General features: G+C 50.3%; 12 protein-coding genes, 1 long non-coding RNA gene and 3 other non-coding genes across 49 annotated transcripts; 8 read left to right on the forward strand and 8 right to left on the reverse strand.

Moving 5' to 3' along the window:
• The first annotated feature begins 2,774 nt into the window (after positions 1–2,774).
• Positions 2,775–61,691, forward strand: SYT7 (synaptotagmin 7). 4 transcript variants are annotated; one of them, XM_074371926.1, is made up of 8 exons: positions 2,775–2,911; positions 26,511–26,614; positions 48,894–49,029; positions 53,219–53,489; positions 56,695–56,864; positions 57,243–57,357; positions 57,859–58,058; positions 60,271–61,691. In XM_074371926.1, exons 2-8 carry the CDS (start codon positions 26,526–26,528, stop codon positions 60,373–60,375), a joined length of 1,086 nt encoding a protein of 361 aa, XP_074228027.1. In that variant the 5' UTR covers positions 2,775–2,911; positions 26,511–26,525; the 3' UTR covers positions 60,376–61,691. The 4 variants fall into 4 exon arrangements, with proteins under 4 accessions (XP_074228027.1, XP_074228025.1, XP_074228026.1 ...); XM_074371924.1 differs by lacking the exons at positions 2,775–2,911; positions 26,511–26,614 and adding exons at positions 35,986–39,813; positions 43,945–44,067; XM_074371925.1 differs by lacking the exons at positions 2,775–2,911; positions 26,511–26,614 and adding an exon at positions 35,986–39,813.
• A 6,022-nt stretch (positions 61,692–67,713) lies between these two features.
• Positions 67,714–69,948, reverse strand: LRRC10B (leucine rich repeat containing 10B). Its single transcript, XM_074371927.1, has one exon. It carries the CDS (start codon positions 69,732–69,734, stop codon positions 68,856–68,858), a length of 879 nt encoding a protein of 292 aa, XP_074228028.1. The 5' UTR covers positions 69,735–69,948; the 3' UTR covers positions 67,714–68,855.
• Positions 69,949–76,550: 6,602 nt separating this feature from the next.
• On the reverse strand, positions 76,551–92,266 carry SAXO4 (stabilizer of axonemal microtubules 4). 6 transcript variants are annotated; one of them, XM_074371930.1, is made up of 16 exons: positions 91,982–92,249; positions 91,294–91,429; positions 90,530–90,821; positions 90,249–90,402; positions 89,185–89,313; positions 88,478–88,541; positions 87,936–88,048; positions 87,403–87,462; positions 87,199–87,285; positions 86,770–86,883; positions 86,590–86,684; positions 84,248–84,412; positions 83,643–83,734; positions 79,884–80,193; positions 79,404–79,502; positions 76,552–77,090 (listed from the first exon to the last, which is right to left on the reverse strand). In XM_074371930.1, the coding sequence occupies exons 2-13, from the start codon at positions 91,400–91,402 to the stop codon at positions 83,656–83,658; spliced, it is 1,461 nt and encodes a 486-aa protein (XP_074228031.1). In that variant the 5' UTR covers positions 91,403–91,429; positions 91,982–92,249; the 3' UTR covers positions 76,552–77,090; positions 79,404–79,502; positions 79,884–80,193; positions 83,643–83,655. The 6 variants fall into 6 exon arrangements, with proteins under 6 accessions (XP_074228029.1, XP_074228032.1, XP_074228031.1 ...); XM_074371928.1 differs by having other exon boundaries at positions 76,551–77,090; positions 79,404–80,193; XM_074371931.1 differs by having other exon boundaries at positions 76,551–77,090; positions 79,404–80,193; positions 91,913–92,047.
• LOC141578828 (uncharacterized) lies at positions 81,631–100,505 on the forward strand. Its single transcript, XR_012509572.1, has 3 exons — positions 81,631–81,687; positions 98,815–98,966; positions 100,367–100,505. It is a non-coding gene; the product is annotated as an uncharacterized LOC141578828 (long non-coding RNA).
• TRNAA-UGC (transfer RNA alanine (anticodon UGC)) lies at positions 99,956–100,030 on the forward strand. The gene has a single exon. It is a non-coding gene; the product is annotated as a tRNA-Ala (tRNA).
• A 9,828-nt stretch (positions 100,506–110,333) lies between the features above and the next one.
• Positions 110,334–121,999, reverse strand: SDHAF2 (succinate dehydrogenase complex assembly factor 2). Its single transcript, XM_010956399.3, has 4 exons — positions 121,841–121,999; positions 117,687–117,910; positions 117,497–117,606; positions 110,334–110,641 (listed from the first exon to the last, which is right to left on the reverse strand). Exons 1-4 carry the CDS (start codon positions 121,874–121,876, stop codon positions 110,511–110,513), a joined length of 501 nt encoding a protein of 166 aa, XP_010954701.1. The 5' UTR covers positions 121,877–121,999; the 3' UTR covers positions 110,334–110,510.
• CPSF7 (cleavage and polyadenylation specific factor 7) lies at positions 121,958–144,017 on the forward strand. 3 transcript variants are annotated; one of them, XM_074371940.1, is made up of 10 exons: positions 121,958–122,103; positions 122,727–122,835; positions 128,528–128,746; positions 129,612–129,715; positions 130,098–130,270; positions 133,131–133,545; positions 134,046–134,164; positions 136,502–136,670; positions 137,304–137,471; positions 142,052–144,017. In XM_074371940.1, exons 1-9 carry the CDS (start codon positions 121,988–121,990, stop codon positions 137,464–137,466), a joined length of 1,587 nt encoding a protein of 528 aa, XP_074228041.1. In that variant the 5' UTR covers positions 121,958–121,987; the 3' UTR covers positions 137,467–137,471; positions 142,052–144,017. The 3 variants fall into 3 exon arrangements, with proteins under 3 accessions (XP_074228041.1, XP_074228042.1, XP_074228043.1); XM_074371941.1 differs by having other exon boundaries at positions 130,098–130,243; XM_074371942.1 differs by having other exon boundaries at positions 122,051–122,176.
• TMEM216 (transmembrane protein 216) lies at positions 123,772–151,182 on the reverse strand. 2 transcript variants are annotated; one of them, XM_045517709.2, is made up of 5 exons: positions 150,833–151,182; positions 150,170–150,271; positions 149,500–149,592; positions 147,809–148,010; positions 123,772–125,911 (listed from the first exon to the last, which is right to left on the reverse strand). In XM_045517709.2, the coding sequence occupies exons 1-5, from the start codon at positions 150,843–150,845 to the stop codon at positions 125,893–125,895; spliced, it is 429 nt and encodes a 142-aa protein (XP_045373665.1). In that variant the 5' UTR covers positions 150,846–151,182; the 3' UTR covers positions 123,772–125,892. The 2 variants fall into 2 exon arrangements, with proteins under 2 accessions (XP_045373665.1, XP_010954697.1); XM_010956395.3 differs by lacking the exon at positions 123,772–125,911 and adding an exon at positions 146,963–147,545 and having other exon boundaries at positions 150,833–150,986.
• A 5,533-nt stretch (positions 151,183–156,715) lies between these two features.
• TMEM138 (transmembrane protein 138) lies at positions 156,716–170,194 on the reverse strand. Of its 5 annotated transcripts, none has more exons than XM_010956391.3 (6): positions 169,605–169,743; positions 167,772–168,038; positions 166,523–166,694; positions 165,329–165,404; positions 164,950–165,058; positions 156,716–157,580 (listed from the first exon to the last, which is right to left on the reverse strand). In XM_010956391.3, the coding sequence occupies exons 2-6, from the start codon at positions 167,897–167,899 to the stop codon at positions 157,577–157,579; spliced, it is 489 nt and encodes a 162-aa protein (XP_010954693.1). In that variant the 5' UTR covers positions 167,900–168,038; positions 169,605–169,743; the 3' UTR covers positions 156,716–157,576. The 5 variants fall into 5 exon arrangements, with proteins under 5 accessions (XP_010954693.1, XP_045373660.1, XP_045373659.1 ...); XM_045517704.2 differs by lacking the exons at positions 156,716–157,580; positions 169,605–169,743 and adding exons at positions 162,264–163,811; positions 170,058–170,194; XM_045517703.2 differs by lacking the exons at positions 156,716–157,580; positions 169,605–169,743 and adding exons at positions 162,264–163,811; positions 169,868–170,001.
• Positions 170,181–179,506, forward strand: CYB561A3 (cytochrome b561 family member A3). 4 transcript variants are annotated; one of them, XM_010956392.3, is made up of 8 exons: positions 170,188–170,324; positions 170,473–170,653; positions 172,601–172,708; positions 173,692–173,890; positions 176,158–176,366; positions 177,014–177,168; positions 177,878–178,034; positions 178,671–179,506. In XM_010956392.3, the coding sequence occupies exons 4-8, from the start codon at positions 173,707–173,709 to the stop codon at positions 178,692–178,694; spliced, it is 729 nt and encodes a 242-aa protein (XP_010954694.1). In that variant the 5' UTR covers positions 170,188–170,324; positions 170,473–170,653; positions 172,601–172,708; positions 173,692–173,706; the 3' UTR covers positions 178,695–179,506. The 4 variants fall into 4 exon arrangements, with proteins under 4 accessions (XP_045373658.1, XP_010954695.1, XP_010954694.1 ...); XM_045517701.2 differs by having other exon boundaries at positions 172,644–172,708; XM_045517702.2 differs by lacking the exon at positions 170,473–170,653 and having other exon boundaries at positions 170,181–170,324; positions 172,644–172,708.
• Positions 179,507–181,360: 1,854 nt separating this feature from the next.
• On the reverse strand, positions 181,361–193,405 carry TKFC (triokinase and FMN cyclase). 11 transcript variants are annotated; one of them, XM_074371935.1, is made up of 18 exons: positions 193,264–193,405; positions 191,798–191,913; positions 189,183–189,372; positions 188,105–188,215; positions 187,849–188,030; positions 186,537–186,615; positions 186,144–186,233; positions 185,483–185,517; positions 185,324–185,408; positions 185,143–185,232; positions 184,473–184,589; positions 184,016–184,135; positions 183,705–183,842; positions 182,840–182,946; positions 182,631–182,734; positions 182,461–182,494; positions 182,266–182,355; positions 181,361–181,906 (listed from the first exon to the last, which is right to left on the reverse strand). In XM_074371935.1, the coding sequence occupies exons 2-18, from the start codon at positions 191,798–191,800 to the stop codon at positions 181,745–181,747; spliced, it is 1,737 nt and encodes a 578-aa protein (XP_074228036.1). In that variant the 5' UTR covers positions 191,801–191,913; positions 193,264–193,405; the 3' UTR covers positions 181,361–181,744. The 11 variants fall into 11 exon arrangements, with proteins under 11 accessions (XP_074228036.1, XP_045373649.2, XP_045373650.2 ...); XM_045517693.2 differs by having other exon boundaries at positions 186,562–186,697; XM_045517694.2 differs by having other exon boundaries at positions 186,562–186,697; positions 193,126–193,359.
• Positions 193,406–193,472: 67 nt separating this feature from the next.
• DDB1 (damage specific DNA binding protein 1) lies at positions 193,473–221,238 on the forward strand. Its single transcript, XM_010956383.3, has 27 exons — positions 193,473–193,677; positions 194,835–194,983; positions 196,058–196,174; positions 196,511–196,732; positions 198,516–198,630; positions 199,567–199,664; positions 200,487–200,645; positions 201,249–201,332; positions 202,064–202,180; positions 202,779–202,881; positions 205,493–205,568; positions 205,663–205,771; positions 207,728–207,906; positions 208,004–208,167; positions 208,246–208,353; positions 208,496–208,703; positions 209,477–209,572; positions 209,678–209,789; positions 210,893–211,016; positions 211,337–211,501; positions 212,193–212,287; positions 217,361–217,531; positions 217,844–217,953; positions 218,258–218,427; positions 218,625–218,727; positions 219,766–219,889; positions 220,486–221,238. Exons 1-27 carry the CDS (start codon positions 193,617–193,619, stop codon positions 220,567–220,569), a joined length of 3,423 nt encoding a protein of 1,140 aa, XP_010954685.1. The 5' UTR covers positions 193,473–193,616; the 3' UTR covers positions 220,570–221,238.
• Positions 221,239–224,398: 3,160 nt separating this feature from the next.
• On the forward strand, positions 224,399–252,336 carry VWCE (von Willebrand factor C and EGF domains). Of its 6 annotated transcripts, XM_074371945.1 has the most exons (20): positions 224,983–225,233; positions 227,714–227,808; positions 227,930–228,019; positions 228,357–228,485; positions 230,739–230,855; positions 233,474–233,590; positions 234,461–234,589; positions 235,192–235,634; positions 235,717–235,810; positions 236,983–237,065; positions 238,637–238,724; positions 240,381–240,466; positions 241,691–241,808; positions 242,425–242,510; positions 243,834–243,930; positions 244,712–244,794; positions 245,895–245,985; positions 246,068–246,150; positions 246,503–246,593; positions 251,337–252,336. In XM_074371945.1, the coding sequence occupies exons 1-20, from the start codon at positions 225,124–225,126 to the stop codon at positions 251,930–251,932; spliced, it is 2,826 nt and encodes a 941-aa protein (XP_074228046.1). In that variant the 5' UTR covers positions 224,983–225,123; the 3' UTR covers positions 251,933–252,336. The 6 variants fall into 6 exon arrangements, 5 of the variants coding, with proteins under 5 accessions (XP_074228047.1, XP_074228045.1, XP_074228044.1 ...); XM_074371947.1 differs by lacking the exon at positions 228,357–228,485 and having other exon boundaries at positions 224,982–225,233; XM_074371946.1 differs by lacking the exons at positions 227,714–227,808; positions 227,930–228,019; positions 228,357–228,485 and having other exon boundaries at positions 224,403–225,233; positions 251,337–251,539; positions 251,661–251,929.
• On the reverse strand, positions 239,355–239,427 carry TRNAA-GGC (transfer RNA alanine (anticodon GGC)). The gene has a single exon. It is a non-coding gene; the product is annotated as a tRNA-Ala (tRNA).
• Positions 252,337–258,073: 5,737 nt separating the features above from the next.
• LOC105070098 (pepsin A-like) lies at positions 258,074–269,337 on the reverse strand. The gene is made up of 9 exons (XM_010956382.3): positions 269,183–269,337; positions 268,565–268,730; positions 266,827–266,944; positions 266,188–266,306; positions 265,253–265,452; positions 260,895–261,011; positions 259,651–259,795; positions 259,461–259,559; positions 258,074–258,390 (listed from the first exon to the last, which is right to left on the reverse strand). The coding sequence occupies exons 1-9, from the start codon at positions 269,236–269,238 to the stop codon at positions 258,238–258,240; spliced, it is 1,173 nt and encodes a 390-aa protein (XP_010954684.1). The 5' UTR covers positions 269,239–269,337; the 3' UTR covers positions 258,074–258,237.
• On the forward strand, positions 269,035–269,106 carry TRNAA-GGC (transfer RNA alanine (anticodon GGC)). Its single transcript has one exon. It is a non-coding gene; the product is annotated as a tRNA-Ala (tRNA).
• Positions 269,338–276,499: the final 7,162 nt, after the last annotated feature.

Genomic DNA, 276,499 nt, shown 5'->3' on the forward strand with positions numbered 1-276,499 from the left:
CTGAGGTCCAGAGGTATCAAGGAGTCTGCCCAAGGTCACACAGCTATGAATGGCAGAGCCACATAAATCCATACTCTTTCCTCTTTCCGATGACTCTACCTCCCCTGGACAGAGTGACTGAGGCCTAGGGAAAGGGTGTCTTTAACACTTTTCCTATGTCAATGATGCAGGTAGGAAATAAAAGGCTACCCAAGATTCCCAATGCCCCAGAGCCTCAGATTCTACAACTATATCTCACGAGGTTTATCATGTATATCTGAGGGACTGTGCAGCTCTGGCATTCTGGAATAGTGGTTGTCTAATGCCTGCTGGCAGTGAATGAGATTGGGATTTTTATTTTTGTAAGGGAAAGGCTGTAAGCTCTCAGATGGGAGCAATACTGGGACTTCTCATGAACCTCACAGTGGTTAGTAAAGCTGGGAGTCAGGACCCTGGGTTCTATTCCTGGTTCTCTCACCAGCTCCCTGGGCTGTTAGCTCTGGGCCTTAACTTCCCATCTAGAGGCCTGGTCTTCACCATCTGTCACCTGAGGGGTGGCCTGGGTCATCTCTCAGAGGTCCTCTCCCCACAAACTCTGATAAACTCCATGATTTTAGATGCTTATAAAAATCTGTTGTGTTGCAGTGATGAATTCTGCTGTCTCCCTTCTGGATTCTCAGGTCGATGGGTGGGGAGATTCCTGAACCCGGAGCCTTTCTGTGTGGTGCCCATTGATGACAGGGGTGTGGGCAAGGGGATGGAAGGGGTAGGGGTGAGATGGGGTGCTCTTCACTAGAGCAGTGAGAGAGGCAGCTGGAGGTGGGAGAGGAACAAGCCCAGCCTGGAGACCTTGGAGTTCCAGGCCTTCTGGTGTTTGCCAAAAAGGGGTGTGTAGATAGCACCTGAATTCTTGTCTGCCTGTGGGTGAGGTTGGCTGCAGGGTGCATGAAACATAATGGTCCTTGACCAGAGGATGAGGAGCTGAGATTTCTGGCCACTGAGGAATTATGGGATAGAACCCACAGATGCCTTTTTTCCTTCCATTTTTTAATTAGAACATTCAATCCAAGGAAATCTGTTCACCGGAACAGTCTTCATGGAGGTTTGCTCGGGGGAATTTCCTTGTCTGTTTCTCAACCAGAAAAGCTGTGGGTGGAGGTGAATGTGTGTGTGTGTGTGTGTGTGTGTGTGTGTGTGTGTGATGGGCTCCATGTGAGTTCAAGGGGATGGGGTGTGTGTGTGTGTGTATGTGTGTGTGTGTGTGTGTGTGTGAATGTGTTGGGGGAGACTTGAGAGGGAGGCTTGTCCCTGTGGGTGCTGGCTGCCTGCTGCCCTATGGGAAGGGGGAGGTGTGGCTGGATATGCGCTGTGCAGTATAAAGTCGGTTTCTTGGGGTGAGAGTAGGAATCTTTGACTCTGGGAAAGCCTGGTTCACCTGTGAACTGCATCCTTAGTGGAGGGGAGGGGAAGGTGCTGCGGCAGGCCCTAGGCTTTTGCCTTCCTACTTATCCCCTTCAGTTCAGGGTAGGGGCAGGCCCTGTATTGTGTGACACTTGTGTCTGTATCTTGCTGTGTGGGAGGTGTATTTGTGTGTGTGTGTGTTGGAGGGGGGCGTGCTTGGAGGAAGTAGTGTAGTGGATCAGGTGTATAGGTGTGTGCAGGGATGTCTCTGTACCTGAAACCACCAATTGTTCAGTTCCAGGCCTTTAAAAGCCCCAGGAGGAGGGCCCCCTTCTCTTTCCTGCCCGAGAATCAAACAGTCCCAATTCTGTAGAAAAAGGAGAATGAGGGTTCACTGGATTTGGACTGTGCTGCGCTGACAGAGGAGCAGAGAGGGCCAAGTGAGCTCCAGGGCTGGAAGGGGAAGGAGGCTTTTCCTTCTTACCCAGTGAAGTGCTGGGTCAAGGAAAAGGAGGCAGGGTGCATTGGAGCGGTTCGAGAGAAGTAGTAACAGAGGCTGAAAGCTGTTTTCGTCTATTGTGCCGTAGGGCTAAGTGGAGAGGGTCATTAGGCCTAGTCCCACACCGAGGGAGGATATCCTAGACTTTTTGACTCCAACCATGTGCAAGCTCAGGCTGGCCAGAGTAGCGGACCCAGGCTCTGCGCTGGCGAAATCCAATCCTGGTTTTTATACACACCAGCTCTCCTTCCCTGGACTGCCGGGCTGTCGAGTCCCGAGCTGACGCCCTCTAACCGTCACCGAGCGGAAAACCCGAAGTGGATTTCCACGCCTTTTGGAACGGAGTCAAAGGGCACCTCGGAGGAGGTGGCCGGCTCCGCCGCCCTGCCAGGTTCGAAGCAGTTGCCATCAGGGGCGCACCGGCCGGGTGGGTCGCGCAGTGCGGCAGGACCCGCAGGCTCGAAGAGCTCAGCTGGAGGGCTCCGTGCCCTCCCCGCGGGGGCTGCGGGAGGGCGGGGCACGGGGCGGCGGCGGTGCCCTCGGGGCGGCTCCGGGCGGCGGCGGGAGCGGGCTGCAGTGCAGCGCGCGGCCGGCAGCGGGCAGCAGCGGGTGGCCGTGGCGGCGGCGGTGGCAGCTGCGCTCGGCAGCGGGCGGGCGGCGCCGGCGGTGCCCCGGGCGCGCTCACACACGCGCTCACACACACACATACACACGGCCTCGTACACACTCACACACGCTCCGGCGCGCACACGCGGCGCGCAGGCCGGAGGGAGGAGGCTCGGCGCGGCTCGGCGGCGGCGGCAGCGTGCTCGGAGGGCGGGCGGGAGGGCTGGCGGGCGGCCCCCGCTCCCCGGCTCCGCGGCTCGGTGCAGCCCGCGCGGCCCCCGCCCTCGGACCCGCCCCCGGGGGTCGCCCGGCCCCATGCCCTGCAGCGGCGGCGGAGCAACGCGCGGCCGCGGGAGGCTCTGAAGAGCCCGGAGCGAGCCGGCGACGAGGGGACCATGTACCGGGACCCGGAGGCTGCCAGCCCAGGTAAGCGCGGCCCCGCACGGGCTGGGGCGCCCCGCACCGGCGGGCAGCACGGCGGCAGCGCCGGGCGCCGTCTCGGAACCCCAGCCTGGGGCTGCTGTCCACCAGAGCCGCACGGACTCCCCCATTCAGGGTCATCCCAGACCGGGGGCGCGGGCTGGAGCTGCAGCAGCTGGGACCCCGGCCCCCCGCAGTCCGGGCACTGCCAAGCTTGATGCCGGGCGCCGGCTTCGCAGTGTCCCCACAAGGACCTCCCCCTCCACCCCCTAGCAGCCCAAGGACAACGTGTTTGGCGGAGCGAGGAGCCGCTGCCCCCGCAGTGCCCTCAGAGGCACCCCTGGGTCCCCAGCACCAGTGTCCCCGAGGTGCCAGTGCTACGGGACCCCAGGGCAGGGATCTCAGGGAGCTTTTGGCCAAGGTTGTGTGCACCAGGAAGCAGAGTGACATCGGCGGTGCCGACTGTGAATTGAGAGGGTGCCAGGGGGCAAGTGGGAATCTGGTGCAGCAGCAGGGGAGGGGGGCTTCTGGGGTGGGGGTGGACCGCAGGAGCGTTGAGGAGGGAGGCAGGGGTACCTGAAGAGAAAGAAAGCAGAGACTGGCGAGAATAGGGGTGCCCGGGGAATGTTCTCCAGGGCTTGAGGAGGGGGAAAGCAAAGAACCCCAAACTCACTCCAGTCCTGTTGGGGGAGGGAGAGGGAGGGGCCGTGCTCCTTTGCATTTCTCCCAAGCCCAAGCCAGGGAGTGGCCTGGGAGCCCACGTTTGCTTGGTATCCTGGAAGCCAAGCTGAGGATTCTTTCCACCTTCCTTGGGAAATTGCTCTGCCATTTCCTCCTTGGCTCCTGACGCCTCCTCACACAGTGCCCACCTGTAGACAGGTCCCCTGAAGCTCCCGCCCAGGCTCAGTCTCAGTGCCCACCTGGGGTGCCCCACCCCAGCCCCAGCACCCCTAGTCTGCCGCTTCTGGGTTTCTTTTTGATGCTAAAAGCGTGACACCCCAGCCTGAGGACCTGCTCTCAGATGAAGAGCCTCCAGGTTTACTGCTGCTGATCTCTGGGGGTTGGGGGTCCCCAGGGGAGGGACAACTCTCAGGCCCTCCACAAACGGAGCCTAGAACCTCTAGGCTTTCGAAGGCAGTCCAGTCCGGCTTTGCCCACTCTTGGCCCGGCCCTTCATCTGCTCTTTCCCTCTGAGGGCAGCCTCACCCTGTTCCTGCCTCCTCTCTCACCCCCTTCAAGTCACTGCAGTCCGAGCCCTCCCGAGGAGGGACCTCCTGGGTGCCAGGCACTGCACTCACTTAGCGTTTACGTATGTGGGTGGAAGAGACTCAGTCTCCTTCTCTGGAACCTCATGCCCATCTATGAATGCCCTCTAGGTGATGGCTGAAGGGACACTGCCTTTGGAGACCCCTCCCTTCATCTCTTTGGACCCAGGTCACCTACACTGGCATCTTCCCCCAAGAGGCTGCCAGCTTCTAGCTCTTGGACCAAGGACAGAAGCATTCTCTTGCTTGGATCACCCTCTCAGAAGCCAATAGCTTAGTTCAGAGACCAGCCCCCCGGGTCCAAAGATGGAAGAGGGGATGCAGTGAGGACACTCCCCTCCCCCTGCCCTGCCAGGCTGGCAGCCTCTCCTTTCTTGTTAGGCCATTTGCCTGGGGCCCCTCTCCCTCCCTCCTCTTTCTTCCCACTCTTGGGCACCATGACATCACTGCTCCTCCAAGAACCTCTGCCCTCTCCACAGAGGCCAACTTGATATGCTCGGTATCTTCTGGGCAAAGGGCTTGGAACCCAGTGCTGCCCCTGGCAAGCTGGCAGACCCCAGACTGTTCCCTCTCCCCTTCTTCGAATGGGCCTCCCTGTCTGGGCTGGAGACCTGTCTTGCCCACTCCAGCTGCAGGAACCATCACTCCTGTGGCAGGGGCAGCTCTGACTGGGAAACAGGCTGGCCTGAGGTTTACTTCTCTCTGATGTGGGCACTGGGCTAGACAGGATCAGAAATAGGCTGGAGGGAGCAGAATCTACCTTTGATCCTAGTCCCCTGGGGGTCTATGAGGGGCCAGAGACCTCAGTCTGGTTTCTGTGTCCCTTGACATCCCTGCCCACCTCTGACAGCTCCAGGCCAGACTGTCTCCCCTACCCAGTTCACCCCAGGCTCCCCAGACTCTGCTCTCCCAGACAGGGTATGTGTCCCACAAGCCTGGCACCAGGGTGTTAGTAAGATATGCAAATAACTCCTGTGTGATTCAGGACCGTCCCTCTGATCCCCCAAAGGCCAGTACCTTTTACATCCTCATCACCTCATTTCACTGCCAGGAACACCTGTGGCCCAATCCTCAAAAAAAAAATTGTAATCTCCTGTCCTCTCCTGCTCCCTCATGTCCCAGGCTGGTTCCAGAAGGTCCCTGTGGTACCCCCTCCTTCATACCATGCACTCTGCAAATCCCCAAAGGGCTCAGCCTACTGCTAAGACCCTTACCCTGACAGGGGACAGGCACAGTTCCCTCCCAACATGGGCCCCTGGCCCCCAGGCAATTCTCTCCCAGATCTATCCTGGCTGGAGCAAGGGACTGTGGGAAAAAGCTGGAGCCCAGTGAAGAATGATCAGCCCCCTCCCACACACCCCCTTCGCTTCTGCTCCAAACTCTGCCCAGCCTTCCTGGCCATGCCTGCAACCTCCCCTCTGCCTCCTCCCATGGACATGCGCCCTCTCCCTGGCATCAGCCTTCATCCCCTGTTCATCCCAAAGCTCACCTGGCCAGGCCTCCCTGTGTCCCTCCAATCGTCTGTCCCCTGGCAGGGCAGGGCCTCAGCAGGCCCACAGGGGTCAGCGTTGCAGTGGGCAGGCAGGACGGCAGCAGGGAGAGAGGGAGGGAGAGGTGACCTTGCGGTGAGCGAGTGAGCAAGGCCAAAGAGGGAAAGTCTGGGCCGGTGCAGCAGCGCTGGGAGAGAGTTCAGGTCCTGAGGGCTGCCTGCCCTGCCCCCAGCCCTCTGTGAATTTGTCCTTGGGGGTAGCAGTGCTTGAGGTCTTCTCTGTCTGTCCCACCTGTTAGTGGGCTCTGCCTCCTACAGCAACTCTGCTGGGCAGGTCATTCCTAGGGAGTGTGGGGAACACTCTGCATGGGACAGGGACTTTGGCACAGTGGGTCTCCTCTCTCAAGGCAGAAGGATCCACAAGATTGTCCAGGCCAACCCTCCACCCACAGCACAACTTAGGGGCAGAGGCTGTTGGGTGATGTGTGGGGCAGGAGTCAGGGGCCTTCCTGAAAGGGCAGATCAGGGGTATGCTGTGAGAGCCATCAAGGTTAGGGACAGGGGCTGGGTGGGGGACAGTCTAAGGAGGCCTGTCTGACGGTTTCACTGGCAAACTCTCCCCAACCCCATCTACCAGCCCCACCCCCAAGCCCCTACCTGCCCCATCTGACTGGCCCAGACCTCCCTGGCCTGCATCCCGAGCTTGGGTCAAAGTCTGGGACTGAAGATCAAGTGACCTCCCAACGGGCCATGGCTGGGAGGTGGACTTGAGGTGGAACAGGCTTGAAATGCTGGGCTTGACATATGGCTTATGTGGGGCTTGGGTCCAGGTAGCCAATGCCCCTAGGCTGTAGTGGTTCCAGGGAGACAGGAACCCCCCCCCCAACCTTGGCCCTGAGTCGTGCTGTTTGGGGGTCTTGTGGGGATAACTTGACTGACGGCCTGGGGGATGGTAGAGAGGGAGAGAGCCTCAGAGCCCCTCCTGGTTGGGGAAGTGGGGCTAGAGCAGGCTGGACTGGGTTGGGAAGGCACAGGCCAGCAGGTGACAGGTGAGGGACAGCTGGAAGGCAGGGAACAGGTGAGTGTCAGGTGAAAAAAGACAGGCCTGTGGCAGCTGGGCCCTGCCCCTAGCGGACTGCAGGCTCAGGCCCAAGGGGCACTGAAGGCAGCATAGAGTGACAGTGAAGGACTGTGTCTTTCTCACCCTCTCCCCGCTGCTGATGCAAGAGGTCCTGAGGGACAGGCAGAGGAGGAGTGGGTGGTCCCCTGTTCCCACTCCTCCTCTCCCCACACCCTCCCCCTATTCTCTCAGGGACTTTGAATCCTTATTGAATCTGATGAACTGTTTTCAATAACTGTTTCACCCAGGGGAGTGAGGCCGGGAACAGCAGGGAGAAGAGTGGTGAGGGGGGCCTCAAAGAGGGGATGAGAGACCCACTCCTGAGCAGAGAACTCGGCTGAAAGAGGAATTGGCTTCACAGGCCCCACAGGGGCACTGAGGCATCTCGGGTGGGCCCGGGCAGCCCTGCATGGAGTCAGCGCCCTGTTCCCTGGGCAGTGCCCAGCAGGTGGCACATGCCTCTGGTGAGGTCAGCTCTCTCTGTTGGGATGGTCACTGGTCTGGCCAGGTGCCGGAGGAGGCCTGTGCCAGGCCCAGCCCGGGTGCCTGCTTGCCTTGCCAGGGAACCCCAGCCAGTGGTACCAGATGGACTGTGCCAGTTCCATGGACATGGAAGTCCCTGACCTTCCAGGCAGCAGGGGCAGCCTTGCTGGGCCCCATCCAGCTTGTGTCTAGAGGACAGGGCTTCAGTCTCACCCTGCAGAATTCCCCAAGGATTGGAACGGAGTTGGCAGGCAGCACGGGACCTGTAGAAGGGGCTGGACAGCGCCCAGAGCCTGCGCCTGGAACTCTGGATCCAGTTGGTTGGAGAGTGGGCTGGCCTATCGGACTTGCTCTTGGGGAGTGGGGGGTCTGCAGCTTCCACTTGGAGGAGCTCCTTGGAAGAGGTGTGTCACCTGCGGGGGCCGGGCAGGGAGCCGACCTGTCTGGTGAGCTGGGATGTTTGGAGGAAATGGAAAAATCCAAGTGATTGAGTGTGGGGCCACCGCACAGGTGGAAAGGGAGGGCGGGGCCGGTGGGGAGAAGCTCTGTGCTGTGTGTACCTCCTTGCGTGTGCGGGTGGCAGCTGGACAGCCGTAATAGCTGCGCTCATCTGAGTGCCGTGCCCGCTGTAAACAGCAGCTAATGAGTATATTTGTAGCGAGGTGTGTTGAGGTGCACTGGGAGCTGTGATGGAAAGCACTGGGGGAGGGCACCTCCTCTAGCCCTGTACCCAGCCAGGCGGGGCCTGTACCCTCCAGGGGCCCTGCCTGCCCCCTGCCACACCCTCCCACCTGCCAGCTTGGCCACCTCTGAAGCTTCCATCAGCTGGGAGCAGGGCCTCACCTGGCCAGGCAACTTGCTTGGCCATGGACGTTGTGGCAGGGGAGGGAGGGAGTTGGAGCTTTGGTGTGTACAGATACAGACACATCCATTACAGCCTGTGGGTCTCTCAGCATGTATGTGGGGGGGGGGTGTTTGTGTGCATGGATCTAACTGGGCATGCATATGTGTTTGTGGCTATGTCTAATTCTGTGTGTGTGTATGCACCCCTCCCCCAGAGCCGTAAGAGGAAGACTGCCCCCCACCCACCACTGTCTTGGTAATGGCCCTGCACCTTGGATGCCATGCCTTCCTGGAAAGCAGGAAGCTGTGGTTCTCCAGCTGACTGGGGGTGGAAAGGGGGTGACCTGTTCTGCCCATCAGAGGAGACAGGAGGGAGAGGTCTGAGCCCAGCCCATAGTTTCTGGTTGCATCAGAGAAAAGGGAGAACTTTGGGCAAACAGAACCCCACCAGCCCTGTGGTTCTGGAGCCCTCAGGAGCCCCCAGAATGAGAGAGGAGGAGTGCCGAGAAGTCAGTCCTAGCAGGTAGGGGTCTCACAGTGCTGGCTGGGGTAGCGTGCACCCTGCCTCCAGCCAGGGTCAGGTAGCGTGGACTGTGGGAGGCCATGAAGGGCGACTGTGTGAGGCCCTCCATGAGGGGAGCGGAGGAGAGAGCTGTGTGGCTAATGTGTCCAATTAAATTACTTCAAATCCTGCCGCGGCAGCTGCTCCCGGCGGGGCCCTGGGTACAAATTGGATCCGTCTCATTACCACGGGGTGGTGTCAGCGGGGCCAGAGAGCGGTGGCCAGTTCAGCCAGCACACGGCCGGCCCTCTCCTGCTCTGCCCAACCTGGGCTCACCCTGAAAGCCTCGAGCATTTGCTCACTCCAGCACTCCTCAGGTTCCTCAGGCCCACGGGGTCCAGATATTAGGGCTCCCAGGGTACCTTCTCGCCATTGCAATCCTCATCCCTGGTAGCCCAAGGGCCCCTCTGAGCCCTCTCTTTCTCCAGGAAAGTGGGAATCCCATGCTTTATAGCGGTCCAGCATAAGGAAGCCCCTCTTAGGTCACCTAACATACCCTGTTTCCTCCCCTGGTAATAACAATAGCATAATAATAGCACACTCTTCCTTGTGGGGCACTCACTATGTGCTAAGCACTTTACGTATGTGCAGCAGGGGATGGCTTGCTTAAGCTACGTCTCTAGGATCAAACAGCTTCTGGCACAGACACTTGTGGCTGTGTCCCTGGAGCAAGTTACTCTACCACTCTAGCCTCAGTTTCCCTCTCTGTTAAATGGGTATGGTGATGGTTCTTACCTTCCATGGGGTTGGAGGATGAAGTTGGAGATAAGGCAGAAAACATCTTTAGCGGAAAGCACAGCACATAGTAAACACTCAGACAACGGCAGCTGTTATCAGCATTACCCTGCACCGAGTGATTGATGTGTGGGATGAGGGTTCCGGAAGCTCTGAGGAGGACATGCCTGCCTCCGCCCTGGTGGAGGACAAGTTGGGGAGGGCTTCACTGAGGCAGTGTCAGTCAGTTACCATCAGAACAGCAAAGATTTGTTGAGCATTTAGTTGGTGCCAGGTGAGGTTCTAAGCCCACGACGTACGTTTGCTCATCTATCCTCAGGCCATCCTGGGAAGGGGGCACTTGCAATTAGAAGTTGATTTGGGATTCCAGCCACACTGCCAGACCCAAGATCATGAGCTCTGGGTCTAGGGTTCTGGATCCTGAAGGAAGAATAAGAGCTTGCCACGTGAGTAGGCAGGGATGAGGCGTTCTGTGCAGTGGGGACAGGACATGCAATGGCCCCGAGGTGTGACCAGCCAGTTGAGGTAGCAGTATCTGCACGTGTGCAGCTAGAAGGGAGGCCTTCAAGGGGCAGTAGCAGGAGTTAAGGTTTGGGGAAGTCGGGTTGGGCCAGATTATGAAGGTTCTGGCACTCTGAAATAGGAAAGCTGGACTTCTTTTTTTTTTTTAATTAAGGCAGTGGAGGGCCTTATGGCTTTCGAGCATATCTCTATGGAGAACTTTAACTCTGCGACAATGTGGAGGGTGGGGAGCCTGGAGGCAGGCAGGTATATGGAGCTGGCTCTGTCCAGCCATTGTCCAGCCCCTCCTGTCTCACCTACACAGAGCTGTGTCCAAAGGACCCATACCAGGAGGTCTACAGCATCCAGCCAGACTGGGGCCCTGCCTTGGGAAAGCTTGTGGTGGGTAACGGGCAGTCAAGAGGACAGGCTGGTGCAGGTAGGCATGGATGGACACCCCCAGGGGGCTTATCTCGGGGGCCAGGGTATGAGAGAAAGCCTCTCAGGGAGAGATTTAGAGCCAAAGTGTGCAGACCCAGGGCCCAGTGGTCACAGTTCAGGTTTCTGAGGATCAGCTCTACACCACACCCTACCCTGCACCCTGGGCATCAGGGCCCAGCCCTGGAGGAGCCACACAACTCAAGCGCCAGCTGCCAGGCCTGAGCTCCAGAGCCCCACCAGAGCCAACCTGTCTCCACAGCAACTAGGCTGGCCGCCCCGCCTCTCCATGCCCACAGCCCCTGGCACGGGGGCCCATTCACAGCAAGGCCTGGATATGTCTTCCCACGTCCCTAGGGGGTCATCCAAGAGCAAATGCCCTCACACCCAGGAGCTGGCAGCACCTGAGCACGTTGGCATTTGGATCCATGTGCCAAGTGATGTGGATGTGTGCCCTGCAGCAGGAAGCAGGAAGGTGAGGAGGGTCTATGTTTTCTACTCACCTCAGCTGGGGATTTGTTCCCCTGGGGAAGAGGGTCAGGCCAGCCAGGATGAACTGTGGGCCCAGGGGTCATGGTGAGGAAGGCAGCCCAGAAAAGGAGGGGTTAGGAGGATTTGCCCGTCAGGGAAACAGCAAAGGAGAATCTCTTAGCAGTGCCCTGTGGGCCCAGAGACCATCTGCTTGTTCACATACATCTTTCGTTTAATCTTCACAGCCGTCCCGCAAGGGAGGTATCATTACCATTGTCAAACAGATGGGGAAACTGAGGCTCAAAGAGGTGGAGTGTCTCACCAGGTCACTCAGTAGAGTAGGGATGAGATTTCAAGTCAGCCTCACTCCAAAGCCTCGGTCTTAACCACTGGGTGACACTGCCCGGTGCTCCCTTATCCCACTGGGATCTGAGCCAGTCTGTCTCTCGGCCCATCGCTGGGAAGGGAGGGCTGGGAATCGGTACTGGCTGTAGAGCTAGACTCAAAGCATGTCCCCATTGCCTCCTTTAGTGCTTGGGTGTCCCTTAAAGCCTTTGTTCTCAGGTCCCCGGAGTGGGGTGGAGCCTTCTTCCCACCCTGTTTCCTTTCCCTCTCCCCAGGCACGGTGGAAGGATCCGCTCAATCAAGGGGAGGCACCCCTTACTCCCTGCTTGGCACCTGCCAGCCCTAGAGAAGCCTGATGAATTGGCTGTGTGTGCCCCCCCCAACCCCATTCCTCCCTCTCCAGCCCCCGCCTGGTTAGGGAGGTGCGAAGGGAGCGATTTCACAGCCTGTCAGCTGAGGCCTAAAAATACCCAGAACTCTGAGATGCTTGGGCAGGGGGAGGAGAGCAGGGACCAGGGATGGGGTTGGCAGGGTGCAATGGTAACTCGGCCAGAGAAGCCCTCATGGCACCACAGTCCTGCTAGGGAGTGATGGACCGACCCTCTGTCCTCTGGTCCCCCATCTGACCCCATATCACGCAGTGACAGAGGGGAGCTGGCATCTCTAGGGTCTTAAGAGCTGAGCTCTGGAACTCAGACCTAAGGGAGGGCTTAGTCTCAGATGGGAACCATGGACCCCAGGCCCCCAGAACCTCCAGTTGCTGCCTCTTTCTCCCTCTCCACCCCCGGGTTGGCTGGCATCTTTGGGCTGTGGGAGCCAGGCTGGGCCTGTGCCTGCTTCCTTCCTGAGGAAGGTGCCTGCTTCTGTTAGGGGAGAGGCGTGGGGAAGGCAGCGTGGATGGGGGTGCTGGCAGGTGTGCGATGTGACGTGTGAGCCACCCAGGCACTGGAGGGGGCCAGAGGAGAAGGGGTGTGGCGGCCCTCGTCACTGCCACTGTGGTCACATGCTCAAGCATGGCACACAAGGCAGCCAGTGCCCAGAAAGGGGGCTGTGTGTGCGCGTACATGTGGGCCTGCTGGAGTTGGCTTGTTCTTGTAGCAATGGATGGCTGAGTGTGGCTATCCCATACAGAAATTTGGTGGCCACACAGGAGCGAGTGTGGAAGCATAAGCTGATGCATGTCACGTCATGCAGACACATGTCAATGTGTGTGCTTCCCATGTGGAAACACGACGGCATGTGTGCCTGTGTAGAGGGCCGTAAGCAGACCTCCTGCGGGCACCAAGCAGGGGCTGAGAGAGTCATTCGGGAAATAAGGCAGAATGGCAGCCAGAGCCTGGGCTCTGGATCAAAAGTACTGGGGTTCAAATCCCAGATCTGCCATGTATTCATTAGCTGTGTGACCTTGGGCAAGTTCCTTAACCTTTTTTTGCCTCATTTCCCTGTCTGTAAAATGGAGGCAATGATAGCACTGACTTCAGAGGGCTTGCCAGGATGGTTGGATGAGTTAATGTCTGTACACTGCCTAGAACCATGCCTGCCACAGGGTTAGCACCATCTGTACAAGCTCTTATTATCTGGTCCTACCCTTTGATGACAGAGGTGGGAGCATCAAAGCCAGAGAGGGCAAATGACCTGCCCAAAGTCACACAGCAAGTTAGTGGCAGAGCCAGGACTAGAACCCAACTCCAGTACCTTAAGACAGGGCTTGTTCAAGTTGAGGACATCCTCTGGGCCACAAGAAGCCCCCACAACACGGGACTGTAACTCCATTGGCATCTGGAGGCTGGATTCTGCCAGGGCTGGGCTGAGGTCTTGGGAACTCGGGGATCTGAGCTCTTCAGATGATGCGGGGGTGGAAGGGTCCTCAGAGCAGTGGCCAGCTGCCTGAGTTAGAACCATGCCACTGGTTAGCCTGTGGACTTGGCCAATTACTCAACCCTCCTGAGTCTCAGCTTCTTCCCTATAATGGAATAACAGTAATACATGCTTTATAGGGTTATCGTGGGGATTAAATGAGATCTGCACATAATGTCTTAAGTGGCTGGAACACTGTACCTAGTAAGTGCTCAATAACGTTAGCTGCAATTATAACCCAGGCAGAACCCTCCCACCCAGTGCTCCATAAATGGTGACTTCCTTTGCTTCCCTTCCAGCCCCTGGCAACCCTCACTCCCTTCTGCCTGCCACCCCACAATCCACGGGGCTTAGACTGATCAGGGACTGACTTGCTGCCAACCAAAACCTGTCTTTGTCTCCTGTTCTTGGCTTAGCTCGGGAGGAAACAGGACCCACCACTGTGGCTTAACCCCTGAGCCCTCTTCATCTGGCCTTGTCACTCACTTGCTATATGACCTTGGACAAGCACTGTTTTCTCTCTGGGCCTTTATCTTCCCTCTGTAAAGTGGAGGGGCTGGACCCCACAGTCCCAGAGTTCCTTGGTCCTATTGCTTTGTGACCCGGGAGGGTCCTGGCTTAGCCCACAGGAGGGGGTGGCAGATTGGCAGGAAGGAAAGTCGGCTGGCTGCCCTGGGTGAGTGGATCATCTGGGTCCAGAGCCGGCTGGTGGCCTACCATCATGCCCGCCCGCACCTGTGGCTGCGTAGGAGGGCGTGCAGGCCTGACTGGCTGGGCACTGACATTGGGGGAGGCTCAAGGACAATGACGTAGGGAGAGCCCTTCTTGGGGCCCAGGGAGCTGCCACTCCAGCTGTCCTCCCCCGCTCTCCTCCCTTTCTCCCAGGGGCTTTCCTTCAGCAATTCCTCCTCTCTCCTGCCCCTTCCTGGAGTCTCCCAGTATCTCCCTGCCTCTACCTCTTCCACTCCTGTAATCTTGACCATTTTCCAGGGTTCTTTCTTGCTTCCACTTCCTCTGCATAGGGGAGATCTCTCCCCCCACATTCTGTCTCCCTGCTTCCTGAGATGCCTCCTTTTTCTTTCCTATGACGTGTCCCCATTTTCTCTGGATCTTCCTGGCTCCCCCTGCTGCTCCTGAGCCTAGGTCTCTCACTTACTCTGCATAGCACATCTAGGCTCCTTCTAGCTTCTTGTCCCCTGACTTTCTCCCACTTCTGAGCCCCTTCCTCCCCAGCATCCCCACCTCCCTTCTTCCCATTCCTTGGAGCTTCTTACTCCTCCACCAGTCCCCCTGCTCTCAAAAGTTTCCTGGCCTCCTTTAGATGATGGGGCCGAGCCACAAGCAGTTCCTGTGGCTGGTGCTGCTACCCAGTACCTCAACAATCCCCCACCCCTGTGAGTTGAGAAAAGGGGTCAGCCCAGGGCCCAGGGACTGGCAGCCTTGCTTTCTAATTAGCAGGAAGTAATTGCCTGGAAAAGAAATTTTCATTTAGAATGAGACTCCGAGGCTCCAAGTTAGAGCTGAGCCAACTGATGGCCCCAGGAGGAGGGTAGCAGCTTAGGTCAGGACCTCACAAAGTCCCTCAGGAGATGAAGGCCCTTAAGGCCCCCTTTTTGGCTTGCCTGCAGGACCCCAGCTTTGAAGAAATGGGGAGAGAGCACTGGGCTGGGAGTCCCACAATCTTCATCTGAGTTCTGGCTCCACTACTCACTGTGTGACTTGGGGCAAAACTTGTTCCTTTAAGCCTTAGTTTTCTCTCCTGTAAAATCAAAAGAGGGTCTCAGTATCATAAGAGTTGATTTGGACAGTGGCTGTGAAACACTCTGCAGGCTATAAAGTGCTGTGGGAATGTGAAGTGTTACTGCCTTCCTCCATGTGGCTCTCAGCTGAGACATGAGGATGCGGGGGTGGGGTGGTCTTGGAAACATCTAGGGCAGTGAGGCTTCATGAAGAACATCGAAGTATGGTGAGGTAGATCCAGCTGAGCTGCAAGATTAAGGGCAGGTAGATGTGGATTCCATGACAGTCTCAATACTTGTCAGCTGCACTACTCTGAGTGGTCACCTCACCTCTCTCAACCCCACTTTCCTCAACTGTAGGATGCTGGTCTTGCTGCTTCCCTGGAGGAGGGGGTTTGTTAACGCTAAATGAGATAATGTTTGCAGTGCTTTTAGCACAGTGCTTGGCCTATAGTAAGTGCTCAATAAATGATATTAGCTCTATCTACTGTGATTAAAGGTTATTATCTTTACTATTACTACCTGCTTGAATCCAGGGAAGCTGATTTGGGGTGTTCTCTTCAGGTAGTTTTATTTGTTTTGCTGTTTGTTTTTGGAAGAAAGAGGATTTCTACACCCAGTGGGGCTAGTAGCAAGTAGTCCCTAGAAATACCAAGCAGATCTGCTTCTCAGAGAGCCCTCACCTGGGGGGGTGGGGGCAGGAGTGGGCTGCAGTTGTGGCCTTCTTCCCCAGTGCCCACTTTTTCCTAGGGAAGAGCTGTGAGCAGGGTTCTTATTTGGGTGGGTGCGAGGTAGGGAGCCTCTGCCCTGGTGGAGGCTTATTACAGGCCGTTGTGTTCATCTGGTAGGACTGGCCCGCCAGCTGGAGAAAAGGTTGTGTTTGTTTAAACAGGTCTACCACACCCACCTTGGAGAAGGAAACAGGAAGTTTCACCTGGCAGGGTCCAGCGACATGGGTTGAGTCCTCACTGTGAACAGGGCAGCATGGCACCCCAAGGTGGCTGGAAAACAGTCGGATAGCCTAGAGCGTTTGGGTGTTGGGTAGCGCTGCAAGCTCAGAGCGCCAGATTGCCCCGGGAGGGGTGAGAGGGCGGCGGGGGCCCGACCGTCTGCTGCTCCTTCCCCACAGGCCCAGCGCCACCCCTGGGGACCTTCTGTGTTCCTGCTCTGCACACGGTACCCGCGCCAGCCGCCAGGAGGCAGTGCGGCAGGCTCCCCTTGAGGGAATGGGATGCGGCAATTACATTAGCGGGGAGACTCTTTTTGTCTGGAGTAGGACTGCTGACTGGGGTCCTTAGCATCAGCAGACCTCATCCGGGAAAGGGGGCTCTTGAGGTCGGCTGCTTCTTGCTGTGTCTTCAGGTCGGGGTTGATCAGGGAGTAATTAGTAGGGAAGGTGGGACCGCTGTGCAGCAGTCCTGGAAAGGATTCTGGTCTCCTGAATTCCGCTTACCAGGGGAAATGCACGGGGTGGCCCGGGGCGGGTGCCTCCCTGCAACTGACTTCCATTTCAGCACCAGGGACAGAGGCAGCGTGCAGCTAGATGTTTCAGCACCGCGGACAGAGTTCGGAGCCGTGCACTCTGTGGATTCATCCAAGTATTTGTGGTGCAAATAATACCCCCAGAATATGGAAGAACGGAATCTCCGACAGGGAGTCTCAGACACCTTATATTCTATCGAGGAGACTTAGGAGCAGAGAGTTGAGTTAGTTGCCTAAGGTCACACAGCCACAATGGCAGTGAGTGGCAGAACTGGGTTCAGATTCCCAGTGGTTTCTCTCCACACTCCTCTCCCACACTTGGATTCCCACTAATTCTATCCCTCCTTCCTGAACATCCCTGGGAGCCACTTCACGTTATGTTGCACACTTGAGAGCCCTTGAGCTCGTGAAGATTAAGTGTACCCCCTCCTCTACCAAAAGCTCAGGTCAAGAATCTGAATCCCAGGATAGAAGATTCCTAACCCCTATGGCTTCCATGACTCCAAGCCTCAGGTGGGAGGATGTCAGGGAAGGACAGGTCCCCTGTTCTGTAAGGAAGCCTATGACTTGGAGGGGTAGAGTTGAGTCATCAGCATGAGAAGCTCTTAAGTGCTCTGAGATCCTCGAATAAAATATAGCACACCATTCCAACCCCAGCTTCTTTGCAGCCGTGTATTATTAATAACAATAAGATGCTGATTTAGGCCAAGGCACAACCATGCATTATTCATAGAAGTAACTAGTGGTCAAAGCCTGCACTTAATCACCACATGTCCCTGGTCCTGCCCCTGCTCCACACTCCTGGTGGAGAGGCCCTCCATATGAGCTTCTCCATTCCTGGACTCCTGCTTTTCTGATGGGCATGATTGTTTTCATGGCTACCCAGGCATCTTATCAGCTTTGGGATCAGGGTGGGTCGCAGGTTCTAGACTAACTTCTGGCTGGACACCCTTCAGTCTGGGCTCCCTGCGCAGAGCTGGCACTTGGCCCTGTCCATCCAGAATGGCTTTGACCCTGATGACTTCCAGACTCAACAGATATCTGGGGTCTACATATGGCCTGTCGCCACCATCCTCCCACCCACCTTGAAGCTGAAGACTGAAGACAGATGCACCAGGCTTCACTAAGCCAGGAATTGTGGAAGGTTGGGGGGAGTTGTGGGGAGGGGAGGGGGTCACCAGGCAGAAAATACTTCCGTCACCTCCATTAAATATGACAATGGTTGTAAAACCCTCGGTAAACTCTGGAGCATTTTGTAAACTGTTCTACATTGAATAAATGTGAGCCATTATTACCAAGGCCACACTCTGCTGGAAGAGAGAGCAGAGGTAGAGAAGGCGTGGGTGAGGCCCTCACAGCTCACCAGGCCCTGCTCCCTGATGAGGAGTCATAGTGCTTGTGGATTCTGACATGGCCCCGTCCAATTTCTTGCTGGAACGACTCCTGGCCCATCCGGATAATCCTTCATTCGCTGTTTACTCACTTGGCATCTCCTCTGAATTCTAAACCGTCTGCATCCAGCCGGCCTCTGCGGCCCCTGCCAGCACACTCTCCCTAGCTCACTCACACGTTATCTGTTTTTATTACAGTCAAGGTTGAGGAGGCTTTCTCGTGCTAAGCCCCTATTTCCAGCTACTTGTAACTTTCCAAAACAATTCCCCTCAGGCCTCGTCTTTCCCAAGGCTTGTTCCTGCCCCAGGTGAGGCCGGAGGGGTTGTGGGTGTCTCCACTACTTTCTGAGGGACACTAGAGAGACTGTCCCGAGGGAATGGGGGCAGGGCCAAAGCCCAGCTCTCCTGGGAAATGAGTGCCAGGCTCACTTTCCTCTCCTTTTTCTCTTTTCCTTCTACCCGCCCATCTCATTTTCTTTTTCCTCTTGCAAGGAACAAGCTGCCCCCGTTCCCAAGGTGGGTGGCCTGGAGTGGGGAGTTTTAAAGAGAAGAGAGGGCAGAAAATTCAGCATGACAGGAGGCCTGGAGCTTTGCCTGACTGTCTGGGGTTCAGAGTTTAGCTCCTTGGTTTTCTGTTGCTTTCTACCACACTTACCTTTTTCTGGCTTTCTTGTGTATGTTGGGTCGAGGAGAGGTGCGATAGGCACCCCAAATACCCCCCTTCCCAGGCCCAAATAGCCCTGGGGCTGGTGGGCTCTGCACTGGCTCTCCCACCTTCCCCCATTTCCATCTTGTCTGCATATACGTGGAGGGGTACTTCCTATGGAAACCTGTGACTCCAGCTTTCTCTGTTTTCCACCTCGAATGTCATCCTGCAGCCACCAAAGGAGGATGGGGGGAGGACCTGGGGCATGATACACTGTCGTACAGAATCAGGTGGGAGGAGGCAGGATCAGGATGGGAATGTGATGGCAGATGTAGCCCCAACCACCCCCAGCATCACTGTTTTATCTCTGGAAGAGTGGTTCCACCCTAGTCAGCACCAGAGACAGGGCCCTAGGCAAATTCTCAAGTACCCCACCCTCCTTTTCTTCCTGCTCCTACCCTTTCGGGGCCCAACTCCCAAGCTGTTTCGAGACCCTCAGGTAGACCGAGCATCTGTCTAATGAGGATGTTTTACTGAGGCCAAGGGCTGGACCAGTGGAGGGAGGAAGGAGACACTGCAAAGGTGTATGTGTCAGAAGGATCTCTGAAGTGCTTGGGGAAATCTGTGGGGAAGTAGAAGCCCTTCCCTGGCTGCTGCTTATTTTGTGTTCATGCCATTTCTTCCTTCCCTTCCCTTTATCCTCTGAGAGACTTGTTTTAAGGCTCAGCTCCCATGGGGCACAGGATTGAGGTCTTCCAGATTCCAAGTCCAATCCTGGCTTTGTTTCTCTTCTGCTGTGTGCTCTTGGGCAAGTATTTAACCCTTCTGAGCCTCAGTTTCCTTCTCTGTGAAATGAAGATAAGAGGATTTACCTTCAGAGTTGTGCTGAATACTGTGAACAGGATTCAGTGCAGAGTGTACATTAGTTACTATGACTGAAGGTACTTGGTGAGGAGAGCAAGGTCCTGGGATCTGAGGATGCCTGAAAGAGGAGGGCAATCTAGGTTAGGACGATGTGGGGGTGATGAGACAACGTTGGAAGGGCTAGATGTGGAGAGTGCACTTGTCAGCACCTAAGAGTGTAAAAACAAGTGAATTCTAAAGAAAAGAGCCTATGTGACCAGATTTCCAGCATGTCCAGTGGCTTCTCTGTGTTGTGTCCTGGACTATAGGCTGTGGGAGACCCCGAGCAATGAGGAGAACCCCATTGGTTCTGTTTGGAGGACAGGCCTACTCCCCCCAAAAGGAGGCTGGACGGAAGGCAGAGTTAATTCATGTTAAGAGACTGCTGTGAGCACATCATCAGGGAGGGCTTCCTGGATGAGGGGGCTCACCTAGGGCCTTGAATAATTTCACGCATTTGTTTAGCACTTATTTTTCCAGCCTCTCCTATGTTCCAAACCTTGGGCTACAGAAATGAGTGATCTGGAGTCTCAGCCCTCCAAGTGTTCCCAGTGGGAGAAAGACATAGAAGAATGCTAATTATTAATCCACATTGATGAATTGCCATTGTTACAGGGGAGGCAGAAAGGCATGTGGGAGGGAATGAAGACCATCTCTGTCTGGGGATCTTGAGAATAGAAGGAAGAGACTAGCAGGAAGGGCATTCCAGGCAGAGGGAACAGCTTCTCTGAAGCCTCAAGTGTGAAAAAATGTTGGCCTTCTTGAAGGAAGGAGGATGGTGGGGTGTGGCTGGATCGAGCAGGGTAGCATGTTACAGAATGCGGTCACGTTCTTCAGCTCAGAGAGAAGCAGCTGTAGCAGGGTCAAGGACAAGTTCAAGTTGCCTTAATTCTCCATTCCTGTTTCTTCCTCTGCAAAATGAGGGTAATAATCATATAAGGTTGTGGAGATCATGTGAGATGGTGCATATAAACTTCCTGGCACATTGTCTGCCACAAAAGACATGTGTTCAATTAATTAGCTATTATTTGATCCTGACAGTACCCCAGCAGGGAAGAGCAGGGGTTATCATCATCATCTGAAGGTAAAACACTGAGGCCAGAATGGTACTTGCCCTGGGTCACTGGCCAGGAGCAGACATGGGACTCGAACCCAGGTCATTTGCCTCAAAGTCTACTGTCCGTCCCACTGCTCTGCCCCAGAGAACAAGCAGTGTGCATGGAGAGAGAATTCCAGGCCAGAGGAAGTGTGTGAACACTTAGCCCTCAAGGACAGCAGAGGGGGCTACGCATCTGCTCATGACTGTGACCATGGGTGTATGTGCACATTTGTGTGTGAGTGTGAATGTGGGTATCCATGCAAGGGGTGAGTCAGCATGGCTTGTGTGTGTGCATGTGTATGTGTTTATATATGGGGTGGGGCATAGATGTCACTGCCGAGGGTGAGTCTCCTTGGCTTTATGTGTATGTGAGCCATGGGTGGCCATGTCTATGGCCTATGTGTGTGTGTGCCTGCTCCCCCTCTGGCTCCCCTCCCGTTCCTCTCTGGGCAGCTGGTGAGCTTGCCCTCAGAAGTCCATTCCCTCTCCAGCAGCTCCCCAGGGCCTCCCAGCAGCCAGCGGCCCTGTTTGATTCTGTTCATCTATAAATCATGGCTTGCTGAGGAGATGAGAAGAAGTTGGGAGTGGGGGCAGAGCCCTGGCAAGGGACCGGGTCAGGTCTGCAGTTCATACCAAAAGCCCAGCCAGGCTTCCAGCTGTCGTCCCCACCCACCACATGCACCCTCTCCTCCCTCCTCTATGTCTCAGCCCTCTTCATTCCTTGCCAGGGGTGTTCACTGATGCTTACTCTTGGTTAAGCCCTGGGCCTGGTCCTGGGGCAGGGATCCGGGGTGCACAGAATCGAGTAAGATGTGACCCCTACCCTGCCTCTGCTGTCCTGTGGGGAAAACTAAATGTGTATTCAGTATTTCATTCAACACTCATTGAGAGCCAGTTCCGTGCCCCAGATATCTCTAATGCAGGGCTCAACATGGTAATGCTAGGATAATAGCCAACATTTATTGCCTACATTTTCTGTGCCTGACAGTGCCTTTAAACCTCACAATAGTCCTATGAGGCCTGTACTATACTAGCCCCTGTTTACAGATGGGGAAACCAAGGCACACAGAGATTAGGTCACACAGCTTGGAAGACTAAGAGTCAGGACTTGAACCCAGACACTATGGCTTCAGAGCCCTGGTACTTAATCATTGCACCCTAAAAGAAGGGTGCAGGCACAGTGCGATGGGAGCTTAGAGGCAAGAGAAAATAATTCCCACTGGGGAGATTATGGAAGGCTTCCTGGAAAAGGTGCTTTCTTCTGGGTCTAGAAAAATGAGGACTTGTAGGCAAAGATGAGGATGGGAGAAGACCAGAAGGGATCCATGTGTGTGTGTGTAAAAGAGAGAGGCTCTCAGACTGTCACTGCAGCCTCTTCCATCTCTTCTCTCCCATCTTGTTTGGGTGACATAACATATGCAAGCATTGGGCTTTCAACATATATTTGAGTACCTCCCATGGGTCAGCCTGTCACAGAGGGTACTAGAATGATCAAAACAGATATAGCCCCTACCTTCATAGTCTAGTACACAGTAGGTGCTTAATAAATGGTAGTCTCTATTATTATCACTATTCCTAGAGGCCTGGGATTCCTCCTCACTCATTCTTTCAACATGCATTTATTGAGCATCTACTATATGCCTGGCTCTGTCCTTGGTGCTGAGAAGACAGTGGTGAACATGAGAGCAAGTCCTGCCCTCGCGGAGCTGACATTCCAGAGGGGATAACTGTGTGTGGTCATCTTGTCCACCTTCAGAGGTGGGCCAGCTCCTCAAGCACACAGCCTTTATTTACCCTGAGAGCTCCTGGTGGGGTGGAATGGTCAGGAGCATGGGCTCTGCCCACAGGACTCCACCTGATCATCATTAATCCTGGCTCTGGTCAGCTGACATGCCTGCCATAGGTCTGGGCAGAGGGACAGGGACATGCCGGAGCTCACCCCTCATTCCCAGGACACCCCTGGGATCCAACCCCAGAGGCCCTTCTTGCTCCTGGCTCACCCTGCCTCCCAGGTCTCCCAATGTCATCTGTCTGCCCTTGTCTGTGTCTCACCCCTGGGACCCCGATGTCTCCTCTGCCCAAGGATAGGTCGAGGAACTCAGCTCTGTCAAAAGGCTGACTGGGGCTGCAATATTTTCTTTCCCCAAATGTTAATATGCTGATGCTAAGGGGACTTGAAACCATGTATGTCATCGGAGGAAGGGTTAGAAAGGCTGGGGCAGCTTTGCCTGGAGAAGACTGGAAGGGGACATGAGAGCTGTCGGCAAGGATTTAGAGGACTGTCATGTGGCAGAGGGAGCCGGCTTATTCCGTGCAGCTCTGGAGGGCAAGCTTAGGACCACAGGGGGAAGTTCTAGGGAAACAGATTCAGCTCAGCTCAAGGCCCAGCAGCCCTACCTATCAATGCCCGTCTGTGGAGGGTCTGCCTCCTGCAGAAGCAGCTTCTTGTCACTGACAGGGCTGCCCAGGGTGGTTGTGCATGGATGGGGCCTCACTCCAGGACTTCCGAGGTCCCTTGCAGCCCAAGACACAGTGACTCTGTGTTCTGGGAATGGTTTCACTCTGGTTGACAGGCGATAACACGCTTGTACCCCTTGATGGCAGTATCGTGTGCTGGCCGAGGACATCATGTCACTTTTCTTCGCAGCATCAATGCAATTTGCAATGGCAAGCATTTGTTTCACCCCAGATCCAAGGGCTCCCCAAGGGATGCTGGGAGTGCCCAGGGAATCTTTAGGGGAGGTGTCAGCTGCATGGAAGATGACAGCCAGCATCCTCATCCTGCAGGGGATCCTAGGGTCACTGATCTGGGGGGTGGGGGTTCAACTTTCCTTAATAACACATCCCTTTCCTCAAATGGAACTTTCTGCAGAAGCCTGTGATGTGAAGCAGGGAAATGCTGCTGCTTGGCTGAACAGGGCTTGAGGGCACACAGCCTCATCTACTCAGCATCCTTATCTGTAGCCCTTGAGAAATTCCTTGGAAGCCCTAGGAGTTCCAAAGAACACACTTTGAAAACAACTGACCACCCCCCTCTGTGGTGGGTGTGATGTCAAAGCAAAGAGTGTAGACTCTGAGTCAGACTACCTGGATTTGAACTCTGGCTCCACCGACTAGCTAAATGGCCTTGGACAAGTTACTTGACCCCTCCGTGCCTCAATTTCCCCATCTGTAAAAGAAGGGCCAATCTTACTGCTTACTTCAGTTTTGTTGTGAAGACTCATCACTGGGGTCAGGTCTTGCACACATGAAGGCACTGACATCTAAGAGGTGGAGCACCTTGCTCACAGCTGCACAGCCGGCTAGAGGCCAGAATAGGGCCTCAGCCTCGTTCTCCTAGACTCCAAGCCCAGGGCTCATTCTGCATGCCCACAGAATGATGATTGCTTAAGATGGGCATTCCCTGGGTCTCTGGGGACCATTCAGAAGGACCACTGGCTTCTGAGATTGGCAGGCTCTGTCCTTAGGGGCTCTCCAGCCTACAGCGGGGGTTGAGGAGCAGTTTTGGATAAGGACCTTGTTTGACAAAGAGAGGAGGGAGCTCTGGGGAAGTGACCCCTTGGAGAACTGCCCCATGGCCAAGAGATGTGAGGAGCGTGCATGTAGAGAGGGCACCAGGACAGAGGAACCCACCTGGAACGTGACCTACCACAGCTCCCAGATCATGACCTTGCTGACACCGGCTCTGATCCTGCTCCTCCCCTGATCAAAAACCTTCCATGGCTCCCACGGCCTATAGAATACAGGAAGCCTCTCAGCCTGATAGACAAGGCACTTTCCCATCAGGACCTACTTTCATTCCCAACCTGGTGTCCACCACTGCACTCCCTGCAACCTAGTCCAGCTCCTCAAACAACATGCCCAACCTTCCTCCCTTTCGCATGCCTTTGCTCTTTCTGTTCCCTCTGCCCAGATTGTCCGACCCTCCCTTCACATCCATCCCCCAGACCACATGATACTACCTCCTCAGGGAAGCCTTCCCAGATAGCTCCCTCAGCAATCACTTCTTCATCTGTGCTCTCTGTACACCTAAGAGAAAACTAACACCAACAACCCTAATAATAATAATACGTATCTATTGAGTACTAACAGCCCCACGAGGTGGGTGCCATTATTATCTTCAATTTATAAAGGAGAAAATGGAGACACTGAGTGGTTAAGACACTTGTTCAAGACCACACAACTATTAAGAGGCAGAGGCTGTACTCACACTTGGGTCTTTTCTCAGGTATTTTGGAGTCTCGAGCCTCAGGCTGGGTTGTTCTGCCATTCCCTGGTTTTAGGGCAACTGATGTGCTAAGAAATAATTAGCTGAATTCTTGCCTGTCCCTTGTGCCTCATGGTAGGTTCTTAATGGATGGTGGTTGAAGGAAGTTCAGCCTAAGAATGGAATTTACTTTATTTAAAAGTGAGTTCAACAAAGAAGGGTCTGCTCTCCCAGGCTCCATAGCACCCTGCCCCCCAATGCTTCCAGTGTGGAAAGAGCTGGAAAAAGTGTGGCCCCATTCCTGGAAGGCACCTTCATACTTCTTTACCAGCCTGAGTCTAGGGGCCCTGGTGCTGTGCCCTGTGGTATTATGTCCCCACCCCACCCCCATTTGGCCTGAGAACTTTGATAAACGTGGCCCCTCCAGCCTTGCAGAGTTCTGCCCGAGGGAGGGAAGGGCAGGATGATTTCCTTGGTGTCTGTAGGTTGTCCAGGTCAGAGCTCCTGCGTGCTGTGGGTCCTGAGGCTGACAGTGAACTGGGTGCAGTGGCTTCTGGGTACCAAGGCTGTGGACTTGGGACAGGAGGAAGCTTAGTTGGCCTGGCAGGTGGACAGGGAAGGGCAGGGCGAGGGTGGCCTTTTCCCATAGCTTGGAGGCTCCTAAAGTTGGGGAGGGAGAGATGGGGCCCAAGCAGAATTCTAGGGTGAGCAGGTAGCAGACTGGCTGCCCAGAGCACTAGAGTGGTGGTGGGAGGAAGCCCGAGGGCCCTGAGAGCTGGGGACAACCACTGGGCCCTCCTCCATGAGCCCCACAGGAAAGCGAGAGAGACCGGGCGCCAGAAGCTAAATCCGCAGGAACCAAGACCAGACAGATATCGTCAACTCTTAATTATCACCATCGCTGAAACCGAAAAGCCCACGCAGGCTCCTCTGTAAATAAACAGCATCTCCCTGACTTGAAGACGCATCCCAGCGCACACATATTTACAGTGCACGTGTGATCTATGCTGGGCTCTGTCAACTCCTCCCCCACATGTTCATTTCTGGTCAAGTTGTGCCTTCCTTACGTTTGGTTTGGGCTCATGTTTACAGCCACCTGTGAGGAGGGAGGGAGGAAGTTTAATCCACATTTACCAGGGGAGAAAACTGAGTGGTTAGGTGACGTGTCCAAAGCCACAGAGCTGGCAAGCTGCAGGATTTGCACAGAAACCTGGACTTTTGCTTCCAGGGCAGGTCCATCAAGGTTCCCACTTCTGAAGTAGAGGACCCCAAACTCTTAGAATGGAAGCTTTGGGGCAGCCCTTGTGAACACTTAGGACATTGCCAATAATGAAGGTGGCTGGAGCCAATGGGATGGGAGGCCTGGAGGTGAGCTCGGGCTAGGACATGAGAGGACAGGGTGTGCAGAGGCCAGCTGGGTGGATGGGCTTCCAGCCTGAGAAAAGGTGAGCTAAAGGACATGAGGACTGGTCAGAGGATTCCAGAGATTCCCTCTTTGACTACATATGTGGCTCTCGAGTCTTGGCCAACACATAAGAGGGTGTGTTAGTGCCCATGGGGCAGATGTCCTCAGAGGGACTGTGGGAATTAACAATAACCCTTTGGGCAAATTCGGGTGAGCTGTGGCTCAGAGCAGGGGGCGGGGGTAGGAAGCAGGAGATGGAAGCCACGCAGAAGCAGTAGTTCTTCTAGAGGGATTTGAAAGCCGGGTGAGGCCTGGCTAGGCCAGGGGCATACTTGGCCTCTCCCTAGGAGGGTGTGAAGTTTGGGGGATGGTGCAGACCTCATGTAGTGAGGGACTGGGAGAGACCTTAACCTATAGGAGACTCCCCTTTTACAGATGAGGAAAAGTGAGATGCAGACAGAGGAAGAGACTTTCCAAGGTCAGCCAGCAAGGCAGAGCTGGAAGTACAACTTGGGGCCCAGAACTCCCAATGTGGGTACGGTGGTTGTTCTGGGGGGACTCTGGGCTGAAAGACGGTGGCTGGCCCTGGCCAGTAAGGGTCTGACCTGTGCGTGTCCTCCTCAGGGGCACCCACCCGAGATGTCCTGCTGGTCTCTGCCATCATCACCGTCAGCCTTAGCGTCACTGTCGTCCTCTGCGGCCTCTGCCACTGGTGTCAGCGCAAACTGGTGAGGCTCCTAAGGGCCCCGGTGGCGGGACCTGGCCCTACACCCCGCCCCGCCTCAATTACAAGCTCATGAACGCTCTCAAGGGTGCTCGCAGACGACCCACCTGCCCACATAGTCAGGCACACTTCCGTAGAAATTCACACGGCACACACGCTCGCAGGCATGCTCGCACTGCGTTTGCTGGGTGTTGGCCGCGTATGTCAGTGTGTACACCCAGAGCCACAACCTAGGGACACACTGGTGGACCAACAGGGGTCTTAGACATTTTCATGGTCGTAATTACACGCACATATGTCCCACTTCCCGCAGAAAGAACCGCAGGCACACACGTGCAGGCTGAGAATAGAGGCCTCCTCCCACTGAGCGCTGCGCGCCCCTTCCTCTCCAACCGAACCCCCCTATAGCTGGGCGTTGCCGAGCCGTGTCTCCTGGCCAATGAGGAGACTCCTCCTGCCCCGCCCCACCCCCAGCCCTCGCACATCCATCCTGGTTCTCGGGGTTTGTACAAGCACAAACGGCTTCTTTTCATTTTTAACGAGGGCTGGGAAATTAACGAGCAGGATTAGGCCATTAATAAGTAACGAGACCGTCAGGAGGGACATTCATCACCGGAGGGCGCCAGGAGGGGGAGCAGGCTGAGCCGCCCTCCCCATCTGCCCGCAGCTCCCGGAGACCTCCACTCACCCCACGTCCTGCTGCCCCAGCTTAGAAGGGCGGTGGGGACTGCAGGGGGCACCCCTGAAGATGGGCTCAGAGGTGTCCCAGGTGTGGGTCCTCCTTTCTAGGGCTTGAGTGAGGAAGAGTCCCTGGCAGGCACCTTCCATGCCCCAGATTGAGAATGGTGGGAGTGAGAACAGGGTGCCGCATCTGGGAGCCCCATTCTCTCCCCGACCAGCCACAGAGGGGCCTGGGGGCAGGGGTGGGGACGGGAGCTGTGGCCATGGGTACTGTGTAGGTGGGAGTTTCATGCCTCAATCCTGTGGAAGAGAAGGGGCAGGTGCCCCTGGGGAAGACCCAAGAGGCCCATAACCTGCGTGCTTCCTTCAGGAAAGGCAAACCTGGGAATTGGAAGTGAGACTCTCCATTCTGGGATTTCAACCTCAGACAGCTCCTTTCCCTGGGGAGGAGCCCGCCCCGCCCCACGTGTTAGTGTGTGTGAGGGTGTGTGTGACTCGAGCCCACTCCTTGTATGCAGGTGCCAGGCTGACTGCCCTGCATTGTTCCTGGATTTCCTGTCTCTGTGTCTGTCTCAGAATTCCAAGGGAGGTGGAGGAGGGGGCTTGGCCACATGCCTGTGTGTGGAAGTGTCCTCAGAGGCCTGGGAGTGGCTGAATGCGCACTGCAGCCCTGTGCATCTCGTTGCAGGGCCCATTAGGCTGTCTGTCTGTCTGTATTTGAAGGCAGGGAAAGGCTGTATGAATAGGTGCTGCTGGTGACCTTGAGTGGGGGTCTTCTGTGCTAAGTATGTCGACCTCAAGGGCTTGGGCACAGCGTGTGTGTGTCTGTTCACCTCTGCATGATAGGATGTGGGTCATCTCATCAGATGCCTGCGTTAGCTGACACTTACGCTCCCCTGTCCTGGCTCCCCTGGTAAGTGCTGCAGTGCATGTATGCGTGTCTGTGTCTGTGTGTGTATCTGTGTGTTTGTTGAGAGCCCCACCCCCACTCACCTGGGGACAGGAATTCAGAGATGACAGCTTTTGTAGCAGTTGGGGGGCTGTCAGTGAAAGAGGTGCCTTGGGAAGCTGGGAGATGCAGAACCTTCCCTGGCCCAGCCCCTCCTCCCAGCTCCCAGCCAGGAACTTCCCCAGGGGTCCAGACCACAACATGTCCCTCTCTGGACTTGCTCCCCTGAGCTGCTGATAGAACGCTACTGTGCCCAGGACCTCAATCCTGCCACCTCCTTCTGCCCCCTAGTCTCAGAAGCCAGAGAGCTTTCTATCTGGGCTTTCTCCATGCTCCATGGAAGGGGCTTTGAAGTGCCCCCCTGCACAGTTGCTGGGCTCTCCTTGCCTGCCTGTCCCCTCAGCAGCAGTGACGTGATACCTGACAGCCCAGATCCCATTTCTAAACATTAATAACTTCCTTAATCTCCAGCTGGCTTTTTCTGGATCAGCCTGCCAACCCCCTCCCTGATAAGCAGGCTGGGGGTTTTGGGCTCCCTTGGAGCTGCCTAATGTCCCCTGGACGCCACCTGGGATTTCTAATGTTGCCCCATTAACTTCCCCCTGCCCCCCAAAGCAAGTCCTGCCCAGTTCCTGCCCCCTGTATGCCCCAACTCCTCTGCAAAGGGATCTTTGTGGCTGAAGGGGAAGCTTCTCTGAGCCGTGGAAGGAAGAGCGGCAAGCAGAAGCTTCTAGAATGCCCTGGGTGAACCAGATGCCTGGCCTTGGGGAAGGGGCAGCTGATCAGCCTTAGAAGAGGGTGCTGACCAGGGCAAGTTCCCTGAAGACTAGGAAGAAAAGGGAGAGCGGGTGAGAGGTGGGCTTGGTGGGGGGGCTCTCAGCAGGGTGCTCACTGCCCTGAACTGCTGGAGAAGAGTGGAAGCGGGGCTTCTGCCTGAGGGTCCTGCCCAAGAAGGACATGTAGAGGGGCTACAGGCCCCTGAACTTCCCAGTTGGAACTGGGAATTGATTGGGATTTGAACTTCTGCATAACAGTGAGAGGGACAAGAGGTGAGCTGAGAGAGGGCAGCTTCTGTGGACCTAGAGGATCCAGCAGCTGTTTTTAACTCTTCAAGTTCTGGCTCAGAGGCAACAGCCTGAGGCTCAGACCCCAGGGTGGGTGGGGGTGATGGTTTCTGAGAACCTCCGAGTACCAGGTTTAGAAGCTGTACAGTCCCTGCCACCATGGGGGTCGGCGTTCCCAGGGGTGGGAGCTGAAGCAAGTAAGGAGAGAAGTAAGAACATCTGTGGTGAGCACCTCGAAGGGGGAAGGACCGGGGCTCATCCAGTGACACTGCACCATTTCTGAAAGGAGGAAAGGGAGGCCAGAGAGGGCGAGGGACTTGACCAGGGTGACATGGGGAATATGGGGCACTGCTGACACAGGATCCTCGCACCCCTGAGACATAGGGGTCCTGGAGGTGCAATGAGAGCCCTACCCCACCCCCTTCCTAGGAGCCACACTGTTGTTCTCCCTAAACAGGCAGCTCCCGTGCCCGGGAAGGGGCCGTAGCTGCCAGAAGCATCAGGGAACGTGGCTGTACGGCTTTTATTTTGCTTTAGGGAGGATGGAATAATTGACTGTTGTGACTGTGGTCTTGGCGCACATGACGGGATGTTGGGGAAATGTGTACCCTCGTGTGTGTTTGTGTCCGTCCCCACTCGGCTGGGCAGGGGCAGGCCAGTACCCAGTGGGAGACAGCTCCAGCCCCGGCACAGCCCCCAGCCCCGCACCACCTGCATCAGCCCTGGCCTGGCCCAGGCCCGTGGCCCATGGGTGTGCATGAGGACGCTTGGTGACAGCCAGGAATGTTAATGGTGCCAAGCTCTGCATGAGCTAAATTTAGAAACCCAAACCGAGAAGGTGAATGGTGCTCACCTTCCCGGCAGCAGGCCCAGTCACTGCTGCAGCCATGGTCCTTCCTCTAGCCAGGGGACCTGGTGTGCCCACCCTGTCCTGCCCTGCCCCTCCTCCACTTTTGCCATTGTGAGGGACTCTAGGGGGACGGTCCAGGCTGCCTCTGGCCTCAGAGTCAGTGGGCAGCCTTGCTTTTCCAGGCTTTTCTTCTGACAAAGGAGATGCTCAGTCCCCACTCTGCCTCACAGGCCCAGGTGAGGAGGACCCCAGGGAGCTCCCAGACAGTGATGGACACATCCCTGGCAGGACTGGGCACAGGCCCTCCCCCAGCCCTGGCCGCTCACGTCACTGGCCACTGCCAACCTTGCCCTGCAGGATGCCACCCCCACCATCTGGGGGCGGTGACGTGGCCAGTATGACGTGGCCAGGCGCCTGAGAGCCGTCTGTCCATGGCAGAGGGAGATATGTTTCTGGGAGCCGAGCCAGAGCCCCAGGAGACAGGCGAACGGGAGGAGCCTCATCCCTGGGGGTCAGGGATGGCGTGCAGATCAAGGGGGCGGGGCAAGTCCTAGAGCCCGATGGGGCCCCCGAGTTGCCAACCAGGGAGCAGGGATCAGTGGGGCTAGCACCTCACACTGGTGATGCCCTCACACATTGGCTCCAGGCCTTGTTGCTGAGGCTGGGCTCCAGACTACTCCCCTTCCTGGGGAGCCCCATTCTGGGGACGCAGGGAGGGTCCAGCCCCATCTCCCAGGAGTGACCCTGGTGTTACCTCTGCAGGGCAAACGCTACAAGAACTCCTTGGAGACGGTGGGCACGCCAGACTCAGGGCGTGGACGCAGTGAGAAGAAGGCCATCAAGTAGGTGCCAGGCTTCGAGTCTGGGTTGGGACACCCAGGCAGCCAAGTGGGAGGAGCCCCTCGCCCCTCCCTAGATCTGGCCACACTCACATGCAGTTTCCCCCTCAGACCCTGGCACTCGCTCTCTCCCCACCCCACCCCCATACTCGCTCGCCCAGCCCCTCAGGGTGGCTCCAGGGCTCTGCATTTTCTCTCTGTGCCTCCCAGACCCTCACAATGTCCCAGGGCCCCATTTTCTGGCTGCTCTCACTCCCAGCACTGTCTGCCTCCTCCCTCAACCCTGGTTGCTGGCTCCTCCATCTGACCCTCATATCACACACTGTCCCTGACCCCTGCGTGACTCTCCTGCACCACTGACCTCATCCCCCAGCCCCCAGGGCTGGGGAGCCTCTCCCGTGGGGGCGGGGTGGGGGGCTCAGACTGTTCTCTCAGAGCCCACCAATGTTCTGAGGGTAACCTGGAAGGGGGACAGACAAAAACCCTGGGGCTCCCAGCAGAAGCCAGTGCTGGGCCTCTCAGGGGAAGCATAGCACTGAGGAGAGACTCTTCCCTCTCACTTCTTGCTCACGTCTTGCTGCCTCTGTCTCGTCCTGTTTCCGCATTTGGCTCTGAGAAACCTCTTCAAGTAGGCAGGTCTGCCTTGCACTGCAGACCACTGCTGAGAGTCACTGGGAGACACCAGGAGAAGCTCCCCTGCCCTACCTGGTTGGGGGCTCTGGGCAGGGGGTGTTTTCTCTAGAGGATTGTGCCCTCTGGCCAATGGCGCTTGGACCCTTCCTTTCTGCCTGGCCCAGGCCTTTACTAGGAGGCTGTCAGGCCAAGGTACCGCTGGGCGCCCCTCCATCACAGCCTGCTGGGGCTGAACCTGCCAGCCAAGGGCTCTGCCTGGAAGCCAGACATCCCCCAGTCTTCCCACTCTGCCTCCTTCACCTCAAGGCCCCAACTGAGCCTCCCCACGCCCGCCCTCCTGCCCTCCCCCTTGTCCGTCTTGCTCCCTTCCCCTCTTCCTCCTTCCCTTCTTCCTCTCCTCTGCTCCTGAGGGCTCCCTCCTCGGCCCCCCTCCTCTTTTTTCATCTCTTGCTCTGACCCTGTTTGGGGCCTTCACAGAAGCTGCGGGTGTGTGTTGGCGGGGGCGGGTAAGTGCAGGGGTGGGCCAGGCCCAGGTTGGGGGTGGGTAGGAGGCTCAGGCGGAGGCTGTGGGGAGCCTTTGAAGGTGGATTTGGTTGCACACTCTCCAGTCTTCAAAAGCAAGAGCTGGCAGGTCTCAGGGGCTGTTGCAAAGCCCGGGCCCCAGGCTTTCTGGAGGGAGGAGGGACCACGTCAGGGGAGGCTGGGCCCACCCAGCACTTGTGCCGCCTCCAGGCCAGGCCTCTTAATGAGTTTGCACGACTGTCTGGGCTGGGGGCCTGTCTCTGCCAGGTGACCATAACCTTCCTGGATAGGGTATGATGTCCTAGATAGACCTAGAAAGCGCCCATGAGAGAAGATGGGATTCCCAACAAGGAGCAGGGCATGGGCAGCGGGCTCTGCGGGCTGGTGCAGTGCCTTGAGGGCTCTCTAAGACAAAGTGAGGGCAACAGTGGGTCATCCCTCGCCTCTCTGTGGCCCTGCAGTCCCTGCCCTCTCCTACCCTGCTGAGCTGTCAGACCCTCTGTCCCAGGGAAAGGAAGCCACTATTCATGTCTACATGCCCCCAGGCTCCTAGGCCTTTGCCTCTTGCCAGGGCCCAAAGCCAGTGGAGTGGTGGGAAGCAGGGTTTACCTGCTCCCCATGGGCTTAGGACCTCCTCCAAAAGGACTGTGTTATCAAGGATTCTGGGAAGTTTCATTCTTCAATAGTGTTTCCCAAACTGTGTTCCTCAGAGCACCTGTGCCCCCTAAATGATTAGTAGTTATCCCATGAATCCAGGGTACTATGACCAACTGGATCTGGGAATCACTGCACACTCCACCTCCCCCTTGGAGACACTGATATTGACACATTAAAGACACTGAGAAGTCCTGCAGTAAAGGAATCAGTGTTTTGCAAACTTATTTAATTAAAGATCCTCTTTTCTATTACCATCAAGCACAACCTGAGGGATGCTGGGGTGCTGTGGGGCACAGCACAGGAGGCTAGCCCGGCAGTGATGGCCTGGGTAGATCTTTCTCTCTAGGACCTAGGGTTGGATGGCCCTCAATTTTGGAGATCTGGAAGGGGCAGGGGAAGAGAGGCCTTCCAACTGCTTCATCTCTCTGTTACATTAAGGGAGGGGGACCACAGGACGTCTCCAGTGGGAATAGAGTCTTCTGTGGAGGGAGCCTCACCAGGAAGGGCCCCCGTCCTTCTCCCCCCTCCCAGGTCCCAGTGTCCTGTCCTGCCTCTCCCACCACCCACCCCCACTGCCCTTGTGAACTGGCTTTGGCCTTGGACCCTATGCACAGAGTCCCCTGTGAGACATTTCCAAGGTTCACTCTGGACTGACAGAGACTCTGTCCACACCAGGGAAGCCCAAGGGAGCCATGCCACCTTCAAGCCAGGGCCACCATCTCCTCCTGGCCTGTGAGGATGGCTCAGCTTCTCTCCCGCTTTCTCTCCTTTGTTCCCGAGTCCAAGATCAAAGTCAAACTCTGGGGATTGGAGGGGGTTGAGAAGCAGGCCCCCCAAGACCATGTTTCCTCCATCCTTAGGGGGTATGACCTCAACGAGGTCCTCACCTTGGCCTCGAGCAGTGGCACAGCTGCAGCACATGGCAGGCCCACCCCCAACACTCCTCTCGAGCCCTTTCCCATAGACGCATTCCTGAGGGCTCAGTGATGGCTCTTTTCTGGAATGTTCCTTTGGCCTGGGAGCTGCCCTCCTCTCTCCTCTCCCTTTGCCCCCAGGTCTGCTGCCTTCCCCCAGCTGAGGTCCCCACATTCTTTTTGCTTCTAGGGTATTTGCATTTTCGGTAAGACACATCAGCAGGAGGGGGTGGGGAGACCAGGGCCTTTCCAGACCCAGCAGTTCCACTTTGGAAAGGGACAGGAGCAGGCCTGGTACATGCCAAGGGCCCAAGGCTGAGAAGGCCAGGTCCCCTCCACCCTGGAAGAGCCCTTGGTGACCCAGCCTTTCTTGAGGTGGGGAGAGAGCGAAGGAGGCTCAGGGGGGCCTTAGGCTGGGGGGAGAAGGAGAAAGACGGGCAGGGAGCTGGGCCTGTACCAGGAGCAGCTCCATAAAGTAGATGGAAGCGAAGAGAACCTCGGGTCTTCCAGAACTGGGGTCTCTACCCTAGCATGGCGGCGCTGATGGCTCGGCAGTTTCAGCCAACATTCTGGTTTGACAAGCATGGAGACTGAGGCCAGGAGAGGTGGGGCCCACCCAGTCGGCAGCAGGGTCTGATCTACCTTTCAGCAATTTCCAGCCAGAAACCCGTCCCCTGCCTCCTCCCACTTCCCCCCACAACCATCGCCATCCCACCCCAGGCCCTGTCCCCAGCGCCCTCTTCCTCTCCGCTCCTTTCTCACCATCTTTCTCTCTCCCACCAGCTTCCTGGGTGTGAGGCTCCAGCCTGCCAGCCTGCAGCTCGCCTCCTTTCCACGCGGCTTCTCCCACCCTGGAGCGTGTGCGGTGTGCGCGTGCGCGTGTGCGTGTGCCGGGCACCTCTCTTCCTCCCGCAGGAGCCGACCTGGCCCGCCCCACCCTCAGTGCCCCGGGCCCGTCCCCTCTGCACGCACAGGACTTGCAGTTCTTGTTTCTTCTTGTATCTCCTGTTTTCTCCCCTCTCTCTCTGCCCCTCCAGTGATCTAGACAGAGACTTTTGGAATAACAATGAGAGCACAGTGCAGCAGAAATGGAGCTCCTACCCTCCCAAGGAGTTTATTCTAAACATTTCACCCTACGCCCCTTATGGCGACCCACGACTGTCCCTCAAGTGAGTGACTTTACCTGGTTTGATCATATGTAATGAGTCTCCGCGCACGCCCTCCTTACCCCTCCCGGCCCCTCACTTCTCCTGCTCTTCCCCCCACCTCCCCACCCGTGCACCCCATGGGCAGGCTGACCATGGAGACGAGCAACCCCTCCTGCCCCCCCCGCCTGCCTGCCCCTCTCCTGTCCCCTCCCCCAGGGCCAGCCACCAGGAGAGCCCCCTCCGCAGCCACACCCGGCCCCCTAACTGGTACCCGCGGCCCCCAACCCCCTCTGTGCAGTCAGGATGGGGTTGCACGTTTTTTGGTCCCTCCCTCTCGGTGTGGCTTGCTTTTTCCTCCTTGCTGTGTGCTGCTGCCCTGGCTGCTCTGGTGGTGGTCGGTCGTGGCGGTGGTGGCGGTGATGGTGGTGGTGGTGATGAACTCTGACTAACACAGCTTTCTCTCTCTCCCTGCCTTGGGGCCTCCTGGCCTGGACAGCCCGCTCTTCCTCCGTCGTTAACCCTTCGTTGTCCTGTGGGATAGAGTTGGAGGTGGCTGCCCTCCCCCCACCCCCGCCGCCCCTGCCCCAGGCGGTGGGGAGGGGCCCCCCTCCGTTGTCGTGGTGCGTTGTTCTCCGCCCCAGCCCGGGTCCCCTCTCTCCTTTATGCAGGCTCCGCTGGTGGCCCATTTGCAGTGCTGATGTCTCTCTCTCTCTCTCTGTCTGTCTCTTGTCCGTCTGTCTCTCTCCTCTTCTCTCACTGTCTCTTTCTTCCTTTTATCTGTCATTGTTTTTCCTCCTCTTACCCCCCCCACCATGTGTGGCCTGCCATCTCTCCCCCGCTGCCACCCGCGGTGCCCCTCTGGCCTGGCTGCCTCGTGGTGCCTCCAGTGGCACCCTCCTGGCGGGCGCCAAAGTGGCCGCCGCAGCGGGGCTGGCAGTGGAGCGGGAAGGCCGGCTAGGCGAGAAGCCGGCGCCGGTGCCGCCACCTGGAGAGGACGCCTTGAGAAGCGGCGGGGCTGCCCCCAGCGAGCCGGGCAGCGGTGGCAAGGCGGGGAGAGGCCGCTGGCGGACGGTGCAGAGCCACCTGGCCGCCGGGAAGCTCAACTTGTCCAAGTGAGTGATGGCCCCCACGGCCGCTGGAGCCGTGCGCTCAGGCCTGCCCCTGCCAGTGTGGACAGCAGGACCCCTGGCATGCCCGCTGCTGCCCCCAGAGGTGCCTTCCTCGGCCCCTGGCTCATCCCATCCCTTCACGAGACGCCCATCCTCCTTGCCATCGGGCACGACTAACTCAGCCATGCACTGTCATCTCAGCCTCCGGCTGCTGCTCCCATGAGTTTCTTTCTTTGCCACTAGCCAGGTCATTCCATTTTCTGCCCCCAGGGCAGCTTCATTTCAGTCTTTGGATCATCCCATCCTCTTTGATTGGCTGCCCCACCTCCACCTCCATAGGGCAGCACGCCGTGGTTATTAGCCATTGGACCATCCATCCTCGGGGAGCTGGCCAAGCCTGTTTTATGCCGCTCATCTGCCACCGGGCCTTCCTTCTTGCAACCAGCAATTGGCTCTAGACCCAGAGGTTGAGCCATTTCATTTTTGACCATCGGGTGACTCCATTGGCTTGTCCCAGTCTTGCTCACAACATGACACCATCTGTTCCACAGGCCCACCACAAGCAGCTGGGATGTTTCCATTGGCTCATCCTCATCTCAGCCATCCCCATTGGCTGTCCCAGTCTTGGTCAGTGAGCTGTCCCACTATCAGCTGTTGGGATCGTGTATACTTGGAGGTTGGGTTGTTGAGCCGCAGCTAACTTCTCTTTTCTGACGAGGGTGGTCTGGACATCAGACAGAAGAGCCGTTTCCTTTTTAATAACTGTCTGAGCTTGCCAAATGGTCGGTCCCTCCCTCGGAGCAACAGGCACAGGATTGGCCCCTCTTTTAAGCAGATAGTGTGTCCCCCCCATCCCCCCATGGGGCCGCCTTGTTCTCATCTTAGCTCTTAGAACATTCTATTTTCCTACAGCTGAGCCTTCCAGGCTCTAAATCCTTTGAACTATGACCGTTCTCACTCATTGGGGTATAGGTTCCATTTTCAGCTTTTAGAACTGCCTCGTTCCCAGCTAATGGAGCAGCCTTTCAACTTAGAAGGCCAACAGCCCTGACCCCTTCTTAACAGTTGGGCTGGTTCTCTTCAGAAAGCCTGTGGTTTGTGCAATTGGGACCACTGAGAGCCACTGTGCTGAGACCTCATTTGCTTGTTGGCTTGAGGGAGCACAAGCCAGTTTCTCCCCTGACATCGAGCCTGGTGGGGTGGGCCCAGAGGGAAGCCCCACACCCACTCCGAGAGCCAGTCCCAGTGCCCCGCCCTCTCCAGGTGGCTCTAGCCACAGACTCCAGCCTGGCTGAGGCCTCCAAGACATCCACTGGCTCCAGGCCTGGAGGAACCAATTTTAGTTTCCTGTGACTAGAAGGTTGTAAATTGGACTAATTTTGGATATGATAGAAAACCAAAATGAGGTCAGCAAGGAGGAGGAGGAGGCCGCCCAAGTGCCATCCTCCCCAGTCCTCGGCCGGCCCCCAGGGAGCTGTGGGCCTACCTGGCCTGCCAGGCCTGGGCCTGCCCCGGTGGTTGCCCTGGTTCCAGGCCTGAACCAGGCAAGGCGACTGCGCCTTCCAAGACCCCAGCTAAAGCTATGTCTTGCCTTTCTCTCTTTCTCTCTTTCTCTCTTTCTTTCTTTCTTTCTTTCTTCCTTTCTTCCTTTCTTTCTTCCTTTCTTTCTTCCTTTCTTTCTTTTTCTTTCCTTCTTTCTTTCCTTTCTTTCTTTCCTTCTTTCTTTCTTTCCTTCTTTCTCTCATTTTCTCTTTACTATCCTCTGACTCTCTCTCCCTCTTTTGCTCTCACTTTTCTCTCTCTCTCCCTCTCAGCCCACAGAGGCAGCCTAACTGTTGTCCTTTTGGTTCCCAGGGTAGGCTCAGGGGGTGAGCCAGACTGAGGTCTGGTTACAGTGGTGGAAGCGGCTCCAGGGGCCCTGGGGCTGCCCTTGGGCAGCTCGGGGGTGCTGGCTGCCCAGCAGCCCTAGACCAGGAGGTGGCAAACTATCTCTATAAAGGGCCAACAGGAAATATTCAGACTTTGCCAGTTACAGGCTCTTTTATGATGACTCGGCCCCACCCTTGTCGCCCCAGAGCCGCCATAGATGGGTGTGAATTAATGACAATGGCTATATTCCAGTAAAACTTTATTTACAAAAAAAGATTACGGGCCAGATTTGCCAAGCCCTGCCCTAGACCACTGGATTGGGAGATGTAAAAAAGGGATAGAGGAAGAGGAGGTTGGAACCTCTGAGGCTCTGGCCCTGCCTGTGCTGAAATCTCTAGCCAGGAGACAAAGCACTCAGGTTGCCCAGGGAGGCCAGGGGTCTCTGACTCCTTCTGCCTCCACCTCCTGAGACATTTGCAGCTGCCACTGGCAAGGGAGTATTGACCAATAGCACATTTCCTGGGCCTGACCTCCTTAGGTCCCCATGGTAACCCCATGATGGAGGCAGCTCAGGAATTTTTACCCCATTTCACAGATGGAGAAATCGAGAGGTAGACTCCTTCTTCCAAAGCCCTACAGTTAGGGAGCGCTAGAGACAGGGTTTGAACCCTGGGTCTCTCTAACCCCCATGCCACCTCTGAACAGCCATGTCCTGTTTCCTGTCTGTCCTTGCCCAGTTCCCAGCAAGTTTCAAAGATGCTGTTGGCCCCTGAGGCAGGTGCCCTTTTGCACATGCGTAGAGGACAGGATGGTCACCCTGTTGTCTGTCAGAACTGTGGCCAAGGGGCAAGTCGGGTGCTTTCCTGCATCCCCTCCTCTGACTGGAAGTCATTCCCAAGATACCAACACAGGACATGAAACCTCAGAAACAAGGAGCCCGCCCCAAAGGAGGCAGAGATCTGTGCCCAAGCCTGAACCCTGAGGCAGTGCTGGCCATAGGCCAGAGGTCTGGGAGCCTGAGGACACGCCCCGGCCTCTGAGGACAGAGTATAAGAATTGTTGGCTTTCCCTGATTCACCATGCATTACTAGGCCAGCTCTGCGCTGGCCTGGATTTCCTCACGTCTCCAAAGGCCAATAGTACTTAGAACACAGAGGCAGACTTTCCTGGGGTCCCCCAGTGAGACGGCGGGAGGGGGTGGCACAGCTCCCTCCACCCGCTCCCATTCCAACTCGACAGGCAGCCACAGGGCCCTGGGACCCGCCTTCACCACGCAGCCTCTGCCGCTCCCGTGGCCACTCAGACCCGCAGGGAGGTCGGCTCAGACAGGAGGTATCCGGGCTCTAGCTGAGTCAGGGCCAGGGGGTGGGCTGGGCAGGGCTGAGCCGAGGGCCTCAGGGTGGGCGTGGGGCTCCGTGGCCTCCTGGGTGAGGTGGTGGCGGCGACAGCGGCAGCGACAACCCCGATGGAGGCCCAGCGAGGTCCAGCAGAGCACGCCCTGCACTGGGGCCTCCTAGTCTTGGCCCTTGTCCTCTGTCTCCTCCACTGTGATCCCTTCACCTGCTTCTCCTTTCTCTCCTCTCCTCCACCCGCCCCAAGTTTCGAGGACTCCACCCTGTCCACGGCCACTACCCTTGAGTCTATCCCCAGCTCCACGGGAGAGCCGAAATGCCAGCGACCCCGCACCCTGATGCGGCAGCAGAGCCTGCAGCAGCCGCTGAGCCAGCACCAGCGGGGCCGGCAGCCCAGCCAGCCCACCACCAGCCAGAGCCTGGGCCAGCTGCAGGCCCACATGGCCTCAGCGCCGGGCCCCAACCCCCGGGCCTATGGCCGGGGCCAGGCTCGGCAGGGCTCCTCGGCTGGCTCCAAGTACCGGCCGGCTGGCGGCCGCAGCCGCTCCAACCCGGGCAGCTGGGACCACGTGGTGGGGCAGATTCGAAACCGTGGCTTGGACATGAAATCCTTCCTGTAAGTCCCCCCCTTGAGCGGCCCGGCCCCCACCTCCCCGACCCAGCCTCTTTCCTCCCCATCTCCTTGGGAGTGGCTGGCCCTGAACGACTCTTGGCCCTCCATCTCCAAGGCAGGGTGCCAGGCAGACTCAGCCGTCCCCTCCCCAGCCTCTTGTGGCTTGTGGCTTGTGCCTGAAACATCCCCCACCCCCGAAGGATTTTATCTGAGCCATTCCTCTAAGGACCCTTGCCCATATTGCTAAAAGTCAGTGGAGATACTAAAGGATGCTGCTGAGGTCCTGGACCTGCCTCTCCCCTTCCTGGACAGTCCAGGCTGCTCCCAGCCTCCCTCTGCTCCCTGTGCTCCTGTGACCTCTCTCCTGCCTTCCTCCCAAACCTGGTCTCCTTCACAACATCGCCCAGGCCTTGCCTCCTCCCCTTCACTGTACTTCTTCCCTGTAACCCGACTCTGTTCACCTTCCTACCCTGCACTTCCTCCCTCCCTCCCACTTCCCCTGTCTCTGCCCTGGGCGCTGTCCTCTGCCTCCGACCTTCTATAACCACCTGCCCTCCAGCTCCCACCATGACCTATTCCCTGAGGACAAAGCTTGGATGTTCCCCCAAAGCTTTAGATAATGTTCCCAAATCAAGGCCTTCTTTCCTGTGTACAGGTCAGAGAAATAACACAGCATCTTGTCTAGCCTTAGCCATTCCCCTCTGCTGTGTGCAGCTTGGCCCCGCCCCCCATCACACACACACCGTGTGCCCTGACCTGCCTTCCCCCATAGGATCCCACCCAGGGTGCCCTCTCCCTTGTGTCCCTCTGGGCAGCTACATTCACCCTCAGAGCCCAGAGCAGGCCTGGGCTTCAGTCCCTGACATCACCTGCTGCCTCTGACCTAACATGACCTTCCTTCCAGGCTCTGGGGATTATTCCCATCACCCAGGTCTTTCCTGGGAGCACTTTTCATGGAGCAGGAGACCACCACACTAAGCCTGGGAGAGGAGAAAGGGAGGAGGAAGGGGAAGGCCAAGGTCAAGTCCCAGCTTATTGGCAAGATGTAGGGATTCTGAAGGCAAGCAAGTCCCTCAGAGCATCCTGCCCCTCTGGCTGAGACCCTAACCCGAGAGCGTGGTCAGGAGTGCTGCCCCTGGGAGAGGCACCTCAACGGAGGAGTCCCCACCACGCCAGCTTCCCATACCCGTGCACATGGCCTGTGGCCCTGGCCAGGCAGGACATGCTGCCTGTGACTCTACTTGGCAAAACTGGGCAGCGCATCTGCTGGGCTTTCCCCCACCCAAGGACCCTCGGGAATCCAGCTGGATGCCTGCATGAGACAAGGCAGCAGTCTTGTTCTGGGATGGATGCCGTGGCACTGGCGTGGAGTAGGAGAGTGGAGGAACTTAGTTCTGCTGTGGCTTGAACAGAACTGAGAACTAGCTGGAACCCTGCATCCTTCTGCTCCTCCTGATTTCAGGCTGCTCTTTGCACAGCCATCCCCCTGCCTCCCATTCTAGCAGCCATCACACAGGGGCAGGGGCCATGCCCAGGCTCTGGGAAGAAAGGAGCCAGCTGCAGGAATGCCCCTGGGTACCAACTCTTCCCTGCTCACTGTCTCTCTAGCTGGCCAGAATTTAATGCATCACTCGTGTGCCAGCATCTTTGTTCACACTTCTGCCCGCTGCTGCTTTCGGGCCCCTCACCTGCTGGCCACCTCCAGAGCGCACCCCAACCCCCCAACCCCTCCACTTGTAGTCCCTCACAGCAGGGGTCGGCAAACTTTTTCTGTGAAGGGCCAGATTATAAATAATTTAGGCTTTGAGAGACACATGTGGTCTCGATCACATTTTTTCAAAACAACCCTTTAAAAATGTACAAACCATTCTTAGCTTGTGGGCTGTACAAAAACAGGCCACCAGCTGTGGTTTGCCAGCCCCTGACCCCTGCCTTACAGTTTAGCTGGCATGCTTCTGACGCCCTTCTGTTGCCTCAGACGTTGGTGGCCCAGGTAGGGAGTTGGGGAGAGAGGGCTAGCCAGGCCCCTCAAGATCCCACCCCCTCTGGCAGGGACAAGGCATTCCTCCTCCTTCATGGATGTAACTCCCCCAACAACACCAGCTTCTCCCCCAAATCTCCATCCCTGGCCCTTCGTTCTCACCCCTGTGGCCTGTGATGCCGGGAAGAATGACAAATTGGGAACTTATGCAGAGGAGCCGTTTTGTTTTTAAGAAGAGCCAAAGGAGTATCTGAAAAATGCATTAACCAGGGAAAAACATGTTGTTTTCCTTGGGTTTGCCTTCCCCCAGCACAACCAGCTCCCGAGCAGCCAAATGGAATTTTACCAACTACGAAACAGTACCGGTGGGCAGGGAACAAAGAAAATGAGGATTTGTCCTGAGGGAAGGGGGGAGTTGTTTCCCAGAAGTTAGATGCCAGTGCAAGTGTCAGCCTGGACCAAGAAGCAAAGACGGAGAAGGCGGGGGAGAGGGGAGGGTATAGCTCAGTGGTATAATGCATGCTTAGCATACATGAAGTGCTAGGTTCAAGTCCCAGTACCTCCGTTAGAAAATAAATAAATAGATAGATAAATATACCTAATTACTTCCTCCCTCCTTAAAAAAAAAAATAAGACAGCATCTACCTAGCTTTAAATAAATAGATAAATAAACCTAATTACTTCCTCCCTAAAAAAAAGAGAAGGCAGCATCCATCTAGCGTCATCCCCTCCTCGGACCCCACAGCCATCTCCTGTTTTCTAGGACCCCTGGGCCCCCGCCCCTCCCCTTGGATGTCATTTCTTACTGGAGGAGTTCCCTTTTGGACAACCTCTCTGGGAAAGCGCCATGGCCAGTGGTTCCTCTCTAAACCTTGCCCTCCTGGTTGGTGGTTGAAGTGGTAGACTTCCTGACCCAGGATCTCCCACCCTCCAGAACATTCCATCAGGCTTATTATCTTTCCCTTGGCCCTTCTTGAGACACGCCCTCATGCCTGCCCCATCCGAAAATCCCTCTCACCTTGTTCTGATGAAAGCCCAATGCTGGAAGAGCTCAGTAAAGCAGCCAGAAAATGCCCACGAACTCAGATGGTTTTGAGGGGCAGAGGGCCACTCCTCGCCCCTAGAAAGCGCTGGCAGCCCCACAGTTGCCCCGCTGTTCTCTGTGACAGCCTCACACTAAGGATGTTACACCTTGACCTCTGGCTCCAAGCTGCTGCCCACATGCCGACTCCTTGTCTGCCTGGACTGTGCCTCCAGCCTCCTCCAGACTGTCCTCGCTGCAGACACAGACTCCCTCTGGTCCTGCCACCACTTCTCCAGGCCTTGCCAGCTTCCTGCGCTTTCTCTCTCTCCACCTTTGCCTTTGGATGCCTTCTGGACTGCTTCTCCAAGGAAAGACCCCTGAATTGGACCCAAAAGCTATGGTGGTTATTCTCTGAGCTCCAGGACGGGGAACGCAGGAGAAGACCTTCGATGGCCAGCAGGCCATATGCCGGAAGAGACTTGCCTTCTCCTCCAGCGGGCTGTGTGTCCAGGGACCTGGGGGAGGGAGCTCCTGAGACCCCTTCTGGCATCAAAGACATCTGCTGACCTTGACCCAGGGATGTCTTTATGAGGGGCTTAACCGGGTGCAGTGCCCGTTGGATTTCCAAACTTTCTAAGAATGTCCCACCTGCAGTCCCAAAGCAAGATGGCAGCAGAGCCCTCCCTCTTCTCTCAGGGACCCAGAAGGTCTGGGCGAGTAGCCTCTGGCCTTGGTTCAGCCATGGAAATGGACCATGTCCCAGGGCCTGGGCTCCTCTCCCCGCAGTCTTCCCCGCTTGTTTCCGCGGGTGTCCCAGTCACACGCCATCTCGCAAGCCTCTGCCCAGCCCCTTCCCCGTTTCTCTCCCGAGACTCCTGCTTTGGCCCCAGGCAAGCTGGGTCTCAGGCCGCGGACACCTGCCCTCCATTCCCTCCCTCCCTGCCTCCACCCTACTCTGCTCTACGACTGTTGACAGTGCTGAAGTTTGGTTTCTCTTCTACAGGGCCAGTTTCTTACGCTTTTTTCTTCTCTCTCTTTGTCTCTGTCTCTGTCTCTCCTTCCCCTCCCTGCCCTGGCCCGTGGGGCCTCCTCCTCTCACCCCGGCTGGTGGGCTGCCCATCCTGGGCAGGGAAGGCCGGATGGTGGTGCTATCCTTGGTCTTAGGGCTTTCGGAACAGGATGACTTTGCCAATATCCCTGACCTGCAAAACCCAGGAACCCAGCAGAACCAGAACGCTCAGGGGGACAAGAGGTACGAGCACAGGCGAGGGCCTGCAGCGGCAGTGGCAGCGGCGGCAGAGGAGGAGGAGGCGCGGAGAGGCCGCCAGCCTCACACGGCCGGCTGCTGGACAAGGCAGCAGTGGCGCCTTCAGCAGATGCTGGAGCAGGAGGACAGCCCCCTCCCCAGCCAGTGCCCTCACACACGCCACCCTGGTGGTGTCCCTTGGGTCTGAGGCCAGTGTGGCTATCCTGGGACCATTCTGGATCAAGCCTGCTCCCCGGGCATGCCTGCCCTCGCCCGGAGCAAGCCAGCCTTTCTGCCCCATCTTCCTGCTTGGCTCCCCTCTGCTGCCCCGTCATCTTTCATTTCTGCCCCACCCCGACCCAGAAATCCCAGTTTCTCCGGTGGTTGGTGGGTGGGGGGGATGTTAGGGAAGGGGCGCCAGCCTGTTCTCCCTCATCCCCGCCACCTCAACCTCCCTGTTGCCTGGAGTCCTGCTGGGGTGATGGTCACACACCCCCTGCAGAGATGTGACCAGACTGCTTGGCTGATGGAAGAGGAGCCCCTGGTGGGGAGGGTCTGGGGAATGGGAGAGGCCTGGTGACCAGAAAGAACCAGAAAAGCAGCCCTTGAGCCCGAGGTACGAAGAGGAGGGAATAGGATGGAGGGGTGAGAGCAGCCAGCAGGTGCCGGCCAGGCCCCCGTCACTGGGAGCCCTGCTGCTGGCCCTCGGGAGTAGCCTGTGTGGCCATAGCATAGACCGAACAGAGGGCTGGACAATAAACCATCCATAGCGCCGGCCATCAGGAACTCAGGGAAGCATCTTCTGATGCCCCTGTCTCAGGGAGGGAGGGGATGGGGAGAGGCTGGAGGTCCCAGGGTTCAGGTGGCATCACTAAGGTGGGGTGGTCCTGTACCTGTTCTGGCTGTCTCCTCTATCCTGGCCACACACCTGTAATCAGGGCAGGATGGCTCATCGCCTTGGTCAGGTCTACTTTTCATCAGACCGAACGCCTACAGGAGAGCATGTGGCCTGGCAGCCAGGCCGCCTTCTAGCTCTGGTTTTGTCAGAGCCTCCTTCTGCAATCTTGGGGAGGTCACAGCCCTTCTCTGGCCGTCTCCTTCCCAGTCTGTCAAATGAAGGATTGGACAGGGTGACCCCTTCCAGCTCAGACATGCAAAGCCTCTAATGAGGGAGTAGGCCCTCAGGCTGGGGCACTTGTCAGAGCCTGTCAGCTGGCCAGGGACCCTGACATTCACTCCTTAAGAGGCTCCAGGGTGCAGGAAGAGACTGTCCCAGGCTGCTGCCGGGGGCCTGTGCGTTAGGGAAGGACAGGCCGAAAATTAGCTAGTTTGTCTGTCCCTTCGGTGGCTTCTGGAAACCAACTCTCTTGTTTTCTTCCCACCCCGGGTCCACAGTTGCATGTCTGGTGGGCCAAGCCTGAAGTCCTCAGAGAGTGGGAGGGGAGAGTGGGACCAGCTCTGGCACTCAGTGGCACAGATGGTGTCACACCCTGAGCCCAAGTCCTGGGCTGCGGGAGGAATGGAGTCTGCCACCTCCAAACCACTGGCGCCACAGGAGTCCTGCCTTCTCAGGCTGGGGGCTCAGAGATGGGCTGCAGGCAGGCCAGAGGGCAGTGGGGAGACGACGAGGGACCAGGGGCCAGAGGCTGCAGGAGTGGGGCAGGAGCCCTCCGAAAGCCTGAGAACTCAAGCCCCTGGCCGGAAAAGGTGTGAAGCGTGAGGGAGCAGATGCAGGCTGGAAACGAGATTTCACATCACCCATGTGTTAATTAACTGGCTCCATTTTCACCCACAGCCTATTTTTACCTCCTTGCCACTTAGGTCTCACTCCATATTTTAACACATTCATCCGTTCTGATCATTACATCAATTGCCCCCTGCCTTCCTGGGAAAGGTGGGTGTGGAGGTGGAGGCCCTGCGCCTGCGCCCCCAGCCAGCCTGACTTTCCAAGAGGACACATGCCGTTCCCACCTGGTCACGCCCACCCCATCCTGGAAGCTCATTTCTCACGGCTCCTGTGGTGTTTTCCGCTACAAGGGTGCTTCCTGCCCAGCACTCTCCCCATCCCCAGTCTTGGCATTGGCACCACCCACCAGGCACCGGGCACCTTAGGGCTCCACCCCTCTGGGCTCCTGGCCCCTTGGACCTTGGAATGGTGGGCTTGGGTTGGCTGTCCCGTCCTCCTCAGCTTCTGCCTCCAGACCCAGAGTCTGCCCTTTGGCCCCAGTGCCCCCTTCTCCACCCAGCCTACCCCTTGGCCAGATGTCTCCAGGGTAACAGGTTGGTGGCCCTTGGCTGTTGTTGGGAAGGACATTCAGTCCCCAAGATCTGTTAGCAGCAGGCTTCTAGGAGGCAGGAGGGTCCTGGGAGGAGAAGTGTCCACTCCAGTTCCCAAGCAAGGTGGGAGTGCATCCAGCAAGTGACTGCCCCCAACTCCCAGGGTTCTCCATGGCCCTGAAACTCCTCCATCCAGGATTCCCCAGCCCCTGGGCCTCAGCACTGGGGCCCTAAGAACTTCAGAATGCTCCTGGGCTTGGGAGGGAGGGAAGGAGGCCAAGGCCACCCCTGGCTCCCACGCCCTGCTGTGCCCGTCACCTCCCCCATTCTGCCCTGTGCCCATGCGCACCTCATGCTGCCAGCCATCCCTTTCACCATCGCTCCTTGGGATCCAAATGGTTTCCACCATGGCCCCACCCCCACCGGAGTGGGGTGCGGGGCAGGGCGGGACCTGGCCACCCCCATCACTCTCCCTGCTCCGAAGCCACCATGTTTCTTCCGCCCCAGTGTGTGTCCCCCGCCTCCTCCTCTCTGCCTCTCCTCACGGCCGCCTCGCTCCTCCTTGTCCCCTCGTCCACCCTGCAGCCTCTTCACTCGTCTCCGACTAACCTTTCTTGGCCTCTCTCTCTCTCCTTCCCCTTCTCCTTCCTCCCATCTGCTCCTCACAGGGATGTCCCCGGGCCAGTGACGGGCCCCTCCGCCTCTCCCTCTGCCTCTGTGCTCTTGTCTCTCTGTCTCTCTCTGTCCTGTGACCTCCGATAGCTTCAGTGGCGCTGACCATCTTTTCCCAGGCTGCTTTGCAGCTGTGCTGATGCTGTGGTGTGGCCAAAATAACTCCGACTTTCTCATACCTTCAGCAGTCAATCTCGGCTCTCTCCTCCTCTCCCACTCTATTTTTAACCTGACTTTACCTCTCCAGCTATTTCAGTCTCCTCTTCCTCCCCGTGCCTGTCTGCGTGAGCATGTGTCCGCGTGTGCGTATGTGTGTGTGCGCGCGTGCTCTGCTGGGGCTGCGCCTCTGGGAGGGTGCCCCGCGTGTCCTGCGTGGGGTGGGGCATTTCCGTGTTGTCCAGGTCCTCACAGCAGGTGCACCGTGCGTCTGATGTCTGTCTCTGAAAGCACTCCCTGCTTCTGTTTCAATGTACCCCAGTTCACACATACACCTTGGCATGCCTGGGCCTCCCGGAATGTGTTTCCTCTCAGGATCTAAGTGTGCACATCGCTGTATGTGTGTCATCGTGCTGCTCTGGTTGACCTGGCCTGTTGCCCCTGCCATTCTCTTCCCTGTGGCCCCGGGTATCTGTCGGGCTTGTGTGCTCTTTGTGTGTGTGTGTGTGTGTGTGTGTGTGTGTGTGCGTGTGTGTGCACACCCTGCTGTTGGGTCCTGGTGTCTCCCCTCCAGGGCCTGGCATGTTCCATGCATGTCTGTCTGCCTGTCGTAGCCAACTGTGTGCTGGCGGCTGGTCCGTCCTGAGGGCCGTGGCGTGTGTCCAGCCTGTGTGTCCCCGAGTCTGTGGCTCTAGTACTCTCGAAGCTCTTCTGTCGTCACCTGTCCTGAGCCCCATGCTCCCCATCTCCCGTTCTCCCTCGCTGCCTGCCCCCACCTCCCCTTCTCATGGGATGTTCCAGCCTGGTCCCTGGTCCCTGGGCAGGTTTTATGTACCAGCTTCCTGCACCCCAGCTAGACGGAGACTGGGCTTAGCACCCAGCCACAAGGCCAGAGAGCCCAGCTTCCCAGGGACAGCATGGAGTCGGGGTGCAGACAGGGTCTGGAGTGAATGGTGATCTGGGGCTCCTTGGTGGCACCCCGTCTTTCTCTAACCCTGGTTGAGAGCCTTATCAAATGTGCAGTCCTCAGAGTGGGAGATTGGTGGGGATTGGGGAGCAAGGGGATGTAGATTTGCCCTACCCAACAGGTGGCTATGTAAATCTAAATTAGTATAAATCAAACAAAAGTAAAAATCCAGTTCTCAGCCATCCTGGCCACACCTCAAATGCTCAATAGCCACGTGAACATAGAAAATTCTACTGGACAGGGCTGTGTGGATACTGGTCCTGACCTCCCCTGGTCAGTCTCCTGTCTGAAGGGCACCTGTGTTCCCGCTGAGCCTGAACAAACAGGTGGGGCCTCCGGGAGACTGGCACTCCTGGTGTGTTTGCCGAGGGTAATGACGCAGAGAGGCGACTGGGACACGCCATCTCGGGAGCCTCCCTCCCAGGCTGGGACAAGCAAGGATGGAGGGGGCCTCTGGGGAGGGAAGCGTGCTCAGAGACCACCATGGAAGCAGTGCCTGGAGGGTAGGGGATTTTCTGGTGAACAGAAGGTGTGGGTACACCAATTGAAAAAGCCCCTGCAGGGGAAGTCAAGCTGGATCACGCTGGGGCCGAGGCGAGGGGGATGGGCCCTGCTCCCGTGGACAAAAGGATAGGCCCTGCTGGCCCACTGGAGGTGGCAGCTGCGTGGGTCTCAGAAGGTCCTGCCACCATCCAGGTCCGTGGTGCCCAGCCCAGCCCACCTCTGGGCCCACGCTCATTTGGACTCCTTCTACCCCTAGGTTGCCTGCAGGTGGGAAGGTGGTGAACACAGCCCCGGTGCCGGGCCAGACGCCCCACGATGAGTCTGACCGCCGGACCGAACCACGATCCTCTGTCTCAGACCTCGTCAACTCCCTCACCAGCGAGATGCTCATGGTGAGAAGGGTGGAGGCCCGGGGCGGGGGTGGGGTGGGTGTGGAAATGGGTGACCACGTGAGAGTCCTGCAGAGAAACGATCGTGGTGACCGAGTGAGCCCGGCCTGGGTTCTTTTCCAGCTCTCTCACCTCGATGGCCTCTCTGTGCTTCAGTTTCCCCATCTGTCAAGCAAGATTAAGATTCCCATCCTCCTCCAGTCTCTTTCTGGGTGAGGCAGGGGACTAAGAAATCCTGCTATGTGACATATTTTACGATCCTAGAAGGAAAGGCTAATGGACCGAGGACTTGGGGCAGAAGGTGACCCCTCTCATGGAGTGGCTTCCCACTGCGTGGAGGTCTGGGGTGGCACTCCCAACAGAGCAGGTCTCAAATGCTCATCCCAGGGACATCCCCCAGCTCCCTTGGCTGGGGGCCAGCTGAGGCCCAAAAAGAACAGGAGAGCAGAACCCCTCTGGTCCTAGTCCCTGTGAGGACCCCAGTCTCTCTGGTGCTGGGGTTCTCCTGTCCACACCCCGCCCTCCCCAGATCCCAGCCAGGTGGTTCTGGGGAGTTTTCACCAAGGCAGAGTTTGTGGCTTCACGTGGTGCCCCCTGGTGTCAGCAGTGAGTCACAGCCAGTTGCCCCACCTGTGCTTTCCAAAGAGCCCCTGAAGGCCCAGGGCTGACGAAGATTTCAGGCAGGAGTCAGTCAAAGGCTTGGCAGCTCAGAAGTTTTAAGAAGGCTTGGAGAGGACGTGAGGGTGGGAACCGGGTGCCTGCTATGTTCCTACTAGACACACCTTGGGACAAGTCATCTCGCCTCCCTGGTCCTTGGCCTCCGCCCCCTCCGCCCTCCTCCGCGCACCATCCCTGTCTCCCCTCTGCCTCCCACTGAGGGAAGGGGCTTGGGCTTCCTCTCAGGCCCTCGCCAGTCCTAACATCACTTGACTCCGAGTCACCTTGCCACCACCCTGGCACCACAGCCCCCACTCTCCCTGAGGCCCCTGGCGCCCCCAGGCCTCAGGCCTCTGCTGGTCAGGATTCTGGCTGGCTCTAACCATACGTGCCCACTGCTCTTTTCTAGCCCAGAGCCTCTCAAGTTGTGACAGGCACGCGAGTCACTAGGGGAGCTTGTTACAGTGCAGATTCCCAGTCAGCAGGCCTGAGATGGGCCCCAAAGTCTGTATTTCTCTTGGATGCAGATTAAGCATCAGATTTTCCCTGTTCCAGATCAGGTCTCCCTTGAGCCTCCCTACCTCTCCCCTTCTCCCTGCCCCCTAGGCCCTGCTGCCTCATCCTCCACCTCCTTCCTGTCTGTCTTCCTCCACCCGTGTAGATCAGCCCGGCCATCCTCTCTCCCTGCGGGCCATTGCCACAATCCAGCCTGCCTCCCTGCACAGCTTCTTAATTGGTTACAGCTTCCCGGTAGCCAGGTTCCCAGAAGGGCCGGCCCTTTCCCAGCCAGCTTGCCTGCCCCTTGCTGCCCCAAGGGAGGAGCCGATGGCCACAGGCAGAGGAAGGAAGTTCGAGTCCCAGCACAGCGCCCTCTCACACTCAGTGGACGCTCAGAGGTGGGCAGGCAGGATCTAACTGCCTCCCCCTAGGCCAAAGCTGGGTCACTGTCATTAATAGTGATGATGAAGATGAACAGGGCAGAAGTAAACCACTGGCTGATCTCTGGGCCCCAGAGATGGGGGTCAGGATACAGGCACCAGCAGCCGTATTACAGATGAAGGGATTGAGGGGAGGGGGTCAAAGAGGAGGCCGGGCCACACCTGCATCTGAGTTACTACCACCCTGCTTCTGCTGGAGCTGGGGCTCAGGCAACACCTCTTCTAGCCCGTGGTGGGGGTGGCTAGCCTGGTTGCCATGGTAACAGCTCCAGGAGCTGCCCCAGCTGGTTAATTAGGGCTCAGGGCTGTGGTTTCAGAAGGCTGGGAATAGGCCGAGAACCACCACCCCCTTCTGAGGTGAAGCCCACTGACCCACTAGGCCAGCTTGGGCCTTCCAGCCCAGACCACCCTGTTTGGGAACCCAGTGACCAGAGGGAACTCAGGTGGGGCTGGGGCCACCTGGGCTCCAGTTACCAGGCTCTCTACCCCAACTTGAGAAGGAAAGGGGAGGGGCAAGTTGTCCACTCTCAGTCCATGTCTGGCAGTGGCAGGGACCAGGCTACAGAGCAGGACGATGGAAGGGGTGTGGACCCACTTAACCTTGTCTGGAACCACATACCATAGGGCTGTCTCATGGTCCCATTCTACAGATGTAGAAACAGGTTCAAAGGGAGTGGGGGTTCAAAGGTAGGAGAAGAAGGAAGGAGGACCAGGAGAAAACTGGCTCTAGGGAGGGAACAGATTCTCAGCAGGCCTGGGTGGAACTTGCAGTGTTACCTGGCTCTGGCCAAGGGGCAGGGCTGGAGGCACTCTCTTCTACTGTGAGAAGAGCAGGGGAGGCAGCTCAGCCCCCCTTCCAGCTCTAGGCGGGACCAGGGGCGTGGCTGTGAAGCCCCAGACATTGGATCTGAGTGTGTGAGGGCAGCAGGAAGGTACACATGATGTCTGGGCGCTACCTGGGGTCGAGTTCTGACCCATCACTAAATCACAGGCGACTGGAGGCAATAACAACTCTGTGTTCCAAACCAAATGGAACACGGTAGTGCCTGCCTCATCAGGATATTGTAAGGAGTAGAGGAGGGCAAACCACACAGCCCTGGGCAGGGCCAGGCCCATGGTAGTTACTATTGTTAGTGTGGTGCTTCTCACCTGGGGTAGGTGAGTCCTCTCTGGCTTGGGGGGAAGTCTCAAAATTGCCCTGGGATGTGGGGCTTCTTTGGTAGAAAGAGTGGGCTTTCAAGTCAGAGAGGGTCCACACTGCTGTGCAATCTTGAGCATGTGACTTAACCTCTCTGAGCCAGTGTCCTCAGCGAGAGAGTACTGATAACTGCCTCACCCAGTTGTTGTCAGGATTCAGTAAGAAGGTGATACAAGAGTCTTCTTCGTGGTAAGTGCACACTATATGTGTTCTTATCATCTGTATCAGTTAGTATTTCAGAACCTGGGACCACCTCTCCAGGAGGAAGGAGGGACACAGAAACATTGCCTGCAGAGGAAGGAGGGAAAGAAAATAGGTGCCAACAGTTTTGTCTTAAATGTGGTATCTTGGGTCCCACCCTGGCTCTTATCCAATCACCTGAGCAGCTTTTAGAGACAGAAATGCTTGGGCCACCTGGACTCCTGGGTCTGGGGTGGGGTCTGGGATGGGGCCTGGGATGGGGCCCAGGACAAGACCCAGGGGGCTGGAGGATGGGCAGTATGCTAAAACCTACCCAGTTGTTCCCAGCGAGCAGCCATAGCTGAGAACACTTGACTAGGAGACCCTCCCCTCAACTACTTCCTATTTTTCTCAACATCATCCTGGGAATGGGACACCCATGCCACCCGCCACATGTCTGTCGGTTGCTGGGTCGGCCCAAATGCCACTCCCAGGGAAGGGGGACCGACTGCAGGTGTAGCCCTCCCTTCCAGTGGACCTCAGCCCTGGTGCCTGCAGGGCCCACTGTGAAATACACCAACCCCAAAACCTAGGCTACAAAACAGTTGAGGGAGATGATTTTCATCTCAAAAGGCTTTACCACAATATTTCTTTGGAGAGTGACTCTCTGGGGTTCTGAGAATGATGTGATTTACAAAATGAGAGAGGTCAATTTTTCAGAAGCAGTATCTGTATAAGGCAGGGACACTGAAAGTACAGATTCCCAGGCCCTCTCCCAAGGGGGCCTGATTTGAGGGGGCTAGGGTGGGCCTAGGTGGCAGAATTATTTAGTAAGAGCCTCAGATGCCAGTACTGAGGAGGGCCGGGGACCTAGAGTGCACCTGGGGAGCTGATCTGGGGGTAGGGGAGTGGAGGCAGACCTGGGGCTTCAAGAAGAGGCTGGCAAGTGGGGCACACACTGCTCTGGGGTTCAGGAGGCGGGGGCTGGCCCCGCTCTGCCCCTCCCTCCCTATGTGACCCTGGTCAAGGCACCTGCCCCTGCCTCAGCATCCTGTCCCAGAGGTGAACGTGGGATGTGCCACCACCAGCCTTACTTTGTGACCAGAGGGAGAAGGCAGCTCTCTGTAGCTGGCCTGGCCTCGGGCACCAGGAGGCCTCCCAGCCATGCTGGGCTGCAGAGGAGCATCCCCAACCATGCCTGCCTCTCCCCCGCCCCCAGCTCTCCCCAGGCTCTGAGGAGGACGAGGCCCACGAGGGCTGCAGCCGAGAGAACCTGGGCCGGATCCAGTTCAGCGTCGGCTACAACTTCCAGGAGTCCACGCTCACCGTGAAGATCATGAAGGCCCAGGAGCTGCCGGCCAAGGACTTCAGCGGCACCAGCGACCCCTTTGTCAAGATCTACCTGCTGCCAGACAAGAAGCACAAGCTGGAGACCAAGGTGAAACGGAAGAACCTGAACCCCCACTGGAATGAGACCTTCCTCTTTGAAGGTGAGGCTGTGCCGCCCCTGCCCTCAGGGCCCCTCTTCCCCTCAGCCCAATACACGCACACACACACACACACGTGACCGCACACATGCACATGTACAGAGGCACACCCACACCCACACAGGCGAGTGTCTCAGCCCAGTTAACCTGATGCATTTTGGGTCCAGCTGGGATGAGGCTACAGGGCTGAGTGGAGCCAGCATCATAGTCGGAGGCCAAGGAAGAAAGCTGGGCCACTGCCCAGACACAGGACTCAAACTCCGGCGTGCAGGACGAGGTGGGGCACCTGCAGTGCCCACAGTGTAGTGGGTAAGAGCCCAGGCAATGGGCCAGACTGCCTGAGTTTGAATATCAGCTCTGCCACTTACTAGCTGTGTGACCTGGGGCAAGTTCCTGAACCTCTCTGTGCCGTGGTTTCCTCCTCTGTAAAATAAAGATAATAATAGTGAGGATTAAACAAATCAGTGAATTGTAAACACTTTATACCCGCTTGTCAAACACACTCCATCTGCCCCCATTCTCTGACCCCCTCTCCCAACACGGGCCAAGCCAGTCCAGAAGCACAGGAACAGAAGCTCTGAACCACACCCCAGGGTCCTAGAGGCCACTGAGGCAAATATCCTTCCTCTCTCCTGAGGACCCATCTTTATCCATTATCTCTGAGGATTCAAGGTAACCAGGAAACTGGGTGTGTGATCAGGGAGTGATTTCTGTCCCAGGTCCTTTGGGTACCTGGACCCCACTTAGAGGAGTCATGACACTTTCAACTAGTAAGAATAAATCACTACAACACCAACTCCCTGGTGCCCTGACTGGCTACAACCCAAAGTGTGTGCCCCAGGGATTCAGGAATCTGCCCCATCTGGTGTCCCAGCCACTTGATAGCCCACTCCTTCTACAGGGTGACAGCCAGCTCACCCACTAAATAAATTTTTGAGATTGAACTAATGGGTGCTTGTGGGTTTCTCCCTTCCCCAGTTCCGCATGGGAGCCAGTTTAGAGATGGCACAACCAGTGAGAGACTTTGGCTACCTGCAGGTGTATGTAGCCAGCTGGTGGGGTGAAGTTCATGGGCAGAGCCCCAGTCCACTGTCCCTTCTGCAAACATTTACCCAGCAGCAACTACAGGCTAGGCACTGTTTTGGGAACTGAGGGCACAGAAGATGAGGGCATTATGACCCTCAAGGTATTCCTTGGATGACACAGATGTGTAGATAATTAAACCACACAGTGCATGGCAGATACTGCAAGAACCCAGTATAAAATCCCCTTGGTGGTGCTGAAAACATTTCCCAGAAAAGGGGCCATTCAAAATGGGTTCTGATAGATGAACAGGAGTCTTCCAGATAGGAGAATGCCTCCTCTGGTGTTGAAAAGAGCTGACTCAGGTTCAGGGACATCTTGGAGCCTTCAGCATTTTCAGAACACTTATCCTCATGCATTTCACCTAAATAGATGCTAAAGGTCTTTGGGGGTACTCCGAAGTGAGCAAGACATAGCCCCCCTCAATATGAGGAAGGGGCCCTGAGGGAGTTCAGAGGCTGGGGGCTCAGGGAACATAGGATTTCCTCTTCCAGCAAATCTGCTCCCATCAGAGGCAACTCTGCGCTTCTAACATCTTTGGCTGAAGGCACTAGAATCCTGCAGAACTCTTCCTCTCCCTTCACCTCTCCACCAGTTGGGCTAAGGTATTAAGGGTCCTGTCTCCTTCCTGCTCACACCTTGGTTCAGGATCTCGCCACCTCAGACCTCCAGGCTGGCCTGCACCTCCTGCACCTCCCAGGCCAGCCCCTCCTCCGACTAAGCCTCCCAAGGCCCAATGACTCGGGCTTCAGGCCTTCCTCTGCCTCCCTAGTACCTTCCATCCCATCCAAGCTCCTTCCCCCAGCCCTCCACTCTGGCCTCATCTCCTGCTCCAGCCAGTCACGCTCCTGAGGCTCCATTAGGCCCTTTCATGGACATTTATTTACTTGTTCAATTATTGATTCTCTTAACAAATATTTAATCGAGTGCCTACTACACGCCAGAAACAGTGTTAGATGGGATCCGGTGGCTGAGGACAGAGATGCCTTCCTGGAAATCCTAGCCTAGTGGGAGAGTCAGACTCAGAGAAACAGTCTCTAGAAGAACCTGTGATACACGCTGCGAAAGGGAAGTGCTAGTGCATAGAACAGGGGATCTGACCCCATATGGGGCATCAGGAAAGAAAGCTGAGACCTGATGGAAGAGGGTAAGCCGGGACGGGGCGTGGTGGGGCCAAGGCAGGAAAACCCAAGGTAGCCGAAGCCCAGTCATTGAAGAGTGGTCACAAGATGAGCAGGGAGAAGACAGTGGGCCAAGTTGTGGGAGGACTTGAAGCCAAAGCAGAGCCCACGGCTTTTATTCTAAGTGCACTGGGAGCCATTGAAAGGCTTTAAGCAGGAGAGTATCGTGATGTGATTTCTATTTTTAAAAGATCACTCTGGCTGCTGTGCTGAGAATGGGCTGTAGAAGAAAGCACACAAGTGGGGAGGGCTGTTTGGAAACTCTTGCAACTGTCTAGGCAAGAGATGCCAGTGGCTTGGATGGGGAGGTGGCAGTGGAGATGGGGACAGCTGCAGGTCTGTTGAGGAAGGACGGAAGGATGGGCTGATGCATTGGCAGGAGGCGAGGGGAAGTGTGGAGTCCTAGGACAGGCGTCTACTGCTATTTCTTTGTCTTTGCCATTCCCCTCTGCCCTGAGTCCTCCTGAGGCTTACTTTCTGGCAGCTGTGACCATCTCAGGCAGGACCACTTGCCCAGACTTGTCTCAGAATGATTGGCAGTGTCAGGGCTGCCCAGAGAGCAAGGGGGCCACTGCCCAGCCACTGAGACGGACACGTGGTGAATGGGTGAATGAATGGTCCCAGTTCTGCTCTTTATTAGCTGTGGGACTTTGGGCAGGTATGTTAAGTCATCTGAGCCTCAATCATCTCATCTGTACAATCGACAAGATACCATCCACCTCACAGACTGTCGAGGGAGATAAATGAGATGATGATAGTTCTTGCTGGCACTTCAGGAGGATCTGAATGCAGGTATTGCCTGCTCAGCCCAGGTAGGGTGGCAGCAGGAAGGCACAGGGCCAGCCCCTCCTCCTCCTGGGGCCTTCCTGCCCAGGAGTGTGGCCCTGCCCAGGCCCTGTGTGGCCACTCTGGCCTGCTCTTCACCTGCGCTATCTGTCCCCCAGGTTTCCCCTACGAGAAGGTGGTGCAGAGGGTCCTCTACCTCCAGGTCCTGGACTATGACCGCTTCAGCCGCAACGACCCCATCGGGGAGGTGTCCATCCCCCTCAACAAGGTGGACCTGACCCAGATGCAGACCTTCTGGAAGGATCTGAAGCCATGCAGCGATGGGAGTGTAAGGCCCCACCCGGAGGCCCCTGACTTGGGGGCTGGAAGATCCGGTCCTACCTCCCCAACCTCAAGAACACCGGGAAGGTTGTGGGCAGGGAGGTGCAGATGGGTGGGCCTGATGGAGCAGAGTTCCCACCAGCGGTCTCAGCGCCCGTGCTCAGCACTCGGGGAGCCTGAGCTGTGACAAAGAGCCTGGGGAGTGGAGCCCAGATAGGGGGAGACCAGGTGTGCAGTGTGACAGACGGGGGGGGTGAGTAAGCACCCAGGTCCTAGTGGTGGGGTCCTGGGCCAGGTCTACCCCAGTCCCCACAGCCCTCTTGTTCTCCCCCCCAGGGGAGCAAGGGGAGTGGCCCAGCCTTATCCCTCCTCTTGTCCCTCCCAGGGGAGCCGAGGGGAGCTGCTCCTGTCCCTCTGCTACAACCCCTCTGCCAACTCCATCATCGTGAACATCATCAAAGCCCGGAACCTCAAAGCCATGGACATCGGGGGCACATCAGGTGCGGCTGCTCCTCACAGCAGAGGGCAGACAGGCTGGGCATGGAGGTCACGCTGGATGTGGACAACAGGGTCCGGGCTGTGGCCCTCATCCCAAACCCCGCATCCCACCTCCAATCCCAGCCGCTTTACCCTAGAGCCCTGGTGGCCATCTTCAGAACACCCTCAGCGTCAGCATCACCTGGGGCTCTGTCCTTCCCAGAGTCAGGAAAAAGGGAACGCAATGGTGGGGAGACCTGTATTCTAGCCCCAGCTCCGACACTGCTTGTCTGTGACCTCAGGCGAGACCTGGCCTCTCGGTTTCCTCGTTCATGCTCGCAGAAAGGCCATGGGTGATGGCTAAGGTCCTTTCCAACTTCTCCATCTGCTGATCCCCCAGATCCCCCTCCTTCTTCCTTAGGGATTTCCTCACCCCTCCTGTCCTAGATGCCACACCTGGAAGGGAAAGGGGGTCCTGGGGAGCCCTCTGCTGCTCCTCTGACCCTTCCTCCACCTGTCCCCAGACCCCTATGTGAAGGTGTGGCTGATGTACAAGGACAAGCGGGTAGAGAAGAAGAAGACGGTGACGATGAAAAGGAACCTGAACCCCATCTTCAACGAGTCCTTTGCCTTCGACATCCCCACGGAGAAGCTGAGGGAGACGACCATCATCATCACCGTCATGGACAAGGACAGGCTCAGCCGCAACGACGTCATCGGCAAGGTAGGGGGATGCCCGGCCAGGCTCTGTCCTTAAAAGGAGCAGCAGGGGTAGTGGGTGAGCACTGGGCTGAACAGCAGGAGAGAGCGGGTCAGTCTCCTCCCCTATCAGGGCTTCCATTTCATATGGAAGTGAGAGGATTCGATGAGGTTCTCCCAGAGTGTCCTCTATGGGTCGGTCAGTTCAGGACAGACCACTGGAAAAGCAGGGAAGAAGGAGGTGGTAGGAAAAAGTATCCTGGATCCCCAAAAGAGGGTTTTCTGGTCAGGACATGATAAGGACCTCAGAGCAGTATCACCCAGGGTCCCATCTGCAGAGGGTGAGCTGCATGGGGTAGTGTTGAGAGCTGTAGTCAGACTCCAGAGATCTGTCTTCGGTTTTCTTCTCATCTGTTGTTAAATGGCTAGATGACTTTGGGCAAGTCACTTGCCTCTCCGAGCTTCAGTGTTCTCATTTGTAAAATGGAGCTACTAATACCAACCCTACAGTACTTCACAGGGAGGTGGAAGAATTTATTGCCTGAGCTATGTGGACATTCTCCTTGTAGAAAGTGACCTCTCCTCATCATACATTACCAAAAATCCATGCCTGGCCTTGAGCTTTCCCAAGATGCAATTTTGTGACATAAACCCATCTACTTTTCTACTTTGAAATATCTATTCCTGTGCTGGTTTATGGCTTATTGTTGGGAGTGTGGACTTGAGAGTCATACTGCCTGGATCTAGGTCCCAGTTCTACCTCTTAACAGTCATAACCTTTATGAGTCTCATTTCCTCCTCTTGAAATGAGAGTAACACAATCCTAATCTCACAGCGTGCTGGGAGGATTAAATAAGATAACATAGGTGAGATGCTTTGCATAGTACTTGGAACATATATTTTAGCTACTATTATAATGAAAGTTATTTTTGAAAAGTTCCTAGTAAGGACATGTGTGTCCATTCAGACATGGAAGTTTGACCAGGAACAGTGCCGGAAGCCAGTGACCAGGGCAGGCAGAGGGGCAGGGTAGATGCCAGAAGCAAGTGAGGGGAGACCATGGATCATCCAAGGTGTGGCCCTGTATGAGGGAAACAAGAAAGCGGGGCCTGGGCACCCACAGGGAAGGGGGCCGAGGTGGAAGCACCCTTCAGACAGATGGGAATGGAAAACCTAGCTATTAGTTGTGAGGGAAGCCACTGGCCCCAAAGAGGAGAGCTGGCCCTGCCTGCCATCTAGCCAGGCTGACCAGTGGCCACAGGTAGGACAGGTGACCCAGGATGGCATCACCCATACCCCAGTGGGACTGTGCGTTCTGAGCAGGGCTGGAACCTGCTGACCTTCCTTGACTAGCTCAGGCCAAATTACCACACCTACTTCTAATCTCTTCTGAAGCTTAGCCTTTTGGAGTTTGGGTGTTCTTTGGGTACCAACTGCAGTTCCTTTTGAAACAGTCTACCTTCTATTGGCTGAACAAAGGTGAAGGTGGATTTGTTCTTACTTTGGCCTGGGTAGCTTAGGGAGCTCTGTGCTCTTAGCTAACCACCAGTCCCAAGGCTGGAGTCAGCTGGCGGATCGCACATGCAGCACGACAAGGCTATGAGGCCCATAACACAGAGGCAGGTAGGACTGAGCAGATAGTACAGGGCCAAGAAGACAAAGATTTAAATCCCGCTGTGCTTATTATAAATTCTGTGATTATGGGTCAGTCTCTTAACTCTGCATCTTAGTGTCTCCATCCGTAAAATGGGGATAATAACATATCTGCCTCACAGGTAAGAATTTGATGATCTATGTATATAAAGTCCCTAGTTCAGTGCCTGGTGTGTAGTAAGTGCCCAGGAGATGGGAGCGATTGTCAGTAAGGAAGGCAGACAGGGCCTATCAGGTAGGGCAGGGGAGGGCATGGCGAGACATGCCTCCATCCCCCTTCAGTCCCCCTTCAATCCCCCACCACAAAACTTCAAACTCCCAAACCACAGGTTGGGAGTCTAATTCACAAGAGCCAGGCATGCTCAGGCTCCCAACAGCAGGCACACAAGGAAAATAGATCAGGCTGGTTGGGGGAGATGGGACAGGCCTCTGTGGGGTAGGTTGTCACTGTAGACAGAGTCCCCTTGTTCCCCATGATCACAGGCTGGAGTGTCATTGTGGAAATGGAGTGTCACCCCCAGTAGGGGCAAGGGGCAGTGCCTCAGAGAGTGCCACTAATGCTGTCCTCTTCCCTTTCTCCCCAGATCTACCTATCCTGGAAGAGTGGGCCCGGGGAGGTGAAACACTGGAAGGACATGATTGCCCGTCCCCGGCAGCCTGTGGCCCAGTGGCACCAGCTGAAGGCCTGAATGGGGCCAAGGGAGGCCCAGGGGGCCAAGGGCCTGGGTCCCCATCATGCCCTCACCACTTTATGCACAATGCCCAGCCTGGCCCCCCTGCCATGGGTGATGGGAGGATCCTGAGGGCTTGGCCAAGGAGGGGACCCAGGAATCAGTTGGGCCCCATTCCTAGGGAGAACCAGCCCCACCCCTTCATGGCCCAGCTCTGGGGTAGGGGCTCTGGGGGCCATTTTCCTGCTTTGCCCCTTTCCTTCCTGACTTGCTGATACTAAAGAAGTGGGGCGGGGGGAGCACATGAGCCAGACAGGCAGACGGGCAGATCCCTCCAGAGGCCCGCCAGGTGGGCACGGTCCCCCGTTTTCTTTAAGGCAGTGCCTGGAGTGGAGAAAGGCCACCCCCTCCCCAGCCCCCAGGATGGGCCCAGGAGAGGGGAGGTCGAGGCGTTTGGCCCCGGCCTGGCCAAGCGTGCCCGTTCCAGAGCGGTTTCAGGTGCCGGCTGGGCCCTGAATGCCGAGGATAGTATATAGACCGCTCCGGGCTCCTGGAGCCCCAGCCCTGTGTACTTGTGTTGTGTCCACTGTGAGTGTGTGTATGTGTGTGTGCGTGTGTTTGCAGTGGGGGTACTTGCTCCCTGTTTCCCTGGGGCTGACAGTGCTGAAGACGAGGCAGAGAGGGCAGGATTTCACGAGGTGAGGTAGGGCTGGAGGCTGGAAGTCAGTGCCCGGAGCCAGGGGGTAGGAGGGCGAGGCAGGTGAGGGGTGAGGGAGGCAGGGATGGAGGAAGGGTAGGGTGGGGAAGAGGGGCAGGCACTAGAGCTGGGCTGAGAACTGGGCTGCTTCCTTCTGCCCTCACCCCAGCACCCCTCTCCGTTAGAGCTCTCCACTTGCTCCTTCCCCAGCAATTTCATCTCTTGAATATCATTTCACACACCTACTGTGTATACCACATTCCATCAGGACTCACCGGCTCCCTTCCATCTCAGGGGTCCCAAGCCCCCACTAGCTCCCTTCCCTGACACCCGCATCCAAAGACACCCTCAGCCTTCCCAGATGTCATGTCCCAGCCACACTGGCAACATTCTCCATGCCTTCCAGCCTCCTTCCCTTCCTCCTCTTTCCCTGTGCAGACCTCTGCACCCACACTCTTCCGCCCCTCCATCCCCTGTGCTCATAGACCTTCCCCTTCATTCTGTTGTGGCTTCTGATCTTCCATCACTCGAATTTCTCACATTCCCCACCGCTCCTGGACCCTCAGAGCAGCTCCTGCCCCTCGCAGTTCAGGCAGAGGAAAGGGGGGAGATTCCAGGATTCTGTGAGTTCTGAGGTTGCCCCACACAAAGAAGCCATGATTTCTCTGCCTCAGCTGCTGCAGAGACTAGACGTGGCCTCCCCTTGGAGACAGCAGATTTGGGGATAATCCGCGCTTAGGCTCACTCATCCCCACGCGAGTCCTGGTGTTGATACAAGACAGCTGGTGACAACCTTGAATCCAGGGGACCACGAGGCTGGGACTGACATTCCTAGCACACACCACCAGGTGGCGCCCAGACACTACAGTCTGGGACCACAGTTCTACCCTAGATGGGCCTGACACCCCAGAAAAGGAGACTCTGGAAAGGGTCTCCACTTAAGAGAGTGTGGCAAAAGCATAGGCAGTTGGGAACTCTTTTCCTTCAGTACGCTTCCTTTCCAGCTGAGCGTTCTGCTCTGTGCAGCAGACACTCACATTTTTGCCCATATCAAAAATTCCTTACCTAGAATCTCACACCCCTGCCCCTACCCATTACCCCAAGGATCTGGAGGAATATCATACAAAGTAGGTGAATCATTTTGTAGAGTGAAGAGTGCTAATGTAATGCAAATAGTCACCCACATTCCTTGTAAATCCCAATTTTTCTATATTGTAGCTTTGCTTAAAATGGGGGTCTGCCCCAACCACATGGTCCTTATTGGGCCGCCCCCAGGGGGATGGGAGGGCAGTGACTCCGGAGACAGTGTGGAAGTGAAGAGAGGGTGCTGTTGGAAGTTTTGAGAAGTGGAGGGGATCTGCCATCTTCCATCCCTCCCTCAAATCCTGTGCCCCTCCACCCCGCTGGAGGAGGGTGGGAGAGCGAGCCGCCCCAGGCCCCCTGCCTGTTACAAAGCCTTCAGAGATTGAACCAACTTGCATTGAGTGGGCAGGGCAACTGCTTCAGTTTTCCGAGCCCCACCCACAGAGCTCTTAGCCAATCACAGAGAGAGAGCATCTCCAGGTGTTGTCTGTTCCAAATCTGACCCCACCCAGGCACATTGATGAACCCGGCCTGGGGTTCTCCAATCCCTGATGTGCAGCCTGCGTTCCCAGATGCTGGGGTGGGTGGCAAGTGGTGGGCCAAGGGGAGGGTGGGTTGGCACAGGAGGAGGCCGGTGGTATGGGGCGCGGGTGGGGGCGGCAGAGGGCTATAGGAGAGCAGGGAAAAGAGGAACTTGATGTTAGGGGGAGAGCACTTGAGCTCTGTCACCATCCTCGGACCTTGGACAAGTCACCCACACTCCCGGGGTCTCAGTTTTCCCATCTGTCAAATGATGGTAATAATACTTCACCTACCTCATAGGGGAGGTTGTAAGGCCACCGTCACCCGACCTGGGGGTCAAGGCAGGAGGATTCTGAAGGTGCTACCCGCGAGCAAAGTATTATTACCCAAGCCTGAAAGCAAGGCCCACCTGCCCCTCCCCCCACAGAGCCTCCAGGGATAGCTGAGGCCAGCCTGGGCCCATCTGTCTCTTCTCCACTGTGTCCCTGGTCCCTTCATGGGTGTCATCTGCCATCTTTGTGGGTGCCCTAGACTTAGCTGTCATCTTGTTCAGGTATCCCTTCTCGTGACCATCTCCCCATGTAACTGCTGTACAAATTCCACCTGCCCCAGGACCCCGCACCCGCCCACCGGCGCCATACGCCAGGGAAGGGACAAGGAAAACAGCCACATAAAAAAAGCCAAGGGGAACCCCCAGAGTCCCAAGCCCCACTGGGGCCCCAGGGGTGGGGATTGGTGGTCGCTGTTTGTATTGTGTTTGAGTCCTTGAGAGCAAGTGTTTTATAAAAAAAAAAAAAAAAAGAAGAAACAAAAACCCACTATCACAACAACAAAAAAATTGCAGCAAAGAGCAATGAAGAAAAACTAGGAAAAAAAACCATACAAAAATTTTCCACCACATGCATCCTCTAAGCCAGCAAGATTTCCTCTTTGCAAAATCATATTTTTGTGGGAATGGGCCCTGCTTTTTGTGGCAAGGCCTGTTCTGATTAATAAAGGATCGTGAAAAAGTAGGGCCTTGGCTGTTTCCTCCGTGGGTCCCAGCCCTCCCTCACCTACCAGGGGAAGAGGCTGTGGGGTGAGGGGATGGGGAGCCTGGGGCTGAGTCTCACCTCACCTGTTACCCTTGGGATTTTGCTTCACTAGTGATAAGGCTCTTCCAGCCCATCCTCAGGTGGAGAATATGAACCCACCAGCAACCCCGAAAGCAGAAAGAAGCAGCCATTCCCCCCGGATCAGGCCTGAAGCAAGGCTCATTGGGAGTGGCATCTCCTCGGGTCCTGAGGGCCACCCCTCTAGCTCACCCAGGCTGACATCCCCTCCCTCAGTTCCCAGGGGACCCTTACCACCTTCAAGACAGGTCAGACAAACCAAAGGAGGACCCTCTGCCTTCCCCACCACCACCCGAACTCTGGCAGGGCCACTGTGGTTTCAGGCCAGCATCTCCTCCTGTTCCCTGTAGAGCTCTGAGTCTGTTGGTTGGATCTCTGGCTTCTCTCCACCCTTTTCTGGTTTAATCCCTTAGGATTGAAAAAGTCTCTCCAACTCCAAGGACCCCACGGCCAGCCCCAGCCTGAGGGCCTGGACAGCTGGGCCCGAGTCTTCCTTCTCCAGACACAGTGGCCCTGGGCAAGCTATTTCCTTCCCCCAGTCTCAGTTCCCTCCACCCACAAAAAAGCAATAACCATCCCAGCCTTCCCTCCGACTCACGGCCCAGGGGAAGCTCTCGGGGTGCTTCAGAAGGAAGGTGCTACATCGTTACAGGCACACAGAGATGAGTGCCCTCCATTGCTGTGTGTCCGCCTGCTGGCCCCTGCCCACTCTGGAGTGAAGGGGCCGCCCCACCTCCTGCTCCCCAGCACCTGGGGCCGGAAGCCACAGCCTCACACCGCACTAAGTACCCCCACTGGCAGCTGCCTACCCTCTCCCTTTCTGTCACATTAATTTCTGACGACCTGGTTTAAATGTTCCATTAAAAGTTTCTGATCTGTCTCAGAGATTGGAGGGAGCCCTAGGGTCAGGTAAGTAGCCTCAAGACCGCCCCTTGCTGGGACTTCTGCTCAGGCTTGCTCTGGAAAAGCTAGGCTTGAAAGCAGGACAGCTCGGTCTGGCAGAGGTGGCGGCCCCTTGCCGTGGGCTCGAGGCCTCCTCCTGGACTCTGCCTTTCTCCTGCCTTCACTCTTGGAGTCTCTTTTCATCCATGCCTGCAGAGACTCCCCCATCCCTCCCTGGGACCACTTCTTTCTGGTGTTCTCTGTGTCCTGCAAGTCCCTCCTGGATGCTACTGCTTTCTGGAAGGCCATCTCGGGCCACTCCCCCTGTCCTCTCCCTTCCCCACAAAGACAATCAAAAGGACAATGCTTGAACACGCTGTATGCCCCAGCCTGTGGCTCCCCTGACCATCTGTGTCCCTTGAAGATGCCCCGCTCCCTGTGTCTGTGTCCTGCGTGTACGTGTTATGTCTCATTTAGATTGTGAGCCCCCCTGGGCAGGGATCCCTGTCTGAACACATGTTCTGTGTGGCACACCTGGGTGTGTTAATAAATGTCCATCCTCAGAACAAGAGTGACCCGGTGTCTTAAGGAAACTGGTTGGGGAGGGTATAGTTCAGTGGTAGAGTGTGTGCTTAGCATGGTACTGGGTTCCATCCCCAGTACCCCCATTAAAAGCAAACAAACAAACCTAATTACCTCCCCACCCCCAAAATAAAACAAAAACAAACAAACGAAATCAAAAAAAGGAAACTTTGGGGCATTGGAAGCCAGGGAGGTGCTTCTGGGCGTGGCCCCCAGTTTCCAAGCACCCTGGTCTCCTGCTTCCCCAAGTCCCTGAGTGTGGGCGGGAAGAGGGGGATGGCCTTCACGGAGCTAGGAAAAGGATCCAGTCTCCGTTGCTTGGCCGGCTAGGAGGTCTGGCTGTCAGGAGGCTCCAGGAGGAACACTGACTACGATTCCCACTAATTCCACATCCAAACCTGACCACCAGCCACACAGAGAGAGGATCTCCTGCGGTGTGGACTGAGCACTGGGTTAGGAGGCCTAACACCCATTTATGGACAAGTCTCTTACCTCCCCGGGCCCATTCCCACAGCCTGCTTTCCTGCTCAGATCTGCCGACTCCCTTGGCCTCTGCCCTGCATCCCTGGCACAAACTCTTAACTCTCTGGGGACTTCCTGCCCTGCTCCCCCGTGGCCCACCCACCCTCACTGCCCCCCCAACAATGTGGGGAACCACTGATGTGGCTGTTGTTACAGTGCCCCTACAAAAGTCATCTCCCTTTCTCCCTTCTCCCCCAAGGCCAAGTGAGAAGTCACCCGCAGTTGAGGATAGGGAGCAGGTGGGCTAGGACTCCTAATACAGTGCTCGGTTCATCACTGAAGAGAGCTGTGATGCCCTGCTGTCAGTAGCAATAGCCCCTTTCCTACCCTGGTCTCCCCTATTTCCATATGGAGACAGAGACCCTCCACAGCACTCTCAGACCAGACATCAGCACCTGCCTTAACCCAGCTCTCTCACTTCCCAGGAGAAAGTGGCTTCTGGCGGTGAGGAGCAAGCAAGGAACAAAGCCAGCTCCTGAGTCCCAACAGAGTTCTCTCCTCTTTCTTTCCCTGGAGCGAAACTCAGCCTTGGCAGCCCTGCTTGGTTCGCCAGCGGCCGTGGCTAAGGTGCTCTCCTTGACAGTGCAATGAAGCAGGGCACTTTGTGCCTTGGGATGGCCCAAGGGACCTCATCCCAGGGCCTCTGCCTGGCCCTAGAGTTCTCGGGTAAGTGCCACAGGGGAAGAGGCACAGGGAAACAGACCAGAGAGAGGAAGGGAATCTAGGCTGGTAGGGCCAACAGTTATTTCAGGATGAGTCCCCAGCGCCCCCTCCCCTACCTCTAAGATTTGCATGAAGGGAAGGTAGACAAACACCAGGTTGCATGGAGTCCTAAGCTGCAGCATCAGATCTAAATAAACCCGGCTCCTGGTGTGAGGATGGAGAAATGGAGGCCTGGGGGCCATGATTTGCTCAAGATCTCTTGGTCCATAGCAGAACTAGGACTGAAACCCATGCCTTCTGTTTCTAAGCCCAGGGGGATGCCACCATAGGAATCATGGGCCAAGAGGACAATCTGGTTGGCTGCGGCTCCTATCCCACCTGAGTGATCTGAGATCTCTTGGAGGAAGTTCCTTCTTCCAAGTTCCCAGACCCCAGGATGGACCACCAGCCCTGATGGAACCTCAACAGGGGGAGCATGGTCACCTGAGGAGCCCTGAGAGGGACAAGGTCTACCACCAAGCCCCAGACTCCTCTTCTTCCTTGAGGAGGCAGTCTCCAATCTTCCCCACTCTATGAGCTCTTTCTGTCCATTGGAGGCCTTCACTCCTGCAAGCTGACTGCTTCAGATCCAGCCTCCTCCCAACCCCAGCGGCCAGCAGAGCTGCTGGGACAGGCCTGACCTTTGGGCCACATATGACATCAGCCCTGTTGCCATGGTGATGGTGGCCTGGCAGCATCTTCTCATGGGAGATGGCTTCTAGGCTTGAGGTTTTACAATGTCTTCCTTTTCTCTAAATCTTTAACTTTTTTTTTTTTTCTGAACAATGAGGGGAGAAAGTAATGACTGAGTTAAAAAGAGGCTAAGAGGGAGAGACAGAGAGGAAAATGGAGCCAGGGAGATGGAAGGAGAGAAGAACAGAGTCACAGATGGGGTGGGGGGTCAGTACCAGGGAAAGAATAGCGAAAGGTCAGCCCAGCTTGAGACTCAGAAATCTATTGAGAATTAAACTGGAGAAGACCTGAGGAAGAGGGGTTGGGGGTGGGGGCGGTGGCCAGGGGGCAGACAGTAAGATACAGCCAGACAAGAGAGTAGTCTTGAGAAGCTAAAGCCATTTGTAACTGGTGACAAGCCCTTGTTCCTCAGACAGGACACAACAGTTAGCCATGGCCACTCTGACGCAGAGCTGGGGCATGTGGACAGAGGGCAGTGCCAGAGGGAGACCAGGGTCCCCACAGCGACGGGACCCAGTGCTCCCAGGGCTTATAAATAAACAGGCATGTGGGAAACACACATTCTGTCTCTGAGAAATATAATTTATGTTTACAGCCAGTTTTTTTTTTTCTTCCTAAAGAAAACACTACCATGAGGGGCCCCTGCCCCTGACAGTGTCCCTGAGTGTCCCTGGCCCTGGGCCCTCCTCCCATTATTGCTTGGATGGGAAAGATCTGGCCCTGGGAATTACAAAGTGAGGCCCCACTCCTCACCCCTGGAGGCTGTTCCTGGTGACGGAGTGGAGGCACACGGAGCTCGTCTCATGCCCCACGCCGTGCCAGCCACCCTGATGGTGCCCATTTAAGGGAATGGAGAGTGCAGGCAGTGGGAGAGGCGCTGGAGCAGCCTCCCAGAGCAGAGAGCCTCTCTCTCGGGTGCAGGAGGCCCTAGAGGCACAGTGGCTTCTTTTCAAACTTGACAGCTGGAAGGCTCAGGCTGTGGGGAAGGGAGGGAGAGTTCTCTTTCCCAGCAAGATCCCAGGCACAAGCAGGGAGAAGAAAACAGTGAAAGGCAGGGGAAGAAACTTTGCCTTCTGAGTTCCCCCTCCCCCACCCAAAATTTAGGGGGCCTGGGTAGGGAGGTATGCACGATGAGCCCCTATGCAGAGGCAAGGGCAGCTACAGTGTTAGGGCCTCAGTCTGTTTCCCACACCTGTCCTGGGCACCGGCGCCAACTCCAAGGCCCTGCCCCAGGGCCAGGCCTTCCTCCAGGGGCAGTTCTGCCTCACGCAGGCATGTGGTCCACCCCAGAGGTAGCAGCTTCTGCACCAGAAAGGGTGGACCTAGGAGATCCAAACTCCAGGAGAGGGAGGTTGGTGGGCGCCCTGGGCATCCACAGCCATGGTGATGATTCCGTGGACCCTGGTTTCAGGAGGAAGCTGGTACCTTTGTTGTGTTGTCAGTGACTATCAGGGACCGGACAGAGCTATAGGAAATGGAAAGAGCTGGGACTTCTCGGCCTGACGACTGCCCAGGGACCAGCCAGGGGGCAGTCTTCTTACAACCCTGTAATGTCTGAAGATGGCCCCCAGGCCTGCCTGTCCCCGGGGCAGCTGGCTCAAAGTGACCTTGCCTTTGCCACAAGTTAAGGCTCGCTGCTCCCACAAACCTTCCCAGAGCCCCTCCTCCCAGAGTGGCCGAAGCCCATCACTCAGAGCACAGGCTCAGGTGCCCAGTCCTGGAGCTGCTTCCAGGGCTCCGAGGCTGCTCCCCGGGGGCCCCAGAGTCCGGCAGCCACCGCTCCCTATGAGCAAGTCTTCTTCCTCCTCATCCTCAAAGGCCCGCGCTGGGCGCCGGGGCGGCGGCTGGGGCGTGGGCTCGTCGCGCTCGGCCATACGCTCGACGGCGCCCTCGCCCACAAGGAAGACCGTGTCGGCGACTCGTGGGGGCCCAGTGACCGGATTGTGGTCGTAGGAGAAGACACGCAGGGCGCGCAGCGGGTGCAGGTCGGGAAAGCCTCCCAGGCGGTTGCGGTCTAGGTCGAGGATGTGCAGGCGGCCCATGCGCAGCAGAGCGGGCGGGAATTCCTCGAAGCGGTTGCCGTAGAGCCAGAGGCCGCGCAGACCCGTCATGCGCGGCAGCTCGGCGGGCAGCGCGCGCAGCCGGTTGTCGCCCATCTGCAACGACTGCAGCGCCACCAGGCGCAGCAGCGGCCGCGGGAAGCGCCGCAGGAAGTTGCCCTCGATCCAGAGGCAGCGCAGGCTCTGCAGCTGCGCGAAGTCGGCGGGCAGCGCCAGCAACCGGTTGCTGCCCAGGTAGAGGCGCGTGAGGCGCGGCAGGCGACACAGGCCGTCGGGCAGGCGCTCCAGTTTGTTGAAGTCTAGCGCCAGGATGCGCAGCTCGCGCAGCTCCTCGATCTCCTCGGGCAGTTCCCGCAGCCCTGTGCCGCTCACGTACAGCTTCTGCAGGCGACTCAGAGCGCACACAGCGCTGGGCAGCCGCCGCAGCCGCCTCCCGCTTAGCTCCAACTGCTGCTCGCCGTTGCGCAGTTGCTCCTCCGCTTCCGACGGCAGCTCGTCCGGCGTGGACTCGGCGATGCCCATGGTCACGGGCCCCGGCCGGGGCCGCTGCCGCCGCCGGGCATCTCCCCGCCCTGGCGGTCCCCCGGCCTCCCCGACGGGGCCGAGGCCGCGCCGGCTCCGGGGCCCCCCGCCCCGGCCTGCCCCTGCGCCGGGACGGGGGCCGTGCCGGGCCGGGAGGAGGCGCCCGCCTGGGGCACCACCGCCGCGCGCTGCTCTCGGCCGCCCGCCCACCGGCCTCCCCTGCTCCCTCCGCCAGAGGCCGACTGGCTCAGGTTAGAGCTGACTTGCAGCTTGGAGACCCGTCGCCCAGGCAACCCCGACGCGCGTGCGGCTGCCAATGAGGCGGAGGATGGGCGGGGCGGGGCGGGGCCAAGGTACCGCCCGAGCCGGGTCCAGGCTCCCAAGTCCGCACCCGGCGTTCCCACCCGACCAGCCCCAGAACCTGCGCTTGCCAAGGGAACCCAAGATCCGTTCCCCTCAAGCCTGGCCCCGTGCCCACACAGACCCGACGACCGACATTGTCTACACTTCCAGCCACATCGAGCCGTTTGGTGTGTGGTTGTGTGCTCCCAGAGTAGCAAGTCCAAAAAGAAGTTACCAAGGACCGAGGAAACGCCGGCGCGGGACCCAGGACTCGGGAAAAGTGGCTCTCGAGGAGGGACTGAGGGGCGCGGACACAGACGGCCGTTCATGTCCCGCGGCGTGCGCCCAGGCTTCCCGCTGAGGTCACGTTAGGATAGTAACTCAGAACAGTGTTCCTTTCTGGGCCTTTTCAGTGTGGGTCACAACTAAGGATCTGCAGGGACCCAGGCTTGGGTCCGCCCCCCTCCGCGCCCCTGGCACCCTCAGTGCCTGGTTAGTGCACCTACACTCCCGTCTCCTGCCATGTCCCTCCTGCTTTGCTCCAAGTCTGCGTGTGGCTGTGGTGGACAGAGGACTGGAGCACATGAGCGCCTTTGAGCACCACCAATGACGACCACTCTTGTTCTGTAACTCTTCCTGTTGCACGCACTCCCACCAACAGCCGTTTTCGGCTGCCTTCTCCCCTCCCTTTTCAAGCCCTCCGGCCAGAGTCGCCGGCAGAAACACTCGCCTGCTCTGTGCCCCGCACTATGCTAAGCATTGCCTTAAATCCTTGCCTTATGCCTATGAGGTAAGTACCCTCATTGCCCCTAATTTTAAAGGCAGAGAAGCTAAGGCTCTGAAAGATTTGACATGAGCTGGGTGACTTGCCCAAGTCAACCCACTGGCTAGTGGCTGGGATTTGAAGCCAGGCAGTCTGACCATCCAGCCTGTGCTCTTAACCATGTACCACATCAGTAAATGGAAACAACGATGGACGACTCCACCTCTGACAATGAATTTTCTCATAGAAGAGCCTCTAACTTTCATGACAGAGGCATTATTAATCCCATATGAAAGATAAGGAAGGTGGCCCCAGAGGGGTCACACAACTTGCTTAAGGTCACACAGTGAGTAGAGGGGTACAGCCAGGGACCCAAGTCTGCAGGAATCTTGCCTCCTCCATCATACCTTCCCACCTTCCCTTGAACCCAGCTGGTGTGACCATGTAATTGGCTGAAGGCACAGACCTCTGCACAGCATCTTGCCCTTTGACCCATCCCCACTGCAGGCAGACAGGGAGGCCAGCCCAAGGGCAGACAGCAATGCCCATTGCAAGGCGAGGATGAAAACCACATCCCCTAAAATGTAAGCTGGGCAGAACAGGCAAGCTTATCTCTTTTCCTTCTGGCACCGGGAATTTCAATGAAAATTATCAACACTTTAAAAGATGGAAGCAAACTTTACATACAGTGAAATGCATAGATCGTAAGTGTACAGTTGGGTGAGTTTTGACAAATGTAAACACCCTTGTAGTATTTCCATCACTCACAGTTCCCCACACCTGCCTCTTCCAGTCAATCCCCACCTCTCAGAGGCAACCAGGATCCTGACCTCTATCTGATGGATCAGTTTTGCCCGCTCTTGAATTTTATATACATGGAATTATTCAGTGTATACTTTTTTTTTTTTTTTTTTTGCTCCTGGCTTCTTTTGCTCAGATCCTCAATATATATGTGGTTGGATAAAGGAACGAAAGGGCAGAGCAATAGCCGTTGTAATCAGGCAAGGGATGTCAGGGGGTGCACAGGTGATGGGGGACACAGAGGCAGGCATTGCCGTGAACCAGGAACTAGCTTCAGATGTCCTGTCCTGGAACAGAGACTAACAAGATGCAAGCTGAAGCAGAGGACCCAGGCAGAGAGGAAGTGGGGCTCAAACATCTGATCTGGGGTGTAGCCCCAGCCAGAGGGACTATACACTCTTTCCAATCCTCACCCAAGCCCCAGTCCAACCCTCTCCCTTCTACTCATTTGGGAGAACTTCTGGGAAGAGGTGACACCTCAGAGATCAGCAAGCTGAGGAAAACCCAGCCAGGCAGCCAAGACAAGAATGAGTACCTCCCCACCCCACAAACCCCTGCTGCCCCCACAAGCAGTTTCCCCAAGGGAACATTTGTTGTGGAGGAGGAAGCCCAGCCAGCCCCCCTCACAACATGCTTGGAGCTGGCACTCCAGCACCAGGCAGCCCTCTGGGGCTCTGCCAGCAGGGGCAGGAGCCACGCAAGCCCCTGCAGCCCCAGCACCAGCCTTAGCAGAGCTTCCTGGGTTCCAGGGTACAGGGGACCAGCCCTCTTCTTTCTTCAAGTCTTTTTCTTGCTCTCGGTATATGCTGTACCTTCGCCTCCCACCAGGCCCTTCTCAGTGGGTAAAGGTAAAATGTGCTGGCGTTCTGGGCCCACGCAGGCTGGCAGCCGGGCAACCGTGCTGTTGAATCACGCTGGCACTGCGGGCGCCTGGTCCTTGTCGAGGCGTCACTAATGAATTAGCTTCACCCCCAGCACGGGGCCTCTCAGCCTTTCCCCACAATCCCAGGAAGACAGGAAACTGACACTCGAGAGGAGCAGAGAGGAGAGCAGGGAAGGGGAGGGGCTCCGACAGCTCCAGGAATGGCCCCAGACCCTGGCCAGCCCTCTGCCCGCACTTGCACTGGAAAAACGCCCAAAGGACAGGCACCTCAGGCCCCCAGAGATGGCCTCTCCATTCCTAATCATTAGCTAGAATTGTCCAGCCCACCTCCAAATCTGTATTTTTAAAAGGCATATTTGAGATACAGAAAAAGTACAAAGTTCTCTGCAATAAGCACTCCATGCCCAGTACCCAGTGCTGACAGTTGTTCACATTTTGTCATATTTGCTTTAAATCTATTTTCTTTTAAATAAAAGGAAGGGAACAGCACATGGAATCTAGAAGCCTCCTTTGTCACCCATCCTAAGGTGGGTGACACAGGCACCCCGGTCTCCACCCCGCTGACCCTGCCAAGGCCCCTCTGGTTCCCACCCCTGATCTTTAGGGCCAGGAGTGTGGTGGCTAAGACTTGAATAAGATCATGGAATGCTAGCATCACAGGTTCTTAGAAAACAAGGATTTGAGCCTGTTAGAGCCAACCATGAAATGTCAGAGTAGGGAGGGTGCTAAGATCCTCTGGGAGATCACAGGCTCTGTTAATGTCTGCAAGAAGCCAGGGACCCTCTTCCCAGAAAAGTTCATGAAGGCCAGAATTCACTCAATGACACATGCAATCCCCACGGTTCGTGATCTCCTGAGGGTCTAGTCAAATTCCCTTATTCGGCAAAAAGAAAAATGAGTGTCCTTCATGCCATGGCCCAGTCCCCTTATATGGCCAGGCACAGCGTGCGTCCTTGTCAGCATTCAGTTATTCATTCAACAAACATTAAGCCCCTACTTGTATGTCTAGGCACTGGCAATTACTAGGAATATGAACTAATAGATAAAAAATCCTGCCTTTGTGGAAGTTGTATTCCTGTGAGTGGAGATAATCAACAAAATGCATTTCAGTGTGTCAGGCAGTGATCAGATTATGGAGGAGATAAAGCTAGAAGAGATGAGGAGGACTGAGGACCCCACTGAAAACAGAGTGGCCAGGAGTCCTCATTGACAGGATGGCATTCGAGCAAAGATGGGAAAGAGGGGGAGTAAGCCAAGCAGACAGATGTCTGGAGAAAATTCCAGGTAGAGGGGACGGCAATGCCAAAACCCTGGGGTGGGAGTGCACCTGGGCAGACCAGAGCCGCAAAAGCCCCAGGAGCAAGGGATGCTTGGAAGCAGATGAGGACAGGGAGAGAAACAGAGGAGGGGGTGGACCGTAGAGGGCCTGCAGCCTCTGTGAAGGCTTTGGCTTTGACTCTGGTTGAAAGATCCAGAGGGACTTTAGGCAAGGGAGTGACATGATTTGACACACATTTTAACTGGATCCATTTGGCTGCAGCTGCAAGAGAGATGTGTGCATGCGTGTTGGGGGAAGGAGTTTGTGCAGCTCATACCCCTCTCATCTCGGTTCTCTTTCACGTGATCATGATGGTTATCATTACTGAGCACCTACAGGTTATCTAATTTACCTTTCTCCATAGCTTTGCCAGGCAGGTACTAAATCCCCCTGCCCTACAGAAGAGGAAACAGATTCAGAGAAGTTAAGTAGTTCAATCGGGGTCACACCGCTGGTCAGGGGCAAAGCCAGGATGCCATCCAGTCCATCTTATTGCAAAGCCAGGGCTTTTCCTGTTACGTCTCATTGCCTCTCTCAGCTGGAGGAAATCAGAAAAATCAGCTAGGATGCCCAAATGCTCACCCCCATCCTGCAAACAGGAGAAAGATTTCTAGGACTGCCCTACTTGGAGATCTGGATCCCAGGCCCTGGGGCTCAGTGTGTTTGTCCAACTAAGGGTGTCCTAGAACCCACAAGGTAAGCCTAGGAAGCCCCAAGCAGGCTCAGAACCTCTGCTCAAGAGGGCAGAGCAAAGAGACCCCTAGGGCTGTGATCTGGGCTCAGGGTTTGCCTGTTAGCAAATTCCAGGCAGTCTCCGGCCCCTCAACAGTAGACAGCCAAACTCACAAAGCTAGCTCAGTGGCTGCCCATCAGCTCGCCAGAGTCCCTAGAAACTGGAGCCTAGACATACCCTGGGGATCACATGCCCCTGAAACCAGAGCTCTGAGAGTAACCTGCTTCATCTGTTGAAAACTGAGAGTGTCATTTTCCATTCAGTACCCACCAAACCCCCTTCATCTCTCCCAGGGGACACCAGAGCGGGAGGAACAGAGGGCAAGGGAGTAAGGCTGACTTGATGCCCAGGGCCATGCCTCCTGGCATGGGAACCTGACCATCCTAATGGCTGCTGGTAGGCTTCCACATTCCAAAATGGCCCTAAGCATGATGGCTTCTTCTTTCTGGAAGAGGCCATGGTGGTCATGGCTGGCAACTGCCCTTATGTTAATAACTTCCTAGATCTGTGGCCGAGTGCAAGTTGGATCTTCTGTGCTAAGCCTCCAGACTCAGGTCCCAACTGTGATCACCAAGGACTTGCCTGGCCCGGCTCCTCTCCCTGCAGCAGGGGCTACTGCAGGTCACCAACTTCTCTTTTACTCGTCTTCCTCCTGAGCACTCAGCAGGTTGATGGGATGGGGCCCTGGAATGAGCACTGGTTCAATGGATGTGGGCAGGAGTGATACATGCTACAACCCAGCACAATCCTCAACTCTCTTTTCTTTTCTGCAGTATTTAAAGGGGAAAGGAACTGGATTCCTGAGTCACCACTTGGAGACCAGCTATCTGACCCATATTAGACTGAAGCAAGTGAGAAATAAAATTCTAATATGCTTAGCCATTTAGACTGAAGGGCTGTTTGTTATAGAATTCACCTGGTCTAATACACTTCCTCTCAGTTTCTCAAACATACCAGCTTCTTTCTACCCCAGGACCTATACACATGCTGGTCCCTCTTGTACTTGGCTCACATTATTTATCCTTAAGGTTTCAGCTGAAACCTCCCTTTCTCAGAGACTCTTTCTAGGTCCTACACAGCACATTAAGCCCCCATGTTACAGAGTTCCCACATTTCTCCTTCAAAGTACTTATTCTAATTATAATTAAATAAATGATTAACTGTGACTTATTTGAAGTCTGTTTCCTTTGTACTAAGATGTAAGCTCCATGAGGGTAGGGACCATATTCACCCATGTTCCTTAATACCGAGCCCAGTGCTTGCTACATTGTACCTACTCAAGGAAGATGTGTTGAATAAATGAACAGAGAGTGTCTCTCCCACCAGTTCCATGGGACCATCTGTTCCACTTGAGCTATTTACCCTCTATGAACCTCAATTCTCCCATTTGGAGAAAGAGAGGGGGTTGGAGTGCTTGTCCCAGGTACAAAATGTAAGGGAGTGCCAAAAACCTCAGCAATGATTGCAAATAATTGTTTACTGGAATAAAAGCATGATTAGAACCAGTACTGTGATGAGCCATTATTGGAGCCTGTGGCAAAAGGAAGAATCATGATACGAATCCTCTCTTTATTTTAAAACTTGATATCTCATTCATCATGACTTTTTTGCATTAATTTTGATTTTTTTTAAATTATTGCATTAAACTGTTACTTATCTCAATTCCTCAGTTTGGGGCACTTTAAATTTTGCTCCTGGGAAAGTGCCTCACTCGCCTCACCCGAATGGGTGTGAAAACGCTCCCCTAGAAGGATTATCACGAAGCCTGAGATAACAAGGGAACTGGGTATTATCATTTTGAACTATTAACTGATGCTCTGCTGTAGGCAATTTCCTTATATCCATTCCCCTCCATTCAGATGCTAAGTTGGCATCATTCTCCAAAGGGAACTCAGAACAAAGAGTCAAACCCTTGGCTTTGAGTTGCAAAAGAGGCTTTGAAACACAGAGAGGGTTTTAAGAGAGAAAGATTTTTTATTAAGTAGAAACGCTTGGCTTTGAACTTGGAGAGCCGGGAGCTGATGCTGTAAGCCCTAGAGTGAGAAGGCATGTGTCATCACAGAAGTCAAAATCTCACCCAAAAGGAGATAAAGGTTCCACCAGCAGGTGGGAGGGAAGGGGAGGGGCAGCAATCCTAAACATGGCTGCTGGTCTGCAAAGGGGTTCCTGGCCCTCTTGCTCTGGGCTGAGCCTGAAGGTGGCTTGAAAAAGTCTCAGATATATTTGGGGGACATCAGGGCAGAGGGAACCTGCACTTCCCTTACCAGGTGTATCCTGAGGATGCAGTAGTCCTCCCACAACCCCCTCTGCCTGTATGGAGAAATCTCACTACAGTAGAAATGGAGGGAGCTGGCCCCTCCCCAGAATCCTCAATATACCCCCGTGTCACGAGTTGAGGGCATCCAGAAGTTTCTGCGCCTCCAAAGTGGACTTGGTGTGTCTGAGAGCAGACTGATGGACCTGGAAGGGCCACGTGTGTGGTCCAGGGAAGGCAGCTGAAGGTCGATTTCGTGACCCTGGCAACCAGAGGTCAGAGTGTCACAGTTGCTTCCAGGCAGGTGCAGGGAGGACAGGTGTAGATGACCAAAGCCCATGAGTTCTCAGGGGCAGTCTACATGGACGGATGCTGCTCCCTCAGCAGCAAGCTCCATGAATATCTACACCTTCCTGGAAAGGGAAATGGAAGGGAGCAAGGGCAGATCCTGACCTGGTTGGATTTGAGTCCTGAATAGACAGTTTAAATTCAAAGAGGACTGAGTTGGACTGGAAGCAAAGAAATGCACAGCTAAGTTGAGTTACAGATAGACCAAGGTACATTTCTGAGCTCTTGAGTATGTGCGTGTGAAATCCACACAGCTGAGCAGGTGGTACTATGTATGCTGGAACCACGTCCAAGGGGCCGTATTTGCATCAGGAACCTCATAGACTGGTATCCTATTAGGGCAGTAGAGGAAGGCATATTTTTTCATGTCTCCCAAAGGGTCCTTAAGGGCCAGCAGCATTCCTACAGGTGCATAGGCACCCAACTCACAGGAGGTTCTCCAGAAATGTTCATCCTTTCTTCTCAATGGTAATCCACATGTGAAGGACATTTGAATTCTTTGGGCCTCCCAGCATTCTCCCAGGTTGGAGACTCCCAACTGCTTTATTAAAAACAACCCACATGTACTACTGTGGAAGCTGAAAATTCTGGGAAGTCCCAGCTTCCCTTGTAAATTGGATGCAGGCATGTGACCTAGGAGCCGCCCGTCAGAAGCACCCACCACAGATTTTGAATCAGAAATGAGAGATGTGGACCAGAAGGGACTGTGCAGAATCCCTTCTGAGGAGGGGTGGGACAGTGGCAGCAGGAGGAGAAACGTCCAGTGCCCCGCATTGGGGGTGGCATGTGCTCTCCCATGGGTCCAGGCTCGTGGGGCAATTTTGGTTGCAGTTCTTAGCTTTGTGGCCTCTTAAGCTTTGCTCTCGGGTCCACCTGAAGATTCTGTAAGCTCCAAAATCCTTTTAATAAATTCCTTTTCTGCTTAAATGAGCTGAAATTAGTTTCTGCTGCTTGCAAAGAGCTCTGTAATCTCACACAGTCAGAGCCCTAAAGGAGTCATGTGATCACAGTGGAGGGACCACTGCCTCATGTCCCCAGAGCCTTCACTGTCATACCCAGGAGTGTCACACTCAGAGTGCCAGATGCCTCATATATGCTCAGGAATAAGTTTGCCCATGTTCTCCAATGCCAGCCTCCTGCCCCTGGTGCCAGAGCCCACCAGGAAAATGTGAATCTGCCATGAGGCTGTCCTACCAAAGGGACACGAAGAGACCACAGGGACCACACCTTGTCGCTGGGCCCAGAGCCTCCTAAAGTCTTTCCTGAGCCCAGCTCCTTCAGGATCTTGCCCAGCCTTTCTCTAAGGATACCTCTCTTAGATGCCTTTCTGATCTGTCTCTCCCTCGGGACCTCTGAAGACAGACAAACACACACACTCACACTTACACAGCAAATGAAAACAAAGCACCATACTTCTCTCTGGCTGCAAATGTGATACCTGGCTCTCTAGGGAGCTTCCAGGGCCCCACTTGAGACCCCTCAGTGTGGTGATATTTTGGTAAATGCCTTGTGTTCCTAGCAGGGACCCAAGCGTTCACTCACTAAGCCGTGAGCCTGTGGGAACTTGCTGCACCTCTCTGGCTCAGGCTGACCTGGTTTTCCCAAAGCTCCTTTCTGGGGTGAAGTTTTATGACTCAAAGAACTTCCCTGGCAAACCCTGTCTATAGCAGCATCTGAGAAGCCAGGAGTGTCAGGACGCCTGGGAGACCCCAAGAGGCCCTCCTCTGACCTTGAACAGAGGCCCTAGGTGTGGGTTTCCTGGGCCTGATCCCTCCTGTCTTTGCAAATGTTGCCATTTGGGGAACAATTCCGTGGGAATGGATATCCCTCCAGATGATCAGAGAGGAAACTGGGGTTGGGATTCTGACTTTCAGACCTTCCATCTGTCTGTGTGTAGTAGACCCACCTTCCGGCAGCCTCCACACGCAGGGTTTTTTGCCACCCACGCCACTCTCCCGGGGCCTCCAGTTCCCACGGACTTTTCCCAGCTGGCCAGCTGTCAGTCCCATGAGCTGGTGACTCTGCGGGTCATCACGTGACCCGGACCAGATGGTGCCCGTCTACATCAGTTGCCACAGTACTGTGACGGGCAGCAGCCCCACACAGGTCTGCGTGCGTCAGAAGTGGGGCCCAATGGTACGGCATCCCGCATCTGCCCCGATCTTGCCATCCCGTCAGCCCCCTGGGCTCCACACCCCCACACCAGCGCCATCAGCGCAGCACCCACCTGCATCCTCAAACATCCACCGGAGGGGGGTCCCTCTGCATTCTCGCTGAAATGATGAAGTCCCAGGGAATATTCCCGGCACCCGGCAGGCTGTGGGGGCTTAATAAAGATTAATCACCATTGTACACCTCAGAACTGTTTCTAAAATATCTGTGGGGAGGGGCAGGAAGCTTTTGGGAGCAGCTTCAATAGGTACTCACTGCCAAGAGAGACTCTGAACACCGAAGCCTGCTTACAGGGGAAGGGAGGGGCAGGCAGCTTCCAGGAAGCCCGGGCAGAATTGGCCTCAGAGACAGGGCCCCCTCCAGGGGTAGCCGAGGCCTCCAAGTAAGGATGTACAGGTGTTCCCCAAAGGACACCCAGACTCTCCCAGATGAGTGGAGGCCTGCTCCCAGAGAAGGGTCCTCAGGGGCCTGTCCAGGGCCAAGCGGGAGGAGACAAAGACCAGACCGCGTGACAATTTCAAGTCCCCACTCCTACCTGGGACTCGAGTTTCCTCCCCTCCAGCATCAATGCAGCTACTACTCAGGTGCCGAGTGCTTTACACACGTCCTCTCACTTAGTCCGCAGGCTGGGCACTGCTGTAGCTCAGACGGTCAGCTGGGGGCAGGAGGCAGCCTCGGAATGTGAGGAGCTGGGCTTTGGACCCAGGCAGTCTGACTGCAGAGCTCAGGCCTGGACGGCTACCCTCTGTGGACAGCCTGGGCCCGGGCGAGCGAAGGGTGCCAGACTGATGCTGGCCTGGGCCAGGTTGAAAGCTGAAGTCCCAGAGGGGTGAGGGGATGGGCCCCTGAAAGTGAAGCCAGTTCCCACACTCACCTGACAGCACAGAGGAGAGTGACCTGGCGAAGGCCAGTCCCTCCCACGGGGTTTCACTAACATAAGCAGCCACAGGGTTGTGGGGGGAAGGGGCCACCCCCTGCCCTGGGGATGTACAGAGGATTGCTTGGCACTAACCCTGCCCTGGTCCCGGGTCTTGCCGGGGGATCAAGGTTGGAATGTGGGATCCTCAGGTCACTGCAGGGGAGCATTGTTGGGGTTGGTGAGAGGTTGGACCAGAGGGGAGAGCCACAGGGCATGTGTAGAGAGAAGGTGGGACCTGGAAGGCAAAGCCCAGTGGTCCCAGGGGCCAGGGCCACGGCCACAGCAGCCAAGCAAGGGGGCAGGGCCACAACAGGTCTCAGCTGCTGGGCCACACAGATGCAGGGAGCCTGGGCCACTGACATCCTGACTTCAGGGGGGGTCACACCCAGAACCCACATCTGGCAGGCAGAGTTCATTGTTCATTCATTCATTCATTCATTCCATGATTTAGTATTTACTGAGCACCTGCAAGAGTGCCAGGCACTGTCCTGGGCTTTAAAGTTTCAGTGTGAACAAGACAGACGCGGTCTGCTCCCTTTTTGAGCCTCATAGAGGATGAAGGAGACAGAGAAGGGCTCCATAGCACGGCCATCAAGGCCCCTGCCCAACCCACATTCCCCACAGGGATGCCTGCCTCTCAGCATCCCTTGCTCTCCGCCCCACTGGCCAAGCCTCGGGCTGGCCCCTCCACTGGGTCCTTGCCCCCAGCATTGCCTACTTCAGTGCCCACCACTGGCCACTCTGCCCTTTTAATTCAAGGTTCCCTCCTCCAGGGGGCCTGCCCTGAGTGACTTGATGGGGAGGGCAAAGGTCAGGAAGCTGGTGATGACTTGGAGTTGAGTCACGCCCCCACCAGCCTACTGCCACTCTGAGTTCCTGCCTCACCCCTTATCAGCAGGCCCCCATCCACAATCCTTATTGGCTGTGTGAGCTGAGGCGAGTGGCTCTACCTCTCTGTCTGCCTCCTCATCCAGAAATGGGGAAATTCATGTCCTACACCAGGCAGGGGCTCTAGAATCACATAAGTTTGACCTGGGCCCCTGCTGGACCCCCTTCCTGCCACCCCACGCCCTGAGCCATCCCCTCCTCACACAATCCCTCGGGCTGGGGCCCAGGACCCAAACAGGGGGGCCAGGTTGGGCTGCCTGGACAGAAGCTGCAGGGGGAGAAGGCAGAGGCTAAGGGGAGCCCAGGGGTGGGGGCCACAGCTCCAGCTCAGGAAGTATCATGGGGTGGCCTCAGGTCACGTGGCCTGGGTGCAGAACGGTGGGAGGGGGAGGCGATGGGGAGAGGGTGTAACTCAGCTCCAGTGTCCCTGACGTGACACTGTATCCCTGTTGGGCCAGTAGAGGTCAGATGAGCAGGAAACACGAGCTGTAACAGGACGCTGGTGGGGAAGGACGCGCAGAGGTGAAACGCGGTGAGGAGGGGTGTGTGTGTGTGTGTCTGTCTATCCTGGAATTCTCTGCACATCAGCTTTGTGTGCCTGCACGTTTGTGTCTATGATGTATCTGCAGGTCTGCCTGTATGTGTGTGTGTGTCTGCATGTACAAGCGTCTTAGGTGCTTATATGAAGATGTGTGTTTGTGTACATGCTTGCTGCATGCTTCCACATGTTTCTGTGTGCAGTTACGTTAGTGAGTCTGTGTGTACTTGTCTGTTGGCATTTATCGGTCTGCATGTAGTTGTATGTGCATGTTGTCAGGGGTATGTGTGCATCTCTACTTGTGTTTGTGTGTGCTTTTGAGTGTGTCTGTGTGCATGTGTGTGAGACTCTAGGCAGGAGGGGCTGGTTGATCCCCAACCCTCTCCCCCACCTCACTATGGCCAGACCACTGTTGGAGCCCAGCCCTGTTGGAAAGTCTCTGGTTTGATGATTCACCCTTAAAGTTGGGGACCATGGACCAGGAGGCCCCACCCGCAGTCTGTGGGGCTGTCACTGGGTCCTGAGTGTGGCTGGGTTTGTCATCAAGATACTCCGTGTCCCCTCTTCCCCTCCTCCAGGGCTGGAGCCAGCTGGAGCCACCCACATCCCACATGGAGCCCCAGCCAGGCCATGGACAGCCCCCAGGCCAGCTGCTCGAGACTGCTGGGTACAGCCAGGCCCTGGGGCCAACAGAGCTGTTCCACAGACTCCCACTAAAAGGCAGGGGTGGAGGTGGAGGGTGGGGGACCAGCTGTTGAACCACTGAGTCTGCTCCTGTGCCTGCAGGCTGGGCTGCAAGGCGCACACGATAAGCTTAGCCCGGGGCGGCTGTTGCCTTCTGTCCCAACTAACTTTGAGCAGCTCATGTACCCCTTCTGGTTCCAGGTTCCTCATTTATAAAATAAGGGGCTGGTGCTAGCAGAGCCACGGCATATAGTTGTACAGTTGTGCACTGCACAAAAGCACCCCGGGGGGAGGCGATAGAAGGCTCTGAAAGGTGGCCTGGATCCTGCCTCACAGGCTGAGGGCCCTGGCCTCAGGCTGCAGCACCTGGAGGAAAGGAGGCTTTCTTCTTCCCATAAGAATTTTGCTCTTTATGTCCTGCGCCCACGTGGGGCGTCTGCCTAGGGGATGCCTTGTTCTAATTCTCACAAAGGCACTGAGGCACCAGCCTTTGGGATCAGCCTCCGCCCTTCCCAGTGTCAGTTTTCAGGGATCCATCCACTGTGGACCCTCCTCCATCTGTTTCTGGAGAGAGATCTCTTCCTGCCCCTCTGTCCTCCCTTCTCCTTTAAACCATCCAAGGCGGGAACCCAGAAGGGCCCCGGCAGTCCTGCTCTGATCCCTCGCCCCACGTTATAGACCAGGTATCTGAGGCCTCTCAACCCACTTCGTGCCCACCTCTGCCCCCCGCCACTCTGGCTCACCTGCCCCTCCCTGGGGCATCCTCCCTTCTGCCCTTGACCAAGCACTTAGCACAGGCCCTAGGAGACCCCTTCACAGGAGAGAAAACTGAGTCTCGAGAGCGAAGCACCTGGTCTGTAGCCTCATGGTGAGTCCAACCAGGCCTTCCTGACTCCAAATCTGGCCCCAGCCTCACCCCTCCCTTCCCAGCCACCTCTGACAGCACTGACACACTGCTCTGCTTCACTGCTCTTTATTTCATTAAGAAAGTTGCCGAGGAGGCCCCGGGGGATTGTGGGACTAGGGACAGTAGCCGGCTCCTGTCCCCTGGGGTCGGCAAACCTGTGGGAACAGAGATGAGGCCTGAGAGGCTCCAGGTGGTCTGTGGTGCTCCTGAGATGCCTCAGATCTCCCACCCCCTCCATTCTGGGGCTGGGGTCCCTGGGCAAGGCTGGCTTGACCCAGGGCTTAGGATGTGGGGCTGGCCCACAGTGGACACCCCTGTATAGGGAGCAGCTGTGGGTGTGGGTCCCCTAGCCCCTTACCCCGGCCTCAGGCTCAGTTGGGCGCAGTGAAGCGGCTGCCGTGGCTGCTGTGAGGCGCGGCTCGGTAGAAGGGGTCAGCCGAGATCAGGGTTCTGCAAGGAGGAAGGGGTGCAGGAGAAGGAGGGATGGGGACCCAGAGCCCGGACCTTCTCTTCTGCCTGCCCCTCCTCTCAGGGCCAGCGCTCAGCTGAGGCAGCCAAGCCACAAACGGTCTTTGCCTGCCAACTCTGGGCCATTGTTGGTATAAATGTAATTTGGGAGGGATTAAATTGAGCAGAAAGGAGTCAGAACCACAGTCATTCAGATTTGTCCCCCACACTCCCACCCCACCCCACGTGGCCTGGCAGGGAGCAGGCTGGTGCTGGTCTCAGGGAAGGTTCACCAAACTCCGGGGAAAAACAAGGGTGGGGGGAGGGGAAGGGGAGCAGCCGTGCAGAAGGAGGGGTCACTGGGGAGAGGAGGCAGGAGGCCCTTTGGGCAGGGAGGCAGTGAACAAACCAGAGAGAGGAAATGAGCCTCTCAGACGTACAGACTGAGGAAGGAAGGAGGAGAGGCTGGGGGAAAGGTCCGGATGCAGCAGAGGACAGTGGAAGGGGGCATGCTACCTGCCCACGTGGGGGTGCAGGCGCCGCAGGCTCTCTGCAGGGCTGGGGGCGGCCTCCGTGCGGGTGACCGGCTGGTTGAGGGCATAGCCTCCGGGCTTCTGGGGCTGGATGCCACCTCGAGTCCAGCCTTCCCGGTCGAGACCCTTGGGGATGTTCTCGAAGTATCTGAGGCACAGGAAGTGTTGTTGGAGATAAGCTGGTCTCTGTCCACCTCTGCAGCCCCTCTGCAGCCCCTCTGCCCTTCTCTGGCAGGAATCTCGGCTCCAGCGGAGCACAGTCAGCCTCAGATCCTCCAGCCTCCTGGCCTTTGCCCACCCTGTTCCCTCTGCCGGGCACTCCTGGAGGCCCGTCCACCTGGCAAACTGTCACTCACTCACCTCTCACTCTGGAAGCCTACCCTCCCTCTGCCCCTGAGCCGCCCCCAATGCTGAGACAGTGCTTTGGAGTGTAATGGACTTTTAAGAGATGCCTCCCTCCCTGGCCTGGGAAAACCTCAGGGGGTGAGAGAGGACGGGAAGGGTGGGGGGAACCTGTCTCACCCATTTCTCTCTAGGCATTCAACTTTTCTTCCATTTTGAAAAAATTTTTTCATCCTCTATAGATTCTTTGTGTGTGTGTGAGGACGGTAGTTAGATTTGTTCATTTGTTTATTTTTTAATGGAGATTGAACCCAGGACCTCATACAGGCTAAGCATGTACTCAAACACTGAGCTACAACCTCCTCTCTAGATTCTTTTTTTTAAATTGAAGTATAGTCCATTTACAATGTTTTGTTAATTTCTGGTGTACAGCCTAGTGATTCATTTACACATGTATCTATTTTTTTTCATATTCTTTTTCATTATAGGCCATTAAAAGGTATTGAATATAGTTCCCTGTGCTCTACAGTAGGACCTTGTTGTTTATCTCTTTTATATATAGTAGTTAGTATCTACAAGTCCCGAACTCATTTATCCCTCCCCACCCGCTTTCCCCCCTGGTAACCGTAGTTTGTTTTCTTATGCCTGTGAGTCTGTCTCCGTTTTGTAAATAAGTTCATTTACTGGGCCAGTTTCTGAAGGTGCCAAGATGAGTAAGATGTGGGCCCAGCCCTTACAAAGAGGGGTGCAGAGAGATAAATGAGAAAATCAGTGATTACAACCCATGGAGCTCTGGGTGCCGTCAGGAAGGGGCAGTGTGCCTGATGCCTGTGAGAGCTCAGGAAACAGACAGGGGGGTTGGGGGGAGGACCCAGCAGAGATGGCTGGGCCTAGGGGTGTGCTGGATCCAGAGCAGTAGGAGGAGGGCATTTGCCTAGGGAGGGGCAGGAACACGGTTGACACCCCCACAACTGCCCAGAGTGAGGCTCTGCCCTACCCGCCTTGTCCTTGGGAACTAGAGCAGCCACATGCTTCATGGATTTGCTGAGAGACTCAGGCACCACTTCTGCCCTCTGATCCTCAGGGTCCCCATCCAAAAGAGGGGGTGTTTAGCTTCAAAGATGTGGGAGCAGAGAGAGCACCTTGGGAGATGGAGGACCCAGTGGGGCAGTGTGAACATGGATGACACAGGCTGACACACAGATGGCAGATACATGAGGGGAGGCTTTTGCCTAAGAATTAAACCTCCTTTATCCCACTCCTGTAATGCCCTGCCCACCCAGGCCTGGCCCGGGTAGCCTCCCCCATGACTTTTGGGCCACATCCTCCTGGAAGCGCTTCATGATGCTCAGGACACTCACTCCTTGTCCAGGGCTCCCACAGCACAGAGCTTACCTTCTGAGGGTACATGGAGCCCACCTGTCATGGACTGGATGTAGTATCTTAGCAGATGCTCTGTTGCTCCAGCCAGACCCCGTCATATCTCCTAATTCCTCCCCTGCCCACCAATGGTCTGCACTGAATCTCTAGGAAGGCTACCCTTGGGTTGCTGGAGGCTGCTTTGCCTGAGCAAGTAGGTACCTGGGATTTAAGATGGCCCCTGGGGACAGCCCTTAACCAAGGACTGATGGGCGCCGTGTATGACTACTGTCCCGCTCTCTCGCTCCTTGGCTGGGACCATTCTGAGTTGTGTGTTTTGCACAGTTTTCTAGAGTCCCCCCAGGGGATACCTGGGTTAATAACACACTGGCGTTGGCTACCATCCCTTCCCTATCCCTCTTGCCCCCTCCCCGAGACCCTCAATAAAGGGCTTGCACCCAACTCCTTGGCTCAGGGTCTGCTTCTGGGAGAACCCACTTTGACCTTGTGTTGGTCTTCTTCCCTCACAACCATGAGCTTATTACTTTTCCTCGTCTCAGTCTCCCTGTCTGTAAAATGGATTCGTGCGCACAGCTCCAGACGTGGGGAGGGAATGGGGCTCACCCTTGATTGTAGGTGGTCAGGTAGCGATTATCCAGGTCAGGGTCGTAAGGGCTCCGGACATAGCTCGGGTTGTTAAGGCTGAAGCCTGTGGGCTCCTGCATAAGCGGCACAGAGAGGGGACTTGTCAGGTCAGGAGCGGGTGGGAAGTTGGGGGTGTGGGCTGGGTACCCCAGGCCTCACCTTTTTCCCCACGGTCTCCCGGCCAAGCAGGGCAACATTTGTCTGTTGCACCCGCTGAGGGGGCTGGAATTGCCAGTGGCTCATGCTGCAGGGTTCTGGGCCAGGAGTGGGCACCTGCAGGGACAGAGCCACAAGAAGGGTGACTGGGTGGCCAGGGTTGAGGCAGCAGGATGGAGGGAGGGCAGGCAGAGTCACACAAAGCCCAACCACTCCAGCCCCAGGACTGCAGGTCACTGTTTTGAACAAGCCCCTCACTCTCCAGCCCCTAGGCTTTTCCCCCTCCACCCACGAGTTCTTCCTCCAAATCTCCAAATATCCTGATTCTCTCCATCCCGCAGTGCCTAGATCCATGCCACCGGGTCTGAGAAACCTCCCCGTCTCCTCCCCGTGGTGCTCCCTTCTCTGAGGGAGCTCCCCAAGGCCACTCACTCTGGGGTTCAGGATCCTCTCATTCACTCGGCTGAAGCCCGTCTCCCGCTCGGAGCCTCTGGCCAGCACAGGCAGGAACTCATCCCCCTAAGGCAGCAAAGCAGCCCCTGGCACCAGAGCATCGCTGCCCCTTGCAGCATCCCACCTGCCCCGCAGGAGGCGCTCAGCTGTGGGACAGACCTGCCCAAGCCGGGCTCAGCTTACATGAGGGTGGGTTATGGGGAGAAAGTCCGACCTGGTGACACTCCGGCTGGGCAGGAGGACCTGGAAAGGGGCCACAGAGGAGCACCAGGTTGGCTGAGGCAGCTGCTCCTTTGTCCTGAGCAAAGAAGAAGGCTCAGCACAAACAGGTATAACTGGAGTAACTGAGGAAAGGGGAGAGTTTGGGAAAAAGGGAGGGGAGGGAATATGCTGAATGGGCACCAGCAGGCCCAGCCTCTTGTCTCAACTCTGAGTGGCCTTGGCTACGCTGCTTTTTCTCTTTGGACCTCAGTCTTCTCATCCATAAAGTGGGAAAATTAAACCGTGGTGGTTTTTGCCCAAGCTCTTTCATCTTGTGTCTGAATGAAGGCTTCTACAGCTCACTCATATACATATATATGTGAGCTATATTTTATATATACACATATAATATAAAATACATATTGTGTGTGTGTGTGTGTGTATTTAAGCTAGAAATTCCCAGACTGGAGGTCTTCAATCACCTTGAGATTCTAGTGGGGCCCAGCCTGACTTACTGGGTCCCCAGGAAGGGCCTGGGAGTTCGGCTGAAAGATGATGGGATTCTTGGTGGACTCTCCAGTGAAGCCAGTCTCCTCCTTGGCGCCGATTGATTTCTTCTGCAAGAGATCTGCGGAAGACAGCCCCCCTGTGCTGGCCCCACCCACGTGGCTGCCAGTGGCCCAGTGTCCCCATAGGTGGGGAGGGAGCCTGCTCCAAGGATCTGGAGGCCTGAGCCACCAGGATCGTGGACCCCAGGGGGACTCCAGCATCTAGGGCAGAGAGGAAGAGAGGAGAGCAGAAGGAAGGGCAGGGGCCGGCAGGCTCAAGCAGCCCTTCGAAGTGAGCAAGTTGTCCTTTGGGGGTCGGCAGGCCTGACACTGAGGTCAGCCCCTGGACAGGGCTTCTCCAAGCTGCCTATTTTTCCTTCTTTCTTTTGCTGGTGTCTTCCTAGTCCTGTGCTAGCTCTAGGGCCCCCTGGCATCTCTCCTAGGAGTCAGGAGTAAGGAGGTATAGTGGGCGGTGGGGGAGGCATGAGCTCAGGCACCTGCCCGCCTACCTGGTTGATTTGACGGCTCCTTGAGATACTTGGAATTATACTCGGAAGTCATGAAGCGCGGGCCCTGAAACACAGAGGGTAGAGCAAGGGGCGTCCAGAGTGGCCAGGCCCCAAAGGCGGCGGGGGTCAGGGTGACTCTTTGGTTATCTGTGCTCTGAGTAGACCTGTGTGTGTGTTCTGAGATGGGAGAGCTGGATGACACCCCCCCAACACACACAAATCTCTGATTGGCGCACCACAACACCACAGATTCCACCATGAGAGCACAGCTCCCCCGTGACAATGAAAAGTAAGTGATATCCCACACTGGACTCCTCGTGATGAGCAACGAGTCCTGGAGCCCCTGGCACCCAGACCAGGAGGGCCCCAAAGAGAGGAGAGAGGCTGATGGGAGGAAATAGGTGCTCACTCCACAGTGCACTGCCAGGGCTCCGAACGCCTGGATGGGCTCAGGAGAGAAGGGAGCTCACGGGTTAAATCCCAAGATAACACAAGGAATTCTGTAAGGACCACTTTGATGCTGTCTTGGAAATACCAAATATCAAATCCTTGGGTCTCCCCAGTTTTTTGGGGGTGCCCTGAGCCCACATTTAGCCAGCAGCTTGGATAAGGTGAGTCAGTGCAGAACCTGTCTTGAGGAGAGAGGAGAAGGGGGTGCTCTGGCCCCTCTGCCCAATCCAAGACCCTCATCCCAGTCACCCACTCACGTGTCGGGAGTTTTCCCACTCCAGTGAGCCCTTGTTCTGCTGCTGGTGGAGCAGGGGCACGTCCTTGGGCTCCGCCCCGGTGATGGCTTGGGGCCCATAGTCCTGGGTGTCAAAATGGACCTTCCTGACCTGGGAGGAGGGAGCAGCCAATTACCCTGCAGGTGAGGGGATGGCAGTAACTTCCTGACTCTGATTCTGTCCCGGCTGGGCCATGTCCCCTTCCAGAGTCCTGCAGCTTTCCCATCTCACTCCGGGTAAGATCTCACATTCTGACAGCAGCCCACGAGGACATCGGCTTCTCACTCCACTCCAGCCACCTGCCCCCTTGTTCTCACCTCAGGGCCTTTGCACTTGCTGCCCACACTGCTCGGAACAGTCTTCCCTCACAGCTGCATCAAGAGGAACACTGACCTCCCTCAAGTGTTTATCTAATGTCTGCATAGCAAGCTCTTTTCTAACTCCCCTGACTTGCAGGTGCTTCACTCCCTGCCCCTTCTTTGTTACATTTTTTCCTAGCACTTATCATCTTCAAACACAGAAGAGATGTTTAGAACATATTGATTGGATGAGTGAATGAATGAATGACAGTATCCATTCTGGTGGTGGTGAGGATGATAAGGATGATGGTTGTGCAATGATAGAAACAAAGAAGTTGGGGAGGATAATGACAAAAGTGAATGTGACAGTGGCATAGAGGATGGTGATGTGGGCTTGGAAATGTGGACGGGATGGTGGAGACAGTGGGGGTGGGGATGGGGATGGGGTTGGGATGGGGAGGGAACAGGACTGGAGATGGGGATGGTAGAGGTGATGATGGTGGTAGGAATGGGGATGGAAATGGAGGGGGAAGTGATGATGGGGACGGGAATGAGGACAAAGGTGGTAAAGGTAAGTGGACTCCAGCCCACAGTGTGGTTCCTCCGTGCCCAGTCATCTCAGCCTTGACCAAGTCTTGGCAGTGCAGCCCCACCTGTTGAAGGGATCCCCAACCTATCCACCCTCCAGCTTTTCCTCCACCTGAGTCTATGGCTCCCCCTCTCTCCTGGCGCTGGCCCAGCTCTGACCTCCTTGGTAGGGGTGGCCGCACTGGGCTTCTCCCGAGAGTAGCCAGAGTTGGTCTGGTGCAGGTTCCAGGGCAGAGGGTATTTGCCATCAGGCACCTCCAGGGGACGGTAGTTCTGACTGGTCTCTGTCTGGAACTTATTGTCGACTTGTTCCCTGAGGGTGAGGCAGGAGCTATTACCACCAGGACCACCTGTCTCTGTCATCTGGAGGCTGCAAAGCTTATCTCCAGAAGCTTCCCACCTCCCTCAAACTTCCACAGCTGCCTCAGGAGTCTGCTTGCCTTTGGGCCCCAGGCTGGGCGCCAGGCCCTGAGTCACCCAGCACCCCAGACCTAGGCCAGGCAATGCTCAGGGTCCCTGTGCGTGGAGCCTGGAGTTGGTCTGATGAGCTCCTTTGGCCCTGAGGGCTAAGGCCCGGCCGGGCAGGGGGTGAGGAGGCATTGGACAGACCATACCCCGTGGCCGGGTTGTCCAGGGCATCGAGATTGGCTTGGTATGAGACCATGGGCCGGTAATTTGATCTGTAGCCTGTGCCTTTGTGAGTGCCCATGCAGGGCTTGAAATCCTCCCGACCTGCCAGAGGGGAAGCAGGAAGATAGGACCGCAGGTCAGCAGAGGGGGAGAGCAGTGAGTGGGGCTTCTCGGACAGGGCCAGCATCCCCCACCCCCACCCACAACTGCCAGGAGCCCAGGGATCCCTCTGATGGGGAAGGCACAGAGGCAGGGGCAGTAACAAGCATGAAGGGGGCTGTGAAAGCCTGGCCTTTTGGGATGGGAGAGCAAGAAATGGAGTTGAAGGGACAGGGTCAAAGTCAGGGTGGCAGAATTACAGGACAGATTTGGGGGACAGGGCAGCGGGCCAGGGCAGCGGGCCAGGGCCAGCCTGATGGTACATGTGTGGACACAATCCTTGGGGGGCTTAAGGGACAGATTAGTCATTCTGAGTGTGTGACAGGCCAAAGGGGCTGCTCCTCTCCCAGTGGGAGGGCATCCCCATTCCTACCCTGTGACCTGGGAGTGGCTCCTATAAAAACGGTGCCCTCACCATAGGCTGTGCAGTAGCTGGTGGCGTAGAATTTCAGGGGGTCCGTGCAGCCCCCCGAACTCATCTTCACATAAGGGGAGACCACCCCCAGGGGGAGTTTTCCCATCATGATGCTATGGGGCAGGGCCCCAGGGGCCTAGGAAGGAAACACAAGGCACCCCTCAGGTCTGGCAGGCCAAGGGCCCCGAACCATCCCCAGGCCCAGGCGGTGGAGACCACATGGGAGGTGATGGATGCCCACCCAGCGGCCTTTCCCTCTCATCTGTCCTTCTCCACTAACACCCACACCCCAAACTGAAGAAAGGACTAGTAATCGTCAACACTTATGTACCCTGCATGTGTCTCACCTTCCTCACACCTTATCATCACCTTCCTCCCACCTCTCCACCCCCATTTTACAGCTGGGAAACTGAAGTTCCAAGTGATGAATGATTAGCTCACAATAGGTGGGATTCAGACCCAGGGTATCTGACTCCTCAGCCCCTGATCTTAATCCCCACACGCCCTCTTCTGGGGACTGAATGGCCAGACAACCTCCCACCCTGGGAATTCTTGGCCACCCCAGCTTGGAAATTCACCCCCAGCCCCAGGCTCCTTGTCTCTCCCTGTGCTCCCTCACCTTGCCCGCCTCCCTCTAGAAGTTGGTTCGGTTCTCTTGGGGCCCAGTCACAGCTGGCCCCACCCTCACCTGCCCTCCGCAGTGGCTCTGAGGTCAGGCAGGAGGCTGCAGGAGGCAGGAGCTGCTCCAGAGAAGCCTGAGCCCTTGGGGAGGTGGCCAGGCCAGGAGAAACAGTGCGTTGCCTAGCAACGGGTGCCTAGCAACAGCGTCCCCAAGCCTCTGACACCCTTCTAAGGCCAGGGCCCACTAGGGGCTGACCCGGCCAGGGAGGGGAGGCCAGGAGCTGCTCAGGCAAGGTCCTGCCTCCACAGCTCTGGCCCCCATGGTGGTGTCCCTCGACAGAGCCTGGCAAAATTGCTGTCGGAGTGACATGGAATAAAAGATAATCCCGAACAATCACTCCCATTTATTGAGTATCCACTTCTCACCAGACACTTTACATCTTTTATCTCCAGTCTTCTGAGTAGCTCTTCCAGGTAGCTATTATTATCCCTCTATCCACATGGGGAAAATGAGGCTTAGACAAGCAAAGGGACTTGACTGGCTGGAGATCTCACAATCAGAAAATAGCAGAGTTGAGATTCAAATGTAGGTGGGTCCAGATCCCACTCTTAAGCCTGTCAGTAAATTAATGTTTGCTCTGTCCTGCCAGAGCCAAAGCTGTGCCAAGCCCTTTTACACACAGTACTTCACATAATCCCCCAAACCGCCCTGTGAACTGGGTGCTGTTATCATAGCACTAATAAACCACAGCAGTGAAGAGTGTGGTTCAGACCCGATCTGTCCCCTTTGATGGGACACTTATCCTCTTAGCGCCTCTATTTCCTCATCTTCACTGAGGGCTGTCACTGGACTCGCCTCCTAGGGCTGCTGGAAGATTTAATGAGAGTGTGGATTCAGCACCCGGCAGATAGCGGACCCATGTGGGAACAGCCCACAGCCCCTTGCTCCTTCCGTGACGGCCCAGGCCCATTTTGTCTCCTTGGTTCTAAGGCTTGTGAACGTTGACCAATTGGATCTCTGGGGAGGGGGGCTGGGCGGTGGAGGTGGGGAGGAAGAGTCCTGATTTATTGCATTTGTCAATTTCTGTGGTGTAAATACTCCCATCATGGCTGCTTTCAAACTACCAAAGCAATGTTCCTGAGAAGGGAACTGGGAAGATGGGGTCAGGAGCCCACCACTATATGGTATTTCCACCATACAGATACAGTAGATGGAAGAAACCCCAAGGGCATAAATGACAGAAAAATACAGAAATGTAATGAGGAGGTGATGACTTAGAAGTATTTATCACTTCATTTTTAATATAATTTATTAAGTTGTAAGTTTATATAATGGAATTTTTAAACAATGGCTGAGTTCAACAATCAGCTGGCCAATTTCCCAGAAGTTTCACCTTCAGCTCTCAGGAACTGTGTGAGCCAGCTCCAGTGCACCCTGCTCTTAGGGGACAGCGAGGTGTGAATGAAGGGGAGGCCGAGGGAAAAGGAGCTGCCCCTGGCCCAGGAGATGACCTTGTTGCACTCACCCAGAGGTGACTGGCCTGCCAGATGTGGCACTGCGTTTACACCTGACTCCCACAGAAAGAGAGGCCCTGGACTCAGTGGTGACCAGGGCCCAGTGGAAGTGTGGCAGGCACCCATCCTCCAGAGGAACGATGCTGTCAGGGATCCAAAGTTGCAATGACAGAAGTAAATGCTCAGCCCTCCAGCCAGGACCTCCCAGTCTAATGACAGAGGCTCGCCTGAGAGCCACAAGCAAAACACAAGATGGGGGTGGGTGCTCACCTAGGGCAGAGGGAGGGTGAGGCTCTCCACAAAGTGTTCGTAGAGAAGGGGTTACAAGCAAGAGCTCAGGCTGTGAAGCCAGATGGCATGGGCCCTGGCTCTGCCACTTAATAACTAAAAGTGGCTCTGCCACTTAATAACTAAAAGACTTGGTGTATTTTACTCTTGCCTTGGTTTCCTCTTCTGAGAAATGGGGGTAATGATGGTACTGACCAGTGAGGCTGTAGCTGGTACACTGAGCTGGTAAGTGCCATTTGAGGGTTAGGGAAAGGCTTTGGCAAAGGATTAGGCTCAAGGGTTAAAAATGGGAATTCCACACCGCTCTGCCCTCAGGGAGCCCACAGTCCAGGGGGATTCAGACACAGGCAGTGTGTAGTAGCCAAAGAAGGCTCAATTCAGGAGCCTGAGAGGCCTGAGCTGAGCTGAGCTGTTGCAGGGGTGCGGGTGGATTTGAAATACCCTGTGCACAATGTCTAGCAGGCAGGAGGCCTGCACTAGGCGGAGATGAGGGAGGGCACTCCATGCGGAAGACCCAGCAAAGGCAAAGTGAGAGTACCTGGTCCCATGTGACTGGATGGAGCACGGAGCGCAGAGGAGGGGGTCAGCTGGGGGAGGCAGCCTCGAGGGAGGCTGTGGCCAGGTTTTCCTTTTCGCACCTGGTAGGAGAGCTAATGGGGTGGTGAAATTCTTGAAATCGTCCCACGGCGCTGTGAGGGAAGCTCTTGAGCTGCTTGGAACATTTGGGTCGGAGCCCATGAAAGGCTTGGAGATGAATTTTGGGAGGCGGCGGCGATCCTCTTTATGCTGTAGTTTTTTGCTGTGTGGCGACACCCAGCGGTCGCCACTTGGAACTGCAGGTCATCGACTAGTGCTGCCTTCAAAAGGCTGGAGAGGGCAGAGCCACTAGATCGCCCCAGCCACAGGCCACCCCTCAAGTTCTCCAGAACCGAGGGGCCGGCCTGGGCAAGGAGTGCTCGGAAGGGCCAGGGCCCTGAGCTTACAAAAAGTGGGAGCCTAGGGACTGCTCACCTGGTGCTCACAATTACCCTGTGACTTTTGGACATCTCACTTCCCGGCCTCAGTTTCTCTAACTCCCCATCCTCCCCTCCCGAAGCGCCTGGCAACCAGCACGTTTGCTTTCTGTCTCTATGAATTTGACTGCTCTAGGAACCTCTTATAAAAGGAATTACACAACATTTGTCCTTTTGTCTGGTTTATTTCACTTAGCATAATATCCTTAAGGTTCATCCACGATGTAGCAGGTGTCAGAATTTCCTTCTGTTTAAAGGCTGACTAATATTCTATTATATGTATATACCACACGTTGTTATCCACTCTGTAGAGGGACACTTGGGTTGTGTCCATCTTTTGGCTATTGTGACTAATACTGCTATAACATGGGTGTATAAGTATCTCTTTGAGTCCTTGCTGTAAGTTTTCCGGGTGTGTGTACCCAGAAGTGGGATTGCTAGAACTTATTACACTCATGCTTCTGAAGTCCCTGCACTGGAGGCTGCAGCAGGCACGAGGGTGATATTTCTTGGCTTCAGGTGGGCCCCGAGGCAAGGGGGTTGCTGCAGGAGAGATGGAATCAGGTATTGCCCCCAGGAAAGGCCTGGGCTGAGCCCCTTTAGGAGAAAGAAGAGACAGGGATGCTTATGTCTTGGTTGAGCCAAGATCACCTCTCTGCTCCTTTCTGAGTCTCTTCTGGTAGTCAGGTTTGAGGTCTGCCTCTGGCACAAATAGTGCTGTGTGACTTTCCTTAATTAACCACCCTCTCTGTTCCTGCTGCCGTGAAAGAGGGAGCTGAGGCAGAACAGTTTTTAGTTTGAGTTGTGTTGTTTGTTTGGCCTCAAGGCCTTGGAACTCTTTGTTTGAACAAGTACTAAAATGATGGTTGGCTCCATGTTTCTCCCCACTCCCATCATCTATGAGACAGCAGGGCCCAAGCCACCCTCTTTCCAGGTCCTTCCCCTCTGCTTTGTTACAGGGGAGCGCGGGGGAGAGTCTGCCTCACCCTAGGCCACACTCCTCCTGATCCTCCGGGGCCAGCTGGACCCGCACTCGACAGTGACTTCTGGCCCAGACCCTGAAGTGTGTCCATGGAGGCCCTGGGATCCAGGGAACAGTGCTCACCAAACCCCTCATTCTGCCCACAGGACTACTATTTCTGAACCTAGATTCTTCTGAGCCCACCTGACAATCCTCATCCAGGCCAGGTGTCCCCACTGCGTGATCACCCGGATCTCATCTGTTCCCAGTGACCCTCTGGTGTGGAGCAACTTGAAGCTGGCACAGGGCATAAAGGGGGTCATGGCAGGATGGGCTGGCTGGGGCAAGGCCAAGCCCATGGGGCTGTCCCGTCCACGGGCTTTGGGGTAGCAGGGTGGCCTGGATTTGCACAACTGCCTCTCGGGTGCTGCCCCACTGAAGAGCTCAGCGCTTCTGAGGATGGCCTCATAAACTGAGTTGGGGGAAGTGGATCCGGAGGCTACTGACTCTGAGTAGCCTGGTGTTCGGGTAGGAGCCCTGGCTTTGGGGCCTCACCGACCTGCCTTTAGATCCTGGCCCCACTGAGGACAGTATTTCCAGGGCTCACTTTCCTCCCTGTAACAGCAGGATGCTGCCTGCTCCCTGGGCTGTTGTTGAAATGAAATGAGGACTGTGAGAAAGGGGCTCAGTGTGAGTCCTGCACAGTGGGACCGGTGAGTGATGGGGGCTGTGATCATTCTGGGCGTAAAGACTGGGCCCAGGGAGCAGGCAAGCAGACAGACCGGGATGACTTCAGATAATACTACCCATCTGGCCCATTTCCAGCTTTTCTGCACTGTGACTAGGGCCTCTAGGAAAGACGGCTGCCTTAATGAGGCAGGAGAGATGCCAGGGACTGGGGTCCTAACAGTCCCACCTTTGAAAAATGCACTGGAGGCTCTGCTCACTGTGCTGTCACCACCGGGAACCGAAATAGCCCAAGGCTAATGGCCCAAGTCCAATCCCTCTCTGTCTCTGTCTTTCCTAAAAGGAAATCATTCCCTTGTTACCGGAGTGGAGCACTCTCTCCCCCCACCTCCCACCATGTGAGCAGAACTTCCTGTGGTTTATTTCCACCCTCCTCGGTGGACATTTCCTGGAAGAACTCGGCTGAGCTTATTTGATGGCTGTTCCTTTCCTGCCTGTTCTGTTCTTTTACCATCTCCTCTGGGTGAACTGGTTGATCTCGCACAAGGTTTAAAAATTCATGACTCCTGGGGAAGATGAAATGAGATGGAGCAGAAAATAAGAAGCCAATCCCAGTTTTCCAATGAGATCGAGATAGTCTTGTCTGTGATCAGCAGAACACCCAGGACAGGAGTCAAGAGGGTGGGTTCTGGACGCACAGAGATCTGGGTTTGAATCTCCAGCTCTGTTTTTAGGGAAGCTGTGCTCTGGGACATCCTGAACTCCTGGAAGCCTGTTTCCTTAGCTGTATGATGAGGTCACTGTAGAACTCACACAGCTGGGCTGAGGGTTCAGAAAAGACAATATTTAAGTGCTTAGCTCATGGCCTGACATACAGAAAGCACTCAGTAAGTATTTATGATTATTTTACATTCCCCCAGCCTCCCTTGCAGTGAAGGGATAGATAAAGGTCGTGTAGCCAGTTCTGGCCAATGTGCTGGGTGAGGGATTGAAAGCACCATTCCCGGTCTGGGGAATTTAGCAGGGCCTGTGAGTTTTCCACTCTCTGTGGGTAGAAGCAGCCTGGGTCACTGAGTCACCGCCTGGAGGTCAGCTGCCCCAGAGAACCACCTTTCCCTTAGTAGATGGGGATGTAGCAGAGAGAGAAACCTTGCTGCTTCTAGCCCCTGAGGTCTGGGATTTTGTTTGCTTCTGCAGAATAAGCAAAGACCTGAAGATTTGAGGACTTCTGGGGAAAGAAATTTGGATGTGATTCTGGGTATTAGTCAGTGTTCTCCAGAGAAACAGAACCAGTAGGATGTATACGTGTTCCTAAGTGTGTCTACATAATGGGATATTATTCAGCCGTAAAAAGGAAGAAAGTCTTGCCATTTGCAACAACATAAATGGACCTTGAGGGCAGATGCTAAGTGAAATAAGGCAGACAGAGAAAGGCAAATACTGTATGATCTCACTTATATACATAATCTAAGAAAAACAAACTCATAGAAACAGAAAGTAAAACTGGTGGTTGCCATTGACATAACATTGTAAAATGACTATAACTCAATTAAAAAATGTTTTTAAAAAATTACCGAAACAATATAAAGTAAAGAATGATGTATGTGTGAAAAAAAAAAAAACTGGTGGGGATAAGGACTGGGCACAAGTAAGAAAGAAACTTGGCTTTGCTAAGCAACTGAAATTTGGGAGGCGATTTCTTATCATAGTCTAGCCCAACCTGACAAGTGCATCTATTAGAAAGATAGTAACTATCACACGCATAGGAGGAAGAGGAAACATCTGGAGAGTGTGGGAAGTTTGGGATGTTAAGAGAACTTCATCAAACACTCAGACATTCTCCAACAACTTGTTAGGTCTCATGAACAAGCTCCATCAGCAGCACGCTTAAATGGTCTTGCATCCAGCAGAGATAGCTCCATAAAGAGCCCCCACATACATGTATTCCATCCGTCAATTAGCCATACCATGAGCACTGAATGAACATCAATGATGTGCCAGGCACTGTGCTGAAACAGGGGATAGAATGGAGTGTAAAATATGGTCTCTACCTCCAGGGGACTTGGCGCAGGAGAGAGTTACACATAAACAATCTCTCCACGCCACACGGGGGCCATATAGGGTAGCAGTATGAGCAGGGGTATTGGAGGCTGAGATGGCTGGGTTCTATCTAATCACAGTTGATTCCACGTAATGTGCTTGCTTAGATACTGCCTGATGTGTGGCAAGTGATACACACACACACACACATTCATGCTCTTGCCCCAGACCAGCTGACTCCGAAGCCTGCAAGCTAGCCCATCCTAACTTTTAAACATTATAATTTGTAAACATTATTGTATTATTTTATTTCAGAATTAAGTCTAAAAGTTTTATCCAGACATAGAAAATAGGCCACCTTCCCTTCCAAGTCTCATCTCTAATCCTTCCCACCAGGTGCCCTCTGCTCCAGCCTCCCTCGTCCAACCACTTCAAGACTCTGCAAACATGCCCCGCCCAGTCTCACCTCCTTGCTTTCGCACATGCAGTCCCTCTGCTTGGAAAGCCTTTTTCTCTGGCCCGATGCTCTCTCTAAAGCACAGATCTGAGTAAGTCACTTCTTTGTTTATAGCTCTCTGAAATGCCTCGAGGAAATCAGTCTCAAGCTGAATCAGAAGGCTTGTTTTCATAGACGAAGGCCATTTTATGAAGTGGGATCTCGCGTGTTACCAGAGCTAGAGCTCAAGGCAGGTAACGCAGGGCTAGTTGAGTGGAGTGGGTGGTAGCTGCTGCACCCTGGCAGTGGCCTGGAGAGGCGGTGATTGGGAGGACATAGGCAGCAGTCCCCAAAGAGCAGTAGGGTTCTGAAAGAGGGCACCTTCTCTGAGGTTTTAGGCGGGATGTAGGCAAGTAGATTTTTAGCCTTTCATACACTTAAATTGCAGAGTAACAGGAACAGTAAACATAGGCAGCACACCAAGGAAAGCCCTGTCCTCTGAGAAGGCAATAGCGCAAAGGACCAGACTGCCAGCTTCCCGTCCCACCTTACCCCTCACCAGCCGAGCTGTCTCTGCAGGTGGCATGATTTTTCTGCGCCCCAGTTTCCCAGTTCAAGTGGGATGGTCAGCGTGCCTCTACCTTTCTTTATGAGAAATAAATGAGCTAAGTTAGAAGCATGCCTCCCACGATAAGCACATGTCACTATTATTAGTCTCAGGATAAAGTTAAACGAAGCATGGTCTCGGCTGTCTTCCTGACACTGACCAGAACATTGGCCACGTGACCGTGCGGCTCTCACGCCACATGGTCAACGCACAGTGTAGGTGGCAGGGATCATCACAACAAACATTACTCCTGGAGTATTGACAACCATTTTTTATGTGACAAACTGATAGATAATTTTATTGGAGAAGCTAGCCAAAATCTTTCAATCTCTCCACCTACATACATATGGCTGTTGGCATTCTCAGTGCTCGTTAATATCACAGCTTAAAAAAGAGAATTGCTTAGAAAGAGGATGCAACTCCCCCCAAAAACAGAGATTTGCTTTTTGATGGAGACTCTCACCTTTATTTTAGATTAAAATGATACAGGGTGGGGAGGGTATATAGCTCAGTGGTAGAGTGCTTGCTTTGCATGCATGAGGTCCTGGGTTTGATCCCCAGTACCTCCATTAAAACAAATAAATAAGTAAATAAATAAGTAAGTAAATCAATCAATCAATCAATCAATCAATCAATCAGGTTACCTTCCCCCACAAAAAATTTTTTAAAACCCCAAAGGACCACATATTATTAAAATAAGTAAATAAATAAATAATATTAAAGCAAGTATCCTTTGATGACAGGTTAAGTCCTAACCAGTTGCATTTTTCTCTGTGAGGAACTTATTTTAAAATACGAATTTTTGAACCTCAGTTAGACTACTTTTATTTGCACTTAATTTTCATTTAAACATTTTATTAAAAATTTTAAAATTTAGTAACACTTGTTATTGTTTGTTTTTACAGTTACAGATGTGATTTTTGATGAAGGTGCCAAAGCAATCCAATGGGAAAAGAAATCCTTTTAATAAATGATGCTGGCTTGCAGCAACATGGAGGGACCTGGAGATCATCATTTTAAGTGAAGTAAACCAGAAAGAGAAAGAAAAATACCATACAATAGCACTCACATGTGGAGTCTAAAAAAAAATTTAAAAAGAAAAGAAAAAAGAGGACACAAATGAACTCATCTACAAAACAGAAACAGACTTGCAGACATAGTAAACAATCTTATGGTTACCAGGGGAATAGGGGTGGGAAGGGATAAATCGGGAGTTTGAGATTTGCAAATGTTAGCCACTATATATAAAAACAGATAAAAAACAAATTTCTTCCATACAGCACAGGGAACTATATTCAATATCAATAACCGTTAATGAAAAAGAACATGAAAATGAATAAATAAATAAATGATGTTGGAATAACATCCAGATACCTACATGGAAAAAAAAAAAGAACCTCAAACCTTACCTCACACCATACTTAAAAATTCACTCAAGATATAAAGATGTGTTCATGACTTGGGGATAAGCAAAGGCTTCTTAAACAGGTCATGGAAAGAAATAACCACAAAAGAAAAAGCTGACCAATTGGACTTCATCAAAGTTTACAACCTCGGCTCTTCAAAAGTCACCGTTTAGAAAATGAATAGACTGAGTAAAAAGATTTGCAAACATGTACCCGGCAAAGGGCTGGTATGCAGCACATATAAAGAACTCCTACAATTCGATAATAAAATGACAACAACCAAATTTTAAAATGGGACAAACAGTTGACCAGAGAAACCACAAAAGAAGGTATATGAATGGCCAATAAGCATGTGAAAAAATATTCAACATCATTCATTGTTAAGGAAATGCAAATTAAAGCCACAGTGAGGCAGCAATACACACCCATCAGCATGGCTAAAATTTAAGCAACTGATAACACCGAATGCTGGCCAGGCTGTGGGACAGCTGGATCTCTCGTACACTGCTGGTGGGAGTGTAAAATGGTGCATCTACCTTGGAAGAAGTTCTGGCAGTCACTTTGAAACTAGACATATATCTTCTTATGACCCAGCAATTCTACTTCTAGATGTTTACCAAGAGAAATAAGAACATGTGTCCTCAGAAAGACCTGTGTGCGATGTCTTCATTCATAATTGCCCAACGCTGGCAGCTCAGGTGTCCATCCACTGGACAGTTGGATAGACCAACTGTGGTAGAGTCAGATGACGGAATACACATGACCCCAGTGATAAACAGGGACAAATATTGATGTGTGCGATGACATGGATGAGTGAATCTCAAAAACATTCTGCTGAGTGAAAGCAGGGACACAGAAAAGTCCATACCGTATGACTCCATCGATATGAAATTCTAGGCCAAACAGTTCTGGGGAAACCTCCATGTAAACCCTGTGCTGCTGCCGCCCAGCTGTGTGGCTGTGGGCACGGCTCTCCAAGTTTCGGTTTCCTCATGGAGAAGTGGAATACCACAGTCTCCTCCGAGAGGGGGCTGGTTATGAGACAAGCCAGGGAAAGCCACAGTGAGCACCGCCTTCCTCCCTGCGTCTGAGAACACTGCTACCTGGGGAAACAGTTTGAAGGATACAACTGGGGCGAGGGGGGATGTGTGCTTGTGTGGGGAAAAGTGGTGGGGAGAGATTCTAAGTAGGCCCACCACACTGAACAAGGGGTAAAAAAGCAGAGAGCAAATACTGAGCACCCACACAGACAGGATTCCCAGCTATTTCTGCTTCTCCAGCACACCCTCCTTGTGGGAAACACGAGGCCCACTCTCAGTAGGGGTGGATGGACCCCGGTGGCCTGGACTCCAGGGCCCTCTGGTACATATGTTTCCTGAAGCACTCCTAGCTTTGGGAGTTTGCTTCTTTTAGCATCCCAGGTCCTCTAGAGGCCTGGGCAGAGAACCAAGAACTCTCCACTTTCCACAGTGAGAGAGACAGATCTAATTCATTAAAAACCCTTCTTCCCAGTCTAAGGGCATCCAGCCACCTGGAAAGAAGGGGACCAATCCTTCAAGCACACTGAACCATTGGAACTAGACAGGGGAGGAAAGTCTCAGAACAGCAGGAGGGCCAAGAGGCCTCGGATTCCTGCAGACCCATGGCTCTCGCTGTTGAAGAGGTTTACTTTGAGCTCTGCGATCCAACTGATACATTAAATTGGTTTTTTTTTTTCACTCATTTCTCAAATGATTAGGAACACCTTCTATGTGCCAAGTGATGCACCAGGTACTAGGAATCTCAGGTGACCAAAAATAGATCTAGTCCTTGTCCTCTTGGAACTTAAAGTCCAGTGGGGAGACAGGTATTCATCAGAGAATGACAAGGTAGATTTAAAACTGAGGTTAGGGAGGGCTTCTCTGAGGAAGTGGCACCTGAGCTGAGATCTGTAAGAGGATAGGGGTGAGAGGGAAAGGGAGAAAAGAGGGAACTGCATGTGCAAAGGCCCTGTGGTGAGAAGGTTTGGGGAGAGGAGAGGTTGAAGGAGCATAGTAGGGGCTGGAGCACAGAAACTGAGAGACTGGCCAAGATGAAGCTGAAGATGTTAGCATCCCATGTGGGACCCTTTAAGGGTGATATTAAGAATTTTCATTTTTTTAAAAAGAGCAGTTGAAGGGTTTTCAGGAGAGGGAAGGCATGGTCAGAGCAGTACATTGGAATACACTGATTTCAGGGCTGCAGGCAGAGAACAGATATGAAGGGGCTGTGAGATGGCTGGAGCAGTTGTACAGCTGAAGGATGGGAGTAGCTCTGACCAGGATGATGATGCTGGAGATGGAAAGAAGTGGATGGATTCAAGAGCTATTCTGGAAGTAAGTCAACAGGTCTTGGTGATGTAATGGAGGGAGGGGGAGGGGTTCAGGACAATTCCCAGCGACTGGATGGATGCTGGTGCCCTTCACTACAGAGGAAGACTAGGGAGGTTTGGGTGGGTGGAACAAGGAGGAGGAATAGCCTGGTTCCCTATGGATGTGCTGAGTTTGAAGGACCTTTGCGACACACTGGGGGAGTCAAGCTGGCAGACGTGTAGGCTGGAGCTAAAAGGAGAGTATGGTTTGAAACAAAGACTTGAGAATTGTGCACATACAGGTAGTAACGGATACCCTGGTGTGGGTGGAATCCCTAGAGAGAAAAAAGGAGGGCTCCTTGGACAGCATCGTGAGGAACTTCAAATTTAATGACTGGGTTGGGGGCAATATGCTACCAAAGTAGAAGTGTGGCTGGAGAGGCGGAAGGAAACCCAAGGAAATGTTGAAGCATGAAAACCAAGGGATGGGGAGGTTTCTATTGTTGGTCAGAGGTCAGAGTAAAGCTCTGAATAATGTCAATTGGATTTAGCAACAGGGAGGTCCTATGTGACCTTGGTGAGAGATGCTTTCATAAAATAATGAGGTGGAAAGCTAGAGAGGTGAAGATAAGGAATGGATAAGAGACAAGGAAATGGAGATGGGTGCAGTCAACCCTCTGGAGAACTTGGGGTGCAAAGTAGCTACCCTCACCCAGAGTCTTTTCCTGGACCTAATTCTTGAGCCTAACTTGTTTTGCTGGTTCCCCTCCACACCTCTCCCTTTCTCCACGATGGTTATCTTGAGGCTATTTGGAACAACAAACAAGAGGCACACCTTTAATCTGATCTGTCCTGAGACACTTCATCCAAAGGGTAAGTTTTACTGGGCCTTTGTTGCCCAAAGCTTCGATTACATCTCACCTTTTTCTTTCTTTCTTTTTTTTAGTGTGGGGGTAGGGGGAGGTGATTTGGTTTTCATTCACTTTAATGGAGGTACTGGGGATGGAAGCCAGGACCTTGTGTGTGCTAAGCACACACTCTACCACTGAGCTATTTCCTCCCCCCTTACAGCTCATTGTCTCTACTTGGGGTGTAGAAAGGCCCTGAAAGGCCCAAGATTTCTGGATTCTATTTCCTCTCATTCCTACTTGAACACCATGCAATGCTTTGCTGAGTTCATCTCTTTCCTGTAAATCCTCATAAATGCAGCCAATAGTAGCCAACACAGATTACGAGTTTTCTGTTTTCCAGCCTCTTCCTTATGGGTTGCCAGCTTGGAAAACACATGGGGTACCTCCCCAGTTAGAGCAGGCATTAGCTTTACCCAATATTTTGCTAGTGCAGAACACAAATCTACTTTTCTAGGGACCTACGTCGGTTTCTTTGATCACTTCCGCCCAAGTGCTAAGCCAATGTCACCACAGGCAAGTAACTCAGTTCTTCTGGGCCTGCAACCTAGTTCACAGCGCTGTTATAGGAACTGAGTGAGTCAGTGCAGGTACTGTGTTAGCTCAGTGTGTGGTCTAGAACAAGCACTCGGTACATGTTGGCTGTTATTGCTATGGTTCAAATTGCGGAGGAGGAATTACATGTGTTCATATGAAACTGATACTAAGTTCACAAGAGTCTGATACACTAAGCAGCAGCCACCTTTTAAAGAGTATTAAACTGAGAAGTTTGCCTCTCCAGGGGACAGGAAACTCACTCATTCTGGCCAGCTGGTGATTTTTTTTCTCTATAAACAAATCTACATGGGAAGCCCAGTTACCATCTTTATCAGTTACCAATTGCTATAATGCTGCATAACAAATCACCTCCCAAAGTTGGTAGCTTAAAATAATAAGCATTTGTTTAGCTTCAGGATCTTTGGGTTTGCAATTTGGACTGGGCTTGGCTGGGTAATTCTTCTGGTCTTGACTGGGCTCACTTACTCACCTATTAGCTGACTTTGGCTGAGGACAGGGATGACTTGGGCACATGCCTCTCATCCTCTGGAAAGCTAACCTGGGCAGGTTTTCAGGTGGTGGCAGAGGTACAAGGGCTAGGGCAAGCCCAATTGTCAAGTGCTTTACAAGGCTCTGCTTACTTCATGATAACTGACATCCTGTTAGCCAAGCAAGGCCCTGGCTGACCCCAGAGTCAGACTGGATGGCCCTGCAGAGTCACATGGCAAAGGGTGTGGCTACAGAAGCTAAGAATCTACCAGAACTCATAAAATTGATTGGTGAGAGTGAATTCAGAACAAGAGAAGTTATTTCTAGGATACACATGGAAGTAGGCTGGATGTCCCACGGCCTGCACCCAGTTCCGTCAGTGCCTGAGATACACAGACCGACCCTTGCTTCTCTTCTGTTCACTCATTCCTTCTTCAGGGGTCCTCCGGGGCATGGGCTCTTCCAGCTCATTCATCCCTGACTCCTGGGTCTGGCACTGGGCCTAGCACATAGTGCTGGTGGGTGCAGAAAACCTCTGCTTGTCCATCAATGAAATAGAGTGAAAGAATAAACAGTGAATTCCTCAAAGACAGACAAGATACATCCTTCTCTGATCCCCGGCATCTAGTGAAGACCATTACAGTGTATCTTTCAAATCAGATTTCTGAGCATCACTTTTCCTGTTAGGACCAAGTCAACTGCCTGTTTCTATTTGCACTGGAAACACAGTACCTAATGTAAGATCTACTAAAACCTTCTTACCTCTGCATGACTGTCTGAGGGATGGGAGCAAAGAGAAACAGGGAAGCAGAGGTCCTGCTCACCAGCGGCCTAGCAACAGACGCTATGCCCTTCAGAGAAGCCAGCACTGGATTGTCAGTAAAAGTGCTGGAGCCAGTGGGTGTGAAGGAGTTTGGGCAACTCAGCCAGAGACCCTGGAATGGGGTTCACATGGTCTTTCCCACCAGCCACATCCAGCTCTCAGAGACAGCCTGTGGCTTGGAGGGAAAGGACGGACAGTGATGGCAGGACCCAGAAAGCTTCCATCCTCATCTCTGTGGCTCAGGGTAAGAACGAAACCTTGAAGCAGGGCAGAGTTTGAGCCCTGCCCCCTGGCTCCCCACAAACCCAAGGGCAGTCTCTCTGAGCTCTAGACTGTCGCCTGGAGAGCCAGGTTGCACCTGTGCTGCGTGGAGGGCTCAGGTGGTTTAGGCTGGAGCTGCTGAGGTTGTGATGTCATCTCTGCGAGGGTCAGGGCTGGGGTGGGGGGGCCACAGGGAACCAACAGAGGGTCTCTGCAAAGTCCTCTGCACAGCAGTCCTCCATGGACCAAGACAAGGCCAGAGCAGAGGAGTAATGAAGATAGTTTCATGTTTCAAGGTAGCAGACGGGGCCTCAGCACACAGGCCCCGGAGGCCCACTGCCTAGCTTCAAATTCCAGTTCACCGCTTCCTGCCTGCCACTTCGGGCAAGCAGCTTAATCTCATCCAGCCTCCCTTTCCTCATCTGCAAAAGGGGAACGAATGAGAGTTGGGTCTGCCTCACATTCCTGTCGTGAGGACTGAGTGATGCCACCCACGGAAAGCTCTCAGTGGTGCTGGGCCCACCATTGGCAAACACCGTGAGCCATGGTCACGAGTGGTACTCGGGGGCCTGGTGCTGGGCTCAGCACCTCACACGCAGGAACTCTTTAGTCCTTACACCCCCATGTCAGGAGGTTCTCTTACTTTCCTTTTTGTGGATGAGACATGGAAGCGTGGAGACATTAAGTAACAAGCTCAAGGTCACCCAGCTGACTAATGGCAGAGCCAGGTTTCTAACGCAGGTCTGACCTCCAAGCAGCTGTCCTGAACCGCTCTGTTCTATTTCTCCTCAACACATCACCGAACGTGAACATTTCATTACCTACTAACTAATGAAACTGAAATCCACTGGGAAACGCACCTCTTAATGTCATAATTTGCTTTTTAAAACTACGTGCTGTGACGTGGTTAAGTAAAAATGTTCATATTGTCCACTGTAAAGAGAACATTCTCCCCCTTGGCAGGAGTATCTGGATTCGCGCGAGACCTGGGACTCAGCAAAATACTCTACGTCTTAGGTAACAAGACAGCAGATTTCCTGTCTACATGTCTTCTCTTTGGAAGCCTGTTATTTATCTTGGAAAGCTTCATCTTTCCTACCATCCACGCTAAAATGCCTGACTGCTGGCAGTCATTGGTTCTTAAGGGCAAAAGAACACTCCTTGCCTCAGGCCACCTGTTCCACCAGTGCATGCCACCTGACTGGGAAGATCCTAACACCAGTCTTCAATTCTGGACATGGCTTAGCTGGAGGCTGAGCAGCACCATCAGCTTGACGGCTGCAGGACAAGTCCGCTGCCCTCAGACACGACAGGCTGCACTGATAAGAAGCTGTCAGCCCGAGTCTCCCAGACCTGCTTGCCGTCTGAGGCTGTGTGAGCTTCCTTAGCCTGGGCACTCCTTGCTTCACCGGGACAGCAGCAGATGGACTGAAGGATAAATGTGACACTCTCAACTCTCCCAGTGGAATCTTTCCCTGGGGATGTTTAATAGGAATGAGGTTAGTGCCAGGGCCGCGCCGGCCGAAGCCAAACAGACAGACCAGATGACCTCCAATGGCCAACGCCACTCAGAGGTGCTTATGTAATGACCCTGACAGACACGCCCCATCGGAGGCTCAGAGCTCGGGCAAAAGGTGTTTGGCTTATGGACTCTGATGGCTTAAAATGATAGGGAGAGGGAATGAAGGGGAGAGGACAGCCTTTACAGCCCCAGTCTGACGTGATGCAGGAGCCTGTGTGACAGAACTCACGAGACTGCTTCAGATGGAGCAGGGCAGGGCCGGACGCTCAGATGCCCTTGCAGGCTCTGAATGAGGTCAGCGAGCAACGATGTGTCAAGGGGAGAGGAATGAGTCCAGCTTCTGTTCATCATGGATCCTTTGAGGGGCCACTGGCCCTTGCTGTATGTTTATTAATTTTTAAAAAATGTACTGTGGCCGGCCTAGTTTTACTTAATGCCTAATAAAGGGAAAAACTGTTTACATAGCACCCTTGGGTCTGACACCGAGCAGCTGAAGTTAGCAAGATCCTTCACTTTCAGAGATGACACAAGCCAGCAGCTTGGAAAAAAAAAACAATTCCTTTGAAGTATGCCATCCCCAGGTGAGAGCGGCCAGCAGCTGAACATTATATTAAATGAGACGAAATCAGGGTAAGGAGAGATCAACCCCCCTGGGGTAAAAAACACAAACTGCATACTTGGCTGCTGGGGTTTGTGGCTTAAGTGTCCAAGATAGAAGGATAAGTCACTGCCCAATCCACGTGCGCTTCTGCTGGGCCGGACGTCTCTCTACATAAACTCTCTGTCTGACATTCTCCACACCGTACATCAAATGAGGCCCGAGAGACTGGCCAGAGTCTGCGGTAATCTCCCAGGTCGATGCCTGCTTCTGCCCCCGTCTCACTCCCCTTCCTTGCTGAGGTGAGCAGGCTACAGAGTTTTCCATCAAAGGCCTCAACAGCAGGGTCTGTTTTCTCTCCATTCTTCACTGGCTGGTAAGACACCCCATGGTCCTTTAACAGGCCCAGCTTTCCCATCTGCATGAAGCCCTGGTGACCTTGATGACATGTTAGGCAGTTTGCGTCAGGAGACAGGTTTTAAATCTCAGGCTGAGGCCATGACCAAATGCTGACACCTAATATCTCCCAAGAGCTTACTGTGTGCTGGGGACCACGGGAGAGTTCTGTGTGCTTTCTCTCTTCACAAATAATTAAGATAGGGAGCATCACCACCCCCATTTTACAGATGAGGAAACCAAGGCTCAGGCCAGTTCATTTACCCATCGAGTAAGCAGCAGAGCCAGGATTTGACTTGTCACCAGTGCCTGCACTGCTTCCTCACTTATGACAGCTACCCTGGGTGACCAAGTGCTTCCTGTGGGAGGCGCCAGGCAGCTTTCTGTCCCCTCCATGACACACCAGTCATGTCTCAGAAGTGTCCCATTCCTCTGCTATAACTTCTCAAAGTGCAGATTTCTATTAAGTTTCTACCAGTAAGGTAGTGTATTCTGGCAGAAAGTTCATGAGCTTTGAAGGCAGACTGAACTGAACAAGAGCCTGGCTTTTTGACTGAATAGCTACTTGATTTTGGACAAATCACTCTCAGAGCCCACTTTCTCATCTACAAAACAGGCGCAACACCAACTGTCTGCAGGACAGCTGTGATGCTCCCTGAGATCATGTACGTAAATAAGGCTGGGTCTCTCCTCCCTTAGCCAGGGACACCAAAGGCAGGCAGGACTGTGTGGAGGCTCTGTGGGAACCCCGTAGCTCAGTAACGCTGGAGATGTGTCCTTCCTGCCTGTGTGCAGCTCCTGTGTTCAATTCTGCCCTGCCTTCCTCTGAGCCACACCTTTAGATGGTCCTGGCCCCGTTTTGACTGGATTACAGCTCTGAGGGCAAAGTTCCCCAGTGAGACCACCTTCTGAGTGATGCAGAAGTCTTTCGGCCCTAGAGCTAAACATTTTCAACTGATTCACTGTAAATGTTATTTCTTATGCGTTATTCGTTGGTCAACTAAAAGAATTGTGGAGACTGCAGAAATACAGAAAAAGTTTGCTATAGTGCTACATGGAGATAAAACCTATGGTTGTGACCTTTTAAAACTCTACAAACATATGACTGTGGATTATAAGAGAACAGGCAAAATTAAAATTACTGTGTGAGGGCTGGGGAATTGGGATTCTCCTTTTTAAAATATTCTTTAATGTTCAATCACCATTCTGTTTACAGAGTGAGCATTTGAGAGAAAATCTGAGGACGAGGACGCTGCCTCTTAAGCGGCACGCCCTCGCCGTCCCTGCCCGCCCCCCTCATTCTGCTTGCTGGGCCTTGGAAGGATCTGGCTCAGTGGGCTTGGATCAGCTTCCCTCGGCAGACAGCACCATACCAGGCTGGAAGAGTCACCGGGGAACTTTCCACACAGCAGCGCAGCTGGCTGCCCCTTTTCACTGTGCACATCTCTGGCTGAAGCAAGGAGCCGGCGCAATCTCTTCCCCTACAGCACCCCGCAGTGGCCAAGCCCTGCATCCGCAGACAGGAGCCCGAGAAACAGGCCTGAGGGCCAGTAACATGGAAAAGCTGCTTTTGAGGCTCAGACAGAACGAAAAGGTCTTAGAGTGAGATACACTGAACATTTATTTACATGTCCTCCGAGGGAGGTAGGTCCACCATGGGAGGCAGGGCGAACAGTCTGGGCGGGCTGAGCACCTAAGGAGAAGCAGGAAACCAAGGCCACTCTCGGTCACAAGCAGTGAGCGCCCGTGGACCCAGGCCAGGCGGGCAGCCGTGCGCAGCTCAACGTGGCTTCTCGAAGAGGTATTCGAGATCTGGGGCCCGCAGTCTCTGCTCTTTGTTTTTGTTTTTAGCAAAGTCTCGCAGCAGTGCCATGACTTCATTTTCAAATATTTCTGGGGCTGGTTTTGCTTCTGCAAGAGAAGGATGGGCAAAAAGAATTATGCTGGTCAGTCATCTCTCAGGTAGAAGGATCTCGAAACTCCAAACTCTGGCCTTGGCCAAGAACCACGGCAGGTACACAGACCAGCGCCATCCTTCCCCTAAATACACACGGCAGCCGGCCCCATGAACCTACAGCAGCCTCTATTTGTACAGGGCTTTCCCGGAACAGCTGCTCGCATTTGCTCACATATTGTCCGTGGCTGCTTTCCTGCAGGACTGGTGGAGCTGAGTAGGTGCAACAGAGGCCGTGTGGCTGCAAGACTAAAACACTTACTGTGTGGTCTTTTATGAACAATTTTGCCGACCCTGGGCCCATCCAATCCACTGCTATGCTCTGCGTTTGGTACTTCAGTTGTTTTCTGGGTACTGTGTTTCCTTTCTAGTCTATAAATGTCCTGAGGCAAAAGTCCTTGGATGTAAGTGACAGCAACTGATAACTCTAGGAAACTTAAGCAAAAAGGAGTTTACTGGGAGACTGTTAGAGGTCCACAAAACTGACAAGAATCTGGAGAACCAGATTTAAACGGACAGGCAACCGAGGCCCTAAAGAGCTAAAGAAATGAGGATGCCGGCCTCTGGCCATGGAAGGGATGGTCTGGTGGGATGCTGTTCGCCTCCAACTTTCTTTCCACCCTTGAGACACTCACTTAAGGTTCAAATTACAAGCAAAGACTCCCACTGGGAAAGCTCAGGTAATGTGCTCTGAAATTTCCCTTCTAGCAAGACGAAATACAAGGAGAGGGAATTCCCCGAAACCAAGTTTGATTTCCCCCCACTCAGCACAGAGCCTGGCATCTAGTGGGCCTGGCATCTGTTTTTTTGTGACAATCAAAATAAGGTCAAGGAGATTTAGGCTTCCCCCCAGGATGTTGAAAGTTGGAGAGAAGACTGCACTCATCCCAACATGAAAAAGTCAGATAAACTAGAAACATCGTAACTTTCTTGAAGTCATCAGAGAGCTGAGGTCACAGGGCAACCAAATAGAATAAAATCTAAGGAAAGAGCCTCTGAAAGGAGAAACTGGAAATGAGCACCTGCTCACCTGCACAGGAAGAAGAGCACTGGGCACCATATAAACAGGTAAGAATTCAGCTAAAATTTTTAACCAACTGCCAAAAGCCAAGTGTAGGCTAGCAGGAGAGTATGAAATCTCTGGGAGCCACAGACACAAGGAGACTTTGCCCCAATGTGCATGTTCTTCTCAACAAACCTCCACTGAGTGTGCTCGTGACAGAGACGGTCCAGAGCAGGAGGCCGGAGAAAGCCTTGCACAAAAGCCTCAAGTGACTTGGAGTAAGTCAGTGAATCCTGTCTCCTACAGGCCACATGTGAGGACCCATATGGGAGGGAAAGAGAAAAAAAAAAAATCCTCTACCCTTGTGGGATCAGTAGGATCACTGGGAAAGGCCACCCCTGAGACCCATGGCCACAGGGACTGAAGCTGGACCAGGATTAACAGAAAACACCCTCCAGATCTCCCCCACCCCCCACAAACCAACAAGCACCAAGAGGAAATCAATAGGAAGCTACTGCTGGGGGAGGACAAGAACACAGTGAGAGATTCCCTTTGAGGCACAGAGACACAGGAAGGCTGAAAGCTGAGGGTAGAACAAAACACTGAGAAACACCCTCTGGCAACTCAGCCCCCACCCTGAGCACACAGGAGCAACAGAGGCTGGTGGTGAACTGAAGAGAACCCAGGAATAACAAAATCCAAAGTGAGCCTAACTCCTAACTAGACGGACTCGATTCCCATTCTAACAGCCTGGCAGAAGCAGCATGCCCATTTCTAAGCATAAATACTATTTACCTCAGTTTTTACTGACTTACTCATGATGTCTAACATTTACTCCAAAATTATGAAATACATACAGACAAAAGAAAAATGAAAAACAATGCACTGTGAAGGGACAAAGCAATCGACAGAAACAGACTCAGGAATGACCCAGATGTTAGAACTATTAGACAGGAAATTTAAGTAACTATTACCATCATGTTAAAGGTGCTAGTGGAAAAAGTAGGAAAAATATATGAAAAAAAGATGAGGGAGGTGGAAACTATAAAAGTCAAATGGAAATGTTAAAAAGAAAAATAGTAGCCCATAAGCAGAATGACCTCAACAGGCTCATCATAAGGTTTAACATGGTTAAGGAAAGAATTAGTGAACTGGAAGATGGATCAATAGATATTATCCAGTGTAAATTACCCAGACTAATACATAAAGAGAAAAATAAGAGTGAGAGACACAAAACACAGGATCCAAAAGCTGTGGGACAGTATCAGTCTAAACTAAATGTAACCGAAATCCTAGAAGGAAGAGAGGCAGAAGAAATACATGAAGAAACTGTGGCAGAAGAAATACATGAAGAAAAAGTGGATGAGAATTTTCCAACAATGATGGAAGATATAAAACACAGATCCAAACCCAGGTCAACTCCTAACCAGGCTGACTCCATCCTACCCAAAACAGCCTTGCAAAAGAAGAGTGCCCATGTTTAAGTGCTGAAAGGAAAAATGGTGAACCTATCATTCTATACCTACTGAAAATACCTTTTGAAAATGGCAAAAACTGAGAGAATTCATAACAGACAACCTGCACTACAAGAAATATTAAAAGAAGTTCTTCAGGCAGAAGGAATACGATACCAGAGAAATATGGCTCTACATAAAGAAATGAACATCTCCAGAGATGATTAAAATGAAGGCAAATATAAAATATAATGTACTTTACACATTGCAATACACATTGGATATTATCTCACACACATATTTATATATAATACATGTAACTTATATATTTATAAATACAAAATACAATGTATCCTCTTCCTTCTTTTAAATATATCTAAAGATAACTGTCTAAAGTGAAACAACAGAAAAGCAGTGTAGACTCACAGCATAAGTAAAACTGAAAAGCATGGCAACAATAGGACAAAACGTGGAATGGACGAATTGGAGTATACTAGTGGCAGTTCTTACAGGGGGAGGGTACAGCTCAAGTGGTAGAGCACATGCCTAGCATGCACAGAGTCCTGGGTTCAATCCCAGGTACTGCCTCTAAAAATAAATAAACTGAATTACCTTCCTCCCCTGCCAAAAAAAACAAAAACAAAAAACCAAGCCAAAAAAAAAAGTTCTTATATTATACATGAAGCAGTATAATATTACTTGAAGGTAGACTGTGATTAATTAAAGATGATTGATTAAAGGTGATTACTTACAGTATACTGTAAACCCTAGGGCAATCACTAAAAAAATTATAAAGAGATATAAATAATAAACGAACAGTGGAGATAAAATGAAATTTTAAATACTCAAAAAAAAAATCCATGGAAATAGAGGGGGAAAAAGAATAAAGAACAGACAGACAGAACTAGGAAACACAAACAAAAAACCCCACAAATTAATTATGTATAAATGGCCAAAACACACCAATGTAAAGACAGAGACTATAAGATTAGATTAAAAAAAGAATGACTATATATGCTGTCTATAAGCAGCTCAATTTAAATGTAAAGACAAGATAAATTAAAAGAATGGTGTGATAAGCAGATTTCTAAGTTGGCCCCCAGTATTTCCCACACTCCTGTATATAAGCCCTGTGTAATCCCCAGGACTGTGATACGATGATCTTTACTCCCATGATTGGGTTATGTTATATGGCACCACTGACCTCAGGACAGGAAGATTATCCAGGTGGTTATGACCTAATCATATGCGCTCTTTAAAGGCAGAATTTTCTCCAGCTGGTGGCAGGAGGGGATGTCAGGGAGCTGTGAAGCACGAGAGGGAGTCCATGTGAGGGAGGGTCTCCACTGCTGAGATGGAGGATGCCATGGTAAGAACCTAAGAGTGGCTTCTAGAAGCTGAAAGAGATCGACAGCTAGCAAGACAATCAGGATCTCAGGAAATGAGTGCTCCTAGCAACCGGAATGAGCTCCCAGGCAGGAATGTACAATAGATGACACGGATTTCAGACTGCAAGATCTGGCCACAGCTTCTGACCTACAGAACCATGGGCTAATAAACGTTTGTTGTTGAAAGTCACTAATTGCAGTAATTTGTTACGCAAAAGGAAACTAATATAAATGGAAAAATACATACCATGCAAAAGCTAATCGAAAGAAAGCTGGAGCGTCTACCTTACTATCAGACACTTCGGAGCTATCAGCAATAAAGACAGGCAATATATAATGATAAAGGATTCAATTCATCAAGAAGATACAACAATCCTAAATATGTCTTCATAGAATAACAGAGCTATAAAACACATAAAGCAAACACTGAGAGAACTGAAAGGAGTACTAGATGAACCCAAATTATAGCTGGAGATTTCAACACTCATTAATTGATACGGAGTATAGAGAAAATCAGTCAGAATATACCAGACGTGAAGAATGGTATCAACCAACCTGACCTACTTGACATTTACAGAAAACTTCACCAGCAAGTGCAGAACAACATGTTATGTTCAAATAAATTCACGTGGAACATTTATCAAGACACACATTTCAGGCCATAAAATTAATTTCAAAAAAATTTAAAAGAACTGAAATTGTATAACATAATGCTCCATGGTCACAATGGAATCAATAACAGAAAAATATCTGGAAAATCTGGAAATATCTGAAAATTAAACATACTTTTAAGTAACTCATGGGTCTAAGAGGAAGTCACAAGGGAATTAGAGACTATTTTGAATTGAATGAAAATGAAAACATAACACATCCAAATTTGTAACATATAGTTATAGCAGTACTTAGAGGGAAATTTATAGCATCAAATGCTTAGAGTGGAAAAGAAAACAAACAACCCAATTAAAAAAAAAATGGGGGGAAATTTGAAGAGACACACCACCAAAGAGTTATGAATGGCAAATGACTTGAAAAGACCCTCAAAATCCTTAGTCATTAGGGTCATGCCAATTAAAACTGCAGTGATACACACCACTGTATACCTCTTAGAGTGGCTAAAAACAGAAACAAATAAAACCCCAATCATACCAAGCACTGGTAAAGAAGGGGAACATCTATTGCTTCTCGGCCTTTTGGCTAAGATCAAGCGAAAGGGAACATCTATTCCTTTCTTCACACCCTGCCCCTGGCAATCATTGGTCTGCGTCCTTTCCATACAGTTTTGCCTTTTCTAGAGTATCATATAAATGGAATCATACAGTATGTAGTCTTTGAGTCTAGCCTCTTCCACTTAGCATAGGAGTTGGCAAACTATGGCATACTGCCTGTTTCTGTCTGGCCTGTGAGCTGAGAACGATTTTTAACTGATTGAGGGAAAAAACAATATTTCACGACACATGAACATTATATGAAATTCAAACTTTAATGCTCACCAATAAAGTTTTATTGGATCATGGTCACCCTCGTTTGTTTACATACTGTCCATGGCTGTATGCACGCATGATGGCAGACTTGAATAATTATGACAGAGACTGTATGGTCTGCAAAGCCCAAAATATTTACTACCTGGCCCATCAGAGAAAAAGTTTGCTATGAAGTTAAACACACACTTACCATATGACCCAGCAACCCTTCCGCTGGGCAGTCACCCAAGAAAAACTAAAACCTAAATTCACAAAACCCTGTATGCAGAGATTTACAGCAGCTTTATTCATAATCGCCTAAAACTGGAGATACCCTAACGTTCCTCAACTGCTCAGTAGATAAACTGTGGTACATCCACACGCTGGAATTCCACTCAATAGTAAAGAATGAACTATTGATACAGCCACACAAATGAATGTCAAATACATGATGCCAAGTCAGGGGCAAACATTTTCTATTAAGGGCCAGATGGTAAATATTTCACACTTTGTGGATTTTCTAATGGTTATATAAGCTTCTAGACCCTGTATTGTTACCCTTCATACTTGGAACCCATAGAATGGTTTCTACTTTATGATACAAATATTCAGTGGAAACACAAAAACAGGAGATACAGAGTGTGACAGAAATGGATGAGATGTCCCCTCATATCTATTGTCCCATTTTTCCTTGATAATAGACTCCCCAGTTTATCTGGGCACATGGAACAGACTACATTATTTCTTTCTTATGGCCAGGTGCAGCCAAGTGACTAAACTGTGGCCAATGGAAAAGAAGTGGAATTACGATGTATAATTTCTTGAAAAGGATCCATAAAAAATGGGGTGTGCTCGCCATATTTTTTTCCTGGCTGAAATGTGGCTATGACAGACAGAGCCTCAGCAGCCATCTTGGGTCATGAGGTAGATGACAAATAGGGAAGGTGAAGGAGCAGCAAGTCAAGAGGACTCTGGACAATGTGACTTTGAAACCCTTCTCTGCACTCTGGAGAGTCTATCTCTGGACTTCTGTTATGAGAAAGAGAGTTCTGTCTTGTTTAAGCTACTATTGTTTTGGACTTTTTTTTTTTTTAACTCACAGCCAAAGTGAATCTAACTACACACAGTGAGACTTCATTCCTCACAAAGGCAGCCAGAATGTGACTCCCAAGACCCGCCTGCTGTGCAGCCCTACAGAGCTATCTTGGTCCACTCCACTCCCAGCCTGGTTTTTCTTCAACCTCCCCTTTGATACTGTGAGCCTCCTATAAAATTCCACTAAATCCCCTTTTTGCTTAAGCTAGACAGAAGAGGTTTCTATCGCTTGCAAACAAAGAACTTTAACTAATAAAACAAATTTTGCTCGCTTTGGAAAAATGTGAATAGTGTTTGGGTTGAGTGTCTACTGCATGATAAAAGGAAAAAAAATCGCCCTGATACAATTCCAGGCTCAAGTCAGCCCAAGTCACCCTATTTTTCACCCCATGCTGCTACTCATGCCCAGTACCTGTAGCCCAGTAGTAAATATCCCAGTCATTACTGGGCTCGTTAATCAGGCGATCGTAGAGGTTTAGCTGTTTCTCTGTCATGTGGTGCAGATATTCCTTAGCAAAGAGGCTAGAAATGAGAAAGAGAAAGAACTTGAAAAAGCTGTCTCTAGTCAAAGAAAAGCGACACCAAGACTCCTATTCCCCTACCTAAGCAGAATGCAGTTTTCCAACATTCCTCTCTTTCTGCTCTCATAGAGCAGGCGGGCTCTTTTGGTTTCTATGGATTCATCGGTTCGCTCCTGCCACGGAGGCAAAGGGATTTCAATCATGTCCTTCTGGGAATCAGTTGGGCTGTCACCTCTGTAGCAGCGTCTGAATGATGTCACACTGAGTGAAGGAGACACCAGGTGGCGCCGAGACAGAGCAAGCATCTGAAACACACAAGCCACACAAGCCAAGAACACCTTTGTAATAACGACTACCATTCACTCGACACTTACTAGGTACAAGATGTATTCAATCTTATTTAGTCCTTAAGAAGTTATGCTGATTCCTGTAACAACTGTAAATGGAGTATAATCTTTAAAAATGGTAACTTGCTATGCTATACACCGGAAACTTATAAAATACTGTAAATCAACTATACTTCAATAAAAAAAATTTTGTTGTGCTGATACTGTCCCCACTTTATGGCTTAGAAAGCTGAGACTCAGAGAGTAATTGCAGTAACGACTAGAGCCCAGCCCTAACTGCAAACGTGTTCTTAACCAGTGCCTTCCCAGAAACTCTTCAGCAGAAATATTTTCTCCTTCCTTTGCATTTTCTTAAAATTCTTAAAATATGGTTTGCATTCTGGTCACTTGCCTGTATTAAAATCTGAGCATATGGTGATGGCATGGTCCCTAATCCCCCAAAGTCTGCCATCTAGAGAACGGCAAAAACTACCAAGATGTGAGAAGGTGCTGATGTCAGCAAGATGATGAAATAGGAAGCCCCACACCCCTCTTCTACCATGGAGATACCAACTCCCCAACAATACATGGACCAATTCCCTTTATGAGAAATCCATAAACCAGTTAAGAAGCTCCTGAACCCCAGGTGAGCACAAAACCAGCTGCATTACAGCTGGAAGGAAAATTCATGGCACTCATTCATCACAGACCCTCCTCCCGGCTCAGCCCAGCGCAACTGGAGATAATTCTCAGCTCCTGGCTTCTCCCTGGGGATGCAAGAAGACTGAAACCTACGTCCAACACACAGCCTTTCAGCGGGGTGCCTGAATGACTAGTTTCTGTCTTGTTTGAATCTAAGTGTGACAGAAAGGGTGCCAGGTTGGGGGCTGCTGAGAACTAGGTGAGGGTTTGGACTAGGATATACTTACTCACCATCATCCCTACCCCTGGCTCAGTACAAAACAAGCAGGAGAAAACCCCCAACTCCTGACTTCTTCCTGGGGAGGGAAGAGTTAGAATGTGTATCCAACGTTCCAGCTTTTCAGGGAGCTGCCTGAGAGAATGGTTTCTGTCTCACCTGTCTCAGAGCGCTCACAGGACTCAACACACTCTAGATACCTGGGGCCTCTGAAAACAAGAGAGCTGGGTGGCTTGCTGCTGCTCCTGAGGACCCATGGGACAGCAGACAGAGGCCAATGGAAAGAAAAAAGCAGAGCATGCATCCAAAGCTCCTCCTTTTCAAGGAGCTGCACAAGGGACTGGTTTCTGTCCTGGCCAACTTGCAGCATTCAAGGAATACCGGACACTGTAGAAGCCTGGGGGCTGCTGAGAAGGAGAGTTGGGAGGTTTGTGGCAGCTCGAGAACCTGCACTACCAAAAGTAGACACCAGAGGGAGCAAGAGATTATGAGCTCCTGAAAAAAGAAACCAGCAAATCCCTAGTTGGGATTTTGCATGGACAAGTCTAGAGGAGACATTTCCACAAAGAAGTTTTGAGAGGCCCCCCAGATGCTCTAGCTGGACTGATTAGCAAAGGTCCTTCCTTGTACAAAGGCAGCCCAAAAAGACTGGGAGAGCTGGCTGTTTTTACAAATGCATGGATCTATGCACAAAGTTGCAAGGGATATGAAATAGCAAAACAAAGGAATAAAATTAATTTCCAGAAATCAACACTGAAAACAGAGGTATATGAACCACCTGACAAATAACTCAAAATAACTGTCATTAAGACGTTCAATGAGCTGAAGAAAACAATGCATGAACAAAATGAGAATATCAACAAAGAGAAATATTAAAAAAAAAATTTTAGAACTGAAGAATACACCAAATTGAAAATTTCACTACAGAGGTGAAACAGTAGACCTGATCCAGCAGAAGAATCAGTGAACTCAAAGACAGATCATTTGAAATTACCCAGAGGAAGACAAAAAAAAAAAAAAAAAAAAGGAAAAAGAAAAAAAAAGAGAGAAATATGCCTAGGGGACTTATGGGACATCATCAAGAAGATCAATATAAGTATTATGAGAGTCCCAGAAGGAGGAAAGAAACAGAAAGGGGCAGAAAGCTTATTTGAAGGAATAATGGCCCAAAACTTCCCAAATTTGGGGAAAGAAATGGAAATCCAAATTGAAGAAGCCTGTAGAATCCAAAGGACACTAAATAGCAACACAAAAGCATATGAAAGCATAAAGCTCACTAGTAAAGGTAAATATATGACAAACACAGAATACTGTAACACTGTAACAATGGTGTGTAAATCATTTTTAATTCTTGCTTAGAAGTTAAAAGACAAAAACGTAAAAAAACTATAAAATATACTAATAGATACACAATATAAAATACGTAATTGTGACGTTGATAACCTAAGGTGGTAACATAAGGTGGGAGGAGTAAAAGAACAGAGTTTTCCTATGTGACTGAAGTTATTATCAGTTTAAAATAGATTATAGGATGTCTTATGTAAGCCCCATGGTAACCACAGAGAAAACACCTATATATAATAGAAAATGAGAAAGGAATCAAAGCCCATCTCTGTAGGAAAAAAAAAATTAATGAAACACAAAGGATGGCAGCAAGAGAGGAAAAGAGGCACACAAAAGCTACAAGATAGATAGAAAACAATTAACAACATGGCAATAGTAAGTCCTCCTCTATGAATAATTATTTTAAATGTAAGTGGATTAAACTCCCCAATCAAGAGAGAGTGGCTGAATAGATTAAAACACCCCACAAGATCCAACTATATGCCTTTACAAGAAACTCATTTTTAGATGTTAGGAAACATGTAGGCTGAAAGTGGAAGTTTGAAATATACTGCATACAAATGATAACCAAAAGTGAGCAGAGATGGCCCTACTTATAACAGATAGAGCACACTTTAAGTCAAAACCTGTCACAAGAAATAAAGAAGGACATGATAAAAAGGTCAATTCACCATGAGGATATAACAATTACAAATACATATGCAGTCAACATCAGAGCACCCAAATATATGAAGCAAATATTCATAGAACTGAAGGGAGAAATAGACAGTAACACAATAATAGTTGGAGATTTCAAAATCTACTTTTGGTAATGGACAGAACATCCAGACAGAAGAGCAAGAAGGAAATAGAGGACTTGAACAACACTGTAAGCCAAATGGACCAAACAAACATACACAGAACATTCCACCCAACAGCAGAATACACACTATTCTCAAGCACACTGAGAACACTGTCCAGGATAGACAACACGTTAGGGTATGAAACAAGTCTTAACAAAAAAGACTGAAATCATACAAAGCACCTTTTCTGACCACAACAGAAATCAACAGCAGAAGGAAAACCAAAAAATTCACAAGTATGTGAAAATTAAACAACACACTCACTCTCGAACAACCAATGGATCAAAGAAGAAATCAAAGGGGAATTAGAAAATATATGGAAACAAACGAAAAAAAAACACAACATACAAAAAAAATTATGAGATTCAGCAAAAGCAGTACTAAGAGAGAAGTTTACAATGTTAACAGCCTATATTCAAAAAGAAGAAAAATCTTATGAAGCTATGTGAAACCATGACAAATATTAGAGAATTTTAAAAGAACAGAGAGTCCTAAGAACAGAGTGAAGGGGCGCCCAGAGGCTGTCTGGCCAGCTCCACCTGGGAAATAGGTGAAATTTGAATTGGGTCTCCCATGAAGCCTGATCGTTCACAGATATTATGAGACAGGCACATCGTGGGTTCAGGCAAGGGTGGACACAACCCGAATCTCCTACGTTGCAAGATCGACCTCCCCTTGGGTCTACCCTTGTCCTGGGCTATCAAGCAGCTGGATGCTTCTCCCAGTCTCCAAGACCGCGGAGGAAGACAAGACACAGTTCCCACTGTGGCCTGCTCAGGGCCCTTGAATCCCCATTTTCCTCACCCGAGCAAGAGCCGGGAACACGGATGCCACAGCCATTTTTTCCGACCCGCATCGGAAGCCGGCGGACGGCCACTTCCGGAAACTTCCGGACACCGGATCTGCAGGCAGCGTCGCCGAGGACTTGAGACGGAAGATGCGTCCTCGCGTATGGCGGAAGTGGCTGTGCGTGTGACGTCAGCGGCGGGGGGCGGGACCTGGGGCCGAGAGCGGTTCGCGCGCTTCGGGCCTAGTCCGGACTCGCCGCCGCCGCCGCCATATTCCCGGTAACGGGGGCGCGCGGCCGGGGGCCGGCTGGGCCGGAAGAGGGCTCGGGGACGGCGCTGAGGCGGGGAGGGGGTCGGTTGAGTTTGGGGCAGCCGGAGTTGGCGGGCGGCGGGAGGCGCAGGCCTTTGAGGGAGGGGGCCGAGGGCGTCGGGCCGGGTCTGTGGGGAGGGAGCGGGGCGGGCCTAGCCGGGGGCGAGGATTAGGCCTGGGTGGGGAGCGGAGGTGGTTAGAGCTCTGGGACCCGCAGGGACTCCAGCCGGGGCCGCTTGGGGCCTAGGCAGCTGCGGCGGGCTGGGGATGCGGGCTTCGCCACCGTCGTTCTTCACAGCGCCATCCGAGGGCCCCTAGGAGCAGAGGCCTGGACATTTTCTCGTCGCGCCGCGAATAGTCGGGGCGCAACTCCGGTCGGGCCCGAGGGTGATGGGCAGCGAGCCCCGCGAGCCCCGGCGGCCTGGGAGAGCGAGGGGCGGCGCGAGGCCGGGGGCGGGGCGGAGCGGGTGGGGCCGAGCTCGGGCTGCCGGGATGCTGCGTCTCTGGAGACGGGTGGTTGGCAACCAATGCTCTCCTCCCAGCCCAGGACCCTCATGCCTTCTAAATCTTCCTTTTCTTCTGGATATCGCAGTGGCATCTTTCTTACCTTGTCCAACCTCCGGGCTCGAGATCTTCCTTCTGGAGCCATGTCAGAAGGAGTGGACTTGATTGATATATATGCTGACGAGGAGTTCAATCAGGTGAGGGGTCATCGGGAGCATTGGGATTTTCCTGTATCAGCTGAAGAATCACTTCCAGCAGACTTGCAGTGGTTCCAAGTTATGTCAATCATTGAGAATTTACTAGGCCTGAACACGCCTCTGACAGGTCTAAAATTTTCCCTCTAGCACAGACTTTAGGACTTCTGACCATTCCACTTTATGTTAATTTAAGCTTCCAGGCTTAATTTTAAAGGCTTTGATTTAAGAGCAAATAAAAATCAGGTTTGATAGAATGGTGAATCAACCTGTGGAACTTGCTCCCCCAGGAAGCCAAAGTTGGATGTCAGTCTCCTCAAAGACTAACCAGACTTAAAAATCAGAATTATGTTTGCTGTAGTATTCGTGAGGACAATGTTGATAATGTTGATACCTGTTCCTTTGAGATTCTCCCAAACTGCTGCTGGAGAAATGTAGTTTCCTCCTCCATAAGGCAGAGCAAGGGACAGTGTAAAAGATACTTTAACGTTTAATTTCAGCTGCATTCCAATTGTTTTCTGTCTTACTTCCAGAAGTAGCTTGACTCCAGTCTTGAGAAGCCCTAGGCATTTTAGTGTAATACATTTTATTGATGAATCTAATTGTTTGATGGGGAGAGGTAAAGGTGTTGGACGAACCAATTAAGCAGATGTAAACACATTCACATGCTGTAAGTTGGATTTGTTGGTCTCATTATGTCATGTCAAGGAACATAACGCACTGATCTCCCTTGAAACAGTAACCTCATATACAGTTCAGTTCTGAGCTCTGGAGGTCAAACCTCAAGAATGTTCCAAAGTCTCTATTTAAAACTTACTAATATGTTGCCTGGATTGTTTTCAGCACTATTCTCCTTGAGTAAGCTGGTTCTTCCCATTGACATCTTTCACTGGGTATATGTAAGGACCTGAAAGAGGATAAAAGGAATAGGCTGGGGAAGGAAGGTGCTCTGGTTAGACCCTGACTTTGATATGAAGCAACAGAAGAGGTTGATATATGCATTTCTTATACTTGGCCTAAGTTTACATTAAAAAAAATTCTTTTACTGTTTTATGCTTTTTGAACATGGAGATTTTAAAACATACACAAAGTTGGCAGAATAGTGTAATGACCTTCTAACAGTTATACAGCTTCACCAGGTATACTTTTATTAGTTATCCTCCCATGTCTTCTCATGCAAACAAGTCATCTACATGTGGTTGCCAGTTAAATCAACATTTCTTAGGAAACTTTTTAAAAAATTTCAAACAAGTCGGATAAATACAAGATAGCAAGAAGAGGCTCCATTAGTCTTTTTCTATTAATAAAAAACCTTTTCCCCTTAATTTTCTTATCTCTGGGTTAATAACAGTGCTGCTGATTCACTTTGGCATATGGGTAGAATGATGTCCTTGACCACAGATCTACCATATTTGGCCTGAGAAATGAGATTTCATAATTTCTTGAGCATTATAGCTTGTAGGTCGCAGGCAAGAAGCAGGCCTCGTCCAATGGTCTCTGCTTTGTCAGGTTAGAAGTCACTGGACTCAACAATTTCTTCTCTGGTCTCTTTAGTTAAACAGGACTTTGTTATGAGTCTAAGATAAGCCAAAGAGGGTGTGTAAAACCTAGTAGACATTTACACTAAACAGACTATATTTGATACTTGGTAAGTTGAAGAAAGTATAGATTTTGAATGTTTTATGTCTTGGGGGAAGTCTGGGGAGGGGTGCTTTTTTCTGCATGAATGAGTTAATTTTTAGCAAAGCTGGTTTTAGTGTAATTTGGAGGCTGCTAAGGAAGTGGTAAAGGCTCTGTTTGGCTGGAATTGTTAACAGCAAGGCAACCAGTAGAGATTGTGTTTTAGAATGTTTTAAGAATGTCATTGATTTACCCCAGGCTTACCCATGCACAAAAACCTTGTCACGTGTACTTTGCTCCCCAGGGAAAATAAATACAGTTCCTAGGTGGAACCCTGTGGTGCTGACTCCCGAATCTCTTACAGCATGTGCTGCAAAAGCCTCTTTTGCAGAGCTGTTTTACTGCTGTTATATTGAGAGTCTTGGGATTGACAGTGCTCTCTTGGGCTGGGGAGAACAACTCTGGAAAAGTGACTGAGAGCTGCCATTCTGAGTGTTCCTCCCCATTCTGTTCTTGTGCTGAGACAAGCCCTCTACACAGTGTGCCCTGTTTTCCTCCTTAATTTCATCAATAGACATTTATTGAGCTACTTCTGTTTGCTAGGCTTAGTGTTAGGATTAGTGAGACAAATGGGGAAAATGGATTTCTATGCTCAAGAGTTTCCATTCCTGGTCGTTGAAGACAGTGGGCAGTTAAGGGAAGAAGAGTGAGATGAGGACTGTGGAAATAGTAGTTATAAAGTCAAAAACTTTGAGCTTTAGTTACAATTAAAAGAAACAATGATATCAAATGGTTGATTTGAAAAAAATAAATCCTAAACTTTACTACTCCCCTTAGATAACAGGAAAAGGGCTGTCAGGTAGGAACATGAGCATACAGGTGGGGAAGTCCTTATTTAAATTCAGAATTATGCAAATTCTCTTGTAAACCAGGAAGCTTCATGAGACAATCTCAGTTATTTTTATGCTATTCAACACAAAATCCTTCCTGGTAATTCAATATGAAATACATCTTTTTTGATATCCCTGGAATAAAACCTTCAACATTAGTGCCTGTAAAACATTGTATTTTTCACTTAATTTGTAGAGTTAAGTTTTACTTCAACTGCATAAATCATCAGCTCATTTGGTAATCAGAAAAACCTCAGGCCCTAATCTGTTTTTCTGTTTTAGCATCTGAAGAGTAAAGTGAATTGGTGTTGCTAGCAGATTAAGTCCAAACACAACTTAGTACATTGTTTCTTCAATAAAATCTTCAACAGAATCCTCAGCAGGTCTGCCTTGTACACCAGAACAGTTCCCACAAACTTCTTTGAACTGAGGCTCTGTGGCCCAGAGAGACCGTTTAAATCTTGTGACAATTTTGCATTCGTTGAATCCTTTTGTGTTTCTTAAAGTGGTAAAGTAATCCATACACCAAGGTCTTCCAGAATTGAGTCTATCATATTCTCTGAGGAACCCTGAAAGAGTAGATTATTTGCTTAGGCTTATGATATGGGGGATTTCCTGGTGATACATTTGATCTCTCACCTGTCCAGATCTGCATGTTCACTACCCAGTTATCAGAAATACTTTTTCTATTACAGCTTTCAGACACACATCTCTGAATCACAGATACTGCAGGGAAGGAATCCCAATTTGGTTTCACTGATAATCCAAGATGATGTTTCCTTATTCCCTTTAAGTTCCATTTCACAATCCTTGATTTATTAAAAAAAAAAAAAATAAGACACGTAGTGTGAGGTAGTGCTAAGCAGATTAGAGCATTGGGGAGAATCTAGTGATTTCTGAATCCTTTCTCTACCTTGAAACACAAGGGTAAATCATACCTAGTATGTGAATAAATAAATTCTAGAATTAGGATTGTTTGAGACGTAAGGCTGTGGAATATTTTACACACAAAATGTCGAATTATTAACCCCAGCTCTCTTCACCTTTTTAATTTATTATCCACCCTGTGCTCTCCAATGTTAGCTTCTCCCCATTTTTCACATCCTTTTTTATGCAAGGTCCTTATTTATAGGTTTGCCTAAAAATAGTCTTCCTGTGCTTATTTGCCTCACTGATTCCTTTTCATGCTTTTAAGTTACAGAGGTAACTTAGAACTTTTTTAGAGAAAAAGTTTTCTCTCTTTTGCCATTCTCTTTTTGATACTTTTACCAGGTTCAGACTCCTCTCTTGTGGGGTTTCTTAGAGTATTTGTAATATTTGAAGCTATTTACATGGCTCAGGAAATAGAATCCTTTCCCCCTCGTTACCAGAACAGTCCAGTAGTATTATCTTGGTGTGCGTGTTCTTCCGTTGTACTCCAGATAAAGGATTGTTTTCAAAAGTTTCTAATGGTATGTAGGTCTAAGATTGCATTTTGCAGTGAGCCTCTCCTCTAGTCTCACTTCAGAATAAGTATTTCTTGTGATGGTATTGAAAGGAGAAAGTTACTGGAGCTTCCTGTCCTGAGTTGCATTAGGGGAAATGATTCTCTTTCTTCAGGAAACTAAACAAGTTACCTAATACAGGTTCTTTTTTTTACTCGCTTAATGTAGGCTCTTCCTTTCTTCCCTTTTTCAGAAGACAGCAATGACGTAAATGAGTCGTAGTTTCCCTAAAACACTCTGAACTTCTCCCTGTCTCTCATTTTGACAGTATTATCTTTAGCACTGCTTGGATGTTTTAGAATGTTACCTGAAAAAATACTTTTCTGACTCTTAACAAAAACCCCTGAGATAATGATATTGCAAACTTTGAAACATTAAGATCCCTCAATAGTAGTTCTTCTGGTTTTAGGATATTTGATATAAATGTTAGTTTGGGCTGCTATAGCAAAATACCAAACATTGTGGGTGGCTTATAGATAACAGATTTATTTCTTGCAATTCTGGAAGGTGTAAGGCTGAGATCAGGTTTGAGTTCTGGTGAGCAGCTTCTTCCGCTTGCCAGCTGCCAACTTGTATCCTCACGTGATGGAGAGCAGAGCAGAGCAGACAAGCTCTCTTGACTGATGAGCGTGTTAATCCCTTTCATGGGCTCTACCCTCAAGACTTCCAGAGGCCCCACTTCTACTACCATCACATCGGGGAGTAGAGTTTTAACATGTGCATTTTGGGGAGGAGGGACACAAACATTCAGTCCATAACGGTAATATATCACATAGGCAAAAAATATATTTCACCTGTCTTCCAGAGTACACGTTCATATTGTAAATGTTTACTATAACGCTGCTTATGATATAGGTGCTAGTCCTGTTTCCTGACCCTTATATTTTAGAGAACTTTCATTGTTTTTGTGTATCATTGAACATCTCTGGTATTGCTTGAAGATTATTCATATAAATGTCATGGTAATGTATTGAATCTACATGTCATTTGAGAACTAGAGCTTATAAGGGAAAATCCCTCAGTTATTCCCTTCCCTTTCACTTTATTTTTTATTTTATATTTTTATAGTATTTATATATTACTACATTTTCTGTTTCTTTGATGGTTAATACAAAGGTGGGGTTATGTACTTGAAGTTTTAGAGCATCCCTAAGTCATTTATGTAAATCAAATAGTTTAAACCAGTAACTCCCATTCTTTTTTGCATTTTGGTTCCCACTTTAACATGTTTTTCTCCTGCTTTCTATTTCTAAATAAAAATGTTCTGTTTCTTAACTAAATAGAATGGTAAGTTTTGTGTAAGTCTTGATTTTGAAAATAGCATAAGCTGTTGAAAATAGATTTTCATTAGTGTATCTTAGATGTGATCTTGAGAAGCTGGCCTCATTGATAGTAGTAGCAGATGCTGTATTCTTGGTTTGCTTGTTTAATTATCATGTACCTTTTGAGTCTCACAGTTGATTAAAGCTAGAAACACTGCAGACTACTAACAGGGTCTTGGGAGGAACACCTACATAAGCATAATTAAGTATTAAAATTGTTTTAAGTGGGAAAGTTTTTCTTATCTGGTTTCCTGGAGTAGAACAAGGAAGTTTTGTAGTTTTATGAAATATTTGACCATGGATTATAAAAGTAAATTAAGCTAGAATGAACAAAATGAAAGGTTTTCAAATGCACCTTTGCCAACCCCTCATCTCTTAGGACCCAGAGTTCAACAATACAGATCAGATTGACCTGTATGATGACGTGTTGACAGCCACCTCACAGCCCTCAGATGACAGAAGCAGCAGTACTGAGCCACCTCCTCCTGTTCGCCAGGAGCCATCTCCCAAGCCCAATAACAAGACCCCTGCAATTCTGTACACCTACAGTGGTCTGCGTAACAGACGAGCTGCTGTCTATGTGGGCAGCTTCTCCTGGGTGAGCATGGGTAACTAAAAAAGCTTATGGGTGGGCTGGAGGGAGAGCACTGGGAGGTAATGGCATTTTCAAAAACCACTGTTGCACTGTTTTGTGCTCTGATGGGGCTGGATTTCTTTTTCCTGGGATCAGGTTGGATTGATCTCTGAAAGAGAACTATCCTGAGGACGTACTGGTGCCGAAGAAAGCAATGATTAAGTGGGTAGTTGCTTTTTCTGCCATCTTGTTACCGCCCCTGACTCTGGGGCTTTATGTCTACCAGGGTCATCTGTGGGATGAGATTTCAGAGTGAACACCTTGAACTCATGGTGGTCATTAGATGGTTCTGTGATAATGATGGGTGAGAGGGATCAAAGACCTTGGTAGCTCTAGTACACTCAGGGTAGGTGGTGACTGTTGTTCTGCAAAAGTTACTATGTGACATGTTTTGGGGCGGTGGTGGGAGGCGATTTTTTCAAATTAAATGTATATACTGAGGGGGAAGTTGCTGACAGTGGTCAACTCTAGCCTGTCAGATCTACAGTTAAAGGCTGCTAGTAATCAGTGTTTGAACTGATGACCAGCCAGCCCAAATGGCAATCAAAGTTAAAATAGATTTTAATCCTCTTAGTCTCTGAAGATGGGGATTGGGGCAGGGGTGGGTGGTTTTGGAATTCTGTATGGGTGAGGACAATAGGAAAAGCCTGCACCAATTGAAATTTTGGTGGCCTTCTGGGTTTCCTGTGGGAGGTCATGGTTGTGACTAGAATCCTAGCATTGGGGGAAGGGTTTGGAACATTCTGGGGCTGGGGGAAGGGTTTGGAACATTCTGGGGCAGGGGGTGTAGCTCTTGACATTTCTTCCTTTTCCATCTTGCCGGCCCCAGTGGACCACAGACCAGCAGCTGATCCAGGTTATTCGCTCTATAGGAGTCTATGATGTGGTGGAGTTGAAATTTGCAGAGAATCGAGCAAATGGCCAGTCCAAAGGGTGAGGTCTGGATTTGAGAAGCCCCTGTTAGTTTGTAACCATTGGGATAACAGATGTGTACTGTTACTTGGGTTCTGTAATTTAATCCCTCCCACCCCTGGCCCAGTTTACTGCCTTGGTTTTGGTAAACTACCTTAGAATGGGGACCTAGCTGCAATGTAGGGGAACATCCATCCATTGAAGGGCAGAGAAAACTGGTTTCTAATTCCAAATAAATAGGAAAATTTTATGCTGACACCTTTTTGTTGTTGGTAGTTTTGTGTTTAATATTAGCAAGATATCCTTTGCTTTACCAATTTTCACAAAAAATGAAAGGGAATTTCTGTGTTCCTCTCTTGGTTGTCTAGTAGATCTCACTCATTTAAAATTTTTCTTCCTCAAGGTATGCTGAGGTGGTGGTTGCCTCTGAAAACTCTGTCCACAAATTGTTGGAACTTCTGCCAGGAAAAGTTCTTAATGGAGAAAAAGTGGACGTGAGGCCGGCCACCCGGCAGAACCTGTCACAGTTTGAGGCACAGGCTCGGAAACGTGAGTGCGTCCGAGTCCCAAGAGGGGGTACGTGGAGACAATCTGTATGAAGTGGGGGAAGTTTGTGGGTTTGTTTTCTGTGGTGTAGGCTTGGCCTACAATGTGGAGGGGTTTGGGGAGGGTGGTGGTGATTATGGGTCGCAGCGTGGCAGTAGGTAAGCCAAAAAAATGAGGCTTGTGTACAAGAAAGAAAGAGCACTATGCTGGGAGTCAGGTAGGTTCAGGTTACAGTTCGATTCTGCCACTAACTCATTGTGTGACCTTGGGCAAGGTGCTTTACTATTTAGGGCCTACTTCCCTACTGGAACTAGACATACAATGTATAAAGTTCCCATCAGCTCTAAACTATGTCTCTGTCTGAAAAAATCAGTGTAGAGTGAATGGGCTTAATTGTAAGACATGCTTCTCTATAAGGTATTAAGAAGCAACCATCCTAAAATATAAGTATGGTACATAAAGATGGCTGTAATCTTATAAACATACATTGGAAGGATGTTCTGTAAGGAATCGACCAAAAGGAGTGCTGGAGAGTAAGAATTTAACAGTGTTTCTCCAGCATTGTCCAGGGGAATGGGTACCCTCTCGATTACCTGCTATTTCAGTCTGCTTGGCAAATGTTTGCTGTTAGTAAAGAAAGTTGCATCATACTGCCTTACCCTGAGATAGTATCTCTTAGGCTCACCTTACTCCCTTTATTCTGACTCTGCTCACCAAGCCGCCTTCTGATACTAATTTGGTTTCCCAACTAGGCTCTCCTACTGGGAAGAGAATGCGCTGACCAGCCGACACAAGTATTCCGGTCTGCTTGGCAGTTATATTTCTCATTGTAAATTAATAAATTGGCATTCTGATTTATGAATCAGTCTCTTGTGAGTTTGGATAGCGTGAATCAATCTCCTAGAGTCCAGTCACCCCTGGGTGAACTATTAAATTCAAGTTTCTGAACCTTCAAAACCTGAGGACCAGCCTTGGACTGTCCTGACCTTACAAGGTGCAGCTGCCCTACTAAGCCCTGCCTGAAACAGACAACTGCTGTTACTTTTCTTTTACTACAGTGGAGGGATGGCAAAGTTTGATCACCCACATTCTGTCACTGCTTAGGTCTTACTCTCAAAATAGTGCCTTGTATTGATTGGGAAGTCCACTGGGACCTTGTATAGATTGATTGAAATATGGCCACTTAACTCTTGCGTAGGAAAAGCTATGTTCTTATAACTAGATTGAAAGCCTAGACGGATGTATTGTGAACTCCTATTGCTCTGGGTTAGAAGGCACACGCTTTTCTTCCCTGATAACCTGAATTTTCGAAGTCCATTCTGTTTCAGAGTCTTTCTGTGATTCAGCCCTCTTTCGATTTTCTTAAAGATGCATAATTTCACAGCTGCACTGTTGATAACAGTCCTAGCACCACAAGGCTATTTACTCCTCAGTGTTACCTTTCTTTACCGAAAGTGAAGAAAGGTGGTGACTGAGTGGTGTTTTTCTGCTCTGTTGTGTTGATGGACTCTGTTAATTCACTAACTTGTTGGCTTAGTCTGCTGAAAAATGGTTACTGTTCTTGGGATTTGTAGTAATAGACACAAAAAGAACCCTGGCAGATGTGGGAACAGTAGCTGGGAAAGTGGCTAACTTACAGAGGATCACACTTGCTAACAACTTTCTTCACTTTGAGAGAACTCATGGAAGAAGCAAGTTGCCATGTGTTTGAGACATGAAAAAAGAGAATGCTCTGATAGGCACTGGGATAGACTGTATTAGAGAAACCAAGGTGGTTGCCAAGGGAATTAATTCCACCTTTTGCTTTAATCAGGAGTTAGACTTTACTAACAAGTTTTTGTGTAAGGAGCTCTCTTCTTTCTCTTCACACTTGTCTGCTAATGGCATCTCTACCTCTAAGACCCCAAGGCCACGTGATCACATTCTTCTGTGGGAGTCCATGTTAACCAGGCTTAGACTATTAAATTGGAAAAAGAGAACAAGTTTAACTAAGAGACTTGACAGTGTCAGAGTCCTGTTTCCAGCTGTATACAAACATGTTTTGAGCACCTGTTGTGCACAACACCGTATCAGCATGCTAAGAAGATGTTCCTGATAGGCTGCCCTGTGAGGTAGAGGGTTTGGGGCCACTAAAATGTAGTGGGAGTTTCCCAGGTTTGAGGCATGTTTGTACCAAGCTTTTGCTAGGAGTCCCTGATGTCAACTGCGTGCCATCTGCTCATTCTGTGCGCAGATCTTTTCTTGGCTTTTCTCCCATTTTCTCTCATTTAACCTCCAGTCTTCTGTTCTTTGTTGTGTCTCTTCCCCATCCCAGTTACCAGTTTTGGCATGTGTATGGAAGAAGTGTTGTCCATCCCCTGCCCTTTCCTGTCTTCCCCCAAATTCCCTGGCCAAAGTGCCATGGCAAAGAGAAAATTTCAAGTGTATAGCAGGATAAGGAAGGTCAACTACTAGTAGTCTAAGGAGAGAGTCCCTGAACTCTTTACTAGGCAACATGAGATTTCAGATCAGTTTGAGTTCAGCTGAACAGTAATGAGCATACTTCAACAGTCATTTTTTTTCATGGGCTGTTAGGATCATTCTGCATTTAAAAATGTAAAAGCAAATCTAAGGATAATTTAAGTGTGAAGCAGTAAGAGTTCTGGTAAAGCGCATTCTTTGACATACAGAATTTTGAGTGATATTGCTTTCTGTGTTTGTGTCTTAACTAAGTTGCCTCTGACTTTTTTGTCTGAGGCCAAAGGGAAAACAGTAGATGATTTTACCTTCTTTCTCAGCTACCTGTCACCTTCCTCAGTAAGGTGTCAGATGACTCTTGCTGAAGGATGAGCTGGTCCTGTAGTTATGTTTAAAGCTTGGGCAGTAACAGTGATTGTGTTTTGCTTCATAGGAATACCTCCACGGGCCCACTCCAGGGATTCTAGTGATTCTGCTGATGGACGGGCCACACCCTCTGAGAACCTTGTACCCTCATCTGCCCGTGTGGATAAGCCTCCCAGTGTGCTGCCCTACTTCAATCGCCCTCCTTCAGCCCTTCCCCTCATGGGTCTGCCCCCACCCCCAATTCCACCCCCACCACCTCTCTCCTCAAGCTTTGGGGTCCCTCCTCCTCCTCCTGGCATCCACTACCAGCATCTCATGCCCCCTCCTCCTCGATTACCTCCTCATCTGGCTGTACCTCCCCCTGGGGCCATCCCACCTGCCCTTCACCTCAATCCAGCCTTCTTCCCCCCACCAAACGCCACAGTGGGGCCTCCACCAGATACTTACATGAAGGCCTCAGCACCCTATAACCACCACGGCAGGTAAGGACTATCTTGTTCCTTTCAGATCTGAGCCAGGCATAGTAGGGTAGACAGTGTGTTAAGCACTTTGTTCTCCCTGAGGAAGTAACTGAGCACTGAATTCTTGTGTTTCTCCTTGTGGAAACTCTGTTGTCATAGTATTGAGTCCTGGGAAATAGTTAACTATTAGAGAATGTTTTTGTGTGGTGTTTTGTTTGTATCTTACCTCTCGACTCAAACCATGTCCTTCATATCCCTTTTAGGCGATCAGTTAAATTGAGTGCTCTGTCACTGTTAGGAATGCTATGAATGTCTAGCACTATTGGGTCATGCAAAAATTACAAAATTATTTGACATAAATCCTATCTTTGAAGAGAGCATGAACACATAAAACATGTGAACAGGCTGGGAACCATTTAAGACATTATTCAGGACAGCATAATTAAATAACATGGTATTCTAGAGTATGGTAAAATTAATAAGGGGTGTGGGCAATCAGGAATGGTATTATTTCTGTGCAGCCGAGATTCGGGCCCTCCGCCCTCTACAGTGAGTGAAGCAGAATTTGAAGAGATCATGAAGCGGAACAGGGCAATTTCCAGCAGTGCCATTTCCAAAGCGGTATCTGGAGCCAGTGCAGGTAACTCATCCTTACCTTTGCTGCCTTCTCCTTACCTTTAGTTTTCCCACTGTTCTGTTATTTCCATTGGCAAGAAGTTCAACAAGATAAAGTTGGAGCACTGGTAGATTCTCAAGAGTGGCACATTTTGAAAAGCAATACATAACCTGATTTCTTAGCTTTTGGGAAGCTCCTCTGGTGCTATTTATTTAGCCTGTGTCTAGACCTGCCCCATCAAAACCAACTTAGTGCCTAGAATATAAGTAACTTAATATTATCTCATTGTGGTGTTGTAGAGTGAAATTCCTGCCTCATGGAGATCTTGATTTTCATGGTTGATCAGTGGATCTAGTATCTATGTAGTGAGTCCAATGCCAAGTGTTGACCCTGGGTTTTTAGGACTGATGCCTCAACTAGATGATGGTTTGATGTGGAATCTGATTACATTTGGGGATCGAGGCAGAGCTGGTGGCCTCTGTGTAGCCTGTCCTAGGAAGAGACAAGTCTATCGGGTGTCATAACTTGCCCTCCTGTCAGTAGTAACTGGGCAGAACCAGAAGCCATGTCTTTGAGAGCCATGGGCACAGAATCTTTAGTTCCTAAGAGAAGAGAATATAGGAAGTTTCTGGGTTCTGGTCTAAGTTTCACGTCGTAACACTAATTATACTCCCTGTGAGTTTCCCACATGAATGTAGATGTAGATTGTCAGATCTTCTAAGAAGTAAGTTATTTCCATTATCATTCATTTTCTATAATTTCTCATCTTTGGCTTCAGAATCTGAATCCAAAATAGATTAAAGACAAAAAGTATATATATTCTTTCTTTTTTCCCTGTCAGAAACCTTCACTAACATCTGAGTAAATCTCTTTAAATTAAAAAGTAATCTAGGGGAAGGGTATAGCTTGAGTGGTAGAGCGCATGCTTAGCACGCATGAGGTCCTGGGTTCAGTCCCCAGTACCTCCTCTGAAAATAAGAAAGTCTAATTACCCCCCCCAATAAAATAATTAAATAATACATTAATAAATAAATGAATTTAAAAAAAATCTATGCTCACTGTAGCAAGTCAGATATAAAGAAAACAATCATTGTTCTTCCATCAGTTCCTTCACATTGAGATGATCAGTAGCTTAATCTCTGTCTCCCTTTGTTTTGGTCTAATTCCAGTCATTCAAACCACAAATATTTATTGAATGCTTACAAAATAGGCAAAAATTCCCTACCCTGGTAGAGCCAAAATCCTAGTGTACTTATCGCAGTTCCTCCATAGTTTCTGTTCTGTTGCCTTGCACAGAGGAAGCTGCTAGTCCTCGTTATCACTGGACCCATCTGGTTTCATGTTTTCCTTGTACTATCTTGTCCTTAATACTCTTGAAAAGCAAGAAAAACTTTAATTTGGAAAAGCATTCTGCAAGTACCCATTCCTGCCACTGTCCTTGAGCCCCAAGCATTGCTCAGATGTGAGGAATGGAGGAGCTAGTTCTTGATGGCAGCATAATTAAAAATATGTTTGTGTGTATATACACACCCAACATACATGTTTTAGATATATAATACTTGAATGTATACACATCTCTGGTTATAGATTTAAAATACTTCAGACATATAAATATGCAGCGTTAATTAATGAAAGGCCTCTATACAAGAACCATCAATAAGACCACCTTGTACAATTTGATGTCTAGCTTCCAGATTTTTCTTGTGCATATAACAACATATATACAGTTCTGATTGTTTTTACAGAAATGGAATACTGTCTTGCAGCTTTTAAAAAAAGTATTCTGAATATGTTATATCAACTAATACCTAACATTTATTGAGGCCTTACTGTGTGCCTGGCACTGTGCTAAGCGCTTTCACCTGGATTGCTTTGTTTACATACAGATTTACCTCATGCTTTTTTAACAACTATGTAGTATTCTGTAGAACCAGTGTTCTATAATTTATGTACTCAAACCCTATCGAAGGAGCTTTTAAGTTGTTTGTGATTCCTTAATACAACAAATGACACTGAGACAAACGTTGTTTATACATACTTGAGAACAGAAATAGAAAAGTTTTAGAATTGCTGGGTCAAAAAGTATGCACATTGTTTATTTTAATGGATGCTGTCAGATAGCCCTCAGGCAGTGCTGTGCTGGTTATACATCCACTAGCAGTACCTGAGAGCATCAATCTGATTCCAGACTGTTGGAATATAGGTGCCATATGTTTTATACCTGCCACTTCTGCCTCATCCATTTTACCGTGGTTTTGTGGGACAGCTAGTTACCCTTGGTTTTTGTCCTAAGTTCTCCTTTTTGTCAGTTAGTTTACTGCCTCTGCTCATCCTTGGCCTTTCCCATCCATCCCCTGTCAGGGGATTACAGTGACGCCATTGAGACGCTGCTCACAGCCATTGCTGTTATCAAACAGTCCCGGGTCGCCAATGATGAGCGTTGCCGTGTCCTCATCTCCTCTCTTAAGGACTGTCTTCATGGCATTGAAGCCAAGTCTTACAGTGTGGGTGCCAGCGGGAGCTCGTCCAGGTGAGTTGATTACTTCGGTGGCCAGCCAGCCCTGAGCAGCACTCTTCCAGGGATTGGCAGGGGGAGGAAAGGAGCCCAGGGTATCTGGCAAGGACCTGGCTGAAAGAGCAGACCTAGCCCTCATGTCTTTAAGGGGAAGAAATTAATCAAACATTTACATTAATAAATGTTGTAATGTCTGGAATCTTTTGGGTGAGGCAGTGGTTCCTATTTAGAAAAAAAGACAGACTGGTGTAGTTTGTGGGCTTTGGAGCCGTACATGCTCAGATTTGAATCTCAGTTCTGCTCCTAACCACCTGTATGACTTTGAGTTTGAAAGTTACTCAGCTTTCCAAGCCTCATTTTTAAAAAGGGGACAATGGTAGTTCTTACAGACCTGTTGTAAAGATTAGGTTAGATAATGCATGTAAAGCTCTTAGCACTGTGCCTGATACATTAGTAAGATCTCAACAAATTTAATTGTTACTGTTTTTCCAAAAAGACTAGTCCTCAGGGAGCTTTAACATCCTCAGACAGTGGGCCCATGATAGAATAGAAGAAAGCTTTAGACAAATACTAGAAAATACCAAAACCCAATACTCTTGGAAAGAAGAGGGAGGTCCTCTGAGTGAGGCTGAAGGATCTTTCTAATAGGAAAAGACATCGGTCCAGAGAGAGGTCACCTAGCCGGTCCCGGGAGAGCAGCAGGAGGCACCGAGACCTGCTTCATAACGAAGATCGGCATGATGATTATTTCCAAGAAAGGAACCGAGAGCACGAGAGACACCGGGATAGAGAACGGGACCGGCACCACTGAGAAAGGTGGGACAGAGCCCGACTGCTGGCTGGTGGATAATCTCTAAGGAAAGAAACAGTAAAGATTTCTCTCTCTCCTTATAGAGCAAGTAAAGGGGACGGGAGGACTTGGTTATGAAAAATTCAGGAGGGCAGATTTTCTGCTTGTTTCTGAGGAGTCTCACCCTGAGATGGACCTGAGATTAAGCTATTTTTGCTTGTTTTTTGACTGCCTTAACCTTGTATCCTAGACGACATGGTGTAGTGGCAAAGAACACAGTGTCGGCAGGTAGATGCCAGAGTGTGAATCCCAGCTCCTCCAGCCACACTACTTTCTGTTCCTCAGTTTCCTCATTTGTAAATGAAGACAATAAAGCAACTGTCTTACTGGATTGCTGAGTATTTAGTGAGCTAGTCCATATAGAGCATTTAGCACTCATAGTACCTGTCACATAGTAAGTTCTCAATAAATGATAGCTATTGTTATTATCATTGTTATATTTTAACCCCTCCAAACTTTCAAATGAAAAAACGGGAAAATTGATCAAGACAGAAAAGTAAGATCATCGCCTACGTGCAAGGTTTCAAGGTGCAGCACTAATGATTTTAAGAATTAATATCTATTAGAGTTTGAAAGTCAAGATACTTCAGTCAGAGAGGAGAAAGCTGATCTGAAAAAAAATTACCTTTAGAGCTTGAGCATCGATGTGGAGGATAATTCAGTGGCAGGATATATTTGTTTTGGAAGAACTTAGTGACAGCAATTTTTTTTTTAATGAAGCAAAACAAAAGCAGGAGAATTGAGGGTGGGGAACTATATTAACCGAAGTAATTTAAAAGTTGAGTTAGGCTTGACTGGATCTAGGGGCTCCAGCTCTGTTACTTTCATTCTCAGACAGGCTCCAGGTTATATCCCACCAGCTTGGCAATCCCAACTGAAGACAAGCTTCCAGCAGAGATTGTTTCTAGTATATAAGCAAGCAGGAGCAGTTGTTGACTGTTTCTGTGGAGATCTTTAAAACTAATCTAGACACTGGCTAAGATGATCTGTTTGTGGTTCCTGAAGGTTATTGCATGATCCCAGCTGACTGTGGGGTCTCTTCTCAATTTTGTAGTTTCATATCAAGTGCATTAGGAAAATGTTCTTGGTTTTTGGCTGAGCTGGTGGTCTGAAGTAATGGTAATTGAGGAGGGTGAAGAGAAGGAATAGTTGTGTTTGGTATCTGTGAGGTGGATAGATGGATGACTGGATGAAAAAGAGATAAGAAACCCTCCCCACTTCCTATGGGTGCCTGTAGTTCACAGGCAATAGCTGGACTGTAAACAGTTGAAAAACTGTGGTATTTTGCCTAGTGACAACCTACTAACAAACAAGAGAAGGAGTCTTGTTATGTTCAGCTACTGACTGCTACTTTGTTGTTTGGCATTATCTTTTGTTAACTTAAGTGGAATTGTTGCGGGGAATTCTTTTTGTTCTATGGAAAGCAGGTAAGTGGGAAAATGAAAAGTTAACAGGTTTTTACCTGCCTCCCTTCTCTGTTCTTAAACCACTCATTTATTCCACAAAGTCTTGGAGTGCTTGACATCACAGAAATCTAAGATACCCCTCAGAAAATCAGCAGTTAGGCTGTGGAATTTCTAGATTTTGCAATAGGCTGAGTTTGGGGAGGTGCCCATATATCCTCCAGAAGAGCAGACTCCGAGAGAGGTGGAGCCCACAGACAGCTTTGGTCTGATTCAGTCTTAGGGAGGGGGTAGAAAAGGTCTTTTGATCGGTCTCACCCCTTCTGTCCCAGGAGCAGTGTTTCCGTCCTCTTGTTTGAACTAGCACAGTTGCTGGTGTTGCTTGTGGGTTTGGCATCAGTCACTCCCTCCCTCATCCTGCAGCCTATCATGTGTGTCCTTTGGCGCTGAGATAAGAGTGACCAGGGAGGTACTGCTTAGTTTGTGCAAAGCATGAATTACAGTCTCTGGAGCCACACTCAGCTTAGTAGTCAGAACATGTAACTGCAAAATAAAGAAAAAAAAAACAAAACCCCCCCAAAAAACACAAAAAAAGTTTTTAAAAGAATAAAAAATTGGAAAAAACAAAAGAAAACAAAAACAAAAAAAATTTTTTTAATTAAGAAAAAAAAAACCAAAGAAAAAACCCAAACAAAACATAACATGTAGCTGCATGTCACTATTCCTGGTGACTTTGCTCCTAACAGCCTTTTGACAGAGAAATTGTGGGATCCACTGACCATTAGTACTTTGAGGATTGAGGATCTGAACCTGAGGCTTTAGCTGTTATCTTGCTTCATTTTTTCCATCTGTAAAATGGAATTGTGTTTTCCATTATGAGTGTGATTCAAGTTGGATAACTGAAAAGTCCTATAACCCAGTAGTTTCCAGAAAACAGTCGTTTGGCTGGTGCTGGCCTATGACAAGTTAGTAAGATTAACTTTTGAGGCAGGTTTTCTAATTCCCCATTTTTCCTGGTCACCCCTTAGATATGTTGGTTATGCTATGTGGATAATTAGTCCAAAAGAACTGAGCCTGACACCCAAAAAATAGCAATTTCTCACATTCTCTTCTGGGGACTCTTAATTCCATCTGTAGTTAGCAAGTTGTGACTTAGGAGTATTTCATGTTGGGGAGGTGATGCCTGGGCCTCATTTACCTTGAGAACTTTGCAGGCTTTGTGTATACCTTTTTGCTAGAAAAATAATAGTACTTATATTGTATAGACAGGTTTTCCCTGAGAGCAAAGATGTGTTCCATCTAGAGGCAGCAGCCTTTATCCAATCCTTGCTCAGGATGGGCTCCACCTCTGGGGCCTACAGTGTGATTGACCCATTTTGGTTCCTGTCTACATTCAGACATTACTACTAAAATGGAGCCATTAACCTCCGACAATTGGGTGCTGTTCAGCTTGAACAACATAGAGGAGGGGAGCTGACCTCTGTGTAGTTGAAGATCGAGTATAACTTTACAGTCAGCCCTCTGTTTCTACGGATCCACATCCACAGATTCAACCAACCTCCTGTTTATTGGGGGAAAAAAATCTGCATGTAAGTGGACTAGTGCAGTTCAAACCCATATTGTTGAAGGCTCAATTGTAGTTTACTTCTGATGCACTAATTATCCTCGTGAGTCTTGTTTTGTAGGAACAGTTCCCAAATTACATCTCTTGTGGTATATGTGTGTATGCTTTGGAATTCGAGGATATTCTTGGGTAGTCAGTGGCTTTGACTTACTGTAGTTGTAGGCTATTGTCTCATTATTTTAGGACATTATTCTGCTTGAAATATAGTCATTGTCACCTCATTCTTATCCTTCTGGTCCAATGAAAACTGAGCATTCTGTTCAATTTTGATCTAATGCAAAGCTTCAGAAACCCAAATGGTGTGATTTTAAGTTTGCTTTATAGAAAATGAGACGGATACCTGCCTGCATAGGTGTTTAGAGAAGTCAGAGGCCATGACAGATTCTGAGGATCCCAAGCTGAAATAGTGCTATTGCGGAATGTAGAAGGATCAGGTGTCTCTTGGATAGCTCCTCTAGGTTACAGAAATACATACATTGAGGGTGAGCACTTATGTGTAGGCTATGTTGTCAGTTTGGGCATTAGTAGAAATCGTAAGCCTGAGTTTAATCCTTTTTCCTTTTCACTATCAGTTCTGTTCTATGTGGTAAGACTGACCAGACCACTCTCTGCAGATTGATACTACAACACTGGAACAAGGGCTGAGTGTGCTAGACACCTTAAGTTTGGTCGAGATGTGACAAGTGGCTTAATAGTGCTTTACTGTTCAGCAGAAGTTCTTGACTGCACTTTTAGGTTTCTTGGATGGTGACTACTGATTATTTTCTTTTATTTCTGTGCTCTGCTTTCTGTTCTGGCCTGGCCAGATCACTGCTGATTAGTGTTAGTATGCTTCTTGGTCCCTGACCCACAGCTGTCATCTGGAGAAAAACTTAAAATCTCTTGAGTTTTTGTACAACTTGGAACATCTCTAGCTCTGTGTGTGTGTGCGTGCATGCTTCTTTAAAAGAAAGTAAGTTTAGGAGTTTTCCTGTGTTAAGTACATGCTCCTTGCTAGAACCTCTTGGGTGTTTGGGGGTTAATGGATTTGGTTATGTACACATTTGTTTTCTTACCATTGTACCTCCCATTTCCAGATTTTTCCCCTTCCCCTAAGGTAAGCTACGACTTGCTCAGAATAGATACTCTGAAACAGTATTTAAATTCACCATGCTCCTTTATAGCAACTTCTCTTGAAATGTAGTAGTTTCCATACTTTTCCAGCCAAAGTCTCTTCAGACTGCTTTGAGACTTCATTGTCTCTTTTTTCCCCTAACGTTAAAGTAAGATGTCACTCCTTTTTCCTCTGTTCACTGTAGCTTCTCCTCCGACCATTTCCTCACTACTCGCAGTGCCAGACACTCCCAGACAGTTCTGCTGTCTTTTACTTTCCCAGGCTTGCATTCTCTCTTTCTCCATCCCCTCTTTCTTATGTTGTAGCTTTAGAAAATGCCAGTATAATTTATATAAGCCCTTGTTAATCAGAAAGTAACCTCTAACTTGTGTTTTCTTTCTTCTCTTCTGATGTTCTCATTTGCAGGAGTCTGGTTGGAAGCAGATGTTTTTTTAATGGACTTGCATCTCCTCACCTTGATCAGGACTAAAGGACGGAGGCCGCTCCACCCCTTCCCCTTCCTCCAAGCCCCTAACCCCTTGCAGACACCCAGGGAATACCCTCTGCCCTACAGGATTGAAGATTGCCTGGCAGCCCTCCCAGTCCCACTCCTTTTTGCCAGGGGAAAGAACCTAAAGACTTCATGTGGTTGGGAGGGTGGCAGACAGGAGGAAACCATGTCCAGGTCCCTGGTCTCCATAGAGAATGGTGCTTTGTCCAAGGAAACGTATGAGTTTCTGATTCTCCAGCAGTTCAGTGGTGAGGTTGATGGGAAGACATCCTTCCCATAGAAAATGGATCCTTCCTGTGGGATCTAGGAGAGTGACTGGGTGTGCCAAAATATGCCCAGGGTCCTGCCCTCAGCACTAGGTATGATGGGGCCAAGAGGGTCCAGACCCCTTGCTAACATACCACTTCTTTGTTTAACTCCTTTATCTTCTTCCCAGCCCTTTGAGGAGGGACCATGAGGACAGAAATTACCTTATGAAAAGCTTCTGTTCTTGCTTTTCCCTCTTACATATTGATGGTTTGTTTCCCTGACCTCCCAGAGGGCTAAACCCTTTTAACTCCTTGCTGCCCAGCCTCTTCAGTGGACTTCCCGAGCAGGGAAGCCTCATGAGGTTGCTTTCTGGTGGGGAGTCTGGCAGAACCAATTACTATCCTCTACTGCTTGTTGCTCAGTTGCCTCATACAATAACCAGCTCCACTAGGTGTTCCCTTTCCCTGGGGCTTTTCCATTTCACAGGTGGAGCCCTTCCCCCAAGAAGGCTGCTTCCTTGTTTTAGAGGAAGGTACTGCCATTGGGAGTTGGGGACATCAGACCTCAGCAGTGAAGAACCCTTGTGAAGTTCTAGGAGTGGGGAAGGAGGCAAGTTGGGCAGGATATGGCCTACTTCCATAGGCTTTTCTTTTTTCAGGTTTGATGTGAGCATGGCTTGCATCCTCCAGGTACATACTTTTACTTATTGTGGGATAACCTGGCACTAGTAGGTAAAGTCACAAATTTGGTATTTTTCCACCTTTTGACTATTGATTTAATAGCTCCCCTCGCTCTGCCTGGAGGTACTTGCTGCCTCCGATAAGGAGCAAGGAAGAAGTGGAGCCTAATTTGAATGAGCTCAGCTCAGAGTTCTAAGGACCACCACTTGGGGGCCATTTTCTACACAGGCAAATGGAATTGCTTTTCCTATAACATCCAGACTGTGATGTGGTTGCTGCTGAAGGAAGAAGCAGCAACAGGGTCCTGCAGTACCCATGGGGTGATGGATGCTACTTCTGCATGCATCTATAGGGCACATGACATCTAACATGAGAAGAGACGTGGCATGTGAGACATAGGGTCACTGGAGACCCTTCTGGCTCAGAGGGGAGAGACTGAGTTGGACCGAACCCTTCCTCTGTTCCCTGCACGTTTCTGACATAGCCCTCAGTCACTGAGGGAGTCCCCCCCAGGGTTGGAGAGGCACATTCCCTTGGGACAGAGGCTACAGGTTTGTAGCTTTTTTCCCCCTGTCCCCCAACCCCATCCCCACCTCCACTTCAGAATATGGCACCCTGCCTAGCCGGCCAAGTGTTAAGTGATGTGCTTATCCTCAAGAGCAGCTCCGGGTGTCTTTTTAATGTAGAGAAAACCAAGTAAGGTGACAGTTTAAGGAGAAAAATATATATAGAATACCAGAAAAGCCGTTTACCCGGAGAATTTTTTTCTCCCCATTTTTGTTTTGTTTTTACTCAATGACACAATTTTTAGTTTTATTTCCTGATAGCAAAAGGAAAAAAAACCCAACCCTCAAAAAGGCCAAGGCCCCGTCCCCCTGTTGTCGGTGATTTGTTTGTCTTTCTGATAGGTTGAAAATTGTGTAATAAACTTGATGACGCTGTCAATCTTTTATACTGCATTGTATTTTTTTTCCTTTTGTAACAAAATATTTTTAAATAATAAATGGGGTGTGAGCTGTTTCATGGATTCTGCATTGAATAGATTTGTTGAGGTGTCTGGGACATGGGCAGGGGCTGATGTAGAGGCTTTGGGAGGGGAGTGAAACCCAAGTTCTCAGCTGGAATTGCACATTGGGCATGTAGTTGCGTGTGGTACACCTCCTAGGGGACCTCTTGTGCAAACCTTTGGAGGTGCCCCTTGAGGCTTAGCCTTTTTCCTTAGCCATCTAAACAGCCTAGTTAAAGAAGAATTCCAAGTCATCCTTTATCCTTAAAGATTCCTAAGACTTATTCTCAGAATAAATGTCCTACCTTGTACAGTTTAGCTCCAATGTGTCACCTAGTTCAGAAAGGGAAGAACCTGCCCTTTGGCGTTAAGATGTGCTTACTAGTGCCTGCTTCCGCCATGTGTCTAACTGAATAAGCAGCATAACCGCAGTCTCTTTTTCATCTGTAAGATGGAAGTGCTGTTCTGCCCACCACACAGAGATGTTTTAAGAACCAGATAACAAATGTGAGCATGTTATGTAAACTGAATTGCTATCTAAGTATGAGGAAATACAGATTAGAAAGCTTATGTTGTGGAGTAATCCTTGGGATTCCAGAAAGCTGGCTTTTAAAAAAGCAAGGTGAACAAGAGGCAAGTAACAATAAAAAGTCAGAGACCAGGTGATATGTAGTATGTTACTGGGACCAGTAAAGGCTAGATCAATCAGTGTAAAAACAAGTAACCCTGGGGGTCTATGACGTGAAATGAAGGAAAGTTGGAGTGCCTCTCAGAACGTAAACCAGTGTTCTCAAGCTGAGTTCCGTGGTCTGCATCACACTCATGTTCCGTGCTTGCTGAAATGCCTTCCTGTGCTGCATCAGTCTCTGAAGTCTAGAAACCTACTTTTTATGCCCCAGATGACTTATGTAACTGAAGTGTGAGGACTGCTAGTTTAGAGAAGCAGATACAATCTTCAGTTTCTTCTAGGGGCTACCACGGTGGTATAGAAAGGGAATGAATGACCTTTGGGTCACCTCTAGGTTCAAATCCCAGTTTACTATTTAAGCTGAATGCCCAGTACCCAAATCGACTGATATCCAAGTCTTTCCGCCTCACAGGGTTGTTGTATGGACTAAATATACTCTGCCAGGCACTGACTGAATATTAGTCTCCTACAAGTTGCTGTCACAGCATAGAACCAGAAATCTGAATCTGTGTGTCCTAAGTGCTTCCTGAACTGAGCCAAGACTTCAGCCCTAGAGACGGCTGCTGCAGTCACTTGACAGTTCTAGGCATGAATATGGATACCTGAGCAGGGCTCTGCCACTCCTGTGACCAGGGCTGCTCTGCTCTCCACTGTCCCAGAATATTGGTCCTTCAGGTCTGTATGGGGCATAGTGGCTTCCCTTGACGCTACAGTGACTACAGCCTCTGACACATTAACACTGAAAGACTAGCTGCGCCGATTCCCGTCCTCCACTGCCTCAGTTTCCGTTGTATGACGTTCTACTCTGGTGTGACTAACTGCATCCACACAGGTGTCTCCAACAAGCATCAGGAAGAATGAACACTTAAAAAGCCGTGCACGGGAAACAATGCACTAAGCTTTCAGATAACCATAAAATAAATCAGAGGACTTTCTCATCCTAATCCTATCCCCATTTTCAACCGTTCATTCTCATGTGGTATCTGTTGAGGAATGGAACTTCCTTGATCCAGACTGAGACACAGAAGACCAGGTTTCTAACCAGTTAGTAACCAGTTGTGTGATGCTTGGCTTTATTTCCTCATCTCTAAATCTGCAAAGTAGGGGTTAGATTTAAGTTGATCTCTAAAGTCCCTTTGAATATAAGCCACCTCTAAACTTCCAACTGAGCCTTCCATTCTGTGTTGCTGGAGGGTGACCTTAACCTATGAAATAAATGGAATAGGGAGGCCATGGAGAAAGAGTTCCTCTGCAGTTTGATGCCAGCAATTTCTTCAAAGCAGGGCTAGACAAAAAAGCACTGTGAGAAGCAGCAGAAAATCAAGGTAGTAGTGGGATACGTGACTGAAGGGTCAGGGAAGTTCCTATCGGATTTTTTGTTACTGCTTCATGCTTGGTTAGATCTGTCTGCTATAGTTTCTGGATGGACCCAAAAAGCAGCTGGGAGACAAGGACACAGAAAGGATAGGAAACAAGAAAAAGCATCAGTGCTTTGGATGGTGGAGACCTTCATAGGGATGAGAATGCGCCTGATCACAGGAAATAAGCAGTTAAAAATCAACATGAAATGCTTAAAGGCCAATTACTTTTTACTTTGAGTAAGAGCAGATATTCTTGGATTTATCTGACAGTAGAGGGGCCATATGGATCAAAGTTTCCTAAAGTGGATTCTGTCATGGCTCCTGGTGGCTTCTTGGGGCTAAAAAAAATGGCCTCTACTATGCAAGATGAGAAAGTTTCAGATAGTTACTTGGAAAAGGGAACGACACACTCACCTAGGGCACCATTTCTCCAGCTTAAATAATAAAAGTATGTGTTCCTTTTACGTGAACTTGAAATTTTAAAACAAATGACCAAAAAATATTGGTAAGTTTAGAGTATGCTTCTTCCAATTACTCATGCCTCACTCTGGAAAGGTGACAATTATCTCTAAGAGTAATGAGAGACAAGATGCTGGCTTTGGGGCAGAGGTGACAAGTACAAGCAGTCAGGATGACAGACCTGAGGAAGATACAGAAGTTGGCAGTGACTTTAGGGATTGAGGCTGGAGCTGCAGGAAGAAACTCAGTGGGACACCTTCATCGCTGTCCACACTGGATCACTAAGCACAGCTGAGAACACACTGCTGGGATAGTCTCCACCCTCTCCTGGAGTGGACGAAATTCTAGGGGCAGGTGCCGTAAGGAAAAGGCTACAACCCCCACAAAGGAAAATATGTATTTATTATAAAATAATGTTTGTTTCATGACGAGAGTAGAAAAATAACACTACAAGCTACTAAAAAAGTTCTGGAGCTCAGTCTCTGAGAAGTGGGATAAGAGGCTTTTGCATCGCCCTGGGAGCGCACCGTCCTGAGGCGTGGTGTGCTTGTGTGGGACACACGTGGCACAGCACACACAGGGAGTGCGTGGCTCAGGTCCTGCCAGAAGCCCAAGGCGCCTACACAGTCCACATAAGATGCTCTGGCCACGATGATCAAAGAGAAGAACTTGAGGTCAGAAGGGAACTGGTTCTGAGAAGGGCCAAGATGGGCACAGCCTTGCCCCTCCCTATACTGAAGTGTAGAAGAGTCTCTTAGGCTGACGGTCCTGGTTTGGAAGATGGTGCCCAGTGGCCTTATGTTCATTTGTTGCCCAAATGTCTGTGCTGAGGAAAAGCTGCAACCTTTCCCAGGACACCACTGACCCACCATTTCTCACTGGTCTGGCTAAAGTACCAGATGTATGTGTGGCCTCAGCCAGTGAGGGCTGCTGGCTGAAATTTCTGTACTTCAAATCCTGTCCATACTGATGGCAGAAAGGAAAAAACAAAATGTTAAAAGACCAGTGGAAGAGAGCAGCTGGCCCGAACTGTTCTATATTCCAAGACTTGTGGCCCCAAAGCACAAGGAGAATACCTTCCCTAAGTAACTATCTACCCTAAATGGGAAAGGCAGTCCCAGAGACACCCTTTTCCCCTCCAGACCCCTCAGGCTTTAGAACAATGAATCCCTCCCTGGGATGGGAACCCAACCTTTAGGTGACAGGAAATGATCCCTAAACAGAAGTACCTGGAAAAAGCAGCCATGGTGAGCACCTCAAGCAGCAGCTCTGAGCCACAGAAGAAGAGCAAGATGCCGTTCATGATGGCTTCCAGGCGGAGCACGTAGGTCTGCAGCAGCAGGTAATAGGAGGCCATCATGGCAGATGGGAAGGCCAAGGCCACACTAATACCAAGTGGCATCTTTCGTTGGCAGAGGTTTCCCTTTGTACCTGTCAGACACAGGCCATGGAGTCACCTCCAAGTGGCCTGCTTTCTTTGGCCTCAGCGGAAAGAGGGGTGGGATGGGATGAACTGGCAAGTAGAGAAAAATGGTCCTGAATAGGGATGTGCAGATTTATAAACGGGGTCCCACAGCATTAAAAACTAGATGCTTTGGAACAGCTGTAGGTTTGGAGTTACTGAAAGGTCCTGCTTCCAGTCTGACTCCCAGTCAGGGAACAATGGGATCTTTATTTAAGGAAAATATTTTAAATTATAAAAATAATATATAATGATTAGAAACTTTTCAGCTAATACAGAAACTAAGACCTCGTGACTCACCTCCTAGAGATAGCCTATGATGTATACTGTTTCAGACTTTTTTTATGTGTATAGTCACATATTACTAATTATTATAAAAATAGAATCATACTCTGCATACTGTTTTGCAACTTACTTAACCATTTAACATAATTAGACATCTTTCTATGCGTAACTACTTTACTCTTTTTTAATGGCGATGAACAGTTTCATTGACTCAAGATCATAATTTATTTAACTAACCCTGTTTTGATAGATGTTTAGGTTGTTTCTAATGTTTTGATGTTACAATATACATGGCAATAAACATTCTCACACAGATATCTTTGTGTGTCTGTCCAAGTGTTTGTGTTTTTCAACCTGTTTTTAGAAGTGAAATTGTTAGGTCTAAGAATATGAATTTTATATGATAAAACTATTAGCAAAAAGGTTATATTAATTTATATTGCTAGAGAGTGTGGGAATATAAATACCCACAAGAGTGTGGGACCAGAGAGACCTGTTCCTCACAGCCATTCGAATACTGGGTATTTGGAAATATTTTTAATCTGATGGGTGAAAATGTTACCTTGTTTTTAATGTGCTTTTTATTAGTGAGTTCGGGCATTTTATCACGTTTATTGGTCCTTTGTAATTATCCTTATGTGAATTGCCCTTTAGTGTCCCTTGTTAATTTTTAAAAGCAGGTTGTCTTTTTCTTAGCGATTTATGTGAGCCTCCTTTTTCCTTTGTTACATGTGTTCAAATTGTTTGTTTTCCTCAGTGTGTGTTTTAACACTGTTTTCAGGGATGAGATATTCTAATTAATAAGGGATGGCTCTGTATTTCTGGGGACATAAAACCTCTCCCAGAGAAATCCTCATTCAGAGGAGTGGAGGGAATCTCAGTTCCCAGCAACCAGTGAGAGGAACCAGGCACTCCTGCAGCAGTTAGACAACTGGGAAGGAATTATCTAATATCTAAAGCCACTTGCCCAGCTCCGACCCCACAGAGCAACAGACAGGTAAATCTTGAAGCAAAATACGAAGCAGCTTGAAACTTCAGAGAGGAAGTAATGGGATATACCAGCAGATCCAGTCTCTTATTGTGAACCTAGGTTATGCACTTTTCCTTGTTAATCAAGTTACAGATAGCAGCTCATCTCAGAAGGAATGGAAATAGTCTCTGGACAACACTCACCAAAAAATAGTCGAATTACTTCAATCCCAAGATAAAGGAAGAGCATCACCACATCCAGTACTAGATTGGCTGTTGGATATGGTAGCAAGAGACCTGCCAATACAAAAGCCAGAAGTTGCACACAACGTATAACACCATGCACTCTCACACACTTGGAAATAAAGAGAACAGGAGTCGTATCAGCTTTCCATGAGCTACTTAGTGAGACACGGGCAGGATCTGTTAGCCTGCTGCAGGATTTGTTAACTCATGGTGCAGCTATGTCTGATTAGGGCAGGCTCATTACTACAGGGTTTTATTCCTAACTCCAAGAGTTTGGGGGGGGGGGGCTCCACTCTCCACAGTTACCAGATGTACATCGGTACACAGGCTGCTGAATAGCTCCTGAGGGTCACCAATGGGCTTAAAGTGGAGTTCAGCCAAGTGAGGTGATGGAGGAGACTCAGAATGGAGAAACTCCACATTTCCCAAACTCAGATTTTTGCTGAGGGGCTTCCTGCTGAATCTTTCTCAAGGAAGCCATCTGATGAAGAGACTTCTCCCCTGCAGTGAAGAGGAGCTGCAGAGGGGCAGAGAAGAACGAAACCTAAGCAGATTTTGGTGGGAGTTGGCTCTGGGCTGAAGTGGGGAAAGTATGTGGGGGCAAGGGTAGTCAAACGCCAGACCTTACCTTTATACAAAAATATGAAGAGTTCCAGCAGGAAGTATGTAGCATAATACCACCCGTTCAGAAAGAACAGGATTTCCAGTGGGGTGGAGGACAACCTTTTACCTGAAAATAAGAGCACAGAGAAGAGAGACGGGCTGGAGAGCAGCTCAACCTCAGTTATTTGAATGGTTCTAACTTGGAGGAAACACGAGGTCGCAACTAGAGGAAAGAGCCACTTGGGGCACTTCTGATTGCTGATAATGAGGAGCGTGTGCGTGTACAGGGTGTGGAGGCGTCCCTTCCATCCCCTTCTTTCCAGATTCACCCTCAAACTCGACTCTTTCAGCTTCAGGGGTGAAAGTCAAGGCCCTCTAAAATCTAACCTCGTCACTATGTGGGAAGAGAACCGGGGCGCAGAGACCAGCACTGGCCTGAGATCACGCGGCAAATTCTAGCTGAGCTGGCTTAGAACAGGCCAGCCAAGGATTTGGGGGTATTTCGGAGACCCGCACCTCGAGACCTTCGGGCACTCAGGGTGGGTGAGGCAGCTAAACCCGGCTCTGGACAAGTGACGAGTGATGTCCCCCTAACACCCGAGAATGGAGGGTTTAGGCCGAACACTGGGAGAAAAGGGAGGGCCTGACGGGATCGGGACCAGCGACTCACACACCTCGAGAATCTCACCTCGCGGCGCCATCTTCAGTCCCCATGGAAACTGCAAACGCGGCTGCCGCCGCCCCCGGCCCAGCGAGGTGCTGCCGGAAGCTGGGGACGGACTGGCCCCGGATTCTGGCCCCTCTGCCTGCCGGCCGCACTCTATGGTTACCTGGCGCCGGGACAGGCTCGGTGCAGTCCGCGCGTGCGCGGGGTGGCGGACGTGGGACGCAAACGGCCTTTACTGGAGTTTCGGCCGCGTACCTACTGGCGAACAGTGGCCGCTCACGGAGCGCAGGACCCCGGGGGCGGAGGCAGCTCCCGAGCTTCCCCATCCAAGTTTACAACGAGTTGGCAAAAATGGCCAGTTGTGGTGATGTGACCACAGGCCTTAGCCCCACGATTCTCTGTACAAACGACGGTCTGAAAATGAGAAACGGTGTGCGCGACAGTGCTCTGCAAATGCGGCGCGGGACAAGCAGTCTTTTGGGGAGGGCAAAGGGTTTTGTGCGTCCGATGTATGAACCAGATAATTAGAAGACACCAAAATTAGTCGAAATTAGAGGCTCCTTTCAAGGAGTAGAAATGAGATGGGAAGACTAACCGCGATCACCACGTGACCCCTGACGTGCAGTGGGAGTTGAGAAGAACAAAGTACTCGAGGTGGGAATTGGGAGACTGGGTTTGGAAGCCTGTCTGTGATTTGGAGCAGTAAAAGTGTGCAGTAGAAAGAAGGGTTTTGAGTGGACGTAGGCTGACCTGGCTGTTGGCCCGTTGGTCAGTCAGGTGGCACTCAAATCAGGTAATATGAGTACAGTGACACCTTTTTTGTGTGTGTACAATCATAGTTAATTTCGCAGTGTTAGGCAGTCATCACCACTGTTTCCAAAGCTTTTTCAGCATCCCAAACAGAAACTCTGTATCCGTTAAGCAGTAACTCTCCATTCTCCCACTTGCCCCATCCCTGCTAACCTTTGATCTACTTTTTATTTCTATGCATTTGTCTGTTCTTTATATTTTAAATAAGTGGAATCATAAAATAGGCGGCCTTTTGTGTCTGGCGCATTTCATTTAACATGTTTTCAAGGTTCACTCATGTTTCGTTTGTTTGTTTGTGGGCAGATAATCAGTTACTTATTTTGATGGAGGGACTGGGGATTGAATCCAGGACGTTGTGCATGCTAGGTGTGCACTCTACCACTGAGCTATCCCCTGCCTGCCCCCACCTTCACGGTTCATTCGTGTAGCATATATCAGAACTTAGTTCCTTTTTTATGGCTGGATAACATTCGTGTGTGTGTGTGTGTGCGCGCGCGCGCGTGTGTGCTGCATTGAACATCAGCATACAAGTGTCTGTGTAAGTCTCTGTTTTTCATTTCTTTTGGATATATACCTAGGATTGGAATTACTGAATCTTATGGTAATTCTATGTTTAACTTTTTGAGGAATCATCAAACTGTTTTCCACAGTGTCTGTAACTGTTTTACATTCCACCAGCAATGTACCAGGGTCCCAATTTCTCTGCATTCTCCCCAATACCTTTTATTTTCAGTTTTTAGAATTATTATCACTATCCTAGTAGGTGTGAAGTGATAGCTCATTGCGGCTTTGATTTGCATTCTTCTAATGACTAAATGATGTTGAGCATCTTTTATGCAGCTATTGACCATTTGTATATCTTCTTTGGAGAAATGTCTACTCAAGTCCTTTGCTGAGTTTGTGTTTATTTGTTTGGTTTTGCTTTTTTCTTCCAGTTTTATTGAGATGTAATTGACATACAGCACTGTATAAGTTTGATGTACAGCATAATGATTTGACTTTCATATGTCATGAAATGATTACCACAATAATCCTTCGTCTCATATAGATACAAAATTAAAGAAAGGAAAAAATGTTTTCCTTGTAATGAGAACTCTTAACAATTTACTTGCCAACTTTCATATGTAACATACAGCACTGTTAATTGTATCTATCATGTTGTATATTATATCCCTAGTGCTTGTGTATTTCATAACTGGAAGTTTGTACCTTTTGACTGCCTTTATCCAGTTCCCCCTTCCCCAGTTCCCCCTTCCCCTAACCTCTGGTAACCACAAATCTGATCTCTTTTTCTATGAGTTTGTTTGTTTGTGAAGTATAACTGACTGACAACACCATGTTAGTTCCTGTTACACGACAGTGATTCGGTATTTCTGTACATTTCCAAAGGATCACCACTGTAGGTCTAGTTATGATCTATCACCATACAAAGATATTACACAATACTTGACTCTATTTCCCACATTGTACATTTTATACCTGTGATGCATTTGTTTTGCAACTGCAAGTTTGTACCTCGAATCTCCCTCATTTCTTTCCTTTCCTTACCTCCTTCCCTTCTGGCAACCAACTGTTTGTTCTCTGTATCTATGCCTCTGTTTCTTTGTTATATTTGTTCGTTTGGTTTTTTTTTTAGATTTTGCGTATCAGTGAAATCATACAGTATTTGTCTTTCTCTGATTTATTTCACTTAACATAATACTCTCTAGGTCGATCCATGTTGTCACAAATGGCAAGACTTCATTCTTTTTATGGCTAATATGCCATTGTGTGTGTGTGTGTGTATGTATGTATGTATGTGTGTATATATATATATATATATATATATATATATATATATGTATATTACATCTTTATTCATGGGCACTTAGGTTGCTTCCATATCTTGGCTGTTGTAAATAATGCTGCAGTGAACACACAGGGGTGTATATATCTTTTTGAATTAGTGTTTTTGTTTTCTTTGGATAAATACCCAGGAGTGGAATTGCTGGATCATATGGTAGTTCTATTTTTAATTTTTTGAGAAACCTCCATACGGTTTTCCACAGCGGATGCACCAATTTACATTCCCACCCACAGTGCATGAGGGGTCCTTTTTCTCTACATCCTAGCCAACACTTGTTATTTGTTGTCTCTTTGATAATAGCCCTTCTGGCAGTTGTGAGTTGCTTTCTCATTGTGGTCTTGATTTGCATTTAGAGTGACTGACCTTTAAGGACAGAGCTGTACTCCTAGCTAATTGGGATGGAGGTGGGGCAATAATTGTTATTTCTAGGCATGAAGAAGGAGCAGAAGCAATTCCTTGAACCTAGAGAGAGTAACATGTATGGAGAATTCCCACGAGGAGCTGTGCAAAGTTTGAAAAACTGGTGAACTAATATCTGACCTCCTCCCCTCCCTTCTCCTCTGCACCCTGACCCCTGCTTGTGCCTCCCATTGGTAGAAATTAGCTGCAAGCCTGAAGGGCTTTCTTGAGTGTCAGGGGAGCAAGGCACACAGCAAGGCTGGGACGGGTGGAAATGGCGCCAGCACATCTGCCTCCACTGCCTGCTAGATGAGAGAAAATAGGCAGGGTCCTGCTGTGAGCCTCCAATGTCCAACTCTAAAAGGAAGGTGGGCCAGCTGCTTATTTTTGAAAGTAAAGGTTTTTGAAGTGAACAGAGCTCCACCCGGGGATTTACATTTTGTATACTGCTGCTTTCACGCTACAGGCTTTCATGCCTTCAGGCTAAGTTGAGTAGTGGCAACAGAGACTGTGTGGCTTAAATACTTACCATCTGGGCCCCCTCCCCCGCTTTTTTGAATCTTTTCATTGTAATAAATCATAGCCATGAATAGAACTGTATGCTGAACCCCGTGAGTCTTCCTAGCAAATCGTCAAGCCTGAGGGTGGTCATAGGGATCCCTGACAGGCATATTACCCTTTTTATAGATCACTGAATTTCACTTGCTAATATTTTGTTCAAGTTTTTACATATGTTATATGAGAGATTGGTCTGTAATTTCCCTTTCTTATAAGAACCTTGTCACATTGGGTATCAAATGTAAAGTTGGCTTCAGGAAATGAAGCACAAAACTGTTTCTTCTTTTTCTATTACCTGGAAGACATTGTGTAAAATAGGTTTATTTCTTCTTCAGAAGAATTTACTGATGAAGCCATATAAAGCTGGAATGTTCTTTGTGGGAAATTTAAAAAGAACTAAATTTCTTTTATATATACATATATTTTTTTCCAAATATATACATGTATAATTGTTCATATTTTCTACTTTTTGGGTAGTTTGGGACAAATTTGTGGTTTTCAAAAATTTACGCATTTAAAAATAAGTTTTTAAGTATATTGGTGTGAAGTTTTCATAACATCCTTATATTTTTTAATGCCTGTAGGAAATATAGTGATGTCGCCTTTTTCCTTCCTGATAATTTTAATTTCTTTTTTTCTTAATTAGTTTTGATAGGTGTTTAGCAATTTTATTATTCTTTCTAAAACATCAACTTTTGATTTTGTTTTTTTTCTTCACTTTATACTTGTTTTCTGTTTTACAGACTTCTGCTTTTCATCATTTCCTTCCTCCTGTTTTCTTCAAGTTTGACTTGGTGTTCTTTTTGAGACAGAAACTAACATCTTACCTTCAGCCGCACTGCTTTTCTAATATTTGTGTTTTAAGGCTATAAATTCTTCTCTACACATTAATTTAGCTGCATCTTTGAGTCCTGTGTGCTACTAAATCAAATTCATTTGTTAGTACTAATGACTTTTTGTAGATTCTTTAGGATTTTTTTATGTTCGCAATTATCATTTTCAAATCAAGACAGTTTTACTTCTTCCTTTCCGATATGTATGCCTTTTATTTCTTTCCCCTTCTCTTATTGCTCTGCCTAGGCCTTCTAGTACAATGTTGAATAGAAGTGGTGTAGATGGGTATCTGTGCTTTTTTTGACTTTTACAAAATATTCAGCCTTCCACCATTGAGCATGATATGAACTGTAGGTACTTCGGAGGAGCTTACCAGGTACAAGAAGTGCGCTTCTTAGTTTGCAGAGAATTTTTATCATAATTGAGTGTTGAGTTTTGCCACAGCTACAATTATTTAATGAGCAAGTGCTTTTCCCTCTTTATTCTACTGATTTGGTGAATTTCACTCATTGATTTTTAGGTATTAAACAACCTTACATTCCTGGGATAAACTTTACTTAGGATGTATTATCCTTTTTACACTGCTGGATTCAATTTGCTAAAATTTTATGAATGTTTGTATCTATGATCATTAGGGGTATGAATCTACAGGTTTTATTATTTTTTTCACATGATATATTTGTTTCGGTAAGGATATTTGAGTTGAGAATGTTTCTTTTCCTATTTTCTGAAAGAATTTTTGTAGGATTGATGTTTCTTCTTTAAATGTTTGATAGAATTCACCAATGAAGTCACCAGTACCTGAAATTTTCTTTGTGGGAAGACTTAATTATGAATTCAATTTCTTTCTTTTTCTTGGGCTAGTTTTAGTGATTTGTCTCTTTTGATGAATTTGTTCACTTCATAAAACATGTCAGATTTACTGGCATAAAGCTGTCTATAAATACCCTTATGATCCTTTTAATAAATATAGGACCTACAGGAACACCCCCTTTCATGCTTAATATTGGTAATTCGTGTCTTCTCTTTTTCTTGATCAGTCTAGCTGAAGATATATCAATTAACTTTTTGAGAATTAACTTTTGGTTTCATATATTTTTCTCTATTATTTATCACGTTCTGTTGACTTTTGGTCTTAATCCTTCTTTCTTTCTACTTACTTTGAGTTTAATTTGCTCTTTTTCTACTTGAAAACTTAGACCATTGGTTTCAGATCTTTTTTTTATGATCAATACTCAATTTAATTACCAATTTCTCAAGGATTTTTTAAAATTGAAGTATACTTGATTTACAATGTCACATTAGTTTCTGGCATACAGCATAGTGATTCAGTTATATATATTCTTTTTCATATTCTTTATCACTATAGCTTATTACAAGATATTGAATATAGTTCCCTGTGCTAAACAGAAGGAGCTTGCTATCTATTTTATATACAGTAGTTAGTCTCTGCTAATCCTAAACTCCTCATTTGTCCCTCCCCCCTCTTCTTTTTTAATAAAAGCTGCGTCATATGCATTTTAAATGTTGTGTTTTCATTATTATGCAGTTTCTGACTTCTCTTATGATTTCTTCTTTAATTTATGATTATTTATAAGTGCATAATTTAAATTCTAAATATTTAGTGGTTTTCTGATGTGGCAGTTATCAACATATTGCTCCTTAGCCCCAGATTCACACTTCGATATCTATTCTGCAGTAATGGACTAGAACTGTGAGCATTTCTCCCTTCCGGTGAGCATGATGTTAGATTCTGTCAGTAGAGGGCACTGGATGGACACTGCAGGAAAAAGGGGGCTTTTCTTCCTGGTTCCAATGTGCTGGGTTTTCATTTTTCTTGCCCCTGCCTGTCTGTCATGTGTGCATCTGTGTGGGGACATCCAGAGGTGCTCCACCCCAGCAGCGTGCCAAGAGGAGGTGGGCTCAGTGATCTCTCAGCCCCAGCCCAGGCCTGGTGATCACCTTGCCACAACCTCACACCTGCAGCAGCATCCTGACCCCCTGGGTACCCCAGCCCACCCGCCTTAGCTTGCTGCTCCGTCAGAAGGTTGTTTCTCAAGGCTTTCCTGGTGTGAACACCACACGGTCCAGACTTTTCCCTTGCAGTAGTGCCTCATCTTGGTACGCCCACCCACCAGCCTTGGTGCACTTCATAAAACTGAACTTTCCTGGGGTCCTCCCAACAGAGACACGGTGTGCTCCTCATGGCATTCTGTACAACATTGCTTCTGATTAAGATACTCACGTCACAGCAAAGAAGTGCGGCAGTCGGCATAATTATGCCTGTGGAATTAACTGGTCTCACCACACATACTGCATCACCTGGAAGAAGGCAGTTTAATTGAAAAGTTGAGTGGCTTACCAAAGGCTCAGTTCTGGCACCAGCAGGGAGACAACACCCTGAAAGGATGGGGGTTCTAATTTACAGAATGAAGTATATCTTTGAGTCAGAGACCATTACAGGGCGTGGTCGTCCCCCTGGCCAGCATACATGGGTCCAGGCATCAAGGGATGGGACTGGGAATGACTCCTCTCACTATTATACCTAATAACCCACCTGCAGAGTTTTTGCCTCTTATCCTGAAAAATTTGAGTCTGCTGATTTGGACATCTTTGTTCCTAAGTGAGTCTTGTTCCACAAGGAGACAAAACAACGGTACCATTGAACTGGCAGATGAGACTGCTACCTGGCCATTTTGGGTTCCTTATGCCACTAAACCAATGGACCAAGAAAAAAGGAGAGGAGCAGGTCCAGTCTATTGGCTAGAGTGATTGGTCCTGAGTCTCCTGGGGAAGTTGGGTTGCTGGTCCTGAGTCTCCTGGGGAAGTTGGGTTGCTACTACATAACGGAGGCAAGGAAGACTATGTTTGGAACCCAGAGGACTCCTTGGGGGTACCTATTAGTATATCCATGACCCCGCAAAAGCAGGACTCAGATCCTTCAGGAATGAAGGTTTTGGGTCACTCTATCAGGTAAAGACCTCAGAGCAGCAACAGAAGCTCTACCTGAGGGCAAGGGAAATATGGAATGAGTATTGAAGAAGGGAGTCATGAATATCAACTATGACCTTGTGACCAGTTATAAAAGTGACCAGTTACAAAAATGCTGTGGTAGCTTTGTGTGTGTTTCTTTGCTCCTTGTAGGCATGTTTATTTGTATATACTGATCATTTTCTTTTTTGCCTCTTCATTTACAATTTATTGGAGGTCAACTTTATATTTTAGTATTTAGGTAATAAAACATTTAGTGGGACCCTGACAAAATTTGTGGAGCAATTAATGTAGCTGGCTATGGATACAGTGACTGTTGGCACTGTATGTCTTCTCATGTTGAGGGGAGCGTGAGAATGTCACTTTTAAGAAGGATAGATATATATTGTTAGTAGGAATATAATATGTAAGTTCAGTTATGTATAGAGTGGTGCACGGGAGCTGAGTAGCCAAAAAGATGGACGTTAGCTTCACATTCACCCTTCAAAACCTGTCCTGCGGTAACAGACTGGACGAGCATTTCTCCCCTGCAGTGAGCACAATGGCAAACTTTGTCAGCAGAGGGCGCTGGAGGGATACTGGAGGAAGGAAAGGGCTTGGCTTCCGGCTCCAGTGAGCTCGGGTTTGCTTTTCCTTGCTCCTGCACGGTGGTCTATCACTATGCACAGGGACATCTAGGGTAAATGGTGGTGCTCTGCTCTAGCCACATGCCAAGTGCACACACTCCCTCGGCAACCTCGCACACCTGTTCCAGGCCTGGTGACCACTTTGCTGTGGCCCTCCTGTCAAGGACACTGCGTACTCCAGGCCTTGCACCTGTGGCAGCTCCCTAACTCTGTGCACTTGCCCCCTCAGCCTTGTTTACCTGTGCCCTGGACGGTGTGTGTCCACAGCAGTGTCCCAACTCCCTCCACACGTCTGCCCACCGACCTTGGCTCTTCTCCCCAGAAGCTTGATTCCCCTGGTCCGCCATGCCCTGTGTGGCCATCCTGCACTCCAGGCCTTGTGCACACAGGACACTCCAACTCTTTTGGAGCACCTGCCCGACAGCCTTGGCTCACCTGTGCCCTGGAGGGTTGTTTCCTGGGATCCTCCCTATGTGGACACTGCTGTGGGCCTGGTGCCTATGGGTCAGGTCCCTACACTCCTGAATCATCTCATCAGCCTCAGCTTGCCTGAGTCCTGGAGGGTTGCTTCTTGTCTGGCAGCTGTGAACCGGCTCTGGCCTGGGCAGACCAGTGAACTTGTCCATCACCCAGTGGGCTGCAGTGAGGTCTGAACCCCAGCCTTGGGAGTGGGGGACCCTACCTTGGGTACTCTCCCTCAGCCCTCAGGTAACTCTGTTTTTTTTTTTTTTTTTTGCAGGTCTAGCCCTTCAGGTACCGTTTTAGAGTTCTCTTTACATCTTTATAATTCCTTATAATAATTTAATGATTCTATATATTAAACTTGTCATGTTTAAATTACTGTGTGGTTTCTGTTTCCTAATTGGACTTAGACTGAACCACTGAGCTCTCTTACTGTTACTGATGTCTAATTCCACTCTGTATTGTCAAAGAGCATACTCTTTACCCTTTTAAATGTATTTATTCTTTTAAATGTACTGAGAATTGTTTTATGGCCCAGCATTTGATACATAGCGGTCAATATTCTGTGTATGTGAAAAAAATTTGTATTCTATATATGTATTATAAAGAAATTCATAGGAAAAGCATTTTAAATAGTCTATATTTACTCAGACACTATTTCTGATGTGTTCCATTCCCTTCTGAGGACCTGAATTTCCATCTGTTATCATTCCCCTTCAAGCCAAATAAATCCTTTAACATTTCTTATAAGGCAGGGTTGTTGGCCACCAATTCTCTTAGTTTCCTTTTATCAGAGAACGTCTTTATCTCAACTTCTTTCTTGAAGTATATTTTTGGTAAATTTAGAATTCTGAGTTGACCCTCTTTTTCTTTCAGTATTTTAGAGATGTTACACTCTCTTCTGGCCTCTGATTTTTACTGAGAAGGCAGCTGTTAATTGTTGTTCTTGTGTATGTGAGGAACCGAGGAGATGAGGCCTCTTGCCACCACCCGTGTGAGTGAACCATCAGGGAAGCGGGTCCTACAAGGCTCAGCCAGGCCTTCTGACGACTTCAGCCCGTCTCCACTGAAGCTTCATGGGAGACCCTGAACCACCTAGCTAAGCTGTTCCAGGATTCCTGGCCCTCAGAAAATATGAGCTAATAAGTGTTCATCACTTTAAGCCACCAAAACCAAATAAAACTGTGTTATGTGTTGTTTTTCTCTTGCTACTTTCAAGATTGGCTCTTCGGCTTTAGCTGTCAATAATTGACTATGATGTTCCTGGGTGTGGCCTTTCTGTGTTTATCAGGGTGGGTTGTGGAGTATCTAAAATCAGTGCATTTCTTTCATCAAATTTGGGGAAATTTTGGCTATCTCTTTACATTTTTTTTTCTGCTCTTTTCCTTCTGTTTACCTTCTAGGACCCCAATTACGTATGTTTGACTGTTTGATTATCTGACTAGTCTGTGAGACTGGATCATCTCTGCATTGGTGTCAGTTTTGAATGTTAAATTGTGGAGGCTCTGGCATCTTTTTGTCTCCAGAGAGTGATGGTTCCTTTACCAGGCGATTAGCTCGGGTGGATACAGACTGCAAGTCACACTTACTGAGTGGCAGCTCCAATCTTAGCTGAGCTGAGCTGCACTGAGTCTGACTTGCACATTTGTGGTCCAGAGCTTGGGCGGAGATGTGGGCAGACAGGACTGGAGCGTGCCCCCCTCTTTGGCTCTTCCTTTCTGGACTCCCATCTCTCTCTCCAGTGGCTTCAGCTGCCCTGGCTCAGTACTCTGGTACTGTGATTTTCCACCAGCATATTGTATACACCACTTTGTCAGCTGCCAAGTTACAAGCAGCAAAAATAGGGAACTTTCTCTGCATGATTCTCTTCTGAGTGTGAACTACCCATCAAACTTTCTGCTTCCCTTCATTTTCCAGTGTCTTCAAGTAGCTGTTTTTCATATTATGTTCGTATTTTACAGCCATTATTTGTGGAGGGGTCATTCCCACAGCATCTTAACTCAGCCATTATTAGAAGTCCCTAGGTGTAATTTAAATGGTTTCTCTATTTCCTCCATATTTCCCTCTATTTCTTGAGTACATCAATCATAGTTTAAACTCCTTGTCCACTTTCTCCAATATTTGGCTCACCTGTTTCTATTTTCTACTTTTACTCTGATTTTAAGTAATGTGGTCCTCTCTTGTTAGTGATTTTTTAGATCCAGAAATTGTGTATAAACATTTACAGTGTCTCTAGATGTTTTTTCTTCCACTCTTTCCTCTGCTAAACAGAATGGGGGCCGATCACCCTAGTCCACTCAGGGACTATATGGTTTGAGGCTGCACTGTGATTTTGATAAGCCTCTGTCTACCTGTTCCATCTTGTTCCTAGTAAGGAGTCCTCCCAGGCTTTCAACTGAAAACCCGGTGTGTTCACCAGTCCCCTCCCCAGGTGGGTCCTGAATTCTCATCATCAGCACCATAAGCCTGCCCCAAAACCTAGTCTCCTTGTCGGAGGTTTGAGGTTTAGCTTTCTATAGCCTCTTGCCCTACACAGCTTCTGAATTTGGTAGCTATTTTGAGGAGAAATGTATTATGTTTTTAAGACTCCTCCAGTCCCCAACTTGGTCCTTCAGTGTTGTGGACCACTGAGCTCACCTGGCTTCTCTGGTCCCCGCCTACAGCCCTCTTCCTGGTTAAATGCCTGGATTCTTAGCCTCTTGCTCAAACCCAGAATCAACAAATGTTCCCAGGGGAAAATCTGCAAATTGTCAGCTCATGTTTTCTATGATTCTACTTTAGAATTTGGGGCCCTTCAATCCTCTTTCCTTCAGCAATTTCCTCAGGCCTTTTAAAAAGACAATTTTTATATTTTATCTAGTTTTTCTGGTTCCTGACTGAAGCACTGGTCAACCAGAAGCAATTCCAACCTACTAAAAGTCTCTAAGCACTTTTAAAGTGTTTATTTTCTTCCACTGGTCTCTGAAAACTGTCCCCGAGGAGTCAATTTACATTACATCTTAAAAACATATTCCAATTGCTAAATGAAAAAGAAAAAAGAAAACTATTTTATGGCATATTCCTCATAATCACAACTGTGTATAAAATATAAATACATACTGTCACAGATTTGAAATAAATGACTGGGGTAGGATATGGCAATTTTTTCTTTTGTAAAAATATTTCTGGAGACTTGGATGGTGGGCAAGCCCCTGCCCCACACTCAGGACCCCGGTGGGCCCAGAGGAGGGCCAGCACTGGCTGCGCGCCCAGGGACGGCAGTGGTGGCCACCGTGGCACAAGGTAGAGCCCTGCAGGTGCCTGTGCCCCTTTCCCGGGGCACCTCCTGGGCTGGCGCCAGGGTGGGCCTGGTGCTCTGCATGCTGCCAGCCCTGGGGCTGTGGAGCCAGCAGGGTGGCTTCTGCAACAGCGATTAAAAAAAAAAGTTCCCGAAATGTTCTATCATCCATAAGAAGTCTATTAAGTACATGTAGATTGTCAAGGAGGGGAGGGGGAAGGAACTCAGTGGCTGAGATGTAGCAGTGGGAAGACTAACTGCATAAACCTTTTCATAACTTGAATTTTGTATCATGTGAATGAATTAATTACTAAGGGAAACACACACACACACACACACAGACCCTCCCAGAGACCCCTAGGGCCACAAAGTGCCATTTATACTGAGAGTGAGGAAACAGGCATTTGGTTGTACTCACTAGCTGCAAAGGCTACAGAGAACAATCTGGCCTTGATTCACTTTGGGGCATAGAAAACTGCCTCTTTCAGGGTTTGTGATGAGCAAAGGGGACTATAATATTTCTTTAAAAGCTTTTATGAAAAGATTCAAAATTGGGCTGTTGTCATTCTCCTTTTTAGAGATGAAAGTATGGTAAGTATAGACAGTAGCTTGTTAAGACTTTCTGGATCACTTCTTCTGATTATAGGATACGGGATCTTAGGTATTTTCTTTGAACACTATACCTTTTCTTTTAAAATAGCTGATAAAATATTGTCAGCACAGTTGATTACAGTCTCTCTTTCCCCAGAACTTCATTCTAGGCTTCTAAACCAGAGGTCAGCATACCACGGCCTGGGGGCAAATCCAGCCTGTTTTGTATTGCCCTCAAGTTAAGATTAGATTTACATTTTTACATGGTTGAAAAAAAGAAAAAAATAATCTGTGACACAGTTCATCCATTTACCTATTATCTCTGGCTGCTCTCCTGCTACAATGCTGGGGTTGAGCAACTGCGACAGAGACCACATGACCTTCAAAATCTAAAATATTGACTATTTGGCCTTTCACAGAAAATGTTTGCCAACCCCGGGGGCTAAAGTGTCTCAGAATAATGAGTTTCACAGAGCAGCTTTCTGGTGGGCTAGCCTGGCTGAATTAGCGGCCCTCCTGTGCCCATGTCTTTTACCAGGAAACTTGGTGGTGCTTTCCAGCTCTGACACTGGGCTCAGTCACGCGAGCGCTTTGGCCAATGGGAGTCTAAGAGACACAAGACAAGACATGGGATTGCACCCCAGGGCGAGTTCTCCTGCTCCTTGGCTACCCACTGCTGTAAACAGACCCAGGCTAGTCTGCTGGAGGGTAAGTCATGTGAAGCAGAGCCGGCTGCCCGGTCATTCCAGCTGAGGCCAGCCTAGGTTAGCCAAGAGTCAAGGATCTCACGATCATTGCAGCTGCCTGGCTGACCCACAGCTGACCACAAACACATGAGCAAGCCCAGCAAAAATTACCCAAACCCAGCCAGATCAGCTGAACCCCAAGACTCAAGAGCCATGGAACTGTTTATTGTTACTTGCATTGAAGTCTGGTGGTGGGTTTGTTATGCAACATTATCCTGGCAAAAGAAAACTGACACTATGGGCACATGAATTTTAAAAATGTCTTTTGCCAAAATAGGCTAGGGAAGATTTTTACTCTTCTAAGGACAATTTAGGGCTCCAATGGGGGGAGGTGGGGAGAGACTGAATAAAACGCAGACATCTGGAACTCCAGGGATGGAGGTGGGCATCAGATTACATCTTGAATTTCTGCAGAAGTATCTTGCACTCACAATGGGACTCAATAAATATTTAAATAAATAAATACGTGCTCTGTGGTTCAATCTGCCCACTGGATCAAGTAGATGCCAACGCTAGGGCTTGGCGTGCCTCTTAACCATGAAGACATCTAGCGAGGCAGAGACTCTATCATTTATGGAAAAGAATTTATTTCCTATTTATAAAATGTAAAAAAAAAGTACCTTGGGTATAAAATCTAAATCTCTGAGGTGTGATAGTTAGGACCACAGGAGCTGGGAGCTCCTTCTGTACCAGGCTCAGTGAAAAGCTTCCCAGGGGTAAAGCCACGGAGCCCTCTGTGCGGAAGACGGGTGGAGGCAGGAAAGGAAAGGGGGCAGAGCTGCGGGAGGAGCCCAGGAAGGGACCACGCACTGCAGTCTGTACTGGGGAACACTTTAATTTGCTAGAGGGAGGATCTTCTTTCTCAACTGGCCTGAGCCTGTACTAGGAATGTCAAGTTCCTTCCTAGTGCATGGGGCCAACCACCCCCTCTGCAGAGCCACAAATGTGGCTTCTGGAAGGAAGGAAAGGCATCCACCAGTGTGACAAGAAGCGATCACCTTCGGACTTGCATGAACTCCTTGCGCAGCCACAGGGAGTCCTGGTAGAAGCGAGGATCGCCCAGTCTCACGGCTGTCCGCTTGTAGAAGTAACAGTATAACACCGCCACTGTGGACAATAAGCAGGAAAGAAGCCTCAGGGATGCTCCTGAGTGTTTGTTTCAGGGTGAGAACATCACCGGATGCGGCTAAGGGGCCCTGCCTTGTGATTTCCCGTAATTCCCAGAGAGGGCAGAGGGCAGTGGCCTCTCCTGCTCTTGGTGTGGCTGTGCCACTCATCCCACGCTGGTGGGACGGGCTGGGAAGCCAGGATCAAGACCCTTGCTGCCAGAGCCATAGGTGGGACCAAACTGAGGCCTGGGGTTGCTCTGGTCCTTACCTAGTCTCTGGAATACAAATAACGTTTGAAGTCCATCTGTCCAGACAAAGCGGTTGGAGTTTTTCCAGCGTAAGTTCTGAGGGAGATGAGGAGACACAGAAGGGTTAATGGCCAGATGGGGCCCTCACATCTCCAACTTGGTTAGCTGCAGAGATGCCGCTTGGTTTAATATCAGGCTAATCTCACCCCCACTTCTTTCCACAAGCGCAAGGACTGCTTCTCAAAGGAGGCTCACGTTCCCTTTTAACCCTGAGGAGGAAGTCTGAACTAAGCCGTTTATTCCTTTTCACTCTATAGCCTTTGCCTAGGAAAAAGGATACACATCCTCTCAGGGGTTCAGCAGGTCACTGTCTTGCCTTGAAAACCTCAGGCTCAGCTCCTGTCAGATAAAGGCTTGGTGTGTTCAGGGTTTAATCAGATTAACAGCTTCACAGCACAAAGCCGGGACCTATTTTGGCTCCAGGGACCAGCGCAGAGACAATCCTCTTCGGGAAGCACACTGGGCACTGCTCTGCTCATTTCCTGTGAGCTCTACTTCTCCCCGTGGACTCACAAGGGCAACTTAATAGGACATTTAGTCTGAGAAGGTGGCTTTAGTAAAGCAATGACTAGGGACCCCTGAAGTTTTAATGTGTTCCCTCAAAATGAGTACATGAGAAACACACGAGATCCCCAAAGAGATGGAAGAAATCTGAAACCATGAAAAGTGGATCTGCTTTGAGGCCTATGTTAGAACCAAAGGGAGGCATTCTGGGGGTTGGTTCTTCCAGGGTATGTGATGGGGATGCACCTGAGGGCACGAAGCACTAAAGGGTGAGCAGCACTCCTGCTTGGCTAGTTCCCACGGGACACAGATGCCTAAGAATACCCTGTAGCAACACTTACCTGCCCAAACAGTCAATGATGAAACAGATTCAACTTCCTGTTTTAGCCCTGGGAGCCCTGTTTGGGGTAAAAGTGAACTGAACGTTCCAGATGTGTCCCTGGACACTTGGATAAGGCTGTTCTTCAACATATAAGGTTGGGCAAAAGTGCCTTATGAAATTCTCACGTGCCTAGTTCCAGGATGGACCACATTCACTTCACCCATTTCTTATCAAGATTCTGTGAGATGTGAAAGAATGATGCGGGGTTCCCAGAGAAGAGATAGTCCTAGCCCTTTAAGGATTCAGGAATTCAGAGCTTGACTCTTACCATGACCCAGACATGAAGGGAGATGCTGAGTGCGAAGTACACAGCTGTCAGGGTGATGGTCCCTTTGAACTTATGGAAGAGAAGGTTGACCAGGCCAGCCTGGAAGACGAAGGTGTTGAAGAACATGAGGAAAATGATGATGATGTTGAAGAGGACTGCAATATCCTGGATGCTGCAGACACAGAAAACAAAGGACAGCCACATGGAGGCCTGGGGAGGACCCAAGAGCCAGACACCTGAGGTCTATCCTTACCTGTGATACAGTCCCCTAAAACCGCCACAGAGGGAGCGTGGGCTTTGGGCTCCAAATGACATGAAGCTAAAACTACCTGCAGGCCCCATCAGTTGAGTTGTGTCTACAAAGCTTTCCTGCTGACACTCTCAACTCAAGAAAGCTCCGAGGCACCCGTGAGAAGAAGCTAGTTTCCTGCCTGTCACATAACCTGGCCCCGCCGGACATCTTCCTCTAGCAAGAAAGCAGTGCACTCTCCCTGCTCTGTACAGAGCTGGTGCCTTAGTGCCATTCCCGTCTCAGGTCAAACGTCCCCTCTTCAGAAAGACTTTTGTTTCAACCCTCTCCCTAAAGTAACCCTCCCTTCCCCAGCCCAGATCCTTTATAGCCATTGTATGATATTTATTTCTATTTGAAATTATCTTTTTTATCTTTTTGTAATGTATTCATTGTCTCTCTCCACTAGAATGGAAACCTAATCAAGGCAGGAACTTGTCAGGTTTACCACTGCAACTAGAATACTGGCTGGCTGGCCAATGAACACTTGGTGAGTGAAGGAAGATGGAGGCAGAGCTAGGATTCAGATCTAGGCAGCCTGTTTTCTGTTTAGAACTTGTCTCGTGGAGACTATAAATCATTGTGGGAGGGAAATGCCAATAGCTTCCATCCTATGGGATTCACATATATTAATAATACGATTATCCTTTTTACCTGCCATTTTGTAATCCTCTTTCACGGCAAGATAAGATAGTATTTCTACTTGCAGGTGGAGAAAATGGCAGGGTCAGCAGTCTGACCCTCATTTTCTATGTGCACAGCTCCCCGAGTCCCAAACTCTTATTCGAATTCTATAAAAACAGGCCCTGTGACACATCTATGGACCACGGAATACCTAGGACACTGCAATTCTATTCTCCCTGACGTTTCTCTCTTAATAACTTTAAAAGGCTAAATCACGATTGTCAGGGTCTTCAAACTGCTTGGGTTGAGCTGTCCAGTCCCAGACACTGAACTCACATGAAAAGTACCAGCTGTATGACGGGAGCCATGCGGAGCAGCTCCGAGAAGGAATTGACAAAGAGGTCATATGACAGCAGCAGGAACTGCAGGGAGAGCACCAAGCTATAGTTACTGGTCTGGAGCATCTTCCTTCGGCTTTCTTGGGCCCCCAAGGTAACATTCCACAGGTCCCCAGAAAATAGCTCCTGGTACTCGTCCAGGCACTGAGGGAGAAGCTGTAGTTCCTGAGACTCAGAGCTGTCTCCCTTGCTTTAAGACAAGGGCCTGTTGAGACAAAAACAGAGGTTAGAAATTCATTCATATAATAAATATTTACTGAGGACCTACTATGTGCCAGGCACTGTTCTATATACTTGAGATACATCAGTGAACAAAACCAACAACAAAAAAACCCAATCAGTCCCTCTTTCCAGGGACCCTTACCCTCAAACCTTACTCCATACCTGGAACCCTCTAAATGCAGAACTCTTTCTACTTCTGAATCCAAAGGAATCATGGGATACTACAGTAACATGTAACAATACTAATTCTAATACTAATTGCAACAGTAAACATTTGTATATCACTTAGAATATATCAGGGACTATTCTCAGCCTAACATTGTTTAAATCTCCCCAAAACCCCATGAGGTAGAAGATACACTATTACTTTTCCCATTTTACAGATAGGACAATTGAGGTCCAGGAAGGTAAAATAATTTGTCCAAGGTCACAGCACTAGTAATTGGCAGAGCTAGGATTCAGACCTAGGCAGTCTAGGTCCAGAGTCTGTGCTCTTAACTTCTGCACAAAGTTACCTTTTACATAACCTGACAGACTTATACATAACTAGGCAGGGAAAATGTTGCCACAGGAGAAGTGGGAAGTGGTGTAGGCAGAAAAAGCTGAGAGGAAATAGTGCTCTCCTGCAAAACTTAAAATTTAAGGTTACAGTAGCAACACAATGGCACCAGGTAAGGGGAGATGGGCCTTTATTTTTATCTATTCCAAGACCCAGAAGCTGCTTTGGGGGCGTCCTGTGATCCCCTCCAGCTGGATCAAACCTATAAACAAATTTCAATATGCTTTGAAGTGTTACAGAATGATTAAATTAGCATCTGCAAAATATCTTACAGTTTACGAACTCTTTTCATATTTCCTTATTTAATTCTACACCCATCTTGAAAAAGAGCTGATATTATGCTTAAAACCCCATTTTACACAGAGGCTCTGAGAGGTTAAAGAAACCTCGTTCACCTCACCTGGTGGAGAAGTCCCACCTTAGTGGATGTACGAATGTGGTTTTCTCTGAGCCGGGTCTCCTTATTCATCAGATAATATTGATAGCTCTTACCTACTTACTGGCAGGCACCATGATAAACTTGTCACCAAGATAATTTCCTTTAATCCTCGCAACTGCTCTGCAAGGTGGGAAAGAATTATCCTCATTCTACAGGTAAGGACACAGGGTCAGAGTTCAAGTCATTCCTCCAAGTCCGGTGGTGAGCAGAGCCAGGATTCACAACTGAGTGTGATACCAAAACCCGTTCCCTTAGCCACTACCTCACAGGGCACCAAACGGGGCTGTTGTGAGATTACATAGAACCGCCCACCGCCATCTCTGGAAGGATGACCGTCTCGGGTCAGGGCAGCGGTGATTCGCAAGGTAACGAAGCGGTCATCTCAGTCTGTCCACCGCTATCTGCCGCGTTCCCTTTGTCCCCAGAGCAGTTTCCTCACCCTTCCCAATCCACTTTAAAATGGGGTTGCCTTAGCAAAAAACTAAAACCAAAACAACAGACAACAAAAATTTCGACTTCTGGATACTTTCCCCACTCCTCATCACTCTCACCTCAAAGGCCCAACGTCGGTTGTCATGGGGACACCATCCCAGCTTCCGGAAACCGGTTTTAAATTCCGGAAGTAGATGGCGGACGCGGGCTCAGTCTGCGCCGCGCTATCCGCTTGTCCTCCGCTTTCTTTCCCCGCTCTATGGCTGGCCAGGCCGCCATGTTTGGGCCACCGCTTTCCTGGGCCCACCCTTCTCCCTGCCTTTCCAACGACGCCGCGCCCTGCTCCAGAGCTTCCAGCTGCCGACCAAGGCCTCCCGCTCACCCCTCGCGCGGCCTTGCCGAAAGCCAGCCCCTGGCGAAAGGCTTCGTGTTAGCCCGAATATTTCCGCTTCCATAGAATCGAGGGGCTGGGGGATGAGGGACAGGGCAGACCCGTGACGGTGCTCCTTGTCTCGGGAACCTCAGGCTTGGGAAAGAAGTGCCCGCGGAGGAACTGGAGTTGGGGTCGGCACCTTGGCGCACGGGGAGCCGGTGACACAACGGCTGTGGACTTCATTTCCCAGGAGGCCGTACGCGCGACCGGAAGTACCGTGGGTCTATAAGATGACGGGGTAGTCCCGCCTGTCGGTTGTGAGGCAGCAGTGTCTGGTGGTGGCAGGCGTTCGTCCGAGTCTCTCACTCCATCTCCCAGGAGCCTCGGGAGCCGCGTTTCCGCCGCCGGGTGGCAAGAGGCGGGTTTTGGAGACCCCGGCACCCTTGGGTCCCACTGTGGTTCCGGGGTGAGAAAGGGCCCGGGCTGGGATTTCAGGGACCTGGGTTCGAGTGCTGGCTCTGCTACTGCCTTTTTGCGCTGTCGCGACCCCTCGCTCGGGCTCAGTTTTCTCTTTTAGGAAATGGACACCGTTCTCCTTGCCCTCCCTTCCACAGGTGTTGATTGTAAAAAACGAAAGGTCTTCGGAAGCTGCAGTAAGCAGGCGGAGCCCCTCGCCTTAATTTTCACCCAAGGAAGGGCCCTTGGTCCCGGGGAAGGAGTCAGGGATCGATCCCTGGGTTCCTGGAGCGGTTCTCCGGACACTTGAGTCAGACCAGAGCACAGTCCTAAGGGCAGGTCTGTAGTCACTCTGGTGTCCTTGCTTATCTACCCCCTGACTGGAATTTAGGGCCCCTCACACCTGAGTCCCTGACTTTACAGAAGCTACGTTTGAAAGTGAGGAGCCCTTGGAGCTGAGGGGGAGTGAACCTGGAGTCTTGAACCAGCTCTGCCATTCACCGTGGCCAAATCACGTTCCCTCTTTGAGCCCTAACGTTTTTGATCTGTAAAATAAGAGTTTAGGACTTGAGTCCTACGTCTGGTTCTCAGAATTTCTAAAGCCCTAACCATTCATCTAGGAAGGGAGAGCAACAGACTAACTTTCTGTTCCTTTATCTGTTTGTAGTTCTAAGTAATTGTGAGAGTTTGGAATAGAGCCTTTTCCCAAAGGCTAGGGCTGAACAGGAAATACCCATGTCCGACCCCGGGGCCTGATCTGTTTTAGTGCAGCCTGGGAGAATCCTTTCTGCTAAGGAATTGAGTATATTGGGTTGGAGAGTAGACTCCTTAGATCGCGGTCAACAAATGTGACCCACAGGCCAAATCTGGCCCACCTAAATGGTTTTTACATTTTTAAGTGATTGAAAAATGGAAAGGATATTTTGTGACATGTGGAAATGATATAAAAACTGAAATTTCAGTGTCCGTAAATAGTTTCTTGGAACACAGCCATCTTTGTTTGTGAAGGTATTGTTTATGACTGCTCCTGCAGTACATTAGCAGAGTTGATGATGTAGTTGTGACAAACTGTATGGCCTGTGAAGTCTAAAATATTTAACATTCTGGCACTTTACAGAAGTTTGCTGACTTCAGTCTTAGACTGGGGCTCTACAGAGTGGGGGCAGAATAGGAGAACAAATCATGGTGAGCACATTCTGAAATCATAGCACTTTCTGCTCTCTTAGAACAAATGAGAGGGTATTCTTAGCGTTTGGATTGCAATTGTCACTGCATTCTTCCTTTTTCTGTCCTTTTGCTCTCTTATTTTGGACAGAGGGAGGGTTCTTAGGTGTACTTCGCACAGTAGAACATTCCAGCCGTCTGTCAGGAAAGTGTCCCCACTGTCTATTCTAAGTCTGTCCCAGAGCAGTAATCTAGGACCTCTTTGGGGAGAGGGGGGTGCAGTACAGTTTCTTGGATTATATTCACTTTTATTTTTTCCTTTTACCAAAGGAAAAAAAGTGAAAGTAGATATTGTCCAAGTGGATGGCGCCTACTGATTGAGAGCTCCTTTGTGCTGACACTTCACTGGGGCGGGGTGGGGGGGTGACTGAAAATCTTGTGACCTGAAATTTCCACTGCTCTTATGGGAACTAAAGGGGCAGCTCTGAGGTGGGGTAGTAAATCTCTGAACTCAGTAGCTGGGTCAGAGCTAAAAAGGAGGAGACATGATTTTCTCCCTCTGACCTCATGGAAGCTTATTTTTTCCCCTAGACCTCAGATCTTGCTTTCTCAGAAATTACTGCCAACTTGGATCACCGTGTGAGAGCTCAGCCTCTGTTTCTGGTTAGGGGGACACTGGGATGGAGAGAGCTGTCACAGCATGGAATTGGGACCACTGAGAGGCCTGGGCAGGCACAGGGAAGAGGCCATGAGCTTCAGGGTTTTGTTAGTAGTTAGGATGAGATCACATGACTACTCCTACAGTACATTACTAAGAACATTATAATACTTCACTCTCACAATGTCCGTACGTACATTTTCTCCCTTGACCTTCTGACAGCATGTGGTCAAGGAAAAAACATGAGCTTTGGAACCAAATAGACAAGAGTTTGAAATTCCTCACCCACTAACTGAGTCCAAATGTATTTAATCTTTCTGAGCCTTAGTTTCCTCCTCTATAAAATGGGGATAACTCCCCCCAGGGTTGGCAAGAGGAGTAAATGGGATCGTGTGTGATGGGATGGTGTGATGTCTGCTCAAAGCTGCCTTTCAGTAAATTCTATTGCCATGCCTTTCTTTCAGATGAGAAGTCTAAATCCTACAAATGTTATGTGATTTGCTCCAGGAGGCTCAGTACATAAGAATTGGAGTCCAGGTCATCACTCTCTCAGTCTACCACTAGGTGTAAAGGTGAGGAATCAAGTGTTTTATCTCCTTGGGAGTTCTTGGCTAGCTTAGGGGACTCCTCTCTGTTAGCTGGTTCAGATGGAGGGGTGTTGCTGCAGGAAGCCAGTGTGTCGCCTTCTTGGTGTGAGTCCGTGGGGCAGTGTGCCTGCCTTGAGAGCTGTGCCTAGGCTGAATGCAGGGGCGTCCTGTGGTTGCTGCCAACCTGCATGCTTTTCAACCCTGGCTTTTCAGAGCAGCTTCTTAGGGGGCTAGGCATTCACCATGCCTGAAACCAGAGTTGGTTTCTGAGTTTACCTCAGAACTTTGGTCTCTGAGTTTATGTGGAAACCTCAAAATAAACTTGCTTTCTAGACCATGAGTTCTTGCTTCCTCTCTTCTCCTCTGGACTTTCCCCAGAGAAGAGAAAGCAGAAGTTTCAGACAGCTGAGGGCTTTTGCCCACTTCAAGGTGTGGAGTATGGGGACTCAAGAGAAGACCTATCTTATCCCCCAGGGGGAGGATTAGCCCCCGAGTCTGGGGAAGAACTTTGCTGTAGAAGTGGGACCCCGTTGCCCTTCCCCTGGCTAGCTTAATAGCAGTGTGAAGATCGTGATTTTTGCCTCCTTATGTTAGAACTGAGGGCTTGGGCATTTGTGTGATCTAGCCTGGATTTTGATTTCTGTCCTTTTTGCAGGGAAGGGTGGTAATTCTCTACCATCTGGTCCTGTGAGAGGAGACTAATCCCAGGCTATGGACCTAGAGCCTTGGCATCTGGCCACAGCAGAGGAGGCCTCTCTCCTGAGCTGGCTGCCCTGTACGCAGCCAGGTGCTGGGGTGGGGCCTCACTCATGGTTTATAACCAGAGATCAACTCCACCCAGCTTTATGGGGCAGTGCCCATGGCAGGGGAGCCACCCTTCTTGCCAAGAGCAGGGTCAACGTTACCTCCTTTAGCCGGCGTGTGGGGCACGCCTGAGCCAGCAGGGATGTGATTTCTGCTTCTTCTAGGAGTGCCTGATCAGAATGGCTGTGAGGTGGTTTTACCTGGCCGTCCTGGCACTGTGCTCCCTGGGCTTGATGTGCATCCTCTTCACCATCTACTGGATGCGATACTGGCACAGTGGCTTTGCCTGGGATGGCACCGTGCTCATGTTCAACTGTCACCCGGTACTCATGGTTACTGGCATGGTGGTGCTCTACAGTGCTGGTGAGTACGAGGTCAGCAGAGGAGACGTGGTGTGGCCCAGGCCTGTACAGGGCAGAGCTCTCCCTCTCCAGGCCTGGCCTTTGTCAGTGTTGGCTTCTGGGCTATGGGAGTGGGGTGGGGTGGGTTGTCTCTGGGCCTAGGTGTCATTTGGAGGAAGAAGTAGTGAGGACAGGAGCATCTGAAAAGGGCAGCTTCACAGATGCTCTTGGATGGGGGCTGGCAAACTTTTTCTGTTAAAGGCCAGCTAGTACATATTTTAGTCTTTGCGAGTCCTGTCCAGCTACTCAGCTCTGCTATTGTATTGTGAGAGTAGCCAGAGGCAACACAGAAACACACGAGTGGCTGTGTTCCAGTCAGCTTTATTTATGGTGGTGGGGGGAAGAGAGAAGTAGGTGAGGGAGAGCAAGAGGTACAAACTTCCAGTTACAGAATAAATGAGTCACAGGTGTGAAATGCATGGTGTGGGGAATCCAGTCAGTAATTACATATTATCTTGGGATGGTGCCAGAAATAGACAGAAATGTACAGAAATATTGAATCACTATGTTACGTAACAGAAAGTAATATAGTGTTGTAGGTTAATTATAATTCAAAAACAAACTCATAGTAAAAGAGATCAGACTTCTGGTTACCAGAGGTCAGGTGTGGGGGAAACTGGATAAAGGAGGTCAGAAGGTACAAACTTCCAGTTGTAGGATAAATCAGTACTAGGAATGTAATGTACAATAGGATAAATATAATTAACAATGCTGAATGTTATGTATGAAAATTGTTAGAGTAAATTCTAACAGTTCTCATCACAAAGAAGAAATTTTTTTTCTATTTCTTTAGTGTTTTATCTATGTGAGATGACAAGTGTTCACTAAACTTATTGTGGTCATCAATTCATGATGTATGTAAGTCAACTCATTATGCTGTACACCTTAAATTTATTCAGTGCTGTATGTTAATTATGTCTCAATAAAACCAGAAAAAAATAAGTGAAATTTTAAAAAATTAATACGATTTAAAGTATTATTTAATATCAAATACGATTTGATTGATAATAGCACCCATAAACATTAATAACCTAGGAATAAATCTAACAAAGCTGTATAAGATTTCTACAGAGAAAAATACAAAACTGTATTCAGAGAAATTAAAGAAGCTCTAATAAATGGAGGGGTATACCACTGTGTAAGTGGATTGGAAGACTAAACATCATCAAGATGGAAGTTCTCCTGAAATTGTTTTGTACGTTGCTTTCAATCCCAGAGTCTCAGTGCTTATTTTTGTGAAAATTGACAATCATTTTAAATTATCTTGAAATGAAAAGGGCCAAGATTAGTCAGGCAGGTTTTGAAAAAGAGCAGAGTTGGAGGGCTTATTCTCCCATCTCTTCAGGTTTATTATAAAGTTCCTGTAATAAAGACAGTGTGGTATTAATAAGTGGACAGGCAGACAAGGTGGCACTGCAGAGCGGTGGGAAAGGATGTTCATTTCAATAAATGATGGTTGGGCATATGGAAAAAAGCCACTTTATTTACAAAAATAGGCAGGATTTGGCCTGTGAGCTGTAGTGTGCCAACCCTTGCTCTAGACAGCAGGAGGTTGAAGCCTCTCATGGCATAACCAGGTCCTTACAGGAGGGATCTGTGTACTCCTGCCAGGCCCATCTTTGCTCGACGTGTTCAGAGCTGGGCCACAGGGCCCAGGTGAGTCTCATGTTCTCCACTTGTAAAAGGGGAATATGATGACATTGATAATAGCAGCCCACCTTGTGTACATCACATACATCAGCTCATTTTGTTCTCACAGGAAGCTTGTCAGGTGGGCTCTATTATTGTCTCCAGTTTACAGAAGAGGAAACTGAGATTTAGGTAGAAGAAGCCAAATAGCTGAGAGGCAGAGCCAGCATTTGGACCTAGGTTTTAACCTTAAAGCCTGTGCCTTGACAGCTTTCCTCAGTTGTGAGAATTCACTTAGATGAAACAATGAATGTGACATTGCTTTTTGACTTGTAAAAGTTGCATTTATTGTTGTAATGACAGAATGGCATCCATGAGACCTGCTTCTCCCTTTTTTATCTGGTCCCTTCTCACCCCACTTCGTGGTTAATGGCTTTCCCAGAAATGATGCGGGGATGGAAGATGCTGAGGAGTGGATACTGATGTCCTAGCATTTCCTTCTTCCCTTGCTGGGAGGTTGAGATCACATCAGGGTAATTCCCCTAACGTGTGGGTGAGCGAGTGGGAGAGGACAAACCCTGGGACTGCTCTCTCCTGCAGCGTCGCTGGTGTACCGCCTGCCCCAGTCATGGGTAGGGCCCAAGCTACCCTGGAAAATCGGCCATGCAGCCATGCACCTGATGGCCTTCATCCTGACTGTGCTGGGGCTGTTTGCCGTCTTTAACTTCCACAACCATAGCAAGATCCCCCATCTCTACTCTCTGCACAGCTGGCTGGGCATCACTGCCGTCTTCCTCTTCGCCTGCCAGGTGGGTTCTCTCTGTCCTCCTTTGGGTTCCCACTGCTGCTGGCAGCCGTGGGCTCTGGTTGGGGCTTCACTTGCATCAGCACCAAACAGTCCCTCTGTTCACTGCCTGGCAGTAGCCTCGCAGGACACATCCTGTAGAATCAGCAGTTTGAAAGGCTATGGGAGATTGGTGGTTCCCGCGTTCACCTTGTTCCCGCTCTTACCCCTCACGCTGCCCCTCTGTGGTCCCAGAGCACTCTGAGCTAAGTTTGTCGTAGCGCACACCACACTGACTCCGAATCATCACCTTCTCCACTCCCACCTCTCTCTCAACTAGAAGCGGTTCTAGACGGAGTGTTCTTATTTTGATGTCCGCTCTGTACAAGTAAGGAGTTTTGTGAGCCAGACAGGAAGGAAGCAGGGACAAACAAGGATGGCTGGGTTTGCAGGAGAGTTGGGTAGCTAAGCATTCCATGTAGGTAACATTCTTGTTTGTGTAAGAGAAACAGATCACAGTGAGGCAGTGAGGTGTGGTGCTGGCGCAATGCCTGGTGGGAAGTTCAAGCTGGGAAAGGGGTGAAGGGTCACTGACAGGTGGGGACGCTGGTGGGGTGGATGCCCTGGCGCACCTTTGGTCACAGTACAATCAGGTACTTCCTGTGTCCACAGTGGCTCTTGGGCTTTGTGGTCTTCCTGCTGCCCTGGGCGTCCTTGCAGCTGCGCAGCCTCCTCAAACCCTTCCACGTCTTCTTTGGAGCCTCCATTCTCTCTCTGGCCATTGCGTCTGTTGTTTCCGGCATTAATGAGAAGCTTTTCTTCAGCTTGTGAGTGGAGTGGGGCCCCCAGCTCTTAAGGTGTAGGGGAAAGAACAGAGTCCTCAAAAAATGCACTTTATAATCATAGGACCCATCAAAGGGAGGGGAGCCTTGGGATCGGGCTCCTTCCTGATCTGGAAGGTGATGGAGTCAGTCTTTAGGTTGAGATTAGTAAATTGGTCAGCAAATACTTATCCAGCATCAAATTGATTTAGAACCTAGTATGTGGCAGAAACTATTCTAAGCACCTTAAATTTAATCCTCTAAACACCCTACACATTGATAACGTGACTGCCACTGATAAATTAGGGGACAGAGGACAGAGAGGTTAAGTAAATTCCAGTAAAGGGCAGAGCTTTGAGTTAGAACTAGAGCCTGCATGCCTAACCATTACCCTTCTCCATTTTTTGAGATAGTTAGGGCACAGTGAAAAGCAAACAAGATTTGAGGTCAGACCTGGGTTTGGATCTTGGCTGTGCCATTTCGTAGTTATGTAACTCTGGACGAGTTCATTTCACCCCTGGGAGCTTCAGCTTCCTTAGGTACACAGCATCCTGTAGACACTGTTTTGGCAGAGCCTTAGAGGGTATGTTAACATTCCAGGACACAGGGGCCCCTGGGAAGCTTTTGTCATCCTCTGTTAGTGCACTGAGTCTCCCACTGGGCAAAAACAGGTGGAAAAGTTTCTTAAGGGCCCACACTGTTTTGTCATCTTCAGGAAAAATGGCACCAGCTTGTACTCCAACCTGCCCAGTGAGGCTGTCTTTGCCAACAGTACTGGGATGCTGGTGGTGGTCTTCGGGCTGCTGGTGCTCTATATCCTACTGGCCTCGTCTTGGAAACGCCCAGAGCTGGGGATGCAGGCCGAAAGACAGGTATGGGGTCTTGGTCTCCCATTCCAGGTTGGAGTAGAGCCGAGTCTAGAGAAGGGTCACCCAGTTAAGGCTTGGGCCTCGCCGGGGAGGCCAACCCAGTAAAATGGGGGGAAACCAAGTAGCTGGAAGGTGGGGTGAAGTTGGCTGATGGGGAGCACCAGTAGCAAACCAGCACCTCCCAGCCATCACGGGAGGTGCAGCTGCTCAGGCTCGGGAGCCCCTGGGGGCCTGTCCATTGGGAGAGGACAGGGGTTACTCCCCTCCCCAAACTGCTGTGGTCTCATGAGGGGAAATGTGGTCCCAAAGAAGAGCTCGAGCATGATGAGGGCGTGTCGTAATTTCTACTTTTCCAGCTTTGGGGCTTATCTAGTGGGTGCCTGGAGACAAGCTGAGTGCCTGGGGCAGATTTTGTCTGTTCGAGGTACTTAGGCACCTAAGGGACATGGTGAAATGGGGTGTGGTGTGCATTGGTGGAGGGACTTTGGGCCTCCCTGAAAGATGCGGTGGTGTGGGCTGGGACTGACCCTGCAGGTTGGGGGTCTGTCTGAGCAGCTCAGGGCTGGCATATCTTCTGCAGGTCAGGGGCCATTTTGATGTTAAGCCACTAACCGGTGTTTCATCTGCCTGTCTTCCTAGGCCCTGTTGCGTGGTGGGGAGTGACACAGGAAGGGGTTCCTGGGAGCAGTTGGTGTGTGGTCCTGACTTCTTCAGAAGCTCTGCTCTCCCTGGGGCTCCTGTCCAGTTTCAGCAACAGACTTGCTTTGGGGTCCAGGCCCCACGCTCCCCTGGCCTCTGTTGGGCCTGCTCTCTCCACAGCTTGCTGCCCACCTGCGTTCCTTGGTGGCTTTGGCTTCTCCGCCCTTCTTGGCATTGACTTCCCAGGCTCTCCTTGCCCTGGCTGCTCACGATGCTCCTGCTCGTATGAAGTCAAGCCGATTTCCCCTTCTGGCCCCTTGGATGTGGTAGAAAACCCCGACGGCGCAGACGAGCTGGGCCTCCGGGACAGTCCGCACTGTGAGAAGTGAGGGAGGCGGCCTTCCCACCAGCCTTCCCTTGAGGCCTGCGTTTTGTGTGGGCCGCCCGCCCTGGGCCAGGCTTCACCTGCCGTTTCTCCATCCAGCCCATCTGGATGTGAGGCTGGGCGGGAACACGGCGCAGCGATGGGAGGACCCGGACGGCGCGGAGCCGCTCCCGCAGAGGCGAAGCTGCGGAGCCGGCTGCCCTCTGCTGTTTCACGTTGCTGCCCTGTCATGTCTGCGTGCATCATCCGTGCCCTGTGGCGCCGCCTCTTCTAGCTGCTGCTGCAACTGGGACCTGGACGCCAGCCTTTCCCTGTGACAGACATGCCTGTCACTGACAGGCAGCCCTGTGAACCCGGGAACAGCCTGCCCCGAGCTGTCCCACGAGGAGTAGCAGGGGTGCCTTGGACCTCCTTTCCTTCCCCTGCCTGTGCCCTGGCAGGTTCCACCTTGCTCTCTTGGCAGGGCCCTCACCCAGCTCCTTCACTCTCCGGCTCAGCATGAAACGTGCCAGAGCTGTGGTGTGTTGTGCCCATCGGAGCCCTGGGAACCACGGCCACCTCCAGAGGTGCTCCTTGCTGAGTGTCAAAGTGCCTCAACTTGCACCCACAATGGCCGCTCGCCTGGCCAGACCCAGTCTCAGATGTTAAGCCAGAGTGTGAGCCGTTGCTCTTCTCCCTGACAAGCTGGGGTGGCGGGTCTTGCTCCTCTCCTCAGTGTTGGCGCTGTGCCTCTTCCTGCCTTCCAAACACGCCCTGCTGGGTCCCAGGCTCCATCCTGCTGTGCTTAGGTGACAAGCAGCATGACACCTGGGGTCCCGAATGGGCTTACTCCCTGGCAGGTGGCCATGAGGCTGACTGTCTATCCCACCCCACCCCACGTGGCCAGATGTTGGCAGGAGGCTATGACTGAACTTCTGGAGTGGCTGAAACCCTCAAAAGCCATTGGAATGACTGCCAGGCACCGTGGCCCTGGGACCAGCTCCCCCTCTTTCCATAACGGGTAGGCATTTCACTTATGAAGCTTAATTTTCATTAAATGTGTTTTTAAGAATCAGAGTCTTTGCTGAAGTGACACTGGTTAAATGAACTCTGGGGCAACTTGCAAAAGCCTCAGGATAGTTCTGACCCTCAGACCTGGGAAGGGCAAACCAGAAAGCCCCCAAAATCCACAGGGTTGTCTTCCTGGAATCGCATGTGACTCTTAGTATGTGTGGGTGTCCTTAACAGTGAATGGCTCTTGAGCACTTGGTGATCTTATGGGGAAGGAAATGTTTCCTATTTTATAACCTGGAACACAACTCAAAAAAGATTAGTGACTTGCCAAAGGTCACCCAACCAGGAAATGGCAGAGTTGGGATCCACAGGCCAAGTGTCTGATGCCAGCGTTTCCTTCCTAGCTGCTGGTTGTGTGCATCTGGGCACACGGCTAACCATGTCTTGTGGTTAGGGACTCATGGTGTGGGTGACAGACAAGGACCCAGGCAGAGAAAGAGAAGTCCAGGGGTTGAAGCCTGCAGCCAAGTTTGGGCAGAATAAGTGATGGCCCCCTTCCCAATGTGACCTGCTGTAGATGCCACCTGGTGGTGGAGCAGATGACCTGGAAGGAGCTGGACGCAGACACCAGCAATCATAGTAACTCCCAGTGAGGAAGCACCTAGACCATGCTGGGGACTTTGTCAGTTCATTTGACTCCTTTCTGCATCCGCATGAGATGGGCATCATTCTGAATTTATAGATTCTAAAAGGCTAAATAATAAGCCTGACTTTTCGTAGCTAGTTTGAAGCAGAAAGAGGATTAAAAGTCACAGCTGTGTCTGAAGTGAGTCCATGTTGGTGCCTCTAACTGCTCCCTGGCACCAGGTTTGGGCCAGGCGTGCACTGCGCCGTCTCCACCGTGTACCCCGCAGACTCAGCAGCCCCTCCCGGCCTCCCGGGGGCCATCGATGATTGCTCTAAAGACCCGGGCTGGCCTGGGCGCAGTTTCTGTTCTACCACCAAGCCTTAGAATGTGCTGATTTCTTTTCCTTCTGGTGACCCACCTGCCCGTTTGATTCCTAAACAATCAGTATGTTCTGTTTAGTGCTGAGAAAAGCACGCCATCAGGTGTGGGGTGTGTATTGGAAGGACAGGAAGGGGGATCCCAGTGGAGTCGGCCCAGCTGCACAGACCCTGCCTGTGGGTTTCAGGTGGTGGGAGGTGGGAGATGATCACTTCAGCCAGGGGCACGGGTCTTAGTCCCTGGGGCATTAGTGCACCTACTTGTTCACACGCTTGGCTAAAGGTCCCTCAGAGGCAGCAGCAGCTCTTCTGCTTCAGTGTGGTTTATTAGCTTCCTTTTTCACACCGGCTGAGTTCAGGTGCAGAAGGCCTCTCACAGGGAGTCTTGGTATGTGTGGATGTCCTTAACAGTTCTAGGCTGGGCTGCCACCCAGGAGAGGGGAGAGCCTCCTCACAGAAGCCCAGAGTTGGCTGGGGACAGAGCCAGGTGACAGTAGGACTTAACCCTCCCTGAAGAGGAAGAGGGCAGCGACCCACTCGGGGCCTGCAGTTTCTACAATGGAGTAATTCTGGAAGCTTCAGAGGGAAGGCCCTGAGGGCGAGAGGTGGGGGAGGGTGACTTAGAAGCCAGAAATCAGTGACAGTGGTCGCTGAGCACAGCAGTGAGAGGCCCTGAGGCCCTGGGAGGCAGTCATGCACCCTGGCCCTGCAGGGCTTCCAGGATGGCACGGAGAATGGCAGCAGCCGCCACCGCCCCGGGGTCTGGCTGGTCTAGCCGCGCGGAGCTGATGTAGCTGGCTCTTCCAGCTCCAGCTTCCATGTTCCTGGTGGCTTCTGCTGCAGCTTCTGCACTCTGAGGGGTGGGGTGTGGGAGCAGGTTAAAGAAGAGGGTACCAGGCTTCCTTCCCACCATGGACCCCAGACCCTCCTGTCCCACTCTGCCAGGACCCTCTGCACTGTCACCAGGGTGGGAGAGGTCACCTCCCACCCACTTCTAGCAGGGCAAGGGGCCACCATTTACTGAAGGCCTGCTGCGTCCCAGACCCTGTGCTGGGGCTCTGTCTCCTCAGCCCCACAGCAGCCCTCAGACACAGGTACTGTCCTCCATCTTTAGAGGAGGAACCTGCGGTACAGGAAGGATGTTAACTTGGAGATGGGAGCCTAGTGGCTCCAGGTCTGTATCCCTGGCTGGCTGGGCCCAGCCTCACTCACCTTGACTGCCTTGGTCAGGATTTGGAACAGATTAGCCCCTGGGCTCTTCCAGGCTTGAAGCTCCTGTCCTGCTGCCCACAGAGAATCCAGCTGGACAAGGTGAGGGAGAGAGGGGCTGATAACAGGCCCTGCCACTGAGGGTGGCCTTCAGGGCTTCTATGCTCAAAAGGGGGAAGGGCTGGGCCAAATACACACCATAGTCCTGTCCCCAGGGGCAGCCTTTCCATACCTGGCAGGGAAGAGAACAGACAAGGCTCACTGCAAGGAATCACTTTAGGGGTCAGGGGAGGGCCTGGCTGGGAGCAGGGGACCTCAACCCCCTCCCCAAGCCCACCCCTGGTCTAAGGCACAGGGCTCTGGCTCACTTCTGCATGGCCTCCAGGCCAGCATCCATGGCTGCAGACCAGGCTGGGAGATCAGTCTTGGCCTTGAGTGGCTGAGCTGCCGCAGTCAGGAACAGGCCATAGAGCTGGGGAGGACCAGAGTGTTGAGCACATGGGGCTGGCCTGGGCCTCCACCAACCCGGGGCCCCTCCGTGTCAGCCATCCACCCCCAGGGGGCTGCCAGCACTCACTGCCCCAGAGGAGCCTCCCATCTTCTCTAGTAGCAGGAGGGACAATTTGGAGAGTAGCTGGGCGGGACTGGCAGGGGGTTGGCCCTCCTTCAGCCAGCCCTGAATTGCTGCAGGCAGAGATGGCGAGGTATTCAGAGACCCTCCCTCCCATCTGCCTGCACCCCAGCCAAGAACCCAGGCCTCCCTGCCAGGCAGAAGGAATGGGCACTGGGAGAGGCTGAGGGAACCAGCATGAAGACATTCCCATGGCTCCCTTTCTATGTCCTGCGTCCAGTCTGGAGAGGGGTGGGAAATGGTCACTGACTGGGACCTTGGTGGTCACCACCAGGTGAAGCCTCCTTGTTTCTCTGCTTCATTTTTTCATCTTTTACTGATTTACCTTGATGGTTTGTCTCTCCTACAGGAACATAAGCCATGAGGGCAGCGATTTTAATCTGCTCTGCTCACTATTGTATCCATGGAGTCAAGGCAGCACTTGACCCGTGGTCAGTACTCAATAAATTTTTCTTGACTGAATGATGCTGGATAATTAAGAGCTTTTCCCTAGTCTGGGTAAGCTGAGAAAAATAAGAACAGAATGAGCTTCCCTTGAATCTAACGTTATTATTTACTGTAAAAGATTACATTTTACTCTGCGATAACAACCTTCCTACATTTGTAGTGTTAGGACGATCTTTTTTTTATTAAAATAGGTGAAGAAGTGCTAGGTTTTGAGAACAACCTCTCTTGGCAAAATAAAAGTTGCCAACCCCATGTAAGCACCCCAGATGTTTTTGCAATTGCTTTGGTTCATAAAATACAAAAATCTCGGGATCAACAAGCCATACCATACCCTCTCCCGCCCCAGGCAGGCCCTGGCACTGACCTCTGGCAGCGCGGCTGTGGGTGGTGCCACAGTCCCCGTCGCCAGCAGCTCGGTCCAGGGCGTTCAGATGCTCCTCCAGGCCCAGGAGGGTGGTGCACACCCGCTCGAGCACAAGCACCATCTGCTTTGAGTCTGTGCCTGGAGAGCGAGGACAGTGGGGAAGAGGCCTGCCTGGCCCTTCTCATAACCGAACTTGACCCGTGTGGGAGGCATGGGTGCCAGGGCCCCTGCACACCCCTCTGCACACCCTGAACCCTTCGGGCCTCAGGCCAAAGCCCTGGGCCACCCTCCCCAACAGCGCGGCTTGGTACCTCCTGTAGCAGTGGAGTCAGGAGCCTCCAGGGGCTCGGTGGGGGCGGCTCGGATCCACGTCCGCCCAGTCACGGAGACCTTGGCCATGTTAGGCCAGGCTGATGCAGTGGTGTCAGCATCTAGGGACAGCAGGGTGACTCTCTTAGAGACAGGCTGGCTGGCCCGGGATCAGGTGGGGCTTGGACTCCAACCTGGTAGCCCAGTTCTCCTCATCTCAACAAGCAGGAACTGAGTGCCCACCGCGTACAAGGGAAGGGGGAGGGTCCCTGAGGGGATCCTAATACCAACTCCTCCAGAATCAAGTCAGAGCTGGAGACGGTTGGGGACACCAGAAAGGGCCTCTCCACAGGGTCCTGATTGTCCTAGTCAGTCCTGATGGGGTCTCTCCAAGTCCCCTTTGGCTCCTTCCAGCTCCAGGGAACCCTAGCTTGGCTGACCCCAGCTTCCGGGTCTCACCTATCAGTTTCAGGAGGGGCTCATCCACCAGCAGAAGGGTGAGAGAAATGCCAGGCATCTCCAGGGCTGACATGAAGGTGCCCACCAGGGCACGAGCAATCTTCACCCCACGGCCCTCTGCAACACCACAGCACGGAAGTGTGTGAGGAAAGGAGGGACAGACGGGTACCTTCCCCCAGAGCATCAGAGAAAGAAACAGAATAAGAGAAAAATAAAGACTTTGGGAGCTGAGGCCCTGAGATTCAGTAGGGAGATGGTCAGATTTCCTCAGGGCACCCCTCAATGATGCCCTGAATGACCACATTCCCTGGAGGTGTCCCATCTATTGGGGCAGATGAGTAATTACAAGTCTCACTTGACTGGGTTCTTACCAGGTCCCAGGTACCGCGGTGTTTTATATATGTTTAATCTCATTTAATCCTCACAACAAGCCCATAAGGCAGGTACTGTTTTTATCCCCCTCCCTCCTTTATAGACATGGAAACAGGCTCAAGGCACCCCGCAAGTAGGTAGCAGAGTGACCATCTAACTCGGGCTTGACTGACTGCACAGCCCATGCCCTGGACCATCACAAGACCTTATCTCAGCTGCTTTTCTCATGTCCAGCTTCAAAGGGCAGGAAGGAATAAGCTCTGGGGATCAGGAGGTCCCCTTCCAGAGTGGGGCTCACCCAGGGAGCGGACAGCAGCATCGGCTATGATGCCCAGTTCCAGGAATGACAGGCCACCCAGGTTGTTGACCATCAGCACCACGGAGGAGCCTGTGGACAGACACGGCAACAGGTGAGGCCCTCTGGGCCCCCTTCCCAGAGGAGGGGAAAGGCTGGGAGACAGACAGTGACAGCTCCTCACCGGACTGCACAGGTACGTGGGACACGTTGGAGGAGTTCGTCATGTGGTCGAGCATGATCGCCACGATCTTGTCGGCCGTTGCCATCTGTCAGACGGAGTGGAAGTAAGTGTGTCGGGGGCCTAGGTCTTTGGCCAGCCTGGGCCAGGGAGTCCACCTACCTTTATCCGGCGCACGCCAGCCTCCCCGTGGATCCCTGTAGGTAGACACTGTCATTACTGACCTGCTCAGGGCCTGGGGACTCACTCAGCATGTTCTGGTCAAGGATTTACTAAGTGCTTGGCACTAGACCAGGCACTGTGTACGTGGGGAGTCAGGGCGAACGGACAAAATAATGAAAGATACACGGTCTCTGCTCCCTGGGAGCTATGGCTTGCTGGTGGAGACAGCTGGGACTTAACATTTAACTAGTCAAGTAGCTTTAACTAGAGGCAGTCACAGCCAGCCCACGTGACGCTTCTGCCCATCACTTTGGAAGCATGGGGGAGAAAGAGGGAAAGCTTTGCAGCTGGGCTGGCCTCTGAATGGCTTTTGAAAGAAGGGCTGCATCTTGGCAGGGTCAGGAGACCCAGGAATGGTGCAAGCAAAATCAAGGAGGAGGGCAGGGCCTTGTGTGGCCAGAGCCCTGGGTGTGGAGGGCAAAGCTGGCAGAAATCAGGCAGGTTGGGCCAGAAGGGCCTCGTGTGCTCACTTAAAAATAATAAGAGCCCCCCAGGCAACAGCTCCACGTGAGCAGAGAGGACCAGGTAGTGGATCCCAGGGCAGAAGATGTGGGCAAAACCCAGGAGGCGGGCATGGCGGGATGGGAGGCCACGAGCTTACCCAGGCCCAGCTCCACCTCATCAGCTGAGAGCTCAAAGGTCGGTTTGGAACCAGGGACACTGCAGGAGGCCAAGCTCACTCCCAGGGTTCCTGAGAGAAATGAGGTATGTATGACAGGTGACCACTCTGCTCTTGGCATCGGGCCGGGTGGCAGCAATGCCTCGGAAGCCTCTTCACTAAGACTGGCTGCCATCTCTTCATCTCAGGGATGCAAGAGAACCCGGCTCTGGGACCTGAGGTCACCAGGCCTCAGGAGCTCCCTCAGGCAGACCCTCCCACAGCCGCAGGGCAGTGACCTGGAAGGCCTCATGTGCTGCTGCGGGGAGCCTGCTCCTAGTCCAAGGTTGGCCACAACCTCCCCACCCTCTTCCCGATCCCCGGGCCGGCACTCACCCATGGCCTTGGCGACCACGCTCACCCGATTTGTGATCTCCTCCAGCCCCACACCTGCCTCGGCCAGGGCACCTGCCACCTGCGCCCACACAGAGATAGGCCCCCGGAGGGAAGGAGTCACTGTACCACGAGTGGGTAGAAGGTAGGCTGGGGATGAGTTTCTAGTTGGGAACAGAGAATCTCTTAGTACCACCACATCAACCTAGCCTGCCAGATTTAGGGCACCTGCCAGGGATCTTCAGGAATCCCAGAGCCAGAGGAACTTTACAAATGGAGAACTGGGCCCTGAGAGGGGAGGTGACTTGTCCAGTTGGTGGCTAGTTTCCCAGTTCCTAGAGTTCTTTCTTCATGGTATATACACTGTGGCTCACCCACCACCCACCCACTTTTGGCCAAGTATCTAGTACTTGCTAAAAAGGGAAAAAATGGTGACTAAGTCATGGAGGAACTCAGTCTGGGGAGGGACTGGGGAAGCAGACCCATACAAACTGAACATTTCACGTGAGATGGCACATCCGATGAGGGAGTTCATGAGAGGGTGTTGTGGGAGGACTACGGAGGGACTCCTAACCAGCTTGGCGTGGTGGGAGGGAAAAACCTCCCAGAAGGAGAGACATCAGAGGTGGGCCTCCACAGAACAGTAGGAGTTAGCCCGGCCAAAGAGGGGTTGGACAGGGAGAGAATTTTCAAGGCCATCGATTCAGTAGCACCAAAGCCCCAAAGGTGAGCCACAGCCCAGTGGTACAGAGAACTGGTGTCAATGGACCGTGAGGGGATTGCAGGGATGATGGGAGAGGAACATGGGAAGTCAGGGAGGAGGGGCAAGTGAGTGGTGGGTGCCTGACCCAGGAGCCTGGGCTGACTCCAGGAACCCTGGAGGGCTTTCAGCAGGCGACCCACCTGGTCAGATACACATTTTTGAAAGACATCTCTGGGGTAGCGTAGTGAAGAGACTGGGGTGGGGGTGGGTACAGGAAGCAGGCAGGGGAGGCCGGTGAGGAGGCAGCCACGTGGGCACCAGCAGACAGCACTGAAGCAAGACAGACAGGAAGGGCAGGGCTTGGAGGAAGATGTGTGTTTAAAAGGGGCAACGGTCTAGAGTTGGGAGGGAAGGGAAGGGTCTGGGAGAATGAATGTCTGTATCCTGGCTTAGGTAGCCGTGGGGATGGTGGGCCTTCCTGGATCAGGGAGCACTGGGGAGGGAGTGCCTCCTTGGGGCATGGGCTGGCTGGAAAGCTCTAGGCACCAAGTGCTGCCTGGAAAGAGAGGGCTGGGACAGGTTGGCCAGTGTGTCCTGGTAGGGGACTCTCACCTTGTGTATGAGCACGGTGCCACAGAGCCCCCGCCTGCCTGCCTTCTTCAGAACGGTGAAGGCGCTGTCATCCCCAATGACCACCATCTCCACAGGGATGCCCTCCGCCCGGGCCTGCTCCCTGGCCAGGCCGAAGTTGAGCCGATCCCCAGTGTAGTTCTTCACGATGAGGAGGGTCCCCACTGCAGGAGCAGCCGGCGGGGCCCCATCAGTGCCTGCCCTCCCCACCGCAGCCCTGCCTGCACGCCAGGCTTACCTGTGCCCGCCTGGGCCACTGCCCTGATGGCCGCCAGGATGCTGCCCACTGCCGGGGAGGTGAACACGGCTCCCGCAATGACCCCCGTCAGCATCCCCTTCCCTATGAAGCCTGAGAGACGGAGAGAGGTGGGCAGAGGAGGCCGGGCGGGGAGCTGTGCCTGCAGTCCCCGGGGCTTCCCACGCTGCTGGGCTTTGTGGTTCAGTGAGCCCTACTGTGTGCCTGGTGCTAGAAGAGCACCTGGGTCACTCTCCGCAGAGCTTTCATGTCCTCGGAGAGCCATTCCCTGGCCTCCCAAACAAAGCAGTCACTCACCCCACCTGCAGTGACTTGCTGCTCCTTTACCCTGCTCTCCTGTCCTCACTACCTCACTTACATGCTCTGGAATGATCTCTTTCACTTACATGTTTACTGGTTACTGTCTTCTCCCTGGAGAAGAACAGAAGCTCCATGAGGGCAGGTACCTCATCTGTCTGGTTCACTGTTGCGCCTCTAGTGGCCAGAATAGTGCCAGGCACAGAAGAGGTGCTTATTGATGTTTGCTGAATGGATAGATGGATTTGCTAATGGGAGTCAGGAAAGATACAGAGGATACAAAGCCTGGTCTCTGTCCCTTAGGAGTGCTCAGGGAGAGCTCACATGCCTGGCACTGAACAATCCAGGAAACAATCCAGGACTGTCCATGTTGGATGTGAGAATGCAGAGTGGGAATTCAGAAGAGGGATACTGCTCTAGGCTGGAAAAGTCAGGAAGGCTTCACAGAGAAGGACACGACAGGCCAGCTGGGCCTGGAAGGCCAGAGGGATTGATGGAATCACTGACTCTCAGAGTTGGAAGGACCTGAGAGATCATTTTGTCCAAAATTGTGCTTTTACAGGTGTAGACGCAGAGGCACAGAGAGAGGCTGTGACTGGCCCTAGATCACAGCCCAAGTGAGTGGGAGAGCTGGAGCTTGGACCGGGCTCCTGACTGTGGGCTGGGCTCTGTCCTGAACCTCTTTAACAGCACTGAAGATCTGTCAGGAGACCCTGTCCATTCTGCCTGGTGCCCACTGTCACCTCTGGCCCACGGTGCTCACCGGCATGGGCAGGCTCATGGCCAGAGCCCCCGCCCGACAGAAGTGCCACCCGGCCCTTGAGACTGTCCAGGTCAGAGCGGAGGGCCACACGGTGGCCCTGCAGGAGCTGCAAGTTGGGGTTGCAGGCCACCAGGCCAGCAAGGGCGTCATCGGCACAGCCTGCCACCGAGTTCACCAGCTTCTTGGAAGTCTGTGGAAGAGGAGCGGGAGGAGGTTCCACATGTGGTAGGGACACCCCCATCCCGCCCAGTCGCATTGCTATGGCTAAGCACCCTATCCTATGCCCACCTGGGAGCTCCAGGGACACAGCGGTTCCTTAGGTTAGGGATCATTATATTAGGGGATATTTCTGTGACTTCTAATTTGTGACTTATTCAATGACTAGTTCATGGAGTGTTTTGGACTATAGCTTATATTTTTCCTGAAAAATGGCTTCAATACAAAGAAAATGGGGGAACTGGAGTCCTGAATATAATTTAAAAAATAATAAAATTGGAGCCCAAGAGCTTTCTGTCAAAGGAGAAGCCCCAGGCTGAGGCTCTTCTGCTAGGGGAGGGGGCCAGACAGGCCTCACACCCATCTGCTGTTCCGACTGGGCTGTGATGCAGGGCAAACACTTCCTGAGCCTCATGATGTGCCAGGCCCAGTGCTAGACACTTCGTGTAAAGAGAGAACAAACACTGGTCCTGCCTCCATGGAAACACAAAGACTTCCAAATGCTGTGGGAAGTGCTACCCAAGAGGAATGCGCGAGTGCCGGGGGCACAGGGAGGGGGGACCCCAGCTTCCTTAACGGATCCTGGAAGGGTCCGTGAAGGGTAAGTAGGAGTTGGGTAGGTAAAAGGGAGTGAGAGGCATGGGGAGAGGGAAAGGGAGATATTTCCAGGCAGAGGGAGAGTAAATGCTGAGGTCTGGAGGTGTGAAATAGTATGGTGAGGGAAGTGAGTTAGAAAGACTGGAGCAGTCAGTCACGTGATCACCAGGGAGCAATGGGCAGGGTCTCACAAACCAAAGGAGGAACTTGGCCATGGGGAGCCTCAGGTGGGAGAGCTGTGGGCAGGCTGGCCTGAGAGTTACAGCTAGCTGACAAAGCTGGGGGTGGGGGGGGCAGCAGAGGGAAGCAGCACAAGGGTTGGGGGTGGGAGGCTAGCTTGGGTTCTGCAGTCATGGGCACTTAGGCTCAAATTCCACATCTACCTCTCATTGGCTGTGAGAACTCAATGAGGATACCTCACTGTTCTGAGCTTTAAGTATTCCTCTGCCAAATGGGGATTTAATAAATTAGAGTATATGCCTGTTATATACTAAAAATTGAATCAAAGGGAGCTACTCCCTACTTCAAGCAAGCTCTGAAAAGCTGAGACTAGCTGAACAAGGTTTGCAGGCAGTGTGCAGCTCCTGCCTTTGTCCAAAGAGAGTGAAACTGGTGCCCAATAAGGTCCGCGAGGGCTGGGCTCCCAATGCCGCCTGGTGGCCAAAGGCCGCCTGCAGCTGAGACTTCCCCAAGGCTCCTCTCTGAAGCCTGCCAGCACCCGGTTCCTTCCTGCAAACTTTGGCCTTTTCTGGGTCTGGCAGGGACCAGAACAGTGACTGAGAGCCAGGTCTCGTTCTCAGTGCTTTTAAGCACATCTCATTTAATCTTCCAACAACCCTATGGAAGGAAACCAAGTCACAGTTAAATGACTTTGCCCAAGGTCACACAGTCAGCATGTGTCCAGGTCTAGCTGGCTCCAAAGCTGGTTCCATTCTGGCCTCATCATGCTGCTTTCCCTAGGGGCTGAAGGGAGACTGAGGTCTTGCCCCAGGAAGGGCACGGGCTTGTGGCTCTCAGAAACTGCCAGGGACTGTAATATGCAATGAATTTGTGAACTGGTCTGAATTCCAAGCACAGCCTCCAGTGTCACCACCCTTCAAGAATGTGCCCCCTTGCCACCCTTGACAGTCTGTCCTGTTTGGGATTTGCAACCATTCCCAAACTAGAGCCAGAGGAGGGCTTGGGGACCAGGGCCATCTCTGTTTCCTTGTGGCCTGAGGGGATGGAAAAAGAAAGTAAAGTTGACTAGGTAACTATGTGAGGCCCCGAGGACTTTGATCTGATCAGCACCTCACTGCTTAATCTGCGTTATATTGCACATGAGGACAGAGGCTCAAAGAGGTCAAGTCTTTGGTAAAATGTCACACAGCTGGTTGGTAATAGGCTGAAATTTGAACCCAGGTCTGCCTGGGCACATGCTGAGCCTCCCACAGTATAGATCCCACTAGCCCACACATGCCCAAGGCTCAGGAAGAGGCACCAGGTCCTTCCTTATAACTCCTGTGACTGGTACTATCTATTACAGAATAGGTAGCTGTTAATGTCTGAATCAAAATGCATGACCCAGAGCAGGGACAGATGGGCCCTGGAGGGACTCAGAGGCTGCAGCCAGGCCTGGCTTGGCCCAGCTGAGAAATGAAGGGAAGTCAGGCCTTGAGAGGCAGGATGACCCTCTCTTAACCTCAGGAGGCAGCAGCATCTCTTGGTCAGGGAGCAAGGAACTCCAGCATGTCCAGGGCTAGCACTCCTACTGCCTCAAGACCATGGTGCCCTTTCTCTGCCCTGGCTCCCATGGGACTCACCATGGTGGGGAGGCTCTGCAGGAAGCTGAGCTCACACCTTCCCACTGAGCTGCCGGAGGATAGGCGATCCTGTGGGTGCTACTGGGCCTGAGCACAATGAACGTGGCAAGCAGTACCTGCAGAAGGAGGTAACAGCATGAGCTGCTGAAGCACTCAAGCCGAGGCACAATCATGCTTCCAGGGCCCTAGTAATTAGGGAGCTGCTCCAGACTTTGATCCAAGTCCAAACTCTAGAACGTGGGCTGGGGATGGAGAAGAGCATGGGGCTAACCAAGGTTCAGGCCTACACCTGGCAGCCAGAACACTGATCAATTTGTGTTGGGCACAGGGCTGCCTTACACTCAGTAGTGCCCACCTTATCACCAAGGTGCAAAACTACCTACAGAGTAACTTCATCTATTACATGGGCATCACATGCAGCAAATGTGTTCATAAAGATCTTCACACATTTGCTCATGTTGCTGTTGGCACCACACCAGGAAGGAGGCAGCAGAGTCTGTGACTCCATTTTGTTTCTGGGAAACTGACCCAGAGAATCCTAGTGATGTGTCCGAGGCCAATTGGTAGGCACCAGAACTCAAACTCACATTTAGTCTTTCTACAAAGCCTGTGTTCTTTCTATTGATAACTCAAAGCCTCCAAAGTCAAACCAGAAAGTCCCTGGTTTGGGAAACCACACACGTAAACCACAATGATATTTTAGTCCCCTTCAGTTCAGCCAGGTTCAGAGGTGTCTCACCGTCATCCAGGGTCTTGGGCTCACAGCATGTGTCTGCCATGGGAAAAATCTATGCCTGTCTCAGCACCCAGCTCTACCTCTGACTTACTGGGGGATCTTAGGTAAACGAATTCCCCTGTGCCTCAGCTTTCTCCTCTGTAAAATGGGTTGCCTCCTCTGTGGTCTTGCAGACGGGTGCTCCAAGCCACTCTGCTTAGTACTCCTTGCAGGGCCTGTCAGCTGCTTGGAAGTTGCAGGGCTCAGTGACTTGCTTTCCCAGGTCACTAAGGTTCTCACTAGGAAAATTCTGGTGTTCTGCTTGAGGTCAGAATTTACACAGCCACGGGGGCACTAAAAATGCTGGGCAAGTGGCCTCCTGGGCCTACTGAATACAGCGCGAAGGCGCGAGGTGAGCGTCCAAGTGCCTCCACCCTCCCCCTCCACCCGCCAGATGAGGCGGAGTGATTGGTCATTCTAGGGTCAGGGCAGGGTACCGGCTGGGTTAGAGGTACGGGGAGGGCTAGGCGGAGGGAGGCACGGACCTTGGTTCTAGTCTGGGAGGTGCACAAATTGATGTTACCTTCCTCCCGTCTCTAGGCCTCTTCAATACCTTCCCGTTCCAAGAGAACAGCCCCGTGGGCTCCTGGAGCAAGGAACCGGGAGTGGACAGTCTGGGGAAGGGCGAGGGGCGCGGACTAGGGATGAGGTCGGCGGCTCAGCTCCGAGGCAGGAGGGGGTGTCGGTGTACCTCCACTGCTCGCTCACGCCTGCATCAGCCACCTCGTTAACCGCCGCTGCCTCCCAAAGGCCCCACAACGGGGTGCCCTCATCCGGGTACTCCAGGCTCTATAGGGGTGGGCGGAGCCTTAAGGGGGCGGGGCCTCTTTTGGTTGGCCGCTTCCGGCTCCTTGAGTCCTCCAAGAGGCCAAATGAGGCTGTCCCGTGATGCCCTGCGCCTAGGCCGCTCTGGCCTGCAACGTGTATCTGGGGCGGAGGCAGAGGCAGTGGAGTTCGCCGCGCGCGGGTGGGGGCCCCCTGTCTCTTCGTGTACATCTCTCTATCGTTGAGCTTGTGTCCCGCTGGGCCGCCCCAGGCCTCGACATGTCGTACAACTACGTGGTAACGGCGCAGAAGCCCACCGCCGTGAATGGCTGCGTGACCGGTGAGGCTGCCAGGGCAGGAGACCCCGGCGAGGGAGGGAGCTGGTGGAAACCGAGGCCTAGGGAGGCCCGCGGCCCCCAGGCCGCCGGGGAGGACCGGGCCCGGGGAATGGAAGGCGCAGGCGGCCGAGAAACTTCCCGCAGCCCACGACTTTAAAGAAGCTGACTCAACACGCGCCTTTTGGGGAGTAAAAGCTGAGCTTGAGGGTCCCCTTTCGTTCTTGGAGGTCACTTAGCCTCGAGGACAGGGACGGGCCAAGTGGGACAGAGAGTGGAGTGTGAGTTGATTGTTCGCTGTTGCTTGGGTCGCGAGATTGGCCTCGTTGGTCGGGGAAGAGGCGGTGGTGATGGCGACTTTGGGGCAAGAATTTTCATGTAAGAAGAGCCTGGGAGATGCAGGAGGTGGAGGGATGTGAGAAATGTCTGCACTCACCCGAAAGAGAGGAGTCTGCTTTGCCTGAGGCTGTTGTTTACAAGAGCGAGCTGCTGGAGGAGAGGGTTTGGAATGGCCCGGCCCAGTGCTGGGTTTGCCTTGTTTGTTTATGCAAGAATTGTTAAGGACACAAATGTCCAGAGCCCGGGAATAATCATCTTGTACCAAGTTTTAAGCAGAATATGAAGACTTCAAACTTACATGATTATGTAAATCCTAATCATGATTCTAAAAGAAAACTGTTGTTGGCAGAGTTGGAGGCAGTGAAAGAGTGTGGATGGGGCATTGGTAGACGGCTGGGAGGGCAAGAGGTGCGGACAAAACAATGTTTTACTATAAAGCTCTGAGAATTTTCTTCATTTAACCTGGTCTGTTTGGTAAAAATGTTGTGAAAATTCAGATAAGGACTGAATAGAGATGAACACTTTCTCCAGCTTTTCCTAATTAGAGGACAAGTCTGCCATTGCAATAGGAAAAGTGAAATTCGAGGGCACAGAGCCATCTGAAGGGTTTTCACAGTCATTGTCAGTTGAAGGGCATGCTGCTCTTAGGCCCAGTCCACTTTTTTTAGTTTGATTAGGGAAGGAGCTTTCCCGAATGTATGAAGTAAGACTCTTTGAGGTGCTGGATTTGGTGAGAACGGAGTGAATAGAGGTTTTAGGTATAAGTGTTAGGATTATTTAGGTAGTGTTTTGGCTTCCAAAATTAGAGGATCTGTTCTTTCAGGACACTTTACTTCAGCTGAAGACTTGAACCTGTTGATTGCCAAAAATACAAGATTAGAGATCTATGTGGTCACTGCCGAGGGGCTTCGGCCTGTCAAAGAGGTGGGCATGTATGGGAAGATTGCTGTCATGGAGCTTTTCAGGCCCAAGGTAAGTGCTCTGGGTTGGGCTCAGCAACAAAGGGAGAACCATAGGTTGTAATTGGGTTTACGCTGTTTCATGTCATTGCTTGCTTGCAATGGGTGCAGTAGAACTTAGGAAAGAAGGAGCAGTAGGACTTAGGACTTCTGTTCTTGAATGGCAGATTTCAGTTTACATTCTTATTTAACAGGCATCCAAGAAGTAGCAGGAGGGATTCGCTAGGGAAAAATTTATCAAGTTGACTTCTTTAGAAAGGAATATTAAAGCAGTTTGGAATGTGGGTCACCATGCTGTGGGTCATCATTGTGATTCAGAGAGTAGGGTCTAGAGTTAGGGCAGTCCTGGTTTCATTCCTTATAAAATCCAACTTTTGGTGTCATGTAGCCTTTCAGAGCCTTATTTTTCCATCTGCAAAATGGAGTGATAGTATCTCTCTGTTATTGTGAAGATTAAGTGATTTAATAACACAGGATTTAGCGTATAACAAGCATTCACTGTTAAGACTTATCACATTATTATTATCGTTATTGTAATTCAGGTGTTTTCATCTAAATAATCACCACATTGCTTCATTATGTCTTTAACTGAATCTGACAAGAAAGCAATGGGTTCAAAATTTTAATTTTAAGCCTTTGAACAAAGTACTCACTTTGTTGGAATTTGTGTTAATGAGAAGGACTTTGTAGATCTGTTTGAGCTTCCATTGTTCACATTTTTTTTCTCTCTTTCCAAGTGCTTGGAGGGGATTAGGGGAGGTGTTACTACATTCATCTTCTGAAATCTGAATGGAATAACTGGGATTAGAGGAGGTGGAACTAGACTAATACCGTGTTTGTAGAGCAGAGAGATGGAGACTCGAGAAAGTGGACCAGATGTTTACCAGCTTCAGTTCTGGCCTTCTGTACACACCCTTAGGCGGGGTGTATAACTAATGTGTGTTGCATATTCACCGTGGATTTTTTCTTCAGGGAGAAAAGAAAATTCTTGAAGAACTTAGCATACTTAAAGAAATGATTAAGGGCTGGACAGTTATTCTTGTTTTCAAAAAGGAATCTCTTTTGATAATAAAATGTTGGTTTCCAGGGGGAGAGCAAGGACCTACTGTTTATCCTGACAGCTAAGTACAATGCCTGCATTTTGGAGTATAAACAGAGTGGCGAGAGCATTGACATCATAACTCGAGCCCATGGCAATGTCCAGGTGAGGTGGCTGCTTCCGCCTGATGAGAGTTTTCCAGGTAGGGTTGTCATGATTTGGTGAAGAAAATTAAAGTGCTGGGGCAGCTCTCTCTCTACATGATCAGAGAAACAAGAAAACACTAAGGACTTCTGTAGTTTACTCAGAGTCCAGGGGACAAGGTAATAATTCATTGAGATTCAGTGTTTTGCAAAAAGGCATGGGCTGACATTTGGGCTTCCTGGCATGTCAAAAAGATGCCACTAGTTTTTGTACCACTCCTAAAATCACCCTGGGAAGGTGGTGGCCAGTGTCGTCTGTTACTCTAGGTTCTTCCCTAACCCCAGTTTTATTTCTCAGGACCGTATTGGCCGCCCCTCAGAGACAGGCATTATTGGCATCATTGACCCCGAGTGCCGAATGATTGGCCTGCGACTCTATGATGGCCTTTTCAAGGTTATTCCACTAGACCGGGACAATAAAGAGCTCAAGGCCTTTAACATCCGTCTGGAGGAGTTGCATGTTATTGACGTCAAGTTCCTATATGGTTGCCAAGCACCTACCATCTGCTTTGTCTACCAGGTACGGGAGAAGGAGGTTTGGCATAGTGGGCATTCATTTTGACTAATCAGAATGTCTGGATTTCGTGGTAGGGTAGGCAGAAGTGTTGAATGTATTTGTTAGCCTAAAGTGTTTTGAATGATATAATTAATATGTGTCAGATTTTGGTTGCATCTTGAGCGCAGTAGTACTTACTGTGGAGGCAGGAAGCAGTCTGGGGCTTGTAGCAGGTTTTAATCCTGAGATTACACTCTGGTTGTGGGCCTTGGAGATTTTATAGGGTGACCCAGTTTATACTTTGTCTCTTACTAGGATGCCAGAGGATTATTAAAACTTAGCTGTAGAGAAATGATTTGGAAATTGCCTTTACAAGCAACGAGAAAATGTCTTGAGTGTGCTTTATATGTCTTCCCAGAAGTGCGTTTTGTTGATGAGCACTCACTTTCTGGTGACTGCTGGCTCTTGACTTCTATTTCAGTCTGTGCCTCAGACTTTAGCAGAACTGATCCTGGGCAGCTGTTCACTAGGCCAGATATGTTAAGGGGGGTGGAGCAGGGTGGCAGAGCTCATATCTTGATAAAATTTCAGCCTTTGAACAAAGGGCCTTACAGCATGAGGTTATTTCACTAGCATGTAGTTGAATAAATGATGGAAGGAAACTTAGTCCAACTACTGTATGTGGACATATGAACACTTTGATAGCTGTGTTAATCTTTTTTACAATACCAATATCAGAAATAAAAAGTTAGAATTTCTCTCCCTTCTTTAGTTCTGTAAATATCAGGTCATTCAAACACTGATGTCGATGTTTCAAGACTGACTGTGGGCAGCCTCAGGGCTCCTGGTCGTGAAGGATCTTATTTCCTTATGTATGTCTCAGAGGCCCAGATCCAAATTTATGGTGAAGTTGAGTCTTACCCATAATCACTGATGGGAAAACCTTTCCTCAACTAAAAATCAGTTTTTCTCCTGTTTTGTTCACTAAAGTCAACTTGAAAAACACCATGTTTTGCAAGGTAGTCATGCAGAGTGCTTCAGGAGTTGTAACAGTGATTAAGATGCGGGCCCTGACCTGAAACCCACTGTCAGATTCCTTCCATAAATTCTTAGACCCTGGTGTGGCCTTTGATGAGGCCGTCCCCTGGGGCCATGCCGGCTCTTTTAGTCTCTTAAAGGTGACTTTGACAGTTCCAGGACTGAAGTGAGTCGTGATTCAGAAAGGGTGGGAGGGCAGGGGATGGTGTTGACAGGGGCAGGACTGGAGGTTTCGACTAAGTTCAGAGGAGCAGCAGGCTCTCTTCTCTCTACTGTCACCCCACCAGAATGCTTCTGAGAATTGTATGAAACAAATTTGAAATTTTTGTTACATGTATGTAACTTCTCATGTGTTTTTCTCTTTAGCTGTTTGTAAGTTCATTGAAGACAAGGAGTATCGAATATATATATGTTTATATATATATACACACACACACATATACATGTATATCCTATACATACACATACAAACACACAAATGTACACATATGTACGTTACGTCTCTGTAGTGGTTCATGCAGTGTGACAAGTTTACCTTTCTAATTTTTAAGCCTTGGTTGATTCAGTTGCTAGAAGCCTTTGGTCTCAGTCGCAGTCTCCCCAGACCATAAGAGGCTCATCTGGGGGCTGTCGGCATGCTGATGGATAAAGATGGGAAGGCTGGCGTGGCAGGAGTGCCAGATGCTGGATGCTGGTAACCTGTTCCTTTCAGGCCCCCTCCAGGGTTCACCCTTCCTGGGGGTTAACCATTTCACCTTTCCCCATCTAGGACCCTCAGGGGCGGCACGTGAAAACCTATGAGGTGTCTCTGCGCGAGAAGGAGTTCAATAAGGGCCCTTGGAAACAGGAAAACGTAGAAGCGGAAGCTTCCATGGTGATTGCAGGTTTGTTGGGGGATTTGGGAAATGTGCCTCCACCCCAGGTCTGGGCCAATTCCCTATTATTCCTTCCTCACCTTCTCTGCCCCTTCATCTCAGTGCCCAAGTGCTATTGAGCACATGCATTCTTTAGCACTCCCTCATGTCTCCTGTCTGTAAACGTGCTTTCCTTTGCTTTTTGCATTTCTATCTTTGGGTTGTCTTGTTTTTTACTCTTCCCAAAAAGTATAGCTTTATTTGCGGTAGAGGGGTTAACCATAAAACAGTGAGGTTGATTTGCAGAGTGACATATGGAAATTAGTTTCATTATTTTATGTTTGCATGTAAAATTTTTAAAATCTGAAAAGGACCAGTAGAGCTTATCTTATCTGGCTCCTTTATTTCATAAATGAGGAAAACAGGACCAAGGGACTTGCCCATATACCTGTACCTCACTGACAGAGCCTGGGCTGAAATCCAGACCTCTTTGCTCTCTGTCCTGTTTTCTTCCCCTAATGCTGTTGTGTGTCTCACCTAGTAGGTAACAGTAGGGAAGTTTAAAACTCTTTAATTAGCTCTTCTATATGGTAGCCCTGAAATGGGGGAAATTAAGCTAAGGAACAAGGGGAAAAAGTAAAAGCTTTTAGTTAGAAAGGATCTGAAGTTTAGAAGAGAAATGGGAAGAATGCGTATGGAAAAACACTGGGAAGACTGCCCACACCTTGAGTCTCAGAAACATTGAAAGAATGGCAATAAAAATATTCCCAGGAGTGGAGGATGAGCAGCCTAAAATTTCTAAGACTGGAATCTCAGAAAAGGGCTATCATGTTCCCTAGACTTTGATGTCTAAAATAATGATCATCTTAAAGTTTGCCTCAGAGATAACTGATCAGTGCCCTTGCTGCCTCAGGGTTTTGCAAATCCCAGATGCTGAGCATTCTAACGCCGCTCTTTCTCCTGCAGTCCCAGAGCCCTTTGGAGGCGCCATCATCATTGGACAGGAATCGATCACCTATCACAATGGTGACAAATACCTGGCGATTGCCCCTCCTATCATTAAGGTGAGCAGCATTCTTTTCTTTTTTTTCTTCCCTTGTTCTTACTGCCCCCTGACCCCTGCCCTCCCCCGACCCCCCCCCCGCCCTTTCTCTCCATTTGTCAAAAGGAGATTCACAGTTGTCTGTCACTAAGTTATTCACTATGTATATAAGATACTTTGTTGGTCAGTGGGAATACAAAGAGGGATTGGTTTGATTTTCTTACAAAGAGCTTGCTTCCTTGCTAAGGAAGAGAAATGATAATCAAAGTTGGTTTACCCTTTCTGCTGTCTGGGGCAACTTTAAGAAGGGAAAAATTTCACAATTCTATTGAATGTCAATGTTTTCAGAGCTTAAGTCATGTAAAGTAATATAGTGAAAAAAATATATATAGACTTAAAAAATTAGCCATAAAAATTTCAAGCTTTAAAATTTCAAGTTATAAAAATACACCATAAAAGCTTAATTTTATTTTCTTTTCTGAAAATAAATAAGAAAATCTATAGTGACATTCATGATCAGAGGTAGTTAGTGATAGTGAGGATAAAAACAAAATCTGTGGTAGTATCCACAGTCCAGTGAATACCTACAGCTGCTTCCTATTCTGTCTATTTCTGTTTTTTTGTAGAATAATACGTAAATAAGCATTTCAGGTATATTGAGCTCCTTAGAACATTGTCTTCAAAATAAAAGTGTCCCCATTTTCAGTCATACATGTAATGTGAACTGTGTGGATACCTTGCTCATGAAGTGGCTGGGTTTGGAAAAGGAAGTGGTCCTCTAGGATTTGAACTCTGGTTGTGGAAGACACTTAATCTCTAATGACTGTATCTTCTCTCTTGGCAGCAAAGCACAATTGTGTGTCACAATCGTGTGGACCCAAATGGTTCCCGCTATCTGCTGGGAGACATGGAAGGACGGCTCTTCATGCTGCTTTTGGAGAAGGAGGAACAGATGGATGGCACTGTTACCCTCAAGGATCTCCGTGTGGAACTCCTTGGGGAGGTAGGCCTTGTCCCTACTCTGCTACATTCTCCTAGAAGCCTAGTGACCCCAGATGTGTGGTCCCACACTGCAACTGGGAATTACCGAGCAACAACAAATGCTCAGTGCTACTATGGAAGTTGGTTTTAGAATGAGTAGATTGTAGAGAATCTTACAAGCAGTGGGACACTACCTCAAGTATTAAAAGGAAGAGAAACAGAAGGATAAAGTGTAGAATTAAAGGTTAATCTAAGACTGATGTTCAGTTATGGGAGGGGGTTCCAAAAAAGTATTGTTAAGAGCGATGCAGTGAATTTTAGTTGAGCTGTCTCTAGCTATTTTGAGCAGACTGGAACTGTTGGGATTGAAATGATCATGTGGAGCAGACACCTGCAAGATAAATTAGACTTTTCTGACTGTAGGGATGTGATAAATAGTCACAAACTTCGTAGATTTAGGAACATTTGTTGAGTGTGATTGAGGATTTGAAATGGAGAGCTGCTTTGGGAATCATGGCTGCAGTTGTGATTTTTCTCAGCACATGTCTGAGAAGTGGGTAGGACAGTGTCTGGATCCCACGTGAAGTTCATTCTAATGTCTTTCACGCTGTTGATTTTATTCTAGACCTCTATTGCTGAGTGCTTGACATACCTCGATAATGGTGTTGTGTTTGTTGGGTCTCGCCTTGGTGACTCCCAGCTTGTGAAGGTGAGAAGACATTTTCTTTCTGGCTTCTCTTCAGCTGTCTTCATTGCTGCTACTTTTTTTTTTTTTCATTGCCTCATCATCAAGTGTTTCCTGTGTTTAGTGCCTCTTAGAATTTCTTCAGTTCATAGGTATTCCTACTATTCAGCTTTCTCCTTAGTTGATTTAGCATCCTACCCTGACTAGCTCTTTGTCCTAAATGTTCATTCAACACGTATACTGTGGAAAAAAAAATGTGATGATGAGTGTGTATATGTCCATGTATGACTGAAAAATTGTGCTGAACACTAGAATTTGACACAACATTGTAAAATGATTATAAATCAATAAAAAATGTTAAAAAAAAAAAACCAAAAAAACAAGTATACTGTGCAAGGTGCTGTGAATACAATGATGAACAAGACCCAGCTTCTGCCTTCAAATAGGTCATAGTCTAATGCACTTGATCCCTTCTAGAATATGAGAATTTTGGACCTTCTCCGCAGAGAAATGCATGTAAACATTTTACGTTAATTTCCAAACTGCTTCTTTGAAATCCATCCATGGATGCCAGATTAGAAATCCCTGGCTAAAGGTCACCAGCCATGTTCCTTAGTCAGCATTCCCCTTCTAGAAGGATCTAATAAGGCACAAGAAGGGTGGATCTAGTAAGACTGAGTTTCTTTTGGATGAGAGCTATCTCTTTACGGTAGGTCTGGATCATTCCAGGACTAACGTTGTTCTTTCTTTTTTAGCTCAATGTTGACAGCAATGAACAAGGCTCCTATGTAGTGGCCATGGAAACCTTTACCAATTTAGGACCCATCGTGGACATGTGTGTGGTGGACCTGGAGAGGCAGGGGCAGGGACAGGTAAAGGGGTCATCCTGGAAAGGGATAGTAGATACGCCCACACAAACTGTGTCCTCCTGGGTTAGCAAAGACTTATCTAGACTGGGGAGTGTGCACTGCTGATAACCTTTAAGAGCCTCACTCAGTAATTCTAGTGATGCGAGGATAACTGCCATTAATTGAGTGCCTATTTTCGTCTGCCAGGCGCTTTATGTACATTATCTAAAATCACACAAGCACCCCTGTTAGACATTTCAGAAGTGAGGAAACTGAGGCCTCAGAAGGATTAAGTAACTTGTCCAAAGTCATATAACTACTAAATGGCAGGTGTGCCTGCCTCCAGATCCTGTGTTCTTTCTAGTGAACTAGGTTCCCAGGGTAGAAGCAAGCTTGCTAAGAGCAGTGGTAGGAGCTTTTTGCTTCTTGGTCTAGGATATCCTGTCTTCTCAATAAATTTGGGAGACTTTGAAGATCAACTTCTTCTAAGTCTGCGTCTTCAAACCTAGCGCTACAACAAAGAGGCCTTGGGTTTAGGTATCGTTTGTTTATTTTCTGGGTGTCCATCTAATTGTTCTAGTTTCTGTAAGGGATTACTTAGAAACCTTTTCTCTACTTGCAGCTGGTCACTTGCTCTGGAGCTTTCAAGGAAGGTTCCTTGCGGATCATCCGGAATGGAATTGGAATCCACGAGCATGCCAGCATTGACCTACCAGGCATCAAAGGTAGCCGTTTGATGGACATAGGATGCAGACCTTATTTGAGTGACCCCGGGCTTTGGCCTCATTACTTGTCATGAAGACACTTGGGTGGGAGCTAGAGGAAAGCAGATCAAATGAAGAATAAAGAAAAAAAAAGGTCATAATGACAAATAAGTGGTAGAAGCTTAAGTACCAAAGTAAACTTAAAAAAAGAGAATATTATTGCCCCAAATGAGTAATGGAGTAGAAGAATGGGGAAGGAAAAGATTACAAGTTAAATTTAATGTTGTTTATATAAAGGAACTGCTAGAACCTCTAAAGAAAGAGGAGATTGAAAATATCATATAAAGGTAACTTTTAGAATGAAAATACAAATCTTGCTAAATTCCAAGATAATTTTTATTTATTTATTTTAATAAAAAAGATCAAAGAAAGACTACATAGCAGAGGACTTTTACAGTATATATACAGTAAACATAACCTAAAAAAAATGACGGAACTGTTACCAAACATCTGTATGAGTATCTGTGTCTGATATATCAGATATCTGATAGCAGTAAATGTAAATGGGCTAAACTTCACCTAAAAAAAGATAGTCAAGTTGGATCATAAGGCAAAATCAACTCAAAGTAGTATAGGAAGCACATCTAAAAAAATGTAATTCAGAATATTAAAAAAAAAGAATGAGAACAGATTAATAAAGAAATAGAAGTTTATAAATTAGGAAGAGATCATAAAACTACAAAACCCAAGAGAATCAACTGAAAAACTAGACTATAAGAATTCATTAAAGTAGGATATAAAGTTAGTGTACTGAAATCAACAGCTTTCGTGTAAAAACAATTAGAAGGTATAGTAGAGGGAAAGAAGCAATTTACAATAGCAATGAAAAGGTAAAATACCAAAGGATGAACTTAACAAGAATTGTGCAAAATCTATACAAGGAAAACTTTAAAATACTCTTGAAGGATTAAAAGGATAGATTGATTAAATGAAAAAGACATGCCAGGGTCTTTTAAGTCAACACATAAAGCTTTTCTGTCTTTGATTTTTATGTTTAATGTATCTCAATAAAAATAATCAGTTTTATTCCTTGACCTGGACAAGTCAAAGTCTGAATGGGAAACAGAATAAGCAAGAAAAGCTAGGAAAACTTAAAAAAGAGTAGTGAGATGGGTTTAGTCCTACCAGTTATTAAAACATACTATTAAACCTTAGTAATTAAAAGTGTGGTTTTGGTGCACAAATAGATAGGAGTCCCATGAGCAGATTCAAATGTCTAGGAATGGACACAATTGTATGTGGGACTTTAGTGTACAACAGTAGTGGTATCTCAGTTCAATGAGATAAAGATGATTCTTTTTAATAAATGGTGTTGGTATAACTGGTGTCATTTTGGAAAAGGTAAGTTTGGGTCCATCATACTGCACAATGTATATGTTGTTAGAATCTAAGTAGATCAAAGACTTACTGTAAAAAATGAAGTCATACAAAAGAGGAAAGTTGGTGAATTCCATTCTAATTTTACAGTGGGGAAAGTCTTTCAAACTATGACCCAAAGCACAGAAACCAAAAAGATTGATAAATTCAACAACATAAAAATAAAATACATCTGCATGGCAAAAACAAAACACTATAAGCTAAGTTGGAAGAAATGGCAAATTGGATAAAAGAGTTTATAGTTCATATTGTAGACAAAGGCCTAATCTCCCTAATTTATAAAAAAATTTCTAGAAAGATCTCCAAAATTCCTCCCCCTGAAATGGCAAAGTACGTGAACGGACAGGTTAACCAGCTTAACTTGTAATAAGAGAAATACAAATCAAAACAAAATAGTGATACCATTCTTTACTAGGTGACCAGAATCCAAGTTTGATAACACATTATGTTGGTGAGGCTGTGAGGAAATAAGTATGCTCATTGGCAATATCTACTGAAACTATAGCTGCATTTAGTGATTTACCCAGCAACCCCAGTTCTGGGCACCTACCCCACAGACCATCATCTATGTAAAATGACAAATAACGGGATTTTTCATTGCGGCATTGTGTGTTACGACAGTACACTGGAGAAGTGTCCATCACTGGGGACTTATGAATAAACTGGTACATACATACAATTCGATAGCATGCAGATGTCAAAAACAAGGAACTGCTGTCCTGTAAGGGCTCAGGCATATGTTAGATGACAGAACAAGGTGCAGTTTGTGATGAGCTATTTTATATTTATATCGGTTTACAATACAGCATTTACCTATTTCAAGTTAAAAAAAATGGATAAACAGGAATCTGTTGTTGATTACTTATTTTGGGGATATGTTGGAGGGAGAGGTACAGAGGTGAGACTTTTGTGTTAAGTATTTTAAAGGTAAATTTTGATTCTGAGTCATGGGAATGTATTCTCCCATCCAAAGTCAAATGAAAAACTTTAAAATATCAGGCTCAAACAGTTTTGAAAATGTCTTAACTTCTTCAGAGTCTTAAAGCTAGGGACGAATAGAGAGGCTCTTTTAGCTCAGGATGACTCCAAATTTCTTGCTCTTCCTGTGGGATTAGGCTGCTCTTTCCTTAGACAGAGAGCGAGGAGCTGAGTGTTGGCCTTTACTGTGCATCTTAATCCTTGATCTTTGTTCCAGGCCTCTGGCCACTGCGGTCTGATCCTAACCGGGAGACTGATGACACTTTGGTGCTCTCTTTTGTGGGCCAGACAAGGTAAGATGAGTCTGGTGCCAGCTCCGGGTGCTCATGTGAAAGTTGCAAGGTGTGGAAGCTGGTCTGGCTGACCCAGCCCTCCATTCTGCTGCAGAGTTCTCATGTTAAACGGAGAGGAAGTGGAAGAAACTGAACTGATGGGTTTTGTGGATGATCAGCAGACTTTCTTCTGTGGCAACGTGGCTCATCAACAACTTATCCAGGTAGTAATTGAGAATAAGGCAGGCCCCATTTACTTGAATTTGACCTAGAGTGCCATAGAGAGCACCACTGGATTTTAAGTCAATTTTTATGGCTCTAAAATTGAAATTACCTGGTAGCCTACTACTGAGAGCAACTTAGCTCTTTTAACTTTGGGATTGTTCCTTTTGGCCTTAATTTTCCTTTGCAAATGTATGTATGGTTGGTTCCTTGTATTGGTGGGTTTCGCATACATGGATTCAACCAGCCGTGGATCAAAAATGCTTGGGGGAAAAAAACTCCAGAAAGTTTAAAAAGCAAAACTTGAATTTCTTGTACACCAGAAACTATTTACACATTGTTTACATTGTGTTTACAATTATTTACATTGTGTTAGGTGCTACAAGTAATCTAGAGATGCTTTAATGTACACGGAAGGATATGAGTAGGTTATATGCAAGTACTACTCCATTTTATATAAGGGACTTGAACATCTGTGGGTTTCGGTATCTACTGGGGTCCTGGAACTACGTCCCTGCAGATACGGAGGGATGACTGTATATTGTATTCATTCATATTTTCTTTTATAGACTCGGATCTTTTATATGTATATATGTGCATATATATATGTGTCTGTATATATATGTGTATATATATGTCCATGTATATATATATATATATATAAGCATATATATAAATCATGTGTGTATATATATACACACATGTGTGTATATATATATGAATGTGGGTATGTATACACATATATGTGTTTTTTTGGGCGGGGTGGATATTCTTTTAGCATGTATTATATCCTGTCTTCTGAGACACATTTTCCCCCCTCATTACAATAATAATAATAATGCATACTTATTTGGAAAATATTGAAAAGCACAAAGAAGAAAAAAATTAGTCATATGCTAGCATCCATATATAAGACTTTTTGCAGCACTTTCAAGATACTAATTATTATATCCAGAGCTCTAACTCTATTCAAATCTTTTCTCTGAATCTGTCTGTGATATGGGTGTCATCCTTTTGGCAATGGTTAGCCGCGAGAGTCTGCTTTCTCAGCACCTCCCAGTGGCCCGGCAGTCTTTAGGTTTGGAGTGACTAAGATGCTCTTTGGTTTTTTGCACACTCTCCTCACCTTTTGAGCTGTTCTCCACTCTGACCAGTGTCAGTTTTTGCCAGTGGTGGATAAAGCAGTTGAGGGCTTGAGGATTACTGAACTGTCTCCATCTTTTTATCCTCTTCTTCCTTTTAGCCAAGAGGCAGTGGTGGATTTGGTAAAAACCAGAAGGAAGGTTCTGTCAGTTTTTGGAACAAGTGTGGGAAGTGCCCAGATCCTGACTCGTTGCTTTGTCCGTGTTTTCTAACTAGTGGCTTGAAGACTGGCCCCAGCTCACATCTCTTATTAAAGCGCTTCCCTCTCTAAATAGAAACTCAATTTTGAGAAGTAAGATGTATTAATATGTAACAGCATTATCAACCTGCTTTTTGTTTTATTTCAGTAATGAGATAAATGTATAAAATGTATTTTAATACAGTTTTGTAGCTTTTACTAAAGAATTCTATGCAATTTTAATGGTTAGTATGGAAGAACTTTGATATTTTAGAGGTCTGATTTTTGGGTTGAGGGAAATGGCTAGATTGGTAGTCAGAGGGTCTCACTCCATTGATACCTTTCCACAGGGTGCAGTTTGTGTTACCCAGGTCTTACTCAGAATGAAACAGGCCTTCTCTTTTGCTGGCTACAGGTATGTAAGCTGTCAGCTGCCTTAAGCCAGTCTTCAGGGCTTCAACTAAAAATAACATCTTCACATAACTAATCATTGCAGGACTTTGGAAAAATGAATCTACGTGGCCCAGGAGGACTGACTTAGCTTATTCTTCGGGTCCCACGAGGGCAGTGCTTGCCAGCTTTCCTCCCCTGTGTAGATCCCAACAGGGGCCTGGAAACATTGCTCTTCTTTCTCTAGATTACTTCAGCATCTGTGAGGTTGGTCTCTCAAGAACCCAAAGCTCTGGTCAGTGAATGGAAGGAGCCTCAGGGCAAGAACATCAGTGTGGCCTCCTGCAATAGCAACCAGGTAGTGGTAGCCGTGGGAAGGGCCCTCTACTACCTGCAGATCCATCCACAGGAGCTCCGACAGATCAGGTGCGTGCTTATCTCTCTGCTCTTTTTTTCCTCCCCTGTTCTCTGAGACTTCTTTGATCCTTGGATTCCTCCCTCTGCCATATTATTCTTTGTTCAGCCACACAGAGATGGAACATGAAGTGGCCTGCTTGGACATCACCCCATTAGGGGACAGCAATGGTCTGTCCCCTCTTTGTGCCATTGGCCTCTGGACAGACATCTCGGCCCGTATCTCGAAGCTGCCCTCTTTTGAGCTACTGCACAAAGAGATGCTGGGTGGAGGTGTGTTTCTTTCGAGGACCTGGGTTGGGATCAGAGTCAGAATGTGGAACAAGAGCTCAGTGTGCCTCTTTCCCACAGAGATCATTCCTCGTTCCATCCTGATGACCACGTTTGAGAGTAGCCACTACCTCCTCTGTGCCTTGGGAGATGGGGCACTTTTCTACTTCGGGCTCAACATTGAGACAGGTGAGAGTAGCACTTCAACTGAGGGGCCCTTTGGGTTATTGGAGTTGCTGGCATCAGGGTGCTGCTCTTGAACCTTCACAATCCAGCTGTTTGTCCTGTTTCCTCTCCTTCCTTTTTTCTCCTGATGCCATTCTTTCTGTAGGCTTGTTGAGCGACCGTAAGAAGGTGACTCTCGGCACCCAGCCCACGGTATTGAGGACCTTCCGTTCTCTTTCTACGACCAACGTCTTTGCTTGCTCTGACCGCCCCACTGTCATCTACAGCAGCAACCACAAATTGGTCTTCTCCAATGTCAACCTCAAGGAAGTGAACTACATGTGTCCCCTCAACTCAGATGGCTATCCTGACAGGTGAGCCTCTTTTTCTTTCCTCAGCAAGAGCCAGTGATTGAGGGTCTTGTGATGTTTTCCTCAAACCCTTCCCCTCCAGCCTTTCCCCGATGTCAAAGTCAGTGGATAGCTGAGATGGGACATGTACAGCAGAAAATCTTGGCTGCATAGTAGAAATACCTGGGAAACCTTTGTTAATGTACAGATGGGTTTTGAATCCTTCTTAGAATCTGACAAAAATGGAATCCTGAGTAACTTCTCAGGTGATTCAAATGATTCAAATTAGTCAAGTTTCAGAACCCCTGATTTAGGGCTCATCATTTATTCCCCTGGAACAGGAATTCTCAAAGTGTGGTCCCTCAGCAGCAGATCTGGCACTATCTAGGAACTCAGTAGGAATGTAAATTCTCAGGCCTCACCCCTGGACCCACTGCATCAGAAAGTCTGGGGGCAGGCCCAGCAGACTAGTTTAAAGTGCCCTCCAGTTGATCCTGATGCCAGCATGGTTTGATAGTTTCCACTGTTCTGTATTCTAATGCTGGACTTTAGCATAAATAAATAGCTCTTAAAAATCTTAGCCTAGGCCCAAGCAGATCAGTTAAGCAGGAATATCTCAGGGGTCAGACCAGGCATCTGCCTTAGGTGTGTTTTAGCATAGAGTCGTAGTTGAGAACCACTGCCCTGGAGTAAGGTAGTATAATTCTGCCTTGTTTTTCTTCCCCTCATGGAGTTGCCTCATAGAATCCTTTCCCTCCTTGGGTCTACTCAATCTAAACCCAGAACCTTCTTTCCAGCCTGGCACTGGCCAACAACAGCACCCTCACCATTGGCACCATCGATGAGATCCAGAAGCTGCACATTCGCACAGTTCCCCTCTATGAATCTCCCAGGTGAGGGCAGCATACGGGAGCCGCAGAGGGTGGTGATCTGGGAGTTGGCGTGGAGCGCTTCAGACTTGTCCTGAGAGGCCCTGTTGTTCCGTACTCTCTCTCCAGGAAGATCTGCTATCAGGAGGTGTCCCAGTGCTTCGGGGTCCTCTCCAGCCGTATTGAAGTCCAGGACACGAGTGGGGGCACCACTGCTCTGAGGCCCAGTGCCAGCACCCAGGTAAGGGCAATGGACAAAGAAAGATGGCGTGAGAGCAGGGGCATACTTTTCTGTAATGAGTCAGATAGTTAGTATTTCTGGCTTTGCAGGTCATCTGGTCTCAGTCACAACCACTCAACTCTGCCATTGTGAGAGCAGCCCTGATAGGTGGGCATGACTGGGTTCCAGGAAAACTTTTAACAAGCAGTGAGCTGGATTTGGCACCCTCATTTAGAGGATTGAGAAGACCCTTAAATGAGCAGTCAGTGATTTTGCTCCTCCTTGCAGGATATTTCTTTTTCTCATTTAAAAAAAATATTTTTAAACTTTTTTTGGGGGGGTGTAGGTAATTAGGTTTGTTTATTTTGTTTCTTAGAGGAGGTACTGGCGATTGAACCCAAGACCTCGTGCATGCTAAGCATGTGCTCTACCACTTGAGCTGTACCCTCCCCGCTTTTTCTCTTGTCATCAGTTTGGGTACTTTGGGTCATGTGTGCATAACAGTGTAGTATAAGAGGTAAGAGCATGGGATTTGGAGTTGACAGAACTGGCTTCAGAGTTTCTTGCTAGCTATGTGACCTTGGGAAGGTTTAAACTTCAGTTTTCTCATCTGCAGTGATAGGAGAATCTAGTGCTGCACATTATAGAATCAGTGGAGACGTTAGCTGATCATTTTATCCTGTGTTTTCTCTGCCTTTCTTGCTCCCACGTATCTGGTATGGCTTCTTCCCTTAACCCAGAGCAGAAGGTCATTTTTCTTTCTATTTGAAGTGCTCTCCTACTCTCCCCGTGGAGAGGGTGGAAATCTGTCCCTTTATTCATTCATCTGAATTTCTCCTTAGCTTGATTGATGTAGCATCACTGTTTTAGTGCTCTTTAATGACTCTCAGATTCTTGTGGTATTTTGGACTGCTGTGTCAGTTCCATATGGAATTTGGATCCGTATCCTTGGCCCCTGTGTCCTCTCTGAAGCTCTCTGTTCTTTGGGCTCTGTGTAACCGGCCAGCCTTAAGTTCTCATTCAGACTCATCCCCTGTTCCCTGACCCTCTCTCATCCTCACACTGCTGCTCCCAGCACCCATTCTGCTTTTGAGAGGGCTGATGTGTGTTCTCTCTGTTCCCAGGCCCTGTCCAGCAGCGTCAGCTCCAGCAAGCTATTCTCCAGCAGCACAGCCCCTCACGAGACCTCCTTTGGAGAAGAGGTGGAGGTGCATAACCTCCTTATCATTGACCAGCACACCTTTGAAGGTGCAACTGAGCTCTTTCTGTCATTCTGTACCTATGTCCTCCTTGAGTTAGGCTCTTCTGGGCTCTGATATACTCCAAAATCTGATAGACATTGGCAGACCATTCTAGGAGGAGAAGTAAGGGGTGGGGCCTCTGAGTGGACTGTGAGACGAGAGTGCTGGGCATCCTCATGTCAGAATGAGCTTGCGAGGAGACTGGAATAGCAGGAGGCAGATGCCTCCTGTACTTTGCTTCGAGCTGAGTGAGGGCCTCACAGAAGCACACAAGTGCGCGTGTGTGGGGGTCGTCATCCAGTCACCTCTCTGCTACTCTCCTTCTAGTGCTTCATGCCCACCAGTTTCTGCAGAACGAGTATGCACTCAGCCTGGTCTCCTGCAAGTTGGGCAAAGACCCCAACACATACTTCATCGTGGGCACGGCCATGGTGTATCCCGAAGAGGCAGAGCCCAAGCAGGGTCGTATTGTGGTCTTTCAGTATTCAGACGGTAAGTGAGCACAGTCTCCGGCTTTTGGGAGATTTGAAACTGGGGAAGTCAGCAGGCTCTTAGGTTTCAGCCTCAGTTAAGGAGAAGAATTTGGGTTGATTTCCTGTGACTCAAGGTGCTTCTTTTAAGCTGTTGGTGGTCTGAATGAGTTTTGGAGTGTATGAGCAGAGGCACAAAAAAAATCTATCATGTGTTTCTTCCTTTTTCACTCTTTGAAAGGAAGAAAAAAAGGGGAGAAGTGAACTATGGATAACTGGTGACCAGAACGAGAATTAGGAATCTTATTAGGGAATCCTTGGTGTGTTTTCCACTGGGCTGCTCAGCCTTTTAGGTCCTTTACCCAGCATCAGTGCTTTTTTTCTACATCTTCTCTCATTTCTGCTACCCAGGATAGTTCTAAAGACTAGCTCTCAGCCCCGAAATCTCAGATTAGATGGCTAGGAATGAATTTGGTTTCCATCTTGACAGAGACATCTGGAGTCTCAGGGCGAGGGCACTGTCTGGGATCACTGCTCATTATGTTGGGGCTCATACTTGGGTGGTGGATAACCCCCCCTATTCACTGACTCTATTTCCTGCTTTCATGTGAGTGGTTTTAGGGGCAGAAATTAGAACTAGAGGGAAAATGGAGATTCTTTTGATTCAAGTGTGGGCTCATAAGGAAGACTCAAAAGTATCATTTTTCCCACAGGAAAACTGCAGACGGTGGCTGAAAAGGAGGTGAAAGGAGCCGTGTACTCCATGGTGGAATTCAATGGGAAGCTGTTAGCCAGCATCAACAGCACGGTGAGGCCCGTCCCACTGGTGTCGTGCCTCGGGTCACACACCATTGTTCACAGAGTATTTTTTCACTTGTTTCTGGAGCTGCCTGTGTATCAGATTTTAAGGATAACAAAGTAGTGGGTATGGAGGATGGAGCTGGGAATATGGGGAGCTGGAGTTAGACCAGACCCCAGACTTGGTTATGTCAAGCCCCATGTGTATTATCATCCTGAGCTCTGTGGGGCTGGCCCCTGTTCTCAGAATGGGTCATGGCATGAGACTGTTCCATCTGTATGGAACGAAATGAGCCAAACCAGGTTATCCTGAGTGCATCCCTGAAATACCAGTCCTGTGAAATATTCCACTTCCCTTCTGGCATGATCCCCTCCTCCCTCGCAAAAAATATTTTCTAAAGTAAGTTTCATGGTCAGACAGATTTGGGAAATGCTGCCTCCTGTCTCCCCCTCTTGGAGCTTCACAGTGCATCATAGCATGTTAAAGGTTCTGAGACGATCAGGAGTAAAGAAGCATTATGTAAATGCTTTGAATTGAAGGTTTCTAGACGTTCATTCAAAAGATACTAACTGAACACTTGTAGTGTACCAGGCACTGTTTTGGTAGTTGGAAGACTACCAAATGTAGCAGTAGACAGAATGGACAAAGAGTTACCCTTCTGGGGCTTGTGAGCAAGTAGCATGCATGTATGTACCGGGGATGATGAAAAATACATGGTGAGAAATAAAGTGGGCAGGAAGCTGGAGGCGGGCCAGAGCGCGCGTGGGAGGGCAGAGTTGCTGTTTTGTCACATGGTCAGGAGGGTCTTATTCGTACAGTGACGTTTGGGCAGGTTCCTCAAGGAAGGGAAGGAGCAAAGCGTGCCTCTGTCTGGGAGAAGACCAGGGCCAGGAGTCCGGCAAGCCTGGTGTCTGCATGGGAGGGTGCTGCTGGGTGCTGGGAGATAAGTCAGAGAGGCAGCCAGGGGCTAGCACATGTGGGGCCTGATTGGCTGTGTGTGTAAGCCCTTCAGGGTTTCCTCTGAAGGTGATGGAAACCTCTGGAGGGTTTGAGCAAATGAGTGACATGATGGAGTTATATTTTGAAAAGCTCATTTCACATCTTGGAAAAGACTGTAGGGGACCAAGGGTTGAAGCAGTGAGATCAGTTAGGAGGCCCTTGGGGTAATCCAGACAGCAGCTGATAGCCGTGGGGAGCAGAGTGCTGATAGAGGAGGTGAAGTGTAGTCAGATTCTGCAGATTCTGCTGTATCAAGGGGCTTCCGTGATGGATTGAAGGTGGGGTGGGAGAGGAGAATAAAGGGCTAGGGTTTTGGCCCAAGTAACAGGAGGGGTGGCGTTGCTCTTTACCGATAGGGGGAAGACTGTGAGTGGAGCAGGTTTGGGGGCTAAAGGAAAACTTTGTTTACTCAAGCCTCTGACACCACGTGTATGGGGTTTTTACCCCCACACCAACCAGTTTTCCAACTAGATGTCCAATAATTGAATTGAATTCTGGCACTAGCTACCCAGAGTTAATGTCAGACTTCACAGGTTTAAGGGCTCCGTCCCACAAGACTGCCCTTATTTCAGACCTCAGTCCCAAGTAATAGGTACCCGAACTTGCCCAACTTGCCTACGAAGTTGGAGGTTCCCACGACCCCCACCCCTTTAGATTTGATAGTTGGCTGAAATGAAACATTTACTTAGATTTGTTTTCTATAAAGGACAGACAGATAGCCGGGTGAAGAGATACATAGAGCAAGCCCTAGAAGGGTCCTGAGTACAGGAATTTCTGTCCTGGTGGAGCTGGAGTGAGCCACCCTCCTAGTACATGGCTGTGCTCACCAACCTGAGAGCTCTCCGAGCTATGTCCTTTTGGAATTTTTATGGAGGCTTCGTCACATAGACATGATCCATCATTAATTCAATCTCCAGTCCCTTTTTCCTCTCCTGGAGGAGAGGAGGGTGGGGCTGAAAGTTCCAAGCTTCTAATCATGGCCGGGTCTTTCTGATGACCAGCCCCCATCCTGTTGCTATCCAGGAGCTACAGATAGCCACATCATTATAACAAAGAACTCCTATCACCTAGGAAATTCCAAGGGTTTTAGGAGCTCTGTTGCAGGAACTGGGGGCAGAGAAATGTGTATTTCTTCTTGTGTTGAAGAGGGGAAATCAGAGGTTTGGCTTTGAAAATGCTGAGCTTCAGTCATCTTAGTGGAGATGTCAGGTAGGTAGCTGAATGAGAGAGAGAATAGGTTCTAGCAAGAGGTTGGCTGGAGATACCAGCGTGGCAGCTGTTGGGTGGCATGGAAAGCTGGAAGTCTGGATGAGATACCTGGGATCAGCTGTCTGCTGAGAGTGGGGAGAGGAGAGATCTGAAGACTGAGCCCAGGGGCCCTCCAGCCTTTGAAAGGTGGGGCGAGAAGGAGGATCCAGCCAAACAGAGAGGAGGCGACTAGTGAAGTAGGAGAGCAACCGAGAGAGAGAAGCTTTCTGGAAGCCAATGGAAAGAGAGCTTCAAGCAGGAAGGAGCTGATAAACTGCAGGTGCTGTCAGTACGTCAGGTAACATAAGGATCAAGAATCAGCCATTGGTTTAGCTCTTCTGGTTGAGTTGTGGGGATGGAGACCTGATTGAAGAGGGTTCGACCAGGACTAGGAGGTGAGGACAGCTAGTGTTAGGAATCCTTTCCAGGGGTTTTGCGGTGAAGAAGAGAGTAATGGGGTAACTACAGGGAGTGTCAGGACACGAGAGTTTTGAACTCTTTAAGTTAGGAAATACTGCTGCAGGTTTCTCGCTGATGGCAGTGGTCCGTCAGGGAAGAGCCACTGGAGCCATGTTTTGAATGTCCGAGAGAGATGGAGTGCACAGTGTCGGCCTCAAGATGGTGGAAGTAGGTGGAAATCCTCTTCTGACTGTGTCCGTCTTCTGTGAAGTTGCTGAGAGGAAGGATGGAAGAGGCGATACGAGAGTTGTAAGGCGAGGGAAGGAGGTCTGAATCCGTTTCAGGACCTGAAGAGTAATGGACTAGGAACAGGCAGTTACTGAGAAGTACAGGAGCCCACTTCAGGTGCGTGGTCTTGAGGTTAAAATGACACCTGTCATCCTGGTTGGTTGTTTTTCCTCAGCTTGTAGTTGAAGATTAGAATTTCACCAAAGTCTGGTTTCGCTGAGTGAGCATGATCAAGGGGGAAGGGGGCTGAGAATCTGTGAGACCAGGGTTGTGGTGCTGGACTCGGTGTCTGAGAAGTGGTGAAATTGGGGCCCCAAGATTCTGGAGTTGCTTTTAATGACACGCTCTAAGGGTGACCATAGGAATGGGCAGGATGGGTGGGGGAGAGAGGGTCAGAAAAGGTCAGAGATCAGGGTATTGGAAGGCTCTTGTCAGTGAATATTAACGTCACCAAGAATTACAGGCATGTTGTGTGGGGAGAGCGTGGTAGGTAGGGGTGGAGATGAGTGCCTCCAGGGATGACAGCGGTAGTGGTCTGGTGGTGTCAACTTCAGAACTGGCATGATTGGGAGGCAGACAGGATAGAATTTTGAAAGGGCCGGCAAGATGCTTGGAGGCTGCCTTTCCTCCAGTCCCAGTGTATGAAGGACAGTCGGAGAGAGAATTGCCACGTTGAGAGAGCCACAGGGCCCTTTGAAAGACCCACATTTCAGTTAGAGTGACAAGGGACCAGCTAGAGAACAGGTTGCCCCTGAGTAGTGACTGTATATTCCAGAGGGTACAGTGAACAGATGCAGGAATTGGGGAGGGGTTGGATGTGAGGTGGGATTACGGGATGTCCATTGCTGTCTAATAGAATTAAAAGAACCATATGTGTAATTTTAAACTTTCCAGAAGCCACATGAATAGAAGTAAAAAGCAGGTGAGATTAACTTTAGTAATGTATTTTATTTAACTCAGTAGATCTAAAATTTCAACATGTAGTTAATCAATAGAAAAATTAATATAAAAATTTTTAGTGAGATATTTTACATTTTTATCTGACTTCCAAATCTGGTGTGTATTTTTTACTTAAAGCACATCTCAGTTTGAGCTAGCCTCATTTCAGGTGTTTGTAGCCATGTGTGGCTGGTGGTTACCACATTAACAGTGGGGGTCTGGGACCTGATGGGCTGAGAGTGGGAGCCTTGGATTTCGGTGGTATCTGACCTTGGTCTTGACTATCGCCATAGCGGAGGGGAGGCTGGGAATATGCAGAGGGACGTGTGGGGTGTGTTTCCAGGAGTGTGCTGCACTCCTGGCTCCTTCTTCACTCCACTCTTAGAGGTGTGGAGGCTCAGCCAGGCTGGCCTCATCCCAGATTGGGGTGTTCTGGGCACCCTTGACCCTAGCGGTGGAGATGTGGCAGCCATTGTAATTTGTGGATGGCTCTTGGAGTGCACACTGGAGCTAGGTTTCCTTGGGCACACCTTGAGAAATCATGGCTTAATGTGTTGTCCTGGAGTTTCCGGATGTGCAGAGGCCGTGGGGGGGTTGCCTGGACCCTGAAGTCTCTGCCAGGGCTGTGCTGTGCTGAGTATCTGTACGTCTGTCTGCTGGTGATAAAGTGTCTTCCTCCTTTTGGAGAGGTGCTCACCACTGAGGAAACACTGCGTCGAGGGGAGGACGCAGACTCTGGTGCTTCAGTCCTTTGGTCTCTGTTGGACTCTCCCCTTTGGTTTTCTTTGCTTGTTGCTTTCACATCAAAAGGTGCCAGGAATGTGTGAGTTTTGAGAAGGGTTCAGAAAAGGCAATCTGTATAGGAGGGATCTTGTTCCATTCTGGTCAGGAAATTGGAGATGGATCCTCTCTTTCCGGAGATATTTCTATAGGTCAGCTACTGAACTTCGGGCACAAAACCATCTTTTGTCACATCCATAGTGTTACTTGTATTACTGTTTATTTTATATTTTTCTTTACTCTGCCTCTTTTTTTTATGTGAAGGGAAACTTTGTGTTATTAGTTTCATGTGCTCACTCTGTTTTCATCTTTCGTGAATATATAACATTGAAATAAACAATGTTCATCCAAGTACCACACCAAACCACTGTGCATCCCACATTGCACTCCTGGGCCCCTTGGGTTGAGAGAAATGCAATGCCCGTCCAGGTGCGGCTTTATGAGTGGACGACAGAGAAGGAGCTTCGCACCGAGTGCAATCACTACAACAACATCATGGCCCTCTACCTGAAGACCAAGGGCGACTTCATCCTGGTGGGCGACCTGATGCGCTCGGTGCTACTGCTGGCCTACAAGCCCATGGAGGGCAACTTCGAAGAGGTAGTTGAGGGAGGGGCAGGTTTTTTGCTTAGGCTGGGCCCCCTGCAGGTGTCTCTCTCTGTGTGAGGGATAGTCAAGCCCGGTGGGGGCAGAAACGTTGTCCCTGGAGCATGCATTCTGTATCCATTAAGTATTTTTAGAGACCTTCAACTCTGTTTCTGGGCACTTACAACCAAATTGGCTGCATTGGCCAGAGACTTGGTGGAGAATCTCTGTAGAGGGGCAGTTGTTAGACATGGGACAGGGCAGGCTCTTGGCCACGTCCCAGCACTGCTCATTGTATTTCCTTTTGTATCTTGTCTATTTCATAAGATTGCTCGAGACTTTAACCCCAACTGGATGAGTGCTGTGGAAATCTTGGATGATGACAATTTCCTGGGGGCTGAAAATGCCTTTAACTTGTTTGTGTGTCAGAAGGATAGGTGAGTGACCAGCTGTGGGAGTGGTTGGTGGGGGGCAGCTGGAGCCCCTGGGTGCGGTGGATGACGTGTGGGGGTTTGGGGAGAGTCGGGGGGCGGGTCCTCTCTCAGACTCAGTTGCTTCTCTTTATAGAGGTCAAGTGTTTTCACGAGAGAATCAGACCACAAAGATGAGCCTTTTCTGGCGTGTCCTCCGCTGTGGAGTGTGTGGGCTTACCAGGGAATCTGCCCGCTGCACGTGGTCCTTGGCGAAGCCCCGTGGCGGGGACGGGAGGTTTGGGTGGTGAGTTGTTGCACTGCCTTTCAGCGCTGCCACCACTGACGAGGAGCGGCAGCACCTTCAGGAGGTCGGGCTCTTCCATCTGGGCGAATTTGTCAACGTCTTTTGCCACGGCTCTCTGGTTATGCAGAATCTGGGCGAGACCTCCACCCCCACACAGGGCTCGGTGCTCTTCGGCACGGTCAACGGCATGATTGGTAAGGGTGACCCCTGCAGGCGTAGTCCCCTACAAGCATCCTTCCTGAGATCCCCGCTCCATCCTAAGGGGTGAGGGGAGAGCGGGGCTTTGTGTTTGTGGAGGAGCCGCCTCGTGCTGCGGCCTGGGCAGCCCTTGGCCATGCTCACCGTGGGCTCCGGAGCACCCTGCAGCTCCCTGCTCCCTCTGCTTCTTCAGGCCTGGTGACCTCGCTGTCAGAGAGCTGGTACAACCTCTTGTTGGACATGCAGAATCGACTCAATAAAGTCATCAAAAGTGTGGGCAAGATTGAGCACTCCTTATATCCTTCCCGGGGCGCCCCTTGCTGGGAAGCACGTCCTGGCACAGGCAGAGCACAGCATTACCCTGAGCAGCTTCTGGAAACTACTGTCAGCTTAGAAACTGTCTTGACTAAGTTCCTGGGGGAAAAGGCTTTTTAAAACTTTTTCTTATTGAAAATTTCAAACACAATAGTAGAGAGACTAGTATAATGAATCCCCAGGTACTTACCACCCAGCTTCACTGGGTCATCTTGAAAATGGACATTCATGTTCCTGAAATGTATCTGCCTCTGGCCTTCCTGGTGTCATGTGTCAAATGCAAATGTAGATCACAGCTTAGGAACATCCTTTCAGAGATCTTGTTGGAGGCAGCAGTGTCTGAGGACCCTCGCTAGAGAGGCTAGCAGAAGAAGAGGGGAAAAGAGAAGAAACTGCAAACTCCAGAAGCCCAGGGAGCAGCCCCCCGGGACACCCAGGATCCAAGTACTGCTGGAAGTCTGTTACAGGAGAAAGATAAGGAGCCCTCAGGAGGTGGGAGGGGCTCCTGCTGTGAGTCTGTGCGGTTGGTCACGCTCTGTTACAAGCAGTATGGCCGAACTGTAGCCAGGGAGGGAGGGGACAGGCCGATGGGTGGTTTTCTGCTAACCAGCAGGACTTCGGACACACTTCTTGTCTCTCTGAGCCTTAGTTTGTTTATCTATGTAGGCTAAGGCTAGAGTGGTTCTTCCCAAGCAGACATCTGATTTACCTGGAGCACTTGTAAAAATAACATCCAGACAGATCCAGGCTCTGCACCAAGAGTCTTAGCTGTGTTTTAAACAACAGATATGTTTTGAAGATTATCCTATTTGAGAACCATTTAATTAGGTGATGATTTTGCAGGTCTTTCAATTTCAAGACTGTCCAAAAAGTGGTGTGATTTTTAATTGAAACTGTTGTTTCCAATTCTCATCTTGATGATTGCTTTAGATCGTGATTACTCAGAAGTGGGGATGACTCAGGGTAAGGGTATCTATTATTTCCAAATAATCGGTATGTTCCTTAACTCACCTGTCCACCTGGAGATCCTTTCATACTGAACGAAAGACAGAACCAGCCACAGGCTTCATCGATGGAGACTTGATTGAGAGTTTCCTGGATATAAGCAGGCCCAAGATGCAGGAGGTTGTGGCAAACCTACAGGTGAGCTGTGCAGTGTTCAGTCCTGGGTCAGTTACGTGAGTCCGTTGCAGGGTCAGGTGTGCCAGGAGACCATTAGAACTCCAGTGCCTCCCCTCTGTTGAGTCCCACACGCCAGCAGGCCTTTTAAAGTTTTCTTCTACCCATGTGGGAAGGTGGAGTCTGAGGGCAGGGAGATGTCTCTGGAGCTCCTGGATCCCCCTACCAGGCACTGGGCACTGTACTTGAGCAACGAGGGCATGTTTGGGTGTGTCTGGGATCTCTGCCAGACCCACAGGAAGGGGGCAGGGTCAGGATCCTGCAGGGAAGAGAAATTTCCACAGTGCTGGAGTTTGGGGTTATTGCTCACTGGAGATGGTGCCTGTGAGGAACATCCTGGGGGAGGGGAAATTATATACCAGGTGGCAGCCTCCAGGCGGCTTTGCTATCATCAGACCATGCTAACCTGTGACCCCAAGGAGAGGTGTGGGCTTCCAACGATGAGTCCTTCCTCCCTGCTGGGGAAGTGGTGGGGTGGGGCGCCTCCTTTGTGGGCATCCCTTCCCCAGGGGAGGGAGAGCACCCCCTCGGCCCTCACAGCCACCCCTCCCTCATTGCAGTATGACGACGGCAGCGGAATGAAGCGGGAGGCCACCGCAGATGACCTGATCAAGGTGGTGGAGGAGTTAACCCGGATCCACTAGCCCAGGGCGGGGACCCCCCTCTCCCAGACCCTCTCTGAAGGCTTTGCCCTCCTGCTCTCCTCCTCCTCCCCTGCCATTGTCTCCTGGCTGCCCCAGAAGCCACAGCCCACCTTTGTGGAAATGGGGATTTCGTAGAACTCGAACCAGTTCACTGGAGACCTGGGAAAGGGCTGAAGGTGAAATATTTTCTCCCTGGATTTTTACCAGTCTCATGTGATTCTAGCCATCACCTTGGGCCACCAAGCCTTGACTGGTGTAGCCAGTTTTCCTCCTTCCAGGGAGCAATTTTGCAGCTCTTTGGCTGAAAGGAAGCGCTGTGTGTGTGTGTCTCCCACACTCATGCATTGTCCTCTGCTATCTTTTTATTTAGGTTGGGGGTGTGGGGAGGTTGTGGGTAGGGCGGGGAAGAGGGGCGGGAGGGGTTCGTTGTCTTTGAAGTGAGAGCTTCCTTTGCTTTCTGCTATTGCCTCTGAGAGCTTTGGGTCTGGAGGCCTGACCACCAGGCCGTGGGCTGCCTGAGTATAAAACCTGCAGATGGTGGATGATCTCCAAACCACAGCCTTTTTGTCTCTGAGGAACTGCCTCCTTCAGAGGGAAGAAGGTGGGGGGACGTGAATTGGTGGTTAGTTTTTGAGTTTTACCAAATAAAGTAGAGTCTAAGAAGAAAGATCCATTGGTTTCTGCTTTTTTTCCCCCTCCCTAGCTCTCCAGCATCCCAGTCACACTGTGCCCAATTCACTGCAAGCTCAGTTTCTCCTTCATGGCCACTGCAGCAGTCCCTTGTCCTTGCTGCTGAAACATTCCTCTCAAGTAGTGGAATGACGTCTGTACCGCTTCTTTACCATATGATCACTCTTGGTGGGATCCCAAGGATGATGAGTGTCCAGTTTTCAAAATACAGAAGTCTTTGGTTGCCCTTGACTGTCTGGTCACCGTTTGATTCCCCATTGCCTGTTAGTAGCATGCCGGGCGTGGGGGTTCCTTGGGCTGCTTTTCCTGACGTCATTTTACAGTTACAGCCAGATGTGTTCGCAGCATTCAGCCAGCTAGCCCCCCAGGCGCTGTTCCTCACGCGCCTCCCAGCTGCCTGTTGCCACATGCCCTTTGGATTCTGATTTTATTTCCTTTGGTTAAATTGAGTAAACCTTTGATGCCTTAGGTTTGAAAACATAGGAGTAGGACACATTTGGGGTTCACCCTTCTGTCCAGCAAACAGAGCCTGTCTTCTTTCAGCTGTGGGTCAGTGTCTGGGCCCACGTTTCCACCCGTGATCCAGTGGGAATAAAGGCCTCTCTGTCCCAGCAGCAGAGCAGGGTTGATCCCAAGCATATTGGCTGGCTCCTTTAAGACCAGCCTTTGATACAGTGTCAGGAAAATTGTGGTTTCAAGTTCAAACTGTGGTTTTGAGAGATTCTAGCTTAAAAGGAAAAGAACAAGGAAGCATCTCTGCTTTGGGGGTCTTCTGGAGCAAGTTTCCTTCCCTGGGTGCATTCCTTGTGTTTCATTACCATTCTTTTCCCCTTACTCTCCTGGGGTTTCTGAGGGTGGGGGTTAAGGGTCTTAAGGGAAAAAGTAATCATCTCTCAAAAACCACAGTTTGAACTTGAAACTCAACACTGTGATTTGAATTCTTCAAGTCATGGTTTGAATTGAAAAGTCCTGCCCCCACGCCAGAGACCAGCTTAAATGAGGCAGGCAAGCAACAGTCTCCAGATTGTGATTACTTAAAAAATTTAATCCTAGATAGGAGGATTGACTATAAAGTGCCAAGGTCAGAAAGACAGAATTTGGTGGGATTATTATTCTGGTGCTTTTTAGTGGTCTGACCTGCAGCCACAGAGACCTGCTACATTGTTAAGTAGAAGGGTATTACCTCCCAGTGGCTCAGTCTTGATTTTGGAAATCAGAGTCCTTGCAGTTTTTTGTTTCCTAAGATCTTGGGTATAGTCACTCCGGGTTGAATTCCAGCAATCCTTTGGAAACTGACATTCTGCTGCCACACTCCCACATCGCCTCTTAAAACCATTAATCACCTCTCCCGGGGTGAAAGGTTGCCTTTGGAGCTTCGCTGCAGCCAGCTGGAATGGCTCCTTTCCATGTAGGCGCTGATGAGCTAGTCTCACTCCAGGCCTCTGCACGAATGGACCTTTGGGAGAATAGAAACACTGACTCATCACATGACCATTTGGAAGGGTCACAAGCCAGAGGCCTTCTTTCTACAGCCAACAACAACTTGAATCCTCCACCCTCGGCGGAGGGTCCCTTTTGTTACCGAGAAGCCACAAGCCACAGACCTGAGAAGGAAACACTGAAGAACTGTTAGGGTCCAGACTAGTCCTGGAAGATGAATGATGTTAAGTGAGTGACTCTCAGGGTCCGAACTTTGAGAAGCCTCAAGGTCAACCCAAAAGACAAGAAAAAAAATAAAAATAGTGAAAACCAAACTAAAGAAGCAAACTTCTGACATGAGGAGGCAAGGTGAATGTCATAAGGTCAGAGAAACAGGAAATGAAAGAAATGTCAAGGGCTGTTTAGAAAGTTGTTTCTTTCAAAGTTCACCGGTAGGAATTTTCTGTCTTAAAATATTCCAAACTCCTCCTGAGGGTAGCTGAGGATTTTCTGTAAGCACAAAGTTCCAGCTCAGTTATTCCAGCTGCCTACTGCCCACTATGGAACAAAGCCTGCCAGAGTCACAGGGGTGAGATGGAGGGGCTGGAGCAACATAAGGTAGTCAAGATGAGAATGGAGGTGGCTGAGGTGTGCTGGAGGATGGGAGGCAGTGGCACAAGGGGTAACAAGTGTGTGAATAGAAACTTGTCCTAGGTAAATGTGTTAAGAATTTGTGGGTAGCTTCTAGGGCCAAGAAGGAGCACGTGTTTGTTACTGAGTGGTGATCTAGGTGGGAGTGGTAAGTGCAGTGGTGCAATAGATTTTGTGGGCTCAGGTGAAGGAAGGGCTTTATGTTTATCTCCACTGAAGAATTCAGGGCTAGATTTCTGACGGTGTGGACATTGAAGGTGGGCACTGAAGCACTTTGAAAGTAACAGGAATGCAGTGTGAGCGGTAGGGGGAAAGTGTACCTTTGGATGTTGGAATAGAAAGGAAAGATGCCCTAAAATTCTGGGGTCCTTAGGATTCTGAATGGACATAAATATGGAAGTTGTATTCATCTTATGATAACAGAGTATCTGGGCAACCTACTTGCTGATCCATCTAAGTTTGCTTAGATGGATCAAGATTAACTAGGTGAGATAACAGGCCTAAATTAGAACATCTGCAAAAACTCAATCATACAGGTTCAAGGTGAGGAGATCGGCTCAGCAGCTTGTGATAACAACACAAAAACATGACAACAAAAAAGACCTGAGGCTTTCCTTTACTGTAAACATAAAGTTATGAACTAACAGCATCATGGGGTGACCCCAAAAGACAAGTGATACTAGGCAGTGTTAATAGAAGTATGGTGTCTGGAAGGAAGGAAGGAGGCAAGAGTCCAGACTGTTGGCACACCATGTTCATCTGTGGCCACCAATGTTAAGGACCTTAGTGACAGGCTGAGGTAGCCAGTGGGAGGGCTACTGTGGAGGTAGGACTAAAGGAACTGGAGTTACTTAGCTGGAAAGAAAAAATGCTTCCTAATAAAGGTAGTTATTCAAAATTGTATCAGCCTTTTGATAGGTCGTGAGATCTTCATCCCCGGAAGTGTTTAAGCAAAAGCTTGACTGATTGGGATTGGGTGGTGAGGGAAGGTTCCTGCACAGAGCAGAAGGTAGACTTTGGTCTTCCTTTCAACTCTTCCCCAGCTGAATGATCCTGATTTCCATCCACCACCTGCTCACCACTTTCCTGCTTCCCTTCTCTGACTGTGGCTTGGGGCAGCTGCAGAAGAGGAGTCTGTGGGTTCAAGCCCCGCTAGTGCCCCCTGCCCAGGGAGCAGGTGGACCCACTGACTCACGCACTCAGGGGTGAGGGTGCAGACCTGCTGTCAGGCAGGGGGCCAGCCTAGAACTGCCCAGCATTAAAATGACCCAGCATGCCACCTTCTCGTGACAACACAGGCATCTCAAGCTCCACCGAGACCATCAAAGCCTGGGACGCGAAGCCTCCAGCGCCAGCCTTGTTCCCGGAGTCTCTTTCCTCTCTGGGCCTCAATATGACGCCTACAGCCCGTCGCAGGAAGCAGACTCCCAAACCCGGGCAGGGGGTGTGGGCCGAGGACGAAACCCCGCCCCCAGGGGTCCCTGATCTTTGCCCCCGCCCCGGGCTCCGCGCCTCCCCAGGAGGCCACCGGCTGGCGGGCGGCGCTGCCTTTTGTGTGTTTCGTTCCGAGGTGCCAGAGACGACCCCCCCCCCCCAGTCGTCGGCCGCGTCCCCTCGCGGCCCCCGGCCCCTCCTCTCGGCGTCCCCAGCTCCCCTGCTCGGCTCCGCGTGCCAGCTCGGGGCTCGCTGGTTCGCTCCCCGCGGCGCCAGGAGGAGGGGCGAGGGCCGGCAGCCCCCTCCCCCGCGCGCGGCGCCGGAGCCCAGCCGAGCCGGGGGGACCCGCCGCCGCCGGTCATGTGGGCCGGACTGCTCCTCCGGGCCGCCTGCGTCGCGCTCCTGCTGCCGCGGACCCCGGCCCGCGGCTACACCGGGAGGAAGACGCCCGGGCACTTCGGGGCCGAGAGGTAAGCGCCCTGCGCCCCTGCCCTGCCCCTCCGCGAGAGCGCTACCAGCGCAGAGCCGGGAGGCGCGAAGGGGCGTCCCGGATCCGCGAGCAGGCGCCGGTCGGGGCTCCCCCGACCGGCCGCTGTCCGCGCGCGGGCGCAGCCCAGGGGGTCGGGACAAAGGGACAGCAGTTTGTGCTCTGAGCGGGTGCCCATTCTGCGCCCCTGGCCGGGCTGTCCTGACTAGGACCTGGCGCGGGGAACGGAAATCCAGGAGCTGCCTGAGCCACTCTTGAGACCAGTGGAGCGCGGACCCCTGGCGAGGGGACCCCGGGACATGCCACTGGTCTCCAGACTGGCTGGCTTTCGCTCCCGAACGTGCCCGGGGCTCTCCCTAGGCAGTGCCTGGCCTGCCCCGCGGCGCCCGCCGCTCTGTGACTAGGGGCTCCCTGTGTCCAGGTTCTGCGCACGCCGTGGACCTTGGAACCGCCGGGGTCTCTGGGTTATGTTTCGGTTTCCGCCTGTGTTTGCGCGCGGGCGGGGGTGGGGTGTTTGCCCCTTGCTCTTTCTCAATTGATGCCGCCCTCCCCTTGTGTCTCCTCCCGGCGGAGGCCGTGCCGTCGCGGGCCGAGGGCGTGTGTGCGTGATGCTCCGAGCGAGGGAACACGGTGTCAGCGGGCGGCCTGGCCCGCGGCCACGGCCTCGAGGGGCGCGCAGGGGGGCGGCCCCTCGAGGCTCGCAGCCGCACGTGTGTTCTGCAGCCACCGCCAGTTCCTGCTCAGATAGGCCTGGATCCGCGGCGCGTCAGAGCCTTCCTGCCTGCCACCTGTCTCCCTGTCACCACCCTCCCTAGGCTCCTTGGGGCTCTGTGGTGGGTGCTCGGCCCCCGCCCACCTAAGGGTGAAGCTCCACCGGCTTCCCGGACATCCTTCCATCTGCTGCTTTGGTGGCACCCCTGTCCCTTTGAAAGCCCCATCTGAGGAACAGGAGCTGCCGGCTCCTCCTTCGCTGGCTGCTGCCATAATCGCTCCAGCAAGGGCAGCGGGCGAGACATCCCTGCCGCACCCCCCACCCCTTTCCAGGGCCCCTTTTTCTGTGATGACTTCAGAGAGGGAAAAGTCTCTCGCAGGCTCCAGGGACAGTTTTCTGCAGACGTTTCTGTTTTGCCATGTGCCCTGAGTTTCCCTTTCTAGAATACTTGTCACTTTTGACACAGGTTATTCTCCCCCAGAGCAGGCTGAGTCTGTCTCTCCACTCATGTCCCCAGTGCCTTCTGCCATGCCTGGCACCTGGTGGGTGCTCCGTAGATGGCCTGACTGGCAGAATATTCCCATCAGCCCCCAAACACAGGTAGAACACTGTTGGGAAGGGTTTTCTTGTCCCTGTTCTGTTGCACCAGGATTCCCAGTTCCAACCAGGCTGGGCTTCATTATCACAGAACCAGTTCTAGTCATGGTCTCCGTCCCCCTTCAGGCTCGAGCACGTGCAGCTCCTTCTGCCTGGAACACTCCTCCACTCTCACCAGCCGCCTCTGTTCCTCTCTCCCACCTCAGCCCAGGAAACCTACCCAGACGCTCCTTGGGGCTCCATAGCCTGTTGCCTTGTGGCACTTGTCACACTATGTTGTTGTCACCTGGTTCCTATCTGTCCCTGGAAGGCGGGGAAAGTGGTTTGTTCGTGGCTGTGCTGCCTCGCCCAGCCTCGGGCGCTCTGGGTTCCCCTTCACTCCTTTGGGCAGCTCGCTGGTGCCCCCTCCCCAACTCCAGACTTGTCACCTGGGGAATGACATCTCTCCAGCCCCCTTGGAGCTGCCGCCCCCCCCTTCCTCTCTTCTGCTGGCTTTGCTTCTCAACCTTGCCCTCAACAGCCATTTACTGAAAACCTACTATGTGCCAGGCACTGCCCTTAGTGCTGAGGTGAGCAAAAACGATGAAGCCCTTGTCCTCAGGGAATAGTTGGGGAGCCAGGCAATGAATAAATCAACAAACTAATACATAATTTAATGTCCCAGGGAGTAAGTGTTATGAAGAAGAATAAAGCAAGGTAGGGTGGGCAAGCAGGGTCTCCTGAGAAGGTGACATGAACATAGACCTGGGTAAAAGAAGAGACGGAACTATGTGTTTGGGGAGGAACCTTCGTCATAGAGGGAACTGCAAGTGCAAAGGCCCTGAGGCAGCCGTCCCTGGGGCTGTTCATCCACTGCAGTCTTCCCTCCTCAGCTCTGTGGCCCCTATTTGCTCTGTGTTCATGTGGCAGGCATCTGTAGGAGACTAGTGTCTGTTCTCCTACACCTTTATCTTTGTCCTGCCTCCAGGAGGGACTGATGGTCTGGGTCATTTTTCTTTGGAAACTTCCCACTATTCCTCTGGCAGGGGTGTGGTGTCTCCAGAACTGTTTGTTGACTGACTGACTCACTGACTGGCTGGAAGGCTTTCACTGCCCTGTAGAGGAATCCTCCCCTCTGGTACAGAATGTAGAAGGTGTTCTCTCCTCTCTTGCAGACGCCGGCTGGGCCCCCACGTCTGCCTCTCAGGGTTCGGGAGTGGCTGCTGCCCTGGCTGGGCACCCTCCATGGGCAGTGGGCACTGCACCCTTCGTAAGTGCCTGTCTCTGTGCCCCGAACGTCCTCCACAGAAGGGCGCTCATTCCCTGGGCTGGCCTGAGGGGCAGATTGGGGACCCCAGCCCCCACTCCCTCACCTGCCTTTCTCCTCTCAGCCCTCTGCTCCTTTGGCTGTGGGAGTGGCATCTGCATCGCTCCCAACGTCTGCTCCTGCCAGGATGGAGAGCAAGGGGCCACCTGCCCAGGTAACTGGGGGTGGGGTGGGGCAATGCTGATGGGAAGAACTCAGTTTTCACTGAGATTATGTGCTAGGCCCTGGGCACTTGTGCCCTGGCATATTGTCTTCAAACAACCCCGTTAGATAGGCATTCTCATTCCCATTTTATAGATGAGGAAACTGAGGCACAGAAGCTAGTGACTCGCCCAGGGTTATACGGCCAGCAAGTGGCAGAGCTGGATTTAAACTCAGGCCTGTTTGCCTGCAGAGCCAACTTCCCAAAAGGATTTAGGAGGAGCCCAGGGAGGCGGGGGCTGCTGGGACTGTGGCCTGGTGCATGCTCATGGGTGCGGTGCCTGTTTTAGAAGCCCACGGACCCTGCGGGGAGTATGGCTGTGACCTTACCTGTAACCATGGCGGCTGTCAGGAGGTGGCCCGAGTGTGCCCTGTGGGCTTCTCCATGACAGAGACAGCTGTCGGCATCAGGTGTACCGGTGAGAGGCCTGGGGACCGTGGGGAGAGGGTGGGTGGTCCCGGTCCTGCCAGGATGGTTTCCGGAGAGATGCCAGAGCAGAGCTGAGCGTGGAGCAGCTCTGAAGTTTGAGAGTGGGTGGGCAGGCAGGTGGACACATGAAATTTGTCCCTTCTGCTACTTCACAAATACTCACAGGGCTCCTCTTATGGGCCAGGAACTGAGCTGGGGCTGGGGTTACGGGGGCAGTCCTTGCTTTTATGTTGCTTCAGAATACGGGGCAGGGAGACAAGTAAGGACGATGACAGTCCCCTGTGAGGGGACCGTTACTTGTGGAGTGGACGGTGCCGGGGCCCACAGGGCACAGGGAACCAGGACTGGAGTGGATGTCTGACCACCAAAGGCTCCCTTGGAAAAGTGACATTTGAAACTTGAGACAAACGAAACTCAATGGTTATTTTGTAAAAGTATTATTTGTTCGTATTTTAAAAAAGCTCCCATGGGTGAAGTCTGTGACCTTCCCCAGAGGCAGCCACTGTGACCAGTTTCTTACATAGCTTTCCAGAGAGCTGAAAGCCTTTTTTTTTTTTTTCAATTTGAACTTTGTAAAAATAATATTTCTTCCCCTGAATATAAAAGTAAAAAATAACTTATTTTGGAACATTTGGAAAGTAAAAGGGTAGAAAGATGAAAATAAACATCTCTCTGAAGTTCCTACCCATAGATATTTGTTACTAAAATGAAGTTATTTTTTTTTCTGCCCTTTCCTCTGGGTGTGTCTGTGTTTGTGAGTGTGTGTGACTGTGCTTATGTGTGTCAGGCATGTTTGTGTGTTTTATAAAATTGGGATCATACCTTTTTTATTGCTTTCGTTCATTATTTTTCTCACTTAACTTGGTGTCATGAGCAGGAAGTTGTCCTTACAACATAATTTTTAACGGCTCCAGATGTGGCTGCTGTAATTCAAGTCCCTAATTCTGTGCCATCCATCATTAGCTTGTCTGCAATGTTTTGCTGCTATAAATAATGCTGCAATAAAGAGGCTTCTGGTTGGCCTCTCTGATTATTCCCAGAAGGAGAACTACGGGGTCAGGGGTCTCATGAAGGAGTTTTGGTTGAAGTCCTTTCCACACACACATGGCCGAGGCAAACTGGACCAAGGGAAAAGCCAGAGCCCAATGTCAAAGCAAGCGCAGGGCAGGGGGGCACTGGCCACCACCATGAGGGGCCCCGTGGGATGGGGTGAGTCAGGGTGAGCTCCTTAGAGGTAGTGAGTGTGGCCCCAAAAGGCCCGCCATGGGAAGAGCAAGAGAGGAGAATGGAGGTGACCAGCAGGTGTGGGACCAGGGGGCTGGATGAAGACTCAGGGGCCGACTGGAGTGGGCAGAGCTGATCCCATAGGCCCTCAGGAGCCGCCATGGTTCTCAGATAGGAAGGGATGCCTTGAAGCTGAAATGCAGAGCTGTCTCCCCTCTCCCCGCCCCTGATCTGAACCTCCTTAAAGTACTACTTGGATCCAGTCCCCCTACCCTGGGCAGAAGGCTTGGCGACCCCTTTGCGCTCCACAGCCAAGCCTTAACCCGCCACCTCTCAACTCTGCCTCCCACTTCTCGGACAGGAACCTAATCTCTGGCCAGACTGAGTCCCCAGCATTCCCCATCCTTCCAGGAAGCTTCTTAGACTCTCTCTGCTTGACGGCTCCCTCCTCCTGACACCTCCTGGACCTTCCAGTCCAGCTCTCCTCCATTGCACCCCTGCTGTGGCCAGGCGGTCCGTGATGGGGCACGTCTCACCGGCCACATGCTGGCCTCTCGTGGGCGTGTGTTGTGGCTCCTACATTCTCAGGCTGCAGCCATCTGGAGAGTCAGCAGTGTCTTAGTCACACTTGTGTCCTCGGCAGCTTCCCCCTCCACCCCTCTAGGTCTGCTGCACACAGGCAGTGCTCCAGAAACACTTAAGGGAATTTAATCATCCTTTCTGCCCACTCCCGTCTGCCTTTTGGGGTTGCCCTGTAGGTGGGACCGTTGGAAATGATTCTGTCTCTGCCAGCCTCTCTGTCATCTGTTCTGTGTGGGTCAAAAAGAGGCCTGGCCCGTCGGCCTCTTCTTCCTGGGGGCTCCCTCGTAGCCAGATGACTTCCTTGGGGTAGGGTGGGGGTTCCACCCTGCTAAGAGTAGGCCCCGTGTGGACACAGAGTCCTTATGGGGTGGGTTTTCTCCCTGCCCCCGAACCACGATCAGAGTGGGCTGTTCAAGAATGTTTTCTGTCTCCCCAGACATCGACGAGTGTTTAAGCTCCTCCTGCGAGGGCCACTGCGTGAACACGGAAGGCGGGTTCGTGTGTGAGTGTGGGCCGGGCATGCAGCTGTCTGCTGACCGCCACAGCTGCCAAGGTGAGCGGCTCTGGGAGGGGTCATGGTGATGGCGTCGCCACTGCTGTTAGACTCTGACCTTGTACTCAGGGCCCTTGCGGTCCCAACCTGTGCTCTCTAGGCATGATCGTGTCTCACCTTCACCCCGACCCCTGAGGGAGATATTGTTAGCATCCTCACCTTACGGATGAGGAAACTGAGGCTTCAAAGCCATTCTGTCAGTAAGAGGAGGAGTCAGCTTGCATCCAGGTGTGTCTGACTCTAGGGTCTTTTCTCTGGATCACGACTCAGGAGAAACTGCTAGTGCCTTTATTACAGGGTAGGGGTTGGGAGTGGAGGAGAGGCTGAGGGGAGAGCTCAGGGCAGGCAGAGCAGACTAACCTGAGGGAGGAGGCCGCTGAGATGGAGGAGGTCAGAGGGGACAGGGCTGTGGGAGAGGCACGCTGTGATGGACTCACTTCATCCACCCGCCTCGTGCTGGGCCAGGCTCTGGAGACACACAGTAGGAAAACATCCTGCCCTCCAGCAGCCCCCACCTGGTGGGCAGGGGAAGAATAAAGAGGCTGGGATGAGGGGTAAGTGCTGTGGGAACCCAGGGAAGAGAAGGCATCTTTTCTTCAAAGGGAACGGGATGAGAGAACTCATCTATAAAACAGAAACAGACTTGCAGGCGTAATAAACAATCTTATGGTTACTGGGGGAAAGGGAATGGGAAGGGGTAAATTTGGAAGTCTGAGATTTGCAAATGTTATCCATTATATATAAAAAAATAGATAAAAAACAAATTTCCTCTGTGTAGCTCAGGGAACTATATTCACTATCTTGTAATAACCTTTAATGAAAGAGAGAACATGAAAATGAATGTGTGTATATATATGCATGACTGGGACAATGTGCTGTACACCAGAAATTGACACATTATAACTGACTATATACTTCAATTAAAACAAAAGAAAGTAATTACTCATTCTGTAAAAATGACTTTTATTTATAGAAACCAAGGAAACATTCTCTCTTTAATAAGGCAGCAAAGACAGAAGCTCCCTTTGATACTTGGTACCATTTTCTGTGTGTTTGAAATTTTTGTAGATTATTTAAAAAGTTTTAGAAGTCATGGCCCTAGCCTCAGGCCCTCTCTCTCACTGCCAAGCTCTGCTCTCCCTAGAGAATAACCCTAGTATCTTAGTATCTGCTTGGGCCACTATAACAAAATACCACAAACTGGGTGGCTTAAACAACAGAAATTTATTCTTACAATTCTGAAGGCTGAGAAGTCCAAGATCAAGTTGCTGGTCCATTCATTTATTGGTGAGGGCTCTCTTCCTGACCTGCAGAAGGCTGCCTTCTCTCTGCATCCTCACAAGGCAGAGAGAGAGAGAGCGCAAGCTCTCTGGTGGCTCTTCTTCTAAGGGCACTAATCCCATCAAGAGGGCCCCACCCTCCAGACCCCATCTCAACCTAATTACCTCCCAAAGGCCCCCCTCCTTTTACATCACACTGGGGGTCAGGCTTCCATATATGAATTTGGAGGGAACATAATTCATCTGTAGCACTTGGTTATCAACCCGATGAGTGCCCTGCCTGCCCCTCCCTAGTACGGGTACATAGGCACACGTGCATTTACAGAGATAGGATAATAAGAGATGAGTGGCTAACAGTTGTTGAACTCCTGTGTTCCAGGCACCATGTGAAGCACTTAAAATGCATTTTCTCATTTCATTCTCAAAATTATCCGGTGAAGTTGGTACTGTTTATTTCCATTTGCCTGATAGGAATATTAAGGCTTAAAAAATGAACTTGCTCACAATCACGTTAGAGCTGAGATTTGATCCCCATTGGTCCTCTGCTTGTTTTTTTCCCTTCAACAATCTGTCTTGAAGATATCTTCACATCAGGGTCAACAGACTTGCTTTATTCTTTTTAACTGTTGCCTGGTACTCTGCAATGCAAATATCTATAGTTTACTAATGCTTCTCTTATTGATGAACATGTAGATTATTTCCAGTTTTTCATAATTTCAAACAATGGCTTGGGGAAGCTTTGACAGAGGAGGTGGTTTAAAAGCTGGGTTTTGAGGTATGGGTAAAAGTTTTCCAGCCAGACAAGATGGGAAGGCATTCCAAGCAGAAAGGAGAACATGGGCAAAGGGGGAGGGCCACAGGAGCATTTAGAAGATGGCAAGAATTTAGGCCAGAGTAAAGAGAAAGGGACAAGGAGGGAGGTGGGAAAGGCAGCCCAGGGCTCATGAGCTCTGGTGCAGCATTTGTGCTTACTGGAGCCTTGGAGGGGTTTTAAGCAGAGAGCAGCCTGATCAGGGTGCCCTTTGGTCAGAACATCCAGGAGGCTGTGTAGAGGGTGGCTTGGGAGGAGCACAGGGAGAGGCAGAGAGACACACAAGGCTGTTGTTATCTTCCAGGCTAGAGACAAAGGTGCCCTGGGTGGACTCGGGTGTGGCAGTGAGGCTGGAGAGAAGTGGACTAGTCCAGGGGGGACTTAGGAGTTGATAGACTGAATATGGGTGGTGAGAAGGAGATGGGTGAAGAGTCTGGTAGGAGATGTCAATAAGGGAGGCAGGGAGGACCACCTATTTCCAAAACTCCAGGGGGAAATAAGCTCCAGCTGTGTCCTGTTCCCTTCAGACACTGATGAATGCCTTGGGACCCCCTGCCAGCAGAGGTGTAAAAACAGCATTGGCAGCTACAGGTGTTCCTGTCGAACTGGCTTCCATCTCCACGGCAACCGGCACTCCTGTGTAGGTAAGGCCGGGGACCCTGTTGTCTTCGCACTGACGCTGCCAATCAGGAAGATGGACAGGCTGAGCCCAGGGACAAGGAAAGGGCAACAGCCTGGACCTCCTGGTTCCCTGGAGCCTGCAAGCGCTCAGAGCCGGCCTTTCCCCCGGGGTTGGCGTGGCTCCTAATGGAAGACCCTGTCTTGGACTTTTCCTGGCCCCATGCCACTTTCATCCTGTTATGTTTCTCTTCCACCCTCTCCCAGATACACCCCAAGGATTCCTCTCTGCTCACCCATTTTCTTGGCTGCCTTTGCTCCCCTGGGTAAATAAAGCACGTTATGTCTTGGTTCCTCTGGTTTAGAAGGAGACCCCTGTTTTCTCAGCCCATTAGCAGAAATTTCCAGAAAGGGATTGGCATGTTTGGCTGGAGCTTGGCTCATGGGTTGAAGGTGGGGTCCCATGGGCCTGAAAAAAGACCTTGTTCTAGCAGAGCTGGGTGTTTGTCCTGAAGCCTGCCCTGAGCAGTGCAGTGATTTTTGAGACTTTTTCAGAAGGGCCCACACCACTCGACAGTGCCTGACAGTGGGATGGTGGAAGGTTTGGAGATGAGATCCCCAGTGGGGCCCATCCCCACCAGCCAGCACTTAATCACTGCTCACAGTGCTGGGGCATAAGTTACTGGTGCATCTACTGGATGTATGAACCTTCCAAGGGACTAGCACCAGATTTCAGCCCCACTCCCGGCCCTCTAAGTCACATCCGCACCCTGGGGCAGGGATGGACCCCATAAGAACGTGGCAGGGAGACTCCCCCAAGCCTTTTGGGCTAAGGGATGGAGGAAGGACTCGTTAGCAGGGACAAGGCAGCCGTTGGTAGCGAGGTTCTCCCGCAGATGTAAACGAGTGTCGGAGGCCGCTGGAGAGGCGAGTCTGTCACCATTCTTGCCATAACACCGTGGGCAGCTTCCTGTGCACCTGCCGACCTGGCTTCAGGCTCCGAGCTGACCGAGTGTCCTGTGAAGGTGAGCGCCGGCCCCGCCCTCTCGGCCCCAGGCCCCACCCTCCCGGAGCTGGCCCCGCCCCGGCCCCAGGTCCCGCGCTTCCAGAGCTGGCCCCTCCCCGGCCCCGCTCTCCCAGCGCCAGGCTCTCTTCCTTCCCCTGAACCTCAGCATCTCCTCCTAGGAAGCCACATCTGGGTGGTGGAGGAGGGGACACACTCTGGACTTGTCAGGACACAGAAGTAGGGAAGGGTCATTCCCAGAATGGATCTCTGAGGGCTTAGAGAAGGTCTGCCTGGCTCAGGAAACCTGAGTCTCCTCTGTGGCTGTCGAGGAAGGGAAGGGAGAAGAGTGTGATTTTGCAGCGTCTCAGGCAGCTGGACCTTCAGCATCACCAGCTGGTAACTTCTGTCTGCTCCTTTGGTACTTTTTCATCAGTCTTCTCCCCTAGTCGTCACCGCCGCTCCCTCGGTTTGAGTTTAAACTGGTGGTATTAGACCCATTATATTGAAGACACTGGCTCAGAGACATTGAGTGACTAGCAGCGCTGGAGCTGAGTCCAGGCCCCTTGAATCTCGCCTCTGACCCCTGCCGCTTCCCTCAAGACACCTCTCTTTCCTTTGCAGCTTTCCCAAAAGCCGTGCTGGCCCCATCAGCCATCCTGCAGCCTCTGCAGCACCCCCCTAAGATGCTACTGCTGATTCCAGAGGCAGGCCGGCCCGCCCTCTCCCCAGGACACAGCCCTCCTTCTGGGGCCCCAGGGCCCCCAGTGGGAGTCAGGCCCACCCGACTGCCATCCCCCACACCTGCACTACCCGTGTCCTCCCCCTCTGCCCCGACGCAGCTGCTGTCCACCCCGACGGCCATCCCCGTGCCCAGTGCCTCTCTCTTGTGGACCCTCAGACCTCCTTCACAACTCCAAGAGAAGGTGGTGGTGACCCCTTCCATGCCCAGGGGCCCGGAAGCCACACGCCTGGCACCAGCACCCCCTGCCTGTTGGCACCTGGGAGCCATGTATGAGTCGGGGAGCCGCTGGACAGAGCCTGGCTGTTCCCAGTGCTGGTGCCAGGTGGGCATGAGGGGTCCTCGGGCTGTCCCTGGTCTAGTATCTGGGGCCTGGTGGTGGCTGGAACTCCAGTTTCTGCTTCTAGGATGGGGAAGTGACCTGTGAGAAGGTGATGTGTGAAGCTGCTTGTTCCCACCCGATTCCCTCTGGAGATGGGGGCTGCTGCCCGTCATGTACAGGTGCGAGCTGGTCTGGGGGAGGCTGTGAGTGTCCCACGTGGTCCTGCCTCTCACCCTCCCTGGCCTTTCTGTAGCTGAAAGGCTGAAGCGAGTTCCCCGAGCCTCGCCCCCTGGGGGCTTCTGATTTAGCAGGTGTAGGACCCAGGACTTTGCATTTCTCACAAATTCCCAGGCAATGCTGGTGTTGCTAAGTCAGAAGTCACTTTAAGAGCCACTGGTCTATGCTGAGGTACCCTTCAAGGGGGAACATTTCATCTCCTGAGGATCCTTTTCGAGCTTCATTCATTCATTTATTCATTCATTCAGCAAGTTCCTCCAGACCCACTCAGCAGTCGCCTCCTCTGTCCCTACCCCCTCCCACTGCAGGAATAATCATTTATGAATTCTCCCCCCTTTCTGATTCCCTCCAACAACCTGCTGACAGGTTTTCATTTGCCTCTCATTGCTGTTAGGATAAAGACCCCAAATCTTAACAAGTCCTTCAGCAGAGCTCCTCAAAACTCACTGCACGTGAATCTTGTTAAAATAGAGGTTCACATTCAGTGGATTTAGGGACAGGCCTGAGCTTCTGTGCTTCTGTGAACAACAACCCCCCCAACATGATCAGTTGCTTTTCCGCTGCACTTTGAGCAGCAGTGAAAAAGTTTTCCTAGGGGTTAGAATGAAAATGATAATTGTGATCTTTTACTGTGTCCCTACCGCATACTAAGGCCTGAATGTAAAGTGCTGGGTGCATTACATCTGCGGGTGTGCATCCTTTGAAGCCCCCTGCAGGGCACGTGGTGTATTTCCATTTTGCGGTAGACATAAGAGTCCTAGGCTAAGTGACATGTCCAAGGTCGCTCGGGGGCTTAGCAGGCAGGCCAGGTTTTGAACCCAGAGCTGTCTGGCTGCCTTTCCTGCCTTATGGGAATAAAATGCCATGTTCTCAGCGGTTCTGGGTTTATCAGACATGAACGGAGTCCTCCCAGGGCATTCTATGCGAATATCTCCTGTAGTTCCCCAGGGGTCCTAGGACCACACAGGTCTGAGTGTGTGGATCTGCCACTCCTGGGGCATCCAGGCTGGTAGGAGAAGCCTCCAGGTACATTTTGCCTGGAAAAGTAATAAGCCCTCAAGCTTCCTCTACTTTGAAGAGGTCCAATGCCTCCATTCCTGTTTGTCTTTCAAAGGCTGTTTTCACAGTGGCGTCATCCGGGCTGAAGGGGACGTGTTTTCACCTCCCAACCAGAACTGCACCGTCTGTGTCTGTCTGGTGAGCATCACAAGATCCCAAAGCCTTGCGGGTGTTTTCTTAACCTTTGGGGGGTTTTAGAGGAAGGAGGAAAGACTGGATGTTAAAGGTGAGCTTGACTGAATGGTGAGAGAGTTCTCGGGTTGTGGATTTTGGTCGGAACCTGTTGAATTTAAAAGTGTGGGGTCGGGTGGGGAGGGAAGCCTGTAGTCTGTGGAGTCAGGGAGGCTTCTGCTGAGCAGAAAAGAGCCAACAGGCACACAGGGTCCATCTGTCTAGGAAGGGGAGGGGATGAAACTCCCTCGGAAACTTCCCACCAGGGAGGCTGTTTTTCTCTCCAGGCAAAATATTTGCCAGCACCATAAAGGTGTCCACATCGGGAAGGAGAAGGCTCATGACCAGATTTAGCTTGTTAAAGAGTATTTTGCTTTAAGCAAATCCACTGCTTCAAGCACCTACTAAGTGCCAGATGCTGTCCCATGGATTGGATTATGAGCATACAGTGTGTACCAGGCAGGGGGCTTGGTGCTTTCCATCTAGTTCCTCACTTGAGGCTGCTGGCAGCTCTTCCAGGTTGGCTTTACTGCCCCTATTCTACAGATGAAAAGACTGAAGCTGGGAGGTAGCTGAGCTGGGATTTGAGCAGAGATCTGTCTGCATCCAAAACCCAGGCTCTGTCCACCAACTCTCACTGCCTCTGATCATCTTTAAAAGCGGCCCCTGGTCAAGCAGGAATGGTGGAAGCTGCATTGTAAGGTTGGGTGGGGGGCAGGTGACAGCTCCTACCCCCTTTTGTTGAGCCCTTCCTCTGTGCCACGCACACAGGTGTAGTGGTCAAACGCTGGTGTGCATGACCACACTTCACAGTCCTCAGTGACCCCTGACTGAGGAGCCCTTCACAGCTCATCTCACATACAGGGAGACCGAGGCTCAGAGAGGGGATATACTTTGCCCAAAAAGTCACATGACTTGTAGGAGCAGACCATGGACCTCAGGTCTGGCTGTCTCCCAAGCCTGGGGCTTTTTTCGTAACTTCCAATTTTTAAAATTGAGTTTTAAATGTAATTTCTTGGCCAATATGGTCACTTGGTTCAAAATTCAGATGCACAGGAAGGTGCCTTTGGTGGAGTAACATCTGTTCTCAGCATCCTCAGCATCCTTCCGGAACTTCTGTATGCTGTGGGAGGGGTTCTATTGGATGGGTGCCATTGGGGGGGGATGCCATGGGAGGGATGCCATGGGGGGGATGCCATGGGGGGGATGCCATGGGGGGGATGCCATGGGGGGAATGCTATGGAGGACTAGGCAGCTTGCTCTGCTCTCCGGTCTGCTCATCTTGGAAAGGGGGATATTCTAAACCACACCATAATAAGCCCTGGTACTGGGTCCCTGCACAGTATCCTTGTGAGCCCATAGTGACATTTAAAGGTCTTGGACGGCTTCCTTTTGGAGGCTTTTGTGTGGGACAGGAGACCTGAGTGTGGTGGAAATAGGGAACGACAGTAGGGCCTGACAGAGAGCCTGGTGCCCCTCCTCCACCTGCTCCCCCCCAACCCCCCCCCCCGGGCTCCCCACACCTCTCCCCTCCTCAGGCTGGAAATGTGTCCTGCATCTCCCCTGAGTGTCCTCCCGGCCCCTGTCAGACCTCCCCGAAGCCGGACTGCTGTACTTGCGTGCCAGGTAAGTGGCTCTTTGGTTGGGGGAGGGCATTTAGCCTTTTAGTGTGTCGGGGAGGTGCTTTGCGGGAAGGATGAGTGGAGGACAGAAGGAGGAGATTGATTTCTGCTTTAGAAACCCAGATCAAGGGAAGCATTTCAAAGTGCCTGTTTTAATTGAGCACCTACCGTGTGCACAGTAGTTTGGATACGAGATTGGGCTCACAGCCTGGCCTGCCCCCGCCCGGGGTGGTGCCTTCGACACTGACAGGAAGGGGTTTGAATCCACCCTTGGCATGGCTCTGTCCCGAGACTGGGAGGGGTGTCCCCTTCCCCACTAATGAGTTGGTCCTTTGTTAAAACATGGCTCTCTTTCCTGAGATGACCTCATTGCTGTCACTGCCGGCTCTGGGCCACGGCTGTGTGGGGCGCTTGCCAGTCCTTGATCTCAGAGTCCATATGGAGCAGCCCTGAGGGAGTACTATTAATAGCCCCATTTTATAGGTGAGGAAACTGAGTCTCAGAGAGGTCCTCACTGCCCAAAGACACACAGTCAGTTAGTAAAGGAGCAGAGCTTCAGCTCAAGCTTATCTGATTTCAAAGCTAGTGTTCTTTTTATTTTACTTTTGAAATTTTTATTTATTTGTTTTTTTGACGGAGGTACTGGGGATCGAACCCAGGACCTCGTGCACGCCAAGCACAAGCTCTACCGCTGAGCTATACCCTCCCTCACATAGTGTTCTTTTTAATACTATTTTTGTTACTGTTGTTTTTTTATTGAAGCATAGTCAGTTTACAATGTTGTGTCAATTTCTGGTGTATTTAATACTATTTTTTGAATATTATATTATTTTTAGTTAAAATAGTTTTTGAAGAGGCAGTACACTCCCTAGGAGGTAGGAACCGTTAACCCCATTTTACAGATGAGAAAACTGAGGCTTAGCGAGCCTTAAGTATCTTGCCCCAAGTGAGTTGTGTAGCTGGGATTTGAACCCAGAGCAGTGTGACAGAAGTCAGGTGGGCCTGCGCAGGTTTTTTAGGCTGTTTTTACCAGTGTGGGAGTGGGGATCTTCAGATGAGAGGCTCCCACTGAATCCTCCCAGCCTCTAGGGAACAGCAGCGTTCCCAGACTTTGCTTTAGGTGTCTAGGGCTGTCTTTTTTTTTTTTTTTTAATTGGCATATAGTTGATTTACAATGTTTTGTTAGTTCTGATGTACAGCATAGTGGTATATACATATGTGTATATATATATATATGCATATACACACATACACAATGGAATACTACTCAGCCATAAAAATGAAATAGTGCCATTTGCAGCAACATGAATGGACCTAGAGATGATCATACTAAGTGAAGTAAGTCAGACAGAGAAAGACAAATACCATATTAAACAGGGCCATCTTTTTCATTTCTTCTTTTCTCTGACTCTAATTATTCAGGGCCTCCTTGCCTTCTCAGTTAGGACCTAATTTTGATGTGGCTCATTCTCTGTCAATTTTTAGGTACCAGTGTACCTTTAGCTGAGAGTTTGGAGGGGGGCTACGGTTGGGGTCCTGGGTGTAGGAGTGCTGTGGGGTATCATGGAGGTGCGTTTTCTTCCCCAACCCCCCCACCCATTTGCTCCCCCTTTTCTTTAGCTGCGCAAAGACCGTGAACTGCTTCTTCCTTTCTCTGCAGTGAGATGCTATTTCCACGGTCGGTGGTATGCAGACGGGGCTGTGTTCAGCGGGGTTGGTGATGAATGTACCACCTGTGTCTGCCAGGTAGGGGCTTCTTCCAGGATGGGTGACGGGGAGGGGGTAGGGCACCGGACTTCCCCAGGATGCCTTGTCCAGGAGGAGAGGAGCAGCCGTGCAGCAAAAGGGATACTGACGAAGCAAAGTGATCAAAGGGACCTTAGCATTCACCAAGGCCTCCCCTCTGCCTCCCTGAAGTTTGTCCTTGAGCAGTGCTATTTACTGAGCACCTACTGAATGCCTGGGTCAATGCTGAGTGCTGGGGATGCAGCTGAGCACAAGACAGCCCCCTTCCCCTCTGTCAGGGGGCACGCAGCTAGGTGGGCAATGAACAGGTGACCGGGGGGAGCTCTTTAGTTCTAGGAGGGAGGGATGCTAAGCAGAGATGGTAAGGATGTCGAGGACTAGTCAGGTGGGAGCTGAGACAGGTGTGCCTGACAGAGGGCACTGCATGAGCAGAAGGCAGGAGGCAGGAGAGAGCACGACGTGTTGTAAGGTCTGAAGATGTCCATTCTGGCCGGAGCCCAGGATGCCAGAGAGGCTGGAGACCAGGCTGAGGCGGGCATCCAGTTTGGGCTGGGTTCTGAGAGGCAGGGCGTGGGGTGGGCTTCTCATGTGATTTTCGGAGGGTGCGCTCTCAGGAGACACTGGTGGGGGGAGCAGGACAGGCAAGGGAAGAGGTCCAGTGAGGACGGGGTCTCAGGCTGATCCCAGGGGAGCTCTGGAGTGTAAGCTGCTCTGCAGAGGTGAGTGTGTCTAGAGGCGAGGGAGTGGGGCTGAAGGAACCATCCAGGCACCTGGAGGACACAGCCCCATCAGCTAAGGTGGTACTTTGGGGTGACAGCCTCTGCCTCGGACTCAGTCATGAAGGGCTTTGCCAGACAGGCAGAGGGGTTGGACTTGGCAGAGGTGCCAGAGAGTTTTAAGTGGCAGAGTGATGAGATCAGGTTGACCCACAAGAGAGTTCTTTGGCTGCAGGGTGAGAGTGGATTGGAGTGAGAACAGGAAGCTGTTGCAGAAGTGAGGCGGAGAGATGCTGGAGGCAGCAGCTAGGGCAGGCCAGGGACCCTCTGGCCAGACAGCGGCACCTTCCCTGTACCCTCTTCCAGCCTCACCCCCAACCCCCAGTGGAGGACTCGCCCTTCCTTCCACTCTGGCTTGCTGGAGATTCATCACATTTAGGAGGATGATGGCAGCCTGCTGGCCTCCTCTTTTGCTCTTTCTGGTCCGTGCCCCTGGGCTCTCTTCCAGAATGGGGAGGTGGAATGTTCCTTCACGCCATGTCCAGAACTGGATTGTCCCCGCGAGGAGTGGTGGCTTGGCCCTGGGCAGTGCTGCTTCACCTGCAGGAAGCCCACACCCATGACAGGTGAGGACCACGCAGCCCTGCATCCCAGGCTGCACCCACCCCCGGGTCTGGAGGCTGGAGAGGAGGGAGGCTGAGCGTCACCCCTGAGACTGTTAGTGTGTGTGTGTGTTCTCCGTGTGTGTTGCATTAAGTGTGTCTGGAAGGATGTGTGTGTGTCTGTGAGTGTATATATTTGTCTGTTTTAAGTTTGTGTATGAGTGGCATCTGTGTGTGAGTTTGTGTACGTGTGTCCATGTGTTTGCGTGTGAGTTGTATCTGTGTGTGTTTTTGAGTGTGTATGTGTTTTTGTTGTGTGTCTGCTGTATCTGTGTGAGTGTGTGTGTGTCCATATGGGAGTGGGTTCTGTGAGTGTGAATGGCTGTGTTTGTGGGTGTGCACGGAAGCTCACATTTGTGAGTGTGTCCCTGTATACTGGGTGCATGTTGGGCAGGGAAAAAATTCACCATCTGAGCCAGCGGGTGGCAGCTGCGGGAAGGTGGCTGCGTGGACACTGTGTGAGTGAGCCGAGGCATCTGTCTGTCCTTGGCGGGGCAGTGCCGTCGGTCCCATGGGCCTTCAGGACCCTCCTTGGCACTTCTGCCCATGCGCCCTTTCTCCCCTGCTGTCCCCTGGCCAGGCTGCTCTCTCGACGACAACGGGGTTGAGTTTCCGATTGGACAGATCTGGTCTCCCGGTGATCCCTGTGAGTTATGCATCTGCCAGGTGAATGACAACCTGCGCGCCTTCAGCTGCTTTCCCGGCCCTCCCCCCTCCAGAAGCGGGGCCACCCCAGGCTGGCGGCCCCAGTCTCGCCTCCATGCTGTCAAATCCCATTTTTACAGAAGGGGCTGGGATCCAGTTTATTCTGTCTTCGTTAGACTTTCAGGAGGACAGAGCTTGGCGGTCTGTCTTCAGAGTGGTGTGTGACACACTGCTTGTGTGGGGACCTGCTGGCATAAAGAGATGAAAGTAGGAATCCTGGTAGCGGGTTTTCCCCGGGCACAGATGACCAAGGGAGCTGGGGCAGCCCGAAGCCCTCTAGTTCAGCTGCGAAATTGCAAGGCTTCCTTCCCTAACACGAATCACGTGACCTCATCTCATCAGAAGTGGATAAGGTGAGGGTGCGTGAGTTTTAGCGTCAGATTGACAGAAATGCCAACACAGCATCATTTTAGCTCATGTTTAAGTATAGGTTGGCTTTTTTTTCAACTTTAAAGGAGTTTTGAGTCCCTTAGAGGTTAGAGCTTTATTTCTCAAAATGAGATCCCTGCACCCGCAGTGCCATCAGCATCACCAGGGAGCTGGGTAGACCCTCAGGCTGCCCAGGCCTCCGGACTCAGCAATCTGCCTTTTAATCCCCGGGTGACTCACGTGCACATGAGCCTATGAGAAGAACGGCCTTTGAGTCCCTTTGATGCACCATTTGTTAAAAAGTCCTAGACCTTTGCAAAACTTGGACACATTTCACTGGAATTAGAGTCGGGAGGAAAGTATATCCGCTGCCTTTTTCTCCTTTAGGACTGATCTCAGGCATTTGTATGACAAGAAAGTAACATAAAAGGTTCATAAACATTCAGATTCTTTTAGAAAAAAAGAAATGTATATGGTGCTTTCATCTCTGAAAGACATTTCCGGTGGAATACCTTTCTATAAAAATAGTATTTTATTGTACTCCATAGATCTGGGGTGAGCCAGGGTTTCAGGGAAACTCTGGGAGGAGAATTTGGATGGGGTCACAGTGCAGTCTTGGCCTCTGTGGGAGAGGAACAGGAAGCCGAGGAGACCAAGACCCCAGCTCTGACCTTCCCCCTCCTGGGATGAGGGACGCCTTTCTGGAAGGCTCACACCTCCTTTCCCAAGAGGCTGGATCTCTTTGGGGATCCCTGCCAGCTCCTAGCTGCCTCGTGGTGCTCTTTAGGGTAAATCTTGGCCAGTTTGCAGCACTAACCTTTCTTTTGGGGGGGCGGGCAGGGTGGAGCAGGGTGGGAAGGGAGGTGGGGACTGGTGTTGCAGGTGGGTTCTTGGTGAAGTTCCTCCTTCCTTCAGGCAGACGGCTCAGTGAGCTGCAAGAGGACAGACTGTGTGGACTCCTGCCCTCACCCGATACGGATCCCTGGACAGTGCTGCCCGGACTGTTCTGCAGGTAATTCCCCTCCCGGGGATGTGGGGGAGAAGCAGAGCACCCTCCCTGGCCATCCCTACCCAACCCCCGGCCCCCGGGCTCACCCTGTGTCAGGCTTCTCCATAAAAAACATGCTTTATCTCTGGTCATCCTCTCAGTGACCCTGGGGACCCAGCCCATTTTACAGATAAGGAAATTGAGGCTCAGAGCCAGAAAGCAGTTTGCCCAAGGGAGGCCCTGTCTGGGTGCTGGAAGCAGATGTGAAGATATGCAGAGCTTGCAGCCTAGGTGGGGTGATCAAGCAACTGTATCTGGAAATGATTAGAGAACAGGGAGAGGAAACGAAGAGCACCCCTTATGTTTTAATAGTCATTTTTTTTACCTTTTCTGTTATTTCAGAAGTAACATTTTATTATAGAATATTTAGAAAATACAGAAAGCAAACAAAAAATTAAAAGTGCCCATTATCACTTTTTTTTAATTGAAATACAGTTGGTTTACAATGTTGTGTTAATTTCTGGTGCACAGCATAGTGATTCAATTATATATATATATTCTTTTTCATATTCTTTGTCATTATAGGCTATTACAGGGTACTGAATATAGTTCCTTTTGCTATACAGTAGGACCTTGTCTTCAAAATCTTGAAGTTAAAAGTGTTCTGTCCCTTCCCCAACTCCCGGGGCAAGTGCCTGGGGAGGCAGCTGGCCTGACCTTTGCTACCCAGATCGGCCTTGGACTCCCGCCCTGGGGAAGGCCGGCCATGCCCCGGCTGGTGCTTACCGCGTGCTCTCTCTGGCAGGCTGTACCTACACAGGCAGAATCTTCTACAACAACCAGACCTTCCCATCCATGCTGGACCCGTGTCTGAGTTGCATATGCCTGGTATGACCACACAGACCTGACCCCTGTCTGCAGAAACTCCCCAGGATCTTCCCACCAGCTCCTGAACCCTGGAGGCAAAATCCAGAGACCTCCAAGAGAAAGGTCACTCTGGGTCATGGTGAAAGCCGGCTCCCTCCAGCCCTGCCCAGGGTGAATCTTTGTTCAGGGTCAGAGAAATATTTTTAACCCTACCTAGCAAAAGTCCTCCCCTTCTGGTGACCAGGAAGGGTCTTGGGGGCCAGCTCCTTATGGTATAAAATGCGGCCCAGGGATTCCTGCTGAGAGTGGGGGTGATGCACTCAAACCCAGGACTCTGTATGGAATCTTTAATACACTCACATTCTTAGCCTCTGCTAGTGCCAGTCCCTGCTCTCAGCTCAACCTCAGTTAATCCACGGGGGGGTCCTATGACTTGGGTACCACCTCCATCCCCATCTGCTAGGTGAGAAAATGCAGCACAGAGAGACAAGTCATTTGCTCAAGACCCCACAACTAGTCAGTCACAGTGCCAAGAATCAAATCCTCATATTCTGAATCTGCTTCAGAAAGCACACTTTTACCCCTAAATGATAGGGATATCATTTAGTATTTGGAAAATGGAAAAAAAAAAGAAAGTCCTTATTGCTTGTCATGCCAAAATTGTTTCGTGCCAATGGAGTTTCTTTGCTGGTGGTGGGTACAGACGCTGTGTGAAAACAGACAGGTCTACAAAAAGATTGAGAAATTCAGGGTGAGCATTTCTGGCCTCTGAGTGGCCCTATTCATTCATAGCCATGTGCTCTGGGGAGCTTCGGCTTCTGGGTCCTTTCTCCTACGTTTTTAGTGCTCAGCGTCCCTGGGTGGTTCATGGATTTGTTTGACAGGTACCTGTTGACAGATAAGATCCGTAGACAAGGCCAGGCTCTTGGTCCCGTAGGGCTTGTGTTCTAGTGGGAGGACAGACTCTGTCAGTGAACAGTTCCTCTCCCACCTCTGACAAGGACCTCTTCCCTGACCTTGGTGGCTCTGATGGGCACTCAGTGGCTGTGTGATCTGTCCTTCCCGACTGTCCTTCCAGCCTCCCTGAATGAAGGGCCTTATGTGTTTTCTGTGTCCTGCAGCTAGGATCGGTGGCCTGCTCGCCGGTGGACTGCCCCATCACCTGCACCTACCCATTCCACCCCGACGGGGAGTGCTGCCCGGTGTGCCTAGGTTAGTGGGACCAGCCACCCCATGTCTGGGGCTCCCAGGTGGGCTTTGGCTCTCACAGCGCCTGTCTCCTCTGCCCCTGCAGACTGCAACTACGAGGGCAGGAAGGTGGGAAATGGCCAGGTGTTCACCTTGGACGATGAGCCCTGTACCCAGTGCATATGCCAGGTGAGCTGGGCCTGGGGACCCTGGAGCCTCCTGGCCAGGGCTTCTAGCCTTTCATCCCTTGGCCAAACTTGGAACCCCTTAGCCAGTATCCCCGCATCTTCCTCCTGCCGTTCTTCAACTTTAATTACCTGCCAGAACGCTTTCAGATTTGATGGTATCCTCTCCCTTTGTAAGTTTCCTTAAGGTGGCCCTGCTCCATTGGGCTCACCTGTTCAGGCAAGGGCTGGGTACTGCAGCATCCGCCCCGGATCTTTCCGTGGGTCCAGCTGCTGGTGCCAGAAATCCCCGAGGACGCTGCTCTGGGCAGGGAGTTGCTCTGGGCTTTCTCATGTGTGTCCTTCTGCTTCCCCAGCTGGGAGAGGTGAGCTGTGAGGAGGTGCCCTGCCAGAGGGCCTGCTCAGACCCCTCCACACCCGCTGGGGACTGCTGCTCCTCCTGCCCAGGTAAGTGGGCCTCTGCAGCGTGGAGTTTCACCATCGTCTCGTTCCACTTTGCTCTTCTTCCCAGAGACACAGAACTTGTACTGGATGTGAGAAACCCAGGCTTGGAGAGGGAACATGGCCTGCTCAAGGTCACGCGGCAAGCACGAAGTGTGCCCTGGCCTTGCTGACCCTCATCTGTGCTGTTTATGCTGCCTGTGACGTGCCGTCTGACAAGTCTGTCTATCGTTCCTTTTTCTTCTTCATTTCTTCCTTCCTTAATCTCCTCCTCTGCTCTCTTCCCTTCTTAAAAATTAGAATTTAGGAATTGAATCCACTTTGCAGGGGAATAATTGCTAATATGTACCAAGCACCCGTTATGGGTCAAGGAACACCATATATTATTTCTTTTCTTTTTTTAAAAATTGAGGTATATATGATCCAGCAATTTCACTCCTGGGCATATATCCAGAGAAAACTCTAATTCGAAAAGGTACATAGACCCCGATGTTCATAGCAGCACTATTTACAATAGCCAAGACATGGAAGCAACCTAAAGGTCCATCAGCAGATGACTGGATAAGGAAGATGTGATATATATACAATGGAATGCTACTCAGCCATGAAAGAGAATGAAATAATGCCATTTGCAGCATTATGGATGGACCTAGAGAGATTATCATACTAAATGAAGTAAGTCAGACAGAGAAAGACCAATATCATATTGCTCATTTGTGGAATCTGAAAAATGATACAAATGAAGATATTTACAAAACAGAAACTGACTCACAGATACAGAAAATAAACTGATGGTTACCAAAGGGAAAAGGGGGGAAAGGATAAATTAGGAGTTTGGGATTAGCACTTGCAAACTACTATATATTAAAATAGATAAACGACAAGATCCTACTGTATAGCACAGGGAACTATAGTCAATATCTTGTAATAACCAATAATGAAAAAGAATATATATATGTATATATACATATAACTGTATCAGTGCTATACATCAGAAACTAACAAAACATATAGTATACTTCAATTTAAAAAACAGAAAAGGTAAAAGAAAATTGAGGTATAACTGACATATAACATTATATTAGTTGCAGGGGTACAATGTAATGATTTGATATTTGTATATATTATGAAATGATCACCACAGTAAGTCCAGGTAACATCAGTCACCACACAAAGTTACCAAACATTTTTTTCTTGTTATGAGAACTGCTAAGATTTAATCTCTTAGCAACTTTTAAATATAGTATTTCAATACAATATTATTAACTATAGTCATGTGTACATTACATCCCCATGATTTATTTATTTTATAACGGGAAATTTGTGCCTTTTGACCCCCTTCACCCATTTTGCCCACCCCTCACATCCCACCTCTGGCAACCACCAATCTGTTCTCTGTATCTTTGAGCTCTTCTTCTTTTTTTTTTTAATGGTTCTACATATAAGTGAGATCATATGGTATTTATCTTTCTCTGTCTGATTTATTCATTTAGCATAATACCCTGTGGATCCATCCACGTTGTCACAAATGGTAAGATTTCATTTTTTTTGTGGATGAGTAATATTCCATTGTATATATATATATATATATATATATATATATATATATATATATATATATATATATACCACATCTTCATCCATTCATCTATCAGTGGAAACCTAGGTTGTTCCCATGTTTTGGCTATTGTAAATGATGCTGCAGTGAACACTGGGGTGCAGGTATCTTTTTGAATTAATGTTTTCATTTTCTTTGGATATGGACCTAGGAGTGGACTTGCTGGATCATATGATAGTTCTTTTTTAATTTTTTGAGAAACCTCCTTACTGTTTTACACAGTGGCTGCGCCAATTTGCATTCCCAACAACAATGGAAGGGTTTCCTTTTCCCCACATCCTGACCAACACTTGTTACTTCTTGTCTTTGTGATGACAGCCATTCTAACAGGTGTAAGGTGGTATCTTATTGTGGTTTTTTGATCTGCATTTCCCTGGTGATGTGTGATGTCGAGCATCTTTTCATGTACTTGTTGGCCATCTGTCTGTCTTCATATATCTTGTTTCATTCCCTTTTCACAGCAACTCTTTGTGATAGGTCCTATTAGCATTTTCCAGGTGAGGAAACTGAGGCACAGAGAGGTGACGAGAGATCCTAAAGGTCACGCAGCTGGTTGATAGAGCCAGGATTTGAGCCCAGAGTTGATGCTTTCAGCTACTATGCTGCATTGACTCCTGAAAATTATTCTCATTTATTTGTCTGTCTCCATCATTAGTGTTCATCCACGTGGCTCTTTTTGCAGAGATATAAACAGGACGTGGACAACCTACTGTAACACACAGTTTCAAAGTATTGCTGTAGCCCTCAGCTGGCCATTTGAAAAAAGCTCCCATACTCTGGTTTACTTACCCCTTGCCTTTTTAGTTGATAGTTAGGTGGTTTCTTTCTTTTTCCTCTTTTTTTTTTTTTGGACCTACTGTGAAAAACCTTTGGTCAGACAGCTTTTTTTTTTTTTTTTTTTTTTTTTTTTTCAAATTTTGTGAGTTGTGTTCGGACCCTGCAGTTAAATGGAGTAACTAGATCATAGGGCGTCAGGAGTGGTTTGGTAACTCCTCCGGCATGACAGCACATGACCAGACAGGAGTCCTAGACAGAGAGCTGGTTCCCCACATACCTACCAGCTCTACACTGTGTGTTTTGAGTTTAATTTTTTCTAATTCAACATGTCCATCAAGAACCTTGAATGTGGCTTTTTTACGTTTTTTAAACTTCCAGCAAGACAGTGAATTTTTCCATGGATTTGTGGCCTGGATTTCCATTTGTATAAAATGTCTCTTTAACTCCTTTGATCTTTTGAAGAGGATGTTCTCTATTTAGAGCAGCTGTTCAGATCTGTGGATGAAGAGCTGCTGTCGAGACTGGTGGGGCTGGAGGCACCCTGATCCCATACAGTCATTCTGTTGGGGACTGTTGAGTGATTACAGAGTCGATCTCACCTTAAGCACCCCAAACCCTTCTGCAAGCTGATAGGTATTATTCCGTCTGCTTTCTAGAGGCTAAGGTGCCAGGCAGCGTAGGGAGCATTTGACCTGCATGATCTCATTTAAATGCCCTGGGAACGTTCCAGCCTGCATGCTCTTATTAGCTCCATTTTGCAGATGGGGAAATGGAGGCTCCAAGAAGTTTCTGTCTTGAGGCCACACTGTGTGGTGGTGTTGGACTCAAGCCAGGTCCCTCTGATTCCTTACGCCTATGCTCCTTCCCATTCTGCTCTCCTGCCTCCAGATGGGGAAACTGAAGCCCAAAGAGGTGAGATGCAGAGCCTAGTTCCTTCTCCTGGAGCATCAGCCTCACGTCCGTTTGCCACGTGCCTCTTCCTAATGAGAGCCCTTTCTTTTCTTTCTTTCTTTCTTTTTTTTTTTTTTTTGCATTCTTTTTTTATTGAAGTACAGTCAGTTTACAAGGTTGTGTCAATTTCTGGTGTACAGCATAATGTTTCAGTCATATGTACAGAGAACTCTTTTTTTTTAAACAATTTTTTATTGAGTTATAGTCATTTTACAATGTTGTGTCAAATTCCAGTGTAGAGCACAATTTTTCAGTTATATGTGAACATACATATATTCATTGTCACATTGTTTTTCGCTGTGAGCTACCACAAGATCTTGTATATATTTCCCTGTGCTATACAGTGTAATCTTTTTTATCTATCCTACATATGCCTGTCAGTACAGAGAACTCTTTTTAAGGAGAAACAGTTTTTTATTGAAATACAGTATGAATTGTTTCCTTTAGATCATGAATATTTCTTGAGATATAATTTATATACCATACAAGTCACACACTCAAAGTACACAATTCAGTAGTTTTCAGTATATTCACAGAGTAGTGTGACTGTTCTTTTGATGATTTATATATCTATATATTTTAAATTGATGTATAGTTGATGTACAATATTATATAAATTTCAGGTGCATGACCTAGTGATTCACAATTTTTAAAGGTTATAGGTTACCTTTTGATCATTTTAATAATGTAGTAGTTCCAATTTTTAATATGTTAGCTGGCCTCTGTCTCCCCCTGATCATACCTTCCTCCAATATTTTCTCTAATATTCTCTCTTCCTTCCAAGTTCTCTCACCATGGATTAAACCCTTATGATGTGCCAGGTTCCAGGCTGAGACTTAAAAACAAATTTTTTCAATAGATTTTTTTTTTAGAGTGATTGTAGGTTCACAGCAAAACTGCGCAGAAGGTACAGAGAGCTCCCACATACCCCCTGCCCTCCATTTATGCACAGCCTCCCCTGCCATCAACATCCCCCACCAGATGGTACATTTGCTAGTTGGTGAACCTGCACTGACATAAATGTCCCCCAAAGTCCATAGTTTATGTTTGGCTTTAGGCTGAGATCTGTCAAGCACCATTTCATTCCATCTTCACTGAGTAGCCCTGTGCAGTCATTGTTACCATGAAGCCCATTTTACAGATGGGGAAATGGAGGCTCAGGGGAGTGATGTGCCTTACACAAGGCCGCACAGCCAATGCCTTTGGTGGACTGCCTCTGTCTGCTCATGGTTCCTTTTCCGTCTACTTCCCTGGAGGCAGGAACTTCCCCACCCCAACCCCAGATGTGCAAGGACCCTTGGAGGACAGAGCTTGGGCATCTGTCTCTGGTGCAGCTACTCCCAGAACTGCCTCAGCCGCAGGGAGAACCATTGTGCATCTTGTTGCATCACCTCTCTCTCTAGATTCCCTGGAGGAAAGCCAGGGGCTCTCTCCTCGTGGGGACATGGAGCTCAGCAAGGCGGCTCGGAGCCCCCGGGGAGACACTGAGGCCCCCGTCAACTGCAGCTCCTGCCCGGGGCCCCCAGCGGCATCACCTCAGAGGCCAGCGCTCCAACTGCTCCAGCTCCTCTTAAGAACCAACCTGTCTAACATGCAGACTTTACCTGTGAGCCCCTCAGGAGCCCAGGCCTCGCCTTCGTTCCCTTTGGGGTCAGGGGGCAAGTTGCCAGGGGAGCCTAGGGCCTCCCAGCCCCCTCGGCCCTCACCAGGGCCTTCAATTCCTCCAGGAGCCTCCTCTCTACCTCCAGCCTCTCCTGGGGCTCCTGGGCCACCTCCTGTTACTCCAGACCCCTCATCCTCAACCGCTGGGGCCCACACGGCGTCCAGACGACCCTCTCTGCCTGCCACCGTCCTGACTGAAGCTTCAGCCCTTTCCACGAAGGGCCCCATTACCTTTCTCAGGCCTCGCAGACTCTCCGCAGCCTTTGCAGCCACGGCCAGCTCGGACCCCCCGCAGCCTGCCGTGGGGACCTCACGGGAGGAGGAGGCCGCTGGGTAAGCAGGCCTCCATTTCAGGGCCATGCCCAGGAGACTCCAGACAGAGAAGACTGCCAATGGCCCTGGGAGCTTGCAGGGCGGCTCTGGGGGCCGACAAGGCTGCTGAAGCCGGAGGCTCACTCCTGCAGGACTCCTGGTGGGGATGGAAAGCCCCCAGGACCCGACGTAGCCTTGTCCCCAGGAAGCATTTGGGATGTGCTGTGAGAATCCAGCAGTGTGTCCTCCACAGTCAGCATCCTCCCTGGATGGCACGGCTGGCCTGTCTTGAGAAAGGTCGGGGCGGTTGAGTCCTCCCGCTGGAGGAGGAGGGTCAGAGGGGGATGGGATTCCATGGGGATTGTGTCACCAGCCATCCCACGTCCTTACCTGAGGTTCCCTGATTAAAGGCTATCTCGGTGTCCCCCAGGCTGCCCTGTTCATTCGCTTTCTTGCCTTTGGAAAGCTGGGAAAACTCTAAGCCCGCAGGTGTGACCTAGCACCCACTTCGACCCCCAGCCTGGAGGAAAAGCCTGCACCAGTGTGAGGCTAGATTCGGAGGGGTCTCTGTGAGCACCCAGTGGCCTCTGCTGCTAGGAGCCTTCTCAAGTGAGGAGAGAAAAGATGGCTGGAGGCAGTTTTGCAGGTTAGGTTCCCTGGGAGGGAACGTCTGAGATGAACTAGGAGGGAAGTGGTTTCTTAGTGCCTGTGTTCAGCCTTCATGTCTGTGAGCAGGAGGGAAGGGGCGGGAGGGAGCAGGAGGGAGCAGTGGGGCCGGGCAGCCCCGAGGTCTCAGCCACCGGCTGTGAGGCTCAGAGTCTGGGATGGCCCTTCAGAGTGTCTGAGGTGGGGCAAGGGCCCAGGGACTTGTGCCCCCATGTTGACCAATATTTCTACCTGGGTCCCCCCAGGCAGGGTGCATCCACCCGGACAGTTCCCTATGAGGCCTGGCGGCTGAGAGCTGTCAGCCAACCACCTTCTCTGCAGCTGGGGGAGAAAACATGTCAGTCCTGAAGGGGGGCATCTGGTCGCTGCAGCCCAGTTTCCACGACAGGTTGAAAGAGGACAGTGCTAACACTGATGGGGGGACATGAGATGGGGATGGAAGACAGAGAACTGTGCTGTCACCAAGTCACCAACTTGCTACTACTGAAATCCAAGGGGGCTGCAGGATGAACTGCACCCACACCTTCCTACGCTGGCCCTTCTCTGCCCTGCTGCTCACTGCGTCTCCCCGGGTGGTGTCTGCGGTGGCTACTGGCTGCGAAGGCCATCCAGGGTATCCAGCCCAGATGCTAGTGCAGTGAGGGCTCCTAATCCGAGCATGATGGTGAGAACAATGAATTTGGAATTAGGAGCATGGAAACGAAAGGCTTCAGAGCTGCAAAGGACTTAGAGACCATCTTGTCTGGTAAGATACCAAGGGTGTGGTTGAGTGAGGTCCGGGGTCCTGTGGGCCCTTAGGTCTCAGCTACCTCATCTGTATTATCAGCAGTCCTACCTCGTGGAGTTGGGATGGTGGCGTGCAATACAGACTGCGTACGTCTTGTTGGCTTGTGCTTGGGACCCTGCACAGCCTACCCGGCTTCACGATGCCTCCTGGGGTCTGATTTCAGGATGAAAGTGTAGCACGCTGGCTGCCTCCATGCTGCAGCTTCTCAAACAAGCCACTGTCACCCTGGTAGTGGCTGAAAGCCAGTGCCAATTTTCATCGTTATCCCTCAATTCCATAAAGTGTGCAATTCAAGTTGTATAATACTAGTCTAGTCTCTCCTCTCCATAGAACTCAAGTAAATGGCATTCATTTTGAACATTAAAAAAGGGCTGGGGTGTGGGGGGGCTAGAGGACAGCTGTAAACACTTCCCCAGGTTAGACCAAGTATAAGGACATGCTTATCTGGGACCACCCAGCTCCCGCCCCCAACCCCGCATGCTTATGGCTGAGACCACAGAAGCCTAGGGAGGTTAGGGGTGTCCTAAGTTTGCACAGCTTAGTCTGACTCCTAGTCTGGGTTTTTCCCCTTCACGTTGCATTTGGTTGGGTTGTTCTGTTGGAGTTTCAGAGTGACAGTTGACAGCTGCAGTTTAGGTGAAGGTGCTGTGACCACCTTATCTTAGTTTGAGCACCCCAGGAGCAGACCTGGAGAGAGGGATTTGGATGAGAGCCGCTGCCCAGGGAGGTGATCCCAGGGAGCAGGGTGAGGGAAGGGGAAGGGAGATGGAGAGGGGAAGGGAGATGGAGAAGTGAAGGGAGACGGAGAAGGGAAGAAGGCTCATCAGGTTTTGGTAAAGGGCACTGCTGTGGGCAATTGGCATCTGGCCCTTCTGTGGACCTCCTGGGAGGTCATGTAGCACACGCTTCAGAATTGTCTGCCGAAGGCCTGAGGATGCTGCTCTGGTCCCTCTCTTGCTCCTGGGCAGTGGGCTCTCCAGCACATCCAGCTGGCCCCACCCAAGGGCATAAGAAGGCCCCAGGGCAGGAGGTGCAGGAGCTGTCTACAGAGCACCCCAAGCTGGGCCAGGGCTCTCACCACCTCACACTGTGGTCAGCACAGTCCCTTCTCAGGACCCCTGGGGGGCTCTGAGCTGTCTCCCCCCAACCATGGGCAGGCAGGGTCATTGTGACATGTTGGGAGGCCCCTGTGGGACCTGACTTGGGGCATATTCTGCCCACAGTGAGCCCCAGTATGACTCCCCCTGCCCAGGGCTGGCTGGCACCAGGAGGTCAGTACCTTCGAGGCCCGAGATGGGTACATAGTACTTTTAACGAGTGGATGAGCTGGTCTGAATTCTCAGCAGCCTGGGCTCCAACAACCCGGTGGGGTGGGGGTGTTCTTGGGTGAGCACACCTTGCATTTTCCCCTACCTAGGAGCCCCCATTTAGGGTTCTGAGAAGTGCAGGGGTATGGGGAGGGTGGGCCAGAAGCCCATTCCACGGTGTCTGTTTCACTGGACCCGGGGAGTTCCTGAAGGCCAGATGCTCACGCCTGGTTCTAGAGACCTGCTTTTGGAGTTTATTAGACAAACCAGCTTGAGGATAAACCACAGTATATTTGGAATGAGGAAAAACTTTCAGAGGTTTAAAAATACCTTTCACTGGGGAGAGCATAGCTCAGAGGGAGAGTGCATGCTTAGCATGCACAAGGTCCTGGGTTCGATCCCCAGTACTGTTAGAAAAAAAAAAACCTACTTGCCTCCTCTCCCCAAAAAATTAAAATAAAAAGTTTTAAATATATAAATTAAAAATAAAAATAATATATATAAAAATGCTTTCATTAACTTATTTTGACTGTGTAGTACATCCACATCATTAGAAATAAAAATATATTAAGTTGTATTCAGTGAAGAGTGTCCCCATTCCCATGCCTACCCCGTATCCTCTCCCACAACCCGCTTCTACGGTGCCTGGTTCTCGGGTGTCTTTTCTTGGTTCCTTTATGTATGTGCAAGTGAATCTTATTTTCTTTATAATCTAAAGATAGACTGGTGTAGGCCCTGTTGTCACCTGCTTTTGTTTGTCTGTGCTTTTTTCACCTGACAGTCTCTTCTCAAGATCTTTGCGCCCCAGTCCCTAGCGAATGTACTCCTTTCTTTGCTTTGTACAGCTGCGGGGTGGCTCCTGTGTGCACACAGCCGAAGTCATACAACCATCCCTGGGGGTGGTGGTGGGGAACATTTGGGTTGTTTCAAATCTTGCTCTTACGAAAGATGCTACAAAGAATAACCTCCGACTTAAATCATTTTGCACGTGTGCAAGTCTGTCTTTAAGATAAATTCCCAGAAGTGAAGTTAGTGGGCCAAAAGGTATACGCATTTCTAATTTTGATGGATAGCGCCAAACGGCACTCCTTAGGGACTATACGAACGGATGCTCCTACCAGCGGTGTGCAGGAATCCGCTCTTGGGAGGGCCAGGGTTCCCCTCATGAGTGGGGCAGAGACCTGTGAAATGAAAATAACATGTCCGGACAAGTGTGAGTGGAAAGGATGGATTGAGCTGAGTTTAGAGCCCTGAGGCCCTGAGGAAATGGGGAAAGACGAATGGGGAAAAGGAATGTGAATCCATCTTATCTTGCAGAGCAAAGTGTCAGATCAGACATGTTAGCAGGGAGTTTTCTAGTACAAATGATCTGTCTAATGGGGAGACTTTTTAGATTCTGTCTGGATTCAGGAATCCCAGGGTGAGGGAGCGGAAGCAGGGCTGGGAGGGAGAGGCTGAGCTGCAGCTGCCCGTGCTGAGAGGCGGGAAGGATGGGGCCAGGGGCAGGAGAAAAGGTGGGTCTGGGGAGACCCGGCTGCATCCCTGGAACTTAGCATACTGCCTGGGGCATGGGAGGTGCTTGCTGGGGCATGGAAACGGCAGAAACACAAACACAGCAGAGGAGCCAAGACACGGTGAAACTCATCCCCAGACACCTGAAAAGCCACCTGTTTGTCTCATGACCAAACATGACTAGGACAGAATACCGGTTGGGGGTGAGAGTGGAGCCCTCTCTGTCTTATGCATGGCCTCTATCAAATCAGATCCATGCTCTCATCTTATCCTATTTGTTTCCTTTTAAAAAGTCATTCCGAATTCATCACTCAGTCATCAAGCACCTACAGTGTGCCAGGCCCAGCTCTTGCTCCTGGGACTTCAACAGTTAAATGATCCCAGTCTCTGTCCTGGTCGATCTGACATAAACCCTCCCATAAATGCCAGATCACCAGCTGTGTCCAGTGCCATAAATGGAAGGAGGGCCGGGCTCGGTGAGAAGGTGGTCCGGGAGGGCTTTGCAGGGAAGGATGTGTAAGCTGAGATCTGCAGGATGCTAGGGGTTAGCGGGTCAAGAAAAAGGAAACAGCAGCCCAGGCCAAGGGAACAGTGTGTGCAAAGTTCTGGAGGTGGGGAGGAGCTTGGGTATTTGTGGAGGTGGACGAAGGCCAGGGTTGCAGGAGCTCGGGGTGAGTGGGATCAAGGTGAGGCAGGAAAGGTATGTGGTGACCAGAGCGTACAGGGCCTGGAAGACATGCCAAAGATTTATTGTCTTATTCCAAGTGCAATGGCAAGGCATTAATGAAAGTTTTCAGTAAGGGAGGGGTGTGATCAAACTGATGTTTCAAAAAGATTGTACAGCTGGTAGAAAATGGGCTGGAAAGGGTCGAAGTGACTCTGGGGAGACCTGGGGCACTGGGTGCGAGAGTTCACCCCAACCATTCCTCGATCCCAACATCTTGTATTTATGCAATAAATTACAAATTGGGGAATGATGTGACAAGTTTCCAAAGTCATCTTGATCTGGGCCCCCCCAAAGTCAGTCCCCATCAGCAGGGAGACCCAGCTCCAGCCCTCGGGCTGGTGTCTCCAGTGGACAGCCTGGAAGCCAGCCGAGGCAGGAGCTATGGGAATTTTTGCAACATGCGTGCTGAGGAGCACAGGACTGGAATAGGTTTATCAGCAAAAGAGGAACTGGGATTAAGCTGAGCTGAGTCAAAGTGAAACAGACCACTTTGCGGCAGAACTTCTCAGAGACTTTGATTGGGAACGGCGCCTTGTGAACCTCCACGAAGCGCCTAGAATGTAGCATGTTTCATACTTACTTTGAAACTTTGTTTTTCGTTGAACGTTTTGCTATGAAAACCCATTCTGAGAAATGCTGCTCTGGATATTTCCTGTCTGCCTTTCTAGGGCAGATTTGCTAGAGGCCTGCTCAGTTCCCTTTCAACAATCTCTCCTCAGGGATCAGAAAACCGTCCTCTTTAAATCACTGATGGGAAACAGATCAGCTCAGTGTCTTGCCCCCAGAGTGTTGAGGGGTTCTGCATCAATCAGCTCATTACGGAGCAGCCTGGTAGATTTGGGGGTGTCAGCTTCTGTAACCTCTCCAGCCCACATCTTATGGACAACATTGCCCTACCTGGCCTACTCAGGAATGTCACCATCAGTGGCTACCTCTCCTCGACGTCTTTCCTTTTCTCATGATCAATTTCTGGCTTTGGGAAAAATAAGTTACTCTCTCAACCAAGAAGTCAAGTGCTCGATTCTACGAGGAGGCAACAGGCCTGGCATTTCTGGTCCCCAAGTTTTTATATGAATGATGCTCCCAGTCAGACCAGCCAAGGCCCGTCCGTCTTCCTCTGGTGACATGAAGGAGACACTGACGAAAAGAAGCAACCCCACAAAGCCATTTTCAGGAGATTATAATTTATTCTACATTATTGGCGTGACAGGAAACAGGGCCGAGATTCCACCTCCCCAATCCCATAGGGAAAAGCAATCAGGAGAATTGTCTACAGCTCAGAGCGGGCACAGAACTGGGGCTGGATCTCCCTGGGAAGTGGCCGGAAAGACTCAGGCTTGGGCCACGGCAGCCAGGCCGACCTGGTTGTTTGCCCTGTCGAAGACGGTGAAGTACTGGCGGATGAAGACGTCACCCAGGATCCAGAGCTCTTCGGAGCTGGAGAGGTCCATGCCCTCGAAGCCGCTGGTGCAGCTGTCGTCGCTCTGGGGAAAGAAAAGGAGAATAAGACTGGAGCTAGGACACAGACCCAGCAGTGACAGGCGCTGGGGAATAAGCAAGGCACGTGCAAGGAGGACCTTGCCGGCCTGGGATCTGTCTGTACAAGCTGCTCGCTGCACTCTTGGTTTCCAGGGATTACTAGACATTATCCAGTGTTTCTGGCAGATGCACAAATCCTGACATCAGCATCAGAGCTGAGGGGTTTAGGGAGAACTCAGCTGCTGGGAAGGATTTTGGAAGTGCGGGTGATGCAGCCTTTTCTCATTATTCTGACTCCGTCCAGTGGCAAAGTGGATCAGCTTGTGGTCCTTTCTATTCACTAAGTCACTGGGCCAGCAAACTTGGCTGCCTATTAGAATGACCTGGGGTGCTTTGATGCCTGCACCCCGCCCCCCACAACCAGGGTTCAGGCCCTACCCCCTCCTAATTAATCAGCATCGCTGGGGGAGGGGCCTGGGTATCCGATTTTCTTGCTGAATAACATTGACTCATTGGGCAAAACTAGTTTTCCACCCGGCATTACAATGGAAGGCAGAGTTCCCGTAGCTCATCGGACTAAGGACATGTGGCTTGGTAGAGACAGTAAGAGCATCAGAAGCCCTGACCCTCTGGAGGGTGTGATTTCCATTTGCCCAACCCTTTGTACTTTGATGTGGTCAGCTTCACGTGATTACCCTAACCTCACCCTGAGCACAGGGAAAGCTCCAGCTTTTAGACAAGGAAACTGAGGCTGAGGGAGGTTGCCACTTGTTCAGAATCCACGGGCTAGTGAGTGCGTCCCAGAGCATGGACTCAGGAGTCCAACTAGAAATTCTCTTGCCACATCTTCAGCGTTTGCTTCACTCCCCACCCCAGCCCCACTCCCCCAGGGGGTGCTGCACCCAAAGTCTCATTCGGGCAGTTATTTTTCACATATTCTTTCTCTCCGGAGGTTGTCCAGAGCAGTTGTCAGCATCAGCTTGTGGAAGTGCACTTTCCCTTGAGCAAAGTGGGGTATGTATGCAGCCACATCCTCTGCGGACACACCTAGGTAGGAGGTCCTGAGCCCCCTTACCTCCAGGATGTAGGCACTGGGGGACAGAGGGTACTGGACGCCGTTGATGGTGAAGACGATGTTGGGCAGGCTGCTGATGGAGGAGCAGCTGACCACCATCTGGAAAGAACAAGGGTTAGAAGGGCTTTCATTCCTCCTGTGGCAGCCCCACCGCTTGGGTCGAGAACAGGGCAGTCAGGGCTGGACTTACATCACCGTATGAGTCCTCACTGGCTCCGATGTAGCTCTGGATGTTAGAAATGGCGTCGGTTGGGCCGGCCAGCAGAGAGGTGCCGGTGTCAACAATGGCCTGGCAGCCACTGCTGCAAGCGATGGACTCTCCTTCCATGGTGATGCTGAGAACGAGATGCAAGTCAGGGTTCCCTGAGCCCCCAGGGGGTATGTCTCCCCAAGGAGGAAGTAGGTGACCCCAGACGGTCCCTCTTCCCCATCCATTGGCCAGTGTCTAACATTTCAGCTGCTCTTGTTCACGCATTTATTCTAGGCATCATGTACTCAACAGAGATGTACTGAGTGCCTACTCTGTGCTAGGCACCAGAGATGCAAAGCCAAACAAGGGGGCTGCAGTTTCTGGCTTCAGGGAGTTCACACTCTATCTGGAAAGAGAAGTTATGATTGAGGAACAGAGGATAAGTGGGGCACATGGCAGGGGAACGGGAACACAAACCAGGGTGAGGGTGGTGGTAGGGAGCAACCAGAGAAGGCTTCTCAGGAATGCAGACACCCAGAGGTTGCTAGGGAGGCGAAGAGCTGGAGGAGGACATCACAGGCAGAGGGGGTGGATGGTGGGGAGTGATGAAGACTAGGGCAGCAGGGGCGGGGGTTCGAGAAACTGATGAGGTTTTCTCATGGGTAGATGGAAGAGGACCAGTGCGCCCTGGTTTGCCCGGGACTGTCTTGGTTTTAGTAGTGAAAGTCTGGCATCCCAGGAAACTGCTCACTCCTGGCCAAACCTGGGCAATGGGTCACCCTAGCCAGCCAGCTGGGGGCAGAACAGATGGTGAGTGAGGCGGCTTAGGGGACAGACAGGCTCTGAAGGGGAAGGTGGGAGGGAATGACCTGAAACAGCGTCTCAGCCATTTCACCCTGACCCTAGACCAAAAGTCACAGGCCCCCTAAATGCTGAGATGTGCGGACAGGGGGTCCTCCACTTCCCAGGGATGCTGGTAGATGGTCCTGCCTCCTTGCCCAGAAGGAAAGTGGCTATCTCATCCTTGCAGAGTGTCTGAGGGTCCCAGACAGCACGCTTCCTCCGGTGAGGTGCCCTTCCCTGGGTTTCTCTGGCTCGGCCAAATTCCACCTTCTCCTTCTGGAGCACATTTCCCTGTTCTGGCTGTTCCAGGGGAATCCTGGAATGCTGAGTTTACTACAAGTCTGTAAAGAAGTGGGATCTGGGGCTCACGCCAGTATATTACCAGTCCTCAGTGACCTCACCTGTCCACGGTGATCTGCCAGTAACCCTCAACAGAAACAGGCACCCAGTTGAGGCTTCCTGTATAGTAAGAAGAATCGATGCCACCAAATATCACCACGCTTCCACTCTCGTCATTGCTGTGGAAAGTGGAGGGGAAGACAGGTAGTCATTCATTCATTCACTCATTCACCTGAACATAAGCTATGAGCATGCTAAGAGCCACTCTTTTTTTTTTTCTTTTTCTTTCTTTCTTCTTTTTCTTTTTCTTTATTTTTTAGAAGTTCTTTTCTAAGAGCTATTCTTGATTAGGTTCCTTTTTTTTTTTTTTAAAAACAGACTATATTCTTTTAGAGCAGTTTCAGTTTCACAACAGAACTGAGCAGAAAATATAGAGAGTTCACACATAGCCCTCCCCACCCACACATATACACTCCCCTACCCTCAACACCCCTCATCAGTGCGGCATATTTGGTACAATCGATGAACTAACATGGGCACGTTATTATCAACCAAAGTCCATAGTTTAATTTAGGGCTCACTCTTGATGTTGTACATTCTGTGGGCTTTGACAAATGCATAATGACCTGTAGCCACCACTATAGTATCATACAGAATAATTTCAATGCCCTAAAAATCCCTTGTGTTCCATCTATTCATTCCTCCCTCCCTCCCTCTCCCCAAACCCTTGGAAACCATGATCTTTTTATTGTTTCTATAGCTGTGCCTTTTCCAGGATGTTGTTTGGTTGGAATTGTACAGTTTGTAGCCTTTTCAGACTGGCTTCTTTCATTTAGTAATATGTCTTTTAAGTTTCTTCCATGTCTTTCATGGCTTGATAGATCATTTTTTTTACTGTACATATATTATTAATTTACATATATGTACTGTTCATTGTTTCTAAGAATGTTTAGAGCTTTAGCTTTTTAAACTTACATAGTTATCAAAGGAATAAAGCCAAACACAAAATAAGAATTAATTCAAAAAGATACATACACCCTGCTATTAACAACAGTATTATTTATAATTCCCAAGATATGGAAGCATCCTAAGTGCACATCAATAGTTGAATAGATAATGAAGATGCAGCACATATACTTATATATGTAATGGAATACAACTCACCCATAAAAAAGAAGAATATTTTGCCATTTGCAGCCCTTCATTCACTTTTTCTTTTTCACTTCAAAAACTAGAATTTTATAACTGGCAGAGACATTTCCATTACATCAAAAACAACAAAATACCTAGAAGTAAACGAGGTTACCTAAACTCTGAAAACCAAAATGACACAAAGAAATGGAAAGATTTCTTGTGCTCTTGGATTGGAAGAATCAACACTATCAAAATGGCCACACTACCCAAAGCAATCCACAGATCCAATGCAACCCTCATCAAAATACTCCTGACATTCCTCACAGAGCTAGAACAAACAATTCCAAAATTTATAAGGAACCACAAAAGACCCCGAACAGCCAAAGCAATCTTTTGTAGGTCTCTTTTTTTTTTTTTTCCTTCTTTTTGTTCTCTTTTCTTATGGTTTGATGACTAGAGAAGGTCTTTTAACATTTGTTGTAAAGCTAGTTTGGTCATGTTGAAATCTTTTAACTTTTGTTTATCTGTGAAGCTTTTATTTCTCCATCAAGTCTGAATGAGAGCCTTGCTGGATAGAGTATTCTTGGTTGTAAATTTTCCCCTTTCATTACTTTAAATATATCGTGCCACTCCCTTCTGGCCTGTAGAGTTTCTACTGAAAAATCAGCTGATAACCTTATAGGAGTCCCTTGTATGTTATTTGTTGCTTTTCTCTTGCTAATTTTAATATTTTCTCCTCATCCTTAATTGTTGGCAGTTTGATGACCGTGTGCCTTGGTGTGCTCCTCTTTGGGTTGATCCTGTGTGGTACTCTCTGCGCTTCCCGGACTTGGGTGACTGTTTCCTTTCCCAAGTTGGGGAAGTTTTCAGTGATTATCTCTCCAAAAATTTTCTCAGGTCCTTTCTCTCTCTCTTCTCTCTCTGGGTCCCCTATAATGTGAATATTAGAGCAGTTCATGTTGTCCCAGAGTTCTCTTACACTACCCTCATTCCTTTTCATTCTTTTTCCTGTTTTCTGTTCTGCAGTAGTGATTTCCACTAATCTGTCTTCTAGCTCACTGATCCATTCTTCTGCCTCATTTAGTCTGTTCTTGGTTCCTTCTAGTGTGTGATTCATTTCAGTGATCTTATTCTTCAGCTCTGTTTGGGTATTCTTTATATTTTCCAACTCTTTGCTAAAAACTTCACTCTGTGCATCTGTACGCCTCTTGAGTTCTCTGAACATCTTGGCTATCATTACTTTAAACTCTTTCTCAGATAAATTGCCTATCTCCTCATCACTTATTTCTTCTTCTGGAATCTTATCTTGTGCCTCGGCCTGGGAGATATTCCTTTGCCGCCTCATATCGCCCAGCTTTCTGTGTGTTTGTGGATTCCTTCCACAGGCTTTGAGGTTATTGTTTTCTTAGTTCTAGTATCTGCCCCTGGTGGATGAGGCTAGACTAGAGGCTTATGCAGGTTTCCTGGCAAGAGGAGCCAGTGCCTGCCCACTGCTGGGGGAAGCTTGGTCCTGGGCCTCTGGTGGGTAAGGCCCACCAATGTCTAGGGGTGTTAGTGGCTCAGGAGGTCTGCTGATGGGTGGGGCTGTGCTCCCACCCTGTATGTTGTTCGGCCTGAGGCTTCCCTACAGGCTGTTGTGTGGGGCTAGGTCTTGGTGCTAATGATCCAATCAAGATGTCAGCCTCCAGGAAAGCTCATGTAGATGAACACTACCAGAATATCCACCACTAGCTTTTATGCCCCCTGAGTGAGGCACAGCCATCCCCTACGTCCCCAGGAGAACCTCCAAATCCAGCAGGCAGGCCTGGCCCAGGTTCCTATGAAACCACTGCCTCTGCCCTTGGACCTGGTACATCTGAGTTTCTGTGTGCACTTCCCTCTTGATTGGGTTCTTGCCAGTGGCAGGGGCTGTGCTGAGTGTGTGACCAAGAGGGTTTCTTAATCCTCACACCAAGGCCCATGCCATGGTCACTATTATTATTTCCACTTTACAGTGAGGAAACAAGCTCAAAGAGGTGAGGCACCGTGCCCAAAGTCACACAGCCAGGTTGTCCAACCAAGACTAGAACCCAGATCTTTCTAGTTCCAAAGTGTGTGGTTTCCACTACATACTCACTCTTGCTACCATGGGGACCTCAAGAGGAATGAACAGCAGCTTCTGCTCTGAAAGCCTTGATAGTGAAGTTCATGGTTTGTCAACGTCTGAAGATGTTATTGATTGTCCTGATTGGGTGGGGGTGGCGGGAGCCCCTGGTGTCTAGTAGGTCAAGGCCGGGGAGGCTGCTAAACCTCCTACACTGCCCAGACAGCCCCCAACAGCAAGGAATTATCTGGTCCCAAAATGTCAATAGTGCTAAGGCTGAGAAACTGATCTAGTTGGCTTCATGGGAAATAGCTAAGTATCCCTAAAGGCAAATTATGTTTAAGAGCCAGCTTGAATAGTAAGTGGTCCAGAGGAAAAAAGGTTAAAGGGACCCTCCTGTTGTAATGGCAGGAGTCCTTGTTACTGGAATATTCCTTGTCTCAATCTCTTCAGTTTCAGGTTAGATAAGGAAGCAAATGTAGATGATAGAAAGGAATTCATCCCTAAAGAACTGGTCACAGGCAGCCTGTGACCCCACTCAGTTCATCCTACCCCATGGTTCCCGTAAACATCTTGACAGTCCATGTGATATGATGAGATCACAGTAGAACAGTTAATAACTAAATAAAAACATCAATCATGACACATCGCTTCAAAAGAGAAGGATGTGTGGGTCTCGGCAAAGTCAGTGACACACCCTCAGCTATTCTGGCCTGAACCTCTACTCAAGGAACATCAACACTCGGTTTCTTCTTTATTTATTCTTCGAATTAACTCATAGTCATACGTGGATCCTAGACTGGGTTAACTAATTCAAGAAATTGCTTTCATTATTGAAAAATTTCATTGTTCAAGATGTTAAATCTCAGTCAAACCTTCTTTTCACTTTTTGCTATTGAATTTTGGCCCTGATTTTAAGTGGATACTCTTGAAATGGTGGACGGGATGAGGGGAGGTGGGGTGGAGGGAGGGGTGCTGGAAAACAAATAGCTAATGGTATTTGCCTTGGGTACGGCAAGCTCTCGCTAGTAAAGTAAAGCCAATGAAGATGGTTCATTAGAGGGGTATTGGGCACCATTCTCTCCAAAGACATACCTCTCGAGCCTTAGACATGAACCTGTCCAATCTCCTGCTGGCCAAGATTCTCTCCATCCCACCCAGCCCTCAAAAGCCACCGGCTGTGACCTCTTAGCCCCAACTTACGAGCTCAGGTAGACAGAGAAGAGGTCTTCGGAAATCAGACCCTCGTCCCAGATGTTGTCAAAGACAGGGGTGGCCCCGGAGGAGGAGATGCTGGGGTAAGCCAGACCCAGGATGCCATCGAAGGGGGCATAATACAGGAAGGAGCCGGGCTCTGTCTCACTCAGGCCAAAGATCTGGTTGACATCGCTGATGCCTCCAACCTGAGTCGGGGGAACCAAGATGTTCACAATCAGTTTGTGTTTGCAGAACCCTGCAGGGTGCCAGCCCTGCGTGCAGAGCGTCCTTGGTTCCTCTCTTGTAGGACTTGGCCTCTGGGCATCAGACTGGAAGGAGTGGAGAGGGATTATCCCTGGGAATGCTTGTTATTCCACTGGAGGGAACAGCTGATGCTGATCTCCAGATGGCCACAGTCTGCGACTTGGTGAGAATTTGCTGCAGAACAGATGGTCACCGTGTGTTTGTGCTTTTGAAGATCGGATGCAAAGCAGACCCTGGGCAAATCAGAGCCCTTGACCCCTGCTGAGCCCTGAAAGTGGGGTAGGGGGTAGGGTTGTGTGCTTGGGGAACTTTTGTGACTCAAGGCGGCTGCAGGGTGGTGGGAAGGAGGAAGAAGAGGTACAAATAGAGGACTGAGCCTTTTTCTACCTTCTCCCCACCCTCCTCCATAGCATTCAGCTTGGGTGGGGCTGAGGCTGGCTTCTAGCTCTAGGCACCCCACCCCTGTACCGCTGCTGCCCCCACTAGAAATGTCTGTGATATCTCTACCACTTCCTGCATGCCCCGGTCAGGTTACATTTTTGATCACTGAGACCCATATTGCTTGAAGAAGTTGGTTCTAGTGTGGGCCAGGGGGCAGGGGGTGCTGTGGCCTCCAGTCCCCTGGAAGCTGGCCCCAGGGCTGGGTGAAATGAGGAGGCCAGCCAGCGGGTGCTCACCTGGACAGTGTCATATCCGAGGATGCCTGTCATGCTGCCGGTGCCATAGGTGATGGAGAGCGTCTCGTCGGTGCCCTGGTAGGTGGAGGATTCCTCAGGGTTGAAGCGGTTGTGGTTGGCTGCAAGAGAAAGACGTGACATTGTCAGACTCCAAAAGCTGAGTGAGTGTCATGGGCCGGGATGTCTCCTGGGGCTGGGTGCCTTGGTTCTGGGTGGGGCTTCAGAGAAGAAAGGTAACCTTTTCCCCAGACTTTGGATCCCTGCATTCCCAGGTTCCTTTTTCTGTGTGGTTGGACCAGTTGGGACCATCTCACTGATGGAAGGTCTTCTCGAGGGTCCCCCCCGGCATCTCCCTCCCTAGGCTAATGCTGAGTGGAGCAGGCCCATGGCTGCGCACAGTGATTTGCACCTTCATACCCTCTGCCATGGCCCTGAACTCCCTGGGGGCTGGGACCACATGTGATTCCCCGCTTCATCCTCCAGGGCACCTAAATAGTAGGTGCTGAGTAAATGCCTATTGAGTGGATTCCTGAGTGACTCCAGCAGACTTGCAATCAGACCGATTTGAGGCCCCTGAGTGTTCAGGGCTCCCAGGTTGGTTGGTGCTGGGGGCCTGGACAGGGCAGGCTGGGCACTCACTGCAGGCAGAGCTGGAGCAGTAGATGGAGGGCACCCACAGGTTGGAAGAGCCAGTGTCAAAGATGACGGTGAAGTTCTGAGCTGGGGTTCCGATGCTGATGGTGCCAAAGTACTCCGTCTGCCGGGGTGGGGACAGCACAGCTCACTGTCTTGGGACTCACCAACCTGGTCTCCCCAGGGACTGTCTCTGAGCCATCTTCTCAGTCATCTCCTGCCTTCCCCTTCGCTGGCTTCCTTGCCTTTCTCTCTATCCAGTGAGTCCATCCTTTAAGGCCCAGCCTATTCTCCCCTCCTCCTTGAAGTCTTCCCTGATTACTTTCCTGTTACCCTCTGATTTTTCTCTTCTAAGCACTATAAACAGTAATAATTATCTACTGTCCCTTCCTAAGCTCTTGCCTTGTATGTCTTAATCTTTCCATTCTCAAAAATGCACACCCTCGGTTTGGGGTGGAACCTTACAGCACCCAGCAGAGTGTATTTTCATTAAATTGTTGATGAAGAGATAAACAAGTCACCTTCGAAACAGAAATCCCTTGAGATCTCTTATTCCTAGATCTGGGTGCAGATTTTAAGAAAGGGCATCCTCACAGAATTTTTATTCTTAGTGGAAGCAATTTCTCCCTCACCAACTCTGTTCCAACTACAGTGATCTTGCTATTCTTTGATGGCAAGCTCATTCCCACCCCAGGGCCTTTGCACTTGCACTTCCTTGTGCTAGGAAAATGTTTATTCTAGATCTTTTCCTGGCTGGCTCCTTCACATTGATCATTCAGAACTCCAGTCAGATGTCAACTCAGCCAAAAGACCCTCTGACCACTTCATCTAAATTTGCCCCTGCCTTCTTCTTCTTCTTCCCCTGACTCTAATTAAGTAATTTTTTCTTTGTGACACTTGTAATTACCACGAATTATCTTACATACTTATTTCTTGGTCTCTTATTTTTCTTCCCCACCAGAATATAAACTCCAATATCTTTGTTGAGTCACCATTGTTTCCCCAGCTGTGGTACATGGTAGGTGCTTTGGAAATATTTGTTAAGGGGGAGGGTATAGTTCAAGTGGTAGAGTGCATGCTTAGCATGCATGAGGTCCTGGGCTCAATCCCCAGTACCTCCATTAAAAAAAATTAAATAAATAAACCTAATTAACCTCCCCCTCCAAAAGAAATATTTGTTAAGTGACCTTAAACTCAAAATTTCCCCCAGTATGTCTGACTGGGCTTTGAACATGAACACTGGCTTCTTTTCCTCAAATGCGCTCTGCTCCCCACTGTCACAGGGTCTAGCACAAGTCATCGAACTCTCTGGGAACTTCTCCTGTCCTTCTGGACCCCCTGCTCTTCCTTCATTGCCCCAGGGAGGTGTCCCTGCCTGCCACCTGCCGCACATGTACTTATCACGCTTTGTGAGGCTCACTGATTACCGTCTGTCTCTCCTACCAGACTGTGAGCTTCCTGAGGTTTTGTTCACTGCTGCTTCCCCGGGCCCAGCACCGTGCCTGACACGTGGGAGGTGCTCTGTATACGGAAGCACCGGAGGAATGAACGAATGAATGAGAGCAGCAGCTCTGACTGTGAGTTTTCCTGCCTCCCTGTGCCTCTGAGATCCAGGGAGTGGACCCCTGGCTTACTACTGCCTGGGGGCTCAGAGCCCTGGGCCATCTTCCAAGACCCCTGGGACCCCCTTCTCTCCTCCCGGCCAAGGCCTTGGAGCCGGCCCACTGCCTGCCCGCACACTCACATCCAGGTAGTTCTCAAGCGGCTGTTCGTCCAGGAAGTTGGCAGCCTCTGAGGTGGCAGGGAAGTACTTGCTGGCTAGGTTGTGGTGGTGGATCTTCAGGAAGTCCTTCAGTTTGCCTTGCTCAGTCAGGTTCTTCCTCAAGGACTTCTTCTTGACGAGCGGGACCCTGTGGTGGAGCAGTTGCAAACTGATGATTTGGAGGAAGAGGGGTGACTCGGCCAGGGGCCTGCTTATGGGGTGCTGGAAAAGCCCTAGAAGGAGACGGAAGCTGGCCCAAGAGAGGAAGAAGGAAGGCAAGAGGGGAGATACTCCTGTTTTGGGGGCACAAGGATGCAGAGGGGGTCAGCAGTCCCCCAAAGTCACCTGGCCCGGTGCTGGAGCTGGGGACCTCACCCAGGCTGGACTGCAGAGCCTGGGCGGTTAACCGTATCTGCAGTGCTCTGTCCCCAAAAGGGCAGGGAAGTGGGGAGGGGGGTATAGCTCAGTGGTAGAGCGCATGCTTGGCATGCATGAGGTCCTGGGTTCAGTCTCCAGTATCTCCATTAAAAAAAAAAAAAAAGGGCAGAGAAAGGAGAGCTTTGGAAGCAGTTCTCCAGGCAGCGTGTCCCCCAGACTCACTTGTGGGTGATGCACTCGGAGAGCGCCACCAAGCCGAGCAGTAACAGCCACCTCATGGTTCTTCCGTGCTCTGCAGTCTCCAGAGAAGGGAAGATGGATGGAAGGCGTACAGCAGCAGGCAGGAGCCGCTCCTTATATACAGACCAAGTCCTCGGGGGTGGGCCTTACCCGTCTCCAAACATTACCCATTACACTGACGTCAAACAGAAAATTTCCTGATATGATTGTTCCTGCCCTGAGCCACGTTCTGGGGAGCTTCCAGGTGAGTTGTTTTCCACTGTGACCACATCCCACAGCCAGAATGGATCTGCACAGGGGGAGCGATGACAGGGCGGCATATTTCTTAAGTAATATAAACCATCAAAAATTGACAAGCTGAATATTTTGACAAAATTGGTCCGAAGCACACTTAACATGGAAGAAATGTCAAAGGAGCTCCTTGTACCCCGATTTGTCCTGGTGGGACAGTCGGCTGGCATTCTTGGAAAGTGACAGGTCACATGCCTGTGGCAGCTGCTCCCAAGCACATTCATAGGTCCGCGGTTTGGGACTCAGAACACATTTCCCTACAGAAATGTCATTATACGGGGTGGTTCTGTGTCTAACTAGCCTTATTTTGCACTTGCTTCTCATGGCAATTGGGTTGAGTCTTGGGAAAGCGGTGTGTGCTGTACAGAGGTGGGAGGGAGTGGAGCAAGTGGAAAAAGGCTTCCTTTCCTGGAGGAAGCAAACTTGAAACAGGCCGAGCTGGTCTTTGGAATCCGTGCCCCTCACATTCTGCACCCTCTTTCTTACCACTGCTCTCTATCTTCTCGGGTTTCTCAAAGCCTCTACCTTTGAGACCCCATCTGGGTCTGACTCCCAGGTGCTCCAGGCTTAAAACTTGACTGAATCATTTGCACTGGAGCAAAGCAATCTGGGCAAATTCTTACTAGGGTGTGAAGGACTTAGAAAGGTTTGCTTCTTGAAAGAGAATGGTTTCCAACCCAATGGATTCTTTCCTTTGTGGGGTTTATTCAGTGGACAAAGCGGAGCGAGCACTTTGATTCAGGAATTGTGATGGAGTGAGAGAGGTGGCAGAGAGGTTACCAGTAGGTAGTGGAGCCCTGTCTGCGGGTCTTGTTCTCAAATCAGATTCCCTGGGCCACCCCTGGTTTTTCCAGCATTGGGAGATATATTCTGTAAAAACTCAAAATTTCCCCCAGTGCATCTGGTTGAGTATGGAGGGGTGGGCTGTACAGCTCAAGGTCAGGACCAGTGGTGGTTCGTTCAAAGCACATTTGCATTTCAAACTCACTCATTAAGACTTTGTGCCCCAAATGCGGTTCACTGACCCATATTTTCCATTTTCACATCTTTTTGGCCCCTGCTTCCTCTCTCCTCTCTTTTCTTCCCCATTGAGCTTTCTCCTTTGATCTACACACACACCTTTGGGCAGATCTCAGCACTTTAACGGGGGAGAAGATGGTCCTGAAGATGCCTGCCTAGGTCCTGGGAGCAGCAGATGGAAACCCTGGCTTAAGGCTCCCACTGGGAGGGTGGGGGAGGGTCATGTCCTGGGGGAGCTCAGCGGGGTCTCCAGAGGTACTTGGTGTCTTCCTCTGGGCAGTGGATACTCATTTTTCTTTACATTTTGTATGGTACGCATATATGAAGTGGTTCATAATACTTTAAAAAAAAAAAAAAAAGAAAGAAAGGAGGCTCTGTGCATCCTTTTCAACTTAGAAAAGGAGGCAACTGAGCTTGGGTGGAGCAGGGTGAGTCAGGGAACCCTCAGGACTGAGATGTGGGGAATGAACCATGAAGAACATTACGTGTGTTTTATTCATCTTTCATCTCCCTCAGTGAGTTATATGGTGCATGGAAGTGTTCAACACAGCATTTTAATTAATCTCATGTGAGCTCGGCTTAGCTGAGAGCAGTTTGGGACTGTGGCTCAGAGGAGGGTCATGATTTCATAATTAGCTGTTTTTTGCCCTTTGCCAGCCATTGCGGTAACTGACACAGAAGCTCGTTGTTCATGTGTTTCTCTTCTTTGGTGGTGAGGGGAGGCTGGGGAGCTCAGGTTCACCGACCACTACTCTTAGCTCGTTGTGGTAGGTGAGGTTATTATCCCCATTTTATAGATGAGGAAACTGAGGCACAGAAAAGTTGTGCCACTTGCCTGAGGTGACAAAGATAAGAAGTGACTGAGCAGGGGCTTGAATCCAGGTCTCTGTCATTTCCTATGTCTGCTCCCTTATGTACCCACTGACAGATGTTTACTGGAGGCTGTGAGAGAATCTTAGGAAAATCATTTGTTACCGAGTCCAAGCTCATACTGCTTGCTGCATGACAGACCAATAAACTGAGGGGTGAATTGTTGGAGCTAGGAATAGCGACTTTATTTGGAAAGTGAGCAGACCAAGAAGATGGTGGGCTAGTGTCCCAAAGAACCATCTTTTTGAACCTGAGTTAGAATTCATGCTTCTTTTATACTAAAAGGGGAGGGAGTAAAGTCAAACATTTCCTGGTCAGCCTCCGGAGGGAATGTGTTAATTTCTCCCCTCCTGCAGCCCATTCACAGGCAGGTCAGGATGTTTCTTGTGAGCTAAACAAAGATATTTTAGCTTAATGCTCATTACCTGGGAGGCGAGGTTCCCAGAGATGGATGGGCCATTATGGATAATTTAAGCTTACAGGCATCATCTCATTAGTGATTAACTTGTAGCAAAAGCAATAGAATACAAAGGTTAAGAAAAAGAAACAGATCCAATATGGAATCAGATTTGTTCTTCTCTCTCACACTCTGCCTCCTGCATCTGGGTTTGAATTGCAGCCCTGCCTCTAAATAGCAGCAAGATCAGGGGCTGGTGATCCAGTTGCTCTGAGACTCAGTTTCCTTGTCTGTGAAATGGGAACAATAGTACCACCAATTCCATAGGCACAGAGTGCTCACCAGCCATCCCCGTAACAGTGGCTACAGTGACAAGTGCTGACGAGGATGCCAAACAATTGGAACTTTCCTCCCTTTCAGGTGGGAACTCGAGATGGTACGGCCACTTTGGAGAACAGTTTAGCAGTTTCTTATAAAGTCAATATGCACATACCATTTGGCCCAGAAACCCCCCTTCCTGGGTATTTACTGAAAAGAGATGAAAAACGTATGTCCGCACTAAGACCTGCACATAACTATTTATAACAGCTTTTCTCATAATTGCCCCAAACTGGAATCAACTCAATGTCCTTGTGCTGGTCCCCAGACAAATGAGCAGTGTAGCCACACGATGGAAGACCACTCAGCTGTAGAAACAAATGAACTACGGGATGAATCTCATGAGCGTTATGCTGAGTGAAAGAGGCCGATTGCAAAGGCTACATTTGTAGGATTCTATTTGTGTGACATTCTGGAAAAGGCAAAATAATGGGAATGGAAAACAAGTCAGTGGTTTCTAGGTGCTGGGGCCGGAGTAGGAGACTGACTACAAAGGGGCAGGAGGGAACTTTTTGGGTTGATGAAGATCTTCTATCTCTAGATTGAATGCCTGAAAAGGTAAATTTCACTCAGCGACAACAGACCAGACACACCTGACTTTACAGCAGGTGAAGTGCTCAGCCAGTGATGACGATGTGGTGGGAGGGGAATAGAGACAATACCGGGTACTAGGCTCTGCCCATGGGGGCCTTGGAAGGGGACACATTGGATTCATTTCAAATAAAATGTTGTAATCCCGTTAAAGACAATGACAAAAGAAAGGAACCACCACTCATCATCCCCGCTTCCATTTTGGTCCTTTGAACCATGAGTAAAATCTGTCTGCACTCTGATTTTCTCCTCCACGTCTTATAGGAGGAGTGATGAGGTTGGCAGGCTGTGGGAATCTCTGAGCAGCTGGCTGGGACTGTGAACATTTCTCAGACCCTCTGGGTGCTGGATCCTCCAGGTGGGCTCTTTCATGTCATCCTGGGGGTAAGGAAGGGGTGGCCAGAGTCCATCTAGGAGGGGTGTCCAGGCTCCCCTGAGCATCTCGGACCTGGCATGCAGGGCTTGGAGTCCAAGATTAGGCATCAATTTGTGGTGGGGGAGCGGGGGTGGACAGCTCGTCTGTGGGACCCACATGGGAATTCTGGACAGAAGGAAAATACGTTTGGGAAGCAGAAAGAAGACTCCTCAGGCAGTAACCAGCAGGATCCGTGCACACATTCATTCAACACGTTTTCAGTTTGCATCTGCTATGTGCTCGGTAGGCATATTCTAGTTGCCGGGGGTACACCCATGAAGAAGATGGAAGTAGGCCATGCCTTGGAAGAGTTTGTGGTTGGGTCAAGAGAGGGCAGAGGGGGAGGCTCCCTTCCTTCCCACCTGGAGAGGCTTTTGAATTGCACCAATGGGAAGCACTTGGACTGATGCAGACACTGAAGTCTCGGGAAGACTTCTTTAGAGGGAGGCTTACATGCTTGGTGGCACCAATTCCCAATAAATGGTAGACTCGTCAATGGCCCCCAATTATGCTTGGCCCCCAATGGTCCCCTATCATCCTCTCCCCTTGAACGTGTGCAGGACCTGTGACTCGCTTCTGACTAGCAGGGTATGGCAAAGCAGGTGAGGTGTCACTTTCATAATTACATTGTATGAGACTGTCACTTCTGTCTTGCCAGCAGATGCTTTGTATAGACTTTTCCTCTTGCTGGCTCTGAAGAAGCCAGAGGCCCCATGAGGAGGCCTACATGCCAGGAAAAGAGGATGGCCTCTAGTCAACAGCCAGCAAGGAACTGAGGCCCCCAGTCTGACAACCTGCTAGGAGTTGAATTCTGCCAACAACCCCGTGAGCTTGGAAGATGACCTTCTCCAGTCAAGCTTCATGAGATCACATCCCCAGCCGACACTTTGACTTCAGCCTTCCCCTAAAACAGAGGACCCAGCCAAACGACACCTGGATTCCTGACTCACACAAACGCTGAGATAATGAATGTGAGTTGTTTCAGGTTGCTAAATTGGTGTTAATTTGTCACCAGCAAGAGAAGACTAATACAGGGCTAGAAACCTCCTAGAAAATGCCACAAAGACCCACCTGGCTGCCTCCCACTCTTCTCCGTAGGGGGAGCCTTTCTGTGTCCTCCTGCAAGGTGGTTTTCTGCTCAGGCAATGTGAGTGACCTGAGAAGCAGGGAGTTAACGTCATTGGTCCACTTACCTCAAACTCCCATCAGTACAAGGACTGCATTTTTGTGGCTTTTTTTAATTAAAAAAATTTTTAAATCTGAGTATAGTTGATTTACAATGTTGTGTTAATTTCAGGGATACAGCAATTTATATATATATAATATATATATTTTATATATATAACTGAATCATTATACTGAATATATATATGTATATATATTCTTTTTCAGATTCGTTTCCATTATATGTTATTAGAAGATATTAACTAGAGTTCCCTGTGCTATACAGTAGGTCCTTGTTGTTTATCTATTTTATACATAGTAGTGTTTATCTGTTAATCCCAAATTCTTAATTTATCCCTCTGTGGCTCTTCATGCTTTTCTGAGTGCTTTGAGATACACGATCTTTTGAAAAAGTATTATTCCTGCATTATCCCCATTAACACAGTTCAGAAGAGTTAAGTGATCAGTGCAGGTTCACATAACTAAGTAGGAACATGGGTGGGACTGGAAGCGGGGTCTTAGAAGGCTCTGGTGTTGGGAGGCTCTTGTTCTGGGACAGGCTCTGTGCCCACACACATCCACCTGGTTTCCATCCATTGATTAAAGTGTACAGTGGACATTCTGTGATGGCCACAGCCTCCATCCCAGGGACACTCAGAGAAGCCATCTTTTCCAGTCCCCAGAGGAACTCTTGTGAGGAAAGTAGAATCCTGACTCCAGGACTGAGCATTCTCCATGAGGTCTAATCGTCAGACAGGGCCGTTCCATGGCTGCCAGCAGGGAAGTCATGCAATCTCATGGTGCCAGAGTGGCGTGGCAGAAAGATTAGACAACAACATTTACTTTGCCATTAGCCTCACCTAGCTCTCGGCTTTGAGGGGCCTTGGGAACTGCATCAGTAATGTGGGGTGTCCCCTGCCAAGGGCACAGGTGTTCAGAAATGTTTTATGAGCATATTAAATAAAGCAATGGAATGAAATCTAAAGAACCGAATCATGGCAAGGCTGGGATGGAACATTAAGCCCGATAAGTGTTATTGAACTGATCCGATAGGCCTTGGGACAGCTGGTCCCCTGGGAGCTTTCAATTAAGGTCTCACCCCAGGCACGTAGTCATCCAACAACACAGAGAATGTTTCCGCTCCCAGTCCTGGATCTGTGGAGTTCCTCTAGAACCTGGGCACAGGTGTTTTTTGTTTGTTTGTTTGTTTGTTTGTTTTTTAACATTTTTTTATTGAGTTATAGTCATTTTACAATGTTGTGTCAAATTCCAGTGTAGAGCACAATTTTTCATCTATACATGAACATACATATATCCATTGTCACATTTTTTTTCGTTGTGAGCTACCACAAGATCTTGTACATATTTCCCTGTGCTGTACAGTATAATCTTGTTTATCTATTCTACATTTTGAAATCCAAGTCTGTCCCTTCCCACTCCCTACCCCCTTGGCAACCACATGTTTGTATTCTATGTCTATGAGTCTGTTTCTGTTTTGTATTTATGTTTTGTTTTTTTGGATTCCACATATGAGCAATCTCATATGATATTTTTCTTTCTCTTTCTGGCTTACTTCACTTAGAATGACATTCTCCAGGAACATCCATGTTGCTGCAAATGGTGTTATGTTGCCAGTTTTTATGGCTGAATAGTATTCCATTGTATAAATATACCAAATCTTCTTTATCCAGTCATCTGTTGATGGACATTTAGGCTGTTTCCATGTCTTGGCTATTGTAAATAATGCTGCTATGAACATTGGGGTGTAAGTGTCATTTTGAAGTAGGGTTCATTCTGGATATATGCCCAGGAGCGGGATTCCTGGGTCATATGGTAAGTCTATTCCTAGTCTTTTGAGGAATCTCCATACTGTTTTCCACAGAGGCAGCACCAAACTGCATTCCCACCAGCAGTGTAGGAGGGTTCCCTTTTCTCCACAGCCTCTCCAGCATTTGTCATTTGTGGACTTTTGAATGATGGCCATTCTGACTGGTGTGAGGTGATACCTCATTGTAGCTTTGATTTGCATTTCTCTGATAATTAATTTTTAAACAGGCTTTAAAAATTACATTTATAAGTACATTTATTGGTCCAAGTATGCAAATAGTGTAAGTTCACTGTAGATATTTATAGATCAATAAAGATTTTTAAATGGCTCAATCCCCACCCCCCT

The sequence above is a fragment of the Camelus bactrianus genome, chromosome 10 (genome assembly GCF_048773025.1).
Source record: "Camelus bactrianus isolate YW-2024 breed Bactrian camel chromosome 10, ASM4877302v1, whole genome shotgun sequence".
In the NCBI taxonomy this organism is placed as follows: Eukaryota; Metazoa; Chordata; class Mammalia; order Artiodactyla; family Camelidae; genus Camelus; species Camelus bactrianus.

What these genes read in the sequence shown, in the direction of transcription:
- TKFC (XM_045517693.2), bottom strand. An exon ending in TGAGGTGGAGCTGGGCCTGG is followed by an intron (nt 185,518 to 186,143) that starts GTAAGCTCGTGG and finishes GTCTACCTACAG; the next exon opens with GGATCCACGGGGAGGCTGGC. An exon ending in TGACTCCACTGCTACAGGAG is followed by an intron (nt 183,843 to 184,015) that starts GTACCAAGCCGC and finishes CTCGCTCTCCAG; the next exon opens with GCACAGACTCAAAGCAGATG.
- CPSF7 (XM_074371940.1), top strand. Translation starts at nt 121,988, where the DNA reads ATGGCGGAAGTGGCTGTGCGTGTGACGTCAGCGGCGGGGGGCGGGACC. An exon ending in CTGACGAGGAGTTCAATCAG is followed by an intron (nt 122,836 to 128,527) that starts GTGAGGGGTCAT and finishes CTCATCTCTTAG; the next exon opens with GACCCAGAGTTCAACAATAC. An exon ending in CGTCCGAGTCCCAAGAGGGG is followed by an intron (nt 130,271 to 133,130) that starts GTACGTGGAGAC and finishes TTTGCTTCATAG; the next exon opens with GAATACCTCCACGGGCCCAC.
- CYB561A3 (XM_045517702.2), top strand. Translation starts at nt 173,707, where the DNA reads ATGGCTGTGAGGTGGTTTTACCTGGCCGTCCTGGCACTGTGCTCCCTG. An exon ending in GGTGGTGCTCTACAGTGCTG is followed by an intron (nt 173,891 to 176,157) that starts GTGAGTACGAGG and finishes TCTCTCCTGCAG; the next exon opens with CGTCGCTGGTGTACCGCCTG. An exon ending in TCTTCCTCTTCGCCTGCCAG is followed by an intron (nt 176,367 to 177,013) that starts GTGGGTTCTCTC and finishes CTGTGTCCACAG; the next exon opens with TGGCTCTTGGGCTTTGTGGT.
- TMEM216 (XM_045517709.2), bottom strand. An exon ending in CTTCATATTTTTGTATAAAG is followed by an intron (nt 149,593 to 150,169) that starts GTAAGGTCTGGC and finishes TTGTATTGGCAG; the next exon opens with GTCTCTTGCTACCATATCCA. An exon ending in AGTAATTCGACTATTTTTTG is followed by an intron (nt 148,011 to 149,499) that starts GTGAGTGTTGTC and finishes TGTGTCTGACAG; the next exon opens with GTACAAAGGGAAACCTCTGC.
- SAXO4 (XM_074371928.1), bottom strand. Translation starts at nt 91,402, where the DNA reads ATGATGGGAAAACTCCCCCTGGGGGTGGTCTCCCCTTATGTGAAGATG. An exon ending in AGGCCCTTCCTGGGGACCCA is followed by an intron (nt 87,463 to 87,935) that starts GTAAGTCAGGCT and finishes GCCCCTTTCCAG; the next exon opens with GTCCTCCTGCCCAGCCGGAG. An exon ending in CTGCACCCCCACGTGGGCAG is followed by an intron (nt 83,735 to 84,247) that starts GTAGCATGCCCC and finishes TCCTCCTTGCAG; the next exon opens with AACCCTGATCTCGGCTGACC.
- DDB1 (XM_010956383.3), top strand. Translation starts at nt 193,617, where the DNA reads ATGTCGTACAACTACGTGGTAACGGCGCAGAAGCCCACCGCCGTGAAT. An exon ending in CCCCTCTATGAATCTCCCAG is followed by an intron (nt 209,573 to 209,677) that starts GTGAGGGCAGCA and finishes CTCTCTCTCCAG; the next exon opens with GAAGATCTGCTATCAGGAGG. An exon ending in TGACCAGCACACCTTTGAAG is followed by an intron (nt 211,017 to 211,336) that starts GTGCAACTGAGC and finishes CTCTCCTTCTAG; the next exon opens with TGCTTCATGCCCACCAGTTT.
- LOC105070098 (XM_010956382.3), bottom strand. Translation starts at nt 269,238, where the DNA reads ATGAGGTGGCTGTTACTGCTCGGCTTGGTGGCGCTCTCCGAGTGCATC. An exon ending in CGCTTGAGAACTACCTGGAT is followed by an intron (nt 266,945 to 268,564) that starts GTGAGTGTGCGG and finishes CCACCCCGGCAG; the next exon opens with ACGGAGTACTTTGGCACCAT. An exon ending in TGGCAGATCACCGTGGACAG is followed by an intron (nt 259,796 to 260,894) that starts GTGAGGTCACTG and finishes TCTCGTTCTCAG; the next exon opens with CATCACCATGGAAGGAGAGT.
- LRRC10B (XM_074371927.1), bottom strand. Translation starts at nt 69,734, where the DNA reads ATGGGCATCGCCGAGTCCACGCCGGACGAGCTGCCGTCGGAAGCGGAG.
- TMEM138 (XM_045517704.2), bottom strand. Translation starts at nt 167,899, where the DNA reads ATGCTCCAGACCAGTAACTATAGCTTGGTGCTCTCCCTGCAGTTCCTG. An exon ending in CCCTTCATGTCTGGGTCATG is followed by an intron (nt 165,405 to 166,522) that starts GTAAGAGTCAAG and finishes CATCTCCCTCAG; the next exon opens with AACTTACGCTGGAAAAACTC. An exon ending in ATTTGTATTCCAGAGACTAG is followed by an intron (nt 165,059 to 165,328) that starts GTAAGGACCAGA and finishes TATTGTCCACAG; the next exon opens with TGGCGGTGTTATACTGTTAC.
- SDHAF2 (XM_010956399.3), bottom strand. Translation starts at nt 121,876, where the DNA reads ATGGCTGTGGCATCCGTGTTCCCGGCTCTTGCTCGG. An exon ending in TGTTCCCGGCTCTTGCTCGG is followed by an intron (nt 117,911 to 121,840) that starts GTGAGGAAAATG and finishes TGTGTGTTTCAG; the next exon opens with ATGCTTGCTCTGTCTCGGCG. An exon ending in GAAAACTGCATTCTGCTTAG is followed by an intron (nt 117,607 to 117,686) that starts GTAGGGGAATAG and finishes TCTCATTTCTAG; the next exon opens with CCTCTTTGCTAAGGAATATC.
- VWCE (XM_074371943.1), top strand. Translation starts at nt 224,603, where the DNA reads ATGCCACCTTCTCGTGACAACACAGGCATCTCAAGCTCCACCGAGACC. An exon ending in GTTCCCAGTGCTGGTGCCAG is followed by an intron (nt 235,635 to 235,716) that starts GTGGGCATGAGG and finishes TTCTGCTTCTAG; the next exon opens with GATGGGGAAGTGACCTGTGA. An exon ending in GTGCTGCCCGGTGTGCCTAG is followed by an intron (nt 245,986 to 246,067) that starts GTTAGTGGGACC and finishes CTGCCCCTGCAG; the next exon opens with ACTGCAACTACGAGGGCAGG.
- SYT7 (XM_074371923.1), top strand. Translation starts at nt 43,403, where the DNA reads ATGAGGGGCTTAACCGGGTGCAGTGCCCGTTGGATTTCCAAACTTTCT. An exon ending in AACGCTCAGGGGGACAAGAG is followed by an intron (nt 44,068 to 48,893) that starts GTACGAGCACAG and finishes TTCTACCCCTAG; the next exon opens with GTTGCCTGCAGGTGGGAAGG. An exon ending in AGCCATGCAGCGATGGGAGT is followed by an intron (nt 56,865 to 57,242) that starts GTAAGGCCCCAC and finishes TGTCCCTCCCAG; the next exon opens with GGGAGCCGAGGGGAGCTGCT.